The sequence below is a fragment of the Bradysia coprophila genome, unplaced genomic scaffold (assembly GCF_014529535.1).
Source record: "Bradysia coprophila strain Holo2 unplaced genomic scaffold, BU_Bcop_v1 contig_476, whole genome shotgun sequence".
Taxonomy (NCBI): domain Eukaryota; kingdom Metazoa; phylum Arthropoda; class Insecta; order Diptera; family Sciaridae; genus Bradysia; species Bradysia coprophila.
Window position 1 is genome coordinate 4,323,378 of NW_023503727.1, and position 272,918 is coordinate 4,596,295.

A 272,918-nucleotide genomic window follows, 5' to 3' on the forward strand; every position below is an offset into this window, starting at 1 on the left:
AACTTTACTTTGTCACCGACCGAGACGAATCGACCCCCCCAGCCATATCTTATTACATTCGGGCGTAATCTTTGTCGAAATCTTTTGAAAGTCGTCTCAGCAGAGTTCTTTAAAAGAACACACGACCAACAAGACACAACAAAAAAAAAACGGAAAAACTTAATTAATTCTCGTCTAACAACTGCCTCGAATTATCCGAAATCCCAATTGAGTTAATTTTTGAATAATAACGAAAAAAATGTTCCGCTCTTCGTTTCGTAGTTATACATTTTCGGAAGCGAATAGATTCAAAAAAATATTTTTTTGTTCTTGTATGCGGACGACGAATTGGTATAATGTTAAGTAAATATTTCGTACATTTAATGCAAAAATGTTGTCTGAAAAAAGAAAATCCAAGCTGAGGAGAGAACGGCAGGAGAAAAAGTTTTAATCTTTAAAGCAAACAGTGTCTTCATTGTTGATTGTTTTCTTGTTTTGCGTTGTTAGTGCAAAAAAGTCTTGTGAATATTTGGGTTGTATGTTGGGCATATCGGTGCAGCACACTGTGCTACGGTAAAATTCATGTTTTTTTCATTAGCCCAATCGAGAACTTAAACTTACAATTCCACTCAAGTAGTGGATCACCCTTCGTTGAAGTGTTTTTCTTCCATTACAGTTTAACAAATTTTTTCTTTCCCTGAAGTAACTGAGTTGTTATCATAGAATCGTCATTGAAGACAGTCATATAGTATAACAGCTGAACGTCCATTAAGTTTCCAAGGCAAAATATTTTGTGTGATCCATTCTTTTGTTATTTACCGGTAAAAGTCAATCTTTTTCCCAACGTCATTACGGTCCCAAAATAGTTGGTCCAGTTAACAGAACACTTCTATTCCACACTGAATCTGTTTACATTGTCATACACATCGATGATTTCATCGAAATACATCATCAATGTCTGATTCTGTTTGCGCACCCAGTAAATTGTAATTACCTATTTATCAATGTGAAAGAACTACTACTAATTTTCACATCGCGATGCAATGAAAATTTATTGCAACAATGAAATGGGATATGAGTGTGCGTTCTCTCACCAACGGGAAAAAGGTATTACGATGATTACTCCACGGAAAATTTATTGTAATTTCAAACGCAAATTTTGAATGCAAATGTGTATATCGGAAAATTGGAATTCGTAGAATCGTTATTCGAACAATGTGTGCGGCTGATGCGGTGGATTAACAGAATGTTCAATTTTGTATTTTTGTTTACTACGACGAAACGAGATAGCACTTTTGTTCTTTTAGTTAATAATTTGAATTCGATAAGTTTCTCACAACATTTTGTGTTTTTAAGGAAAATGCTCATTAAGGAAATCTTAAAATATTTTTATTTTATTATTTAAAGAGGAAGGAGGAGAAGAATCATCGTTAAAAGTGCCATTAATCTACTTAATTTCATTGGTTCGATCTGATCATTTTTCTGTCTGAATTCACATACAAAATGGCGCTAATTGAGTAGGTTAAACAACCCATTGAAAAGAAAACAAAATTTGATCTCGCACACAATCCTTATTTTGATTTTTATTCGAATTTCATTTTTGTTCAGTAACTTATGCTACCAGAACTGTAAAAATGGATGTTGGATCGAGATTGAGACTGAGTAAGTATCAGTCCTCATCACCGAGATCTGAGATTCATTTTACAAGTGACAGTTGGGATCAAAAGTCGATCTATTCCATCTGTCAAAGTGACGTTTTAAACGTCAAACCAAAATTTTTTTGCCTATTTTTCCTCAATTCAGTGGAATAGACTCATAGAAAAATAAACTATTTTGTGATTGTTTGGCTAAATTTTTTTGGTTTGACGTTTAAAACGTCTTTTTGACAGATGGTAGACCGACTTTTGATCACAACTGTCACAATTGACGTAACATAAATGATTTTTAGTACACCGAGCTACTGATCTCAACCGGTAAATTTTGTTTTAACGTTTGTAATGTTTACCGGTAAATTTCTTACCGTTTTTTACCAGGTGGATTCAGAAAATTGGCTCACTCTATAAAGCGTATTTTATATGGGCGAGAGGTATATAAAAATCGTAAGATGGAATTAACGAATACGAAAATCATTCAGAGAAGAAGAAGAAGAGAAACGAACAGAAGACGTTGTACATAAAGCTTAAAAAATATATTAAATTTTCATCATCATTTTTGTTAGAAATTCATTTAAGTTTTTTTTTGATATTTAAACATTGAAATATTTTTTATACTTTTACAACGACGTCAATTTCTACATTGAACACATTTTACCGAAAAACTATCATGCAAGAGAAACCGTATAACTTCTAGCAGTTTCAATCCAACTTATTGCTCATTCCACATGATAAATCAGCATCCATACGACACGTATGTGATAACGTTCATATCGCATGAATGAATAATAAATGATTTGGATTAATAAATTTATAGTTCGGGTGGAGGATATAAAATGCAAATAAACCGGCGAACCGGTTCAATTTTCAAAGAGACATTGTTGTAAAATGGAATCTTATAAGTTCAAATCAAACATTTTAATTTTATGAATCTTCGTTTTTATAATTAATTCATTTTAAAATTTAGAAAAAAAATCTTTTGTGTGACTGTTGAGGATACGTTATGTGTTATTGGGAACGATTTCTTTTGATTTTTATTTTATGCGCTTTTTAAACAAAACGAAATTAATAATTTAAAAAAAATGTTATTAAGATATCATGAGGCGACATAAAACGATGGGATATATATTTGTGTGCGTGTATATAGATAGGGGTATCAAATTTTTATAATTTCTTTTATCTCATTCACGTCGATCATTTAATTCATTGAATCAATCGCTTTCAAAAAAATAAATAAAAATTAAACAAAATTGGAAACAAAATCTTTTAATCAGAACACACAAACTAATTCGGTTGCCTATTCATCGTATCTCAATTATAACCGTTATAAAGTGAAAAAATAAAATAAAATGAAAAATCAATGAGGAGCCACTATAAATGCATAATTTATTCTAGTGTTGTATAAATAAGAAATGATGGAAAAGATGAACTAAAATAGTAAAATAAATAAAAATAAAAAAAAACATAAAATTGATATGTCATATATATATATATATATATATATATTAAACGAGTATATATATATCCTGTAAATAATTTAATGATAAAAATGATTTTAATATGTGTACAGACTTATTTGAGAGAAATAAAATGAATTTAATTTTAAACTTTTTTTTTTACACCAGACATTTTAAATTAAAGATGGGACATTCATCAAAATATAATATTAAATGGTAATATCCTCGACGAATGTTTTTAGCCCCGTACGAAGTACGTAGGGGCTTATAGGATTACGGTGCCGTGTGTAATTGATGGAATTCGAAGCAGGCGGTAAGGGCAAAGTGTTTGCCTATGTTCATAGATGACGAATCCACAATAAAAATTTTGTCTGTCCGTCTGTCCTTCTGTCCGTCTTCCGTCTGTCACGTCGATATCTTGAGTAAATCAAATCCTATTTCAAATTTTTTTTCCCCCTGAAAGGTAGTTGAAATTGTGAGGCTAAGTTCGAAGATGGGCGATTTTGGGTCGACCCCTCCCGAGTTGGGGCCCCATAAGTGCTTTAACGTTTTCCAAAGATTTATCTGGCCATTTAAAGGCTACACTGGTAAGTGATACATCAAATGAAAGGTATTTACAATACCGATTGACAAAAAAAAAGTTTATGAAAATTGGATGACCGACTCGTGAGTTAGACCCCTTGGTGTGAACTAGGTACAGGGCGGCAAGCCGTTTTTGCTTGTAGGTCGGCCACATTTCAACATATTTCGTCTTAGCTTTATTAGCTTTATTAGATAGGTATTGACCGTACCAATCAGGGGAAAAAAAGTTTATGAAATTCGATTCACCGGAGCGTGAGCTAGGTCTCTTGGAGTGAGCTTATATGTGGCTACTCGGCCGTACAGTGAAGGTGGTGTTTTTTGTTAATATCTCGAGTAAACTTTGACCGAATTTCAATTTTTTTTTTGTTTGAAAGGTACTAACGAATGTAAAGCAGCCGTACTACTTTCCACCTCCTAACAAAATGGCCGTCGGCCGCCATTTTGGATTTTTGTAAAATCAATATAAATCGGTGAAAATGATACTTACTTAATTTTAGGTCAATTCGATTCGAAATTTGTGTTACATTTGAAAGGAACGTCGTACGGGGCTTCGTAATTGCGCTATGCGCAATTTTTAAGACGTACACATTTCATAAGAATTTTACTTTACCGACGTTTACGGGCGCAGTAGGCTTACGGTAAGAGTAGGGCGACGGACGAACTAGGGTCACGTACGCAATAGATGTACGGGTTTGTACGGGGCTCAGTCGCAGCAAACGCTCCGACTGTTCTGACGGCTCGTTTTTTGTTTGAAAGGTATTAATAAATGTGAATTGTCAGTACTATTTCAGGTCTCCTAATGAAATGGCCGTCGGCCGCCATTTTGGATTTTTGTAAAAACAATATAAATCGGTGAAAATGATACTTACAAAGTTACTGGATCCCAAATATGGATATCTATATGGGTAATTCCAGCTAATTTGTGACTGTTTGAAATATTTTCACCAATTGAAATGCGATTTCGGCAAACTTTTTTTTCCTTGAAAGCTGTTGACCAGACGCGTCGTTTAAGCCCCATATTACGTCGGTGGCCAAAAATCTCGGGGAGATACAACCATAAAAATGTATGCTTGTTTTCAGAAATTTTTGGAAAATTCTAGTTTATTTCACGAAGCCTGAACCGATTTCACTAAACTTTTTTTTTGCTGAAAGCTATTGACAAGACGCGTAGTTTGACACCAATATGAGGTTATTGTAAAATGCGGTCTCGGGGAGACATGACCAAAAAGTGTTTGTTTGTATTCGACATTCCGAGATATTCTCAATAAATCTCAAATGATTTTTGTAAATTTGTTTTCCTGTAGATGTGGACCATATAATTCCACAATTGCTCCAAATGACACGAAATTAAATTTTTTGAAGATTTTTGGTTCATTCTGCTTCGAAGTAAGGTAAAATCATTTCGACCCAAACGTTGCCGAAATTACATTTTTTCAAATAAAAACTGAAAATCGATGTCATTCGAAAGCTACAGCATATGACTTCACGAGAAAAATAACTTTGAGTCAATCAGGTTAGTTGGGTGAGTAAAGTAGGTGACAACAGCTTCCCAGTGGTGATAAAAGTCATCCTCGAATTTTAACTCGTCGAGATTATCTCGAAAAATTTTGTAACAATTTTTTTTAACCGTTTTTAAGCCAAAGCAACATTTTCTGTGGAGTAACAACCACCCATTGTGAAAAAAAAAAACTTGGCTATTTATGACCTCCGAAAAATATCACTTTTTTAGACATATCTCCCCCAAATTTTGGGTTACCAACCTCATATTGGGCTTAAACTGCGTGTCTTGACCATAGCTTCTAGGGAAAAAAAAGTTTACCGAAATCAGTTTTTATTTGGTGAAAATATTTCGAAAAGTCACAAACGTGTAACGCAACTAACCGCCGACTTTTGCGATCACACAAGTCAGACTTCGCAGGCTAAAAATTCCAATTCTTGTTGGTATGAAAGCACTGTGTCTCCTGAGTATTAGAAAATTTATAGACTGATTTGTTACCGCAAAACTTAGCCAGCACAATTAACTTTATGACTCACAGATAACGAAATTTGTAACGCAACTAACCATGGAATTACCCATATATAGTATATTGAGCTATATAACGGTATAGATAGTTATTTTGAGCTATATACTAGCATATTTATCAGTAAATTGTTTATTTATAGGTAAATATAGGTTAATATAGGACTGAGGTAATTTTAGGTCAATTTTAAATTTGTGTTACGTTTGGAAGGAACATCGTACGGGGCTTCGTAATTGTGCTATGCGCAATTTTTAAGACGTACAAATTTCTTAAGAATTTTACTTTACCGACGTTTACGGGCGCAGTAGACTTACGTTAAGAGTAGGGCGACGGACGAACTAGGGTCACGTGCGCAATAGATGTACGGGTTCGTACGGGGCTCAGTCGCAGCAAACGCTCCGACTGTTCTGACGGCTCGTTTTTTTCCTTCTCTCTTCCTTCCACAGAGCAGACTGCATTCAATTACTCAAGCAAAAAAGGAAAGGTAAAGAAAATCATTTGAAAAACTTCAATTTAAACATTTTTATTTAATGGAAACTTCATAATTCAGCATAAATATATGAGCAATTATGTGAGTCATAAAAAGCCATCAATTAGACTTATACTCAGCATTTTCCGATAACGTTCCGAGAAACGGTTGAATATGGGTTACGATGTAATCGTTCTAGATAAAAAATGAAAATTACTGCTGCTATATCTACCCGTTCTATATTATGCCGTTCAATAACTTTCTTCGGTTCTTTTAAGCGTAGGCAATTGATTTCAGGTTGATATGTTAATTTTGTGATTCATTAGCGATTAACCGTTTCATATTGAAAAAACAGAGATAAAAGAGGGTGTAGAGTGGGTTTTAAAGACATCCACTTACCATGAGAGATAATTTTCTAGATGAATTTTCTACAAATTCTGGACAAATTAGAAAAATTTCCGAATTGGTTTCGGGAATTTGTATCGCTTGTTGTTGTTGGCCAAGCTTATTATTGGGAATATTAATTCTGAAACTCAGCATCATAATTTCTAAAATTTGCAAACCTTATATGGCTGTTTGTCTAAATGTCTCGATTTGTTATATGAATCTCGGTGCAAAGCACTTTTTTAGGCTCCCGACGTGCATTATGTTGGAAAAACCAATTTGATTATATGAAAAACCTAGTTGGCAAGTCTTCTCTTTACAATTATGTTCAATCACAGTAAACGTTACTTGTATTAAATATTTCTATCGAAAGCCTGCGACTCTTATTCCACTGATATTCCAATAGGTTATGGGCCCAGCACGCTTCCACTGCGCAGTGGAAGCGTGCTGGGCCCATAACCTGTTAGATTCTCAATAATTCCAGGGCAGTAAATCACAAGACTTGGTTTTATACAAAGGGAATTTATTAAAGGAACGTCCAAATAGTTTGACTAATATAAAAGAAGTGAAGATTCTGATACATTTTCTTCAAGGCACACTAGTCTAGAGCATAGGATTACTTGATCATTCAATTGGAAATCCAACACATTATTAGAGCGACTATTTAAGTACTTTCCACTCAATGTCATAAATAATCATTATGCAACAAGTTGCGAAATGTTGCTGTTATTATCAATAGAACTTACGTTGATAACCACATGTGGTGAGCTTCAAAAAAATTTCATTCGACCTTTCGTGGACATGAAATGTTTTTAGTGGTTTTTGTAGACGGCTGCACCGGTGTGGTGTAATTTGGCACACGGTGCTAAAAGAAAGCATTTTTCAACTACGTAAAAGGTGAACTCGCACACGATTTTTCGATACCAAAATTTTGTAAAAGAAGTCATTAAGTCGATGACATGGCTGAAAAGCATTTGCAGCAATAAACTTGCGTGTGCGAGTTCAATTTTTACGTGGTTTTTAAAGTGCGTTCTTTTGGCACCATGTGCCAGATTATCCGATACCGCGGCACCACGAGTAAGAATAACATAACCAGAAAATATTTCGATGGGAAATTTTTTAATTAGATCAATTTTTCGTTTTTTGGGACCTACGGGAAACTTTGAAGACTGTTCGGACCCTACTGGTGACTTGTTTGATCACAAAAATATAGTTGCTGTTTAGTCTGAGGTCTAAGCTATACAACGATACTAGTTAAGATATTCAGCTTGCCAACAAACATCTTTTATGAAGCGAAGCCATTCTACTAGGTCGCAGTGAATTTTACCGGCTGTATCATACGTGGATTATTACTATTTTCTCTCAAAAAGTATTTTTAGTTCATTTACATAATTTAAAGGGTTAATAAAGGTCGAAGGATGAGCAACAACTACACATATAACTTCGATGTGTTGCCCCGACGTTTATATGAGTAGTTATCACACGATATATTTCAGGCTTTCCATTTACTTTTCGTAAAAGAAATACGGAAAATTCTAAGCGCCGTGCTGACGGAAAGAATTATGGAGACTATTGAATCTTATCAACGTGAAAACTATGAGTCACTAATTTCTCATATCAAAAATTTGGAAAAATCAGGAGATACTCGACAACCGAGAGTAAGTGTATAGTTAAGTTGATAAAAACAATGGAAACGACATCAACGACATTTTCCGGTAAACTATTACTTTAGCGTGCCTCATTTTACGGTCGGCGTTAACTCTATGCTATCAAATTGATAGTATCAACGCACTTCAAGCAAAAGGGCTATTAATGACAGCTGTCAAATAGAGTTCTATTTTGTATGAAATTTTATCCTCACTCTTTTTACAGTGGAAAATTTTGTATGGAACACTGTCAAGTTTCAGTACCCTATTTAGAGTACCACTTTTGCTTGAAGTGCGTTGATAGTATCAATAGATCTCTTCCAAGTGCACTGTCAAACGTCATCCACAGAGCCATAACCTCAACGCTTTTCCATACATTCTGTCAACAAAATTGTTTGGTTATGTTGTCTGTGGATGACGATTGACATTTCGATGTTGCACTTGGAAGAGTCCAATAGATCACGACAGAGTAAAGTAAACCCTGGGTTACTTTACTCTGTCATGAATAGATCAATGAAATGACAATTTGACAGATAAGATAAAGAAAACGCTTTAGCGTTAATAGGAAATTATGTTGGTCGATAGATGAGGCGACATAACTACACGGTCAATATCGTCAGGAACGATATTATCGTTTTTTAGACGATAGTATCGTCCAAAAAACGATATTATCGTCCAAAAAAATTTCATCCAGGACGATAATATAGTCTAAAATTATAAATTTTAAAATATTTTCAGGACGATATTATCGTTTTCTTGACGATATTATCGTTTAAAAAAACGATAATATCGTTTTTAAACGATAATATCGTATTTTGGACGATACTATCGTTTTTTTGATGATACTATCGTCTAAAAAACGATATTATCGTTCAAAAAACGATAATATCGTTTTTTTGACGATAATATCGTCCTGGATGAAAATATCCGCTGGACGATATTATCGTTATTTTCTTTTTCTGAACAAATTTATCGTTATTTTGGACGATATTATCGTCCTGGGCGATAATTTTTGGGACGATAATATCGTTCTGGACGATAGTATCGTCCAGAACGATAGTATCGTTTTTAATTAATTATTTTTTTTAAATTTGAGACGATAATATCGTCCAGGACGATAATATCGTTTTTAATTTATTTAAAATAAAAATTCTAGACGATAATATCGTCCTGGGCGATATTATCGTTCTGGATGGTTGTTGAAGACGAAACACAAAATCTTGTAGATAAACACCTTTTTATAGACGGCAAATATATCTTAAAAATTGGTTCATTTGACTAATTATGAGACGAAGCGAGAAAAAAAAAACTTACTCCTAAGTTCCGACACCGTTCCGGCGCCCGGCTCGCATTGTGGCCCTTCGCTTCGCTCCGGGGCAATGGGCCGGATCGCTCGGCGTGTTAAAACGCTTTTTATGTACAATCAAAGTTGGTATTCATTTCGTAAAAAGATGAATTATTTAGGGACGAACTAAACGCCTTTTTTAAACACTGATGGATTTCCTCTGACAATTGTTTTTCGATATTTTGGAAGAGAATTCGGTTCTTGCTGCACCTCTGAGTAAAATTGAGTCCTGGACAATATTACCACCCAAAATTAAACGATAATATCGTCCTGAGCGATATTATCGTTTTTTAAACGATAGTATCGTCCTGGACGATATTATCGTTTTGGACGATATTATCGTCCAGAAAACGATAATATCGTCCAGAAAACGATAATATCGTTTTTTGAACGATAATATTGACAATAAAACGATACTATTGTCCAGACAATATTTTAGAATTTTTCAATTTAGACGATATTATCGTCCTGGATGAAAATTTTTTGAGACGATACTATCGTCTAGAAAACGATATTATCGTTTTTTTGGACGATACTATCGTCTAGAAAACGATATTATCGTTTTTTTGGACGATACTATCGTCTAAAAACGATATTATCGTTTTTTAGACGATAATATCGTCCAAAAACATGATAATATCGTTCCTGACGATATTGACGGTGTGGAAATGTCCCGCACACGTAGAGGAAAATCTGGGTAAATGTGTAAGCGTTGTTCCAAGAGAGTATTGGTTGTTTCCTAACGAAACATTCCCATGTTTCGTAGAGACAAGACTGAAAGTCAATATAATTATAAGCGATTATTACCATCGCCCAACGTGTGTGTTCTGGCAGACAGTGCATTGCTACCATGAATAAAATACGAAAATCAAAATTCAGTTTTCAACTTTAATACGCTTGACATGGAGGAAAATTTGGTTTTATTGAACATAAAATATCAAAAATAAAATTTGCTTCTGCAAAAGATATAAAAAGTTTGGTCTCAATAAGGAAGCAGTTTTAGTTTCTGTGTCTGGATTACATTTGTCTAACAGCAGAGAGTAGTTTGAAGTTGAAAGAACGTTTTTATCGCCGACTTCCCTAGCTACAGGAATATTGTTAGACTTAAATCATATTTTGTCCATATTTCCAAACGTTTCAAGTTAACCGATGCCAAACTTTCATGTTTAGAGAAAGAGGAAAGAAATCAACCGAAGAATAAGCGAGACAAAAAGTACTGAATTTTACCACATTCTGTTTGTACTTGACCATTAACTGCGGTCAAATGAGAAGATAATATTCTAATTTCGGAGACAGAAATCAACTTTTATCAACCAAAAGACCGCTCTGACCTGTTTCCTGAGGTCTGCTATGTGCAGCTGATATCAACGTTTTCTGAATATTGCAATGTAATAGACGGTACGTGTGTACGACGAGTAACTGAAATCTCCGTATTCCGAATGGCGCAGTCTCACTGAACGCCGAACGTTGTTCCATCGCATTCATGTATATTATGTTGATATATCTACAACGGAAAACTGTGCCACAGGACAACATTGACAGTATATTCGATCGATTCATTTTTTCTAACATAAATCCGTCAAAATATTTTTGTTTCTCGGTGAAGTTTGTGTTGTCACAGGTCAAAACTTTATGACTTGATATGAAATTCATACAATTACGTGTGTACGTGTAGTGATAACGTTTGTGTGCACAAAAATATAATAAACGAACAAAACCGCGGCTAGTTACACATTTAAATGAACTTTCATTGTTGACCAGAAAACAAAAAGTTTTGTTTATAAAAATGGGAAACAGTCAAGGCAATCAAAACGAAACTAGTAATTTAAGTGAAAAACAGCGCAAAGCATCCACAGTCCGTGGTCGTGTTTTGGCCAGATTCAAGTCACGAAACAGCTTGCAAACGAGAGACAATATTGTTGACCCAGTGTCGGCGCTCAATTATGAGTTTACCAATATTCGAACGGAAAGTACAAATGATGTGCATGAATCAGCTGGTATTCATTCATTTGATAGAGTTGATAAAAGAATTTCACAAATATCGCAGGGCGCTGATAGCGCTAAGGATGCATTGGATTTCGGTATGTTTAAAATTGACTGTAGATTAATATGCTGTTAGCCGTTCTGTTGATTTGTTTTGTTGTTGCTTAAAATTTGAATTTTTATGATTGTCCGAATGATTTTTGGAAACTGATGTCGTTATCAACTCGTTGTTATTCATAGAAAAAGAAGCTTTGGCTCTGTACGAATCGTTGTTTGAATGAAGCAATTTAGAATGTCGATTTAAGAGTGATATCGCCAAAACTTCAGGTGATTTTTTTAACTTTGGAAACAAGCGGTCTCCGATTTTAATGAGTGATAGCTCGTTGGATTCGTCTTTCAATTCTTTCAACACGTATCGTTCACTTTTTCTTTAAAAAAATTGTTTTCTTTGAAAAGCGCTCAAAAGTGAAGACATGCCAGGGGGTACCGAAAACAGTTTTTCGGCAATAACTCAAGAAAAAATTATTTTAAATGGTTGTAATGTTGTACGATTGTCGGCCTTGAAAAGACCTACAGGTATAGTATACGCACCGCTTGGTGCTAGTTGATCCACTAGAGTTATGACTAGAAATATAGTGAATGTTCGGAGAGTCCGCCTTCTCTGGAGCTTCGATGTACCACGGAGCTGAGTATGGGGTGTTGTAGCTGGCCTAACCCACTATCGTTGCACATATAAATGAATCCAGTACTTTTGGGCTGCAAGCCTACAGAAGTCTTGAAAAAAAAGTTGGTGACAAAAATGTAGATTTTTTCCTTCTGTCTGAGGGCCCAACTGCCAGAACAGCGTCTGGAACGGTTCTACGTGAGTAATTTTGTATCCAGTGTTAGTAATTCTTGTGAAAAATTATTAAATTTTTCTCGGAGGATTTTAGTCAAATAAAGTGTTAGCGTATAGCAAATGACCTCAGGAGTCCGGAACAGTTATTAGTTTTTCAATTGGACCAATATTTGCTACGCGACAGGAGTTTGGAAAAACGATACGATCAAGTGGGAGCAAACGGTTTTCCAAACTCCTGTCACGTAGCAAATATTGGTCCAATTGAAAAACTAATTACTGTTCCGGACTCCTGAGGTCATTTGCTATACGCTAACACTTTATTTGACTAAAATCCTCGGAGAAAACTTTAATGATTTTTCTCTTGATATTACTAATAGTGGATCTGATATATTCGCGACATAGCGAAGCGTTTTTCTATTGATAAGGTGAAAGAATAGTAGACAATAAAAAATGATTGAAGAAGTACCGTTCCAGATGCTCTTCTGGCAGTTGGGCCCTCAGAAAGAAGGAAACAACCTGCATTTTGGCACCAACTTTTTTTTCAAGACTTCTGTAGGCTTGCAGCCCAAAAGTACTGGGTTCATTTATATGGCATGTCTTCACTTTTGAGCGCTTTTCACAGAACACAATTTTTTTTAAGAAAAAGTGAAAGACACGTGTTTCCTAGAATTGAAAGACGAATCCAACGAGCTATCACTCATTAAAATCGGAGACCGCTTGTTTCCCAATCACCTGAAGATTTGGCGATATCACTCTTAAAAGGAAAAAGTTAAAAGGTTGAAGAGCCCCCTTAGGTCACATCACAGAGGTACGGTCACATTGAAAAGTTTGAATTTTCCCACAATTCGAATTATTAATCAATCAAAACCGAAACTTGGATATTTTCCACCTGCACATTTCAGTAAACAGATACTCCAACCTTTCACAGATAGCAAGCTTGTTATCACCTAACTTTCTTTGTTCAACCATATTTTTAACGAACTGATACAACATGTTTTACCCCATTAGCTTTACCATACATTCTGATGTGACTACATAAACGAGCATCGCTTATCATTGTCGGTGTCTTTCGAAAGGTCAAATCTCTCTACATAAATCCTTGACAACACCAAACTGACAACTTATTTGAATCCTGTGGTGGATGTTTTGGGAATCGCTTTTTGACATGGTTCTATTTCTCAGCAAATAAATTCAGGGCCGAACTGACTACCAAACGGTTTCCGTCAATAGCGTGGATATTATGTGACAGTAGGAATCAAAAGACGGTTAATTCAATCTGTCACAGTGACGTTTTAAACGTCAAACTAAAAATTTTACGCCAAATAGCTACAAAGTCGCTTATTTTCCCTCAACTCTATCAGTGGAATAGACTAATAGAAAAACGATTTTGTGATTATTTGGCTAAAAATTTTTGGTTTGACGTTTAAATCGTCACTTTGACAGATGTAATAGACCGACTTTTGATCAAGGCTGTATACTTTGGGGAGGTCACGCAGATGCAGATACACGGGTTACACACCACGTTTCATACAAAAAATTCACCACGCCATACAAATTCAATTTTGGTGAATTTGTTTCTATGGAAAAGGTGTGTTCCCGCGTATCTAATAAAATGGCGATCTGCGTGACCTCCCCAAAGTATACAGCCTTGCTTTTGATCCCAACTGTCACTTAATCACTTTCATCTCCTTTTCCTCTTGGGCTACTGTCTTGCTGTCTTGCACATAAAATCCTGCTGGCTACGTGCCTGTTTTCCTCTGGAACTTTTTCAATGAACCAACAAAGCCTCTGAGTGAACGACTTTCACGATAATTGTTTTCCTCAAAACGTAGCTCGCGGCTGAGTGTTAGGATCAAGAAAAAAAAATTAAATCGACGCACCGGTTGTCCCAGTTCTTTATGTAGTTCGTTAAGATATTTTTTTTTATTTGTTTAATGTATTGGCTTTGTGGGCTTTGTTTCAATAAATTGTTAAAAAGGACGAATCTAGGAAGACATAAATGCTGTACATGCCAAAAAAAACGATAAGTGTTAAATAGAAAAATGATTTCATTGTCACATTACGTTAGGTACAATAAGTTAAAATTCCATCGAATTAGAACTTGTATTACTGGTCTTACATGATCGACTTTATACAATTATTTTTGAACATAAGATCTCTGACCTCTGACGTCACTCACGTCGACATTCCAGTAGTTCCTGTTTACTTATTAAGTGTCCATTCCACTCAACAAAAAGTACTCCGTGGGAGAGCCGTGAGAGAGCGGACTGTCAAATAAACAAAGGAAAAACATGAAACAAGAATAGACCTGTGAAGATATTTATCTACGCATCTACCAAGTATTGTATAATCGGTAGAGTAAACTAAACGCACCTTACATTGTAACAGATCATTTGTACGATTAGTTCTCTACAAGCCGTTCACCAATAAACATATTGTTAATCATACCGTTGGGTTTTACTGCGAACAACTCTGCTCAATAGGTTATAAGGCCCAGGTTCGATTATCGTTCAGAATTTGTCGATTAGTTTTTGGAACGAAGAAGCTATTTGGAATAGCACGTTAAAACAAGGAAATTCTGTGGCGGTAGTTTATTAAGGTCATCGATTGAAACAAAATATGGACGGTGATTACGTTCGAGTGGAGAAGTTGCACAAGGCCGAAGACTGGCCTGAATGGAAATTTGAAATCCGTGTTCTGCTTAATGCTGCTGAGGTGATGGATGTAGTTTCTGGAAGTGAAAAAAAGCCAGAACGAACATCGGTTTCAACAGATGCTGAACATCAAGCGGCATTAATGAAATGGCAGAAAAGTGATAACAAAGACAGACAAAGACAGAAACTAAACCAGAAGGTAACAGCGAGGCCAGGCGCTGGGTTGAAAAACACAAATCCTGTAACTTGATCCAAAGGGATATCGCGTCTGGATACCAGACGAAAATAAAATTGGTGGAGCAAGGTACTTTCTTTTGTTTAAAGATGATTTTTCTAACTTCCGAAAAGTTTATTTTCTAAAAGAGAAATCTGAGGTTTGTCGGAAAATTGAGAACTACTTTAGCTTGGTGCAATCGGTGAATTGTACAGTTTTGGTTGTGCGATCAGATAACGGAACTGAGTTTGTAAATGTCAACGTGAAGAAATTGCTCGAAGAGCATGGTGTTAGGCATCAACGATCAGTGACATACACTCCAGAGCATAATAGTAGAGCTGAACGAGATATGCGCACAATTGTAGAAGCAGCACGTACCATGATTCATGCTAAACAATTTCCGTTGAAATTTTGGGCAGAAGCAGTGAATACAGCTGTATATGTTCTGAACAGTACTGGCCCGAGTCCGATTAAGGACAAAACACCGTACGAATTATTCTACAAGAAGGAACCAGTGATTGGTCATCTTAAAATTTTTGGCTCAACAGTTTTCGTACATATACCGAAGGAGAAACTTGACCCAAAAAGCAATGAGGCGCAGAATTTCGTAGTTTTTGGTCCGGAAATTTTTGGCGAGAAAGGATCCAGCGAAAATTCATTGTGCGATAGCAACGAATCTGTTACCGGAATCGATGTCGACAACGAAAGTGAATCAACGGAGAAAGATGGAAACGACCAAAGTTTTGTTTCTGCAACAAGCGATCACACGTTGGATGAACCGATTCATGCCGAGGATTTCATGGAATTGGATTCTGACGTCGAGAGTAACTCAACAATGAAAGATGATAATGAGCAGAGCTTTGTCTCTTCTCGCACTAGGACCCGAATTTTCTTGTCTGAAACAATGGAAGTGGGAAATTGTTTCGTGTCAATCAAGGAACCGACCAGTTATCAATTAGCATTGCAATCCGAAGACAGTCAAAAATGGATCGATGCGATGGATGATGAGTTTAACAGTTTGATCGAAAATCAAACGTGGAAGCTCGTAAAATTACCCTACAATCGAAATGTCATCGACAACAAGTGGGTCTACAAGGTGAAGGAAAAGCCAACGGGTGAAGTCGAACGCTACAAGGCACGTTTAGTGATTCGAGGTTTCACTCAAGAGTTTGGTGTGGATTACAATCAAACATTCAGTCCTGTGGTTCGGTTTACATCTATACGAACGATCATGGCAATAGCGGCAGCTGAAGGTTTGAAAATGAAACAATTCGATGTGCAAACCGCATTTCTCTATGGCGATTTGGCTGAAACAATTTATATGAAGCAACCGATCGGGTACGAGGATGGTACGAACAGAGTTTGTTTGTTACAGAAGAGTTTGTATGGTCTGAAGCAAGCCTCGAGAAACTGGAATGTCAAGTTCACCAAATTTCTCAAAACGTACGATCTACAAGTCACTGAGGCTGATCCGTGTGTATTTGTACGGCATGGTGAGAGAAGAATTATATTGGGCATTTTCATCGACGATGGAATTGTTGCGGCTACGCATGACGAAGACATTGAAGGCTTAATGGATTTCCTGCAAAAAGAATTCAAGATTCGCATATCTGAAGCAAATTGTTTCGTGGGTCTAGAAATCAACCGACGCGAAAATGGAATGATTCACTTAAGTCAGATGGCATACACAAGGAAAATTTTGGAGAAGTTCAGAATGTCAGATGCGAATAGTCTGTCTACACCAGCAGAAAGCAATTTGACAGTAACAACGGAAGTGTCAACAAATTATCCATTCAGAGAGGCTGTTGGAAGCCTGATGTATTTAGCCGTAGGAACACGACCGGATATTTCATTTGCCGTTGGAAGATGTAGTCGAAATTTGTGTGAACCCAAAACATCAGATGTCACCGCAGTGAAACGCATATTCAAATACTTGTGTGGAACCAAAAATTACGGTATCATGTACAAGAGGACCGATAATTTTAACCTAGAATGTTTCAGCGACTCAGATTATGCTGGATGTCCGAAGACACGCCGTTCAACGACTGGTTTTGTTTTTAATCTGGGATCTGGAGCAGTCTCGTGGTGTTCACAACTACAAAAATCTGTGGTCACGTCGACTACAGAAGCTGAGTATATCGCTGCAGCACAATCAGTAAAAGAATTGGTTTGGTTACGGCGATTGGTTTCGAATCTACACATTGATTGCAATTCCGTTTATCTACGTGTCGATAATCAAAGCGCGATACGTTTGGTGGAAAATTGTGAACCAAATAAGCGAACCAAACACGTTGATGTCAAATACCATTTCATCCGCGAAAAATTCGAGAGAGGATTATTTCAACTAGAACATGTCTCGTCGGAGAATCAAGTTGCGGACATATTAACGAAGCCATTAGCTAGAGTAAAATTTGAAAAGTTTCGTGATTTGATGGGTTTGTCACAATAGTTGATTTTCTTCGCTTCGAATATTTTTTTTCCGAATTTTTTGCTTGATTTTTCGATTTTTTATTATTTTTCTTTTCATCGGTAATGCTTAAATAAATAGAGAGGCTGTGAAGATATTTATCTACGCATCTACCAAGTATTGTATAATCGGTAGAGTAAACTAAACGCACCTTACATTGTAACAGATCATTTGTACGATTAGTTCTCTACAAGCCGTTCACCAATAAACATATTGTTAATCATACCGTTGGGTTTTACTGCGAACAACTCTGCTCAATAAGACCGGCTAAAGCCTGGTGAGGTCTTTTTTCTAATTTCTGTTTGGAACTACCAACTACCAACTATTTGACCTACCAAAACTACCAAATTTTCGAATTGCAATGTTAACTGTGAGCTATCGGTGATCAGATAACAAATAATTATTATTTGCCTGGTGTCGATATGCTCATGGTGGCTTTGCAATTTTGAATGTCAATCCATCTCGCAACTACCAACTACCAAAGCTACCGACTACCAAATTTCCGATTTATAAATAGCCGAGCATGTAGAATAATTTCGTCAGTCGGTGCGTAGTTCTCGAATAGTAAACATCTCTTCCCCAAAAATTACGTTTGGTAGTCAATTATAGCCTTGGTAGTCCAACTACCAACTACCAAATTTTCGAATTGCAATGTTAACTGTAAACTATCGGTTATCAGATAACAGATAATTATTATTTGCCTGGTGTTGATATGCTCATGGTGGCTTTGCAATTTTGAATGTCAATCCAGCTCACAACTACCAAAACTACCGACTACCAAATTTTCGATTTATAAATAGGCGAGCAGTTAGAATAATTTCGTCAGTCGGTGCGTAGTTTTCGAATAGTAAACATCTCTTCCCCAAAAATTACGTTTGGTAGTCAATTATAGCCTTGGTAGTCCAACTACCAACTACCAAATTTTCGAATTGCAATGTTAACTGTAAACTATCGGTTATCAGATAACAGATAATTATTATTTGCCTGGTGTTGATATGCTCATGGTGGCTTTGCAATTTTGAATGTCAATCCAGCTCACAACTACCAAAACTACCGACTACCAAATTTTCGATTTATAAATAGGCGAGCAGTTAGAATAATTTCGTCAGTCGGTGCGTAGTTTTCGAATAGTAAACATCTCTTCCCCAAAAATTACGTTTGGTAGTCAATTATAGCCTTGGTAGTCCAACTACCAACTACCAAATTTTCGAATTGCAATGTTAACTGTAAACTATCGGTTATCAGATAACAGATAATTATTATTTGCCTGGTGTTGATATGCTCATGGTGGCTTTGCAATTTTGAATGTCAATCCAGCTCACAACTACCAAAACTACCGACTACCAAATTTTCGATTTATAAATAGGCGAGCAGTTAGAATAATTTCGTCAGTCGGTGCGTAGTTTTCGAATAGTAAACATCTCTTCCCCAAAAATTACGTTTGGTAGTCAATTATAGCCTTGGTAGTCCAACTACCAACTACCAAATTTTCGAATTGCAATGTTAACTGTAAACTATCGGTTATCAGATAACAGATAATTATTATTTGCCTGGTGTTGATATGCTCATGGTGGCTTTGCAATTTTGAATGTCAATCCAGCTCACAACTACCAAAACTACCGACTACCAAATTTTCGATTTATAAATAGGCGAGCAGTTAGAATAATTTCGTCAGTCGGTGCGTAGTTTTCGAATAGTAAACATCTCTTCCCCAAAAATTACGTTTGGTAGTCAATTATAGCCTTGGTAGTCCAACTACCAAAACTACCACATTTTCGAATTGCAATGTTAACTGTAAACTATCGGTTATCAGATAACAGATAATTATTATTTGCCTGGTGTTGATATGCTCATGGTGGCTTTGCAATTTTGAATGTCAATCCAGCTCACAACTACCAAAACTACCGACTACCAAATTTTCGATTTATAAATAGGCGAGCAGTTAGAATAATTTCGTCAGTCGGTGCGTAGTTTTCGAATAGTAAACATCTCTTCCCCAAAAATTACGTTTGGTAGTCAATTATAGCCTTGGTAGTCCAACTACCAAAACTACCACATTTTCGAATTGCAATGTTAACTGTAAACTATCGGTTATCAGATAACAGATAATTATTATTTGCCTGGTGTTGATATGCTCATGGTGGCTTTGCAATTTTGAATGTCAATCCAGCTCACAACTACCAAAACTACCGACTACCAAATTTTCGATTTATAAATAGGCGAGCAGTTAGAATAATTTCGTCAGTCGGTGCGTAGTTTTCGAATAGTAAACATCTCTTCCCCAAAAATTACGTTTGGTAGTCAATTATAGCCTTGGTAGTCCAACTACCAACTACCAAATTTTCGAATTGCAATGTTAACTGTAAACTATCGGTTATCAGATAACAGATAATTATTATTTGCCTGGTGTTGATATGCTCATGGTGGCTTTGCAATTTTGAATGTCAATCCAGCTCACAACTACCAAAACTACCGACTACCAAATTTTCGATTTATAAATAGGCGAGCAGTTAGAATAATTTCGTCAGTCGGTGCGTAGTTTTCGAATAGTAAACATCTCTTCCCCAAAAATTACGTTTGGTAGTCAATTATAGCCTTGGTAGTCCAACTACCAACTACCAAATTTTCGAATTGCAATGTTAACTGTAAACTATCGGTTATCAGATAACAGATAATTATTATTTGCCTGGTGTTGATATGCTCATGGTGGCTTTGCAATTTTGAATGTCAATCCAGCTCACAACTACCAAAACTACCGACTACCAAATTTTCGATTTATAAATAGGCGAGCAGTTAGAATAATTTCGTCAGTCGGTGCGTAGTTTTCGAATAGTAAACATCTCTTCCCCAAAAATTACGTTTGGTAGTCAATTATAGCCTTGGTAGTCCAACTACCAACTACCAAATTTTCGAATTGCAATGTTAACTGTAAACTATCGGTTATCAGATAACAGATAATTATTATTTGCCTGGTGTTGATATGCTCATGGTGGCTTTGCAATTTTGAATGTTAATCCAGCTCGAAACTACCATAACTACCAAAGCTACCGACTACCAAATTTCCGATTTATAAATAGCCGAGCAGTTAGAATAACTTCGTCAGTCGGTGCGTAGTTCTCGAATGGTGTTAAGGAATCTCGCGCCGCGTCATTCACAATAATTCACAAAGTGACATCATCCTTATACAAAATGTGTCAAAATGTTAATTATTGTGAATGACGCGGCGCGAGATTCCTAGCAACCTCTCAAATAGTAAACATCTCTTCCCCAAAAATTACGTTTGGTAGTCAATTATAGCCTTGGTAGTCCAACTACCAACTACCAAATTTTCGAATTGCGATGTTAACTGTGAGCTATCGGTGATCAGATAACAAATAATTATTATTTGCCTGGTGTCGATATGCTCATGGTGGCTTTGCAATTTTGAATGTCAATCCATCTCGCAACTACCAACTACCAAAGCTACCGACTACCAAATTTCCGATTTATAAATAGCCGAGCATGTAGAATAATTTCGTCAGTCGGTGCGTAGTTCTCGAATAGTAAACATCTCTTCCCCAAAAATTACGTTTGGTAGTCAATTATAGCCTTGGTAGTCCAACTACCAACTACCAAATTTTCGAATGGCAATGTTAACTGTGAGCTATCGGTGATCAGATAACAAATAATTATTATTTGCCTGGTGTCGATATGCTCATGGTGGCTTTGCAATTTTGAATGTCAATCCATCTCGCAACTACCAACTACCAAAGCTACCGACTACCAAATTTCCGATTTATAAATAGCCGAGCATGTAGAATAATTTCGTCAGTCGGTGCGTAGTTCTCGAATAGTAAACATCTCTTCCCCAAAAATTACGTTTGGTAGTCAATTATAGCCTTGGTAGTCCAACTACCAACTACCAAATTTTCGAATTGCAATGTTAACTGTAAACTATCGGTTATCAGATAACAGATAATTATTATTTGCCTGGTGTTGATATGCTCATGGTGGCTTTGCAATTTTGAATGTCAATCCAGCTCACAACTACCAAAACTACCGACTACCAAATTTTCGATTTATAAATAGGCGAGCAGTTAGAATAATTTCGTCAGTCGGTGCGTAGTTTTCGAATAGTAAACATCTCTTCCCCAAAAATTACGTTTGGTAGTCAATTATAGCCTTGGTAGTCCAACTACCAAAACTACCACATTTTCGAATTGCAATGTTAACTGTAAACTATCGGTTATCAGATAACAGATAATTATTATTTGCCTGGTGTTGATATGCTCATGGTGGCTTTGCAATTTTGAATGTCAATCCAGCTCACAACTACCAAAACTACCGACTACCAAATTTTCGATTTATAAATAGGCGAGCAGTTAGAATAATTTCGTCAGTCGGTGCGTAGTTTTCGAATAGTAAACATCTCTTCCCCAAAAATTACGTTTGGTAGTCAATTATAGCCTTGGTAGTCCAACTACCAACTACCAAATTTTCGAATTGCAATGTTAACTGTGAGCTATCGGTTATCAGATAACAAATAATTATTATTTGCCTGGTGTCGATATGCTCATGGTGGCTTTGCAATTTTGAATGTCAATCCATCTCGCAGCTACCAACTACCAAAGCTACCGACTACCAAATTTCCGATTAGCCGAGCATGTAGAATAATTTCGTCAGTCGGTGCGTAGTTCTCGAATAGTAAACATCTCTTCCACAAAAATTACGTTTGGTAGTCAATTATAGCCTTGGTAGTCCAACTACCAACTACCAAATTTTCGAATTGCAATGTTAACTGTGAGCTATCGGTGATCAGATAACAAATAATTATTATTTGCCTGGTGTCGATATGCTCATGGTGGCTTTGCAATTTTGAATGTCAATCTATCTCGCAACTACCAACTACCAAAGCTACCGACTACCAAATTTCCGATTTATAAATAGCCGAGCATGTAGAATAATTTCGTCAGTCGGTGCGTAGTTCTCGAATAGTAAACATCTCTTCCCCAAAAATTACGTTTGGTAGTCAATTATAGCCTTGGTAGTCCAACTACCAACTACCAAATTTTCGAATTGCAATGTTAACTGTGAGCTATCGGTTATCAGATAACAAATAATTATTATTTGCCTGGTGTCGATATGCTCATGGTGGCTTTGCAATTTTGAATGTCAATCCATCTCGCAGCTACCAACTACCAAAGCTACCGACTACCAAATTTCCGATTAGCCGAGCATGTAGAATAATTTCGTCAGTCGGTGCGTAGTTCTCGAATAGTAAACATCTCTTCCACAAAAATTACGTTTGGTAGTCAATTATAGCCTTGGTAGTCCAACTACCAACTACCAAATTTTCGAATTGCAATGTTAACTGTGAGCTATCGGTTATCAGATAACAAATAATTATTATTTGCCTGGTGTCGATATGCTCATGGTGGCTTTGCAATTTTGAATGTCAATCCATCTCGCAGCTACCAACTACCAAAGCTACCGACTACCAAATTTCCGATTAGCCGAGCATGTAGAATAATTTCGTCAGTCGGTGCGTAGTTCTCGAATAGTAAACATCTCTTCCCCAAAAATTACGTTTGGTAGTCAATTATAGCCTTGGTAGTCCAACTACCAACTACCAAATTTTCGAATGGCAATGTTAACTGTGAGCTATCGGTGATCAGATAACAAATAATTATTATTTGCCTGGTGTCGATATGCTCATGGTGGCTTTGCAATTTTGAATGTTAATCCAGCTCGCAGCTACCAACTACCAAAGCTACCGACTACCAAATTTCCGATTAGCCGAGCATGTAGAATAATTTCGTCAGTCGGTGCGTAGTTCTCGAATAGTAAACATCTCTTCCCCAAAAATTACGTTTGGTAGTCAATTATAGCCTTGGTAGTCCAACTACCAACTACCAAATTTTCGAATTGCAATGTTAACTGTAAACTATCGGTTATCAGATAACAGATAATTATTATTTGCCTGGTGTCAATATGCTCATGGTGGCTTTGCAATTTTGAATGTCAATCCATCTCGCAACTACCAACTACCAAAGCTACCAACTACCAAATTTTCGATTTATAAATAGGCGAGCATGTAGAATAATTTCGTCAGTCTGTGCGTAGTTCTCGAATAGTAAACATCTCTTCCCCAAAAATTACGTTTGGTAGTCAATTATAGCCTTGGTAGTCCAACTACCAAAACTACCACATTTTCGAATTGCAATGTTAACTGTAAACTATCGGTTATCAGATAACAGATAATTATTATTTGCCTGGTGTTGATATGCTCATGGTGGCTTTGCAATTTTGAATGTCAATCCAGCTCACAACTACCAAAACTACCGACTACCAAATTTTCGATTTATAAATAGGCGAGCAGTTAGAATAATTTCGTCAGTCGGTGCGTAGTTTTCGAATAGTAAACATCTCTTCCCCAAAAATTACGTTTGGTAGTCAATTATAGCCTTGGTAGTCCAACTACCAAAACTACCACATTTTCGAATTGCAATGTTAACTGTAAACTATCGGTTATCAGATAACAGATAATTATTATTTGCCTGGTGTCGATATGCTCATGGTGGCTTTGCAATTTTGAATGTCAATCCATCTCGCAACTAACAACTACCAAAGCTACCAACTACCAAATTTTCGATTTATAAATAGGCGAGCAGTTAGAATAATTTCGTCAGTCGGTGCGTAGTTTTCGAATAGTAAACATCTCTTCCCCAAAAATTACGTTTGGTAGTCAATTATAGCCTTGGTAGTCCAACTACCAAAACTACCACATTTTCGAATTGCAATGTTAACTGTAAACTATCGGTTATCAGATAACAGATAAGTATTATTTGCCTGGTGTTGATATGCTCATGGTGGCTTTGCAATTTTGAATGTCAATCCAGCTCACAACTACCAAAACTACCGACTACCAAATTTTCGATTTATAAATAGGCGAGCAGTTAGAATAATTTCGTCAGTCGGTGCGTAGTTTTCGAATAGTAAACATCTCTTCCCCAAAAATTACGTTTGGTAGTCAATTATAGCCTTGGTAGTCCAACTACCAACTACCAAATTTTCGAATTGCAATGTTAACTGTGAGCTATCGGTTATCAGATAACAGATAATTATTATTTGCCTGGTGTTGATATGCTCATGGTGGCTTTGCAATTTTGAATGTCAATCCAGCTCACAACTACCAAAACTACCGACTACCAAATTTTCGATTTATAAATAGGCGAGCAGTTAGAATAATTTCGTCAGTCGGTGCGTAGTTTTCGAATAGTAAACATCTCTTCCCCAAAAATTACGTTTGGTAGTCAATTATAGCCTTGGTAGTCCAACTACCAAAACTACCACATTTTCGAATTGCAATGTTAACTGTAAACTATCGGTTATCAGATAACAGATAATTATTATTTGCCTGGTGTCGATATGCTCATGGTGGCTTTGCAATTTTGAATGTCAATCCATCTCGCAACTAACAACTACCAAAGCTACCAACTACCAAATTTTCGATTTATAAATAGGCGAGCAGTTAGAATAATTTCGTCAGTCGGTGCGTAGTTTTCGAATAGTAAACATCTCTTCCCCAAAAATTACGTTTGGTAGTCAATTATAGCCTTGGTAGTCCAACTACCAAAACTACCACATTTTCGAATTGCAATGTTAACTGTAAACTATCGGTTATCAGATAACAGATAATTATTATTTGCCTGGTGTCGATATGCTCATGGTGGCTTTGCAATTTTGAATGTCAATCCATCTCGCAACTAACAACTACCAAAGCTACCAACTACCAAATTTTCGATTTATAAATAGGCGAGCAGTTAGAATAATTTCGTCAGTCGGTGCGTAGTTTTCGAATAGTAAACATCTCTTCCCCAAAAATTACGTTTGGTAGTCAATTATAGCCTTGGTAGTCCAACTACCAAAACTACCACATTTTCGAATTGCAATGTTAACTGTAAACTATCGGTTATCAGATAACAGATAATTATTATTTGCCTGGTGTCGATATGCTCATGGTGGCTTTGCAATTTTGAATGTCAATCCATCTCGCAACTAACAACTACCAAAGCTACCAACTACCAAATTTTCGATTTATAAATAGGCGAGCAGTTAGAATAATTTCGTCAGTCGGTGCGTAGTTCTCGAATAGTAAACATCTCTTCCCCAAAAATTACGTTTGGTAGTCAATTATAGCCTTGGTAGTCCAACTACCAACTACCAAATTTTCGAATTGCGATGTTAACTGTGAGCTATCGGTGATCAGATAACAAATAATTATTATTTGCCTGGTGTCGATATGCTCATGGTGGCTTTGCAATTTTGAATGTCAATCCATCTCGCAACTACCAACTACCAAAGCTACCGACTACCAAATTTCCGATTTATAAATAGCTGAGCAGTTAGAATAATTTCGTCAGTCGGTGCGTAGTTCTCGAATAGTAAACATCTCTTCCCCAAAAATTACGTTTGGTAGTCAATTATAGCCTTGGTAGTCCAACTACCAACTACCAAATTTTAGAATGGCAATGTTAACTGTGAGCTATCGGTGATCAGATAACAAATAATTATTATTTGCCTGGTGTCAATATGCTCATGGTGGCTTTGCAATTTTGAATGTCAATCCATCTCGCAACTACCAACTACCAAAGCTACCAACTACCAAATTTTCGATTTATAAATAGGCGAGCATGTAGAATAATTTCGTCAGTCTGTGCGTAGTTCTCGAATAGTAAACATCTCTTCCCCAAAAATTACGTTTGGTAGTCAATTATAGCCTTGGTAGTCCAACTACCAAAACTACCACATTTTCGAATTGCAATGTTAACTGTAAACTATCGGTTATCAGATAACAGATAATTATTATTTGCCTGGTGTCAATATGCTCATGGTGGCTTTGCAATTTTGAATGTCAATCCATCTCGCAACTACCAACTACCAAAGCTACCAACTACCAAATTTTCGATTTATAAATAGGCGAGCATGTAGAATAATTTCGTCAGTCTGTGCGTAGTTCTCGAATAGTAAACATCTCTTCCCCAAAAATTACGTTTGGTAGTCAATTATAGCCTTGGTAGTCCAACTACCAAAACTACCACATTTTCGAATTGCAATGTTAACTGTAAACTATCGGTTATCAGATAACAGATAATTATTATTTGCCTGGTGTCAATATGCTCATGGTGGCTTTGCAATTTTGAATGTCAATCCATCTCGCAACTACCAACTACCAAAGCTACCAACTACCAAATTTTCGATTTATAAATAGGCGAGCAGTTAGAATAATTTCGTCAGTCGGTGCGTAGTTTTCGAATAGTAAACATCTCTTCCCCAAAAATTACGTTTGGTAGTCAATTATAGCCTTGGTAGTCCAACTACCAAATTTTCGAATTGCAGTGTTAACTGTGAGCTATCGATGATCAGATGACAAATAATTATTATTTGCCTGGTGTCGATATGCTCATGGTGGCTTTGCAATTTTGAATATCAATCCATCTCGCAACTACCAACTACCAAAGCTACCGACTACCAAATTTCCGATTTATAAATAGCCGAGCATGTAGAATAATTTCGTCAGTCGGTGCGTAGTTTTCGAATAGTAAACATCTCTTCCCCAAAAATTACGTTTGGCAGTCAATTATAGCCTTGGTAGTCCAACTACCAACTACCAAATTTTAGAATTGCAATGTTAACTGTGAGCTATCGGTGATCAGCTAACAAATAATTATTATTTGCCTGGTGTAAATATGCTCATGGTGGCTTTGCAATTTTGAATGTCAATCCATCTCGCAACTACCAACTACCAAAGCTACCGACTACCGACTGAGAGCTACCAAACCTACCAAATTTGTGGAACAGACAGACGGACAGACAGACAGACAGACAAACCGGCCATAATAGGGTATTTTTTCTAGAAGAAAAAAGACCTAAAAATTCAATTTTGTCTCTTGAGACTTGAAATCTTCGATCTAATGACTGTAATCTCGGTAGAATCTACACCGAGAATTGTGATTTGATTTAATGCTTGGTTGGCGGCTTAGCCACTGGGGCTGATATTATAATGCTCTGCTTGCCAGGAATAAATGGGATGTAGGCTGCATTAAATATCGTCGTGCCATCTGCTAAGTTTACTTTTAATTTTGAAATTTTCGTGTTTTACAGCGTCTGACGCTAAAGGATTCCCATTCCTTTTGATTCTTACATGTCGTCTCAACTGAACAACTACTACACACACGCCCCCCGTAACATGTTTATTTCCTGATTTTGAAATTACATGGCCTAACCTATGACATTCGAACGGAACGTCTTGCGTTAGCAATTTAAAGTGACGTCACTATACACACACAAAGACTACACAAAACATACACCATCACTACAGGCAACCTTCACCGTCCAGTGAATGTCCAGCAATTCATTTGAAATTTAAAAAAAAAATAAAAATATTTTTTCCATGATGTCCAGCCAACCAAAACCAATTTGACAGCGACCCCACTAATACACAATTTGAACAAATTTATGAAATCAAAACGTCAGCCACAAGAGCTTCATCAACATTACCAATTTTACCGACAGTACCGGCAGAATCATTTCATCGAATACCGAACGAAGTGCACGTGTCGTTGACCTCAACCACATCAGAGAATACCAAAACAGTAACTTCATCACCAGCTGATATCCATGGATTAAATCAAACAACCACAACACAAACAAAAGCAGCACAACGAGTTTCATCATCGAAAGAACTACGGGAATCAACAAATGTGCGTACGAATAATGTGTTCAGTAATTATTTGGTACCGAGCGATGTAGCTACGGCTAATGCAACGTTAATTGATGGTACAATTGTCGGGAATGAGAAATGGTGCGGTGATGAAAATAGTAGAACTGGTGAAAATAAGTGTGAATCGAATGTGCATTGTGGCAAGGATAAAAATATAATTTTCTCGACGAGGTCGTGGAACATTGCTAGACGATTCAGTGATCTGTTCAGAAGGAGGCGATCGGAAACAGGTAAGAGCTTCTGCTGCCTCATTTTGTTTCATCTTATTATTTACGATGAATACAATGCAAAAGAATCGCAAATTTTCTTGTCGCTTGCACAAAATGTACAAATTTATCGCGTAGAACAAAACGTTGGATTGGCTTTAAACATATGAACCATCTTGAATGAAAAGTGTACCATTGGTAAACCTGCTTTATTATACACATAATTGTGAACAATATTCTTTTTCGTACGCCGGTTTGTTCAAGCATGCATGAAGGAAGTCTTGTTCTGTTCAATTGTTTTGAATGTGTATGTGTGTTCCTTACCATTATTTAAAAGTTCACAAGTTGAGTATATTATGAAAAAAAAAGAACGGTAAGGTGTTACGAGTAATAACCAGAGAAACAATGGTAAATACTGTCACGCAACTCTCACAACCGTCGCAGAAAAATCTGCCATTGATCTTATATGAATCAGTCAAAAACACTCAAAAGATTAAAAGTGACGCAAGTCCCTGTGCATACTTCCAAAACAACTGATATCGCTGGAGGTGACGCATTCTGCGCTTGTACGCAAAAACTGTAACAGCAAAAATTTGACCAAAGAAATTCTAGAAACAAAATTTTACCAAACAAATTTTGCGTCACAAAGTGGCAGATGGTTCGGACGTATTAGGACATATTCTTGCCTATTTTAAAAAATTTCTTGAAAGTACTTTCCTCAACATCTGCCACTTGTGACGCAAAATTTTTTTGGTAACATTTTGTTTCCAGAATTTCTTTGGTCAAATTTTTGCTGTTACAGTTTTTGCGTACAAGCGCAGAATGCGTTACCTCCAGCGATATCAGTTGTTTTGGAAGTATGCACAGGGACTTGCGTCACTTTTACTCTTTTGAGTGTTTTTGACTGATATCAGTTCTTTTGGAAGAATTAGTAGATTGAAAAATTGAAAAAATTTGAAAAGATTGAAAAAAATTGAAAAAATTTAAAAAATTTGAAAATTTTAAAAAATTTGGAAAATTTGGAAAATTTGAAAAAATTTGAAAAATTTTGAAAAATTTTAAAAATATAAAATTTAGGAAAAAAAATTGAGGCGAGCAGAGCTTACCAAATACCAAAAGCGAAAAAATTTGTTGTACCCATCCACACACACACACTTAAAGGTGTTCTTATATGGGGCCTATATGGGAACTTCGAGGAGCCCTAGCTCCGAAACGAGGCCGGTTCCCCCAATTTTTAGACCCGTACGAAGTACTGGGGTCTTATGGGTTTACGCATACGTTTGTAACACGTCGAATTGGACTCCCTGAGTAAGGGGAAACCTATTGTGGTTGTCTAGAGATGCCAAATCCGCGAGAAAAAAAATGTCCGTCTGTCCGTCTGTCCGTCTGTCCGTCTGTCTGCACGATAACTTGAGTAAAACGCATCCGATTTTGAAAATTTTTTTTTTTTTCCGTTTGGTAATGTCAAAAGACAGGCTAAGTTCGAAGATGAGTGATTTTGGATCGACCCCTCCCGAGCTGTGGCCCAATAAGTGCTTTACGGTTTTTCGAAGATATCTCCGGACATTTAAACGTTAAACTTGTAAGTGATACGTCAAATAAAAGGTATTTACAATACCGATCGACAAAAAAAAAGTTTATGGAAATCGGATGACCGACTCGTGAGTTAGACCCCTTGGTGTGGAACAGGCACAGGGCGGCAAGCAGTTTTTGCTTGTAGGTCGGCCACATTTGAACATATTTCGTCTGTTTTAGCTTTATTAGATAGGTATTGACCGTACCAATCAGGGAAAAAAAAGTTTTTGAAATTATGTTCTCCGGAGCGTGAGCTAGGTCTCTTGGAGTGAGCTCTTATCTGGCTACTCGGCCGTACAGTGAACATGGAGTATTTTGTCAATATCTCGAGTAAATTTTGACCGAATTTCATGAATTTTTTTTGTTTGAAAGGTATTAACGAATGTAAAGCGTCGGTACTATTTCCGGTCTCCTAACAAAATGGCTGCCGGCGGCCATATTGGATTTTAGTAAAATAGAAATATCTTGGGAAAAATGATACTTAGAGAGTTTCTGTTAACATGGAAATAATTTGTTATGTGTGTGGGGTTTCAGGGATTCCATATACGGACATCTATATATACCTATATACAGCTATATTGAGCTATATACAGGCATATAGAGCTATATAATAGCATATATTTATCTGTGAAATGTTTATTTATAGTGAAATATAGGTAAATATAGCGGTATATAGCTGTTTAAATAGGAATTTATGAAAGTTGACTTCGTACGGGGCTGTCTATATTGCCTCCGGCAATTTAGTTGTATATGATAACAAGGCGAAGAGTGGATAATGTAAGTGATTTTAAAGGGAGAATAGTTTTTCAGCAGAGAAGAAAATGAAGTAAGAGAAATGAAGAGTTTCACATTAAAGGCTTTTGATACGAATAGGTGTTTCGTACGGGTCGGCGTTAGCTATGTTTTTTTCTGGAATGTCTTAGAATGACGACTAGAATCTACTCCCAAAATTTCAACAAAATCTAAAGAAGACTTTAGAAGATAGGAAACACAGACGGACGGACGGACGGACTAACAAAGTAACGTAGGATTTTTTCATTTCGTTTAAAGTACTGAAATTGACCAAAATGTATGGAAATGGGGCTTCTTGGAAGATTTTTTGCGTGGCCAAATTTTAAGCTGCAAGAACGTGTGGTACCTCGTTGAACTCGTACGGACGCCTAGTTTTTTTTAATGGTAATTTGGAGTCATTTGTCTTTGAATTGTAGAACTTCAATATTTGCTGTATATATGGTTCTGCAGTCTACGACAAAATTTTTTTCTTGAAATTTTTTCTAGTAATAGGACTTGCGTCACGGGCGCTATGCTAACGCGCGCCCATGATCTGTGGTGTGTTATAACGCGCTGGGTGAATTGGTTTTTATATAACGTTGACACAAGTCATCATTTCCTGTTTGGAAGCCTTTAAAATCCAGTTCTCTTACAGTCACAGAACCTACCAAACGGAAACACATTGTCACTTAATTATTTGTTGATAACTCTGGATATTGCTTACCGAAGCGAACAACAATCGCAATGACCAAACGGCTAAAGTGGATAGAGAGAGAGCATGTGAACGTATAATAACACAAATATGTTGGGTTTGAGTTCACTTTCTGTTAATTGATCGTAACCAAACATTGTTGGTTAAACTGGTGATATCCAGGTCGTTTGTGTCACTGGTCTTAGTGTAAAACGAGTACATTGTAAAATAGTTTGTAATTAGTTGAGAGTCTGACCTAATAACTGGTAAATTGAAGATAGATTATTCAACCGACCTGATTTGAGCGAGACAGTAATTCATTCTTCCAGTTAATATTCACGAAAATTAGTGAGACATTCTATCGCAAAACAGACTACCGAAATCGTACATATTTTCCAGATTCCAGTGGTCTTTTTTATATGTGCACAGCTCTGCTTCTAGCGTGAACATAGAATGAAAACATAGCTAACGCCGACCCGTACGAAACACCTATTCGTATCAAAAGCCTTTACTGAGAAACTCTTCATTTCTTTTACTTCATTCTCTACTGAAAAGCTATTCGCCCTTTAAAATCACTTGAATTATCCACTCTTTGCCTTGTTATCATATACAAATAAATTGCCGGAGGCAATATAGACAGCCCCGTACGAAGTCAACTTTCATAAATTCCTATTTAAACAGCTATATACCGCTATATTTAACTATATTTTCCTATAAATAAACATTTCACAGATGAATATGCTATTATATAGCTCTATATGCCTGTATATAGCTCAATATAGCTGTATATAGGTATATATAGATGTCCGTATATGGAATCCCTGAAACACCCCACACACATAACAAATTATTTCCATGTTAACAGAAACACTCTAAGTACCATTTTCCCAAGATATATCACTTTTATTAAAATCCAATATGGCCCCGGCAGCCATTTTGTTAGGAGACCGGAAATTTTACCGACGCTTTACATTCGTTAATACCTTTCAAACAAAAAAAAATCTTGAAATTCGGTCAAAATTTACTCGAGATATTGACAAAATACTCCACGTTCACTGTACGGCCGAGTAGCCAGATAAGAGCTCACTCCAAGAGACCTAGCTCACGCTCCGGAGAACATAATTTCCAAAACTTTTTTTTCCCTGATTGGTACGGTCAATACCTATCTAATAAAGCTAAAACAGACGAAATATGTTGAAATGTGGCAAAAACTGCTTGCCGCCCTGTGCCTGTTTCACACCAAGGGGTCTAACTCACGAGTCGGTCATCCGATTTCCTAAAAGTTTTTTTTTGTCGATCGGTATTGTAAATACCTTTTATTTGACGTATCAGTTACAAGTGTAACGTTTGAATGTCCGGAGATATCTTTGAAAAACCGTAAAGCACTTATTGGGCCACAGCTCGGGAAGGGTCGATCCAAAAACACTCATCTTCGAACTTAGCCTGTTTTTTTGACATTACCAAACGGGAAAAAAAAGAATTTTCAAAATCGGATGCGTTTTACTCAAGTTATCGTGCAGACGGACAGACGGACAGACGGACATTTTTTTTTCACTGATTTGGCATCTCTAGACAACCACAATAGGTTTCCCCTTACTCAGGGAGTCCAATTCGACGTGTTACGGACGTATGCGTAAACGCATAAGACCCCAGTACTTCGTTCGGGTCTAATGACAGTATGCACTGCGTTTCTTTTGTAAAGATGATTTGTTTTCGTTGTATAAGTTAAAGCATACAACACAAACAATCACAGCAGTGCCTTTTAAGTAGAGATTTCTGTAAAACTTAAGAGTGAAATCGCCAAAACGTGAAGTAATTTTAATGAAAATGAATGGTTCGGCCATCGGGACAAGCTATAGCTCGTTTGAATCGTCCTTCAATTCTAAGAAAGAGTTATCTTTTACTTTTTCGGTTAGTTTTTCTATTTTTGGAGTGAACACGTCAAGGGTTCATGAAAACAGTTTTTTCATACCTAGGACCCGACAAGAGCGACTTCGTCGCACTTTTTCTCCGTCCAATATGAAAAATACTATTCGTACCACGGAATAAAAGTCTTTTTTAGCGTATTCGATTCTAGATCTTACCTTCGGCTCTGTCGGGAAACTTCTCACACGCTAAAAAAGACTTTTAGTCCTAGGTACGAAATGTACTATTTTTGTGATAGCTCAAGATGTTGCTAAAAGTTGAAATGTTGTAGGAATCAATCCTTTATTAAGAGTATTGTCATCGGGCTGTGTAGCTACGTATAACACACCCCAGATATTTTGTGTTACAAGCCACAAAGTTAGTCGAAATAAAATCTCTGCCCAGTAGACCCATATTTTTCCGTGTTTTCATCTTTTTTTTGGTCTCCAAACAAGATGTAGTGACGAAAATTAAACAAATCAAATCAAAATTACGTGTTCAGCCCAAAATTGTCCTAGGCCGTGCGATCATTGGCCTTGAAATTGTTGCTATCATCCTACTCATTTATGATAAAATGAACAGAAACTCAGTTGCTTGCACCGAATATGGGCTTATTGTAAAGCAGAGATGGGCACCATTCATTTACAGTCAATAAATGGTCACTCTAAATGTATTTTATACTTGACAAGAGGTCAAACGAGCTATAGCTTGCCCGGATCGCCGAACTATTGTTTTCAAATTAGTTCAAGTTTTGGCGATGTCACTCCCAAATGTGCGGCTTTCGGGAAAATTCTACAAATTCGTCTTTTTTTTAAAATGAACTTTCTAACTGCCATATTTTCCGAGTTAAGGGCCACATAGCTCAATTGCTTCAAACGCTCTTAGCTCCCAAATATTGACTTTTATGAAGATTTTTTCAAATTAGTTTCTTCGAATTACGTCTTTGACATACCCTGAAGTTTTCAGCCGAATCCACCGAGTAGATCAAAAGTTTCGCCGTCACAAAGCGACAAAGTAACAATGCAAGTTTTAAATTTAATATCTCGGTCAAATCAAGGGCATATTTTTAGCCCTGTACGAAGTACAAAGTGGCTTATAGGATTACGATGCCGTGTGTAATTGATGGAATTCGAAGCAGACGGTAAGGGCAAAGTGTTTGCCTATGTTCATAGATGACGAATCCGCAATAAAAATTTGGGCCGTCTGTCCGTCTGTCCGTCTGTCCGTCACGTCGATATCTTGAGTAAATCAAATCCGATTTCAAAAAAAAAATTTTCCCTGAAAGATAGTCAAAATAGTGAGGCTAAGTTCGACGATGGGCATATTCGGGTCGGCCCTTCGTGAGTTAGGGCCACCTAAGTGATTTAAGGTCTTTTGGTGACATTTATGGCAAAATAAACGATGTAAATGTAAATGACACGGCAAATGATAGGTATTGTCAATACCAATCCAGGAAAAAAAAGTTTTTTAAAATCGGGTGAGTGGACCGTGAGTTAGGGCCTTAGAAGTGAAATGCTACTAGGGCCCTATGTGTATTTCACATAGAACTCGAGTAAATTTCATTCGTTTTTCGTAATTTTTGTTTCATTTGGAAGATAATCGAACACCGAATAGAATGTTGTTGAAAAAAAAAAATTGGGTCCTTGGACTAAGGCCACTACTAGGGCCCTATGTGTATTTTACATAGAATTCGAGTAAATTTCATCCGTTTTTGGTAATTCTTGTTTGATTTGGAAGGTAATCGAATGCCGAATAGAATGTTGTTGAAAAAAAAAAATTGGGTCCTTGGACTAAGGCCACTACTAGGGCCCTATGTGTATTTTACATAGAATTCGACTAAATTTCATCCGTTTTTCGTAATTTTTGTGTCATTTGAAAGATAATCGAACACCGAATAGAATGTTGTTGAAAAAAAAATTAAATTTGGGTCCTCGGACTAAGGTCGCTACTAGGGCCCTATGTGTATTTTACATATAACTCGAGCAAATTTCATCCGTTTTTCGTAATTTTTGTTCCATTTGGAAGGTAATCAAAGGCCGAATAGAATGTAGTTGAAAAAGAAAAAAAATTTGGATCCTCGGACTGAGGCCGATACTAGGCCCTATGTGTATTTATACTCAATAAATTAAAATTTTAGGGCTATTTGCAATTTTTGTTTTATTTGAAAGGAACGTCGTAGGGGGCTTCGTAATTGCGCTATGCGCAATTTCTAAGATGTACATATAACATAACAATTTTACTTTAACTACATTAACCGGCGCAATAGGCTTACGGTCAAAGTAGGGTGACAGACGCACTAGGGTCACGTACGCAATAGATATACGGGTTTGTACGGGGCTCAGTCGCAGCAAACGCTCCGACTGTTCTGATGGCTCGTTTAGAATTGAAACTTTAGAGCCTCGGCAATTCTCCGCTATCAAAATTTTTTCTTCGCCAGTACTGGATTTGTTCCACAGTTTTTTCGGCTCTTTCCTACCCCGAAAGTTTTGGACGTCCTCCCACATAACTCGGCGGTTCGCTGATGGTAAATTTTCAAAATCTGTAAAATCGTCTATCAGCGGACGCCTGAGTTTCTATGGTGAACGAATAAAACTTGCTGGAGACGATAGAGCGTGAAAAACTATGGAACAAATCCGTTATTGGCGGAGAAAAAATTTTGATAGCGGAGATCGCCGTAGAATATGGGTTTGAAAATGCAGACCACCGCCAATTGCAATAGTTTTGTATGACCAAAATTTAAACACTTTGAGGCAATAGAGGAAGGATCAGTCTAATGCCTGAGACTACGATGTTTTCTTGAAACTAGAGTTCAGTCTTAAAAATTGTAACGCAACAGAATATGCCCTTCCGATTTGGACAAGTGATAAATCGTTAAACGTCCTACGAAAAAAAATGATTTTTCCGATTTTTTGATTACTAGCGATTAGCTCGAAGTTTTAAAATTTAGTTCTTTGAGATGCTGATGTTTCATTAGCTTCCCAGCTCTTTAACTTGATATTTGTCAGGTTCCAATGGTCCGTTTCCAGACCATGAAACACAGGCCTTGTGACCCTTTGTTTCTACAGATCTCTTTAGCTTTTAGACAGAATGGATTTGGCATAGAACAGGTAACACAAAGTGAAACGCATATGCTTACAATCAGAATGTTTAATTTGAGTATCGCGTTTTCGGTGACTGAATATTTGATGCGGCTGGTAATGAATTAAGACACATTTTTGGTGGTGTACACACACTCTCTCTCTCTCTCGTTGTTTGAATATCATTAAAACTCTATTTATGGTGTGAACGAATTGAACAAACGTTTCGCCGTATTTTATTTCCTAACTAAACAACATATTTGTGTATGATAAACATTTATTTGTTAGACATGGGTTGTTGATAGTCGGGCACAATGTGTGCGTTGTGTGAATTATCATTCAAAGATAACAACGTATTATTCCGCCCCGACGCGACGCTTAACCACACAATATATGTGATTTTGTACACGAAAAGTGAGGATACCTCCATCAATTCTATAGTACACTCACACAACCGGTATACTCCTATCGCATTGGATGTCCAGTATTATATAATGCATTCGATTGTGTTGCTGTGCGGAACCAACTGACTGACCAATTAAGTTCATAACGTCGTCTGTGGGTCACTAGAAACCGATGACCGATCATTGAAACAATTGAGTTTCGATAAATGAAAATCTTTCCACAACTTCCATATGCACTGGTGTGACAATGTTCTTTTCGTGTAAATTGTAATTAGAATATTATTTGGTTCAGTGTGTTTTACTGAGGAACGGATGAAACATCAACAAACAAGCATATTTATTAAATTAATTGGATGATATTATCACACAACGTAGTGAATAGACTCTCATATAGAAATATAGATTCCGTCGCAAAGATGCAGTAAAGTTTCGAAGCGAAATTGTTTCCCGTGGAGATGAATAATTCAGAAACTCGTTTGAGAAAAACCGATAATTTTGTGTGTCACTTACCGTCGAAGTTTCATTCAAAGCTGAAAGAAGAGCGATATTGCGAAGTAACTTTTCGGTAATGGATGTTCACTGTGTGCTTCAAAAAGTTTCTATTTTTCAATTTGAAAGTATCTGAACGTTAACTGTGTTGTCGCAGAACATCAAGTGTTTATTGAGACTAGTACGACAGACAGAAAATGATTGAAAAACTATTAACGTTACATTGTCGTGCTGTACCATCGTTACATGATTCATCATCGAAAATACAGTTTTTGGTAAAACACACTTTCGATATATTAAAAAATTACGTACGTAATGTGAGGGACGGAATAATTGGTAGGACATGCACAACTTCCATCTGAGTAACTGAAAGATAAATGTGAAAATCGTATTTTTTAACATTTTTCCTAATTACGATCACAGAACCGGTCCCAATATTCAGACAAAACATCCTGGTGCACGTCCACCCACTCCCAATCTTCAGTAGTAATATCTACTGATTGTGATCGTAGGCTTAAACCTCCTCGTTACATCAACACATACAGAAAACTGCGAAAATCAAATTTTTCAAAATTTCCAAAATTTTCAAATTTTTCAAAATTATAAAATTTTGAAAAATTCGAAAATTTTCAAAATTTTTTCAAATTTTTAAAATTTTAAAATTTTTTCAAAATTTTCAAAATTTTCAAAATTTTTTAAATTTTTCCAAAATTTTTCAAATTTTTCAATTTTTTTTTTAATTTTTCAATTTTTTTTACATTTTTCAAAATTTTTCAAATTTTTCAAATTTTTTAAATTTTTTCAATTTACTAATTCTTCCAAAAGAACTGATATCAGTCAAAAACACTCAAAAGAGTAAAAGTGACGCAAGTCCCCTGTGCATACTTCCAAAACAACTGATATCGCTGGATGTGACGCATTCTGCGCTTGTACGCAAAAACTGTAACAGGAAAAATTTGACCAAAGAAATTCTAGAAGCAAAATTTTACCAAAAAATTGCGTCGCAAGTGGCAGATGTTGAGGAAAGTACTTTTAAGAATTTTTTTAAAATAGGCAAGAATACGTCCTAATACGTCCGAATCATCTGCCACTTTGTGACGCAGAATTTTTTTTGATAAAATTTTGCTTCTAGAATTTCTTTGATCAAATTTTTGCTGTTACAGTTTTTGCGTACAAGCGCAGAATGCGTCACATCCAGCGATATCAGTTGTTTTGGAAGTATGCACAGGGACTTGCGTCACTTTTACTCTTTTGTGTGTTTTTGACTGATCAACACATACAGAAAACTGCGAAAATTTTCAATAGTGGATTTTGAATCAGTAATTTGGGTAAATGGAAACGGATACTGGGTGCATGAAAATACGTAGCCTCATCCGCGTAACTATTATGTAGTTATGTCCCTCTCGATGTAATGAAACATAAATTGATAATTCAACGCGTGTGATCGCTCAAACATGTTTAAGAAACACACAGAAATAAGGCTCGGAATAGGTCGACCTGAACCTGAACCTGATTTTATCAAACCTGATTTTACCTGACCTGACCTGTTCGATCTGTTTCTACGAATCTCAAGAAATATCCTTAGGTTTTGTAATAGAAGCTTAAAAGCAGAGTAATTGGGTTACACCGGCCATTGCAGGGTGATTCGGCACATGAACAAGTTGAGCAATCCGAGATGTTCCTGCGATCTAGAGAACGAAACAAGTGCACATATCCGGTTGCCCCAAATTTGTTCAACCAAGTCGCAGGATGCGGCAACAGGAAAGTTACAATGATTTACGTGATGACCGGTAAAGGTGACAAAGGATCAGGTAGCTCAATCGGTAGAGCATAGGACTCATACCCAAGAGGTCCCGGGTTCGATTCCCGGTGCAAAAATGCTTGCCTGGTTTTATTCTAATCACTTGGTGATTAAGCACTCGCTATTAGTTATCTAATGGCTGTACGACCGTAACAAAGTCGCAAATTTCAAAGAAATCCAATATTCGATTTCTTCGCAACAATCACGCCATATTGACATAATGTCAATGACACAATTCACAATATACAACAGACTGTATGATAAGCGCCATCTATGATCGACTAGTCGCTCATTGGGAAAATGCATGAGTCATTAGTGATGGTTGTGGTCTTCGCATACCACTCGTGGCTTAGAGAATTCACAACGTATGGGACGTTTACACGGTCGATTTGTGAACTATCTGAGTCCGGAGAGATATGATGAAAAATCACAATTCATATGATCAAGTGACTTGTGCAATAGCACAACAGGCCCACTAGAGGCTTAGGTGCTGGGCTAACCCCCTTCCCATCCAATCCAATCCAATTCAATCCAAGGATCAATAGATCTGTGTTTTGAGATCCTCACGGATCGTCCCAACCTAATAAATCTAAAATTGGGTTTCATGGAATAATTTTGGTTCCGACTTCTTCTTCACTTTACTTTTTGCATACTATTGACTATTGTGTCATTGTGACTTTCAGGGCCAGCGTTATATGTTAATCATGTTAAGGGTCACTCATTCGCAACTTTTTCTTTCTTGTGTTAGCCCCGGACGATGGTTTCTTTAATGTGCAACGTGCCTCAGATATGTTCACTCTTGATTTTGGTAACGACTTATAATTTTCACAAAATTATCCATGACTCAAGACACATATGGCTAATTCCATGATCTATCTCGTGATGAACGGTTTTGAAATAGCTCGGAATCGATAGGGCTTTTCTTAGAGCGACATACATGGAACTTTATATGATATACTAGTGAACCGCTTTCGAATGAACCAAACATGCTCTAAGAAACGATCAATGGATTTCGGGATATTTTGCTTTAAATTTTGTTAGTCACGGGACAAGAGTGATCTCCCATGACTCCATGGCATCAAAGTCATACCGTCAGGTCTTTTCCCATCATCTCTTGAAATCTCTGGGGGCTGTACACTATATTTGGAACACCTCTACTAGAGAACTAAAATATCAGGTCAGGTCAGGTTTTCGAGATTTAGGTCATTTCAGGTCGGGTCAAAATTTATCAAATCAGGTTCAGGTCAGATCAGGTTTCAGGTATTTTCAGGTCAGGTTCAGGTAAACCTGACCTGTTCCGAGCCTTACACAGAAAGGCGAAATTGTTATGCTTCAAGTCCTATCAGTGATTTGCCCGAATGAAATGATAAACGTAAACAAAGTGACAGCTCAAGAAAGAAAAGTTCTCTTTTCTTCACACAGGAGCAGGGCCTATTTTTGAGAATTTGATTCCTAAAAATTCTTAAAATTCCTAAAATTCTTTAAATTCCTAAAAAATTCCAAAAATTCATTAAAAATTCTCAAAATTCATAAAATTTAGAAAAACTGAGTAAAAACGTTCTGATTTCTGGAATTCTAATTAAACGTCTTCGAAAATTTAAAAAAATTAAATGAAAACAACATTTCAAATGAAATTTACTCAGATCATTTAAATTTTTTTGGTGAAACGTATTCAAATTTCGATTTTACGTCGTTTTCCAACGATCAATAATAGACTGTTAACTGGGAACTATAAAAAAACAAAGACGAATATTTTAAGCTTAATATTTCGATTATAACTCAGAGTTCGTAATAATTCAACAATAACCAAGACGTTCACGAAAAAAAAATCTTTGAAACCCAAAAAATTGCGAATTCATCGAAAACAAGACAAATGTTTACTCTTTTTTATGCTAGGCGTTCACAATAAAAAGAGAAACTAATTGTAAAGGCGCTGAAAACAACAGTCGTCACTAATCTAAATTTCATTATCCCGATTTTGAAATTGTTACGAAAATACGGTATTGCACTTTGTAGTATATTGATTGGTTATACATAATATACCAAGTACTCTGTAAGCATAGCCGAATTGCAGCTTTCAACCAACGCACTTCAAGCAAAAGTGCTTCGAGTGACAGCTGCCAAATATAGAGTAGATTTTGTATAAAAATTTCTTCCAGAATTTTTTACAGTGCCAAAATTTGTTTGATACACTGTCCCGTTTGAGTACTCCACTTAGAGTACCACTCATGTTTGAAGTGCGTTGTTTCAACCCAAAAACAGCGAAATCTTCTCAAAAAAGGAAGAGAAATTGAAAAATATCTTTCCTAAGAACTACAAGCGAAGTGAGCATTCATTTTTGTATCAGTTTCTAATCTAATTTAAAGTAATTAATATATTTATCACGGTAGTGCATTTAAATCGATATTTAAAAAAAGGAAGTGTTACTTGAAGTATCAAAAAATATTTCGTTTACAAAAACCGTTTCAACTTGTGTACCATTTGAGGGGGAAACAACCTGAAATGCAACTTATTTACAACTCATTTGCAACTCCTTTTTCTTCTACCGACAATTCTTTTTTCCATAAACATTTAACATTTAACCAGCGTATCCATAGATTTTTGGTTATGACAGTAACGTAACATTTGATGGGTTTTTGTAACCTTTCGTGAATGACCAACGCACTTCAAGCAAAAGTGATCATAGTCGACAGCTGCCAAATATAGTACTATTTTCCATACAATTGTTTTTTACCGTGTTCCACAGATGTCTGACAAACTGCCAAGCTTCAGTTCCATATTTAGAGTACCACTCATGCTTGAAGTGAGTCCAAAAAAATAACGATAACAAAAACGTAATGAAAGAACCATTGTTTAAGGATGACGACCGGGCCTCACTATCTCAGTCGACCGAATACAATTATTTGTATATTAATACAAATGTGCCTATATAGCAGGGCCTATTTTACGGAAACATGTTTCTCAAGTTTTTGAAAGTTTCCAAAATGTTTCTTAAAGTTTTTTAAGGAAACTTTTCTAGAAACTTTAAGAAACTTTGAGAAACCTTAAGAAACTTTTCAGAAACATTTTGGAAACTTTCAAAAACTTGAGAAACATGTTTCCGTAAAATAGGCCCTGCTATATAGTAGCTGATTTCGATGCAACAGCGGCATTAAATTGTAGGATGGCAGAAAAAGACAGAAGACCGAAAGCTAACTCGAAGGCAAAATCGCAAGAGTGGTTCAAAGGAGTGTTTAAAAAAGCATATCTACGTAAAACCATCGAACGTCAATCAAGAATTCAATTTTGACTTTCAAAACAAATATTGTATCTACATTTCAGTCAGTTCAACTTTTTTGTTCGCTGAAGTAACTACCGTTTTTATTCATGCCACGTCACAGACCTAGAATAATAGTATATTACCACATAAATTGGTCATGAGCATCATTATCTCATGTTATACTTATTAGTCGGAATCCAAACAAAGTTCTTCTATATTAACCTGATTTACAGTGCATTTGAAGTATGAACTTTATTAAATAACAAAATAATAAATTCCAAGAATTCCCAAAAATTCCAAAAAAAATCCTTAAAAATTCCTAAAATTCCATAAATTCCTAAAAAAATTCCTTAAATTCCTGAAAAATTCCAAAAATTCCTAAAATTCCAAAAACACATTCTCAAAAATAGGCCCTACACAGGAGAGAAATTGCTATGCACTTCTCTCACTCGAAATTTCATTCGACCAATCGTCAACAAAACGCAATTTTCTCATGGCAGGCCTATACACCTCACATATGAAAACTATAAATCTTTGGACACCATTTCAACCATCTCAAACCGATGCATACACAACTTTATATGCAGGGGGACAAAAAGTCGAGAAAATGTTTGATAGCATGCCCTTCTATCCATTTAATTTCCGCATTCCAAATAAAAAAATAATAAAAAAAAAAACTTTTGAAGTATTCCCTTCACTTGGATATTAAATTTTAAAAAAATGCAAAATTTTATTAGCACAAAAAAACAATTCAATTCAACAAAGAAAACAATGCGGAATATCCCTCCGGTTGATTTTTATTTCATAAATTGCAATAAATAATTGCGTTTATCAAACATTTATGTGTATTGTTGTGCAGCTCAACAACATTGAATACATGCAACAACAAAAAATATTTTAATCGAATTTTCTCATGGGATAAATGGGACACAAAATCAGATAAAACATGAAACTGAAAAACAATTGCTTAATGCCATTGATATGCTATTTTGTCAGAAAGAGTACAAAAATAATGTTTAATCTGTGTTTAACGTGTAAAGCTTCCAGCTTTACGCTTAGCATTCCATTACATATGATACATCTTTGCGTTAATTAAATAAAAAATGTTTTGTTCAAAATCAGTTTTCAAATAATTTTTTTTTCCTTAAATTTCGAAAAAATAAACATCCCAAACCGAGAGAGAATATCATATAGACTTTGCCTTCAACACGTATATATATACGTCAGAGCCATATATATATAACATAGCTGTGTAACCAAATTCATTTTAATTACAGAGATAACAAACAAACTAACACCTTCAACCACAGACATAATTGTTTTACGTGAACAAACAACATCATCCAGTTCAGATTCAATATTTACCGATCCGTTAACAACACCCATTGGATTTTCGACTGAAATAAATCAATGTTACTATTCGGAAGAAAATGTATGTGACACAAGTGATGTTGACAAATTAGACCAATTAGCTGGAGTAACAGTACCATCACGAAGCTATTCCAGAAAAACGAAATCGCATTTGGATATTTTGGATAAATTGTCGAAATTAAGTCTAACGAATGTGGATTGCTACACAACGGTGCCTAATTATGTGAGTTTTTATTTATATTGTGCAAACATTTGTTTAAGTATATATGTTTGTATAAGTCACCTATCTTATTACGCTCCTTCTTTGGCAGTCAGTGTCAACCAAATTTATATCGAAATTTACTTCAGCTGTTTTATGAGCTGGTCCACACACACAAACACAATACTTCTACGTGATTGATATCAAGGGTTTTGTAGTTACACGCATCCGCGTTTTCTTTTAAGGATCAGCCGAAAATCCACTCAGCCGGTCCATCTGATCATTTAATGAAACCTTTAGTTTCAAACGTTTCTTTGACTCACAGCGTTTAGCATATTTAACGTTTAATTTACATTTTTGCATATTTTCATCAAATTTTTTAGACTTGATCTTTTTTGTAAAATAATCTGTGAAGTCTGGAGATTAGATTACCATATGGACCCAACTTTTTATGTACACTGAGCCGACCGTAAAAAAATCGATATATATGACGTGGTCCGAAAACGACGAAATTTTCAAAAATCGATCTGGCGGCAGCACAAAATTAAAGTTTGATTTTTTTTTCTTCCTAAAAATGATCAAATGGACCAGCTGAGTGGATTTTCGGCTGAGCTTTAAAAGAAATAAGACATTTTGTAAAAACCGCTACACCCTAGTATACACACGTTAAAGGCCCGTCATTGGGAAATGACAGGACAGTTTCCCGAAAATGTATGAAAAATTTTATCACAAAAATTCACCGAAAAGATTCAAAGAAACTCACCCATGATGCTTTCCATTGTATTCGTGCACCGTCTCTTTAGGTCCCCAAGGCATATTTAAACACTAAAAAACTTTTTACTCGATGCAAAAACAAAAAGTTTTTTTTTGTTTTGTCGCGACAAAAACACAGAAAATATTTCGACACAACTGTGACACTCCGCTATTATAAGGACTAGAATGAATGTTTGCTGTGCTCACTTCGGCGGTAAAATATTTTCATTCAAAAAAGTGTCCGACACTTCAACGATGGTAGACATTTATTAAAATTGTAACCTCTCCCACTTCTTTAGTGAGCTAACAAGACTTCGCTGAGTCTAATTATGCCACCTCTTCGAACAAAAACATCGGCTGAGGTCGAATAATTCTCCGCTGAGCTTTAACAAACCTCCGCTGAGCTCTAATAATTCTCCGCTGAGCTTTGACAAACCTCTAATGAGTTCTAATAATTCTCCGCTAGGCTTCAGTAAGAGTCCGTCAGACCTTAGCACGTTGTAGTAAGGCAATGAAGCTAAGCGAACACTCAATAAGCATCAACGGATACCTAATAATTGTTGCTATGATTTAATAAGACTCCACTTAGCTTTGGCAGATCTCCGCTGAGTGTCCAATTCGCTCCATTTAGCCTTCCTGCAACTTGCTTAGGCCTAACGGACACTTCCTAACGGACAGCCTAGCGGAGAATTATTAGAGCTCAGCGGAGGTTTGTTAAAGCTCAGCGGAGAATTATTCGACCTCAGCCGATATTTTTATTCAAAGAGGTGGAATAATTAGACTTCGCGAAGTCTTCTTAGCTTACTGAAGTGGAACGAACATTTATTTACGCTCAGCGCAGTCTTACGAGAGGCTAAATTTTTAATAAATGCTCTCCCATCGTTGAGAGAATGTCCGCTGAGCTCTCGTAAAGCTTTAAAAAATGGTCGATGAGCATTATTAAATGTATACGCTACCCTTTGTCAACCGTTTGATGATTGTTTTTAAATGTCCGACACTTTTTTGAATGAAAATATTTTACCGCCGAAGTGAACACAGCAAACATTGATTCTAGTACTTATAGTAGCGGAGTGTCACAGTTGTGTCGAAATATTTTCTGTGTTTTTGTCGCGACAAACAAAAAAAAACTTTTTGTTTTTCCATCGAGTAAAAAGTGTTTTAGTGTTCAAATATGCCTTGGCGACCTAAAGAGACTATGCCCGAATACAATGGAAAGCATAAGAGGTGAGTTTCTTTGAATTTTTTCGGTGAATTTTTGTGATAAAATTTTACATACATTTTCGGGAAACTGTCCTGTCATTTCCCAATGACGGGCCTTAAGCACAGAGTTTGTATGAGAGGATCAGCTGGTAAGACAGCAAATTTCGATATAGATTTTGTTGACATTGACTGTATATTTTGAATGGAAGATTTTTCCCATTGCGAATCATCAAAACACTTTAAAGCGGCAGAAAACAAAAATAAAAGAGTCGTTTTCTTTTGATAGTAGATTACAACAATGTGACAAAAAAACGCCGTTAAACTGTCACGCATTAAACTCTTCATCTAGCTGCTGTCCGAAGATTGTTGAAAACTACTTTAATTTAGAACGACTGATTTGCAAGACATTCCAATGCTTCAGATGTTTCTCACAAAGAAATAAGTTAAACAAACTAAGTCCACTTTACAACAAAAATTTATTTCGAAAATTCTAAATTAATTACAAGTTCGGAATAGATTATGGTTGCAGCGCCATACAGTATAAGAGCAACACTGTTCATCATTTAAGGACATGAATTTTCAGCAGTACATGAACCAGCTACAAGTCCAGTTCCCCTACCTGCACATGAGTTTTTGCCCGTGCAAGATCCTGCTCCTGCACCTGTATCAGCACCACTGCATGATCCCTCTCCAGTGCAACTACCACCACCAATACCAGAATTTAATCCCTTACATGATCCTACTCCCACACATGCGCCTGCACCTTGATTTGATGCATTCACAATCTGAAAGGAAAATAAAGAAAAATTATTTAAAATTCCTCAGATAATCAACATCACCGCCACAATAACTATTTACCTGTAGCGTTGCTACGAAACCAATAACGATTAGAATAAGTAAAGTCTTTGACATCTTGAAGTTGTTTAAATTTGGTTGTGAGATACAGTCCCTTTATATAGTAAAATAATTTTCTTTAAAAAAATGCAAAAAGACAACAAACAGCAACAACATGTTGTTGGGCGAAAATATTTTTGCCTAAGTAAACTAATAAATTGAAATAAATATTAATTTACTCAGTAGAAAAAATAGAATTGTATGCAACACGCGGCACAGATTGCCGATGATTAATATATTTTCGTATGATTCGTTTGACATAAATCAGGCCTTTCGCCAAAATACATTGTCCCGGCCCACATCTCAAGCCTAGTACTATAGCCTGCAATCTGACTGAATCCAATCCAGGTCTATGCGTATTCTAAAGATTTCACAAAACCATACGATTTTTCTGTTTGGGCCTCAACTAAAACAAAACTGAGGCACTTATCATCTAAACACTTTGGCCATCCACACGTCGTACTCAGCCGCCCCAAAGGCCAAAAGCTTTTGCTCATTGAAATAGTCCCGCTCTCACTAAGGGCTAAAGAGCGATAATTGTAAGGCAAAAACATCTTAACCACAAACCAAGTTGTAGGGCAAACCAGTGGGTGACATACAGTAACAGATTATCAAAGCAATGATGACTGTCGATTTAGTAGGGCTCACTAGTTGAACAAAATACATTTTTTGGTTCATTTTGGTATAAAAGCGTGAATTTTTTACCATTGATAAATATGCATTTGGGGATTCCAAAACGATTAGGAGACTTTGAAAAAGTGACCTCTAGCGCCATCTACATCCGGTTGAAGTTTTCGATGCAGAGGTAACTTTGATGAATTTCTGTGTAGCGGGAATCGAAGCTACGCAGGTGATATTGGTCTCAAACGAAAGCTGAGGGTTCAAAGTTTTTTTTAGTGCAAAAAAATTTCACGAATTTTCCGATTTTCCCACAGTTTTTCCGAATTTTCTGAAAAATGATATTTTAAAACTGAGGTGAAAGTTGAGTAATTTTTAAAATTGATTCAAAAAAGTTTTTTTTCATCGCTATTATCGTTGCACGTTCAGTTTCCAAACTTTTAACGATGAAAAAGTTTTTGGATGTTCCGCAGCAGTGGTCATCGAAAATTTGAACCCTTTTGCATGGCGAATTTTTTTCGGCGAAATTTTTTTTTCGTAAATTTAATGAGACTAGTACTGGGAATGCTAGGCATGATCTAAAAACAAAATAAAACCAGTTTTTCGATTTAAAAAAAAATATTAAGTTTCCGAAATCTGCTAAAGTCTGTAAATTTTCCTCCTTCGGCGAACTTTGACAGACTCTAAAAAATCCATAAACGCCACAAACAGCACACGATCACTTTAAATACTTAGCTGGGACCCTCAGCTTTCAAACGATACCAAACACTCTACTTCCGGATCAAAGGATGTATGCCTTGTGGTGTGAGATATGTGGTTGGACCCAATTTCAAGCAAATTTCGAAATATATGACAGGTAAGTGGAAAAGGCAAAACAAAAACGATTTTAATTATTTTGGGTGAGTCAGCTTTTGACAACTTCCGTTTTCTAATCAATATCCCTTTAAAAATGATTTTTGCGGCTTTTCCACTTACCTCTCATATATTTCGAAATTTGCTTGAAATTGGGTCCAACCACATATCTCACACCACAAGGCATACATCCTTTGATCCGGAAGTAGAGTGTTTGGTATCGTTTGAAAGCTGAGGGTCCCAGCTAAGTATTTAAAGTGATCGTGTGCTGTTTGTGGCGTTTATGGATTTTTTAGAGTCTGTCAAAGTTCGCCGAAGGAGGAAAATTTACAGACTTTAGCAGATTTCGGAAACTTAATATTTTTTTTTAAATCGAAAAACTGGTTTTATTTTGTTTTTAGATCATGCCTAGCATTCCCAGTACTAGTCTCATTAAATTTACGAAAAAAAAATTTCGCCGAAAAAAATTCGCCATGCAAAAGGGTTCAAATTTTCGATGACCACTGCTGCGGAACATCCAAAAACTTTTTCATCGTTAAAAGTTTGGAAACTGAACGTGCAACGATAATAGCGATGAAAAAAAACTTTTTTGAATCAATTTTAAAAATTACTCAACTTTCACCTCAGTTTTAAAATATCATTTTTCAGAAAATTCGGAAAAACTGTGGGAAAATCGGAAAATTCGTGAAATTTTTTTGCACTAAAAAAAACTTTGAACCCTCAGCTTTCGTTTGAGACCAATATCACCTGCGTAGCTTCGATTCCCGCTACACAGAAATTCATCAAAGTTACCTCTGCATCGAAAACTTCAACCGGATGTAGATGGCGCTTGAGGTCACTTTTTCAAAGTCTTCTCCGAATCGTTTTTGATTCCCCAAATGTATATTTATCAATGGTAAAAAATTCACGCTTTTATACCAAAATGCACCAAAATGCAGCTAGTGAGCCCTACTAATTGGGACGACAGATATGACGAAATCCGAAATCAATACAAATTCGCCCTATTCACGAATCTAAAACTTCATTAAAAACACTCGGCCGAGCCAAAAAACTGAATTTTTGTTTTTCTTCGGAGAGGTAAATCACTGATGTTTTGGCAAGGATTATAAAATCACTGATTTTTTGGCATCGGCAAGGATTATAGGGGATTATTTGGTGCTTATATGGGATCATATTAGAAAGTGATTTCTTTCTCGATTTTTTTCATCTGATCTGTTCGGCCGCCGTTTGCTTGGCCGTTGAAAGAGTCATTGCTATTTTTTTAAGAGCTATGCCAAAGACATCAAATAATCCGCTAGATTCGAATTAGTTTGATTTTTCAAGAACCTAAAATCTATAGATTACTTGAAACGCTCATTGTTGTATACTCCCAATGCATCATCAATGAAGTGATGAAGCGACACATGGATAGGTCATATTCAAGGTCTAACTTTTATCATATGAATCATTTGAAACTATATTAATCATCGGCAATCTGTGCCGCGTGTTGCATACAATTTCAATTTATTAGTTTACTTAGGCAAAAATATTTTCGCCCAACAACATGTTGTTGCTGTTTGTTGTCTTTTTGCATTTTTTGAAAGAAAATTATTTTACTATATAAAGGGACGGTATCTCATAACCAAATTTAAACAACTTCAAGATGTCAAAGACTTTACTTATTCTAATCGTTATTGGTTTCGTAGCAACGCTACAGGTAAATAGTTATTGTGGTGGTGTCGATGATATTGACTATCTGAGGAATTTAAATAATTTTTCTTTATTTTCCTTGCCCGTAGATTGTGACTGCAGCTAGAGGTGCAGGCTCGTGTGTAGGAAAAGGATCATGCACGGGATTAAATTCTGGTGCTGGTGGTGGTAGTTGCACTGGAGAGGGATCTTGCAAGGGTGAGAATTCAGGTGCAGGAGCAGGATCTTGCACTGGCACAAACTCTTGTGCAGGCAAGGGAACTGGAGTTGCGGCTGGTACATGTACTGCTGAAAATTCATGCCCTTAAATGAAGAAGAGTAATGCGAGTATTGCTTGAGGCTGTATAACCATAATCTAGTCCGAACTTGTAATTAATTTGTAATTTCCGAAATAAATTTTTGTTGTCAAGTAGATTTTTGAGTTTGTTTGTCCGCAGCCCTCATCTCCTATCATGTATTTTCTATCCATCTAGATCTACTTATCTACTTAGTTATCTATCTATTACAATTATTTATATCCATCGCCATAACGCGACTGACACTGAACAAATTCGGTGAGTTTGTTTTCCCGCAGCTCTGTTGGAGAAACAAGTGTGTCACGTTAGTGGTAATGATATATTTCATTAAATGGTATTTTCAATAATAGGAATCGGGAGCATGCAGTCGCAGTAGTATATTGCATAATAATGGGACAAGTGGGTTGGTCTGTAGAGGCCCACATTTTTTTCATAGTACTTCATTCTCTGCGGCTTATTTTCATGTGAACCAACTTCACATTTGTCATTACAAATGTCACCAAATGCAGTTGGTTCACATGAAAATAAGCGCAGTGACAGCAGTAATTTTATGACAGAATGTACTAAAATATGGGAAACTCTATTACATTTCTTCTTAGTTTCTAAACATCATTCTCCTATCAAGGCTGTATACTTTGGTGAGGTCACGCAGATGCAGATACGCGGGTTACACACCACGTTTCATACAAAAAATTCACCACGCCATACAAATTCAATTTTGGTGAATTTGTTTGTATGGAAAAGGTGTGTTCCCGCGTATCTAATAAAATGGCGATTTGCGTGACCTCCCCAAAGTATACAGCCTTGTCTCCCATAGGGAAATGATGTTTGGAAACTAAAGCTCAAACGTAATAGATTTTCGTAGATTTCTAGTACATTTCGTCACAAAATTATTAATGACAGAGATCTATTTTTTGTGAACTGACGAATGACGTTTCATGGAAATTTACCGGAGTGAAGTTTGTTCACCTAAAAATAGAGAGCAAAGAATGAAGTACTGAAAAAAATTGTGGCGCGCCTCTTCAGGCCAAGAGACGTTTCCTATAGCGAAAACTACTCTTTTGTAACAAGCACGAGCATAACCTTTTATTTACTTTTATCGACAGCAATGAATTAATCTTTCACATTTGGTCAACATATCAGCAGTTTTACTTTCGGATCTATTACTTCATTTGATCTAAGTATTTTCAAGAGACTGATTTTAAACAACGCACTTCAAGCAAAAGTGATCATGGTAGACAACTGCCAAATAGAGTACCATTTTGTATGAAATTGTTTTTTACAGTGTAACAACTGTCAAATTTCAGTAACATATTTAGAGTGTCACTCATGCTTGAAGTGCCTTGTTTTAAATCCTTCATTTCCTCTTTTGAGCATGCGGAAGACCACACTAGTTAGAGCTTGTTGTATATTTCTGAAGTCGTTATCGATAACAGACCACGACCGAGTAAAGTTAACCAGGCAGGAGCGCTGATTTGACTAGGGACCTGAAAAATCTAGTAACCCTATATTTTTTGCGAACAAAATTTTTCAATTTATGTCAGTGTTCATTTGAGTTCATTTTCATCCAGTGTACTAGGTCCCTTAGTTGACGTTTCGAAAATGAACCGCTCCTGCCTGGTTTATTTTACTCTGCCGTGTAACAGACGCTTTGAAAACAGTAATGTATTATCAGCGCGCTAGCAGTGCGTTCTCTCCATAACGTATAATAAGTCAATGGAAAGCATTATTCAAAATGTCAAACTGATTAATTGGATTTTTGTGTACTTTCAGTGCAGTGACGAAGTTGATGCTACGATGTCAGTGACAAGTAATTTGCAAAAAATCAACCGAATGTCACCGTCCAGCAACGAAAATGGTACGGACAAAATAAATATTTTCAATGTGGCGAGAGTGAAAAAAGTCGAGCTCAACGATTTGCCAACATTGACGAAAGTTGAAGATGACACTGGTAAGTTTTGGAGACATTGGCCGTTAATTGAAAGCAAAGAAAAAACGTTCTCTGATTTTGTTTACATTATTCTTTGTTGTTGTTCTACTGCTTCAATGCAACGAAAATTCGCGTTTTTTTTTTCGAAAAGAAAAACTTAATTTTTGTAATAGTTTCAGCGACAACAAACGAAGCTCAATTAACACCAACAACAATATCGCAACAGCAGCCTATAACACAAGACATACAACCAACCCCATCGTCGATAATTGTACACCAGCAACCAGCAGCACCGGTCTGTTCGTCTACAACATCCCAAGGGGATGGGAACGTGTTAAAAAAGGTTGCTTCTTTTACAGTTGAAAGGACTAATTCTGATAACACAGCATCTAAAATATCACGCCCTTCTTATGTACCGGAAAAATTAAATTTCAGTGCTTACGAAAAATTCGAAGGTGAGTAAAATGGGTCGACAGTTCTGTATGTACGTTACTGCATGAACACAGAGGGAGGGAGAGCGACGGACTAAAAAAAAGGGAAAAAAATGATAAAATTAATTTTATTTATTGTCAAGTATGACAAAATTGCTTTTTAGTAACGTAATTGAGTTTGGTTTGGCAATTTGATTTGATAGAGAGGTCTATCTGTACATTACATTTCGATGTGGCTTTAGATGGGTATGTGGGTGCAAATCCAAACGAAATGTGGCAAAAAAAGATGCGTATACTTTCAAAAGCGTCTAAGACGAGTCAGCAAATTGATTGTTGTGTTGTTGGTGGTCAGTAACCGATGAATTTCGGAATTTAAGTCTGTTCCTAATTTACCAGCATAAATATAGCTGTGTACATGTAGAACGTGTACGCTTACACACCACACACTGAACATATAACATGTTGTCACATCGTTTTTAGGAGAAGAGTCGTGATTTTTACAACAATCCTATGTCAAGCATTCTTTAGGTATTTTACGACATCGAGTTGAACTTGACCATGAGACATCATAATTTCGGCTTTTTTGTTAGTTTTATCCACTTATTGGATGAATTCAATTTTCAGTCGATTTAGAAGCTTTGGGCTATCTTACAAAAGTTATTACTTGCAAGTCCTTCTTCCTTCTAAAACATTTTATATTCACGCGGGCAAAAAACATCAAATTCTTCCACCAGATGGAGAAGCCAAAACGACAACTATTTTTCATATGAGCAGTGTGATTTATACCTTATTTTCTTCCCTCAGTCAGTAGAGAAAGATGAGGCGACATAACTACACGGTCAATATCGTCAGTAACGATATTATCGTTTTTTAGACGATAGTATCGTCTAAAAAACGATAGTATCGTTTTTTGGACGATAGTATCGTTTTTTGGACGATAGTATCGTTTTTTAGACGATACTATCGTCAAAAAACACGATATTATCGTTTTTTAGACGATACTATCGTCAAAAAAAACGATATTATCGTCAAAAAAAATTTCATCCAGGACGATAAAATCGTCTAAAATTATAAATTTTAAAATATTTTCAGGACGATATTATCGTTTTCTTGACGATATTATCGTTCAAAAAAACGATATTTTCGTTTTACGATTGACGATAATATCGTGTTTTTGGACGATACTATCGTTTTTTGATGATACTATCGTTTTTTTTGATGACACTATCGTCTAAAAACGATATTATCGTTCAAAAAACGATAATATCGCCCAGGACGATATTATCGTTTAGTTTTGGGTGGTAATATTGTCCAGGACTCAATTTTACTCAGAGGTGCAGCAAGAACCGAATTCTCTTCCAAAATATCGAAAAACAATTGTCAGAGGAAATCACCTACACATCAGTGTTTAAAAAAGGCGTTTAGCTCGTCCCTAAATAATTCATCTTTTTACGAAATGAATAGCAACTTTGATTGTACATAAAAAGCGTTTTAACACGCCGAGCGATCCGGCCCATTGCCCCGGAGCGAAGCGGAGGGCCGCAATGCGAGCCGGGCGCCGGAACGGTGTCGGAACTTAGGAGTTAATTTTTTTTTCTCGCATCGTCTCATAATTAGTCTGTGTAATTTTTCTATATAAAATTTAAATTTACGGAACCAAAAGAACCAATTTTTAATATATATTTGCCGTCTATAAAAAGATGTTTATCTACAAGATTTTGTGTTTCGTCTTCAACAACCATCCAGAACGATAATATCGCCCAGGACGATATTATCGTCTAGAATTTTTATTTTAAATAAATTAAAAACGATATTATCGTCCCAAAAATTATCGCCCAGGACGATAATATCGTCCAAAATAACGATAAATTTGTTCAGAAAAAGAAAATAACGATAATATCGTCCAGCGGATATTTTCATCCAGGACGATATTATCGTCAAAAAAACGATATTATCGTTTTTTAGACGATTGTATCGTTTTTTAGACGATAGTATCGTTTTTTAGACGATAGTATCGTCCAAAAAAACGATAATATCGTTCCTGACGATATTGACGGTGTGGAAATGTCCCGCCACCGTAGAGAAAATTGCATTTTGTCTCCAGTGGGGAAAAAAATAGAATTTTTCTCACTTAAACTGTCAGTTTGGTTAGGTTTTCAAAAATGGTATGTTGAATTTTTAGACCCGTACGAAGTACTGGGGTCTTATAGGTTTACGCATACGTTTGTAACACGTCGAATTGGACTCCCTGAGTAAGGGGAAACCTATTGTGGTTGTCTAGAGATGCCAAATCCGCGAAAAAAAAATGTCCGTCTGTCCGTCTGTCTGTCTGCACGATAACTTGAGTAAAACGCATCCGATTTTGAAAATTCTTTTTTTCCCCGTTTGGTAATGTCAAAAGACAGGCTAAGTTCGAAGATGAGTGATTTTGGATCGACCCCTCCTGAGCTGGGGCCCAATAAGTGCTTTACGGTTTTTCGAAGATATCTCCGGACATTTAAACGTTAAACTTGTAAGTGATACGTCAAATAAAAGGTATTTACAATACCGATCGACAAAAAAAAAAGTTTATAAAAATCGGATGACCGACTCGTGAGTTAGACCCCTTGGTGTGGAACAGGCACAGGGCGGCAAGCAGTTTTTGCTTGTAGGTCGGCCACATTTGAACATATTTCGTCTGTTTTAGCTTTATTAGATAGGTATTGACCGTACCAATCAGGGAAAAAAAAGTTTTTGAAATTATGTTCTCCGGAGCGTGAGCTAGGTCTCTTGGAGTGAGCTCTTATTTGGCTACTCGGAAGTACAGTGAACGTGGTGTATTTTGACAATATCTCGAGTAAATTTTGACCGAATTTCATGAATTTTTTTTTGTTTGAAAGGTATTAACGATTGTAAAGCGTCGGTACTATTTCCGGTCTCCTAACAAAATGGCTGCCGGCGGCCATATTGGATTTTAGTAAAATAGAAATATCTTGGGAAAAATGATACTTAGAGAGTTTCTGTTAACATGGAAATAATTTGTTATGTGTGTGGGGTTTCAGGCATTCCATATATGGACATCTACATATATCTATATTCACCTATATTGAGCTATATACAGGCATATAGAGCTATATAATAGCATATATTTATCTGTGAAATGTTTATTTATAGTGAAATATAGGTAAATATAGCGGTATAAAGCTGTTTAAATAGGAATTTATGAAATTTGTCTTCGTACGGGGCTGTCTATATTGCCTCCGGCAATTTAGATGTATATGATAACAAGGCAAAGAGTGGATAATGTAAGTGATTTTAAAGGGAGAATAGTTTTTCAGCAGAGAAGAAAATGAAGTAAAAGAAATGAAGAGTTTCACATTAAAGGCTTTTGATACGAATAGGTGTTTCGTACGGGTCGGCGTTAGCTATGTTTTTTTTTTGTGGGGAAAAAACGGTAAATCACACCTTGCACATATGAAAAACGTTGTGTTCACCTCTGGGAGAAAATAGGAAATTCCGACTCGAAACGAAATGAGGGATTCTTTTGAAAAACAGCCCACCGAAGTCGGACGTATTTTCCAGTAGACTTTTTTGTATGTGCCTAAAAAGGTATTCGACCCTAGGAGCCAAAACTGGCCAAAACACTTTCAAAAAAATTCTTCGAAGTTTGTGTGGCTGGTGAAAGGTGATCAAAAACCGAAAACATGCACTTTTCTTACAAAAGTTTCTCCAGTTACACGAGCCATACAGGGTCGTGTGGGGTGTCATTAGAAAGGTAATCACATGTACTATTGAGCCGAATAGGGACTTGTTGGGTTTAAAATTCATTGACACTGAAATATGTGCATTTGAAGTTTTCAACAGAAGACTAACACTGTTCTTACTGAAATTTGTCGATGTACACAAAACGTACATGGTCGTGTGGGGTATCATTTGGAAGGTAATTTTATGTTAATTCTATGCCAAATAGGGACTTATGTGGTTTGGATGCATCAACGATGAAATATGGGCACTTAAACATTTCAACTTCTATTTCATCGTAGATGGATCCAAACCACATACGTCCCTATTTAACCCAAAAGTACATAAAATTACCTTTCTAAAGACACCCCACACGACCATGTACGTTTTGTGGACCTCGAGAAATTTCAGTAAGAACAGTGTAAGTCTTCAGTTGAAAACTTCAACTGCACATATTTCAGTGTCAATGAATTTTAAACCCAATAAGTCCCTTTTCGGCTCAATAGTGCATGTGATTACCTTTCTAATGACACCCCACACGACCCTGTACGGCTCGTGTACCTGGAGAAATTTTTGTGAGAAAAGTGCAAGTTTTCGGTTTTTGGTCACCTTTCACCAGCCACACAAACTTCGAAGAATTTTTTTTTGAAAGTGGTTTTGGCTTCTAGGGTGGAATACCTTACTAGGCACATATAAAAAAGTCCACTGGAAAATGCGTCCGATTTCGGTAGGCTGTTTTTCAAAAGAATCCCTCAATTGCTTCACTCTGGCCACAAAAATTGCTCTTGTTGGAATTTCCCAGTTTCCCACCTCGGTAAACAAATAAGTATTTCCCACTCTTTCGTTAATACATATGTTACACGGACCAAAAAGGTGGTGAATACGACCGAGGATGTAGCACAGCGGAATCGTATTCACCACCTGGATCAAGAACACACCTTTTTGGTTCTTGTGGCATACTTTGTATTTCATGTTCACCGGTTCACATACCTGAACAAGGTGATTAAGACTAATAAGAGCTCAGTCACTATTTCCTACATAAATTTTGGAACTTGAGCGTCGATAGATGCTAATAATTTGACCACCGACTATTCGCCCACAATAAAAATGTTTCCTTTTATGTCAAGAAAACGCAAGGTTCTGTTGAGGAAATTTTCCAATCTTATTTCACCAGCTGAAAGCGATACTCTACATCCACCCACACAATACAATTGAACATTTTACGGGTATAAAAAGTGAAAACTAAGTTTCAACTAAAAGTTTCACTCTATTTCTCCATTTAAAATTGAATTCGGTCGAAGTGTATCAACAACACTTCACCTCGAGACCAAGTTTTATTGTGACAAACTACACCCACAAGTTTATTGTAATTTGAGTTTATTCGTTCCCACTATTTATTTATCCGAAATACATTTCATAATGTGTACGTAACATTGTTATCGCAACATAATAGATAACCTACTATCGGGCACACACATTGACAGTCAATGATAACAAGTTAATGAAACTTGAAAAAAATTTATTTTCCATTGAGTCATTGCAAAAACGACGGAAAGAATAACTCGCTTTGTGTTAATTAAAAAAAATAGTTTTTTTTTCTTATCAGTCAGACACTCAGAGTATAATTGACAACCGTGCCAAAGAAAAACAATTTACCAAATTAAATTTCCAAACGCGAACCGTTCAAATTCAAAATCAATTACAATGATAACAACCAAAATAATAATTCGAACAATTGAACTAGTGCCAGCAACCACAACGGTTGAAACAATTGATCAGTCCCAATTAAACTTTGATCGTTCGCAAAACTATTACAGTTTGTTGTACCGTAATCAACACTGCAATTTAATTAGCTGGGTCAGCTGGATACGAGCGAATATGCGACACTTCTTTAAACCGCCCCGATTAAAGGAAATACTCTGGTCCAACAAAGTACCCATTGAGTGGAAATGCCAAAAGTTATTTTATTCGAGACTATTGTGGTTGTTGTTTCAGTTACACGAAGTTCAACAAATATTTGTTGTTTACCAACATTGCTGTGTTGTGGCGGTTTCGTTTAATTTTAAATATTTTTTGTGCTCCATAAAATGGATAAACGATTCCCTTGTACGACATTGGGGTAAAAACCTATTCAACAAAGTGTTTGTTTTGCATGTGTGTGGTGGAAATTATTTTGCTGGCAAATACTCGTTAGCAATGACCGAATTCTCGTTGTGTGGTGCAGATGTAGAAGGTAGAAGAACTTTTGTTTTTTATTAAATAATTTCAATTGAAAATTATTTTTCGCTCGTTTGCAAACTTGGGAACGAAATTATTTTCGAAATGAGAACTGGGATTTTAAATGGAATTTTATTCACCATCTCAGGCAGAAAAGTTTAAATTTAATTTTTTTTTGCGAAATTATTAGTTTTTCTTTGTAAACACAGAGAACACAGACATTTCTTTCAATTCCGCTTAGAAAGTCTCAAGCATAGGTAGTCGGCTGTGAATGGTAAAAACAAAATTGAATGCTAAGTTTACTCTTCCAAATACATTTGGTGTTTGCTAAAAGCGGTAAACGAATGAGAAAAAGCACCGCAATAGTAATCGCAGCTTCAAGTTGAGCTAAAACAGTGAATGTGCTGAAAATATTTTCTGAGTCAAAAACGAACGGCTAAGTTAAACAGTAGCGATTTAGCCCATAAGCCAAGTCAGTCGGACCCAAGTCGCTCGGTGTGAATTAATAGTAGACTTTCTAGCATGAATTAGACCAATTTGTAGAAGGAAAAATCCATTTTCCTCCGAAGCAACACCTATTTCTCAGGCCAATTTGTAGACCGAAAATTCAATTTTAAAACACAGGCGAGAAAATAATTACTTTCTCCCCTCAGCTGAAACTTCGGAGCCCTTGTTGTGAAAAAACTCGGGAAAAAGTTGGAAATTGCGACTGTGATACCCTCAAAGTACAATTTCCAACTTTCCTTCCCTCGTTGGACAAATAACTAATGCAACACCCAATTATCAGGTTCAATCTGTAGAAGGAAAATCAATTTAAAGGAATTTAATGAGACATGAAATTGTTAGCCTAATTTGTAGAATTTGCCCTTAATGCAACACCTAATTGTCAGGCTGACTTGTAGAAGTAAATAGGCGAATGAAATGGGAAATTCCAATTTCGCTCGAGTTGGAATTTCCTGTTTCTCTCAGACATCAATATCAATTTCCCATACCATTTTAGAAAACATAAATGACAGTTCAAACGACAAAACGCAATTTTCTTTTACTACAATTGCTAAAAGTTTCTTATGGGCAGAATGAGGACCAGCTGAATATCACCAGCTGGTGTACAAACAAAAACACAAAAACAACCTACACACAGTGCATTTCTACGTTAACGTCATCTATGCGCGCACATAACACGTATGAATGAAGTGAATTTAAGAATGAGTTTTGATTGTTTATACAATAAGTGTGTGTAAGTAGATCCAGCTAATGATATTCAGCTGGTGCTCATTCTGCACATAAGAAACTTTTAACAATTGTATTGAGGGGAGAAAATAAGGTTAATCACGGCGCAAGTATGAAAAATCAATTTTCCTATGATGTAACACGTTGTTTTTGGCCAGGATACGAATAGTGTTATAAAGTCTAATTGCACTTGGGTGCAAATAGTCACTTCGTTGAGAAAACATTTTTTCCAAAAAATTTCCCACGAAATATTTTTGGGAAAATTAAGGAGAATAACTTACTAAAAATAGTCCTTGCGTATTGCTTTAGTTAAAATGGAATAACTGCAACAGTTCAAAACAATTCTAATGTTTAATCGAAAAAATATGACGGTTAAGTTAGCTCAAAAGTTTTCTCAAAATTTTAGCGATATCGTTAACCTTGAACGATTTTGCGCTACGAAATCAGTTAGCGCTATTTCGTAGCGCTAAATCAATTTTGAGAAATCTTCAGACATTTGGAATTTTGAGAAAACTTTCAGATTTTGGGATATCTTCGGTCATACGGAATTTTGAGAAATCTATAAAATCTTGGGATATCTACGGTCGTCCCATATTTTGAGAAAACTTTCAGATTTTGGGATAACTTCGGTCGTCCCGTATTCTGAGAAAACTGTCAGATTTTGGGATAACTTCGGTCGTACGGAATTCTGAGAAAACTTTCAGATTTTGAGAAATCTTCAGACATTTGGAATTTTGAGAAAACTTTCAGATTTTGGGATATCTTCGGTCATACAGAATTTTGAGAAAACATTCAGGTTTTGCGGTATGTTCCATTGCAGTCTATACACCGAAAATTTTGAGTTTGGAAAAGAAAGATCCTGTAGAATCGATTTTTTGATGTTTACGATTTAATTATGGCGAATTAGTGGATCAAGGGTGTGTCGATTTCATTGATGCATAGTACGAAGAGTTGTGTTTCATTTCATTTCAATATTTTTATTAATTCCAAACTCAAAATTTTCGGTGTATAGACTGCAATGGAACATACCGCAAAACCTGAATGTTTTCTCAAAATTCGGTACGACCGTAGATATCCCAAAATCTGACAGTTTTCTCAGAATACGGGACGACCGAAGTTATCCCAAAATCTGAAAGTTTTCTCAGAATTCCGTACGACCGAAGTTATCCCAAAATCTGAAAGTTTTCTCAGAATTCCGTACGACCGAAGTTATCCCAAAATCTGAAAGTTTTCTCAGAATTCCGTACGACCGAAGTTATCCCAAAATCTGACAGTTTTCTCAAAATTCCAAATGTCTGAAGATTTCTCAAAATCTGAAAGTTTTCTCAGAATTCCGTACGACCGAAGTTATCCCAAAATCTGAAAGTTTTCTCAGAATTCCGTACGACCGAAGTTATCCCAAAATCTGACAGTTTTCTCAGAATACGGGACGACCGAAGTTATCCCAAAATCTGAAAGTTTTCTCAAAATTCCAAATGTCTGAAGATTTCTCAAAATCTGAAAGTTTTCTCAGAATTCCGTACGACCGAAGTTATCCCAAAATCTGAAAGTTTTCTCAGAATTCCGTACGACCGAAGTTATCCCAAAATCTGACAGTTTTCTCAGAATTCCGTACGACTGAAGTTATCCCAAAATCTGAAAGTTTTCTCAGAATTCCGTACGACCGAAGTTATCCCAAAATCTGACAGTTTTCTCAAAATTCCAAATGTCTGAAGATTTCTCAAAATCTGAAAGTTTTCTCAGAATTCCGTACGACCGAAGTTATCCCAAAATCTGACAGTTTTCTCAGAATACGGGACGACCGAAGTTATCCCAAAATCTGAAAGTTTTCTCAAAATTCCAAATGTCTGAAGATTTCTCAAAATTGATTTAGCGCTACGAAATAGCGCTAACTGATTTCGTAGCGCAAAATCGTTCAAGGTTAACGATATCGCTAAAATTTTGAGAAAACTTTTGAGAAAACTTTTGAGCTAACTTAACCGTCATGAAAAAATTACTTAGATTTGCATCAGCACAACTTGTTCAGTGTTAACACATCTTGTGTGTGCAAATTGCTGTTTTTCCAAAATTAATTCATTTCGAATCGAGCTTCTGTTAATTTCAATTAAAAATTGGAAACCGATCAGTGAATATTGCCCTGTCCTGTCAACAATATACTTTTCAGTTTATTGTATCAACATTTATCGAAATGAACAATTTCTCGACCAAGTGAATTGAGAGACCAGAGAAAAAAAGGGGTTTGGAAAACAAAATTAATTAGCACAAACTTTTCAAATCAATAAACCATTGTTATGCTTATTCCATGCGAAGCAGATAAAAAAATAAAAGAAAAACCCCGAAGAAGAGTTTCAGAATACAACAACAACCACACAACACAAAAAAAAATAATTATTAATTACTGTCTACCATCGGATCCTTTTTGCAGCCGACGACCTATCCAAACAGAAACCCCTATAGTGTGTGCATGCAATAATGTATTATATACAGACTCGAACCATCCATAACCAATTTAATTTTATAATTAAAATATCTTCGCCCCTTTGCGTTTCCCTCTTACCCGTTCATGAATGCAAACATCATTAAAATATCGAAAAACCATTCTACCATCAGGTCAAATGCTATTAAATTGGATGTCTTCGTCGTCGTCACAGCTATTGTACAATGTAAGCGATCAAGATATTAGCCCACTCATACAGCAGTATTGTACGAATTTACTTGTTGCTGGTGTTATCAAGCAAATAGCCGATAAATATGCACCAATTCAAGAAACTTTTCGGGTAAGTTCAAACTATATAATATGTTCTCTATACATTGTCGCTGCTATAGATACGTGCAGCAGTTATGCTTTGTTTATGAGTATAAATACCTAGCCAAACGATTTGTATGGTAAAAACTGATGCTTCCACACTGAATTGATGGAAACTTGTAGTTTACGTGTACTATATGCTCACTAGGCCATTTGTACAGTTGCAAAGTTTTCATGAATACAACACAAAAAAAAACTTTTCCCTTTTAATGTAAAATAAATCCCCAAAAAGTTTGATAGCGCTCTCGGTCAAGCTAAATAAAACACATTATATCCAGAGAGACGGGGAGAGCACAAGAAAATTTCACCCAATTTGTGTTACATCCCAAAGAAAATGTTCAGACATTACAGATTGTGTTTTGCGATAAATATTACACGAAATGTATGGCTCCTCTTCCTCTATGTGCACATAAATGTTGAAGTTGGAAAATTGAATGGATGCATCTGAGGTCACAGTTCATAACGAGCAATTTAATATTGAATGAGACGTGTTAGAAAAGTTTGTCATTTGCATTAAATAAACATGGATGCATGGTGGCGTGTCCTGGGTTGATTGTTGTTGACGGAAATAAGAAAGTAATTTAGTTTAGCACAAACTTATACAACGCTGAGTAATCAGGTAGCGGAAAACTTAGTTTTGAATTATTGGGTGCTGTGTCCGAAACCCATTTACAAGTAACTTTGGACAATTCAAATTAAAAGTTTGCTTCTAATCATTTGACCGATTGTTCGAGACGTTGGTTGTTATAAATATTTCAATGAAGATCAATAATATTCCGAGGGGAAAATTACTTGTAAAAACAAGTAGAGGCGACATACGCGGTCAATATCGTTAAGAACTCTGTTATCGTTCAAAAACTTTTAACATCGTCCTGTGAAAGAAAGTGTCATCAATTGACGATAATATCGTTGATTGACGATAATATCGTTGATTGACGATAATATCGTTGATTGACGATAATATCGTTGATTGACGATAATATCGTTAATTGATGATAATATCGTTGATTGACGATAATATCGTTGATTGACGATAATATCGTTAATTGATGATAATATCGTTGATTGACGATAATATCGTTGATTGACGATAATATCGTTGATTGACGATAATATCGTTGATTGACGATAATATCGTTAATTGATGATAATATCGTTGATTGACGATAATATCGTTGATTGACGATAATATCGTTAATTGATGATAATATCGTTGATTGACGATAATATCGTTGATTGACGATAATATCGTTGATTGACGATAATATCGTTGATTGACGATAATATCGTTAATTGATGATAATATCGTTGATTGACGATAATATCGTTGATTGACGATAATATCGTTGATTGACGATAATATCGTTAATTGATGATAATATCGTTGATTGACGATAATATCGTTGATTGACGATAATATCGTTAATTGATGATAATATCGTTGATTGACGATAATATCGTTGATTGACGATAATATCGTTGATTGACGATAATATCGTTGATTGACGATAATATCGTTAATTGATGATAATATCGTTGATTGACGATAATATCGTTGATTGACGATAATATCGTTGATTGACGATAATATCGTTGATTGACGATAATATCGTTGATTGACGATAATATCGTTGATTGACGATAATATCGTTGATTGACGATAATATCGTTGATTGACGATAATATCGTTTGAATTGACGATAATATCGTTAATTGACGATAATATCGTTGATTGACCGATAATATCGTTGATTGACGATAATATCGTTGATTGACGATAATATCGTTGATTGACGATAATATCGTTAATTGATGATAATATCGTTGATTGACGATAATATCGTTGATTGACGATAATATCGTTAATTGATGATAATATCGTTGATTGACGATAATATCGTTGATTGACGATAATATCGTTGATTGACGATAATATCGTTAATTGATGATAATATCGTTGATTGACGATAATATCGTTGATTGACGATAATATCGTTGATTGACGATAATATCGTTGATTGACGATAATATCGTTGATTGACGATAATATCGTTGATTGACGATAATATCGTTGATTGACGATAATATCGTTGATTGACGATAATATCGTTGATTGACGATAATATCGTTGATTGACGATAATATCGTTGATTGACGATAATATCGTTGATTGACGATAATATCGTTGATTGACGATAATATCGTTTATTGACGATAATATCGTTGATTGACGATAATATCGTTGATTGACGATAATATCGTTAATTGACGATAATATCGTTAATTGACGATAATATCGTTGATTGCCGATAATATCGTTGATTGACGATAATATCGTTGATTGACGATAATATCGTTGATTGACGATAATATCGTTAATTGATGATAATATCGTTGATTGACGATAATATCGTTAATTGATGATAATATCGTTGATTGACGATAATATCGTTGATTGACGATAATATCGTTAATTGATGATAATATCGTTGATTGACGATAATATCGTTAATTGATGATAATATCGTTGATTGACGATAATATCGTTGATTGACGATAATATCGTTGATTGACGATAATATCGTTGATTGACGATAATATCGTTGATTGACGATAATATCGTTGATTGACGATAATATCGTTAATTGATGATAATATCGTTGATTGACGATAATATCGTTGATTGACGATAATATCGTTAATTGACGATAATATCGTTGATTGACGATAATATCGTTGATTGACGATAATATCGTTAATTGATGATAATATCGTTGATTGACGATAATATCGTTGATTGACGATAATATCGTTGATTGACGATAATATCGTTGATTGACGATAATATCGTTGATTGACGATAATATCGTTGATTGACGATAATATCGTTGATTGACGATAATATCGTTGATTGACGATAATATCGTTGATTGACGATAATATCGTTAATTGATGATAATATCGTTGATTGACGATAATATCGTTGATTGACGATAATATCGTTGATTGACGATAATATCGTTGATTGACGATAATATCGTTGATTGACGATAATATCGTTGATTGACGATAATATCGTTGATTGACGATAATATCGTTTTACCGCCACCACCACGCTGTACCATAACTTTCAGACTTCTTATGGAGCTGAGAATCAGGCTGAGCCAATGACTTTGACTTTACGTGTATTTGTAAAGTGACTTTTCTGGGCTCGGTACCACGACTTTCCGCAGCCATTTCCCCTGGCAAAAACCAAACTTTGATTTCTAAATAAATTTTTCCTTTCTCCTCTTCAGCCGAATTTGATGTACGAATGGACGCATGCATCAAAGTCATTCTACCTAGATACACCTCCGAAGATTCACAACTCAAAGTCTCGCAGTAATTTCATTTGTACCACGCGTGGCGACAGTTTAAACGAAAGCTTCTCATCACTTTCACAACTGAAACAGAACTCAGACACCGTTGACTTGAAAGCAATACGTAATAGGCTCAATGTTGCCACATCCAAATTTAACGATCGTCAGATGGACACAACGTCTTTAACCGTCATAACAGAAGTCTTCAAGGACCTGGAAATGATTTGCAGTGAGTTATTGGCTGTGCAGAAAAAATTGTTAAGTCGAAAGGACTTGCTGGATGAGACTGACAATGATTTATATATCAGTTGTAATGACAGCTTAGGGATGTATGTTACGTCTGTGGAAAATTTATCCGATTTTCACCGTGAAGATAATGAAGATGGTAATTCGACCGTTAAGACAATAGAAAATTTAGACAATGAAACAGCTGAAGATTATGTACAAACAACCTGTGATAAAATAGAAATTTGTAAATATTGTGGCAAGACGAATTCAAATGAAGGAGTAGAATTGGTACCTGAGACAGGTGCCGATAATCGTGTGGAAAAGGAGACACAGACTAACGCAAGTTTATGTAACGAAGAACAATTTGATGTCAATAGCAGCGAGAAACAGATAAAAAATAATTCGATTCACGAAGTTAATTTGACGTCCACTCCAAATGGCCGTCCAAGTGATGCTAGAATACCAGTTCCTCCACCAATGCCAATAACGCCTTCATCAATACCTATACCGCCACCGCTGCCACCACCGATTAACTCAATGCTACTGGATACACAAATTAACTCCAATTCAACGACAGAAGTGGGAGAAAAGTTGGCAACGAGTGGCATGACTAATACTCTTGAATTAACATCGACTCCGAATGTTCCAGTTCCTCCCCCAATGCCAATGACACCTTCATCAATGCCACCACCTCCACCTCCACCGATGAACTCAATGCCACCACCACCTCCACCGATGCCATTCCAAAAAAATCAGCCAGGTAATCAGTCTACAACTACATCATCGACTACTCTTCCTTCTACAATGGGTCTCCCTCCTCCTCCTCCTCCGCCACAAACAACTGACACCGTTGACGGTACTTCGAACGGATTAAATGGTTTGGTGGGACCTTCATCTTCTAAAACATTTGCACCCACACCATTACCGATGCCAGCAGCAGGAAATGCCTGGTTTCAAGCTAATAGTAAGTAATCTGAGGAAACCCTTGGGCTTAGAGCTTAGGTTATCATCCATGTCATTTCAACTGAAACTTTAATTCAATTTTCGTAATTTCCAGCTCTCCGAAAAAACGCACTGAAGCCACCGAAACCCATGAAGCCGTTATATTGGACTAGAATCGTTGCTCCATCTGCTGTAGCTCCACAACCCAATGTTCCAGTGAATGCAGATGAGGCCCAACTTTGGAAAGAAATTGATGAGACAGCGCTGGATAATTTGGACGAATTTACGGAGATGTTTTCGCGTCCCATTATCGAACCGAAAAAGCCGAAAGAAGAAACCCAAAAATTGGTCAAATCAAAAACCATCAAAGTGCTCGACTCAAAACGGTCGCAAAGTGTGGGCATATTTTCTCGAAGTTTGCACGTGAATTTTGCCGAAATCGAACACGCCATCTACCATTGTGACACGTCTGTCGTCAGTTTGGAGGCCTTACAAACTCTTATGGAAATCAAGGCAACACCCGAAGAGTTGGAAATGATCCAAGCGGTGGCATCTCAAGACTCCGGAGCTCCTCTTGATGCGCCCGAAGAGTTTCTGCTGAAAATTTCGAATTTCTCGTGTTCTTCGGAGAGAATTTCGTGCATTGTGTTCCAGTCGGATTTCGAAGAAGGGAGCTTGTCGGTGACGAAAAAACTGAATACGGTTATCAGTCTGTGCGAAGTGCTGATGGAGAATGAAGATCTGAAAACGTTATTTTCGATCATCCTGACATTGGGCAATTACATGAACGGTGGTAATCGTCAACGAGGACAAGCCGATGGATTCGGATTGGAAATTTTGGGTAAACTTAAGGACGTGAAATCGAACGATCCGAAAGTGACGTTGCTGCACTTCATCGTCAAAACGTACATAAGTCGATGTCGAAAGGCGGGTACTCCATTGAATGACATTGTTCTGCCCATTCCGGATCCGGGTGATGTGGTGAAGGCAGTGGTTATCGATTTCAAAGAAGTGGAAGAGCAAGTCAGTAGTTTAGAGAGGAAGTTGAATGGTAAGAACACTTTGCTTTGCTTCCACACTTCCTTCTGATTCGTAACCTTCATACCATTGCTAGAGTGCCGCAAAATCACCGACATGGTAATTTCAAAGTCAACCGAGAATACGTTGCAGCCATTCAAGGATCAAATGGAGGCGTTCCTCGATAGAGCCTTAAAGAGAATTGAAAAGCTGTCGAAGAAACTGGTCGACGGCAAGGACATATTTCTGAAGACGTTGAAGTTCTACAAATTCATGCCAAAATCGGGACCATTGAGTGAAGTGACGCCCGGCCAATTTTTTGAATATTGGGCTCCATTCACTAACGATTTTCGAGACATTTGGAAGAAAGAGATGACAATTTTGAACAATGAAATGTAGGACGGTCAAACTTCGGCTGTGAATTTCCATCGTTAATTCGATTCGTTTCTAATTTTTTTTTCCAGTATGCAGAAGGCCAGAGCGCTGTACAATAAAAATTTAGTTAGAGCTGCCGAGCGGAAAGTTACGCCAACCAAACCGGGAAGCCTGAAAGAACGAATGCTAAGACTTCGGAAAAAACAAAGTGAAAAATTGTCGAAAAATTGAAGAAGAAAAAGAAGATTTGTGTTCCTTTCTAGTTTGCACAGCAAACCGATCGCTAAATTATAAACTTATTATCTGAACGTCTTGCTTGGTCATTCGTCTTTGAAATAAACAGCAACAGTTTTGGCGACCAAATTATGAGCGGGAATAGTAAGAAACTGCTGATAAGGTAAGTCAAAATCACGAGATTATTTCATGGAATGCTTCAACTCTCTTAGTCTTAGCGTTTGTCGCTAAGCAAAATTAGCTAAATGTTTGAGCTCATTACAATTTCGATCACATTCGACATGCTCAAGAAACGAGAGGTAAACCACTACGTGATTAACATGATTAACATGATTAATCGGTGATTAACCGATTGGTCGATTGATATGGAAAATGATAGCATAATGTGCCGTTCTGAAATAACTCATAAGGACAAGCATACGACTAAGTCCTTAAAAATTTAACTCTCATAACGTTTTCTGCGCCCTATACAACAACCGATATTTAAAGCAAACAACAAGTCGATTGCATTTGTATATCGGCGAAGTATCTCATAATCCAAATCGAACGTTTGACATCATCTAGGTATCAAGTCGTAAGTAGTTTCTTGAAATTCTTGAAAATATATGTAGATCCTTCATCTGAGCTCCGTACCATTTAGACGGTCTAAATCAGATCCCCTCCAGAGTGAATCCTCATAAATTGGATATTTCCATATCTGCGTTGAGTAGCAACACGAATTATTCAATTCAATTCAGCTTAATTAATTCAGGACGAAAAGGAAGGACCTTGTACAAATATCCTTACGAATTATTATCACTCATCAATAGTTATATTTCATTGAGAGACTTAACAATGCTTGGGTCTAATTTCAAATTATTATTCCCGTATGTCGGTGCTAATATGGTTCGTTGGTAACAATTTGATGTTAATGAATTCTTGTTGATTCCCTTTTTCGGCGGTAAGTTGACCATTGTTTTGCAGATTGTACCATAAGGCTAGGGCTCCAACTCCTTTTTCAGAATGTACTGGCGCAATGGATTTCGTAAATGCCTGCTCTTTGAAATTCCTCCCGTTAATATATCGAAAGCTAGCAATTAGCCCTAAGACAAGCCGCCCTTTTATATTAAACACACACCAATCGCCTACGCTCACATTGTCGGTCGTTTGTGATCATGAATGGGTCATCATTAATACTGATTACGTTGCGGACTGAAACACGTAAAATACTTCTAATTTACTTGAAGTATTGAACATAAATCTTTGCGGTCTCACCATCCCAGACTTTTCTGCAATGTTTTGCTCTAACTCTTGATAGACTATCACTGCTCAATGTACCTTTGCTGTCGTTAAAGTACCACGCCTCTGACGATTTTAGAACCTCTTTCGGCTTTCCTTCTTTTGTTTCAACAACTACAAGTCTATCGTTCTCGTTAACGTGACAATCATCATCGTCTTTGCGACTGTAATCTTTCAACCCTACATCGCCGGCAGTGCCTGGAAGTAGGTTTCGGTCTTTTAACCTATCCTCAAAATCATCGTCATCGGCGATACTCTCAACGTCTCGAATAAGTTCGTCGTCGGATATTTCATTGTCATTACAGTCAGCCTCATATTCATCCTCGTCGTCGCTGATGCTTTCATACTTGAAATCTTTTTCGAACAATGTTGGGCTTATTTGACCCAACTTCTTATTCCATTCCTAAACATATCTCTCGTTAAATCAAGTTTTGCTTTTTCGATGAGCTGTACTATTTTCAGTTTCGAGAGTTCTTCCGCCGGTCGAAGCTGTTGATCTGCTTTTTTCTCGAATCTGGGAAAAATTATATCTGTGGAGTAATCGTTGATGATGTCGGATTGTAGCTGTATTTTGTTGATCCTGTTGACGAATTCTAACATGGTGAAATTGACAACATTGTAGAAGATGGTCTTGATTGTCGAAATAACGCCTCACATGGTTGACTTCCTTGTTGCTCAGGAAAAAATTTATATGCTGGATCATCAGTCATCTTTATAAATTGTTTGACTAGTGAGTTAAGTTCCAGGCATAAATAACAATTAGTGCTGACAAAGCACTCCTTCAGCGTATATACTTTCGAATTTTTGATCCATGATCGCCAAATTCGAAAAAAGAAAAGACCATACCAGTGCTTGTAGACTCGATATGCAGAACTCACCGACGTATCAAGATAGGAGTAAAGACAATAGTTCAGCGCTTTAAGGAACATTGCGGTTCCCTCACTCCCGGGTACCGAGGGATCTTAGATGAGAAATCACCCTCTCAGAACAAATTTTCTCAACTGATTGAAAGTTCTGACGATCCTTGGGATCAATATCGGATATGGTCAATAAGAGTTCATTTTTCGTAATTTTTCCTATTTCTAGCTTTGCCTCCGATATTCTGTGCAATTTTTTTGAATTTTCGTAATGCAAAAACTTCATTATTATCCACCAGTGATTAACACGATTAACATGATTAAAGTGATTAACCGTGATTAACATGATTAAACAGTGATTAATCAGAGTGGTTTACCCCTCGTCAAGAAAGGAATCTGCACCTGCCTTTATTGTCTGATCAAGGACAGCTTATTAAAACTTCTCAACGGATCGGGATTTTACTCTCAAGCATTTGCCGACGATTTATCGATCATCATCGTAGGTCTCTTTACTTCGACACTTTGTGATCTAATGCAGTCTGCACTTACGCTGGTGGAAAACTGGTGTTTCTCTCAAGAACAGACGGCTAACCCTTCGAAGACAAAATTAATTCTTTTTACCAAGAAACAAAAAATTTTTGGCCTTTAGATCTCCTATTTTCTTCGGAAAACGTATCCCCCTATCGAACTCGGTGAAGTATTTAGGTCTGCCACTGGACTCTAAGTTAACTTTCTCCCTATTTCTGGACACTGCCATCAAAAAGGTAGTGGGAACGATCTGGCACTGTAATAGAGTCTTTGGGCTATCTCACGGTCTTACTCCGAAAATCAGACTTTGGATCTACACTGCAATCGTTAGGCCTAGGCTTTGCTACGCTGCCATAGTCTGGTGGCAGCGCTGTAAACTTATCACTGTTCAAAATCAGTTGAGCAAACTACAGCGTTTGGCTTTGGTAGGTGTTACCGGGGCAATGCGGTCAACCCCCACGGCAGCTCTGGAAGCGCTTCTTAACATTCCTCCCCTGCACATTCATATAGAATCCGTCGCCAGGTCTAATTCCTTATTGAAGTCAGATTTCGGTCACGCAAGGATCTGGAAAATCATGCTAGAAGAATCACCTGAACTAGAAACGCCCTGTGACCTAATCCCTCCTGCGTTCAGATTCGAAAAATCTTACAAGATTAATTTTCCAGCTAGAAGTGAGTGGACCCCAGGTACTGTTAACTCATCGGGTTCAGTAATTGAATGGTATACAGATGGCTCGCGTAAAGGTGACGGATCAGGATCTGGTTACTGTTGTCCCCAATTTGATTGGGTGAAATCGGTACCATTAGGTCGCTGGATTACAGTTTTCCAAACTGAACTAACGGGCATTTTGAGTTGCTGCACAGAGATATTCGATAAAAATATTCGTGGAAGCACCATTCTGATCTGTACTGACAGCCAATCGGCTCTTAAAGCTCTTGATAGCTATAAGTACTCTTCTTCCCTAACCCTTCAGTGCAGGGACGTCTTAGAACTATTAGCTAGACAATGTCCAGTCATACTTACTTGGATACCGGGCCACAGCGGGCATCCCGGAAATGAACTGGCAGATCAACTGGCCAGGGAAGCTTCTGATACGCCTCTATCCGGTCCTGAACCGGCTATTGGAGTTTATTGTCTTGCTCGCCGCTTTTAAATTCGAATTCGATTCCTGATCCTTACAGCAAGTGAACAATCCAAAAGAAAAAGTCAATTTTTCCATAAAAATTGTAAGATTTTATTACAACGATTTCAATTCAGATTCCCATTACACAAACACCACTAAATCACACATTTCTACTCATCCAATTGCTCGTTGAGTTGAGCAAGCAACGCTGCACGTTGACTTTCCAATTCAATTTCACTCAATGTGTGATCATCACCGCCATTTTTCGGCGAAGTAACATTTCCTAAACATCAAAGAGACAAAACAAACAACAACAAAAATGGAAAACAATTTTTCACCAAAAAGGCAATCACCAACTAACGTTCAATGTTCGGCGAAATCGATCGGTTAACGGGACTGCCCGGACTCGGTGTACGACGACGATCCTTGTCTTTGCGCTTTTTGTCTTTTTTCTTCTTTTTGACCGGCGTCTCTTGTGACAGTGGTGATTCGGGTGGAATGGATACGGGTCGTTCAGTGGGCGATTCGTATGATGGCTGAAATGGGGAAATCGTTATTCGGTTTCGTGTTTACCGTGCCATTTGGGATGTATTTACCGAACGGGACGCTTTGCGATGCTTTCTCTTCTTCTTCTTTCGCTTGTCGCTGCCATCGTTACTCTCAACGCTTGTTGACGGCTACATAATACAAAATTACTAAAATTATAGACGATTCGGAAAGGGAATTTCTAAGCTATGGACGGGATAAATGACTTAGGCTCAGAACAGTCCAGGAACCAGACCCGGATTTACTTGACTCTAAACTTGAATATAAAGATCAGGTCAGTCCTCACATGACAGGTTTCAGAAATTCAGGTTCAGGTCAGGTCTCGTCAAAATTAGAAAACCTGACCTGAAGCTCTGCTCTATCCGAGTGATATTTTGACCTTGGTCGACCGATTCCGAGCCTTGTGACATTCTTGAGCTCTGGATGACGAGGTTTGTCTTGTGTGATTTTTATGAATATTTGGAACAGTGTGCACGGTATGCAGTTAGGACGATCGTTACAGAAAAGCCAGGGCAAAGTCTAAATGCCTCAGCTAAATTGTCTGGCCAAACATAATTCTGAGAGAATTTTCGGTTTTTATTCAAAGACATCAAATGGCATCAACAACTTCGCACGAATTATATTGCAGCGAGAGACTTGTCTGCAGATTCACACAATGCATCACTTATCACTTACAGATCTTGATTTCGACTGTCGCTTCGACTTTCTGGACTTTTCGTACTCCACTTCGGACAATTCGGTTTCCTAGCAATAGAATCGAATTAGCTACGGTCACGCCACCGTCGACATACGACTTACCGATCTGGAGCTGGATTTGGATCGCTTCTTATGCTTTTTGCTCTTCTTTGATTTTCTCGATCTCGAATGGTGATGACTGCACGACTCTTCACTTTCCTTGACGAAATCCTCCCAGACTTTGTCCAGTTGACCTTCTTTCTCGTATGCGATGGCATCGTCCGTGTCCTCTATCAGCTTCTTGGCAGTTTCCCATGTATCGCCCGCGGTCAATCCAGCGTCTAGCCAAATTTGCTTCAGCTCGTTTTCGATCTTTCTGATGCGTTTGTTTTCCTCTTTCATTCGTTCTTTTTCGATGGTCTCGGCTTTCTCCAACAGTGAATTGTATGTTAGCTTAACATTACCGGCATCCAGCACGGCCGATCGTTTGTCTTCACAAACAATTGTGGCAAAATCTTCGAACGATGTTCCGGGTACGACCACAAATTCCTTTTCCCGCAGAATTTCCTTGATGATTTTCTTCTCGTCGTGGAAGCGCGCCTTCAGATTTTCCACGTAAAACTTGAACAGATCTAACGGCGTTGAGCCAGGCTGTCCAAGCATAGCGGAAAATCGTAGATCGGCTGATATGATCGGATACAGTTCGACCCACAGTGACATTGACGTCAATTTACCCTCTTCGTGGAGTGAGTCCAACAACGCGAGGAAAGCGTCCCGATTTTTCCTCTGTTCCCTTTTATTCCGTTTCTTTTCGCGTTCCTTTTCTTCGTCCTCTTCACGTTCCAATGTACGAATGTGCTCTTCGAACACAATCAACGCGTCCTCCTTGTCCATACCGAGGAGATTTACGTCATTTTTGAACTGATTGTTTTCCAGCAACATGACCTGCGCTTCTGACCACGTTGTTTGATACTTGATGGATGTCATCGACTCGAGCAATTCGCCCAGCACTCGCATGTTTCGCTTCTTCAGCAGACGATGCTCCTCCTTTTCCCGTTTCGCCAAATTGAAAATGCAATCCTCGTAGATGTCACGTCGATCCGATTCGGGCACACTCGACCAAAATTTCTGTGAGCTAAACATTTCGTCGCACCGATAGTATTTCGTGGCCGATGTGATTTTGTCGCAGGACATCAGAAACTTTTCCAAATCTTCCTTGGCCTTTTTGGCGCGTAGTCGTTGCTCTTCGCGTTCTTCTTTCAGCTTTTGCGTCTTGTATGCGTTGAAGACTTGCTTCTTTTCGTTGAGACCTTTGAACGATGAATAGAGCGGATCTTTCGCTATAAGCTTCACACAGCTGTCCCAATTCGAATTGGACGGCACATTTTTCACGCGAAGCAACTCCTTGAACGCTTCGATTGCTTCCTTTTTGTCTTTGTAAACAATTTTTACGGGCTCGGGACTGGGAATCGTTGCCGATGGTTCTTTGGCATCATCTGGAAACGTATTGGAGGTAAGTTCGGATGAGAAAGACCGTAATGACGCATCTCACCTTTGACCGGATCAGGAATTTCAATCGATGCCAAAGTGGCTGCCATTGCTTGATCCAATGCTGACGACGAATTCTCATTCGACCCGGGTGTGTTTGCAGCAGGTGATCCTGCCGCATTTTCCGGTGTTGCAACTGTCAAATGTTGATTTTAAACTTCGAATGAGAGAATCAAGGGGGGAATATAATTACCATGACTGGGAACTGCTGAGGCCATACTGGCCAGTCCAGGTAAAATGGGCAATGTGGCACCAATTGGTGGAAATACACCAGACATTGACGATGAGGTCATTGCAGCCATAGCTTTTGCCGCTGTTGCCGCTCTGGAAAGAAGAAAATTAATTTCGACCCTCACCCAACGACGCGAGCAACCTACTCTTCAGCCGCAATTTTATTTTTAATGTCGATCAATTCCTGTGGAATATCCCAACGCGACTCTTTCGTTGTTATATGACTGTAATACACTTTGCCCGTGTCGGACCGATATTCTTTCCACGGACACGTCGATAAAAGTTTCTAAAAATCGTACAATTTCATTACTCACAAAACCATTCGGAAACAACGAACACTGATCTCACCTCAGCCACGGTTTTCAACTCATCCGGTTTGTCCCAGGAACTTTGCTTCGTAATATTGTTGTAGTAGTAGTTTCGGCCATCCGGTGATTTGTGCTCAGTCCATTCGGTTGTCGGCACAGATCCATACGGCATCATTCCATCGACACCCGGGAAACCGGGAGGAGGCATACTAAATTGTACCATTCCAGGATACATTGGGGGTGGAATCGAAGCCATTCCTGGTGGAACACCAACTGGTGGATGATTCATAAGGCTGTGATTAGGATCGAGTTTAAATTATCGGCAACAAGCTACTAGTCGGTCGATCACTTCCAGACATAGCATAACCTCACGACCGAAAACCTTCTTTTTTGAAATATATTTAACCGGACTGAGCGGTTAAATCTACTTACGTTCACTATTTGTTAGATGCTTTGTCAGAGAATCGAGTCTCCTGCCTCACATAAAATTAGAAATTCCGGTTCGTCCAATCAAACAAAAATACAGAGCGTTTTTCGTGTGTCTGCTCTGTGTGTGCCCAAATCAATGACATTTCGAATCTTTCGAATACAAACTTCATGAACGTCATTAAAAACGATAACATTTTCGACATGGGAGCCGACACATGAACGTTTAATTTGAAGTGAAAGAGCGCGAAAAAATGTTTGATGTTGCTTTGCTCGTGTACGTATGTACAGTGAATGGCAATAGTATCTTATTTTGAGCTATGTAAAATTGGTCATTTACTCAACCAAAGCTGCTAATCGTATTATTGGTATCAAAATACTACTCCATTTGACGTGGTAAAACTTCTATTACCCTGCTATGTGCTTTGGCTCAACCAAATTCAAATTTTTACAAATTTCATTCTACTTAAACGATAAAGAAAACGTAACCAATAACTTAGGGGAAGTACAATACAAAATCTATGACTTCAATAGTTGCATCCATCTTTTGAGTGGGTCAGGCTAATAAGTAGCGACCTACAGTGAAATTACCATTTGATTATTAGTCTGAATAAAAAAGAGATCGAGGCCCAGTTACGTTGATGATTACCGCATAATGAACATATTCAAATATTGATAAAAAAATAAACTTGGAACTGATACGTTTTAAGAGGCTCCGAGCGTTCAGCTCAGACACAAACCAAAAATTGAAGAAAAAATAGCAATATTCAGGAACATAAATCTGTAAGACTAAAGTAGGAAAACACATTCTGATGAGGCGAAAAACTCAATTTGGCCTTACTTTACCGAAATGTGGTCTCACATTATCACTTTTTAGAGTTCTATTCAATTAATTTTGCTATTTAAATCACCTCTGCAAGAGTACCGAATTTAAACTTTAGGTACACACTTCTATGCATTTAATTAAAAAATTCACAAACTAGTAACACTAATACGTTGTTGCACACATTTTTCACTGAAATTTTGTTCGACATTCTTAAAATTTGAGCATTTACCGTCACTATTAAATTTAAAAACTGTTTATTGTGTTAAAATCAGCCATTTTTCAATTTCGACACCGCGTCCTTGTTCACTTCGAAAAATTTCGTGAATGCTTGATGACATATTAAAACTTCGAAACGTGAAAACTAACCGTACTTTTAAAAAGAAAAACGGAAAAATAAAAATTTGAAAATGACAACAAAGAAATACATAACATCTCAACGTACGACGGATGAATGTGCGGTGATATTAATTTATGCTTCCGAGTTTTCGCTTACGGTTGTAAAAATTGTTAAAATTTCTAGAAATCCTAATAAAGACAATGAAAACATATGAGCACGACACAGAAAATTCCTCGTTTACAATTTCCGGTCGGCATATAGTTGATCTGAACCATTATGAGAATGAACTCGCATTCGTCTACTTGCAATCAACTATTTTCTTCTTCCCCATTCACTTGCATGAAGGCCATGTTACCGATTCTTCGTTCGTAACTAACATTACTTCAATATTCCGAAGATACAGAACTTTATTTTACCTGGAAAACATACTAATTTCAGAGGTGGTGTTATCTAACATGCAGAAAAAATTAAGTTAAAACGAATATACCAAGCCAAACAAACAGAGTATAGAGCATAGTTACTCTTCCCTTTCCCATGGATCGCGTGAAACGAGAGTGGATATAAAATGCTGTTTCGAACTCCGGATACAGTCGCGGTCAGAGGTTAGCGGGGTCTAACCATCTTCAGTCCATAATTATCCAAAATTACTAAATTGTTCTTTAGCCTGGATATACATGAAGGCCATGTTACCAATTTTATTTTAGTCAGTTTGCCCGTATATAAAGTGAGGCTCGAAATACCAATTCATTTTCGTAATAATCTAACTAGCATTGTTATATAGATTGAACGCATTGTAATTAATCTAATAATTTTTTAAATTCCTTTCAATGGCTTATTATTCGAAACTATCCGCGCAAAGTTTTAAACTTCGAAATTCGAATTCTGATTGTCATTAAGGATAACCCATAATATTATTAAGAATAATCACAAGCGTTTCATTCGAATGAAACGAGATGGCGACATAGTGTTTGGTTTGTATCAAAACTGAAGACTCGGAACCTCCTTATGTTAATTTTGCTGGTAAATTTTCGTATTAACTCTTGTCTATTAATTGTTATAATTTCCCGCAACTCCCATTGTGATATTGTGGGGAAATGTTGTGTTGTGGAGTGCGGGACAAACTACAGTGCACGTTAAGATTTTACCATATAACTGGCACTTGCTTCAAAGTTCCTGAAGAGAAGAGACAGAGCGTTGTTTGCACTCGATAAATGAATTTCATGTGGAAACCTTTACACAAGATATGTCGGCATCTGTATCTCGCAATCTTCGCTGAAGTTCATCAGTACTCATTGTTTCGTCATCAACTCAGAGTTGTCTCAACCTGTTCCTTTAGAACCTTGGTTTATACGAACTTCGTAGCCGATGACGCAATTTGTGTGTCACCACCTTCGTGATCAACTCAGAGTTGTCTTAATCTGAAGATTTCTTCCAAGTAACTGTAAATACGAAATTTGACTGGCCGAATGAACACGATTTCATTCACAGAGATAGGTTTTCATATAAATATGGATGAGTTTATGTCTCTGGAGACAGTAATTTGACAATTTGTATGGCCTTGGAACAGATCTGTTCTTTCAGAACCTTGATTTTCATATCGTAAACCGCTACTTTTCTAGGTCCTTCCATTGACTTTTCAAAAATGAACAGCTCCTGTCTGGTTTATTTGACCCTGCAGTGATTTTGGCACACATTTCGTTATTGTAAAAGGACGCTTGCGAGGGTTCATAGCTTTTTAGCCCCGTACGAAGTACAAAGGGGCTTATAGGATTACGATGCCGTGTGTAATTGATGGAATTCGAAGCAGACGGTAAGGGCAAAGTGTTTGCCTATGTTCATAGATGACGAATCCGCAATAAAAATTTGGGCCGTCTGTCCATCTGTCCGTCTGTCCGTCCGTCTGTCACGTCGATATCTTAAGTAAATCAAATCCGATTTCAAAATTATTTTTTTTCCTGAAAGATAGTCAAAATAGTGAGGTTAAGTTCGAAGATGGGCATATTCGGGTCGGCCCTTCGTGAGTTAGGGCCACCTAAGTGATTTAAGGTCTTTTGGTGATATTTATGGCAAAATAAACGATGGAAATGTAAATGACACGGCAAATGATAGGTATTGTCAATACCATTCCAGGAAAAAAAAGTTTTTTAAAATCGGGTGAGTGGACCGTGAGTTAGGGCCTTAGAAGTGAAATGCTACTAGGGCCCTATGTGTATTTTACATAGAACTCGAGTAAGTTTCATCCGTTTTTCGTAATTTTTGTTTCATTTGAAAGATAATCGAACACCGAATAGAATGTTGTTGAAAAAAAAATTAAATTTGGGTCCTTGGACTAAGGCCGCTACTAGGGCCCTATGTGTATTTTACATATAACTCGAGAAAATTTCATCCGTTTTCCGTATTTTTTGTTTCATTTGGAAGGTAATCAAAGGCCGAATAGAATGTAGTTGAAAAAAAAAAATTAAAATTTGGGTCCTTGGACAAAGGCCGGTACTAGAGCCCTATGTGTATTTTACATATAACTCGAGCAAATTTCATCCGTTTTTCGTAATTTTTGTTTGGATCCTCGGACTGAGGCCGATACTAGGCCCTATGTGTATTTATACTCAATAAATTAAAATTTTAAGGCTATTTGAAATTTTTGTTTTATTTGAAAGGAACGTCGTACGGGGCTTCGTGTACACATTCCATAATAATTTTCCCTTAACTACTTTAACCGGCGCAAAAGGCTTACGGTCAAAGTAGGGTGATAGACGCACTAGGGTCTCGTACGCAATAGATATACGGGTTTGTACGGGGCTCAGTCGCAGCAAACGCTCCGACTGTTCTGATGGCTCGTTTTCTGGTGCCTCTGATGTAGATAACAGATGAACTTTCTTGTTCGTGAAAGAATTGGTGCATCTTGCTCCCTTGCGTCCACGTGTGCGTACATTCTAACACAGAAAACGGGTTGTAAACAAAGCAGTGTCCTGTCGTTTTCCTATGATAGATTTTATTCAAAAAAAATTTACAATCTCCATTAAATACACATTTTAAAATCGTTTACAATTCTTAAGCTTAAAATTTGATCGATAAAAAAATTCTAAGAAAAATTGTAAATACATTTCCAGGGACTTAAAATTGCTTTAAAAATAAATTTCACAAAACAAAATTCAATCGAAAGCACATTACAAAATAAAAATCTTTTGTAAAATTTTTAAATATTTTTTTTTGTTTTCTTAAAAATTCTTAAATTAAAATATTTTTGAAATAAATATTTATGAGAGTCAGTCGTTTGGACATGAGTTACAATAATTTACATTTTCTTGTGCATCAGTTCTTCTTAACTTAACCATAAATTGATGAGACAAAAAGCTTAACATTAAATTTCCTTTACTTCTAATGTATGAAACTTACAATAGAATCGTTTAAAATTCGCAACATTTTAACGCTTGAACACAACTGTGATCTAAACTCCTTGTATTTACACTCACGCTCCATATGAGCTGCATTTGCAGACTCTTTGTTCTACTGCAAAAACGACACCCTCCTCACAATTTAAGTCTGTCGCACCATTTGCATTTGTTGCATACTATACGGATGCGACATTGACGATCCACTGCTAGGCGGCTTTCCATTGTATCCCTGTCTCTCCGACCCACTTGCCGATGTTTTCCTTTCCGGTTGGTTTGATCCACTTTTATTTTGCTGATAGCCGGGATTCATAGGATCACCGTTAATGGCATGACCGTTTTGATTGCGTGTCGGCGGTGTTACTGATGGTGGTGGACCATGATACGATCCGTATGAACTGTCATCGGATTGGGTTGATTGGCCGCGTCGTTGGCCGCTGGTAACACCATACATGGATTCTGGTCGATGGGCTCGATTCGAGAATTTGACTGCCGTTCCATCATCTCTCATTTCTCTGGGATCACGATCGTATTTGCATAATCCGTCACCAATACTTGCTGTTGTCACCGTACGTGTGCCGTAAACTGGTTGAAATGCTTGGCTATCTTGTGGCGGACGTTCCTGTTTCATTGATCCACGAATGCCGTAAATGCTTTCCGACCGTTGTTGTAATTGGTTTTGAACATTTTGATTTTGCAAGTGACTGTTCTGTGTGGACACTCTCATCGGGTACAGGCTTTGAGCGGGCACTAATGGTCCAGGCCGTGGGAAGTCACGATTGATTGCTGTCTGACTTTTAGCATAGACCGATTGAGACCTGTAAACGAAATGATCCAAAAATGTTAGAGAATGGAAGAAGTTTGCCACAATAATAAAGAGAGTGAGAAGCAGTTGTCTAAGGAAGAATTAAACATCTCTCAGTCATAAAACCCTTCCCCTCAATCAATTTTACCCCGAAAGCTTTCAATAGATAAAAGATTGTCATTTCCTTACCGATTCAGATTAGCTCTGGTCAACGGTGGTGATTTACAGTACAGCGATCTGGTGCCTCCATACAACGGCTCGTTATGATCAAACTTTGGCGCAATCGAAGTGGAATACAAGCTCTGACAATAGCCCGCACTTTGTTGGCTCAAAACTCCACCACCTGCCGACGATCGATAAGTGTTTGAATGGAATTTCTGCTGTTGCATGTTCTGCTTTTCCAAGTCCATGTCGTAGTTCAAATCATCTTCTGACTGCATACTGGACGAATCGTTGTCCAGGCTGTTTTTGTTGTCCTTAAAGTGACGCTTCGGATTGAAAATGTACTCGTACACCAATGCTGAAACGGCGCCACCGACTAATGGGCCAAACCAATACACCCAATGATTGTCCCATTTGTTCAGAACGAATGATGGACCCAACGATCGAGCTGGATTTAAATATGGCATCTGGAATGATAAGAAAAATGTCCGGTTCGGTGAGATCGTAAAATTGAGAATATAGAAAGAGTGTGACATGTTTGAGACATTGGTATTGTGTTCGGCGTTTTCTTATTCTTGTAAACGGAATAATGGTCATCACAGAAAATACCAAATTTAATCGTAAATACATTCAAAACTCTCTCGGGCAAAGCAAATAGAAATTAATCGTTGCATCCTGCGTCCTTTGAATGAAATGTTTTTTCAGTTGGAGTCTTTTGTGATTTAGTTCTTTTCTGTTGAAAATTCGAAAATTCTACCTGAAGAATTCAAAAACTAATATTCACGCACGTTTCATCTCTGATTATCTGATTTATTACAAGGAGAAAACTCTGCATTGAAGGATATTAAAAGACATTTCGACCGTTACAAAATGGTTGTGCACAAAGGATATCCAAACTGATTTCATTGCATAAAAGAAGATGAATGCATCGACCGTTTTTGCTTCAATATTTCTTTCTTTTTTGTGAGTCCTATTTTGGCCGACACTATGTTAACTGATTTCAATGTGGGACGAACGATAATTTTACGACTAAATGGAATAAAAAGAACTGTTGCCGGATTGGTGTGTACACATTTTATATCTTGAACAAGAGAGAATATAAAAACTAGGACAACGTAAGAAAAGGTGAATAATTTGATAAATTAAAATCGGTTTTGTAACAAAGAATTATACCAAAATCGGTGGTCGATAGGCGATACTGTAAACAATAGAAGTAAAAGATTCAATGAGTAAATGGCGACGCTCTTGCCGTTTCTGAAAGGTTTAAGGAGTTAAGAGCAAGGAGTGCAAGGGTGTCACTCTTAAAACTTCATGGAATTCTAATTTTAATCAATACGGCTTAGCCTTCCATTCTCTGAGTAGGTCTGAGTCTGAGTCAGATTATACGCCAATTTTAAAGTTCATGTAGCTTTCGCCCGTATAAGGATGTACAAAGCAACACAAATTCTGGCAGTGAAAAAATTTGGAGCATTTTTTCATACAAAATAGTACTCTATTTGACAGCTGTCAATAAAAGCACTTTTGCTTGAAGAGAGTTGACTGAAGCAAATTCCTGTCTAAATTTCACTAACGTCGACTGTAGACTTTAAACAATTGTTTTACCGATCGAAAGACTCCTAAATTACCCCTTACATCTTCTTTCTAAATAATGGAGCATTTTAAACCGTGGCCCTACAAAAATTGTTGGCCTTTTCGTTTTTCAAATTAGCTCATGATTTTCATGTCTCAAATGACAATCTCGTTTTATGGCAGATTTTTAGACCCGTACGAAGTACTGGGGTCTTATGCGTTTACGCATACGTCCGTAACACGTCGAATTGAACTCCCTGAGTAAGGGGAAACCTATTGTGGTTGTCTAGAGATGCCAAATCAGTGAAAAAAAAAATGTCCGTCTGTCCGTCTGCACGATAACTTGAGTAAAACGCATCCGATTTTGAAAATTCTTTTTGTTCCCGTTTGGTAATGTCAAAAGACAGGCTAAGTTCGAAGATGAGTGATTTTGGATCGACCCCTCCCGAGCTGTGGCCCAATAAGTGCTTTACGGTTTTTCGAAGATATCTCCGGACATTTAAACGTTACACTTGTAAGTGATACGTCAAATAAAAGGTTTTTACAATACCGATCGACAAAAAAAACTTTTAGGAAATCGGATGACCGACTCGTGAGTTAGACCCCTTGGTGTGAAACAGGCACAGGGCGGCAAGCAGTTTTTGCTTGTAGGTCGGCCACATTTCAACATATTTCGTCTGTTTTAGCTTTATTAGATAGGTATTGACCGTACCAATCAGGAAAAAAAAAGTTTTTGAAATTATGTTCTCCGGAGCGTGAGCTAGGTCTCTTGGAGTGAGCTCTTATCTGGCTACTCGGCCGTACAGTGAACGTGGAGTATTTTGTCAATATCTCGAGCAATTGACCCTCTGCAAGTTTGTAGCCTACGCCTACATTTAGGCGGAAAATATTCGTTTTTCGATGATTTCTTTGAACTATTTTTTTTTTTAAGTGCAACCATTGAGGCGCGCAAAAATGTGTTAATTTTAAAGTAAAAATTGGTTTGTGGGTGATAAGCTATCCCACTTGGAGAAATCTTTGCAGATTGTGTAACACACATCTTAACAAACAAAAACTAAATTGAATCGCTGATCACTCTTAAAACTTTTATGAATACTGTCGGTAAAATGTTCACGTGTCGTCGAGTAATATTTCATAAAATATTCTTGAGTTAAGCTTTTATCGCTTCTATAAATTCGAATTAATCCGAGAAAAGAAGTTTTTTTTTTCGTCTTCCGTAATATTCATTTGTAAATTTGATTTCTACCAGCTTTACATAATAACCCCGGTATCGGCACGGCATACAAACATTTTAATGTCCGTATTATATACCTACCCAAACGAGAACGACACATTTAAAGTTAAGCTGAAGAAAGAAACAGGAAAAAAAGCCGTGTGTGTAGCATATTCGAAACTTAATAAATTCCGAAAGAGCAGGTGTTTTAGAACCAGATTGAATGCACTCTCGGGATGATTAAACAGCATTTATATATTTACGATGGCGAAAAATTTTTCACGGACATTTAACAGCATTCAACGAACTAACTTCTTGTTTCGTCAGTTATGTTCACATTTTTCGCAACAATTTTCGTTGATATTTTAGCGGTGGTTTCACAGAATGAAAGCAAAGTAATTATCGAGTATTTTACTTCTTTCGATCGAATTATTGTCAATGCAATCATACGGAATCCACTCATTAGTAGAACTGTCCAGAGATAATTTCATATTTTTGTCTTCGATATGTTCGCAAAGCCGCCTGGCAAAGAATTCTTAATGAACGAAAGTCCATTCAATCAAACGAAAAGCACCAAGAAAAAAAACGCCTTTTAGTCTTTCTACTTACCGATACAAAGCTGCACGCACTGTACGCAGCACCAATAGCCACTGACGAACTACCGAAATACGACTTGTATGAATGGGTCGACATGAAATAGGCCAGCACAACGACGAATGTTAAAATAAACTCAACACCGAAACGTTCCCATGCAGCCAGTGCTGCACTGTGTGAAACAGCAGCTTGCAAGTTTCCCTGATAACCGGGTACGGTGACACTGTAAAGAAAATAAAAAGAGTTCAAAATGCTAAACAGGTTCAATGGGTTATTGAAAGGTTGAATCTTTAAATTTATTTTGTTTACGGCATCCAGTCGCATGCATCTTATACAGCAGCGATATAAGTTAGAGATTAGTTTCGATTAGAAATAGGTCGTAAATAACATTGTAGTACTCGAACATCAAACGATTGATTTATTTTGTTGGAAGATGGAATTAATTAGGGGTTAATGGCAATGAGATGGTAAGAGAAACCAAAGAGTCTGTCTATCGATCGACGTAACGAAGTTATCTCAAAAGACTGCGTAAATTGAAGAAGGAGATAATTTTTAAGAAAGGTCAACTCAGACCAACCGGATGTTAATGAATCGGGTGACACTGTGACACGTCAAGCTCTTCGAGTTCAATTAACGTAAAGCTAAGAGGCTAAAGACAAAACCTTTTTCGTTGATAGAAATCGATTTATGTGTGGCACCAGCAAAGTTGAAATATGTGCACACAAATCCATTGAGTTCATCGAGCTCATATATTTTAAAACTTCGACGGCTTTATGTGTCGACGAGTATTTACGTAATTTTTTTTTTTATTGAAATAATATCCTTTCATTGGAACAGAACTTCAACTCTAATCTCTTAAAATGAAGTCTTGATTTCAAATACGGATGGTAAATATATTTACGTTTCCGTGTGGCTGCATTTTATTAGGAATTTGAATATTGTAGATTGATGTTACGGTTACGTTCTTGTATAACATTCAATATTAGGGCGTATCGAATTTTGAGAATTTTAAGGGTCGCGATAGCCTGTGTGCGGAAAACGTAGATCATTGAAAACTAAGTCCAGGCATATGGTTGATGGATCCGAAGGTGCCCGGGAAGAAGTCCCACCGGACGACTTTAACTTTCAAATGGTCATAACTCGGAAAGTTGAGAGTATTTCTGAAAACAATGTTCTAGCAGGATGTTGAGCGTTAAAAACTCTACAAAACTGCCAAAGAAACCGATGGTCCAAAAGGTGTGTCTGTCGAGGTTTTCTAACATCGAAAGTTCGACATTTTCGTTTTTGACTTTTATTTCCTGAGAGACAAATTATTAAGTTTAGCTTTTGGCATGAGGTTGTAGAGGAGGTCGAGTACTACCAGTACACTAGGCATTGTCCCGGTCGGCGATCCATCCGAAACCACTTTTTCAACATTAATGAATGAACTTTTTAAGTGTACCCACGTCGCCCACGAAGCCAGTGCAGACACTGTAACCGGTGTTGCTGAGTCGAGGTAACCTTGGCCAGTAAGTGCACATAATATTCCATAACAGTATCAACCATATGCCTGGAATTAGTTTTCAATGATCTACGTTTTCCGCACACAGGCCCTTAAAATTCTAAAAATTCGATACGCCCTATTCAATATTGAGCATTGAAAGTAGCTGTGTGTCGCAAGAGGAATGAATTTTATTTTCGTTTTTTAAAAGGAAGCATTGTTGCTTCTATCTGTCAATTGGGATGCTTACGTCCTCATGTAACTACTTCATGTCTTACGTAGACATCATTCAAGCAATGGAAATGCTACGTTTGTATGGTATATGGAAGACTACAATATGAATGAACCCATTTGCCAAAGCTATGTGTATTGTGTATATTGTGTTGTACCCTCCAGTTGTTGCACACAATGGCTATCAACGGGAGAGAACCGAATCGTCTTTCTAATTTATCCTGAATTGAGGCAGTTTCTTAGACTGCCTTGGTGACTGCAGTTTCAAAGGTAAAAAAATGATCTCAACAGTTTTGGACGATTAAAAGAGACTTGCCCGATTTCGTTCTCAATAATACGAAAATCTGAGCGAACAATCTCATTTATTTGGATAAACAACAAAAGAAATGAATAAAAAGATGATCCCTCTTTTAACGCATTCATAAACAACTCAAACAATGCAGTTTTTACAAACAATGGCTTTCTGCATCCATACACTCATGATGATTATGTACGTTCTACGTATTTCATGGTATGGTGATAAATGGGAATACTTTTTGGAACATAATGCCACAGAGAATAAAACAAAATAAGTTTTTTTTTTGTTTAAAGACCACTTATGCCCTTCACAGACACAATATGCGCGGTCATACAAAGGGTCAAATCATTTTGTTTGTTATTTACGTTGCAAAATTATTCCTTCGTTTTTTTTTTGGGTGATCGCAAGTTCACTGGGTCATTAGGCATTCTTTATGCACATTTTTTTTTGGATCGAATTCACTCACAATTTGTATGGAACATAATGACTGAACAGTTTTTTATGTAAATCATTGGTCAATGAATCGTTAATTTTGGGTATTGTTTGTTGAATGTGATTATTGGATTATTTGTTTGCAATTTGTTGGTGAATGCGGAATGAAGTAGCATCAGGTGCTTTGTGCTCAGGGTGAATGCTGGATGATTTTCAGTAAATTGAAGGCATTTTAGCAAAATGACGAAGCAATTGATATTGTTCTGAGCATGATATCGATGAGAAATTTAAAAAAAAATTCTGTCTGGAGAGTTTGCAATAACAATAACAAATCGAACTGTTGCTGGAATCCAACAACGCAGATCAGCAGCATTTCGTAATGATATAAGGAATTACCTAAACAAGTACGATTTACCATCTGAAAACGAGCCGTCAGAACAGTCGGAGCGTTTGCTGCGACTGAGCCCCGTACGAACCCGTACATCTATTGCGCACGTGACCCTAGTGCGTCTGTCACCCTAGTTGAAGTCAAATTATTATGAAATGTGTACATCTTAGAAATTGCGCATGGCGCAATTACAAAGCCCCGTACGACGTTCTTTTCAAATGTAACACAAATTTCAAGTTGACCTAAAATTTTAATTTATTGAGAGGCCTAAGGCCTTAGTCCAACGACCCAAATTTAATTTGTTTTCAACATCATTATATTCGGCCTTCGATTACCTTCCAAATGAAACAAAAATTAGGAAAATCGGACGAAATTTACTCGAGATATATGCAAAATACACTTAGGGCCGTGTAGCGGGCTTAGTCCAAGGACCCAATTTTTTTTCCAACAATATTCTATTTGGTGTTCGATTACCTTTCAAATGAAACAAAATTTAGGAAAATCGGATGAAATTTACTCGAGTTATATGCAAAATACACTTAGGGCCGAGGAGCGGCCTCAGTCCAAGGACCTAATTTTCAAACATTTTTCTCACCACATTCTATTCGGTATTCAATTACCTTTCATATAAGACAAAAATTAGCAAAATTGGATGAGATTTACTCGATTTATATGCAAAATACACTTAGGGCCGAGGAGCGGCCTCAGTCCAAGGACCCAAATTTAAAACGTTCTTCGCCACATTATATTCGGGCTTCGATTACCTTTCAAATGAAACAAAAATCACGAAAAAAGGATGAAATTTACTCGAGTTATATGCAAAATACACTTAGGGCCGAGTAGCCTTTCACTTCTAGGGCCCTAACTCACGGGCCATTCACCCGATTTTAATAAACTTTTTTTTCCTGGATCGGTATCAACATTACCTATCTTTTCATTTACATTTCCAACGTTTTTTTTTGCCGTAAATATCCCCAAAAGACCTTAAAGCACTTAGGCGACCCTAACTCCCGAAGGGCCGACCTAAATATGCCCATCTTCGAACTTAGCCTCACTATTTTGACTATCTTTCAGGGAAAAAAATTTTTGAAATCGGATTTGATTTACTCAAGATATCGACGTGACGGACAGACGGACAGACGAACAGAAGGACAGACGGACAGACAAAATTTTTATTGCGGATTCGTCATCTATGAACATAGGCAACCACTTTGCCCTTACCGTCTGCTTCGAATTCCATCAATTACACACCGCATCGTAATCCTATAAGCCCCTTTGTACTTCGTACGGGGCTAAAAATGAACAAGCAAAACCTCTTCAGGAGCCCAGTCTTACTGGTTTGAGGACGAATTGGACGTATTTCGCAGTGGACAATTTTATAAATGCACAGAAAGGTATTCGTCAATAGAAGCTGAAACTTCTTTCAAACATTTCTTTTTCAAGGTACACGAAATGTAAAAGGTCGTTTGGGGTGTCTCTAGTCACTAGCTATTTTCGTTGTTTTTTAGATTTAGCAGAACCGCTAGAAGTTCACTGAAATAGTCAAATGTTGACCAATTACTTAATCGTCTCATTTCTCATTGCGGATTAATTTTAAACCCAATAAGACCCTATTTCCTCCAAAAGTACATGCAATTATCTTTCCAATGACATGCCACACCACCTTCATGTGCCTGGAAAAAAATATCCACAAGAAAGGTGCATGTTTTAAGTTTTCAATCATCTTCCACACAAGCGTTAAAGGATTTTTTTTGAAAATCGTTTCGGCTTCGAGGGACCAGTACTTTTTTAGGCACAAATAAAAAAGTCAACGGAAAAGCCAGTTCGATTTTGATGGGCTGTTTTCCAAAAGAATCCTTCTGAAGACTTCTGGAGCTGTCCATAAAGTACCATCATTTTCGACTTGTAAACTACATATGACCTTTTTGTTCCTGCACCATTACGTGAAAGAGACGTATTGCAGGGAAGATTTCGAATTATAAGATTAGGGAACAGTTAGTGAGTAAACTGAAACCTTTTCAGTTTGGATTTGGGATTAAAGGGGGAGCTGAGGCTTTAGTTCACGCTGTGCGTGAATTTTGTAAGATTAAGCATGATAAGCCGATGGCTCTTGTTAAGTTTGACTTTGAGAATGCATTTAATATGCTTTTTAGGAAGTTTATGTTAGGAGAGGTTAAAGATATTTGCCCGGAGTTGTTTCCCTTGTTGCAACAAGCATATCGGCTTGTTTCGAATCTGTATTTCGCTGATAATCCCTTGTTGTCTCAAAGAGGCTATCAGCAGGGAGACCCGTTGGGTCCTACAGGTTTCTGTATAGGTATAATGCGAATGACGCATTCCCTTTTGCCTCGATTTAATAGCTGGTATTTAGACGATGGTACTATAGGTGATGAATTATCGACTGTTTTAGTTGATATTCAGAAAGTGTTATCATTCTATGACGTTTCAGGACTACGCCTAAATACGAAGAAATGTGAAGTTTTCTTTATCAATGCGACCCCTGATGAAGAAGTTCATATGTATGCTGATATATCAGCTTTGTTACCGGGTATTAAGAAGGTTGATGAATCTTCCTTAGAACTGTTAGGTACACCGATATTTGAGACAGGTTTAGAGAGGATGTTTTCTTCTAAGACCAAATCAGTTAAGTTGATGTGTGACCGACTTAAACTGATGGATGTCCATCCTGCTTTGTGTGTTTTTAAGAAGTCGTTGAGTGGTTGTAGATTTAATTACTTGATGCGTACTTCTAGAGCCTACTTGTTACCCGATCATCTTAGATCTGTTGATGAGATGTTTCGGTCGACATTGGAGGCTATTACGAATACGAGAATAGAAGGTTTGTCGTGGGATCAGGCATCTCTCCCTTTGTATTGTGGAGGTGTAGGTATTAGGAGAGTTGAGGATTTGGCAGTGCCAGCCTATTTATCGTCTGTTTATTCGTCGTCAGAATTATGTGGTGTCATACTCCAAAAGTTTAACTTAAAAATAATTAATGATCAGATTTTACAATTAATCGATGAAATTCCTCGTAATTTTGTTCCAGAAACTGATACGCTTAAAAAAGAACAAAGGAATTGGGATCTTCCGAAGATCAAACATCAATTCGATGAGTTGTTTGAAAATGGTGATCTTAAGATTCGTGCCCGATTACCTGCGTCATCAACTAAAGAATCTTCAAAGTGGCTGCAAGTGATCCCATCGAGTCAATTAGGATTGTTATTGGATAACAACTCTGCCAGAATTGCTGTTGGACTTAGAGTGGGTTCACAATTATGTGAGGAACACAAATGTATTTGCGGTAAAATGGTAGAGAGAGACGGTTTGCATGGTCTATCATGCGCTAAATGCGCAGAAGGAAAATTGGCTAGACATGATATTATGAATAACATCTTCGCTCATGCTTTCTCTAGGCCAGGTGTCCCAAATATTATACAGCCCACAGGTGTTTCAAGAGATGATGGTAAAAGACCAGACGGCATGACGTTGATACCGTGGAGTCATGGTAAATCACTCTTGTGGGATGTGACTGTGAGGGATACTATGGCTGCTTCTTATATTAATGATTCTTCAAAGAAAGCTCGCACAATCGCAGACAAAGCTGAGAGACATAAGCATAACCATTATATTTCTCTAAAACAAAATTATTTACTAACACCACTCGCCTTCGAGACTCTAGGGTGTATGGGCCCAGAAACGAAGAAATTCATAGACAAATTGGGTTCCTTAATGAAAAAAGCAACTGGTGAAGCTAAATCGAAATACTATCTTTTACAAAGAATCTCAATCGCGATACAACGTGGAAATGCCGCTTGCATTTATGGGGAAAAAGAAGATTGATGATTTTTATTTATTGTAATTTTATTTTTTTTTATATGAAAAGATCGACTTTTTACTGGCTGCGCCACTATTGTGAGCAGTCTTTTTTGTCGCTACAATAAAATAATTACGTGAAAGCGTTCTTTAATGAGGACATATACTTCTCAAAGATTTTTATCACAGACTATAACGGATTCGAGACTTAAGTCTTTAAGGCTTATAAGTGTAAGAAAATTAGAAGTTACAGAACATAGAGATTTGCAGATTCGCCTGTAGAAGAGTTTCGTTTTAGAGTGACTTTGTTTAGAACTAATTTTCGTTACAATGCTGTGGAACGAGGTTACGAATTTCAATGAAATGCAAAAATCTAAATGCTTCGTACTGAATGTATAAATTTGAATCTGTTGCTAGAAAAAAATCTGTTCAAATTGGATGCCACCACCAAAACCAAATAATAACATGTGTATCAACCCAGCATATCAACCCAGTATCACATAAATCAACAAGCACTTCTAAAACAACAATCGGAAAAAGGTTTCGTGTATCGTAAAAATATGTCGGAAAAAAAATTAAGAAGAAAAATTCAAATTGAATTCCATTTCGATTCAATTCTAACAAAAAATAAATGATTATGCCGCAGATATCCTCTTCCGACCACACATTTATTTATGAATATGGTGCAAGTGCCCTATTGTTACAATTAAATGGTTTGGTACTGAGTGCATTTTATTTTCACATCTTTTTCGCCTTTTTTAACCCCTGAGTTTGTTTTACGTATAATTCATAATAAATAATATTTGTTATGAAGAGGGATTGTATCACCATAAATATAAATACGAACACTCCAAATGTAGTTAATAAAAAAAAACAGCGCAGTTCCTGCTATAACACACAAATATTATATGCAAATAACAATCACAATGCACTCAATTTCTAGAAAAAAAAAATGGAAAAAGGGAAAAACGGTGTCAAACAAGAGGACAATAATCATAAAAACTCAACTCGTTATAATAAGTACATATGTGTGGTTAGGCCATAAATATGAACTGCTTTTTTTCTGTCACAATGCATAAAGATCAGTTCAACTGCAATCGAAACAAATAGGGGTGACGTGTCCTTTAAGGTCAGAGGTGTGTGTATGTACAAAGTGGTTTGCTATTGTGATTGCACGGAAAGATATATTTTTACGGTCTGGTAATATAGTTGAAACAAAGACATATGCCTCAAAAAATGAGCAATGATCATTAGGAAACCCAAGGAAAAATCCGTTTGAATTAAAAAAAGATTTTTTTTTGTAGAACTCGTTCCCCTTTCTTTTAAGTCTAACTTATTCAGCCGATTTGAATAGAGTAAGAATTTGAAGCCAACTGTAAAGATATGGAAATAGAAACCAACAACGTGTATCGTTCTTATAATTACTATTGAACATATGCCACTGTGATGCTCTCGGGTTTTTTTTTCTTCTTCTTTATTGAACATAGACACAAAAAGATTTCTTTCAAACACATCCTCCCTGATCGGTTGTTTTTTATGTACTTTTTTTTATGAACACTGATGACATAAATCCTTATAAAATTGTATTATAACCCATCGTTGCAGCTGCGTCTCTAGGTAGTATTTATATTTTTCTATTGAAGGAGTCTGCATGTTTTTGAAAATTTAGAAGAAGAGAAAATGGGTTCGTGTTGAAGTCCTACAGAATCAGACGATTTTTTTTAATGGAATCATCCATTTTCTTCGACGATTTCAATTAATTACATATCATCAATTCTTTCTCAAAAGTGTGGTCCTAGGGTACCACACACCATAGTCATTAACGTAGGCACACTTTGAAGGATGTCGACGTTTTGAGCGCAGCTTACAAACGGCTATGTCATCTGTAATCGACAGTATCGACAGTAACGACAGTAACGACAGTAACGACAGTAACGACAGTAACGACAGTAACGACAGTAACGACAGTAATGACAGTAACGACAGTAACGACAGTAACGACAGTAACGACAGTAACGACAGTAACGACAGTAACGACAGTAACGACAGTAATGACAGTAACGACAGTAACGACAGTAACGACGGTAACGACGGTAACGACAGTAACTCAAGAGATGACCTCTAGTATATTAGGATAGTATATGCAAAGCTTGCTGTTAAAACTAGTGAAGTAAAAGATTTTGTATCAATCTGTCGAAAATACTTAGATCAATAGAAGTAGCAGACCTGATCGGTATTATAACGTCAATGTTATGAACATTTTGATTACCACAATTATAAATAAACGGCAAGCGTCTCACTTATTTATCAAATCTTGTACTTCATAAACTTCACTATACATTTCGTTTTCGTTACATCCCTTGCCTAAGCTCATCGTTTATTTTTTGTCATTGTTCGCTTGCCGTGATGTTATGCACATCTTTAAATTCCAATCTTCTAAGATGAATTTATGAAATAAAATTTGACTCTCGTCACAGTACTGCTACTAGCACGAACATAGAAAATATTCGGAGGCTGATGAAATCACAGTAGGTATTGCGCTTCTGTTATACAGATAGATGACTTGTTTTCGTTGTATAAGTTGAAACATGCAATACAAACAATCCTAACGGTAGTTTGTATCACTAAAGCCTCCAAATTTGACATTTGTCAATTCAGTGTTCATGCCAGTAGCAGTGCGGTGCTCTCGTACATGAGTCAATTGAAATGATATTCATATTCCGATCAAAGTCGAAACGAATTTAACGATTGATGTGCATTGCAACTTAATTGCTTTCAGATGGTGATCTACATTTCCATGACCGAAAAACACTAAAAATAATCTATCATTACCCTGAAATCTCTCACGATTTGTTCGAACAATTAACCGAATTAATCTATGCATTAGATGTGCCCTTCGAAAAGCTAACGAAAAGATTAAAATATTATTTAAAATTTAGTTAACCCCAAAAATTGTTTAATGTGTGTCTTACTACATACTATATAAGCATGGAGTCACACACCGTTCCCACAGTATTATATACCATGATACGGAACGTGTGATTTATATTATGAAAAACATAAATAAATCTATGTGAAAACGAAAAGAAAACACTTGCTACAAACATGGTTAAGCCGAGGGAATATGGGGATATTTTATCGGAAACGTGTAGTTACATACAATGTTAATTCAACTATTAAATCATTGTTACACACAAATCCCATACAGTACAAGTTTATTAGTACACTCCAGGGAATATTTTAAATTAATTTTTACGGGACACTTTCGGCTGCATGCATGTCAGGGAAGGGAAAACATGGTCTCACCTTGTGATCACATAGATGTGTACCGTTTACACTTTCAAACAATTTCCACAACAAAATTGATGGTACAATTGCCGTAAAAAGTGATTTGGATGCACATACATCAAATGAATGATATTCCACCAATAAAAATCATTTTAATTAGTATACAATTCAATGTACATAATGTACGAATTACGACTGAAAAAAGTCATAATTCCATGCATCTTATTCCACATACTCGTATAAATCTAACATATATCTCTCCGATTGTTTGTGCGTTAATAAAAATCACTGTGTGGTTTAAGTGGTCAGCATGTCGATTTAACGAACGATGATAAGTAAATATTTTCTCATCGTTTCATATGCTTATTCAAATCTGAAGACATTAGATAAGAGAGATAAAGTAGCAGGATGTGAACGAAATAACTTTTTAAAAGCCGTGCGAAATGTTTAGTCGGTCGTATCGACAACTTTTATTTTCAAAGATGCACTACTCGTAAGAACGTCACATAAAGATGTGTTGAGTGCAATTTACAAACGGCTATGTTATGCGTAAATCGACAGTAATGACAAGAACAAGGGATACCTTCTTGATAATATGTTGTTATGCAAGCCTGATGTTGAAACTAGTGAAGTAAAAGATTTCGTATCAATCTTTCGAAAATACTTAGATCAATTAAAGCAGCAGGTCTAATATTGGTATTACCTTACTCGTCCTTATAATATTTTGAATAATTTCGATTAACCTTAACTCAATTATCTGTTACTTCAACCGTTTCAAGTATCAATTAGTTACCAAATCTTGTACTTCATCCGTTTCACAATACTTTTCGATATATATGAAAAGCCCAACGTAAGTTCATCGTTTATATTTGGTCGTTGTTGTCGATGGCAGATGAGTACATTAATCTTTAATTTTAAACTACACACGTTACTACGTTCACATATTAAATAAACAAACCAATCAACAAGATGGTCCGGGTCCCACTTCAATTATTCCTTTTACCATATAATATTGTGTTCATCATCAAAGGCATAAAAATATTGAATTACTTCGTATAAATATGGTAAATGTTGTTATATTACACCTGGCACCGACGTACCATACACTTTGTTTTCATACGTTTCCTGTTTTTTATTAGGCTTACGATGGCGAAAAGATCGTGTCTTTCAGTCGAAGAATTGTATTTCCAAAATAAAAGTAAAAAATTGTTTGTTATTCAGCATGTGACAAGAGCATTCAATAAACATATCTCTAATTTCTAGCCTGTGTACACAGGAAAAGCGGAATTGATTATGAACGAGCATACAAACGAGCATTTAAAAAAACAACATCGTAAATGAGTTTCTCATTCAAATTATGGGATACTCTTCTGTTTCGTAGAGAGACCGAGGTTTTTATTTTCATTTTTTATTTCTTTAATTTAATTTAATCGAATTCGAACACAAAGATGTTGTGGGCATTTGATGTGGACAATTTTGAAATTCGTGTCAAATCAACAAAAAACGAAGTTCCCAATCAAACTTTCTTTTATATGCAGATCTGCGTTCAGAATACGTTCTTTTTACTACTAAATTGTCGGATTGTGGCTGAATTAATTTATCGGCTGTGATTAGACCCGTACGAAGTACAGGGGTCTTATGCGTTTACTACAACGTTTGTTACATGACGAATTTTAAGTGATGACGGGGAAAGAAACAAAGGATCACAAGATCTGTGTTTCAAGAGTACCTAGGTGATCGTCCCACCCTGATAAATCTAAATCTATATGTCGAATGGAAATCGCTGAGTAAGGTTTTTGTGGTTTATGCCAAATCAGTAATAGATCATCCTGCATTCTGTAAAATCGTGATACTATTTTCAGTATCAAAGTGAAACATCTCAGTGAAAATAATACTTAGATAGTTGCTGTCAAGACTCTTTACATGCTTATGCACGGTAAAGTGCACTTTACATCACTGTTTGGGACAGGGAAAATGCACTTACCGTCCACAAACATGTAAAATGTGTTACGTCAGTGCTTGTAAATGCTTGTGTAGGCACGTGTGATTACTCCACTCGCTTTCGGCTCGTTTCGCAAACGTCACACTTGCCTAAACAAATATTTACAAACAGTGACATAGTGACTCAAGAGGGAAGTAAATGGTTTATGGACAGCTATAGTATATGACTATATTGAGTTGTATCATGCCCGCACGTTAGTAAGCGGCGTGACGCAAGTCCACTACCAAAAATGTTTTAACAAAAAATTTTTGAGGACCGTGGAGCATATTTACAGCAACTTTTTGACTTCTCCCCTTTAACTCCAACGACCCCCAAATATCCCATAGGATATATGGAATAAAGGAATCCATAGGAGTTCAACGAGCTATCACACGTTACTGCAGCTTCAAAATTGGCCGAGATATTGAACTTCGAAATATTGATGGTTGTATGAAAATAAGCAAAATTTCGTTTTTTCAGGTACTACCTAACTTCCATCGGATTTTTCGATGGATTTGGGTTATTTTCGACATGAGTGAGGTGTTCCAAGGTTGGTTCCTAAATTTTGGGATGACAGATGATTCCTCTGGCACTTCCTAACTTCCATCGGATTTTTCGATGGATTTGGGTTATTTTCGACATGAGTGAGGTGTTCCAAGGTTGGTTCCTAAATTTTGGGATGATAGATGATTCCTCTGGCACTTCCTAACTTCCATCGGATTTTTCGATGGATTTGGGTTATTTTCGACATGAGTGAGGTGTTCCAAGGTTGGTTCCTAAATTTTGGGATGACAGATGATTCCTCTGGCACTACCTAACTTCCATCGGATTTTTTGATGGATTTGGGTTATTTTCGACATGAGTGAGGTGTTCCAAGGTTGGTTCCTAAATTTTGGGATGACAGATGATTCCTCTGGCACTTCCTAACTTCCATCGGATTTTTCGATGGATTTGGGTTATTTTCGACATGAGTGAGGTGTTCCAAGGTTGGTTCCTAAATTTTGGGATGATAGATGATTCCTCTGGCACTTCCTAACTTCCATCGGATTTTTCGATGGATTTGGGTTATTTTCGACATGAGTGAGGTGTTCCAAGGTTGGTTCCTAAATTTTGGGATGACAGATGATTCCTCTGGCACTTCCTAACTTCCATCGGATTTTTCGATGGATTTGGGTTATTTTCGACATGAGTGAGGTGTTCCAAGGTTGGTTCCTAAATTTTGGGATGATAGATGATTCCTCTGGCACTTCCTAACTTCCATCGGATTTTTCGATGGATTTGGGTTATTTTCGACATAAGTGAGGTGTTCCAAGGTTGGTTCCTAAATTTTGGGATGACAGATGATTCCTCTGGCACTTCCTAACTTCCATCGGATTTTTCGATGGATTTGGGTTATTTTCGATATAAGTGAGGTGTACCAAGATTGGTTTCTAGATTTTGGGATTCAGACTGATTTCTCTAGAATTTTTTAACTTCCATAAGGTTTTTTGATGTTGTCGAAATGACATACCTACAAAAGTGGTGATATCAGTGAAAAAACTCTTAAAGAGTAAATGTGACGCAAGTCCTTTATCTTACTTACAAAATAACTGATATCGCTGAGGGTGACGCATTGTGCGTCGTACGCAAAAATTTTATCAACAAAAAATTGACTCAAAAAATTTGTGAAAGAAAATTTTACAACAAGAAATTTGCGTTACAAGTGTTGAGGAACCTATTGTTAGGAAAATGGTTGAAAAATGTACTGAGAGAATTTAAACGAAAGAAAACCCAAAACAATAGGCGAAATATAACGGTATAGCGGTATAGCGGTTGTGGCGCATTTTATTAAATTTGTACAGGGCTGTCAATGGTAAGCAGTTTTAGTTTAGTTGAAGGTAGTGAAAAGATAAATTTAAATTCAGAAGATTTGAAGGTCAGTGTTGCAGTGCAGTTTCAATTTACATGACTTTCCAGAACAATAGGCTTTTGAAATGTAGTATGAATTGAATAAATGTTTACACTATTGCTTACACTATTCGTACGGGTCTCTTGAAGGGACTCCCTTCTTACGTTCTTTTTTTTTATTGCATCCTATAAAATTACATGGTCGATAAAAAATGTATTGAGTGACAAAAGGCCAATATCGATAATGCGATTTATGTGAAATGAGACAACCCTCGAACTACATTTTCCGAACAATAACAATTTAAAAGTTCAAAATAACCACATTTACAAATTTTGAAATTAATTTCTGGTCAATAGGTCGATCCATTACAGCAACAAAAATAATAAATAAAAAAATTCGAAACCATTACATTTCCCAATGAAAAATGAATCCACATGACACGCAGAGTGGCTGAATTTAAAGTGAGTGAAAAAAAAGACCCAAAACCAAAACCAAAATAAACAACAACTGTTTTAATTTTTTAACAATAAAAAATTAAATTCAATTCAACTTCTCGATTGCTGTTCCACTGTAACTATATCAATTGCACCCTCCTATTCGCTAACAACACCACATCATATACAGAGTTCATTCACAGTTGATCATCTAACCTATTTTCTCACCACTTTACAAACTGTAAGGGCGTATCAATGTCTGTATACAAACATTAAATTTCAATGAAAATAGTTTTTGAAAACCCGAAAGAAAAACTTCACCATATGATAGTCAAATTTAGGTTTCTCTCTCTCTCTCTCTCTCACTCGCTTCATATCATTACGGAACAATCTATGTTCGAAATCCTCGACCCTTCCCATTTAAAATTGTTAAGGTTGCAATTGAAAATTTATGACGAACGACAGTTTAATCGCACTTGCTGCAAAGTTTCCTTTTTTCGCTTTATTTAATTTCCCCTTTTACATTTTCGCTTTAATTGTAAATGAATGGCCAATTGCTTGAGTGATCTCTGTACAGACAATTACAATTCACTTGTTCCGATTTTCAACATTTTTTTTTATTGTAAATTGTTTATAATAGCCATGTGTAAAGTGTCTACTTCGCGAATTTGTCCAAAAAGAAAGGGGTTGATGATGATGATGATATGCTCTGCTGGGACATGTGATGTGGTGAAATTGAAACTGAGTGTAATGGGTCTGTGTGTATAATCTTTGAACACTTTGTATATGAACGATGTATAATAATATATCATGCAAGCGGCTTATTGTTATTTAAATTTAGCAAATTCTATCCGGGTTACACACAGATTGAAAGACTGAAATCCAGATTGATTGATAAGTGTTGTAAATGCGATAGTCGTATTCTAATTTCGAAATTATGTTGTTGATTAGTTCGATTAAAATGTTAGGAGGGAAGCAATTTTGCCCGGTGGATAGATTTCATCTTAATTCTCTTTTTGTTTTGCATTAAACATATCAGTCGTGAAAATGATGTTAAAATGCAAAAAAATGCATCGGGAATGAGACTTTCTAATGAGAATTTCATCTGTTATTGTCAGCCGTGGCAAAATAGTATATTATGTCATTAGGACCAAAAAAATATGTTTTTGACACAAATGGTGAATACGTCCGAGAAAAAAAAGGGAATTGGTTTGGAAATATATATTACACACTTGTCACGAAGAAGTCGAGGCTTGCCGAGACTGATAGTGACAAGTGTGTACTCTATTTTATCACATAAGCGGAAACGAGACCTGAAGTGTAATTTTTCAATTATTCTTCTAGCTAAGTAATTTTGACATCCGAACACCGCGCGTACGTGATAAATCATATAAAGTCGATTGTTGTCCTCGTTTCGGATGTATATACAGGCTGACCAAAATGTCACATTCCGAACAAAAGTTGACACAACTGGGATGAAAAAGTGGGAAAAATTGTTTTGGTTCTTTGGTGAGAGAATATGGCGTTTTTGTCCGCCTGAATAAAATAGTTATTTGTTCACCAAGGGGGGGGGATTGTTAATTTTATTTCAAGGATGTTGTTTGAGTTACACAAGAAAATGAAATTTCCTATATTTTTCGCGAGGTGAACGCAACGTTTTTCACAGCAGAGCCTCACGAAGGTTCAATTGAGATCAAAAATGACTATTTTCTCTCGAACCTCCCGAACAGGCATGAGCGCCGACGGAGAAACCTCGGCGGCGGCTAGCCGAAAAAAATTTCTCGGCGGCGGCGAAAAAGTCGGCTTGAGCCGGCTTAAAACGGCTCGGCTGGAGGTTCCTTTTAACTTTTTTTTCAAAATAAAAACGTTTAGATAAATTCATGGAAAATGAACTAGTAAGCATGAAAATGAAATTGTACGGAAAGCGAAAATGTAGGTAGATTAGGTTGTTCAAAGTGCAAGTGGAACTGGTCTTGTTACAAGCAAGTCTCTAAGTCTAAGGTTCACTAACACGTCAAGTTTTATTGCCTCAAAACTTGAACTAAATGGAAAATCATGCTCCGGTACACTCATTTAAATCATTAAGAAAATGGTTTTCGAGAAGAAATCGAAAGCTCACGAAAATCAAGTAAAAATTGAAAAAAAAAAATCGAGAAAATTCGCAAAGATCGATAAAGTTTTCTCAAATTTGTGAATTAACTGATTGTGCGCCTTCGGCTCGTTCCGCAAAGGTCATACTTGCCAAAGCAACAAACTTAGAAGCGAGGACGTAATAAACGAGCCGTCAGAACAGTCGGAGCGTTTGCTTCGACTGAGCCCCGTACAAACCCGTACATCTATTGCGCACGTGACCCTACTTCGTCCGTCGCCCTACTCTTACCGTAAGCCTATTGCGCCCGTAAACGTCGTAAAATTCTTATGCAATGTGTACGTCTTAAAAATTGCGCATAGCGCAATTACGAAGCCCCGTACGACGTTCCTTTCAAAAGTAACACAAACTACACTTCCCACTGATCAGTGATTTTGGAATTATCATTTTCACCTATTTATATTGATTTTACAAAAATCCAAAATGGCGGCCGACGGCCATTTTGTTAGGAGGTGGAAAGTACAACGGCTGCTTTACATTCGTTAGTACCTTTCAAACAAAAAAAAATTCATGAAATTCGGTTAAATTTTACTCGAGATATTAACAAAAAACACCACCTTCACTGTACGGCCGAGTAGCCACATATAAGCTCACTCCAAGAGACCTAGCTCACGCTCTGGTAAACCGAATTTCATAAACTTTTTTTTCCCTGATTGGTACGGTCAATACCTATCTAATAAATCAAAATCCATCTAAATCCGTTCAAATTTCACTAACCTACAAGCAAAAACGGATTGCCGCCCTGTACCTAGTTCACACCAAGGGGTCTAACTCACGAGTCGGTCATCCAATTTCCATAAACTTTTTCTTTGTGGATAGGTATTGTAAATACCTTTCATTTGATGTATCACTTACAAGTGTAGCCTTTAAATGGCCAGAGAAATCTTTGGAAAACATTAAAGCACTTATGGGGCCCCAGCTCTGGAGGGGTCGACCCAAAATCGCCCATCTTCGAACTTAGCCTCACTATTTCAACTACCTTTCAGGGAAAAAAAAATTTTGAAATCGGATTTGATTTACTCAAGATATCGACGTGACAGACGGACAGACGGACAGACGGACAGACAAAATTTTTATTGCGGATTCGTTATCTATGAACATAGGCAAACACTTTGCCCTTACCGTCTGCTTCGAATTCCATCAATTACACACGGCATCGTAATCCTATAAGCCCCTTCGTACTTCGTACGGGGCTAAAAATTCAAAAAGTACTTGAGCTGCTTAGGATCAACAGGAATCTCGGTTTTCAAAATTATTTCACCTTTCGAAATCTTTATTTCATTTTCCAGCCGTTTCAAGCCGGCTTGAGCCGTGTTTTTGGCACCGGCTCGGCTGCGGCGCGGCTTGCTCAAAAATGGCCGGCGGCGGCTTGATCGGCGGCTTATTTTCGGCGGCGCTCATGCCTGCTCCCGAAGTTTCAACTGAGGTCAAAAATGACTATTTTCTCTCGCACCTCCCGAAGTTTGAGGAACTGAAGAACTGAGGTGAAAAATGCCTATTTTCTTGCCTCCGTTGTGAAAAAGAAGTTTCGGCTGATGTGGTCCTAAAGAGCACATCTCATTTTAAAATTCATAATGTAAACGACCAGATTGAACCATTTTGCTTGTTGTGCATTTTTAAATGAATGTCAACCGTATGTGTTTATCAAAATGTTTATTTTTCTTCGTGTTTTCTTTACCCATTCTTGGCTGCCATTCTTTGCCAAAAAAAGAAATAATTTTTTATAACGCTACTGTAGCCAGAACCGAAATATCAACAGCATTGAATTTATGTTCCCTTAATTTATGTTCACTAATGTTGTAAACAGAAAATTTAATTCCGATTTTGGCGACATGGTGTGTATACATAAACCATTAGTCGACACACTTTTTGTGTTTCTCAATTAATGTTTTTACCGAAAGCATATTATAACTTGCCCTGGCTCTGTCACCAAATAAGATAAATAAATATAAAACGGTCGCTAAGACATCAGTCTCTATACATGATTTGATTCGATTAATCGCTGCTGCTGTACTATACAGTGACGAGACGATATTATACACCATAAAAAGCCACTAAAATCCATCTGAGTTACGTTCAACCCGAGAACCGATTGCACGTTCATAACATACAGGATTAAAGGCACAACCCATCGATAAAATAAGTATCCCAATAAAGCATTAATAATAAGTATATACACACCCGGACTGACTGGTGTAACGACCGAGAGAAATATGTATTAAAAACAAAACTAAATTTTCTGGTGGGCCAATTAAAAGGCAGGTGATGCGTTTTGAGGCAACATCATCTTTTCTTTTTCTTTTGGAAAGTCGTATACAACTTATTACAACTCAACAAGAAACAAAAAATCGAATTTGATATTTTGGCCACGTGTTGGCTTATTTCAGGTAGACGACGACGACGTTCATCGCAGTAGAAGTAATTATTATACTAACAGGATATCAACGATTATTTAATGCCGTTCCTCATTATCATAATTTATGAAAATTAATACGATTACAATGTTGAAGTTGTATAGGGTTGGTTGTTCATGGTATGATTTATAATGAGTAAATACTCCGTGGTATCTAGTTTATAAAATGAAAACGGAATGGCAGCGAGACAGTATACGGTAAATGTCACTTGAAAAAATTTCGATTCAACGTATGATAAGGCATAAAGTTTGGGGCAGCACACTTACATCAACAATTAAATTAAATTAAACAATTTCAAGAAACAACAACAACAACAAAAATTCGTTATCTTGAGTAAACCATCGGGTGCCAGATGTTCGAGAAAAATAAAATCAAACAAACAGACTTGAAAATTAATCTCAAAGAATACGATTTATACGGCCTAAGCAAAAGCATCATCATAATTGTTGAATGAAGTGATGCACAACCATAAACCGCATCTATATATCTGAAAATTCGGAGCATATGGTCTCGAAAGATTCGTACCATACACATGTACGTATCCATCGTACACACGGTTCATTCTAATGTTATAAGACTTATAACATTCTCGTTTATTATGCACACACGGTTATACACTCTCAGCACAGCGACTAAACCCCATACCAAAATTTTGGGATTTTTTTTTTTTTTTTGATAGAAAAGAAGAAAAAATTGACCTGGAATATGGTTTTCGGATTTTTTCAATACAAAAATTCATTTTTTTTATTTTGTTGATATATATCCGAAATAATCATCTGCTGTTCGGATTTGTGAGGCTGATGTACGTGAGTGAGTAAGTATAGCGAATTGCAAAGAGTATTACAAATTCAATATCTTTGTTGTACAATGTCTTTTTAGGGAATTGTTGCTGAAGGAAGCTTTAATATAAAACGAAAATTGAAAAGTCGACAAACAATTTCATATTTCGTTAAATCGAGATGTATGTGATAAGCAATAAGAGAAATACAATTTTTGCTAGAAGACTTGTTACAATTATAATTAAGTGCATGACCGTAGCATGTGTTGTGCAATATATTTTTCATGATTCGTGCTTCGGGTGCTCCCTCATACGCCACGGAATAATAGTTATTTACGTATATGTCTTGGACGATTGATTTTAGACAATTTCGCGAGTTGTAGGACGAACGAAATTGAGGGTCACAAGCGAAAGTAACTATCTTCGTTTATTCATTCTCTATCAAATTCATCTACCTTCCCACATAATTCACTTGTTTGTCCGTATAACTCGGATAATTCACTGATACATTCCGCACTGTTTACTGAGAGAACATTTACTCTGATAAATTTAATCAGTCAAAAACACTCAAAAGAGTAAAAGTGACGCACGTCCCTGTGCATACTTCCAAAACAACTGATATCGCTGGAGGTGACGCATTCTGCGCTTGTATGCAAAAACTGTAACAGCAAAAATTTGACCAAAGAAATTCTAGAAACAAAATTTTACCAAAAAAATTTTGCGTCACAAAGTGGCAGATGGTTCGGACGTATTAGGACATATTCTTGCCTATTTTAAAAAATTTCTTAAAAGTACTTTCCTCAACATCTGCCACTTGTGACGCAAATTTTTTTTGGTAAGATTTTGTTTCTAGAATTTCTTTGGTCAAATTTTTGCTGTTACAGTTTTTGCGTACAAGCGCAGAATGCGTCACCTCCAGCGATAACAGTTGTTTTGGAAGTATGCACAGGGACTTGCGTCACTTTTACTCTTTTGAGTGTTTTTGACTGATATCAGTTCTTTTGGAAGAATTAGAAGATTGAAAAAATTCGAAAAAAATTGAAAAAAATTGAAAAAAATTGAAAAAATTGAAAAAATTGAAAAAATTGAAAAAATTTAAAAAATTGGAAAAATTTTAAAAATTTGAAAAATTTAAAAAAATTTAAAAAAAAATTAAAAATTTTTGAAAATTTAAAAAATTTTGAAAATTTAAAAAATTTTGAAAAATAAAAAAAAATTGAAAAATTAAAAAAATTGAAAAATTTAAAAAAATTTGAAAAATTAAAAAAAATTTGAAAAATTTAAAAAATTTTGAAAAATTTAAAAAATTCTAAATTTAGGGAAAAAAATTGCGGCGAGCAGAGCTTACCAAATACCAAAACCGAACAAATTTGTTCTACCATACCCATCCACACACACAACCTTAAAGGTGTTCTTATATGGGGCCTATGGGAACTTCGAGGAGCCCTAGCTCCGAAACGAGGCCGGTTCCCCCCAAATTTTTTTCTAGAATCTACTCCCAAAATTTCAACAAAATCTAAAGAAGACTTTAGAAGATAGGAAACACGGACGGACGGACGGACGGACTAACAAAGTAACGTAGGATTTTTTCATTTCGTTTAAAGTACTGAAATTGACCAAAATGTATGGAAATGGGGCTTCTTGGAAGATTTTTTGCGTGGCCAAATTTTAAGCTGCAAGAACGTGTGATAGCTCGTTGAACTCGTACGGACGCCTAGTTTTTTTAATGGTAATTTGGAGTCATTTGTATTTGAATTGTAGAACTTCAATATTTGCTGTATATATGGTTCTGCAGTCTACGACAAAAAAAAAATTTTTGAATTTTTTTCTAGTAATAGGACTTGCGTCACGGGCGCTATGCTAACGCGCGCCCATGATGAAAGTTTGGATAAAGGCAGAGCAATCAAAATTTTCATTCCTTGGAACAAAATGACAGAATTTGATCCCTTTGCATGAATAAGTTGTCTAAGACACTTTCGCTTCTCGCCTTAAATTCGTTCGGACCACAATTCGCGAAAAACACTCGTTTTATCATTTGGCAACATGAGAAACGTTGTGATCATTTCGGGAAAAAGAGTAAGTTCTATCTCGATTCGCTGCCCTCGCTTCGCTCTCGTTGGATTTTCCTATTTTCTCCACTCGTTAAACAAATAACTATTGTTGATGCTACTGTTCAACAGCAACAAAGTGCGACGCAAAGCAAAATCGATAAAACGAAATACATAAAATACAAAATGCTTATTTCCTTTGCGGCTCATAACGATTTAATACATTTTTCAATCGCCACAACGCTCTTCGCAATTATTAATTCACTTTAACAGATCGACACATTCTTGGTTTGTGCTTACGAAGTGGAAAAATGATTTTTTTTTGTATAATATTGATTCGGTCATGCCAACAACTCCGAGAAATAATTTCAATCATGATGGTAGGAAACGTATCTACGAGTAAATCGCATATTTACTGATAGAGAACAATGTCACACTTGCTGGTGTCGATCACTCAAACACTAAAATTTGACTAGGCCACGAAGATTTTTGTTCCTCATAATTAATAAGGTGGCAAGTACCTGGTGTCATTACCCTACAATGTATGTCCCAAAACATTTCTTTCTTTCGATTCTGTTCAATCACTTTAAAACGTTGTAATGAACCCTAATATTCCCCAAAATTTTGATATGACTTCTTGTCGGATAAAAACTCTATTTTACCCGAAAACATCTTCATGTGCCATCATTAAAATTTGTTATGTGGCCATGTATAACATTGTACACACAAAAAAAGAAGACCGAACCAAAAATGATATAACAAAAATATAAAGCAGAATCACTGGAGAAATAAATGGCAGGTGGCTTTTTGAAAATTCGAACCAAAAAACTGCTGCAAGAATGTTAAAATGTGTTGTCGTCACCGTCAATGCTTGTGATGCCTGGTATATAAATGTATACTATACACACCCGTATGTTATTATTCGAATTGTGATATATAAATTCGTACCCTGAGCTCTCGGCTGTTGTGTGTGTATATATAACTACACGAAAATCATTTTGAATTTTAAATGCAACAAGCTATCAGTTGAATTTTATAAAAACAGATTGAGAAAAAGATGTGATTTTTTGTTTGTTTGTTGGCCTGGCAAAACCAGAGGTGAACTTTAAATGCAGAGCAATTTTGTTAGAATTTTCTTTTATTCTTTTCATGAAAACTATAATTGTTTCTCGTGGTTTTCTTTCAGGATTTGTGTTTGTTTGCTAAAAATTAATTATCGAGAGACAGGAGTAGCCAGAGCGGAATGTTAATTTTAATTGAAATCCACTTTCTCGAAAAATGAAACCCGACTCTGACTCGATTAAGTTGGAAGCAGGTGGTTGCCAGAAAAACTGACAAAACATGAAAGCCAAATGACTACAATTTTAAAATTTTTTTTCCTGTCGTTCGTCTTGCAAAACACCGAACATTTTCGAACTAATCTCTTGACAAGTTCAATTGAAAGGGGGGGTTTTTTCACTAAATTACTGAATTACCAGATTCCCGGAATTTGTACCTTTCATTACGATTGAGAGACAGGTTAAATAATAATTGGAGCGGTAAAATCAGAACAGTAACACTTACCCGTATAATAGAGCAGCACCAGCAATGCCGCCTCCACATTGGGCCGTTATGTACATGGCTGCTCGTAATGGAGAAATTGCTCTAATTACAGCCATACCCAACGTTATGGAGGGATTAATGTGAGCACCTAAAGAACACAGAAAAAAAAGTATTTTTGATTGAGGAAAAAGATAATTTTTTATGGGAAATTATCATTATATTGGTAGAAGACGTAGACATTCATAAATTTCAGTGAAATTTAATTAGAACATAAATAGTCTTATGATTGAATTAGGTGTGTTTAGCAAATTAATTTAATTTTATTTGGGCGAGAAAGTGTCTTCCGAGTGGTAGCAGAAATTTTGTTAGAAATTCAATTTCGTATTTGTGACAGTTGGGATCAAAAGTCTGTCTATTCCATCTGTCAATGTGACGTATAAAACGTCAAACCAATTTTTTTTATGTAAAATGGTCACAAAATCGTTTATTTTTCCTCAATGCAATTACAATCGCTAAATCAAACTGGTGTGCATACGTTATTTTGCACCAGCTGGTCCCAGTTCGTTTTAGCGATTGTAATGGAATAGAATTAAGAAAAAATTACCGATTTTGTGAAAATTTCACATAAAAAATTTTGTTTGACGTTTTAGACGTCACTTTGGCAGATGGAATAGACCGACTTTTGATCCCAACTGTCACATTTTACGATTTTACAGTTTTCATATTTTAGAAACGGATGTTGGTCGGTTATAGACAACGATGATAAGTGTATTGAAGTAATAGATTTTGAATAATTTATTTGATGCCTTAAACAAAAGAAGTAAAAGACTATCTCGTAATACATTTGTCGTTTGTAAAAGGTTAGGGATAGTCACTCTAACCACTGAAACTATTACGACTAAGGAAACTTTTGTTATTTTGAATGAATTATCGGAAGGTACAGTGAATCGTTGGCATTGCTTTGTGGCCCTTTTTTATTTTTGCGAAAATTTCTTTCACCTTTCGATTCATTCATTGACGTTTTAAAGCCTTGCCGACTTATTTCGGCACAAAATTTCCCAAAGTTACTCAGCGAACAATTAATCCTTAATACACACGTTCATAATCTGAGCATTAAAAGTAACTTTACCGAGTTTTTCACATCAGTCACTCTCTACATACATCTCTAATGTATTCCGGTGTAAAAGGCTGTAAGTACTGTTTCAACTAATTTAAAGACTCAACATTTTTACCTACGAAAATTCGAAATTATTTAAATGACAAGCATCATCGTAAAATAATTACATCGGCAACAGTACACCTACACACAACTGTGGTCGATAATTTTTTATTTTTGCACATTTTTACCGAGAAATTATTTCCAAGTGATGAACCACTGTTAAAAAATATTAACTTTCCCGGATTTTCCCAGCAATATGTTCCCATCACACAGTAAAATATCACAAAGAAATATGTTCTCGATTTTTGCATTTTATTGCTGAATATATCCCATGCAAATGCACAGAAGACGAATTTATTACGTATACGGTCACACCGACCATTTTCGGCTTACCTGAGATGTGGGAAAAACATTGTGTAAGGGTTGTTACTGCAAATCCCGATGCCAATGCTGTAGCCAATAGTACCGACGATACGCTGGCACCCACTCCAGCGCCAGCTGCCGCTCCACATACAATAAACACATACAGAAACGATGCCAAACATTCAGCTATTATGGATCTGTTGATTAAAATTTAATTTATTTGCTGGAAATGTGTAACATGAATGTTATATGGATGTGAGTGCGAGAGAGAACAGTCTTTTGAAAATGCTTTTTGCATGAGAAATTTTATCCAATTTATTTGGTTCACATTGGGATACGATTTTGGTGTAAATTTTCGGAATGAAATGCAATGGAAGGTTATTTATTTGGCTGTGTATACGATTTGGATGAAAGACGACACGATTACAATTGACATTTATGAACATGTTTGCTTACATTACAAACGTAAAGGTTTGTTCGAAAAGTTAATTGTGCTATTCGGATCGTATAAGAATGAACCGAAATTTGTTGGATTCAGATTAAAAGCCAAATTTTCAATTGAAATTGTTTCTCTATCGTATGGGTCGATTCAACGTACACTCTTTAGCCTGTTGCAGAGACGGCAAGGATATGACCAGTTTGATTATCGGGGTCTACTACTTCTATCGATCAAAGCATTTTCAATCTGTTGATTTCAAATCTTGTACTTCAAGTTTTTTAACATTCATTTTATGGACCATATTGAACAGAGCTTGTCATTATTTTTGTCGTCGTTATCGATAACAGATGAATCGAGTCGTATGTGACAGGTTAGAGAAACGGAGTTTAAGCTTTCGTATTTGAGAATGAGCTTGAAATATGAATTTAAAGTTGAAAGTCAGAATAGATCCAAAAAAATCAAATTTATTTGCCAAATATTTCGATGGATCTGTAGCTCGTGCGTTCTTTGTGATAAAATTACATCCAAATTAATCAATTAAAATAATGTAAAAACCGAACCGAACCGTGTACACCCATCATTTAAAGGTGTCCTTTGGCACCGAAAGGGATCTCCACAGATAAATTACACCAATTCTCCCTCAATTGACCCTGTTACTTTTGAATGTCCTTTGAACAAAAAAAGGACCAGCAATACAACAAAAAAAAATCGACTTCCAGTGCCAAAATCTGGGCCAAAAAGTTGTCACATGATATGCAGCATCAACACTTTTATTAATTTATATAACGAGATTACTTCAGGCGTGTAAGTTTGCTGGACGACGTATAGTTTGCTATTTTTGTATTCCATTTAAGGTTTCATTTTTATATAAAAACCAGGACTGTACTACCGATTTTGTATATGAGTATCTACTGTTTTCGACTATCCCATCCATAAGAACTTTAAAGTGGAGTTTTGTGTATGTTGTGTTTTATACACACTCGTTTTGGCTTGATAGATAATCTTTGTGTTGTACTTTAAAGAATGGATAACCTACATTCCCGGTAGAAAACGGATTTTCCATTAAGATGAGACTTTAAAAGAAGGCAAAACAATGTGTAACAAGGAATGTATATCTTTTATAGTCAAATGAGAATGCTTTTCACGACTTCCATTTCTTCTAATTGCGCTTTTTATTTGAATGGGAATTGCAAAATTGCAGACTCGGTTGCATGGTTCGCCTTTTTTCCATCATTGGTGAAGCTAATAAAATAAAACCTTTGACTCTCGGCGTTTCTTTTCCAACAATTTCTCTCTTTTAAAAATTTACAGTGGTAAATTGGTCAATCGGAAATGAAATAGTCATTCTACTCGTTCCATATACCTTTTGCAACAAGAAAAAAAAAGCTGGAAATGTGACTGGTGGTACAATTTATCACCCAAAGAGGAAAGAGGAAATTTTTTCTGTCGTTTTTCATCCAACAAATGCATTCTACTCAAAGAAAAATCTTTACCTCCAAAATTCCAATGTTCGAATTTCCGTTTGCATATTCGCGTTGGGATGCATTGAATGCGGCATATTCCATCCGATACATCTGTTCGATGTATCCTTTCGAAGCGATTCCAGTCGCTGAAACAACGTAATCACATGATAGTCTAAACTTTGATCCGATGGTAATTGAACCGTTTCGTCAGCCATCGTGTCAACCAATTCGATTCAGAATAAGCACCGAAAAAAAGTCTCAATTAGGAGCTCAATTGATCACACAAAACTTTTGCTAATAAGTCGTGTCGCACACAAAACAAAACAAAAAACTTTTTCGCGAATTCTAATGGCAACAAGCAGACACTTCAAAGTATTTTCAATTACAATTCAACCATCCAATACGGATTCACACGACAATACCGAGTCAATTTAAACTTTAATTGATTATCCGAAGAAATAACACAACCGATAAATTACTGTTAATTCGATAGTATAGCATTCACAGTCAGCACGACAGCATTTATGATTCTGTATTACGACAAGCTGTGAAAGTGCGAAACATACACTCGAACACTATCAATTTGTTAAAAGACTTAGTATCACCACTTAATAAGACACACTGTCCCAAAACCGAAAACTGTTATAGAACCACCGCAAAAACACACACGTCTGTTCGCAACCGAAGTGTTCGGGCGATTAAATTCACTGTATGAATTGAAGAAGAGGAACCAAAACGTAAAAAAAAGAAAAACAAACTCTGAAATGTTTGTTGGGCTGAAAGGGACTATAGCATCGAAACATCGTATATACATAATGCAAGGAAAAAACGATATATTCATTCGTAACATTGGGGGAGACAGATCAGATGTTGGTAAGTACATATAGTACGTCCCAACAAAAATCTCTTCGAGAAAAGTGTGACGCAGTCTATGAAGTACAATTTCTAGAATGAATGATATCGCTAGAGTTGACGCTTTCAGCTTTGTTACGCAAAAATTAAATTTTACACCCAATTTTAGTTCAAACAAGCTGGCTTAGTTTTTCTCATCATCTGCCAAATATATTTTACCAAAAAAAATTTGACTGGAAACAACCAAAATTTTACCAAAAAAATCTGCGTCGAAAAATCGAAAATTTGACGAAAATCGAAAATTTGACGAAAATCGAAAATTTGACAAAAGTCGAAAATTTGACGAAAATCGAAAATTTTACGAAATTTGAAAATTTTACGAAAATCGAAAATTTGACTAAAATAGAAAACTTGACGAAAATCGAAAATTTGACTAAAATAGAAAACTTGATGAAAATTGAAAACTTGACGAAATTCGAAAATTTTACGAAAATCGAAAATTTGACGAAATTTGAAAATTTGACGAAAATCGAAAATTTGACTAAAATAGAAAACTTGACGAAAATCGAAAATTTGACGAAAATCAAAAATTTGACGAAAATCGAAAATTTGACAAAAATCGAAAATTTGACGAAAATTGAAAATTTGACGAAAATTGAAAATTTGACGAAATTCGAAAATTTTGCGAAAATCAAAAATTTGACGAAAGTCGATAATTTGACAAAAATCGAAAATTTGACGAAATTCGAAAATATGACGAAAAAAGTAACTCTATCTGCAACCATTCAAGAAATAGCTCTAAAACCCTAATTGACCCACCCATTTCCAATTTTTGACATTTTTTGCATATGCCCCTCTGTTCTACTCGTAAAACTCTGAGACTTTGCCGAAGAAAGTAACTCTCTATCTCTCATAATCGCAAAAATATTAGTCCTTTCATCCTACGCTCGAGTAGCTCAAAATTTGGTCACTCTGACCACTCTAGCTCAACCGGATCTGCACCAATTTTTCTAAATATTTTTGTGTTCGATTCGTGTGGCGAATACCACTTCGAGACCAATAAAACAAAATTCTGGTTTTTCCTGGGGTAATGGCGTATCACATTTTCATTTTTATGCCCACCCTGAGGCTCCTGCAAAATTTCATGGAGATTGGCTGACTAGTTTCCGAGATCGACCGTCGATAGATAGATAGATAGATAGATAGGTTTTGTGGTGATAAAGTCTAAAGGGCGTCTCAAAAAAATTCTTCGTTCTTTTTTTGGAAGGTAGACTGCGTCAAGTCCTCCGCTGTTGCTCCGGACATAATGCTGTTTGAATGTTCGAAAAGAAAATGCATATTATACGCGATACGCCAATAAACTGCATGTTGTGCTGCGTGTTATATGGGTCGGTTTATGTAATTTACGCCGTGGTAATGTATTTGATACAAGTGCACTCGATGGTTATTTGGTTGGATTATTTAGAATTGTTCTCATGAACAGTTTTCTTGAACTTCTTTAGATTCAGATTAATACATTAGACAAGGGACCTGGGGACCCTAGGAACAGATGGTAGATGTAAGACTTGTATCTTTTGTAGGATTTTGAACTAATGTTACTTTGGGGACATTCTGAAACGACATTTGAAGGATTTTGGTTCCATCTCTATGTCCGCGTTTTTTTCCAATGTCTGTAACATGATGTGTCCTTGTATTTACTATTACCTCTCTCTCTTAGTGGTGAACGTCTTTTTTGAATGTCTCCTTCCATTCTATGTTAGAGAATTTAAATCTGGAAAATTCCGAAGAAAATTTAGCAAATTAGCTTTCCAAAAATAAGCCCTGCCTCTTACCTGTCTCCAATACTATATTGAAAAATGAAATCTGAAAAAGTATCTAATAGTCCATTCCAAATACAGAGTATACAAGACTTAGTCTACCAAAATTCACCATCCTCCAATGTCAAATGAAACCTACTTAAAACTACATTGAAATATGACACTCTACTATTATAATCCTAAAATAACAGGAAAACACGTTGAAGTGCATCGAATCTACATCATCTAAACTGTGTGTGCTGGAACATGGAACATGATATAAAGTTACCCTAAATCATATTCAATGAACACAAATTAATAGACAGTCTCTATCTCCCGAAGCGAATATCAAGGCATTTATCACGTTCTTCAATATGCTATTTCGACGTAATTATAACGGAATTACTCGGAATATTAAGTTAAAGTGAAGACATGAACCTATTCTATGTTCCGTTTTCGATGTTATTTCGTTAAGAAATCATGCGGGAAGCGCCTGATGCTTATGCTATTCAATTTCTTGTTTTCTTCTATCAAACAAAAAAAAAATCCAATGAACTGCATTGTGAGTGGTAATTTCCTCATGAATTTTTCAAAAATTTTGTCGTTTAATCTTACATCGTCTTAGTTATGGAAATGATTTGCTTTTAGTGTTGTATCTGAGTATACCGAAAAATGTTTACTTCCTCCAGATATCTGAAATTGACTTTGTGTTGAGACTTTACATTCCATCTCGGTCCCTAGACTCTCGATCGGAGTTATCGATTACTTAACGCAAATTGAAAATAAGGTAGAGATAAATCTGGAGATCTTCAATAAATCAATTACATCCATCCCAGCTACCGTTTTCAAAAATATAATTCAACGAAAATGATTGAGTTGAACTTAAATGAAGTTACCGAAAGTTTTGTGTGGTACACTACACACTGTACTTGTAAATTGATGTTGGATGTTGTGGTAATAGTTCGCAGCTGTGTTCGGAAATTGATTAGCTGTATCCGCAAAGAAAATACAATTAATTCAATTAGCAAATTTTAGACAATAGACGATGATTCTATAGAACTTATGTACAAAACTAGATATCAACATTTACAATCGGATTGAAATTAAAAACAAAAACACCCGAGACGAGACTGAATATTTTTTTGGGTTTCTGCTGAGTTTTGCCATACACAGCGCTCCCACAATGTCCTACTTTCCTACTTTGCCCTACTTTTTGTTAGAGGTTCCAGTATGCGGTGAGGAATAAAAGCAGTGATACAAAAAAGTGATGTTTATTCAATCGCTGATTCTAACAGAATAAACATAAAAACTGTCTTTCCTCAAGTGCCAACTTGATTGATTTAACTCAATTAGAATTTATGAGAATGCTAAGTTCAATCTTCAACACTTCTTCTCATTCCCATAAATTCTACCACTTGAATAAATATCATCCTCCGTTGCATAGCGACAACATAATAAATCAAATTTTATCTTAAGTCTTCGTCTCCGTTAACTTCCTCCTTAACCAGAACCATATGGACTGCCGTAACCAGCTTCTCCATCATAACCATACACTCCGCCGTACAAAGAACTATCGAAGCCTTCACATGCAACTTTGCCACCAACGACCGACTCTGCGGCGACCGATTTCTCAACCATTGTCCCAATAAATCTTCCACCTTCGTCTTTTGCCTTCCGTCTTCGTCTTTCGCCTTCTGTTTTCTTCTTTTGTTCTGTTTATCATCCTCTCCTACATCTTCTTCTTCTTCTTCTTCTTCCGTTGTCTTCTTCTTCTTTTTCTCTTTTCCTTTTTCTTTTGCTCAAACTTTGTTGCTCTCCGCTCAAGTTCTGTTGCTCACACTCTGTTCCACTTTCTTCTCTTTTCTTTTCCTTTCTTTTCTTTTCTTTTCTTTTCTTTTCTTTCGTCCGGTAAATTTTGCCAATGTCGATGCCGTAAATAACACTTGTTTCTTCTTCTTTCATTGCTCGCAATCCATTCTTTCGTCCATTTTTAGTCCTGTCGTCAACGTTCTTTCTTTTCCAAATCATATTCCAAATCCTACTCCGTTTTCAGTCCATGTCAGCATACTTTCATTCTCGATTTTATTTCCATCTTCATCTTCTACTTTTCACTGCCCTATCCCCGATCTGGGCCCATAACCTGTTAGAGGTTCCAGTTTGCGGTGAGGAATAAAAGCAGTGATACAAAAAAGTGATGTTTATTCAATCGCTGATTCTAACAGAATAACGTAAAAACTATCTTTCCTCAAGTGCCAACTTGATTGATTTAACTCAATTAGAATTTATGAGAATGCTAAGTTCAATCTTCAACACTTTTTCGAAATTTGTCCTACGTGGGCACTTCAAGGACTTTAATTAAGTATAAGGGGCCATTCAAATAGTGCGCACGCACTTAAGGGGGGAGGGGGGGGTCTGAAATTGGAACTTTTTATATGGAAAATCGCGTGTGAAACGGGGGGAGGGGGTCAAAAAATGACCGCACACTGCGTGCGCACTTTATGAATGGCCCCATAACAACCAAGCGGATTTTGAGCTCTAAAAGTAAATTAAAATAATTTTTAAAGTAAATTTAAAGCGTGGCATTACTGAGGATGACGACAAGTGGTACGAATCAACTCCGAAATATCGAAAAGTAACTTGTGAACATGCTACAGTTACGGATCTTTTGAACAAGGAGAGAACACCAATGTGCATTTTCTGCGGAAAATCTCATCTAAGTCAAGATTGTTTTGTCGCGAAGAAGATGTCATTAGATGAGAAATGGCATTTTCCAACACAGTACTTTGCATTGAGTCAAATACAACATTTTATGCCACAGAGGCATCTAAAGTTTGTAGTGGCATAAATAACTACTTTGAATCATAGTTGGAATGTTTGTTATTTTCTTTAATAAACCTCAAAGAAATGTCCTACATGTCCTGCGGTAGGACACGAAAATTTTAGTGGTACTGCATACAAATAAATGGTATAATATAACGTTAGTCGTTCCTTTCATCTGTTATGGGTTCAACAACGACAAAAAACAACGATAACCTTTGGGTAACGTAGTCTCATTGGTGTCATTGATGTAAAATGGTGTATGTTTAAACTAATGAAGTAAAAGATTTTATCCCTAAGCGATGTTTTTTTGAAGCGACTTAAGTAACAAATTGGTTTTAAACAGAGATATGTTAAGTTGCTACATATGTGGCGAGATAGAAGGAACATGTGAATGACAGCTGGCACTTATGGGAGAGAATGCGAGAGAACTTCATACGAAATTGGTTAAATTCTCTCCCATAGGTTCCAGCTGTCATTCGCATTCCTTCTACTTCTATCTCGCCGCATGTGTACCAACTTAACATTTTAGAAGGGTTTTCAACAAGGTAAATATAGTGAGGAGGTAATGCCACAATAACCGAATCAGATGTGCGGTGGCATGAAAGTTCGATACACACGCCGTCTCTTCCCTTCGTTAAAAACAAAAAAAGGAATAGAAACTCGAGCCATCTGTTGTGAGATAGCAAAAACATTTTGTGAAAACACAAGTAAATCATAGTCAACCATTAAAAAAAAAAAGATGTTAGTGGCATCGAACTTATGTGCTACACCGCGCGTCTGGATGGCATTACCTCCTCACTATATTTCCCTTGGTTTTCAACAAGAGAAAAGTGGAAAGTGGAAGCTGAACTTTAGATTTTTGTAAAAAATTCTTGAGACAAAAAACTCAACATTGAGATAACTTAACTCAATCGTCGATTTCATACCCTAAATATCGTAGTAATATTTAAGTAATTGTAGCCTTTTCTCGCTAGTATTACATAAAACGTTAAGTTCCTGGCGAATATACAAGAGAAAATAACATAAAATGACGTTTCCGAAAAATCCCACGGCATATTGGCCACACTGTGCATTTTAGCGTTCCCCGAAGGACCTTTTGGATTTTTGTATGATAATGTTTAATTTTTAGACTTTATACATATGAGTAACAGGTAGCCCCCGAATTACTGGTACGCCAGCACATGAGAGAAACCAGCACATGAAAAGTGAACGCATCCTAACCTCTCTCTTGAGAGAGAGTTGAATTCCTGAAATAAAAAACCGCACATCTCTGGGATCGAACACTGGCCCTCTCACACATCAGCTCATGACAATTCATGTGAGCTAAATCGTTCTTGCATGAAGTACGGTAATTGTCGAATAGTATTTATCTGGGCTCATTGATTGTACCAATTACTTTTATTGGTTTTGGATGAGAAGGAAGTCTCGGATCGACGTCTTCTTATAATATTTTGAAAGCTTGTAAATTAAGACTTCAAAATCCAAAATACCTCATGGGTCCAAGACTGCTGGCCCGAGATATAGCTTCTAGAATTTTTCATCCCATACAAAGGATTTTGTTCCAGAGCCACCAGAAGTCAGCCTTGGACTCATGTCTCACTATACTCAATCGATAGCTACTAGTGCTAGGCAAATACTGACAAAAAATTGTATGAGTCCAAGCCTCCTGGCCCGAGATATAGCTTCTACAATTTTTCATTCCATACAAAGGATGACATCTGGTAGCTCTGGAACAAAATCCTTTGTAAGGGATGAAAAATTCTAGAAGCTGTATCTCGGACCAGGAGGCTTGGACTCATACAGTTTTTTGTCAGTATTTGCCTAGCACTAGTAGCTATCGATTGAGTATAGTGAGACATGAGTCCAAGGCTGACTTCTGGTGGCTCTGGAACAAAATCCTTTGTTTGGAATAAAAAATTCTAGAAGCTTTATCTCGGGCCAGTAGTCTTGGACCCAAGAGGTATTTTGGATTTTGAAGTCTTAATTTACAAGCTTTCAAAATATTATAAGAAGACGTCGATCCGAGACTTCCTTCTCATCCAAAACCAATAAAAGTAATTGGTACAATCAATGAGCCCAGATAAATACTATTCGACAATTACCGTACTTCATGCAAGAACGATTTAGCTCACATGAATTGTCATGAGCTGATGTGTGAGAGGGCCCGTGTTCGATCCCAGAGATGTGCGGTTTTTTATTTCAGGAATTCAACTCTCTCTCAAGAGAGAGGTTAGGATGCGTTCACTTTTCATGTGCTGGTTTCTCTCATGTGCTGGCGTACCAGTAATGCCCCCGAGGGTTTTTTTTTTTTAAACCATTCCAACCCATTTCTTCCTCTCAGGTTTTTATACTTCGTGTTAAATCGCATTTATATCTCTGCTTTCAAAGAGCTTTCGAGAGCTTAAAGCTTCTGTAATTTCCACCAAAGTATTTCCCTTTTCCAATGGTATCCAAAAGAAGTTCAAAGCATTCGGAAGTTCTTGAAAGCCAGCAAACAATGCTATACGGTGTTTTGGCCATTCTGCTGACATTTATTCCCATTTGATTACACAATAATCCAAATTGAAATCACTCTGCAGTCCCAACCATCTTTATTTACGTTAGGTCAAGAACAAATTTCCCCAAATTACTTTCAATCGACAATTCATAAAAGACACAAACCCGATACGATTAAAGGTCAAAATGTTGTTTTATTTGGTTGTAATTCGTCATGGAAAAAAAAAAATTATTAACCCGCAAAAGATCAAATTAATTGTCACCAGTGAATGACTCAACATCACAGACAGATATCGTAGTAATTCTCGCGATGATTAGCATTTATCGTCATGAAATGTTCTAAGTTCGATGTGTGTAGCGTACAATGTACGCAATGATTTTACAATTAAACGACAATACAATGGTTCATTCAAGAAACTGAAGATAAAATAAAAGCCAAATGCTCGGAACGTATGCACTTAATCTCCCATCATCACTTCATCAAAACGAAATACAAAAACAACAAAACATAATCGTTAAATGGGTCGGACATGCATACCAAACAGACTCAACTTATCTCCGCTTAATTACCACTGGAGGCTTCATTAAATTAATAAGTCGCGGGGTTAAATAAGAACGAGTCGTGTGTGTAGTGTAGTTAATACAAAGAAGCGTTATAATTTGAAAAAAAAAAACAATAAAAATTGTACAGAGCCATGACCGCATGTTTGGATCAACCAAAAAGCCATGCAAGTATATTTTCACATTAATAAGTATTTTATTCAATATTAAACAGTGTTCGGTTCTCGCCGCATGCAGAACAAAAACGGCTTTTATTGTGTTTTTCACTATAATATCAATCGACCCAAAGTCTCAACAAACCGCGAGTACCTAAATGTAAAGTAATATCGAAAGTTAATGCATACAACAACAGTCAATATTCGTTCCAAACAAACAACAGTATTCAGTTGGACAGCACAACCTGCGGACACGGTTAATATACAACGCGAGTAGCAATTGTGTCGGGGCGTTGTCATAGAAAAATCGTTGTTTAATGCTCGTTAGGTGTACCTTTTCAAGCGATATGTGAACAATTCGGAATTCGGGTGGCTGGCTTTTATCAGTTGGAATTCTGTTATCTTCACCATGTTGTGATAAGACGACTGGGGCAGATAACCCACTATTGCAATATAAATATAACGTTGTACCAGATAAGAGGTGTGCGATACAGGTGAATAATGTTTTGATGAAATTGGTGTGTAAGTTTCAGTTGATTTTAGCTATTACTCCGATTAAAAGTGAGTCTTTCGTTCGGTTGTTGTGAAATATTTTAAATTTAAATTTTCGTTTGATAAAGTGGTGGAATACAGTGAACGTTCTAGTTGAAAGTTCTGATAGTTGGAAACTTTCGCAAGCAAATCGGTTATTTGGAGACCGAACAAGGCAAACAAAATTGATAGAAAACAACATCTTTCAGTCAATTTAATGCTTCAGTTTGTGTGAATCATTATACAATACAGCCATTAGCAACATTTTTACTTCACACGATACAATACAAGAAGTTCGATGTTGATTTGAAGGTGTGTTTGTGAACAATTTCGTGTATGTGAACAAATGCGATACAACAAAATTGTGTTTATATTGTGTGTTACCTGACGGTGTAGCGCTACGTATACACCTTTGTGACGTCACTAATTTAATAACCTGTTTTCCGAAAAATAAAAGACGTTGACTTGTCTCACTCTTCTGATTGACTTTTGTCTCTCATTCGAATACCACTTCAGTTGCACATTCACTTAGAGCAATCGATGATTGCACAATTAGAAAACGCACTATGTTCGTACGGGCAACAAAAAGTCTTATTAGATTTCTGCACGGATAAAACAGTTGAATTAGATGTTAAAGTACGTGGTGGAATGTGGAATTGTTTTCCATTTTCATTGACGATAATGATTGTGTGGTTTTATGACCCGTGTTTCTCACTTTGAATGTTTTCTTTTTGTCATTTTTTGGTTGATGATCCCAATCGAAACACATTCCAATTCCAATAGTTTCGTTTACGATCGTCCGAATGCAATTTTTGTGTAACAATTCCTTGGGTACAGAGGTCATTGACTTGATGAAAATTACGAAAATTTAGGCGCTGTCAGAGACTTCTTTCCGATTTCCTTTATACCTCCCACTCTACTCTATATACGGTCAAAGTTAAATAAAGTAAAAACGTTCATGTCTGCTTTTCAGATTCACCATCAAACTGCAAGCACGATGACCACCAAAAATGCAACAAAGTTTTTATACGACCAACAGAACCAGTTTCATTAAAAAATCCGAAAAAAATCACATCAAACATTTTGTGTGTGTGTTCGGCAAAATATATTATCCAAGAAACGTGTTTATAAATCGTGCGGTCTAACAGTGTTTCTTCTTCAATATTGACGGCACAGCGATATATTTTTAAAAATGGCTACCCATAACAACCGCAAAACATTGCATCGTTGCAATAAAACAGTGAACAATTGTTGTGATCGACACAGCGTATTAGTGAAACCACCGAAATTCGATAAATATTTCAATGAAATGACACAACAGTCGACAAATCGGTTTCGCCGGAAAAAATCAATTTTCCTAGTGAATGAAGTGATTTGGTGCTGTACAATTGTGATAGCTTTGTTACCGATTGTAGCTGGTCAGTATACCACAAGGGATCCTAGATTTTATTCGAGAGAAGGGGATTTCACTTACAAGTGGCCGAATCCAGGAGATCCAGATTACAGGTGAGTGAATAATGAACTGTATAGGTTCGGCAATGGTTGTACATTTCTTTGATTTCATCCATCACTGTAAGATCAGACTCTCAGCAATAAATCATATTTTCTATGAGAAGTAATTCAACTCAACTAGTTTTACAATATACTCATGCTACGCAAAAGACAAAAGTCAGGATGATATTTAACTGGTAATTGTTAACTATTCAACTCGCCTTACATCATAATGACATAAGCCAAAATCACAACTTTTCCAACATTGTTAGGCTTAAAGCTGTTGGGTTTCACTTGCTATTCAACACTTTGATTATAAAATTTAACATTTCAAGTAAGAGAGGTCAACACCTTGGCTTTTACATACTTTGATTTGAACTTTCGTTTAATTTTTTCTTTTAAATGTTATTTAGCCGGCAAATATAATTGCAGAATCTGTCATTGTTCAAAGAAATTTTTATGTCATACGATAGTACTTACAATAGTTATTTGTTTAGCGAGGGAAGAAAATGGGCAAAATCAACAGAAGCGAAGTTTTTAAGAATCGCTCAAATCCGAACTATCTTTTTAGTTCCAGAGGCGAACACAACGTCTCTCATAAGTGCGAGGTGTGATAAACCTTTTTTCGTCACGAAACAAAACCGAATTTGTTGCACAATTTTCAAAACAAAACAAAAAGGTGACAGTTCAGGGGGGAAATGTCTATTTTCTAGCCTGCCAAAATAATACAAAGCGTCAGATGTCATTTTCTCTCATGGCGCTTCGTGTGGAGAAAATCAGGTTAATCACACCGCACATACGAAACCATTAATTCATTGGTATGATTCAATTGTAAGTTTCTCTTAACGTCGGAAGATCGTCTGGGTGTAAATGTAATACTCAATTTGTCGAAATGAGCAACCTAACTCATTACATTCTATCTGAGGGGTGAGGTTGTCCAATTCGACAAATTGAATTTTTTTCTCACTAGGTTGACCTCATCATTATGACAATGAATATGAATATTATGTCAGCCTATTCAGGCTTAGGGTCATTCAACTGATTTTCCGTACTTGCTAATTGAAAATGAAAGTCTCAATAGTTCGAATGATGGCCTTCAGATGAGACAGCAAATTTTTAAACTGCGATATTACGGAATGAGTTCTACTGTCGCTTCGCTATTTCAAGTAAGATGTCGTTGCAATATGTCAATACTCTATCTAGCAAACAAACTACTTTTATTTAGGTGGTGAAAGAATCAAGTAGTCTCTGGACTGGAATTTACATGTAAATTACATCGTAGTCAGTCAAAATGTAGAATACAAAGAAATAAGGTGTGAATTTGACACAGAGAGCTGAGAGTTCGTTTGCTAGAGAGAGTATTGAATAACCCAGTGTCGATATATTTTCAACAGAAAAATAATTAAGAGCAATGAACCCTTTGCAAATTTGTATCCTAAATTTAGGCGGAAAAATACTCGTTTTTTGATGATTTCTTTAAACCAAAATATTTTTTTGAAAAAATAAAACCATGAAAAAATGTGTTCTTTTTAAAGGAAAAATATTTTGGTTTTAAGAAATCATCAAAAAACGAATATTTTTCCGCCTAAATGTAGGCTACAAATTTGCAAAGGGTCCATTGCTCTTAATCTTTTATTCGACGTATTTAAGAAAATATAATTCTTGCGCAGGATCTCATGACTCTGGGACAGTAATTAGAAGTATAATATGCTCAATATGCTACGCGATAAGATTTTGGAAAACCGATTGCTTCGTATCCATTATTCAAACTCTTATCGATTAGCTGAGCATACTGAGCCAATTAAAATAACAATTCTCAGAGTCCTGAGATCAGGCACCAGCACCATACGCTCGCATTATATTTTTTTACTAAAATCCGTTGAGTAAAAATTTAATTATTTTTCCGTTGACATTATACCAACAGCGTGTTAAGAGGCACCGGCACTTTGCTGAAAAGCATACATTAGGGCGATTTTAAAATACAGGATTTTAGTTTACTTTTGATGATATCTTTCCACCAGAACCCTTTTTCAAAAATGCACGACCGCAATTCCGACCACGAATAGCTTTCAACAGAAAATAGATTTGGTTGCAGCAGTTTGACCAGCTCTGAGAACAATGAGCAGTTTATGAATATTTCGTTAAACTGCTCACTTTTCTCAGAGCTGGTCAAACGACTACAACTAAAACTAATTTTGATTTAAAGCTGACAGATTCGTGGTCGGAATTGCGGTCGTACATTTTTCAAAAAGGATTCTGATGAAAAGATATCAAAAATGAAATAAGAGGCTACAATTTTAGCTAAGTATCGGCGCCTATTAATGCAACGACATCTTACTTGAAATAGCAAAGCTACAGTGGAATAGAAAAAGAGAAGAGGAGAGAAGATAGAAAACTCATGCGGTAAAACTTCTCCAGAAGAATGGTGTATTTCTTCGAACTCTTGAGACTATTATTTTTGACTCGTAAAGTTAATACAGTTTGTTCAAAAATGAAATGCACAGTTTTTAGTATTTCGAGACATTTCAAAATTGCAATCTGTCAGATAGTAAAGGATGCGTTTAATTACCCGGCGCATTAAAAGATTTGAAATTTGAATGGTTTTTTCCACAGCTACATATTTTTGCATGTTAAGTTTCTTACATTTTTTGCAGATAGCATTTTAATAGTAGGAAACTTAGATTTCGTAGGAAGAATTCGCGGACGGAAAAATGTAAATTTATTTTGAGTCTGAGTATTGTTCTACATCTATGATTTCTCTTAGATCGTGTTTCTATTCAAACAAATCGATGGTCTTTGAAAACTCAAATCTGTAGAAAGACCGTCTGCTTCATACATTTAGCAAATTTTTTACAAGAAGTTTTATCAGCACTTGAAGTGACGATATTGGAAACACGAATAAGCATCAGGGAAAACGAGCCATCAGAACAGTCGGAGCGTTTGCTGCGACTGAGCCCCGTACAAACCCATATATCTATTGCGTACGTGACCCTAGTGCGTCTGTCACCCTACTTTGACCGTAAGCCTATTGCGCCGGTTAATGTAGGTTAAGTAAAATTATTATGTAATATGTACATCTTACAAATTGCGCATAGCGCAATTACGAAGCCCCGTACGACGTTCCTTTCAAATGAAACAAAAATTTCAAATCGCTCTAAAATTTTATTTTTTTGAAGGGCCTAGTATCGGCCTCAGTCCGAGGACCCAAATTTAAAATTTTTTTCAACTACATTCTATTCGGCCTTTGATTACCTTCCAAATGAAACAAAAATTACGAAAAACGGATGAAATTTGCTCGAGTTATATGTAAAATACACATAGGGCCCTAGTAGTGGCCTCAGTCCAAGGACCCAAATTTAATTTTTTTTCAACAACTTTCTATTCGGCGTTCGATTACCTTCCAAATGAAACAAAAATTACGAAAAACGAATGAAATTTGCTCGAGTTATATGTAAAATACACATAGGGCCCTAGTATCGGCCTCAGTCCGAGGACCCAAATTTTTTTTTTTTTTCAACTACATTCTATTCGGCCTTTGATTACCTCCCAAATGAAACAAAAATTACGAAAAACGGATGAAATATACTCGAGTTATATGTGAAATACACATAGGGCCCGAGTAGCGGCCTTAGGCCAAGGACCCAAATTTATTTTTTTTTTCAACAACATTCTATTCGGCATTCGATTACCTTCCAAATCAAACAAAAATTACGAAAAACGAATGAAATTTACTCGAGTTCTATGTAAAATACACATAGGGCCCTAGTAGCATTTCACTTCTAAGGCCCTAACTCACGGTCCACTCACCCGATTTTAAAAAACTTTTTTTTCCTGGATTGGTATTGACAATACCTATCATTTGCCGTGTCATTTACATTTCCATCGTTTATTTTGCCATAAATATCACCAAAAGACCTTAAATCACTTAGGTGGCCCTAACTCACGAAGGGCCGACCCGAATATGCCCATCTTCGAACTTAGCCTCACTATTTCGACTATCTTTCAGGGAAAAAAAATAATTTTGAAATCGGATTTGATTTACTCAAGATATCGACGTGACAGACGGACAGACGGACAGACGGACAGACAAAATTTTTATTGCAGATTCGTCATCTATGAACATAGGCAAACACTTTGCCCTTACCGTGTGCTTCGAATTCCATCAATTACACACGGCATCGTAATCCTATAAGCCCCTTTGAACTTCGTACGGGGCTAAAAATTTGTCAACAATTATTTTCTACAAATATATAAATATTTGGCACAAATATGTAAATATTTGTAACAAATAAATTCGCAATTTATTTGTGACAAATATATAAAATATAAAATAATTTTAAATTATTTGTTATAAATATTTTAAATATTTGTGACAAATAAATTCCAAATTTATTGTGACAAATATTTAAATTATTCGTGACACATATTTTATAAATTTGCAACAAATATTTAAATTATTTATTAGAAATAAATTCAAAATTATTTGTCATAAATAAAATGAGAGCAAAATAAAATGATCGAGTCTGGTTTTTGACAATTGAATTTCAATTGTCAAAAACCAGAGTCGATCATTTTATTTTGCTTTTACCTTATTTAAAAAAATTGTGACAAATAATTTAAAATATTTGTCACAAATAATTTTGAATTTATTTCTCATAAATATTTGAAATATTTGTGACAAATATTTAAATATTCGAACCAAATTTTCAACATTTTTGCTTCGAATAATTGAATTTTTTTCCGTGATGATTTTTTGCTGCTAATTGAAGTTGAACAGTTAGCCGCTGTACAACACCATCGATTTCTTTGAATAAAGACACGATCTAAGAGAAATTATAGATGTAGAACAATACTCAGACTAAAAATAAATTTACATTTTTCCGTTCGCAAATTCTTCTGACGAAATCTAAGTTTCCTACTATTAAAATGCTATTTGCAAAAAATGTAAGAAACTTAACATGCAAAAATCAATGAAAGTGTAAAACAGGTATGGTCTATTGTCCGCCCGGAGGACATAAAAATTTGATTTTCGTACTTAAACGCACTCATTTTCATATTATTTTGACACAAAATGTGAGTACGTTTAAGACGAATTCGCCGATCGACCATACCTGTTCTAGACTTTCATTGGCAAAAATCTGTAGCTGTGGAAAAAACCATTCAAATTTCAATTCTGTTAATGCGCCTGTTAATTAAACGCATCCTTTACTATCTGACAGATTGCAATTTTCAACTGTCTCGAAATACTAAAAACTGTGCATTTCATTTTTGAACAAACTGTAATTCGTCCAAATATCGAAATATTTAGGATGATGTTATAGGTATGGGTATTCAATCATTAAAAAAACTTTTTCTTATTTACCTTATCTTAAATTGTTTCGGAAGACTCTCCACTCCATATTGTATTGTGTTGATTTAAAATTGATATTTTTAGAAACACTCGCACTATTATTCACCGCTATAATCTCACTCATAAGTCCGTTTTCTAATCTTCTGCTATCAATTTCCTTTTCGCTAATCAAACTGATATCAATTTAACTAATATCACGAAAACTACGAAGATAACATGAATCATAACTCATTGTCATGTGTGTTGTTCTTTCGTTCGAATAATATACCAGCGAAATGTACGACTCGTAGTGCATGATGACAAAACTTCGGCTTATGAAAGAAAGACAACAGAGAAATCGTAATCTCAAACTGAACAATGAAAACACTTTACGTTTTACGAAACAATTCAAATTTAATTTAATTAAATTTACAAATGTGGAATATGGGCTCCTTCTGGTCGGTATCCATTTTCATCGGCGACAAAGTTCAAAGTGTAAACTTGTCCATCAGCAGCTGTCCATGTAATTGATCCACGTACTTCCAAAGCTTCCTGTTCGGTTCCAGCATTCTTCAAGACACCCTCTTCTGTTCGTACAACACCATCACTCTGTTCGTATCTGTTGAGGATGAAAAATGGAAATTAGATTCATTTAATAGTTTTCATTATTTAAAATTACAAAAAAAAACTCAAATTTGAAGATTCCCTAATTGTTACACATCAATTTGAAAGTGCAGCTTTCAAACAAAATTACAGTCTGACATCACATCACAAATTAGCCTCAATCCATACATGGGCCTAAGTGGTTTGCTCTTCAATCAATTACTTTAAAATGTTTTCTCAATTAAAAACGAAATTGACTTAAAATCACAAAAACTAAAAATCCAAACAAAACGTCCACTTACTCAAATTTGTAACCTGTTGTGTCAATATGATCAATGCCAGCTTTCACAACCGAAATATCCTTATAATCATCAACTGGTTTAGCAACAGCTAAAGCAACGATTGCAACCAAAACAATGAACACTTTCATGTTGAATGGATTAGGATTTTGTATTTAAAACACTTTCAAGATGCAACGAAAAGATACAACTCACAACTGATGATTCTGTCAGAATTGACGAGACTATTTATACGTTGAAAATGTTAAATAACTCCAAAACATCATCGACAGACGAACGATTTTGGGAGAAAAATATCACACAGATTATGATCAATAATTTGTCATTCAACTCAAAATTTGCTTAATAAGTGGTTTTTATTGCATCGTAAAGACTAAATCATCCTCCCATTTTTCGACCAGCGTACATTTGCTATAGATATAAGGTCAAGTTTGTTAGATGTTGAACTGCAGATTTATTTATTCAAATTATTATTTAACCAAATTATCATAACATGTGTTCAGGCCGCCTGACATCTATCACAGTAGAGGTTATTTGTTGCTAAAAAAATTTCTAATATTTATAGTGAGCACACATAATAGATTATGAAGGAAAAACGGTCTATCCAATTCGAATATAAATAATAAATTTGTATGATTTATCGGTTATATGGATGTCGTTAATTATATTCTTGTTATAAATTCTGTTAATTGATTGAGAGATCCGATCCCATCAGCTTGCATAAATAATTAATTTTTCGTTATTTTGCGTTATCTCGGATTTTTGTGTGCACTCCGAGCTGGATACAATGTTTTCCATATAGTATATGACAGAAGGCTTTAGCTGACGTTAAATTCAATTAGCTAACGTTTTAATAGTTCAAGTGTGGCGCCTTGAAAGTGTATACTATTGCAAGAAGTTCTTCTTAGTCAGGAAATATCCATGGACCATAAATTATATTATCGTCATGACCGACTAACAGGTTTTTTTTTTCTCCAAATTTCGAATGGAAACCGTTCAAACTAGATTTCTTAGCAGCGCCAAATTAATTCAAAATTTATTGAACATTATTGAAGATTTTCCTTGTAACATTTTTGTCAAAAAAAAAAAAAATTACGAAAGCGCATCAAACAGTCTCGAGTGTCAGTTTACCAAAAATTAATTCAAATATTTGCCACTTATAATCCGAAGAAATGTGTGTGGCTGCTACTGAACTTGTATAATAGAAATGGTTGTGAGTCATGAAATTGTTCGTTCAATAGAGTTTCAGTAAGAACTAACGTTTGTTTAGAGGGATTCTTTTTTAAAACGGCCTACCGAAATCGGACGCACTTTACAGTTGTCTTTTTTTATATGAGCAAATAACGCAATTGTTCCCTAGAAACCGAAACCACCCCCAAAAAAATTCTTCCACTTTTGTGTTGCCGTTCAAGTCCAGGCACAGGAAACATAATAGGTCGTGTGGGGTAGATATATAGAGGTCAATATCTTCTAGCTACGGCACTACTTTTATAGCAGTTCCTCTGCATGCGATACGCAATGAATATCCAACTGTGTCCAAATGTTTATTTTGACGAGTTGGTGGTTGTGATCGTCATAATCCAACTCGTTAAAATAAACATTTGGACACAAATGTTTATCATTTTTTATGTGTTGATGCAAAGATAAACCCAAACTTACTCTCCAAGCTGATGTATAATGTTGGTCTTATCTGATCATATCTCAGTGTGGATGAATTATAAATCTATTAAGATCCTATTTGCCCTGAAAGAACATGAAATTACCTTTCTAACAACGCCCCACTCGATCTTTCATGTTTGGTGTACATCGGGAAATTTCTACAAGAAAAGTGTGAGTTTTCAGTCTTTTGATTACCTTCCACTAGTCACAAAGGCTTCGTAGAATTTTTAGACCCGTGCGAACTACTGGGGTCTTATGCGTTTACGCATACGTCCGTAACACGTCGAATTGGACTCCCTGAGTAAGGGGAAACCTATTGTGGTTGTCTAGAGATGCCAAATCCGCGAAAAAAAAAGTCCGTCTGTCCGTCTGTCCGTCTGCACGATAACTTGAGTAAAACGCATCCGATTTTGAAAATTCTTTTTTTTCCCGTTTGGTAATGTCGAAAGACAGGCTAAGTTCGAAGATGAGTGATTTTGGATCGACCCTTCCCGAGCTGTGGCCCAATAAGTGCTTTACGGTTTTTCGAAGATATCTCCGGACATTTAAACGTTACACTTGTAACTGATACGTCAAATGAAAGGTATTTACAATGCCGATCGACAAAAAAAAAGTTTATGGAAATCGGATGACCGACTCGTGAGTTAGACCCCTTGGTGTGAAACAGGCACAGGGCGGCAAGCAGTTTTTGCTTGTAGGTCGGCCACATTTCAACATATTTCGTCTGTTTTAGCTTTATTAGATAGGCATTGACCGTACCAATCAGGGAAAAAAAAGTTTTTGAAATTATGTTCTCCGGAGCGTGAGCTAGGTCTCTTGGAGTGAGCTCTTATCTGGCTACTCGGCCGTACAGTGAACATGGAGTATTTTGTCAATATCTCGAGTAAATTTTGACCGAATTTCATGAATTTTTTTTTGTTTGAAAGGTATTAACGAATATAAAGCGTCGGTAAAATTTCCGGTCTCCTAACAAAATGGCTGCCGGTGGCCATATTGGATTTTAGTAAAACGATATAAAGTGGGAAAAATGGTACTTAGAGAGTTTCTGTTAACATGGAAATAATTTGTTATGTGTGTGGGGTGTTTCAGGCATTCCATATATGGACATCTATATATACCTATATACAGCTATATTGAGCTATATAATAGCATATTCATCTGTGAAATGTTTATTTATAGGAAAATATAGGTAAATATAGCGGTATATATAGCTGTTTAAATAGGAATTTATGAAAGTTGACTTCGTACGGGACTGTCTATATTGCCTCCGGCAATTTATTTGTATATGATAACAAGGCAAAGAAAGATAATGTAAGTGATTTTAAAGGCCGAATAGACTTTCAGTAGAGAATGAAGTAAAAGAAATGAAGAGTTTCACAGTAAAGGCTTTTGATACGAATAGGTGTTTCGTACGGGTCGGCGTTAGCTATGTTTTTGACAGTGGTTTTGGCTTCTAGCAATCAAATCCTTTCTAGGAACATATAAAAGAGACAACTGGAAAATGCGTCCGATTTTGGTAGGCAAAAGAATCAGAGGGATTCTTCTGAAAAACAGCCTACCGAAATCAGACGCATTTTCCAGTGGACTTTTTTATATGTGCCTATAGGTCGAATACCTCCCTAGAAGCCAAAACCGCTTTCAAAAAAATTCTTCGAAGTTTGTGTGGTTGGTGAAAGGTGATCAAAAACCGAAAAATTGTAATTTTCTTACAAAAATTTCTCCAGTTACACGAGCCGTACAGGGTCGTGTGGGGTGTCATGAGAAAGGTAATCTCATGTACTATTGAGCCGAATAGGGACTTGATGGTTTTAAAATTCATCGACACTGAAATATGTGCAGTTGAAGTTTTCAACCGAAGACTTACACTGTTCTTACTGAAATTTCTCAAGGCACACAAAACGTACATGGTCGTGTGGGATGTCATTAGAAAGGTAATTGCATGTACTTTCAGGGAAAGTAGAGCTTACGGAAGTTTGGTAGCATCTTCGATTCGATATAAGCACTTAAACATTTCAACTTCTCATAATTACTCGTAGATGCTTCCAAACCCCATAAAGACCCTATTTGCTGAAAGTACATAAAATTACCTTTCTAATGACACCCCACACGAACATGTACGTTTCGTGTACCTCGATAAATTTCTGTAAGAAAAGTGTGAGTTTTCAGTCTTTTTTCGGTTGAAAACTTCAACTGTACATATCTCAGTGTGAATGAATTTTAAACCCAATAAGACCCTATTTGCCCCGGAAGTATATGCAATTACCTTTCAAATGACACCCCACACGACCCTATACGGCTCGTGTAACTGCAGAAATTTTTGTAAGAAAAGTGCTGGTTTTCGGTTTTTGATGAGCTCATACCAGCCACAACAGCTTCTAAGAATTGTTTTGAAAGTGGTTGTGGCTCCTAGGGTCGAATACCTTACTGGGCACATATAAAAAATTCCAATAGAAAATGCGTCCGATTTCGGTAGGCTGTTTTTCAAAAGAATCCCTCTCACTCTTAATTTCCATTAGAGATACAATCGCTAAAACGAACTGGTGTGCATACGTTATTTTGCACCAACTGGTCCCATTTGGAATTGTATGTGACCAGCTGGTGCAAAATAACGTATGCACACCACCTCCAAGCTGGTGAAGGAATGTAAGGAATACCTGAACCTTCTTGGTCTGAGCAATCGGATCAATTTGGTCTGGGTACCAGGGCATTCCGGCGTGGAGGGAAATGAGGAAGCAGATAAGCTGGCCAAAGAAGGCTCGGCGACTCAGGCAAACGGGTCAGAACCGTACCTTCCGATTCCCCAGTCAGAGTGTAAAAGAGCACTGGAAGACTGGGTTAAGCGTAAACACGCAGAACGCTGGGAAGCGTATAACGCAGGCGTTCACACGAAATGCTTCTTCCCTAAGCCTAACAAAAAATGGGCCAAAGATTTGCTCAACATGGACCGAAATCGCATTAGAAGAGTAGTAGGAGCGATTACGGGACATTGCGGACTGAATCGGCACATGAATAAGTTGAGGCTTTCGGACACTCCGAGATGTTCCTGCGACCTGGAAGAAGAAACGGGTGCACACTTGATATGTGACTGTCCCAAATTTCTTCAACTAAGACGCAGGATGCTCGGAGACTACGAGGTGGTTCAATCGGAAATTGCTGCAATAGGACCTGACATCTTAGACAGGTTCCTATCGGCAACAGGAAGGCTACCATGATTTACATGATGACCGGGAATGGAAACAAAGGATCAACAGATCTGTGTTTCGAGATCTTAAATGATCGTCCCAAACTGATAAATCTAGTAACGTATGCACACCAGTTTGGTTTACCGATTGTAGATTCCTTCTACTAAACAGAATCTTAGAAAATTTTATTTGGATTGTATGATGAGAACTATACACCGTTTGCTGATTCTCTTATTCACAGTTCTCCTGAACAAAACAAAATATTATCTGATAATTTACACAAAAGCTGAATGGAGGTAGATGGACTCTTCTCAGTAAAATCGTACCAAATGATTTTTGTTTTCATAAATGTTTACCATCCATCCGAAACATTTTCGTCGCAAATGTGTAACGACCTGGAATATTATGCTAGAAAGTCAACTGTGTCTTAAAGGCTACTATCACAAGATGTTTACATAGCCTGGTCTTTAACTAACAATATCTCAGCTTAACAATGATACCAAACTCAATATTCGGTTTCAGAAAAATCTGTGTTTCAGCGTTTGATATTGTAGTATGGTCCATCTACTCGGATTTTGCCGATACAGAACAATTTTAAACTTTCTTCAGACCTACAGTCAGTTTTTAGGTACATTGCCATAAAACCGGGAAATTCACTGAATTTCTACCATTTTCGCCATCAGAAGTTGCTGACTTTAATTCCAAAGAATTTTTCACGTTTCAATTTCAACTAGCTTCCTTCTGTGACATTTTTATGAACCAAAGTATTTACCTTCATAGTTCCCATAGTTTAGGGGTAAACATCTCACCATTTCCCTATACTTTCCAGAACCTATACATTTAACGACAGACGATATGGTCACTACCAACCAGACGGTTACGGAAGTCAATATCCGGGCCAGAAACAAGCCGGCCAATATCCAGCTGGTGTACCATTGGGCGAAGACAAATTTAAATATGATCCCGTGAGTATAGCCCTTCCGCTTCTGCTTTTCCTTCGGATCATTAAAAATTGTGCCGCTCTTTGCAGAACAATCCACAAAACGTGCAAACACCATTTCCGGGTGTGCTGGGAGGATGGAGGCCAGATTTACAGGGAAAACAGCGACGAGATTCACTCATACTAGACAGAGACATATTCGTTACCACAAACTATGGCCAAGTTCAAGGCTTTAAGGTTCGACTCTTTGACGATCCCGATCCAAAGTCGTTCTATCGACCTTGGCACAGTACCGTTGATCGTGTGACCGGAGAAGTACAAGTATTTTTGGGCATTCCTTATGCACTTCCACCGACTTTCGAAGGTAGATTCAAACCTCCGCGACCTCATCGCGGTTGGCAATTATTGCAAGCCGTTGATTTTGGACCGGCTTGTCCTCAACCAGTTCGATTTACTGGCGCTACGAAAGGCATTCGTGACATGGACGAAGATTGCTTGTATTTGAATGTTTACTCTCCAAATGTAAGGCATTTCTGTGTTGATAGGGTATGTTCCAAGTGATTCATTCGTTTTATTTTGATTGCTACTGATATAGGTTGCGGCTGGTGTGCCACAGAAATACCCTGTTATGGTTTGGATCCATGGGGGCGACTTCCATCACGGTGCGTCGAATCTGTTTCCCGGCCATATAATGGCAGCATTTTACAAAGTCGTCGTGGTAACGATAAATTATCGTCTCGGAGCACTCGGTTTTCTCGCGACTGGGGACGAAAATTCACCAGGAAACTATGGCATTCTGGATCAAGCTATGGCAATTAAGTGGGTCTATGACAATGCCGAATTCTTCAACGGCGACAGATCGTCAATGTAAGTCCGGAGGTCACGTTACATTTTTGTCAATTTTTGCTTCTTATTGGAATTCTTACGATTGTAGAACACTCTTCGGTCCTGGTGCTGGAGCTGCATCGGCTGGTAAGATTCGGTAAATTATTTTCAATTTAAAACGAGTTCCGACCGTGTCCCTATTAAAGGTCTACTTATGGTGGCGCCACAAACCCGAGACATTGTGACCAAAGTCATTGCACAGTCTGGATCGGCAACGGCGGATTGGGCTTTGATTGTGGACAAATATCGAGCTCAAAATACCAGTCGTGTGTACGGACAGGTTTTAGGTTGCTCCATTGAATCGTCTTGGAAGTTGGTGAATTGTCTCCGACAAGGCCGGAGCTTTTACGAGCTAGGAAATGCGGAATTCAATCCGCACGTCGGAACATTCCCATGGGGACCAGTACTGGAAAATGCTACAACCACTTTCCCCGGCGATAATTGGTATGAGGGTTGGAGAGAACAGGATTGGCACTTTCTGAAAGAGACTCCTCAGCAACTCATCAAAAAGAGGATGTTTAATCGAGGACTACAGTACATGACAGGCGTTACTATGCAGGAAGCGGCATACGTGATTTGTAAGTGCTGGATGTCTGCTGTGAGTAATCCATTTCTAAACTTGTGATGTCTTGCAGATCAAAACGAAAGTCTTGCGCCGTTCTATGAAGTCGATCAACAGTTTTTCGATCAGAAGGTTCGAGAACTGGTGCTGAGGTACAATTACACGTTGAATCCGAACGGTGTTTACGAAGCTATGAAATACATGTACACGTACTGGCCGAATCCCACGAACAAAACGCACATAAGAGAGCAATACATTCACGTTAGTTGACCACGTAATTGAAAACCATCCCCGCTGGTTCACTAACGAACGAAACATCTATTTGCAGCTACTTTCCGACTTCCTTTACCGCGCTCCCGTTGACCATATGGTTAAACTGTTGGTGGAACAGAACGTGCCAGTTTATATGTACGTCATGAACACCACCGTCGAAGGTCTCAAACTACAGGAATGGAGAAAGGTTCCGCATGATGCTGAACATTTCTTTTTAACGGGTGCACCATTCATGGACGTTGAATTTTTCCCGCGTCGCGCTCGTCTGGACCGTAACATGTGGACCGACAATGATCGAAACATGAGCCACTTCTTCATGAAGACATTTACCGATTTCGCTAGATTTGGGTACGTTGTGCAATGAGTGATCCCAACAAAAATCTCTTCGAGAAAAGTGTGACGCAGTCTTTGAAGTACAATTTCTAAAATGAATGATATCGCTAGAGTTGACGCTTTCAGCTTCGTTACGCAAAAATTAAATTTTACACCCAATTAGTTCAAACAAGCTGGCTTAGTTTTTCTCATCATCTGCCAAATAAATTTTACCAAAAAAAAAATTGACTGGAAACAAGCAAAATTTTACCAAAAAAATCTGCGTCGCATGTGGCAGATAAATTTTCTTGCTGGTCTGTTCCTGAACATTTGCCACTTTGCGACGCAGATTTTTTTGGTAAAATTTTGGTTGTTTCCAGTCAAATTTTTTTTGGTAAAAATTATTTGGCGAAAATTTGACGAAAATTAAAAATTTGACGAAAATCAAAAATTTGACGAAAATCAAAAATTTGACGAAAATTAAAAATTTGACGAAAATAAAAAATTTGACGAAAATCAAAAATTTGACGAAAATTAAAAATTTGACGAAAATAAAAAATTTGACGAAAATCGAAAATTTGACGAAAATTAAAAATTTGACGAAAATAAAAAATTTGACGAAAATCAAAAATTTGACGAAAATCGAAAATTTGACGAAAATTAAAAATTTGACGAAAATAAAAAATTTGACGAAAATCACAAATTTGACGAAAATCGAAAATTTGACGAAAATCACAAATTTGACGAAATTCGAAAATTTGACGAAAATCGAAAATTTGACGAAAATTAAAAATTTGACGAAAATCAAAAATTTGACGAAATTCGAAAATTTGACGAAAATTAAAAATTTGACGAAAATCAAAAATTTGACGAAAATCACAAATTTGACGAAAATCGAAAATTTGACGAAAATCAAAAATTTGACGAAATTCGAAAATTTAACGAAATTCGAAAATTTGACGAAATTCGAAAATTTGACGAAATTCGAAAATTTGACGAAATTCGAAAATTTGACGAAATTCGACGAAATTCGAAAATTTGACGAAAATCGAAAATTTGACGAAGAAAGTAATTCTCTATCTGCCACCATTCAAGAAATATCTTCAAAACCCCAATTGACCCACCCATTTCCAACTTTCGACATTTTTCACAAATGCCCTTCTTTTCTACTCGTAAAACTCTGAGACTTTGCCGAAGAAAGTAATTCTCTATCTCTCATAACCCAAAAAAATATTAGTCCTTTCATCCTACGCTCGAGTAGCTCAAAATTTGGTCACTCTAATCACTCTAGCTCAAACGAATCAGCCCCGATTTTTTAAATTATTTTTTTGTTTGATTCGTGTGGCGAATACCGTTCATTTTATGGGTCGCACGCCTCTGTAGGTTTCAATACAGCTAAGCTACAGCCGAAAACGCGTTTCCGTCCCTCGAAAACCACACTCAGAAACCACTTCGAGGCCAATAAAACAAAATTCTGGTTTTTCCTGGGGTAATGGCGTGTCACAATTTCATTTTTATGCCCACCCTGAGGTTCCTGCAAAATTTCATGGAGATTGGCTGACTAGTTTCCGAGATCGACCGTCGATAGATAGACAGATAGACAGACAGATAGAAACATACAGAGTAAGTTGAAAGATTTTGATTGTTTGGAAAACGTTAATTTGGTACATTTTCTATGAAAAGTGTCAATTTCAAAACGATGTATCTCCGGCAATTTTAAAGTTACATAGTCGAGTGATAGCTCGTTTTGCTCGTATTTGAAGCGCAAATAAGATAGAATAGGATTTGTGGTGATACAGGCCAAAGGATAGAAACTTAAATTCTCGCCTATATATAGTTGCCGCGTCTCAAAAAAATTTCTTCGTTCTTTTTTTGGAAGTTAGACTGCGTCAAGTCCTCCGCTAACGCTCCGGACATGATTGTCTCATCCATCGTTCCTCTACAATCAATTGTTCTTTCAGCAATCCAACGCCACAACAAGTTCTCGGCATCCACTTCGATCGGGCAAGAAATGGTGAACTGAAGTACCTAAATCTGAACACGACGTACAATTCGTCCGTTTTGTTGAACTTTCGACAAACGGAGTCGGCCTTTTGGACTCAGGTTTGTGACAGACCTTCCGATTCCAACGTTTTTCAGTGAATTTCGAACGGAAATTTCGTTTCAGTATTTGCCGACAGTGATCGGTGTGTTAGTTCCAACGTATCCGCCATCAACCGAATTTTGGTGGGAGCCAAGGGAACCGTTGCAGATAGCATTTTGGAGCATGGCTGCCGCTTGTATGTTGCTGATGGTTTTGGTGGTCATTTGCTGCATGCTGTGGCGTAATGCGAAAAGGTATGGCTACTGACGGAGGTAATAAATTGTGTTTTTCGATCATTTGCAAGTGGTGAATAATATTTGTTGCACTGGAGGTGTATGGACGGAATGTAGCACCGCACCGTTGACTAACCGAGTTGCTTACACGTCGCAATGTTGAATGTCACAATTTCCTCCGGGAAACCCCGTCCAAAAATCTAACCGAACCATTAATCCGCAGGCAAACCGATCGCTTCTACGATGGTGATATGTTCATCGACCAATCGGAAATTGAACGAGACGATGGCATCGAAAATCACATCATACAAAATCCATCGAGAGGCGAAAATATCTACCAATACCGTGACACCCCATCCGGAAAGCCGACCAAATCCCATCAAGATTCCCATTCGATACGATCGCCCAGTTCGTTGACCATGACACAGACGACCAAAACCGGCAGTCAAAATTCGTTACGCAGTGCGATCTCACTGAAGGACACGGCTGTATCGCCGACATCAAAGGACTCGTCGACATTCGAGAAAAATCTGAAATATTCGGAACGGAGTGTGGATCCGAATCCGAACGGCAGCAAATACGATGACAGTAAGAATTTGCTGAACAATTACAATAAGTCGAAAGAAGCGTTAAACAGTGGTTCCATAGATCGTCAGCAGGGTCCAACGCCGGTGCCAAGCACAAGGAAGAGTCTAAAAACGAGTAAAACCCACCTGATTGAGGGTATACCGCAGACGGAGGTTTAGTTGGCGTTAGTGTCGTTTGGAAAACTGATTTTAATAATTTTAATTTTGATGGCACGTCATGGATCGTGTATGTTTGTTCTCTTTTATTTTTCGTTTTTAAACAAAAATATGATTTTGCCCTAAGGGTACAGCCAACCGTGTGACTTATATGTAAGTAATATTTTGTAAGACTAGTTCGATAATTTGTTTAGGCCTTAAACCATAATCCGAACCGAATTTACCGAGACGCTTCGTAAGGTGAAATATATTCCAAGCATCCGGTTGCTAAAAATGGAGTTAGTGCTCCATCATTACAGCCTTGTGATGCTGTAAAATTTGTAGACAATGTTCCCGTTGATCTTGTAATCCGACAAGAGTGATCAATCGATCTTCCAATTTACTTAAACCTCGAAAACGTTGACAAATGAAACTGTATTTTATCTACCTATATACCATCGTTTACCGACGTTCTGACGTATTATTTCTGCGTCAAACATCCACTTTTTACGATAAATATAAATGAAAATCTTTTGCGAAAACTGTGTATCGATTTCTTTATTTGATCGTAACTCAGTGCATTTAATAGCCCTACTAGCCAATGAGAGTATCATTGTAAGTAAATGGAAAAATGTCATGCCGACAGTTACGGGATCTATTATTGACAGCGTTGACAAAAACAACCGATTAAAAACTAATAGCAAATCTTAGGTGGCGGGACATTTCCACACCGTCAATATCGTCAAGAACGATATTATCGTTTTTTTGGACGATACTATCGTCTAAAAAACGATACTATCGTCCAAAAAAAAACGATATTATCGCCCAAAAAATTTTCATCCGGGACGATAATATCGTCTAAATTGAAAAATTCTAAGATATTGTCTGGACGATAGTATCGTTTTCTTGTCGATATTATCGTTCAAAAAACGATATTATCGTTTTCTGGACGATATTACCGTTCTAGAAAATCTAAGGGATATTTTCGTTTTCTGTACGATAATATCGTCCAAAACGATAATATCGTCCTGGGCGATATTATCGTTTTCTTAAACGATAATATCGTCCAGGACGATGCTATCGTTTAAAAAAACGATAATATCGCCCAGGACGATATTATCGTTTAGTTTTGGGTGGTAATATTGTCCAGGACTCAATTTTACTCAGAGGTGCAGCAAGAACCGAATTCTCTTCCAAAATATCGAAAAACAATTGTCAGAGGAAGTCACCTACACATCAGTGTTTAAAAAAGGCGTTTAGTTCGTCCCTAAATAATTCATCTTTTTACGAAATGAATACCAACTTAGATTGTACATAAAAAGCGTTTTAACACGCCGAGCGATCCGGCCCATTGCCCCGGAGCGAAGCGGAGGGCCGCAATGCGAGCCGGGCGCCGGAACGGTGTCGGAACTTAGGAGTTATTTTTTTTTCGCATCGTCTCATAATTAGTCTGTGTAATTTTTCTATTATAAAATTTAAATTTACGGAACCAAATGAACCAATTTTTAATATATATTTGCCGTCTATAAAAAGGTGTTTATCTACAAGATTTTGTGTTTCGTCTTCAACAACCATCCAGAACGACAATATCGCCCAGGACGATATTATCGTCTAGAATTTTTATTTTAAATAAATTAAAAACGATATTATCGTCCCAAAAATCATCGCCCAGGATGATAATATCGTCCAAAATAACGATAAATTTGTTCAGAATAAGGAAATAACGATAATATCGTCCAGCGGATATTTTCATCCAGGACGATATTATCGTCAAAAAAACGATAGTATCATCAAAAAAACGATAGTATCGTCCAAAAAAACGATATTATCGTCCAAAAAAACGATAGTATCGTCCAAAAAAACGATAATATCGTCAAGAAAACGATAATATCGTCCTGAAAATATTTTAAAATTTATAATTTTAGACGATATTATCGTCCTGGATGAAATTTTTTTGGACGATAATATCGTTTTTTGGACGAAACTATCGTCTAAAAAACGATACTATCGTCCAAAAAACGATACTATCGCTTTTTAGACGATACTATCGTCTAAAAAACGATAATATCGTTCCTGACGATATTGACCGTGTAGTTATGTCGCCTCATCCAAATCGTATTTAAATCGAAAGTAGTTTAATGATTTCATACCGTCATTGCCGTACGCCAACCATATCACCAGTATTACTATGGAATCTATTACTTCATTTGATCAAGTATTTTCAAGAGATTGGATTTCAAATCTTTTACATCATTTGTTTGAACATGCTCTTTGCTATATAGGGAAGCATTAGTCAGAGCTTGTCGTTTATTCCCGAAATCTGTATCGATAACAGATCAATCATCCACCTTGTTATCAACTCGTCCATTCAATCATTTTGTTCTATTTCGGTTCTAGTATAGAAGGGCTCACTAGTAATACAAAGAACTTTTTTATCATGAATTTTGGTATAATAGTCTGAATCTTGGACCATGAATTAATGTTGACGGGAAGATTTCCAAACGATTAGGAGATCTTTAGAAAAAAAACCCTCCTTTGCCCTCCATCGCTCTAAACGTTTTCAGTGTACAAGTAACCTTAGCAATTTATTAAGAGGCAGCCAATGCACCGATTTTCGTAATAAGGTGCTCAAATGAAAGAGGAAGGGCCAGAGTTAGAGTTTTTTTTCTGAATCATTTGATTTTTCGAATTTTTCGAACATTTCCCTTTTTCTTGGAAAAAAATGATTTTTTCCCTGTGATTCAACTAAAATAGAACTTTTCAAATTTAATTTTTAGATAAAAATTTTGTAAAGCGGCTGTTCAGCTCTCTACAATTTTGTTGAACATTGGAATTTTCTAGCTTAGGAAGTGTTGGACCTAGGAGAGAGTTTAAATCACCGCGACTCGAAATTCTTACATGAAAGAATTTCCCCATTCGGGAGTTCTTTCAATCGCAAAACTGCCAGGAAGTGGCTTCAGTCAAATATTATTTACAAAAAAAATTTTGATCATCCAGAGGATCCACTTCTTACAACATTGAGATTTGAACGATATTTTCAGGCTTTTCGTTCTGGTTCTCTCCTGGATTTATGAATATGAGTTCTGGAAAATCGTAACCATTAATTCATGGCCCGAAATTTATACGTTTATACCACAATGATCATGATTAATGACTGCAGATTGTGAGATAAGCAACCAATAAGCGGTATTTCAATTTAAAATATATCAGAACAGAGATCGTAATCTGCTAATTTTCTAAGTTTTCCGTCATCATTCCTTTCTTTGTATAATAAGCATAGCCACCATGTTCATATATCATGTCATTATCATGTAATTTACTCATTTTCACAGTGAATGAGGAATGAAAAGCTTCCATTTCGAGATGGAAGACTAAAGTTTTATCCGTCGAGAGTCGAGTTCTATCTAAAATGTTCATTTTTCCTAACCCACCTAGCAGTATTTTCCATCCACAAATTGTGAAAGTAAAGAATTGGATTGTGGGGTGCGGTGCGTTATACAGGTAAAGAAAGTCCCTTGTCCACATTTATATTAAAAAAATTTAAATTTAGATTTTGTACGATAAGCCTTAATGTGTAGTCCTAAATGTTTCGTTTTTTTTATTAGTTATTAACCTCACTAAATTTTGTGTTTTATTCGTAATTTGTGTGCATATAAATAGGTATTTAATCTGTGCCTTACAGCATTGTCCAATCAGTAATCCGTCCAATTACTTAGCATTTAAGATATAAAATGAAAATCATTGTAAATAGTAGAAGAGAGAGAGAGAGAGAGAGAGAAATTTATATATTTTGAAGGAGACCGAGGCGAAACATGTAATTATGTGTGAAATATGTCGCAATGTACTTTGTTCATGGAAAGCTTTTTATTATATCAACTATTTTGTACGTTATGTAGGTTAAAAGTATCGATGAGACCAATAAACATTAAATTAGTTTTACAGAAACCATTTTCTCCCTTCGGCTTTTGGCTTTCGCTTAATTGTTTGTGCTTACCCAATCTGTAATGACTGCGATTAACAAACTTTGTGCCTTCGCGATTGTGTTGACCAAGGTTTTATTTAATGGGGCTTCGCAGATCTCAGATCGTAAAAATTCCGCTGATTTGTACAACGATTTTCATTCAAAGTTTTTAAATATAATTTCATTCAGTTGAAGTACATCAACGGTAAGAGGAATCGATGTTGATGCTTTGCTGAAAAGCATGGAACAGCATACATTTGGGCGTTTTTTAAATACTGGATTTTAGGTTACTTTTGATGACATCCACTAGAAAAATGCACTGCTCCTAGCATGTACACTACTTTGACAAATGTCCAATTCGGAGGCTTTTGTGATGAGAGCTACCGCTTAAGATTGATTGTATTGTGTGTTTTAACCGTTTTAACTCATACAACGAAAACAAGTCATCTATCTTTACGAAAGAAACGCAGTGCCCACTGTGACTTCATCAGCCTCCAAATATTTCTTATGTTCATGCTAGGAGCAGTGCGTTGACTAGAATCATTTTTCAAAAATAGAAACGCAATTACGACCACGAATGTGTTAGCTTTCGACAGATTTGGATTTGGTTGTAGCAGTTTCATCAGCTCTGAGAAATCTGAAAGTTTATAAAAAGAATCATAAAACTTACTGACATAACTTACTAACATATTTCTGGCCAAGACATTCTTTAAATCGATTTTTCACCATGAAGCCATGATGGTGATGGTGAAAAATCGATTTAAAGAATGTCTTGGCCGCAAATATGTCAGTAAGTTTTATGATTCCGCTGACTTTCTCAGAGTTCGTCAAACGACTCATTTTTCTTTAAACATATTCGTGGTCATTGTTGCTGTCGTAAACTTTTTATAAAGTATTCTGATGAAAAGATTCAAAAATGAAAAACGAGAGACACGCAAATGTAGGCCGCAATTTTAGCTAAGCATCGATGCCTCTTATGTGAGAGCGAAAGCTTGTTCATTGTAACTGGTCTCGTAGTCAGCTGTCAAAAATTTATGAATGGAAACTAAAATTGAGAGTCAGATCTTGTTTGCAAACAAAATAAATTTGTTTGACCCAGGACCAGTTGCAAAAAGCTTGTCAGAAATCTCTCTCCTTAATAGACTGGTATGATTATAGGGAGAGTTCCAAAGACCAGTGGATTATAACTTACTTGCCTTGAGGCACTTGTCATCGAATATTTTCATATAAATTTTTGACATATCCTTAGGCAAGTTAAATTAACTTGTCTAAATTATATTTCCTTCTCTCTCATCATAACAGTTTTGAAATGCAGTTTTCGCAATTCCGGTCCATAATCATCACCTTTCCATGCATCCATTTAATGTCGTTTTGAAGGTATTTAATTTCACTGTGTTTCTGGAAACAGTGCGATATCAACTTTTTTTCGCACGCTAAAGAACCTATTACCTTCAACGAAGGCTAAATTTTTATAAATAAAAATCTTGCATTGACCAGAAATCGAACCCCCGACACCAAAAGGTTTTTGAACACAAAGCAGCGACTATAGCCATTCGGCTATAGAGTCACACAATTATACCGAACGTATTGTTGAAGCGTATATACTAAGCATTGACTACTCGATTTCATTCAACGCGTCTCTTTACATCACATTGTAATGTGTATTATAATGCAGCCTTCTTGATCGTTCAAATGAATTTCTGTATACACAAGAATTTTGGAACAAAATGTAGGACATGTTTTGCATTGGAAAGGTGATTATGGCCCGAAATTGCGAAAAACGTTGTATCTACCACGGTAGGTATGCCGGTATTTTTTCGCACACGATGTCTTGTCGACCTCGGCTTCGCCTCGGGTCGGGTCGACAATCGACATCTAGTGCGAAAAAATACCTTCATACCTACTACCGTGGTAGATAAATAACTATAAAGCTACCGACATTTCTAACGATACGGCCGTAGTAAAATAATGTCGATCGGCGTAGTCTGCTCATATACAACCTTGGTGTTAAAACTTGTTCGTTCAGAACCTTGGATTTTAACATTATAGTTATTTATCTACCACGGTAGGTATGAAGGTATTTTTTCGCACTAGATATCGATTGTCGACCCGAGGCGAAGCCGAGGTCGACAAGACGTCGTGTGCGAAAAAATACCGGCATACCTACCGTGGTAGATACAACGTTTTTCGCAATTTCGGGCCACTATCACCTTTCAAATGCAAGACATGTCCTACATTTTGTTCCAAAATTCTTGTGTATACAGAAATTCATTTGAACGATCAAGAAGGCTGCATTATAATACACATTGCAATGTGATGTAAAGAGACGCGTTGAATGAAATAGAAGCAATAATAGTATATTTCAACATACCCCAATACACACAAGATGTGTGTGCACGCGCGGGCGAAGCCCAAGCGAAAACACACATCGAGTGTGTATTGGGGTATTTTGAAAGATATTTTTCTGTAATAGTGAGAGTGTGTTGGTGCTTTCCTTCCCAACCGTTACTTTCCTTCTCGACCGTTTACTTTCCCTACCGACCGATTCATATCATAGCTCACCAATACACTCTCACGTATACAGAAAATAATATTGTTCTATTGTATTCACGTTCTTTTGTTCACATTCTTATATGTTTCCAAACTTTTAATGCTCACTGTATATACGCTTCAACAATACGTTCGGTATAATTGTGTGACTCTATAGCCGCTGCTTTGTGTTCAACAACCTTTGGGTGTCGGGGGTTCGATTTCTGGTCAATGCAAGATTTTTATTTATAAAAATTTAGCCTTCGTTGAAGGTAATAGGTTCTTTAGCGTGCGAAAAAAAGTTGATATCGCACTGCGTGCGAAAAAAAGTTAATATCGCACTGTGTCCAGAAATACAGTGAAATAAATACCTTCAAAACGACACTAAATGGATGCATGGAAAGGTGATGATTATGGACCGGAATTGCGAAAAATAATTTTCCAACACAGCAACCAAAATGTTGTAACGAAACTGAGTCTAATTTTAAGAGAAGAGGCAAAGGTAAGTAATTACCAAACGAAATTTACGCAACAGACTTACCAGCAAAAAGGGTTGGAACCTGATTCTTATTGGTGAAGATTGTCGAGAAACAGTAAAATTGCACGAAATAAATCCAAAGTCAATACGAAGCAAAACTCTACCACTTATTTCCATTTGGAATCGAAATTCTGTATCGGCCATAGCTTACTCATCTATTCCGCTAGCCACAGAACCGATTCTAATGGAACACATTTCCACGATTGGTACCGTTAACACTTTTCAAATAAAAAATCTTGAAAATCGATCGAAAATCAATTTAATATGAAAACTAACCCAGCACAACCTACATTTTCACTTGTGGCAGTTATGCATTCAATCATCCCGACAAGCACTTCTCGAGTACAGCACATCCGTTCTAATCGCATACTTCCTACCCTCCATCACAACAGAACCTTCGTGTAAAATGTTGTGCTCGAATACCAAAACTGATCCAGCCTTCGGAACGACAGGAATACGTTTGCCACTACGTCGATCCAGTAGTGTTGTCTCACCCCCTTCGAAGTTCTCATTCAAATAAACCATCATTGTAATCAACGTCCTCGCCGACAAATCAGGACGAACGTATGTACAGTCACAGTGTGGATTGAATTTATGCCCAGGATCGTAGCGTAGAAATCTCAGACGTTCGTTCAGCTCAACCAACCTTTCGCCATTGAATTCATCGGGAAGGTGTGGTAGCACACGTTGTAGTAGAAGGCATTCAGCAAATTGCGAATCGTCGATCAAAACTCGTAGACTGTCTCTGTGTTCCTTGACTAATATTTGAAAACATTATGCAACCGGAAAACCAATTTCCCATATTCCGCTATCGCGGTGAGATCAATCGCTTCTTTTGTTATTTGCGATGAATGGAAATCTGTTGGGAACAGCGCCGACACCAATGGAATAGGTGGAGTTCTAACCAATGGATCCATCGTATTGGTTCGGTATGCCTTGTAAGCCTTGTGGTGCAACGATATGTTTCAGCAAACAATGTTTTCTATGAACTGCTCACTTTCTCAACTCGCGAGTCGTATTTATAATCGACTGATGCAATCTCAACGGTTTTTTCATTCATGCGTTGCTTTTACATGGGACGCAAATACCAACCAACAAAATCAATCCACATCAATGGTAAGTACCTACCGTTGGACGGCTCTCAGTTCAAATTTTATTGACACAACGTAACTTAGTGTGATGTGTTTTATGAATCGTTGTCCGATTTTTCGTTGCTCATTTATCGTAATCCATTCAGTACAGTGGAAAGAACAATTAGTCATTCTTCGCAATGATATTTCACCGTGCGCATATAAACACAGAAAACTGTTCGCGTATAGACTCAGTGTCGCCTTGTGTGTAAAGCAGTCAATTCTTAACGTCTGTTGTGAAATAGAGTCAACCTTCACTACTTGAACTGATAAAATTTGTTTGTTGTGTGCGAAAAATGAATCCGGCGACTGAACTTACACCAGTGCCATTAGCATCAGCGCTATCAAAGAAGTTCGATGCATCGAAAATAATCAAGGAAGATTTGGATCTCTCATCGATTGGTGAAGCAGGAAGACTTGCTTTTTTACTGCACGGTGTATTTACACCAGCGGAGTGTGAACGTTTGATTAAAATATCCGAACACACAGGATACACACCAGCGTTAGTACATGTTGGTGGCGGTAAACAAGTTCTCATTAAAGGATACAGGGATGGTTTAAGGGTGCTAGTCGACGATCCATATTTTGTTAGCCGTCTTTTGCAACGCATATCACCATTTCTACCTCAAGTATTCAAAGGCGAGAAATTGATTGAGATTAACGAACGATTACGGTTTCTACGCTATGACCCTGATGATCAATTTAAGCCGCATTGTGATGCATCTTATGCACGACCAGACGAATCGGCCAGAACCCTAATTACGTTGCAGATATATTTGAACGAGGGTTTCGGAGGAGGCGAGACAACGTTTTTGGAACGTAGAAATGGAAGCAAACGGGTGCCTGTTGTTCCGCAAACAGGAATGATATTGGTGTTCGAACATAACATTTTGCATGAAGGCTCTGTGGTGAAAAGTGGTCAAAAATACACAATTCGAACGGATGTACTGTACACAATGAAGAAATAAAATTGGTTTTGCTTTTTTACTTGAAAATTATGGATTTTCTTTCTGTCGAAAGCTAACACATTCGTGGTTGTTATTGCGGTCCTATTGTTTTCAAAAAGGATTCTGTTGGAAAGATATCATCAAAAGTAAAATCTAGCATTTAAAAACGCCCAAATGTATGCTTTTCGACAAAGCATCGATGCCTCCTTAAATCGTGAAAATCACATAGGAAAAAAAAGAGTGAGCCATCGGTAATTGTTCAGTCGTTGGTGAGTTAATAATAGTAGATTACAGCAGAGCCTATGTAAATGAGTAATACATGTGTGCGATGTTTGCGGCGTGTGAGCCGAAGGCGAACCGCCTAATTTCGCACACATGTATTACTCATTCACAAAGGCTCTTCTGTAATGTTCTTTAATGTGTAGGCATCCTGTGCGTTGTATTCACATTGTCTAAGATGAAAACTACGAAACAATTTTGCATAAAAGCAGCCTTTCGGAGCCTTTTCACTTCTAAACATTTTGCACTAAAATTGCATTTTCATTTAGTAGGCATCGGTCGTGTCTGCCATTTCGGCGATATTTATTTGACTTCTTTATTGTTGTCATTCTCAGTTTCAGTAAACAATTTTTGATTTTGTTGTTTCAAATTATAAATTCAGTTGTGATTTTAGTGTTTTCTTAATTGTATCGATGGCAGGTGTACCAAAAAATAGTTTTGCCTGTGCAAATTCCAATTTATATCGTGGTTTGTGAGAAGTGAAAACATAAACAAAATCATCGAAAAATTTCCGACCAGTGCATGTAAATGATCGCGCATAGCTTGTAAATCATCGAAAAGTCTAACATGTAAGTTTCATTTACATTCTCATCGCAGACAATGTAAATACAACGTATGTACAGGATGCATACACATTAAAATTATTTATTGCCTAACCACCCGAAAAGCTGTAGTTACATGTACATCAGGCCTCTCATACCTCCTTATCTACTTATTTTTCCTTATTTTCATAAAAACCTTATTTTATTATAAAATCCCGATTTTCCTTATCGATCGCAAATTTCATCGACGGAATTCAAAATTAGGAAAAAAATTCGCTGCGCGACAAAAATAACAATTTTTATTATTTAACACAAAGAACTCTTATAAAAAGGTGGTGTCGTAGCTCATGATCGTTCCAACATGACTGCTGTAACATATATTTTTGTGATTCCACGCCGCCTCTCGGCTCGAGAGTCTCGAGTAGAACTATTTGATTTATAGTACATTTTCTACCTTGGTGTATATTTCGAGAATAACTTCGTATGTACAATTGTATATAACGAGCGCCAGCGAGTGTATATACAATTGTACATAAGAAGTGACTCGAGATATATATATAGAACAATGTTTTATCTCCTGCAAGCTGATATTTCATACATTAGCGAAATAACCACAAACACGGCAGAGTAAAATAAACCAGGCAGGAGCGGTTCATTTTCGAAACGTCAAAAAGGGACCTAATACATGGGATGAAAATGAACTCAAATGAACATTGACATAAATTGAAAAATTTTATTCGCAAAATATCAAGGGCTACTAGATTATTCAGGTCCCTAGTCGAACAAGCGCTCCTGCCTGGTTAACTTTACTCTGTCGTGCCACAAAAATTTGGATTTAAAATTAATTAATTAAGCATGTTGTTTTAAAACGCATTCACAACAAAAAAAAACATCATACAGAGAATCCTTTATTTACTTACTCACACACATATACTATCCACCTCAACATTTCGTTCAAATCACATCATTCCGACTACTCTGATTATTTGATCGATGTAGAAGTGACGAACGAACCACTACCGACACCAATTGCATCGCGGTATGTGACTCGTTGGCGTAGTGGTCAGCATATTTGGTAGATATGCTGCTGGTCCCGTGTTCGCTTCCGCCGTTCGGCGTTTTTTTTTTTTTTTTTCAAAAATGTAGATGGAAAGTAAATTTACCCTAGGTGGGTTATGTGTGAATTATCCAATCGTATAGGCCGTGATTATGAATGTGTTTGTGTTTATATGCAGAAACGCGTAATGTATGAAATATCAGCTTGCAGGAGATAAACATGTAAATCGCCCTTAACATTGTCACATACATGCGTCCTTATTACAAACAATTCAAGGTTTTAGCCTTATTTACACTTACTTCTTTCAAATTTATCTTTCACCAATTTATTATTTTTTCGAAATTCGAACGGGATAACAAACAACAGCTTTTGCAGTTATCGAGATCAAAATCTAATCCAGCAAGTTTTTAAACTTGAGGGTGGGATCAAGTAAGAATTCACGCCGTAAGTACGTCTTAAAAATTTCAAAAATTTTGTCGCATAGAAAACTGATTGAAAACTACCACCCTACAAAAACGATAGGTACGTCAAAATGAACAGTGATGCGTTTTATTTTGAAGTGCACTTACAGTGATAATTGGTAAAGCTAAGCTTTGCTACAAATCTAATTCAAGACTTAAACACGCCCAAATTATTCAAGTTTTCATCGTGATAAAAGTGAATTTTACGATACAACTTTACAAAAACGATACGTCAAAATAAACAATAATGCGTTTTATTTTAAAGTAAAGGCGGACTCCCGATGGTAATTGCTGTATCTTAGAATAATTTCGATTTTTATCGAAAAATTTCTCATTTTTCCTTAATTTCACTAACAATTTCCTTGTTTCTACTTATTTTTGTGCTAAAACCTCCTTAATTTCTTAATAAGGAGTCCAAATTTAGAGTGAGAGGCCTGATGTACATTTACCCCCCCCCCCCCACGGAAAGTGGTCATTACATGAGGGACCTTTTTGTGACCGTGAAGGAAAGGTCTTTCCCTACCAAGTGGGGAAAAGCTCTTCCGTCCCAAGTGAATGAAAGTTCTTCTTTCTCAGAGAAAATGAATCTTCTGAAATATTGTTTTGAATTATTGACCGCTGCAATCGAAATATATGTTGTTTTATTGGTGATACCATACATTTGTGGCTTGTGTAAATAAGTAGAATGCGCATGAGCAAATTGATTTAAAATTTTCGAAAACAAAAATAATAAAAAGCCCGGAATTGAACGCGTCGGCCATATTGGTCTTAGCAATATTTTATTTTTTGTTTAAATTCAATGAAGACTTAATGGCCAAACAATTTTAATTTTGCTTTTTTCCCTTTTTTGAAAACACTTAACACTTTTGCTTGTATTTTACATTTGTTCACTTCACATCACCACAAAATTTATCAGGGACTAAACTAAGGAACATCGCAGGTGGGAATTTTCCCCCCTTCGCCCCCCGAATTCCCACCTGTGAATCCAGATTTCCCCACAATAAAAATCATGTTGACCTTACTTAAAGTAATCCAAAAGAAACAAAAATTCTATCAAAAATTTGCCTGCGGCGCTTCCAACATCTACTACGTTTATTTCTTTGACTCAAAGTCAGGGTCTTTCGGATGATAATAAAAACTTGAAAATGTTTGTAACATAAAATGTTCCTGTGATTGAAAATATACATGAGTGTAGACCAAAAACCTTATATGTGTTTGTCGCTCGTAACACGATAACTCAAGTAATTCTCAACGGATTTCCAAAAACCTTTTTAAATCAACAAAGAATCAAATTCCTGAGGTTTCGTTCGAAGATGGGCTATAACAGTTTGGTGGCCTTAGAGATATTCGCAAAAGAAGTTTGGTAACATTATCATTTATGACAAACATCTTTGTACATAAAACATTAATACGAGCACTGCGGAACTAAATCAATAGATTTGAGTTTGTTGACCTTATTGTTCCACACATAAATAAGTACGTAACAAAAAGAATTATTACACTAACCTCGAACGTTTTCGATACCCAAGGTATCATCTACAGGAGTCGAAACCAAACTCTGGCCAATAGTACGCAAAAAAGGACTGTGTCCCGGGTAAAAAAAAAAGTGAATGTGAGACCCCTTTTGAGACCGTTTTTTTTGTATGGAGCTGAGACGTCTCTTTTCGAACCTTTGAGACTGGTTTCTTCTCATATACTGATGAATTGATGATGATGATGATTGCGAAACCGATGAGAAGTCTCGTTTTAAATGATTTAATAGACTGTATGAGACGGAGCGAGTGGTCTCTTTTTTTACATAGTTTACGAGACCAACCGAGTGGTCTCTTCTTCTGTATTTTGCGAGAACGACCGAGTGGTCTCTTCTTCTGTATTTTACGAGACCAACCGAGTGGTCTCTTCTTCTGTATTTTGCGAGAACGACCGAATGGTCTCTTCTTCTGTATTTTACGAGACTGACCGAGTGGTCTCTTGTTTAAATAATTTGCGAGACCGACTGAGTGGTCTCTTTTCAAAAATATTTATGAGACCGACTGAGGGGTCTCTCTTTTAGATTTGACTATGTTCGATTATCAAAATATTTTTGAGACTCCTTGAGACGTCTCTTTTGAGTTTTTTTTTCGAGATCCTTTTGAGGCCATCTGAGAACTCTCACTTTCTTTTCGATATTTTTTGAGATTCTTTGAGAAGTCTCTTTGTAGTTTTTTTCCGAGATTCTTTTGAGGCCATCTGAGAACTCTCATTTCTGTTTTCCAAGTGTAAGATATTAAGCTGTTGTTTGTTCCTGCATTCACAGATGGCACAGTTTTTCATTTTTTCTTATAATTCGCTGAAATGATAGAAGTTTGAGTATTATTTGATTTTTTTTTACCTTTTTTTTATTTCGTGATGTATTTTCCGGTCACCACTCCAAGTACTAACCGCGACGAATGATGCTTAACTTAGGGATTCGACTGCCAGCCACCTTACGCGTGTTGCTAAATTGGATATATCTGCGTGTAGGTCTTATTTCGAACCGTTGTTACAAAAACTTTGAGACCGACCGAGTGGTCTTTCTTGGAATATTTTTCGTTGGACTTTAAGAGACTGGCCGAGTGGTCTCGTTTTGAATATTTTACGAGAATGCAAGAGACCGACCGAGTCGTCTTTCTTGGACTATTTTTCGTTGGACTTTAAGAGACTGGCCGAGTGGTCTCGTTTTGAATATTTTAGGAGAATGTAAGAGACCGACCGAGTGGTCTTTTCGGATTATTTTTCGTTGGGCTTTACAAGACTGGCCGAGTGGTCTCGTTTTGAATATTTTAGGAGAATGTAAGAGACCGACCGAGTGGTCTTTCTTGGACTATTTTTCGTTGGGCTTTACAAGACTGGCCGAGTGGTCTCGTTTTGAATATTTTAGGAGAATGTTAGAGACCGACCGAGTGGTCTTTCTTGGACTATTTTTCGTTGGGCTTTACAAGACTGGCCGAGTGGTCTCGTTTTGAATATTTTAGGAGAATGTTAGAGACCGACCGAGTGGTCTTTCTTGGACTATTTTTCGTTGGACTTTAAGAGACTGGCCGAGTGGTCTCGTTTTGAATATTTTACGAGAATGCAAGAGACCGACCGAGTCGTCTTTCTTGTAATATTTTTCGTTGGACTTTAAGAGACTGGCCGAGTGGTCTCGTTTTGAATATTTTAGGAGAATGTAAGAGACCGACCGAGTGGTCTTTCTTGGACTATTTTTCGTTGGACTTTAAGAGACTGGCCGAGTGGTCTCGTTTTGAATATTTTAGGAGAATGTAAGAGACCGACCGAGTGGTCTTTCTTGGACTATTTTTCGTTGGGCTTTACAAGACTGGCCGAGTGGTCTCGTTTTGAATATTTTAGGAGAATGTAAGAGACCGACCGAGTGGTCTTTCTTGGACTATTTTTCGTTGGACTTTAAGAGACTGGCCGAGTGGTCTCGTTGTAAGAAAATATTTTTTTTAGATTTTGAGACCAACTGAGAGGTCTCATTTCAGAAAAATGTTTTTTTGGACTTTAGATACCGTCCGATAAGTCTCAATGCAAGAAAATATTTTTTTAGATGATGAGACCAACTGAGAGGTCTCATTCCAGAAAAATGTTTTTTTGGACTTTAGATACCGTGAGAGAAGTCTCAATGCAAGAAAATATATTTTGTAAATGATGAGACCAACTGAGAGGTCTCATTCCAGAAGAGGCTAAGAGGGTGATTTTACTCGCCTTTTTTCTATTTATTCTTTAAATGAAAGACATGCATCGGCGTGTCGTCTTACATTGCAAAGTGCTTAATTGTAATGAAAGTTTATGTCTAAGGACTCAACGACGGATCTCTTCTTTAGGTTGTTTCTTTTCTATCAGGCAGTGCCTTTATCACATATATTGTTTATCATTTGTAATGAGAGTCGTCATTGAAGAAAAAAAATTGAAATAAAAATTTAAAAGAAGAAAAAACTTACACTAATTGAGCACTAAACTTAACAAAGATATTTTACCCGTCTTACTCGTCTAAAGTCAAAAAAAAAAATCTGAAATGAGACGTCTCAGTTGATCTCATCATCTAAAAAAATATTTTCTTGCATTGAGACTTCTCGGACGGTATCTAAAGTCCAAAAAAACATTTTTCTGAAATGAGACCTCTCAGTTGGTCTCATCAGCTAAAAAAAAATATTTTCTTACAACGAGACCACTCGGCTAGTCTCATAAAATCCAACGAAAAATAATCCGAAAAGACCACTCGGTCGGTCTCTAACATTCTCCTAAAATATTCAAAACGAGACCACTCGGCCAGTCTCGTAAAGTCCAACGAAAAATATTCCAAGAAAGACCACTCGGTCGGTCTCTTACATTCTCGTAAAATATTCAAAACGAGACCACTCGGCCAGTCTCGTAAAATCCAACGAAAAATAATCCAAGAAAGACCACTCGGTCAGTCTCTAACATTCTCCTAAAATATTCAAAACGAGACCACTCGGACAGTCTCGTAAAGTCCAACGAAAAATATTCCAAGAAAGACCACTCGGTCAGTCTCTAACATTCTCGTAAAGTATTCAAAACGAGACCACTCGGCTAGTCTCATAAAATCCAACGAAAAATAATCCGAAAAGACCACTCGGTCGGTCTCTAACATTCTCCTAAAATATTCAAAACGAGACCACTCGGCCAGTCTCGTAAAGTCCAACGAAAAATATTCCAAGAAAGACCACTCGGTCAGTCTCTAACATTCTCCTAAAATATTCAAAACGAGACCACTCGGACAGTCTCGTAAAGTCCAACGAAAAATATTCCAAGAAAGACCACTCGGTCGGTCTCTAACATTCTCGTAAAGTATTCAAAACGAGACCACTCGGACAGTCTCGTAAAGTCCAACGAAAAATATTCCAAGAAAGACCACTCGGTCAGTCTCTAACATTCTCCTAAAATATTCAAAACGAGACCACTCGGACAGTCTCGTAAAGTCCAACGAAAAATATTCCAAGAAAGACCACTCGGTCGGTCTCTAACATTCTCGTAAAGTATTCAAAACGAGACCACTCGGCTAGTCTCATAAAATCCAACGAAAAATAATCCGAAAAGACCACTCGGTCGGTCTCTAACATTCTCCTAAAATATTCAAAACGAGACCACTCGGCCAGTCTCGTAAAGTCCAACGAAAAATATTCCAAGAAAGACCACTCGGTCAGTCTCTAACATTCTCCTAAAATATTCAAAACGAGACCACTCGGACAGTCTCGTAAAGTCCAACGAAAAATATTCCAAGAAAGACCACTCGGTCGGTCTCTAACATTCTCGTAAAGTATTCAAAACGAGACCACTCGGACAGTCTCGTAAAGTCCAACGAAAAATATTCCAAGAAAGACCACTCGGTCAGTCTCTAACATTCTCCTAAAATATTCAAAACGAGACCACTCGGACAGTCTCGTAAAGTCCAACGAAAAATATTCCAAGAAAGACCACTCGGTCGGTCTCTAACATTCTCGTAAAGTATTCAAAACGAGACCACTCGGCTAGTCTCATAAAATCCAACGAAAAATAATCCGAAAAGACCACTCGGTCGGTCTCTAACATTCTCCTAAAATATTCAAAACGAGACCACTCGGCCAGTCTCGTAAAGTCCAACGAAAAATATTCCAAGAAAGACCACTCGGTCAGTCTCTAACATTCTCGTAAAGTATTCAAAACGAGACCACTCGGACAGTCTCGTAAAGTCCAACGAAAAATATTCCAAGAAAGACCACTCGGTCAGTCTCTAACATTCTCCTAAAATATTCAAAACGAGACCACTCGGCTAGTCTCATAAAATCCAACGAAAAATAATCCGAAAAGACCACTCGGTCGGTCTCTAACATTCTCCTAAAATATTCAAAACGAGACCACTCGGCCAGTCTCGTAAAGTCCAACGAAAAATATTCCAAGAAAGACCACTCGGTCAGTCTCTAACATTCTCGTAAAGTATTCAAAACGAGACCACTCGGACAGTCTCGTAAAGTCCAACGAAAAATATTCCAAGAAAGACCACTCGGTCAGTCTCTAACATTCTCCTAAAATATTCAAAACGAGACCACTCGGACAGTCTCGTAAAGTCCAACGAAAAATATTCCAAGAAAGACCACTCGGTCGGTCTCTAACATTCTCGTAAAGTATTCAAAACGAGACCACTCGGACAGTCTCGTAAAGTCCAACGAAAAATATTCCAAGAAAGACCACTCGGTCAGTCTCTAACATTCTCCTAAAATATTCAAAACGAGACCACTCGGACAGTCTCGTAAAGTCCAACGAAAAATATTCCAAGAAAGACCACTCGGTCGGTCTCTAACATTCTCGTAAAGTATTCAAAACGAGACCACTCGGCTAGTCTCATAAAATCCAACGAAAAATAATCCGAAAAGACCACTCGGTCGGTCTCTAACATTCTCCTAAAATATTCAAAACGAGACCACTCGGCCAGTCTCGTAAAGTCCAACGAAAAATATTCCAAGAAAGACCACTCGGTCAGTCTCTAACATTCTCGTAAAGTATTCAAAACGAGACCACTCGGACAGTCTCGTAAAGTCCAACGAAAAATATTCCAAGAAAGACCACTCGGTCAGTCTCTAACATTCTCCTAAAATATTCAAAACGAGACCACTCGGCTAGTCTCATAAAATCCAACGAAAAATAATCCGAAAAGACCACTCGGTCGGTCTCTAACATTCTCCTAAAATATTCAAAACGAGACCACTCGGCCAGTCTCGTAAAGTCCAACGAAAAATATTCCAAGAAAGACCACTCGGTCGGTCTCTAACATTCTCCTAAAATATTCAAAACGAGACCACTCGGCCAGTCTCGTAAAGTCCAACGAAAAATATTCCAAGAAAGACCACTCGGTCGGTCTCTAACATTCTCCTAAAATATTCAAAACGAGACCACTCGGCTAGTCTCATAAAATCCAACGTAAAATAATCCGAAAAGACCACTCGGTCGGTCTCTAACATTCTCCTAAAATATTCAAAACGAGACCACTCGGCCAGTCTCGTAAAGTCCAACGAAAAATATTCCAAGAAAGACCACTCGGTCAGTCTCTAACATTCTCCTAAAATATTCAAAACGAGACCACTCGGACAGTCTCGTAAAGTCCAACGAAAAATATTCCAAGAAAGACCACTCGGTCGGTCTCTAACATTCTCCTAAAATATTCAAAACGAGACCACTCGGCTAGTCTCATAAAATCCAACGAAAAATAATCCGAAAAGACCACTCGGTCGGTCTCTAACATTCTCCTAAAATATTCAAAACGAGACCACTCGGCCAGTCTCGTAAAGTCCAACGAAAAATAATCCAAGAAAGACCACTCGGTCGGTCTCTAACATTCTCCTAAAATATTCAAAACGAGACCACTCGGACAGTCTCGTAAAGTCCAACGAAAAATATTCCAAGAAAGACCACTCGGTCGGTCTCTAACATTCTCGTAAAGTATTCAAAACGAGACCACTCGGCTAGTCTCATAAAATCCAACGAAAAATAATCCGAAAAGACCACTCGGTCGGTCTCTAACATTCTCCTAAAATATTCAAAACGAGACCACTCGGCCAGTCTCGTAAAGTCCAACGAAAAATATTCCAAGAAAGACCACTCGGTCAGTCTCTAACATTCTCGTAAAGTATTCAAAACGAGACCACTCGGACAGTCTCGTAAAGTCCAACGAAAAATATTCCAAGAAAGACCACTCGGTCAGTCTCTAACATTCTCCTAAAATATTCAAAACGAGACCACTCGGACAGTCTCGTAAAGTCCAACGAAAAATATTCCAAGAAAGACCACTCGGTCGGTCTCTAACATTCTCGTAAAATATTCAAAACGAGACCACTCGGCCAGTCTCGTAAAGTCCAACGAAAAATATTCCAAGAAAGACCACTCGGTCGGTCTCTAACATTCTCCTAAAATATTCAAAACGAGACCACTCGGCCAGTCTCGTAAAGTCCAACGAAAAATATTCCAAGAAAGACCACTCGGTCGGTCTCTAACATTCTCCTAAAATATTCAAAACGAGACCACTCGGCCAGTCTCGTAAAGTCCAACGAAAAATATTCCAAGAAAGACCACTCGGTCAGTCTCTAACATTCTCGTAAAGTATTCAAAACGAGACCACTCGGACAGTCTCGTAAAGTCCAACGAAAAATATTCCAAGAAAGACCACTCGGTCGGTCTCTAACATTCTCGTAAAATATTCAAAACGAGACCACTCGGCCAGTCTCGTAAAGTCCAACGAAAAATATTCCAAGAAAGACCACTCGGTCGGTCTCTAACATTCTCCTAAAATATTCAAAACGAGACCACTCGGCCAGTCTCGTAAAGTCCAACGAAAAATATTCCAAGAAAGACCACTCGGTCGGTCTCTAACATTCTCCTAAAATATTCAAAACGAGACCACTCGGCCAGTCTCGTAAAGTCCAACGAAAAATATTCCAAGAAAGACCACTCGGTCGGTCTCTAACATTCTCCTAAAATATTCAAAACGAGACCACTCGGACAGTCTCGTAAAGTCCAACGAAAAATATTCCAAGAAAGACCACTCGGTCGGTCTCTAACATTCTCCTAAAATATTCAAAACGAGACCACTCGGCCAGTCTCGTAAAGTCCAACGAAAAATATTCCAAGAAAGACCACTCGGTCGGTCTCTAACATTCTCGTAAAGTATTCAAAACGAGACCACTCGGCCAGTCTCATAAAATCCAACGAAAAATAATCCGAAAAGACCACTCGGTCGGTCTCTAACATTCTCCTAAAATATTCAAAACGAGACCACTCGGCCAGTCTCGTAAAGTCCAACGAAAAATATTCCAAGAAAGACCACTCGGTCAGTCTCTAACATTCTCCTAAAATATTCAAAACGAGACCACTCGGCTAGTCTCATAAAATCCAACGAAAAATAATCCGAAAAGACCACTCGGTCGGTCTCTAACATTCTCCTAAAATATTCAAAACGAGACCACTCGGCCAGTCTCGTAAAGTCCAACGAAAAATATTCCAAGAAAGACCACTCGGTCGGTCTCTAACATTCTCCTAAAATATTCAAAACGAGACCACTCGGCCAGTCTCGTAAAGTCCAACGAAAAATATTCCAAGAAAGACCACTCGGTCGGTCTCTAACATTCTCCTAAAATATTCAAAACGAGACCACTCGGCCAGTCTCGTAAAGTCCAACGAAAAATATTCCAAGAAAGACCACTCGGTCAGTCTCTAACATTCTCCTAAAATATTCAAAACGAGACCACTCGGACAGTCTCGTAAAGTCCAACGAAAAATATTCCAAGAAAGACCACTCGGTCAGTCTCTAACATTCTCCTAAAATATTCAAAACGAGACCACTCGGACAGTCTCGTAAAGTCCAACGAAAAATATTCCAAGAAAGACCACTCGGTCGGTCTCTAACATTCTCCTAAAATATTCAAAACGAGACCACTCGGCTAGTCTCATAAAATCCAACGAAAAATAATCCGAAAAGACCACTCGGTCGGTCTCTAACATTCTCCTAAAATATTCAAAACGAGACCACTCGGCCAGTCTCGTAAAGTCCAACGAAAAATATTCCAAGAAAGACCACTCGGTCAGTCTCTAACATTCTCGTAAAGTATTCAAAACGAGACCACTCGGCTAGTCTCATAAAATCCAACGAAAAATAATCCGAAAAGACCACTCGGTCGGTCTCTAACATTCTCGTAAAGTATTCAAAACGAGACCACTCGGCTAGTCTCATAAAATCCAACGTAAAATAATCCGAAAAGACCACTCGGTCAGTCTCTAACATTCTCCTAAAATATTCAAAACGAGACCACTCGGCCAGTCTCGTAAAGTCCAACGAAAAATATTCCAAGAAAGACCACTCGGTCGGTCTCTAACATTCTCGTAAAGTATTCAAAACGAGACCACTCGGCTAGTCTCATAAAATCCAACGAAAAATAATCCGAAAAGACCACTCGGTCGGTCTCTAACATTCTCCTAAAATATTCAAAACGAGACCACTCGGCCAGTCTCGTAAAGTCCAACGAAAAATATTCCAAGAAAGACCACTCGGTCGGTCTCTAACATTCTCCTAAAATATTCAAAACGAGACCACTCGGCCAGTCTCGTAAAGTCCAACGAAAAATATTCCAAGAAAGACCACTCGGTCGGTCTCTAACATTCTCCTAAAATATTCAAAACGAGACCACTCGGCCAGTCTCGTAAAGTCCAACGAAAAATATTCCAAGAAAGACCACTCGGTCGGTCTCTAACATTCTCGTAAAGTATTCAAAACGAGACCACTCGGCTAGTCTCATAAAATCCAACGAAAAATAATCCGAAAAGACCACTCGGTCGGTCTCTAACATTCTCCTAAAATATTCAAAACGAGACCACTCGGACAGTCTCGTAAAGTCCAACGAAAAATATTCCAAGAAAGACCACTCGGTCGGTCTCTAACATTCTCCTAAAATATTCAAAACGAGACCACTCGGCCAGTCTCGTAAAGTCCAACGAAAAATATTCCAAGAAAGACCACTCGGTCGGTCTCTAACATTCTCCTAAAATATTCAAAACGAGACCACTCGGCTAGTCTCATAAAATCCAACGAAAAATAATCCGAAAAGACCACTCGGTCGGTCTCTAACATTCTCCTAAAATATTCAAAACGAGACCACTCGGCCAGTCTCGTAAAGTCCAACGAAAAATATTCCAAGAAAGACCACTCGGTCGGTCTCTAACATTCTCCTAAAATATTCAAAACGAGACCACTCGGCCAGTCTCGTAAAGTCCAACGAAAAATATTCCAAGAAAGACCACTCGGTCAGTCTCTAACATTCTCGTAAAGTATTCAAAACGAGACCACTCGGACAGTCTCGTAAAGTCCAACGAAAAATATTCCAAGAAAGACCACTCGGTCGGTCTCTAACATTCTCGTAAAGTATTCAAAACGAGACCACTCGGCTAGTCTCATAAAATCCAACGTAAAATAATCCGAAAAGACCACTCGGTCAGTCTCTAACATTCTCCTAAAATATTCAAAACGAGACCACTCGGCCAGTCTCGTAAAGTCCAACGAAAAATATTCCAAGAAAGACCACTCGGTCGGTCTCTAACATTCTCCTAAAATATTCAAAACGAGACCACTCGGCTAGTCTCATAAAATCCAACGAAAAATAATCCGAAAAGACCACTCGGTCGGTCTCTAACATTCTCCTAAAATATTCAAAACGAGACCACTCGGCCAGTCTCGTAAAGTCCAACGAAAAATATTCCAAGAAAGACCACTCGGTCGGTCTCTAACATTCTCCTAAAATATTCAAAACGAGACCACTCGGCCAGTCTCGTAAAGTCCAACGAAAAATATTCCAAGAAAGACCACTCGGTCGGTCTCTAACATTCTCCTAAAATATTCAAAACGAGACCACTCGGCCAGTCTCATAAAATCCAACGAAAAATAATCCGAAAAGACCACTCGGTCGGTCTCTAACATTCTCCTAAAATATTCAAAACGAGACCACTCGGCCAGTCTCGTAAAGTCCAACGAAAAATATTCCAAGAAAGACCACTCGGTCAGTCTCTAACATTCTCGTAAAGTATTCAAAACGAGACCACTCGGCTAGTCTCATAAAATCCAACGAAAAATAATCCGAAAAGACTACTCTATCGTTCTCTTACATTCTCGTAAAATTTTCAAAACGAGACTACTCGGCCATTCTCATAAAGTCCAATGAAAATAATCCAAGAAAGACCACTCGGTCGGTCTCAAAAATATTGTAAAATATTGAAAAAGAGACCACTCGGTCAGTCTCGTTCAGCCAAAGTTCAACAATCATCAAAGAAATAAAATATTGAGAATGAAATGAGACTGAAAACGTAATGAGACTGAAATGAGACCGTTGATAATGCTCATTTTACGGTCTCACTGAGACCTTTATTTTCACCCGGGGTGACCATAACATCTGTCGCCAGTAACAAAAGAAAATCTATTGAAAATCAGTCAGTCAGGGGAACTGACCCACCGAAATGGTGAGGCCTAGTTATAGGCCTAGTTGAGGTATATGCGAACATAATTTCCGTTTTTTATCTTCATTTGTCGCTTTTACCTCTTAAAGTCGAAAAAGTTTTGAAGGCGAATTTCAATTAATAATTGAAAAAGAGATTAATTTTCTAATTGCAGGTTCCGAAAACGGTTTGGCTTTTCTGAAATATTTTTTTATGTCATATGCCAGAGATGCATCTAAAGTTTGCAAATTTTGCATATTACGATCCTAATTGGCATAAAGATATTTTAATTTCTTACACCAACTACTTTCATATCGAAATTATTTTGATATACATTTCGTAATCGCCAATCTACCCATAGTAGGAAATATTTTCAGAGTCCTATTCTTGTGTTTTTTTTTTAATCGTAAGTGTAACGATAAACTAAGATCAACGTTTAATCGCATTTTTATTTTTGGATAATTTGGCGCCCCAAATATGCATTTTTAAGCGCCCCTTGGTAGAATTTCCCACCTGCACAAAAATCCTTATTTTAGTTCCTGAAATTTATTGAAACACCAACAAAATCAACAAATATTCAGTAAATTATGCATCCAGCACCTTCATAAAAGAAGTAGCATGTCAACATGTCACCGAAGCAGTGTTGCCACTGATGTAGCATTAGTGATGTTTTTGGGATCAATAGGTTTGGTCCAAGGTCATATGAATTGTCAAATTTCATCCATATAACCATAACCTCAATAATACCTCTGTGTAAATCGCGTAGGCGACGTTGGTCGATTTGTATGAAATATCACGTAAGCGACGTTGCTATGGATGAAATTGTTGTTGTTCGGGTTGTCAAAGTTCGTGTTTACAGTTACCTATAATTTTTGAAGAAATTTGAGCCGATTTCATCAGTGAACTAGATTCGTTTCTAAACGTTTCAACGCTTTTTTGTTTTGTTTCAATTTAGATTTGGATGTATACGAGATGCGAATTCATTTTACATTTTATTTCTGAGCTGATTTTCCAGATCTGGTAGGTAGGCGTAATATAAATAATGCGAAGTAATTCATCAATTATCAATATTTTTTTTTGATTCTCACAAACCAACTCCTGAAATAATGAATTTGGAACTTCTATTTCCTCGGGGGGCAAATGTACTTGTAACTACAACTTTCCGGGTGGTTAGGCAATAAAATAGCGTACATTGCTTGGAAAGCACTCATCACTCGGGATCAATTTGTGATACGAGCCGAATTCACAAGTGTGTTTTTAAGCGACTCTGTTTGGAAACTGTTATTTTGACTCGTGTAGTTGCATACCTCGCCTTCGGCTCGGATATGCAATTTCTACACTTGTCAAAACAACAGTTTCCAAACCTCGTTGCTTGTGAATTCGGCTCGTATCACAAATTGATCCCTCAAGTAATGAATGCTTTCCTCCGCATCCAATGTAATCTACTATTTTTTGCCAGATAGTTGGATCAGTTTGATTCGATATTTTCTACTTCTGAAATGAGACGCACAGTACCTCTTGCATGTAGAAAAAGTTTAACTTCATTTAACTTTACATATGACATTCTTATTGGTATTATTACAACTGAATAACTCGGACCACTACTGTCAAACTAGCTTAGGTTCGTCAAAGGACATGCACTAGCCCTGGCTAATTTTCGCTCGCAACGTTGACATAATTGTCTCTATACTCGAAATGTGCCATTCACTCATTTTCTCCTCTTCTGCGGGTTCTACGCCACATCTTTCTGCAATTTCGTTGTGGATTTGTCGGAAAAACCATTTCATCAAGTCATTAAATTCAACTTGAGAGTGCGGACAGTAGATCCAATTGTTGTATTTCGGGCTGGCTTTAACATCAATCCATTTGCCAAGGTATGTATCTCCACTGTACATTTCCCTGTTGTCAGCCCGTCCACAGCAATAAGTTAGGCTAAGATCGTTTGTGGTATGATGTCTCGTACCGTGAAGTCCGCTGGGTTGATGAGAAGTGTGATGTTTTCTCGTGTTGTCGGTATTTTGGTCGTGGCCACGACGTCCCCAGCAGAGAGCGCCACACCAAAGACAACTATCCGTGCAGCCAGTTCGGTTAAGTATTTCTTCGTCCTTGGACGGAAGTTTGAAAGTTCCGCCGCCAAAACGATATTCCTTGATTGAACGAACGATACTCTTTTTGAGACGCGCTGTATTGTCCTCGTCAAATTGGGAAAGATTTCCAATGCTACAAGCATATCGCACTCCGTCTGCAGTACTAACGTAGTCAGTTGCGTACTCGATTATTTCAGCGGCAGTTGTTGCTTGGTTGATCTTGTCGATGGCATTTTGGCGTTCCACTTTAATAGTTTGGGAAAATGCGTAGTTAGCCCCATCTTGAGGATAACTGTCAACTGTGCGATGAAACCAGTTGGAAATTTCGGATTTTGGATGTAAAAAGTGGGAGACAGCAGAAGTCTTGTGACCAGCTTCAATTTCTTCGGCGAGCGTCTTGAAATAGTGGAGGCGAACGTTTCGACTGTTGTGTATCCAGTCTTGACCGAGGACGTCTTCAACCCAACGACGAGAGCCGGCCGATTTTGCCTTCATTAATATAGCCATGCAGAGACGATCGGCTATAATGGTGCCCTCGGATTCGGAACTGAATCCGTACATTAGGCGAACGTTGATTGTCTGGAAGGAAAAATGTGTGGAAGGCGTGAAATTAATTTCGGAACGGATTTTCCAGGAGAGTTCATGATTTTTGAGAATATTTGGGCTGCAAAGTGTCTGGGCGTGGCTCACATTATGGTATTTGGTAAAAAGGAAGGGCCATATTGTGAACCACGCCAATGACACAGGCACGAGATTCCTCGATACCTGTTCAGCGGTTTCACGGCACAATTAACTTACTTTTCGAAATGTGTTCTCGTTGTCGTAGAGAATAGTCAATGGATCATTTTCACTCTTCCAATTTTTCTCTCTTTCCTTTGCTTCAAACAAGAACGCACGCAACGTCCCCAGATGGAGGGCATTTTTGAATTCAACTGTAAACGGTGCGTTCATTTTCATCTTCCATTCGTCACAGATTCTATCGACTGAAAGCTGAAGTCTTTTCACCATTCCATTCTCAAGATTATTTGTCTTCAAATCGTTGAAAATCATTTTCACAATATAATTGATTTCGGCGCGTAGCTGAGACAAGTGCTTCTTCTTGATGTTCTTGTCTTTCCAAAACTTCCATTTGGTAACATCGAAAGCTTCCGTTTCATGCATTTTGGGACCGGTGTCGTTAACAAACCCGTTGATAATTAGATGATTGCCGTAAGCGGAATTTATTTGGTCATTTAATCGATCCTCCAACGGATCAATGGTTCGCTTCTGGATGACAACATCTTTCAACTTTTTCCAAATTTCATTAGCAATAACGCCTCGCTCTTCGGCACTGAATACCCTCTTCATTTGAAGTCGCTTGTTTATTTCGGCAGTGATGATTTCGTCGACTTCCTTCAGGCAACCCTTTTGGACTCGAGTTGCGTGAATCGATTGTTCCAAATGTTTCAGGGTATTCTGTCGCACCGTGTCCTCGTACAATTTGATCGAATCTTGCGTTTTGGGCAAATCTGGCTTTTCTTCCATTTCACCGAACAGTGTGCATTTAGCCTTATCCACTGAGCAGCAAAAGTCGCATTTCGAACCCGGATCTCTTCCGGATGTGCACATGACGGGGATTTTCTTCAGTTCACCTTCCAGAACAGCGAGGAAATATTTTGAATCAAAATGTTGATTCGTTTCGATTCTTTTCCGGATTTCATCTTCCATTTTGGTGCGGTGATGTCGGAACGAACTGTCGGTGAGATCGTTTATGTTGGAGATTTTAGAAGCCTGTGCTAGGAAATCGCACATCTCTCTAATGTTCTTGAATCTTACCGCAAAGTCTTCATTTTGCAAGGCTTTCCAGTAAGAAACGGCAAGTTCATGCCATTCGCAGAAATTGACGTACTCGGAACTTTGTTTCGCAGCCTCAAGGATCATTTGATACAAGTCCACAATGTCATTTTGATATTGTTCCGACGGTGGAGCATTTGGTGCAGCTCCACTCTTAAAATGCCCGAAATATTTTACCAATCCATTGCCACCCAAAGATCGTTTGATGTTTTTCAGTTTGAAAGAGCTTACTGTCCCGGTTTGTGTGGATTTGTTTTCCGCGAGATCTATGGCAACTTTGAGAGCGTCAAAGAATTGCCCTTCGGCGGCACTTAGTTTAGATTCCTCCTTCTCTGATACGTGCTGAACTCTTAGCACTTGCGTTGCAATGTTCGCCCTTGACAATCGAGCCATGGCGATTATAACAATTTGGAGGATGGCAGTCATCTCACTTGATGACTCACCCAAAATGTTGATTATTGTCAAATTACTGATACTCATAGCAAAAGTGGATAATCGTCGGTCTTTCTCTTCGGCTAGTCTGTCACTTATTTGCTCCGGTGAGCCCAGCCCTTCAGTGTCGATGATCAGGAAAGCATCGAACCCAAACTGTTTCACAAGTTTGTCCTCCAAGAATAAGAGTCTCATGAACAGACCCCTCGTACACCTTCCGACGCTCACGTCGAATTGACACCCGAACAAGGCATTGAGAAGGGTTGATTTTCCTGAAGATTGAAGGCCCAAAATGGAGATAACGAAAACTCGAAGATTCTTTTTGATTTGGCAGACGGAATGAGCAATTGCACAGAACCATAGATCGTTGATGTTGCTCTCGTCCCCATCCAGAAGTTCTATTGCAAAGCCGTCCATCATGAGTTCTGCGTAGTACTTGGGCAGGCTCCTAATTGCATCCAAGCTGTGGTTCTGAACGCCCCAATTTGATTGAGCAAGACGATAAATTCGACCTAATTCCCTGAAAATGCACTCAAATGTTAATCACAAAATGAAATCCAATATGACGATGGCGTCTTACCTGAAGAAATGCTGTGGACCAAGAACAGATTGATTAATTTCGTCCAATTTCGCCATCTCCTCCTCATAAACCAGACGGAACTGTTCCGATTTTGCAGACAGACTCATCGCTAGCTCCCTCCGCTTGGAATTCAATGCCATGTACTGTTGACGAGGCTCCTGTGACTCTTCCATTGATCGAATACCAATCTCTTTTTCGAAATGGTACAAACCGATTCTTCGATCTTTGATAGGCATCCGAAGAATGCTGATAAACAACGATATAATAGTCTGCAAACTTGGATCATCGTTCCACAATTGGCAGCATTGGTTAAATTCTTGTTCGCCAGTTTTCAGCTTTTGCAGTTTGAACGTTTGTCGAACTCTTCTGCATGATGTGATTTGAGTTAGTAAATCGGAGGACTTGGATGTTTTAATTTCTGGTACGAGTTTCACACTCGGTAATTGGATAGTCTCTCCCGAATTCTCAACTTTACTGTGATACGATCCCATGATGAGCTGATAGAGCTTTTCAATCATACTGTGATCCAACAATTTCGAAGTATCGAGGACGTCGTCAGACATCATTTCGCAATCAGCCGATGGATCAATCAGAACATTGAAGATGTTCTCTTCGCCAAGGTAACCGAAAAATTTTTTCGATTGAAGTCGAGTGTAATTGGCTTCCAACTCGGAAGCAGATTGCGTCATGTAGAAAACTAAAACACTGGAAATCATTGGCTTCAGGTGTGAGATTATTTCCCGGTACTCCAATGCGTTTCCATGTAGATTAGCAAGCAGCAGAATTTCGTTCGAACTGTTGTAGTGAGTCTCAACTCCGGGAATAGCCGCGGAGGTCCAGTTCCAGAAATCTCGTGTGCAAGATTCATTTGTGACTGGCATAAGTTCCACTGTTCCGTCAAGTAGTAACGGTTTTCCATTGACCGCTCCGGGTTCGGATCGGGATGAAAAGGCATGCTCGGTTGCAAAGAGTCGATTTAAGATAGTTCCTTTTCCGGATTTTCCGCTTGATGGTGTTCCCACACGGACAACCAGAGTGAACCGAAATGGACTTTGAAAGAGGTGATTGTGAACTATTAATCCAGGTCGATCCTTTCGTTCCCATTTGAAAATAATATTCCGTAAGTAGGGCGTTAGTGATACGTAGCGCTTATCGTGAACGATGTCCTGGACGACTATTGGTAGTGATACGGGATACTATACTTCGCGATGATGTGGATAATATCTCTGCCGACGGGCGGATAGCAGTTGGAAAGTAGACAGACGAGAATGTCTAAGCGCGAAAGCGGAAGATTGTGCTGTTTTGCAGACGTAGCCATAGCAGCGGTCTGTGGTGCACGTGAGTGAAAATTTAGTTTGCCCAGCTGCTTCTTCGGTCCTGAATCGCCGCAAGCAGATTTATTGATATACTTTGCAATTTCTACCGGAAACGTTGCGGCTACTCGCCACATTTTCATCTCTTGAACGATGTACTTTATGATATCCGGAAATCTCTGGTTGATGTCCTTGTGGTCCATCGTTGGGGCTGCAACAAGCTTTCGAATTTTAACAAAGGACTGTAGAGTGATTTGCGGTAAGCTCTGGCCCGTTAGCTGAATCCAACGGCGCGATGCTTCTTGACGTTCGTGATTTGTCTCCAGTGACTGGCTCTGCGGTGTGTGATTGATATTAAGCTTGAAGTTGTTTCCAGCCTCTGTATCCGTAGAAGACGATGCTAGTGGGCGATTTTCAATGTAAGTTTTGATTTTTTTAACATTTTCTCCAATAGCGTAGTGTCCCCAAGGATAAGCGAACAACTTCCCTTCGTCATTCCAATTCGCAAGACAATTGGCATTTCGCAATATTTCGAGTATTTCCGGATTATTTCGTAATGTGTCGGTAAGTGTTGTACTGAACCACCCCGGGACGATACCATTGCGGCAAATCGTTTCAAGAACCTCGATTAATTCATGGATTGTGTTCATTTTCAAAGTTTCTTGATTGGCCAACAGCTGCGCTTGAATGTTCAATGGCAGACATTGGACGCGTTGTGAATAGGTTGACCGTAGCAATGGTAGAAATTGTTGTGAATCCGAAAATAATTTTGTGAACTGAAGAAATTTACGGGTTTGCCAAAGATACTTGTGAGTTTCGACGTCCAGGTCGAGCCGTTTAATAGCTGTGAGAAGGTTTTCGAACTGTGCGAAAGTCACGTTACGGGAGACACAATTGTCAACGGCTTCCAAAACTCGTTCGATCCCACGAGGGAGCTGCCGAACATTCCAGTCCGTATTCGTATCTGCGAAAAGGTCTGTGACATGCCGTGCGAAATCGAGGTGTGTCTGACTGAGGCAATTTTGGGACACACATTTCGGTGTAAGGGCGTCAAGGTCTGGAACCTCTTGTCGGCCGAGCAGATAACGATTGAGAAGAGCGACATCGATCATATCAAGGCACACGGCCAGCAGCTCTGCGTTTTTAAATACAAATAGTTTTGGAGCACCTGTGGTGTCGGGAATGTCGAAGTATCCGACGAATTTGTCCCCAGAGTCAAATTCTTCAAAATCTAGAAGCTCGATGCCGGCAAACGTAAAAACGAATTTCAATCGGTTATCGCGAACCGAAATATTCGATCGCGTCTCCAAATAGGATTCGCACACCACCACATGCTGGCTGGGTTTCGTGAGCGCAACCAACGGGATAATGTCGTCAACTGATGACAGCGGAAGTTTGATTCTCTTCTTCGTGGCGATAAGCTTGTAAAACTCCATCACTCGACCTTCGCAAATTCCCTGTGCAATTGACAGCACGTTCACAACGAACATCACATCCGTGGAGGTGTAAGTTTCTGACTTTTTCACGGTTTTAACAGTAATCGAATAGTCTTGGCTGATTGTCGAACCTAAGATTCCAATTTCGAATCCCGCTGACTGGTCCTGGATCTTACTAATTGCATCTACAGCTACAAAGGACATTGGAGACTTCGTCTGGCGATAAATCTTTGGCGACGTATTGCTTTTCCAACTGTCAAATTGGTTTTGATTGGTGAGAACTCTTATGTTTGAATTTTGTGACGGTACAAAGTTTATTGTTGGATCCAATCGTCCTTCGTTCAAAAAATCATCGATTTTTTGCAGTATGGCGTTATAGTCAAATTCAGTATGGAATTGTTGTAGCAAATCTTCCAGCTTTACTTCCGGTCCCTTGATCTTGTACAACTTAAACTGTTCGACAAAATTGTGTCGCATAGTGCGTGCTCGGCGACATAAATCACGTTCATACGATCGGACTGTTTCGGTAATATCGTTTCTCGGATCGTTGAGAATTTGGCGCATTCTCGGCTCAAGTGAAAGTAGCTCATCGTAGATGTAGCCGGATCGCTGGTAGTCCATTAGAGTAATCAGCATTTCTTGGACGGCATTTAGAGTTTCTTGTCGCAAGCTCAGAAATAATTTTTCGATTGGAATATTGCTCACGAATTGTGTCACAGGAACAAGAAGATATCCAATTGCCGTTCCTGTGATATCTGGACTGAAATCTCGGTAGCTTCGTTGCTCGTCCAGCTTTGACGGGATTTCGTCCAGTATTGAAAACATGTCCGAGATTGTCGTAGGTTGTTTCAGTCCCAAAGTGCTAGAGATCCGACAGGTCTTGTTCAAATTGGCAGTGCTATTTTTATCCAAATTCATAAGTTCGGCTTCGCAGCTGGGGATGCTAACAACGCCGAAGAGGTTTTTCAGTTTCTTAGCCCAATTTGAAGGGGACGAGCTATCTCCAGTCGAAGCGTTCAGACTGCCACTGTAGTCTTTGGACTCATTAGATGTATTGCTGGACACAGTGATGTTGGCCACTACTTCGGCTCCCGTCAGTATTGTTTGAACAACGTGCGTGGCTTTAATATCACCTGGAAATCGGGACAAAAATTGTTCAGTGACGAACTGCTGTAAATGGTGAGCTGTACTCTTACCTGCCAAGATTTTCTCCACAATTATTTGGTCGAGGCACCGTGATGCTGAGTGAAGAAGCTTGAGTTCGAAGGACTCTTGACTGTAGCGCAGGCAGAACTCTTCCTTTTCAACATTCTCTTCAGCCTTTGATTCGTAGTCAACTTTCACGTTGGAAATTAGTCCACAGAGAATATCCAGTGCGACTTCTCCCCGAACTTTAAAATTCTTTATTTTATCGCTGGTACTTTTAAGGTGAGTAAAACAGCACTCCATGTACGATTTTGGTGTGACACGAACATGATCTCGGAGTTCGGAATTGCCAAACAGATTCCCGCAAGCACTGGAATCGCGACAATTCCAAAGGTCACCGATGGTAGAGAGTCCCAGTATTTTAATTCCATGAGTGTTGTACACAAGAATGTTGGAGTCTTCCACGTAGGTTTCCATTGCTCACTAAAAAATACAAAAATTCGATTTAAGTATTCTTATCTGAAATTAGGACTATCTTTCTAGTCCGAGATGCTATGTAATCTCGCTCGCTGGTGAATTTTAATGTATTTTGACGATTGGATATGATTGAGGGCTAACCTTTGTTTGGGTATCCAAAAAAAGAGCCCAAGAAACATAAAGAAATGTTTGTCATTCTTGAGTTCTGGAACAGCGAGGAAGATGGATCCTTAGGAATGTTGAAATTTTAGGAAGTAGCCTCTGGCGAACTCAAAAATTTCACAAATCCAAAAGAAAATTCACAAAAGATGATGAAAATACCTGTCTTCTCTGAGTTCTAGAACCACGGAGTAGATGGACCTTCCGGAATGATGGAATTATGGGCCTTTGGACATCTTCATCTTTCCCTAAGATCAGTAGAGAGTTCAAAAAAACTGATGGAAGCGCTCGTTTACCTTGAGTTCTCGAGCTGGAAAGAAGGTGGATCTTCTGGAGGGATGGAACCTCAGTTTTTCCCTAAATGTTAGAGAGTTAGCGGTTTTTTTGGAGACACTTGTTTAGGAATCCTCCATATCAAGGAGTCCTCTGGATCCTAGGAAAAAAATTGTTTTACGAGTTTTAGATATTGAACCAACCTTTCAGAATCCGTTGATATCTTAAAAAAAACGTTTAGATTTGACGGGTACAGACGAAGTTTTAGAGAGAAACCGGTTATTGCCGGATCATGAGACCAAAAAAAATTGTTTGGAAACATTGGCCTCTCAATCATATCCAATCGTCAAAAAACATTAAAATTCGTCATAAGTTTTTCCCAAGTATCTATCACAAAATGATGGAAATCTTCCAGAAATAGCTCTCACACTATCTCAGCATTCCCATTTTCGAATGAATTGCGCATTTTAATTATTCGTCATCCGTTATAAGAGAGCGCACAAAGAGAGTTAACCGTGCTTCATATCAACCACAGAGAATTTCTTATAACAACAACATAGCCGGATGTTAAACCAATACATAAAGCTAAGTAGCATTTTCTGTCGTGCGACCAGTAAGAACGGCGATTTACAGTTATATTAGGAGAATCATTAACAGATACACACAAAATAAATTGTTTCTTTTCTCAGAATCATAAAAATTAATTCAATTTAAAAAAAAAACATTTTACGATGACTCAAGAGTTGTACGATAAAAATGGTAATGGGAGACACCGAGACACGATTTACAGTGGTCATAACACTTCTCTTGTATACGCGTATGAACACTGGCGCTACATGTAAGTTTTGTGCGTGATTATGGCTGCATGTCAAAGCTGGGTGTTATAACAAATACATTCGCAAAAATGTTTCTAAAAAAACTGCTTAGTAGTTTTGTCTGAATAAAACAACTGTTTAATCATTCAACAAAACAACGGATGAAATATTTGAAAAGTGAATGGTTCGGGTCAATTTCTTATTAGGTTTCAATTATGGATATCGCGGCTGTATAGTAGTTTTAATTTCATTTCAGCTGTTCGGTCAGGGTCCTAGATTTCCTCACAGACACAGAGTCTCGGTTGTGTGTTTGAGCCAGCCAAAAGTCTATCGAAAGTTTTTATAAGCAATACTAAATTGACTGAATATACGGTTACGGATCAATGCATCCACGGTCACAAGAAAATGGGCAGTGATGGCAACAACACAACAAACATTATCTGACTTATTTCACCAGGTGAACCGGCGTCTACTCCTTTCTTTACTCTTCTTATATTATTTTCCGTACTCAGTCACGATTTGTTTAAACGAGATAACAATTTCTCCATGTTTTTCGCACTCTGTTACAACGCATAGTCACCGGTCAGTATATTGTATATATTCACCTTAATTCGCTATTAATTTATTATCGCTATTGCAGATAAATTACCGGCGATCAGTGACGATATTACTTTTACTTACAATCTAATTCACGTCTTCCACTCAATGAAGTTTACTAATGCGCAGTGGAAAGTATACTAACAACTATCGAAGTAACACTCTCAGCAATCTTTCGCTCAAAAATAAGTCGAGTTGACCAATCGTAGCGCGGTTTAATTTCTCGCCAAAGATTGATTAATATAAAAATAGACTTCGATGATTTTCTTAGAATTTTAATTGTAATACGGAATTTGGTTATCAGACAGGGTGACGCTCAAAGTTCCGATACCAAAAAATTTAACTTTTTAACCAGTTGTTTATATTAAGAAAATTGCATCACAAATGGCAGATGATTTCGGTTCTATTTCTGGAGTAACTCTACTTTCGATCCTTGCTTTTGTTTTACTCTACAAGAATTCAGTTTGTGGGAAGTGTGTACTTTACTTCCACAAATGAAATACTGAGTTGTGTTGCCAACCGAAGCTGGTGATTGAATGATTTATTCACAAAGTATGCATAGTATTTATAGGCTGTTGCAAGGCTTACTGTGACTCTATACAATTCAATAGATTACTGAGATCTGTGTCACCACAAGTTTTCTCAATAGTTTATTTTTTCGACATTTTATTTTAGCTTATTTTCATTCATTTCAAAAGCCTTATAAATGTGGCTCATACATACATTATGATGCGATATCAGGGGCATCAATTTGTGCTATTCATTTAAGCAAATTATAAAGAAATGGCCATAAATAATCAAAATCAAAAACTCCCTATCAAAGAAGTGTATTACTTTGAATTATGCCTGTATGTATAGGATTAGTTTTGTGTATGTTAACAGTAAATTACTTATCAATGGGGCAAATGATGGAAATGGTACTTCTTGCGTGAAATTTTCCGATAGAGGCGTAGCCGAGTCCATTTCCATCATTTGTGTGAAAAAACATTTTTCAACAACGTGAGGTAAAGTTAACTTTCTGCACGGATCTAAAACTTTACCTCAAGTTTTTGAATAAAATATCTTACTTGGCAATGGGGCAAATGATGGAAATGGTTGAATTTCACACAAGAAGTATCATTTGCCCCCATTGATAAGTAATGTACTATTATTGCCTATCACCTTGGAACATTCTTGTTACATGTACATTTCCCGCGGAAAGCGGTCGTTACATAGACTTATACTCGAGAGAACCAGACATGTCCTAATAATGACAGCGCCATCTTGACACCTCTTGAGTGTAACTCTATGGGTCGTTACATGTGGGAACTTCTTCATTACATCACAAGTGAAGGAAAATTATATGAAAATTCATTACATACCAGGGAAAAGTTACCAGCAAAAATGTATCACATGAAATACTCTGTAGGTATTTTTAGCATTGAAATTGAAACAGCTAGTCGTTATTTTGTTTCAGTATTGATACCACAGACTTTGTTACTTGACAATGTAAGCAAATTCATCAAACATTAAAAAAAAAGTGACGGCCATATTGTCTGTAGCCATAATTTCATTTTTTTTAAACCTCCACGGTGGGGCTGAACGAACTTTAAATAAACATGTCGACTTCCATCTCGGTTCTTTTCATAGCTGAGTTAGGGGAGGCGTGTACTATCCAACGGCACATGTTGCAGGCGCAACCGCTGAGCCGTTTCTGAGAACTAGGAATATCGTCGCCTGGCTCCGCGGAAGTCGCTGGACCAGTGTTTGAAACTGGAATCGGTAGAGGGACAAATTCTAAAAACAACCATGTAAAAATTATTGCTCTCGGTCATTTGTTTGCAGAGCAATAGAAGCTGAAAGTCGAAAATTCCACCTTTTCAAGAGGTGATGCCTCCCCGACGAAGTTCTTGATCCAGCACTTCAATAGCGTTTCTAGACAAGGTTAATGTGCTCTTTCGAATGGCAAGAAAATTTTTTTGAAAGTGGTCTCTTTTGGTACATTTTCAGAAAAGTCACTTTTTTGCAAACCTCGGTGAACTTTTGCTGCTTCCATACCTTGTCGGTTGGAATATTTCAACACAATATACCTTGTTAAAGTTAGCCTGAAGTCTAAGCTTTCCAATGATACCAAATATGCCATATATGATTCTCAGCAAGAACTGTTTATGATAAAGATTTTGCATCGAGGTCGGGCTACTGGCAAATTTAGAGTCATTGAAAACGAAATTTCTATTTTTATGTTTGTTATGGCAAAATGAGCAGATATTATACGACAGGTAACTTACGTAAGTCGATGAGAAATAACTCAAAGACAATAATTTGTAATATTTGTAAATTTCGTTTTCAATGACCCTAAATTTGCTAGTAGCCCGACCTCGATGCAAAATCTTTATCATAAACAGTTCTTGCTGAGAATCATATATGGCATACTTGGTATCATTGGAAAGCTTAGACTTCAGGCTAACTTTAACAAGGTATATTGTGTTGAAATATTCCAACCGACAAGGTATGGAAGCAGCCAAAGTTCACCGAGGGTTGCAAAAAAGTGACTTTTCTGAAAATGTACCAAAAGAGACCACTTTCAAAAAATTTTTCTTGCCATTCGAAAGAGCACATTAACCTTGTCTAGAAACGCTATTAAAGTGCTGGATCGAGAACTTCGCCGAGGAGGCATCACCCCTTGAAAAGGTGGAATTTTCGACTTTCAGCTTCTATTGCTCTGCAAACAAATGACCGAGAGCAATAATTTTTACATGGTTGTTCTTAGAATTTGTCCCTCTACCGATTCCAGTTTCAAACACTGGTCCAGCAACTTCCGCGGAGCCAGGCGACGATATTCCTAGTTCTCAGAAACGGCTCAGCGGTTACGCCTGCAAAATGTGCCATTGGATAGTACGCGCCTCCCCTAACTCAGCTATGAAAAGAACCGAGATGGAAGTCGACATATTTATTTAAAGTTCGTTCAGCCCCACCGTGCTCGAAGAACACCTATGGCCAAACAATTTTAGTTGTTGATTGTTTTGCACTCAACACTTTTGCTTATATTGCCATGTATTCACTTCACAGAAAAATTTATTGTAATATTAACAATTTATATCAAAATCAACAAATATTACGCAAAATATGAATCTGTCACTTCACATAAACAAAACAGTCGAAGCAGTGTGTCACATGTCACGAAAACAGTAGTGTTGCCAGTGATGCTTTCTTTTATGAAGGAGTGTCAGCCGATTTCATCGGTATACTAGATTCGTTTACAAACGTTCCAACGCAACAACAGATTTTTTGTTTGTTTTGTTGTATCGGTAATCCGCCAAAAAACCCTAAGGGGTAAAAGTGTGACGCAAGTCCTTGTTTCTACTTACAAAATAACTGATATCGCTGAGGGTGACGCATTTTGCGCCTCAACGCAAAAGTGTTATCAACAAAAAATTAAACCAAAAAATTTAAGATAGAAAATTTTAGAAAAAAATTGCGCCACAAGTGGCAGATGATTCAGGACATATTTTTCTCTATTTGGACTATTTTCCTCAACATCTGCCACTTGTGACGCAATTTTTTTCTAAAATTTTCTATCTTAAATTTTTTGGTTTAATTTTTTGTTGATAACACTTTTGCGTTGAGGCGCAAAATGCGTCACCCTCAGCGATATCAGTTATTTTGTAAGTAGAAACAAGGACTTGCGTCACACTTTTACCCCTTAGGGTTTTTTGGCGGATATCAGTTCTTTTGGAAGTTTAGGTGTAAGGATAACTAGTTTTGTAAGCAACTCATCTCGACAACAGCTCAAATCCAACAAAAAATCCGATGGAAGTTTGGAAGTGCCAGAGAAATCATTTTTCATCCCAAAATTTAGGAACCAACCTTGGAACACCTTACTTATATCGAAAATAACCCAAATCCATCAAAAAATCCGATGGAAGTTAGGTAGTGCCAGAGGAATCATCTGTCATCCCAAAATTTAGGAACCAACCTTGGAACACCTCACTTATATCAAAAATAACCCAAATCCATCGAAAAATCCGATGAAAGTTAGGAAGTGCCAGAGGAATCACCTGTCATCTCAAAATTTAGGAACCAACCTCGGAACACCTCACTTATATCGAAAATAACCCAAATCCATCAAAAAATCCGATGGAAGTTAGGACATGCCAGAGGAATCATCTGTCATCCCAAAATGTAGGAACCAACCTTGGAACACCTCAATTATATCGAAAATAACCCAAATCCATCAAAAAATCCGATGGAAGTTAGGTAGTGCCAGAGGAATCATCTGTCATCCCAAAATTTAGGAACCAACCTTGAAACACCTCAAATACATCGAAAATAACCCAAATCTATCGAAAAATCCGATGGAAGTTAGGAAGTGCCAGAGGAATCATCTGTCATCCCAAAATTTAGGAACCAACCTTGAAACACCTCAATTATATCGAAAATAACCCAAATCTATCGAAAAATCCGATGGAAGTTAGGAAGTGCCAGAGGAATCATCTGTCATCCCAAAATTTAGGAACCAACCTCGGAACACCTCACTTATATCGAAAATAACCCAAATCCATCGAAAAATTCGATGGAAGTTAGGTAGTGCCAGAGGAATCATCTGTCATCCCAAAATTTAGGAACCAACCTCGGAACACCTCACCTATATCAAAAATAACCCAAATCCATCGAAAAATCCGATGAAAGTTGGAAAATGCCAGAGAAATCATCTGTCATCTCAAAATTTAGGAACCAACCTCGGAACACCTCACTTATATCGAAAATAACCCAAATCTATCGAAAAATCCGATGAAAGTTAGAAAATGCCAGAGAAATAGTCTGTCATCCCAAAATTTAGGAACCAGCCTTGGAACACCTCACCTATATCGGAAATAACCCAAATCCATCGAAAAATCCGGTGGAAGTTAAGAAGTGCCAGAGGAATCATCTGTCATCCCAAAATTTAGGAACCAACCTCGGACCACCTCACTTATATCGAAAATAACCCAAATCCATCGAAAAATCCGGTGGAAGTTAAGAAGTGCCAGAGGAATCATCTGTCATCCCAAAGTTTAGGAACCAACCTCGGAACACCTCACTTATATCGAAAATAACCCAAATCCATCGAAAAATTCGATGGAAGTTAGGTAGTGCCAGAGGAATCATCTCTCATCCCAAAATTTAGGAACCAACCTCGGAACACCTCAATTATATCGAAAATAACCAAAATCCATCGAAAAAACCGATGGAAGTTAGGAAGTGCCAGAGGAATCATCTGTCATCCCAAAATTTAGGAACCAACATCGGAACACATCACTCATGACGAAAATAGCCCAAATCCATCAAAACACCTTTTCCAACATTTACCAATCATAATTCATAATTACTAGCTGAAAAAAAAATATTTCTTTTCACACACACACACGCTGTTATATGGCATTGTATGGAAACTTCCAGGAGTCCTAGCTCCCAAAAACGCTTGCATACCCCCATTTTTTAATAAATATTATGCACGTATGGCAAAGCGGTCGAGGCTTGCCGAGACGGCTTGTCATACGTGCATATTCTTTTTTATCGCATAAGCGAAAACGAGACAACAAGATATGCGAATGACACTTTGACAACTTACAGAAGTATAATGTTTGTTTATATATCCTAGGTGAATAATTTTTTCGGGGAATCACACCGCTTATTCGATAAAATCTTATTTTGATCTAGGGCCCGAGATTGACCTATAACCAAAATTTCAGGAAAATCGTAAGAAACGTTTAGGAGTTACGAAATCGTCCTTTTTCATAGGAACTAACTAACTAACTAACTAACTAACGTAGGCGATTTTCATTATATGAAAATTCGAGATTTTGCTTATTTTCATACAAACATCAATATCTCGGCCAATTTTGAAGCTGCAGTAACGTGTGATAGCTCGTTGAACTCGTATGGATTCCAAGATCCTAGTTTGAGGGTCGTTGGATTAAAGGGGGAGAAGTCAAAAAGTTGCTGTAAATATGCTCCGCCGTCCTCAAAAATTTTTTGTTAAAACATTTTTGGTTGTGGACTTGCGTCACGCCCGCTAACTAACGTGCGGGCATGATTTCAAAGCACCTAGCAGGGTAATAGAGGTTTTTACACGTCAAATAGAGTAGTTTTTTGATACCAATAATACCATTAGCAGCCTTATTGGTAATTTTGCAGTGACATTATGAAAAAAAAGGTGTGGAAATATTCGCATACTTCGATTAAAGACTACTTTATTTTTTTCTATTACCCTGCTAGGTGCTTTGGTATTTTTTATGTATACAGGTTTGTTCCAAGGTTATATGAATTGTCAAATTTCATTCACAGAACCATAATTTCAATAATATTTCTGTGTAAATCGCGTAGGCGACGTTGCTCGATTTGTTGCTGTGGATGAAATTGTCGTTGTTCGGGTTGTCAAAGTTCGGGTTTACAGTTACGACTAGATTTGTTTGTAAACGTTTTATCGGAAGAACAGATTTATTTTTGTTTTGTTGGTTTATTGAGATACTGAATTGATGTAGAATTTCTGCAGAACAGCCGTGTAATAGTCAATTTTCGCATGAGCAGGCAATACACCAGAATACGTTGGATGCTGCGACGTAATTCATTGCTCTCGGACACAATTTTGTAGAACTCGCAAACGCACTCGTGTTTTTGAGCAACAAGCTTCGGTAACAGTTTTCTCGACAAGTGTAATTGCATACCTCGCCTTCGGCTCGGATATGCAAACTCTACACTTGCCTCGAAAACAGTTACCGAAGCTTGTTGCTCAAAAACTTACTCGTGAGTTTGCTCGTATCACAAAATTGTGTCCTTGTGTAATGAATTACTTTCGCAGCATCCAACGTAATCTACTATTGTTGTACTCATATGCCATTTGTGACGCAATTTTTTTTAAAATATAAACAAGTTGAAAAGTTAAATTTTTGCGTGAGCCTATCCGCCTCGGTTGTACCGAAATTGATGGTTATGCATTTGAATGTGAATTTTAGGCAAATGTAAAAGAAAGGCTGTTGTTTTGATGCTTTCATTCAATGTTTATTTCCTTTGTTTAGAGAGTGAGACATTCTCTTCATCGTCATTCCATCATCAATTTAATAATAAGATATGGTAGTTAACATTTACTCGAATAAACTATATATAATGTGTGTATGGTACTCATGTTAACTAATGTTATTTATATTTCTGTAAACAGTAATATTCTCTTCACTTGAATCGAAGCTAATTTATTTTCCTCTAAAAATCTTTTCTTTTTTAGTTTTTCAAAAATCGTTTTTCCCGTCCTCATTTCTCTTTTCACTATAAATTTCCTCTATTTCATTAAAATGTTCGTCATATTTTCCACAAAAAAATTAATGTTTCGTTTGTTCTGTTTTTAAAGCCATTTAATATATCAATCGTTCTAAGTAAAATATACCCATCTCAGCGCTGCATTAAAATAGATTTTTTTTTTATTTATTTAAATTTCATTTATTTTCAGCTAATTTCTCAGATAAAACACTAAAAATTTCTCGTTTGTGTGTGAACGTGTTTACGGCGCTTTCCCCCTTACCACTTCAATTATTATAAATTTTCAACTTTTCCCTTAAATGTTTTCCATAAATAAAAGTCTAAACAACCCAAAAAAAAAGTTTGGAAAATTGGAAACTAAAAATTTTGTCGCCTAAAGCCATCCCTGATAGTTGTGACCACGAACAGGCGTAATGTTGGGCAGGTGTGGTAGCACTTCAGGCGTTGTGACAGTCTGACGCAACACAATTGGATCATTGGATGTGGTCGCCTTAACACTTTCGTCAGTTGTCGACTGTGACAGGCCGGACTGTATGGTTGTCGTATCGATTGATTCCTGTTGGCTAGGTTGGTCCTGTTGATTTGTTGTACATGAAGATGCATTATTTGCAGCTTTCGGATCTAAGGCAACACGTGACGGAACGCTGGATGCACGTTGTAAAATCTAAATAAGATAAAAAATTGCGGGATCAGTGTTAGTCAGAACGCAATCTATATATATACGATCAACATACAGCTGATGCCGAATCAGCTTCCTGACTATGTGGCGGTTCTTGAATTGGACTCGTGTTTCGGCTACGTGAGAATTTTTTTCGCTTTCGTTTTAATGCTGCCAGAGCACCGAAACCTGAATAAAAAAGACGGTGGTGGTTGAACGGAACCCATCAATTTTTGCAGTGCATGCTCATCGGACCTACCGTATAAATGAGTATGATGATCCTTGCTCTTAGCTTTCGTGGCAGCAGACGTAACGTCTGGCTTATCCATGCTGGGATTCGAATCGGTCGGCGAAGCTGTGACTCCTTCATCCGACCCCGGACTATTGCTACGGCTGACGGATTCTCGAATGTTGTTACTGTTCGGTACATTGTTGCACACCGAATCTTCGGAACGCGATCGGCCAATGAAACGTGAAACACTTCCCGTTCCTGATCGCGCAGCATTGGAAATTAATGTGCCTAAATTATGATTGCCTTTTAATTAACACAATGACTGCTTGTCTTAGGTTCTAGAATCTGCTCAGTAATCTCACCCCATTTGCGTTTATGTGATGCACTATTATTATGACGTAATTTTGAACTAAGTTTGCCTAATTTTCCAATTGGACCGAATGATTCACTATCTTGTGAAGACGAAAATTGTGACATTGTATACAAATGATTTCTACGTGGGGTTATGCTTGAACTATTTATACCCGAAAATGTTGACCCGTAGAAGTCTTGGGTATCTGAATTTGGTGGAAATGATGGAATAAATTCAGCGACTGGAGGTAATGTTGTCATACCTGTTCCGGGTGGTGGAGCTAAATTAAAACCTTTCATAAGGCGCCGTTCTTTTTGACGGTTTTTCTTGCCGCCTGGAATAATAAAAAAAGGCGTTTCCATTGACCCGACATACAATGTTGCCTTATCTAAGACGGTTAATTGCAAACATACCAGCTCCTTGACCTGAAGCAGTACTTGTGTTCATTCCACTACCTTTCAATATCTCTACCAATTCGCAACGGAACGCAGAGATGTCTTGCTTAATTTCATTGACATCATCTTCCGTAACACCTTGAGATTCGGCCTTGCGTTGCTCCACTGTTACATAGCGGCGGACTAGATTTCGCATTATTTGCTGGTCACGAGAAAGCAAAAGTTTTTATAAATGGTGACTGTATGAGGGTTTGCATCGAATTTTCCAACGTACCTGATACTTGAATTCTCGCTCATTTGCCTGTTTTGCTTTTCGCTGAAATTAGAGAGCGCAAATTAAAATCACTTGATTTTTGCCACTTTTTTTAGGAAAAATATTTATAGCAAAGACAGAGCTAAAGACTCATTTGTGGACACATGAACAATAACTAGGTGACGAAAGTGCTGTTGTAGCCAAGGCTGCAATCGCCATTTTATCGACCCCCCTTTACCATACGAAGAAATTCACCAAAACCGTATTTGTATGGACAAATTTTTCGTATGTAGAATTGTGTGTTACCTAAAGTTTGCAGCCTTGGTTTTACCTTGTTAGTTCAACAGTTGTTTGGAAATCCAGGTGCTTACTATCAATAAATGTTTTAGGGACCATTCGCCGTTCACCAATTATGCATGCTCTACAGTCTACATTAGTCCCGCGCGCCCTGAGGTATTTAAGATGTTTCTTGTTCCATGTTGTTTGCCATGAAAAATTGTGAAACAAAATTTGCTTGCGGAAAACGGAAAATGATTTTTCCATCGAGAAAAGCTAATTATATGGAAAAGCTCGGCTGAAATAAGAAGTACTTGAATCTGGCTTTCGAATGCAACCTCATTTATGAAAAATGGATTGGAAAAAGCCAGGTAAAGAAGATTGGAAATTGATGATTTTTCCGGTACACTTTTCGGTGGAACTCTAATACTGACTCTATTCCTACTCCAAAGTTCTTCCATGAAATATTCTTTCCAGCACAGTAACAGAAACTTTTCAAAAAGATATTGTATTTTTGAAGATATTCGATTTTAAAGGCAGGAAAAACAATTTTTCATTTTAATGGCAAACAGCATGGACAAAGAAAAATCTCAAAAAACATAGCTAACGCCGACCCGTACGAAACACCTATTCGTATCAAAAGCCTTTACTGTGAAACTCTTCATTTCTTTTACTTCATTCTCTACTGAAAAACTATTCTTCCTTTAAAATCACTTACATTATCCACTGTTTGCCTTGTTAGCATATACAAATAAATTGCCGGAGGCAATATAGACAGACCCGTACGAAGTCAACTTTCATAAATTCCTATTTAAACAGCTATATACCGCTATATTTACCTATATTTACCTATATTTTCCTATAAATAAACATTTCACAGAGGAATATGCTATTATATAGCTCAATATGCCTGTATATAGCTCAATATAGGTGAATATAGATATATATAGATGTCCATATATGCCTGAAACACCTCACACTTAACACATTATTTCCATGTTAACAGAAACTCTCTAAGCATCATTTTCCCCAATATATATCACTTTTATTAAAATCCAATATGGCCACCGGCAGCCATTTTGTTAGGAGACCGGAAATTTTACCGACGCTTTACATTCGTTAATACCTTTCAAACAAAAAAAAGTCATGCAATTCGGTCAAAATTTACTCGAGATATTGACAAAATACTCCACGTTCACTGTACGGCCGAGTAGCCAGATAAGAGCTCACTCCAATAGACCTAGCTCACGCTCCGGAGAACATAATTTCATAAAAAAAAATTTCCCTGATTGGTACGGTCAATACCTATCTAATAAAGCTAAAACAGACGAAAAATGTTGAAATGTGGCCGACCTACAAGCAAAAACTGCTTGCCGCCCTGTGCCTGTTTCACACCAAGGGGTCTAACTCACGAGTCGGTCATCCGATTTCCATAAACGTTTTTTTTGTCGATCGGTATTGTAAATACCTTTTATTTGACGTATCACTTACAAGTTTAACGTTTAAATGTCCGGAGATATCTTCGAAAAACCGTAAAGCACTTATTGGGCCACAGCTCGGGAGGGGTCGATCCAAAATCACTCATCTTCGAACTTAGCCTGTCTTTTGACATTACCAAACGGGAAAAAAAAGAATTTTCAAAATCGGATGCGTTTTACTCAAGTTATCGTGCAGACGGACAGACGGACAGACGGACAGACGGACAGACGGACATTTTTTTTCTTCGCGGATTTGGCATCTCTAGACAACCACAATAGGTTTCCCCTTACTCAGGGAGTCCAATTCGACGTGTTACAAACGTATGCGTAAACCTATAAGACCCCAGTACTTCGTACGGGTCTAAAAACTATCTGCACTACGAGGAGGGAGTCTGACAAAAACATATGCTTCATACATTTCGGTGTGCAAGTGAGGATGAGGCCTGAAATTCGTAATTTCGAGCCTCGTAATTTGTGAATGGCACCTAATTTGAAATCGATTCATTGTCTGTGGGATCGTCTACAAAACATATCTGAAGCTCTCCTCATGTATACAGTCGGTACGCTGTTGTTGCTCTTAATTAAAATTCTACATTCAAAAAGCTGCTCTGTAGTTTTCAAGCATCCGGATAAAAAGCTTTTGTCGGTTTCTGAAAAGGTTCAAGCACTTCACGGGCAGCAATACACCACGAACGATATTTCATGATTGCATACAATACAATGAGGTATATTGCAGCAAGCATGTACTTTTGTATGACCGGGGATCGTAACATTTGTAGTGCTACAAGCTATATGAATGGTCGTTCAACGTAATATAAATTCGGATGCTCAAGAAATTATGTCCCGCTAATTAGGTTCACAAATTTCTTTGAATGTTTTTTTTTTCGTCTTCGGATGGTAGCAACAATAAAAATGAGATGTAACAACTTCACCACCCCCTGTGAGCATACCGTAAAATCTATAGATCTATGACGACAGACACAATTAAGCATTTTGTTTATTAGTCAATAACATTTCATTATCACAATAATTGTGTGAACTCTGAACGGCCGACGCGGCCGGAGAAAAACACAACTAATATTGGAAAACTCATCTTGTTACATCAAAATGATTATTGTCTTCTCGTGTTTATATTCTTAGTTGATGAATCGAAGCTTTTGGCTTCGATAAATTATTATCGTTCCTTAATAAACGAAGAGCAAAAAAACTAGGCCCCACCTCTTGGGTGGGTCAGGTCCCTTGACTGTTTTTCTTCTTCTATAATTCCAGCCTTAGTTTTCTAACCATTTTAAAATGAGGTGGTGTTTTTGAGATCACAAAATTAAAGTCACACGAAAAGGTGATGTCTCTTTTATTAAGAAAACAGCAGTCATCACATGCTTCATTTTACTCATATTTATTTAATTTCCTGAAGAAACAAAAAGAGCTATGAGTTGAAGGTCCAGCGAGCGATGTCTTACTCCTCATATGAGTCTCCTATATAGTCTACTAAAAGCGCTGAGCAGGTGGCGCATTTCTTGCCTACCTCTTGAAAAAATATAACTCGTGTGAATTACGGCCCTCGCTTCGCTCTGGCCGCAAAGTTCACACTCGTTCAAACATTTTAGGAACGAAAAAAATGGGATATTATATTCTACCGATAAATTAATTCAAAACTACCGATAAAAAATAATAAATGACCGATAAACACGGTACCGATAAAAAATAATAAAGTACCGATAGCGAAATTCCCAAGTACCGATAAAAATATTCAAAAATACCGATAACTTTTTACCAATAAAAAGTACTAAAGTACCGATAAACTGGTGGTTTTATCAATCATTTATCATTTTCTATCGGTAGTTTATTACTTTCCATCGGTAATTCATTATTTTCTATCGGTAGTTTAATACTTTCTATCTGTCATTAATTATTTTTTATCGGTAGTTCATTATTTTGTATTGGAAATCGAAAAAAATTAACAGAAAGGCCTCAGTTGGAAAATTTTGATTGGAAATCGAAAAAAACTAACAGAAAGGCCCTCAGGAGGAAAAATTTTGATTGGAAATTGAAAAAAGTTAACAGAAAGGCCTCAGTGGAAAAATTACGATTGGAAATCGAAAACATTTTGATTTGAAATCGAAAAAATTAAGAGAAAGGCCTCAATTGGAAAATTCTGATTTGAAATCGAAAAAAAAAATTAACAGAAAGGTCCTGAGTGGAAACATTTCTATTGGAAATCAAAAAAATTAACAGAAAGGCCTCAGTAGAAGAAATTTGATTCTAAATCAAAGAAAAATTAACAGAAAGCTCTACAGAAAGGCCCCAGTTAAAAATTTCCATTGGAAATCGAAAAAAATTAACAGAAAGGCCTCAGTTGGAAAATTTTGATTGGAAATCGAAGAAAAATCAACAGAAAGGCCCCAGTGATGAACTACCGATAGAAAACAATGAACTACCGATAGAAAATAATGAACTACCGATAGAAAATAATGAAGTACCAATAGAAAATAATGAACTACCGATAGAAATTAATGAACTACCGATAGAAATTAATAAACTACCGATAGAAAATGGAATTTAACCGATGAATAGTCGTAAAATTATTATTTTATCGGTATTTTATCACTTTTTATCGGTAAAAAGTTATCGGTAGTATTGAATATTTTTATCGGTACTTGTGAATTTGTCTATCGATAATTTATTATTTTCTATCGGTACCGTATTTATCGGTCATTTATTATTTTTTATCGGTAGTTTTGAATTAATTTATCGGTCGTTTATTAGTATCCATAAAAAATGGTCGTATATCCCAGACCACTAGTCCAATTAAATTCCAATGTTCGAGTTTAACCACATGAATTATGCTACTGGTCGAAATTGATTTTTGAAGCCTCTGAGAATTACTCGAGCTATCGGTTTCTCAAGCAAGCAAGCAAAAACTCTTTTGGGAAGTACTTCTTAATTGTTAGACCAGAAATCCAGAATTTCACAACTCGTCAGATAAGAAATTTTTCTGGAAATCCGTTGCAAAAATGTCGTAGTATAACAAGTTATGTTTACAATTACTCCAAACTCACTACTTCAATATCATTCTCTGTCAATTAAAACAAAAAAATTGAAAATCGGGTAAAAATTACTCAAGTTATCGCGTGGTAACAAGAGAAAGCGTCTGTGTAGAATTTCTCCCATCTCGTTGTTCGAACATTATCCATCTGCAAACTCAACCTCAAGAATTTCAATCTTCGTCGAATAATACAAAAAATTTGAAAATCTGATAGGAATTAGGGAAGTTATCGCGGTAACAAGTAAAAAATTCTCTTGAGAATTACTCCCATCTCATTATCCCAATATTGCCCATCTACGAACTTAACCTCATGATTTTCATTCTCCGTCGATTAAAACCAAAATTTTGCAAATCGGTAAAGAATTACTCGAGTTATCGAGTCCACAAGTGTACGGACGTTTTCTGTATTTAACGTTTTTTGCCAATGTAGAACATTTTCAAAATATCATATTGAACTTAGCGTTACGGACATTTAAGGGTACTTTCTTTCATAAGACCCTGACTTTCAGTCAAGGGAATTAAATAAACAAACGACCGCCTTGCCGTTGAATAAATAATTTACATTCATCTGACAAAACCGTGAACTAGATATTCATTCGGATGCTTTTTTGCTTGTATTAATCATCGGCTATAAATCGTCTCGTGGGTAGTCTATCATTTATGTTCGCAGATAATCCCATAGAGATACTTTTTGCTTTGACACATTTTAACTTCTGTTGATACCGTTGTAATTCCACCAAGCCTTTTGTTCCATTAAAAGTAAGGACAAAATTAATTGGCAAGGGATCAAATCATTAACAAATTAATTGCCACTTCAACGCCGCTTCGAATTGAATTAAACATTGAATGCTTCACAAGGTCTATCTATGTATGTATACCATACCATACTATGGGGGGGTGGCACACACACGAAAAAGACATTTATATTGGAAGATAGATTTACGGCACGCTTTCAAAGATGTGTGTCTCGAGGTTATGGTATCATGGGCGCGCGTTAGCATAGCGCCCGTGACGCAAGTCCTATTACTAGAAAAAATTTCAAAAAATTTTTTTTGTCGTAGACTGCAGAACCATATATACAGCAAATATTGAAGTTCTACAATTCAAAGACAAATGACTCCAAATGACCATTAAAAAAAACTAGGCGTCCGTACGAGTTCAACGAGCTATCACACGTTCTTGCAGCGTAAAATTTGGCCACGCAAAAAATCTTCCAAGAAGCCCCATTTCCATACATTTTGGTCAATTTCAGTACTTTAAACGAAATGAAAAAATCCTACGTTACTTTGTTAGTCCGTCCGTCCGTCCGTCCGTCCGTCCGTCCGTCCGTCCGTGTTTCCTATCTTCTAAAGTCTTCTTTAGATTTTGTTGAAATATTGGGAGTAGATTCTAGTCGTCATTCTAAGACATTCCGGAAAAAAAAAAATTGGGGGGAACCGGCCTCGTTTCGGAGCTAGGGCTCCTCGAAGTTCCCATATAAGAACACCTTTAAGAGTGTGTGTGTGGATGGGTATGGTAGAACAAATTTGTTCGCTTTTGGTAAGCTCTGCTCACCTCAATTTTTTTCCCAAAATTTATAATTTTTTAATTTTTTTAAATATTTAAATTTTTCAAAATTTTTCAAATTTTTTTCAAATTTTTAAATTTTTTTAAAATTTTTCAAATTTTTTAAAATTTTTCAAAATTTTTCAAAATTTTTAAAAATTTTCAAAAATTTTTAAATTTTTCAAAGTTTTTAAAATTTTTCAAAATATTTTTAATTTTTTAAAATTTTTCAAAAATTTTAATTTTTTTTTCATTTTTCAAATTTTTTTGAAATTTTTCAAATTTTTCAATTTTTTTAATAAAGTCGAAGCATTATAATTTGATCGATTCTATTCATTTTTAAATAATTGTAGTTTTTCAAGAAATCATTTCGAAAACATTACAGTATAAAAGCTTACACATGCGCATTAGAGCTGTTTACTCGCGGTATACCTGCGAGTAATCCGTTCAAATGCACGTTTCTAAGCTTTTATACTGTAATGTTTTCGAAATGATTTCTTCGAAAACTACAATTATTTAAAAATGAATTAAGTGAGTAGAATCGATCAAATTATAATGCTCCGACTTTAAATTTTTCAAATTTTTCAATTTTTCAAATTTTTCAAATTTTCTAATTTTTCAAATTTTTCAAATTTTTTCAATCTACTAATTCTTCCAAACGAACTGATATCAGTCAAAAACACTCAAAAGAGTAAAAGTGACGCAAGTCCCTGTGCATACTTCCAAAACAACTGATATCGCTGGAGGTGACGCATTCTGCGCTTGTACGCAACTGTAACAGCAAAAATTTGACCAAAGAAATTCTAGAAACAAAATTTTACCAAAAAAATTTTGCGTCACAGGTGGCAGATGTTGTGGAAAGTACTTTTAAGAAATTTTTTAAAATAGGCAAGAATACGTCCTAATACGTCCGAATCATCTGCCACTTTGTGACGCAAAATTTTTTTGGTAAAATTTTGTTTCTAGAATTTCTTTGGTCAAATTTTTGCTGTTACAGTTTTTGCGTACAAGCGCAGAATGCGTCACCTCCAGCGATATCAGTTGTTTTGGAAGTATGCACAGGGACTTGCGTCCCTTTTACTCTTTTGAGTGTTTTTGACTGATATCAAATGCAAACATTATTTATTGTTTTAAAGGAATGTGATATCAATTATATATTGAATAAAACGACCAGACAGCACAATCGATATTATCCTCTGTATCTGCGAAGACAAATTGGGGGATATTTCAATGTTCGTGTTTTGCACCACTTTTTACCACTCATTTGGCGGTTACGGTTTTATAGCAGTGTATAGAACGAGAGAAAAATGTATTGTCGATATAAAACTAATCGATTTATCATCGACAGATCCATATGGATGGAGCTCGAATTCATGCAATGTGGAACACCGAAATTCAAGCCCAGAGATGGTTTCGACATACAATAAAATGTGTCTTTTGTGTGTGTGTCTGAACCGATTTTCCCTTGATTCGATGTCATTTATTGTAATTTAACACTCACCCTTATCGTTTTCATGTGCTCCTTTTTGATTGTTTTTGAACGACCGAAAAAGGATTTCTTCATCCATTGTATTATGTACCATATTGATTTCGGTGCCGGTATTATATTAAATGGCGGCGGACATGTCCCACCTTCTTCAAAATAGCTTATCCACAATCTGGACCGAGCAAATTTCCACTCAACGTCGGCACGTTCCTGTGAACGAAAAACATTTTCGTTTTGATGATGATGACTGTTCGAACCGAATTTCTCGTACCGATATCAACTGGTAGGAGTGATTCATCATGGCAATCAGCAAGTTCAGTAGCACGACAATATTTATAACCGAATACGTTCCAAACATCAGCATGCCCCAGAAACGAGTGAATATTTTGATGCCATCCAATTCGAAACTATCTAAATCGACCAATCCGAAAACGGCCCAGAACAACGTTTGAGTTGTTTCGAACAGACTGGAAATTGTTGATAAATTAAATGCCTAAAGCTTGAACACAATTTCCATTGATATCGTTGATGATTGCATGTTTACGTACTTTGCAAATCGTCTCCATACAATGCAAGCGTTATGGTCGGTTGATGCATTTTGGCTTGGAGAATAATTGGGTGACATTTCTGGACATTTCTTTTTTTCCAAATCAGCATAATACCTGAAACAGACGTGCGATAATTGCGTTGTGCTTATATGGACGCAAAAGGGCCGGCAGCTGTTACCATAATAATTGATTTAAGCCGCTGCTAAAGGCGAATAATACCAGTACGTATAAAAAGAAAAATTTCATAATATCCATGACCATGCGGGACAGTGACACCTACAGGATGGAAAACATTAAATTATATTTAGATGGTAGTGTTGCAACAACATATCAACATATTTTTCTGTCGGTTATGATCTATTACTTCATTTTCGCCGTAAACTCAACGATCCTGATATAAAGAGGGAAATCAAAAGCCTAGCCATGACAATTAAGAATAGTATTGATGAAAGAAACTCCGAAACTCTGATGAATAAGTTGAAACAGATTAGACCAAATACAAAGATGTACAAGAATATAAGCAAGCTCCTAGGTGATGGTAGAAAAGTAGTGCCTGAGCTGAAGGCAAGTGATGGTTCCCTTATCAGTAATCCATTTGATAAGGCAAATGCTATTGCAAAAGTGTACGACGAGATCCACAAACAAAATAGAGTTATGGGAGATCCAGATTTTGATGCGCTTGTGCTGTCTGAAGTAATCTCCTTCTCTCAGAAGTCATCGTCAAATTTGTTTGAGCTACGTTTGACGGATCCTGAGGAAATTAGAATAATTCTTAAAAATTTGAAAAATAAAAAGTCGTATGGACCGGATGCTATCCCAAATATTGTCTTGAAAAAGCTTCCCAGGTCTGCACTCGAATTCCTCGCTAAATTGATTAATTGTATTCTGAGCATAGGATACTACCCTGATTCATGGAAGGAAGCCCATGTTATACCGATACCCCAACCAGGCAAGCCCGCTAACGAGGCAAAAAATTTTAGAGCCATTAGTCTATTGAACAGTTTGAGTAAAGTACTCGAAAAAGTCCTGCATGTAAGAATATTACAATACTGCGACACAAATGCCTTATTGCCAAACAGCCAATTCGGCTTTAGGAGCAAGCACTCTACCGTTCATGCTCTCATAAGGTTATTTGAAGAAGCAATAATGGGTTTTAACGATGGGAAGTTTACAATAGCCGCTTTTCTAGACATTGAAAAAGCTTTCGACACTATGTGGGTTGAAGGACTCATATATAAACTGATAAACTTGAAGTTTCCTGATTATCTCATCAGAATTATTTTCTCCTACCTCAAAGGACGTAGTTACAGAGTTAAGTTGGGACACCAGCTCTCCGACCCAATAACAGTGAATGATGGGGTACCGCAAGGATCCATACTAGGACCTTTACTCTTTATCATTTTCATGATTGATTTGCCGACGCATATGAACACTACTCTGACCGTCTTTGCAGATGATACAAGTACTTTTTCTACGAGATTATCCCTGAGCAGAGCTAAGTCAAATGTACAAAGCCACCTTCACAAGTTGCACAGATACTATCAGATTTGGAAAATTAGAGTTAATGTGGAAAAATCTGAAGCTCTTTTCATTCAGAGGTCCAACCGCGGGCGTCCCAAAAATGAAAAAGCTTGTGGCATTGAAATGAATGGCACAAAAATCCCTTTCAAGGATAGCGTTCGTTTCTTGGGTTACTACGTTCAACCAAACCTTAAACACAACGAACATGTGAACAGGATGCTTCTGAAAGCTAACACCGGTTTACATAAACTGTATCCCATCATGAAAGTCAATAATGGCATTTCGCAAGAAGTTAAAGTTAAAACCTATGTAACCATATTGAGGCCGGTTCTAACTTATGCCGTCGCGGTTTGGCATAGTTTGCCAAAGTACTTGATTAGGAGGTTAAAAGTCTTTGAAAATAGATGCCTACGTATGGCAATCAATTTCAGAAGATCGAGAACGAACTTCAAGTATTTATCTACTGAAGAACTGCACAAAGTTACGAAAGTGCCGAGGCTTAACGTACACCTGTACACTGTATAAACCTCCCCACTCGCTGTTAGGAGGCCATAATTCCAAGCTATTGTCATTATAGACACAACCGCATCCCTATTTGTAATTTCGTATCACCAAAATGACCGCTGTATACGAACTGATTATGAGAATTACGATTTCTTTCAAATTTGATTTGATCACAACAAACTTTGTTGTAACCCTAGGTTAAGTATTTACTCAAAAAATTTAGAATATTGATTGTTTTTCGTGCTTTTTTCAATCTACAAGGTGATTAACCTATTGCAATTTCATTTATTCCAATTAAATTTCAAATTTTTTTTAAATTTTTAAGTCTAGTATTACTTAAAATGATGAAATTTCATACATAAATTTGGAAAAGTCTGGCAGACTGTAAATTTATTTTTAACAAGAATTATTTGTAAACAAACTGTATAAACTTGATTTGATTAAACGAACAATTATAAAAAAAACAAGGCATCAGAACAGTCGGAGCGTTTGCTGCGACTTAGCCCCGTACAACCCGTAATCCTATTTCGTCCGCAACCATAATACGTCCGTAGCCCTAATAAGCCCGGAACCCTAATACGTCTACAACCCTCTAATGCGTCTGTTACCAAAATGCAAGTCAAGTTGGGAATTGTCAAATTCACTGAAAGTGTTCATTTTTAAAATTGCGCATAGCGCAATTACGAAAGCCCGTACGAAGTACCTCTCAAATAAAACCAACAATTTACGACAATATTTTAGAAACCCAAAATTTTTTGCCAACTTTCCATTGGGTATTCAATTACATTGTTACATTACATTGTTAAATTACATTGAATACATTGTATTCCGCACGGCATAGTCTAAGGAATGATAACTGAATAAATTTATTTAAAAAAAAAAAAACCTCTCAAATGAAACAAAAACTAGCAAAATCGGTTGAGATTTACTCGATTTATGTGCAAAAAGCACTTAGGGCCGAGTAGCGGCCTTAGTGCAAGGGCCCAAATTTGAAACTTTTTTTTGCCATCATTCTATTCGGCATTCAATTATCTCTCAAATGAAACAAAAACTAGCAAAATTGGATGAGATTTACTCGATTTATGTGCAAAAAACACTTAGGGCCGAGTAGCGGCCTTAGTCCAAGGGCCCAAATTTGAAACTTTTTTTTTGCCATCATTCTATTCGGCATTCAATTATCTCTCAAATGAAACAAAAACTAGCAAAATTGGATGAGATTTACTCGATTTATGTGCAAAAAACACTTAGGGCCGAGTAGCGGCCTTAGTCCAAGGGCCCTAATTTAAAAATTTTTTTGTCACGTTCTTTTCGGTATTCAATTACCTTCCATAAAAAACTAAATCTAGCAAAATCGGATGAGATTTACTCGATTTATGTGCAAAAAACACTTAGGGCCGAGTAACGACCTTTGAGCCCTCCCAACAAGCCCACGTTACATCTTACCCAAAAACAATGTTCAGCAACTTTGTTCTACTCGTCAATACCTTTCATTTGATATATCACAAGCAGCTATTGCGTGCGTATTTCGGTAGATATCGTCGAAAGACTGAAAAACACCTATAGGGCCCTAGCTCTGGAGGGGCCGACCCTACCATGCCCATTTTCGAACTTGACCTTACTTTTGTCGATACCAATCGGGGAAAAAAAGAATTTTGAAAAAAGGTTGTGATTTACTCTAGCTAGAGGGGTCACGGACGGACGGACGGACGGACATTTTTTTTATCACCGGAAGATTTGGCGATATCGCTCTTAACATTTTCCAAATTCACTCACACCTGTCGAAATTCTCCTTAAACACTCATTTCATGTCAAATTTCTTTTTTTTTCTAATTTTTGAATTGTGAAGTAAGCTGTGTACAGTAACAGGTACACACACTTCACGTTTGAATAAGGATATGAGGAGACTTAGACAAATATTTGTTTTCCATTTTCATTTCATGCTTGCATTCAGGCTGATATTTAATTAAACATCGGACTTCTAATCACTTAGTTAAAGTAGTTAAAGTAAACGTAAACGTCTTACAAGAATATGCCACAGCATCTTCTAACAATCTCAGTGTTCGAACTATTTAAAGTTTCATGGTCTGCGAAACGATGGTGTAGTTCTCTTAAGAAATTCATTGAGCTTAAAGCTTTTATAAAGCGCAACAATTTGTCTTTATTCAGACGAGTTAAAATTGAACGGACAGTCGGTGAAATATTGATGAAGTTGATAACACAAACCAAATTCGATGTAAACATTGAAAAGTTTTATCCAACTTTTAGCTCGTTTCACGTTCCTTGATTTACCGTTCGGGGACGGGACGTATGAGAAAAACGAATGCATTTTTATTCGTTTTTATTCGTTCATCTGTATGTGCGCTACAAATTTGGTTCGACTTACCTGCAGTGGTCCCAAATGTGGATTAACCGAAAAAATGTAAACCAACTTCAACGAACTGAATATGTTTGCAGCACTGAACAAGCCCTCCGATATCAACATTGGATCCCATGTGTCCCATTTTTCACGCGGCAAATCCGCCGCATGCTTAATCACTGCCTCGTCTTGTCCTTGAACAACCTTTAAATATTTTTTGTTTGTTTGAACAAGCAATGAACGACTCAATAAAATGTAAAATGATTTCTTTAAAAAAGAAGAAGAAATTACTTGAAAGTATGAGACAACTCGCAGCGCTACTGTTGCAACATACAATGAATTTGTTACGAAATCTATAACATTCCACATGTCGTTAACGTATTCATGTAGTCCAATGTCCCATAGCTGTTTCACTTCACTCCAAATCAGCCCTAAATAAAGAACACAGATGAGTACCGGGATATATCAACTAAATGACTAAATGACATGACACATGTACGATACACACAGCTCTATAATATAAATTGTTCAAATGAAATAGATTCTGTGGGTGAACACGGGCTGTATGTGGCATGAAAACATATAAATTTAGAAAACCCAGAAACAATAATTAACTTACCACTAACCCAAGCCAATATCAGCCATTCCACTGCCGTTGGTGTTGCGCCCCGTTTTGTTGGTGCTTCTAATTGGACTACCTGAGTAGCACCGGAAAACCAGCCGCTAACTACCGACTCGATTCGTTGCGATGCTAACATTAATAGAACTGCAAAAGTGGATAATGTTTCGTTAGACGAACATTTTGGGAAAATCTTAATCGGTTTTTGTCTCAGAGTGAGTTGAGTATTAGAGACAATGTGGTAATGCTATAATTATGTAATCGTATTTACGAGGCAGAATTATAGCGAGAGTATTATGGTGAAGACAAATTTTGAATGTTGTACATTGTGGTGGAAATATTGGATTAGGTGCAAAGTCTACGGAGAATTGGTATAAACGCGAACTGTATTTGATTGGGACAGTCTTCATGTCTTCAACAAATAGCATGACCATTCTGCGTATAAACGTAGCACAGCTTGAAAGTCGCAAGCTTGAGGCTACTTTTTTGATAATCCAGCCGAGTGAAATTTGTGTTTCACATTCAAAAAGGAATTTTAATTAACTTTCATCAGACACACAAAAAAGGATAAGAGGGATTCTTTTGAAAAACAGCCTACCGAAATCGGACGCATTTTCCAGTGGACTTTTTTATATGTGCCTAGAAAGGTATTCGACCCTAGCAGGCAAAAAACCTCGGCGGCGGCTAGACGAAAAAAATTTCTCGGCGGCGGCGAAAAAGTCGGCTTGAGCCGGCTTAAAACGGCTCGGCTGGAGGTTCCTTTTAACTATTTTTCAAAATAAAAACGTTTCGATAAATTCATGGAAAATGAACTAGTAAGCATGAAAATGAAATTGTACGGAAAGCAAAAATGTAGGTAGATTAGGTTGTTCAAAGTACAAGTGGAACTGGTCTTGTTACAAGCAAGTCTCTAAGTCTAAGGTTCACTAACACGTCAAGTTTTATTGCCTCAAAACTTGAACTAAATGGAAAATCATGCTCCGGTACACTCATTTAACTCATTAAGAAAATGGTTTTCGAGAAGAAATCGAAAGCTCACGAAAATCAAGTAAAAATTGAAAAGAAAAAAAAATCGAGAAAATTCGCAAAGATCGATAAAGTTTTCTCAAATTTGTGAATTAACTGATTGTGCGCCTTCGGCTCGTTCCGCAAAGGTCATACTTGCCAAAACAACAAACTTAGAAGCGAGGACGTAATATACCATTCTGGAAAATTCATGAAAATTCAAGAAAATTTTTAAAATTTTCTTAATTTTGAAAAAAAAAATTCAAAATGTGCTTGAGCTGCTTAGGATCAACAGGAATCTCGGTTTTCAAAATTATTTCACCCATTCACCTTTCGAAATCTTTATTTCATTTTCCAGCCGTTTCAAGCCGGCTTGAGCCGTGTTTTTGGCACCGCACCGGCTCGGCTGCGGCGCGGCTTGCTCAAAAATGGCCGGCGGCGGCTTGATCGGCGGCTTATTTTCGGCGGCGCTCATGCCTGGACCCTAGAAGCCAAAACCACTTTCAAAAAAATTCTTCGAAGTTTGTGTGGCTGGTGAAAGGTGATCAAAAACCGAAAACTTACACTTTTCTTACAAAAATTTCTCCAGTTACGCGAGCTGTACAGGATCGTGTGGGGTGTCATTAGAAAGCTAATCACATGTACTATTGAACCAAATAGGGACTTATTGGGTTAAAAATTCATCGACACTGAAATATGTGCAGTTGAAGTTTCAACCGAAGACTTACACTGTTCTTACTGAAATTTCTCGAGGTACACAAAACGTACATGGTCGTGTGGGGTATCATTTGAAAGGTAATTTTATGTGCTTTTGGGCCAAATAGGATCTTATGCAGTTTGGATGCATCTATGATGAAATATGTAGACCTTGACATTTCAACTTCTATTTCATCGTAGATGTATTTAAAACCACATAAGACACTATTTGGCCCAAAAGCACATCAAATTACCTGTCAAATGACACCCTACACGACCATGTACGTTTTGTGTACCTCGAGAAATTTCTGTAAGTCTTAGGTTGAAAACTTTAACTGCACATATTTCAGTGTCGATGAATTTTAAACCCAATAAGTCCCTATTCGGCTCAATAGTAGGTGTGATTACCTTTCTAATGATACCCTACACGACCCTGTACGGCTCGCGTAACTGGAGAAATGTTTGTAAGAAAAGTGCAAGTTTTCGTCTTTTGATCACCTTTCACCAGCCACACAAACTTCGAAGAATTTTTTTGAAAGTGGTTTTGGCTTCTAGGGTCGAATACCTTTCTAGGTACATATAAAAAAGTCCACTGGAAAATGCGTTCGATTTCGGTAGGCTGTTTTTCAAAAGAATCCCTCTAAAGGACATCAGAATCCCTTATTAATTTGTGGGTTGCTGGTACCGATTAACCGCTTTGGCGAACATAGCGCGTTCATATGTTTTTAAAACAACAAGCATAGGAGGCATTCTAATAAAGGTTCATTTCATGAATTCTGGCTCGAAATTTGCATTATTCTTTGATTTTGAAATGTCATTTCGATGTCAAGATTGATGCCTTTCCAGCACTAGTTAGATAATAGAGATTTTCCTAATAAAAGCATTTATGTTGAGCAAAAAATAGGCAAAATTTCAATTAAGGCACAAGTTGGGAACTAGATTTTATTTCCAGCAGTGAAATCATTGTTTTCACAAAAGTCACTTTTACGCACTTGTGCCTAAAAATAATTGACAATCTAGTTACACAATTGACCATTACACAGCCGTTTGCGTCCTCTAGAAAATTTTGGTTCATTTTTAGTGAATTCCTTTGTGATAAACAACTTTCTTATGGGCAGACAATAGGCCAGAAAACATGTGTGCTGCTGGGTAATTCATCAATTCGGAAACGACTTTTTGATACTCGCACAGTCTTTGAGCAACAGCTTCGGTAAAACTGTCTTTTCGAAAAGTGAAGTTGTCATACTCTTTAGTTGACGAAAAGACTAATCGAAGCTTGTTGCTCAATGAGCACACTCATGTAATGAATTACTTTCCCAGCATCCAACGTAATATACTATCATTGTTGAAGTGCAAAGATTGTTGTTTTGGAACAATTCAAATATCACAAAGGACAAAAAAGGAACTTCTTTCGATACTCATGCCAAATTGAGGATGAACAAAATTGGTAAAATGTTTCGGACGTTACGTTTGAAAAAGTGACATTTTCAAGAATAAAATGAAAGTTTCTTTTTAGTATTCACGAGAGCCAAACTGGTGAATAGCCAAATGAGTTTCGAATGGTTTTTATTTCATGGAAAGCCAGAAAAATTGTCGTATTTCAATTGAGGAAAGACTACGAAAAACGGATGCTGGCATCTAACGATACATGAGGTGCACGCTGTTGGTTGATTATATCCAATTCAGTTTTATTATAAAAGATTGTCGTAAATTGATGACAATTTTGTTGTTGCTATTTCTATGTCTTTTCGATAAATGTTTTGGCTTATACTTCCCCACCCCATTCGGCATCACAAAATTGATAATTTCCACCACATTCCTATTGGAATCGAACATCAAAAAATGATTTATTGTTTCACCAAACTGCCGAAAAATTACACAATTTGGCGGATATTTGGTGAAAACGATTTTTTTTTCTCTTCGTTCCTTTCTGAAAACCCATGTCAATGTAGGCTTTATATTGTTCAAAGGAATGTGTGTGTGTATTGCTTCCCACCAAAATGTAAAATATTCATATCCAATTTGAATAGATCAATTTTCATCCCTTTTGCCAATATGAATCGAAAGTTGTACTCATACACTCGTAGACATGCATAACATGCCAGCGCTTATTATTTGGAATTTTTGAGAATTCGTAGGGATTTTTTAGAATGATTAGTAATTCTTTAGAGTTTTTAGGAGTTTTTAGGAATTTTTATTAATTTTTAGCCCCGTACGAAGTCTTTATATATCGAAGCAGACGGTAAGGGCAAAGTGTTTGCCTATGTTCATAGATGACGAATCCGCAATAACAATTTTGTCTGTCCGTCTGTCCGTCTGTTCGTCTGTCCTTCTGTCCGTCTGTCTGTCACGTCGATATCTTGAGTAAATCAAATCCGATTAAAAAAATTTTTTTTCCCTGAAAGATAGTCGAAATAGTGAGGCTAAGTTCGAAGATGGGCATATTCGGGTCGGCCCTTCGTGAGTTAGGGCCACCTAAGTGATTTAAGGTCTTTTGGTGATATTTATGGCAAAATAAACGATGGAAATGTAAATGACACGGCAAATGATAGGTATTGTCAATACCAATCCAGGAAAAAAAAAGTTTTTTAAAATCGGGTGAGTGGACCGTGAGTTAGGGCCTTAGAAGTGAAAAGCTACTAGGGCCCTATGTGTATTTTACATACAACTCGAGTAAATTTCATCCGTTTTTCGTAATTTTTGTGTCATTTGGAAGGTAATCGAAGGCCGAATAGAATGTTGTTGAAAAAAATTAAATTTGGGTCCTTGGCCTAAGGCCACTACTAGGGCCCTATGCGTATTTTACATATAACTCGAGCAAATTTCATCCGTTTTTCGTAATTTTTGTTTCATTTGGAAGGTAATCAAAGGCCGAATAGAATGTTGTTGAAAAAAAATTAAATTTGGGTCCTTGGACTAAGGCCACTACTAGGGCCCTATGTGTATTTTACATAGAACTCAAGTAAATTTCATTCGTTTTTCGTAATTTTTGTTTGATTTGGAAGGTAATCGAAGGCCGAATAGAATGTTGTTGAAAAAAATTAAATTTGGGTCCTTGGACTGAGGCCACTACTAGGGCCCTATGTGTATTTTACATATAACTCGAGCAAATTTCATTCGTTTTTCGTAATCTTTGTTTCATTTGGAAGGTAATCAAAGGCCGAATAGAATGTTGTTGAAAAAAAAATTAAATTTGGGTCCTTGGACTAAGGCCGCTACTAGGGCCCTATGTGTATTTTACATTGAACTCGAGTAAATTTCATCCGTTTTTCGTAATTTTTGTTTGATTTGGAAGGTAATCAAAGGCCGAATAGAATGTTGTTGAAAAAAAGTTAAATTTGGGTCCTTGGACTAAGGCCACTACTAGGGCCCTATGTGTATTTTACATACAACTCGAGTAAATTTCATCCGTTTTTCGTAATTTTTGTTTCATTTGGAAGGTAATCCAAAGGCCGAATAGAATGTTGTTGAAAAAAAATTAAATTTGGGTCCTTGGACTAAGGCCACTACTAGGGCCCTATGCGTATTTTACATATAACTCGAGCAAATTTCATTCGTTTTTCGTAATTTTTATTTCATTTGGAAGGTAATCAAAGGCCGAATAGAATGTTGTTGAAAAAAAATTAAATTTGGGTCCTTGGACTGAGGCCGATACTAGGCCCTTCAAAAAAATAAAATTTTTAGGGCGATTTGAAATTTTTGTTTCATTTGAAAGGAACGTCGTACGGGGCTTCGTAATTGCGCTATGCGCAATTTGTAAGATGTACAGATTACATAATAATTTTACTTTAACTACATTAACCGGCGCAATAGGTTTACGGTCAAAGTAGGGTGACAGACGCACTAGGGTCACGTACGCAATAGATATACGGGTTTGTACGGGGCTCAGTCGCAGCAAACGCTCCGACTGTTCTGATGGCTCGTTTTAGAATTTTTTTAGAATTTTTTTTAGGATTACAGTCAGAGGCAGTGAAATTTCAGCATGAATCTGCTTCAGCTGTTTCTCAGCTCATCCACACAAACAATAAAATCTGTTTATGCGTCTTTATACGGTTTTACTACCACCATGCGCGTACGTGTAGCGGCTTCAACCGTATAAATAGTTTTGATTGTATGTGTGGATCAGCTGAAAAACAGCTGAAGCTGATTCATGCTGAAATTTCAATGCCACTGACTGTATTTGGAATTTTTTAAAGTTTTAAAGGAATTTTTAGAATTCTTAAGATTTTTTGGGAAATTCTTGAGAAATTTAGGAAGTTTTTAGAACTTTTAAAATTTACATTTTTTGGGGATACTTCAGAATGTTTAGAATTTCTTTAGAAATTCCGAATAATATGCCCTGCAACATATTACACATCATCCTCTTCGTCACGCATCCTCTCACATTTAATGTAATACATTAAAATCATAAATAACTTACAAAGGAATGTAAAATACGAGGCGCTATGACAAATAAATTTTATAAACGGTTTTCGCATCGTCTGACCAAATCGCGATTGGGGTGCTAGAATGTAGGTTATAGAGAACAGCGGGAATAGCATACCTGCAAATATATCAAAATAGAAAAAAATAAAAAATAAATTGGAAACATGGAGAGAAAAATTGGCGTGTTTTTCATATGCCTTTTTTTAACAAGGCAATATTTTATGCAAACCACGTCGGAACGATAATAATCCTACCGATGCGAACAATTTCTAACGCCTGTAATGCCATGTTTTTCCGCCGAAATCCGGGCAAACCTTCGTACCATATACTCGCCAATAATTGTTGTACATTAGGATGAGCTACGAACTAACATTGAATGGTGTGGCATGTGTTTACCATAAAAAAACATTTTTACAAGAAAAATGGCTGCAAGCATTTTACCTTCTTCTGTCGCAGTTTGATAGCTAATTTCAAACGGTTTAAATGCATTCGTTCACCGTGTTCGTACATTGGACCGGTTGGATCATGATTTAGCATCACTTCCAGTTCGTTTGACGTTCTTGTATGGTCCAGAAGGGCTGTTGCAAAATCCTGACACTGACGCCGTAGTTCTTGATATTCGTTCTATTCAAAGTAGAAAAAGAGGACCACATTAAGACAACATAAAGAAATTAAAAGAAATTCAGGTAAATCAGGTCAGTTTTCAGGTATTCCTGAAGTATCCTGATTTATTTTTCAGCTTAGAAATACTAGAATCGAATTGGATTTGAAATACACATTTTTGATGTGCACGGGTCAGACACGAACTCACAACCTTCAACTTGCCGGGCTGATGCTATATCCTGAGTTATCTTCAAATTTCAGGTAAATTACAAATCAGTCAAAAATTGGGAAATGACAGGACAGTTTCCCGAAAATGTATGGAAAATTTTGTCACAAAAATTCACCGAAAAGATTCAAAGAAACTCACCTCTTATGCTTTCCATTGTATTTGGGCATAGTCTCTTTAGGTCGCCAAGGCATATTTGAACACTAAAACCCTTTTTACTCGATGCAAATACAAAATTTTGTTTTTTGTTTTGTCGCGACAAAAACACAGAAAATATTTCGACACAACTGTGACACTCCGCTATTATAAGGACTAGAATGAATGTTTGCTGTGTTCACTTCGGCGGTAAAATATTTTCATTCAAAAAAGTGTCCGACACTTCAACGATGGTAGACATTTATTAAAATTGTAACCTTTCCGCCTCTCCCACTTCTTTAGTAAGCTGAGTCTAATTATGCCACCTCTTTGAACAAAAATATCGGCTGAGGTCGAATAATTCTCCGCTGAGCTTTAACAAACCTCCGCTGAGCTCTAATAATTCTCCGCTGAGCTTTGACAAACCTCTAATGAGCTCTAATAACTCTCCGCTAGGCTTCAGTAAGAGTCCGTCAGACCTTAGCACGTTGTAGTAAGGCAATGAAGCTAAGCGAACACTCAATAAGCATCAGCGGATACCTAATAATTGTTGCTATGATTTAATAAGACTCCACTTAGCTTTGGCAGATCCCCGCTGAGTGTCCGATTCGCTCCATTAAGCCTTCCTGCAACTTGCTTAGGCCCAACGGACACTTCCTGAAGCCTAGCGGAGAATTATTAGAGCTCAGCGGAGGTTTGTTAAAGCTCAGCGGAGAATTATTCGACCTCAGCCGATATTTTTATTCAAAGAGGTGGCATAATTAGACTTCGCAAAGTCTTCTTAGCTTACTAAAGAGGAACGAACATTTATTTACATTCAGCGCAGTCTTACGAGAGGCTACATTTTTAATAAATGCTCTCCCATCGTTGAAAGAATGTCCGCTGAGCTCTCGTAAAGCTTTAAAAAATGGTCGATGAGCATTATTAAATGTATACGCTACCCTTTGTCAACCGTTTGATGATTGTTTTTAAATGTCCGACACTTTTTTGAATGAAAATATTTTACCGCCGAAGGGAACACAGCAAACATTAATTCTAGTACTTATAGTAGCGGAGTGTCACAGTTGTGTCGAAATATTTTCTGTGTTTTTGTCGCGACAAAACAAAAAAAAACTTTTTGTTTTTGCATCGAGTAAAAAGTGTTTAGTGTGTGTTCAAATATGCCTTGGCGACCATAAGAGACTATGCCCGAATACAATGGAAAGCATAAGAGGTGAGTTTCTTTGAATTTTTTCGGTGAATTTTTGTGATAAATTTTTGCATACATTTTCGGGAAACTGTCCTGTCATTTCCCAATGACGGGCCTTAAGGGTAAAGGTGACGCAAGTCCTTGTGTTTTTACTTACAAAATAACTGATGTAGCTTTCGGTGACGCATTCAGTGCTTCGCAAAAAAAGTGTACAAAAAAGAATTTACAAAATAAAATGCGCTACAAGTGGCTAATGATTGGGCTTTATTCTTTAAGAATGTTTTTCTCTTTTACGACATTTTATCCGTTAATGGTTCTCCTCAACATCTGCCATTTGTGACGTATTTTTTTAAACTTTTCTTTGGCGGTAGTTGGGGATAAGGGGGAAGTCAAAAAGGTACTATAGACATACTCTTTAGTCCCTTAAAATTATAGAAATTTTGTTATAGTAGTGGACTTGCGTCGCGTCCACTTATTGACGTCAGAGCATGCTTTCCAGAGCTCTGTTTTTGAGTTGTAGATTGACAAATTTAAGTTATATTTTGATTGATATGGCGCCCTTTTTACATTCAACGTGCAACTCAACCCGCTCAATCATTTCAATAAATTTATTAATTTCGCACAATCCCCTCCACTTCAATCTTACCTTAAATTCGTGTTCTAGAAAGCTGAGGCGTCTGAGTTCCCACGATAGTTCGAAAGCCGTTAATATTGGATCCTTCGATGATAATGCTGTTAAACAAATAAAAAAAAATCCGTAAATTGACGGTGGTCAAGAGGCAAACGGAGTTTTCATTTCTTACCAATTAAACTAGGACTAGCTAAAGCTCGATACGCATTTATTCTAGACCGCGAATGTCGCAACGAGTCGTCCTGTATGTAAAATGGAAACGTAAATCAGTTTTGTTTTGTGGTGTTTCGTATGTTCGAAAAAAAAATCGGATTACCAGTCTTGATATAACACATTCATCGCAACCACATCTTTGTCGCGGACGGAAAGAGAATGAAAATGAAAGATGCATTAACTTCTATACTACACAAAATGTCTTTAACTCAATTAAAGTGTGTTAATAGTTCACCTAACATCATGTGGCATTGGTAGCGTTGAACCTCGATCTAATAAAATTTTTATTATTTCATAATTATCACGATGTGCGGCTAAAATTAGAGGACTGATGTCTGATGTAAATGTTGCTGTTTCCAATGGTAACGATTCCCAGCTCTGGAAAATTCGCACGGAAAAAGAAATTTCTCATAATTTTCTTGTCACTGAAAATATTTGCATATTGCCAAAAAGACATAACTGAACTATACACTGAATTTTAATGGGTTATATCATCCTCCTCCTCGGCATAAACATACAAATGGTATAAAGAGAAAGCAAAGGTTTTATAACTTTATTCATACAATCTGATACATTTGAGCCCGGCAAGAAAATGTATTTTATATGACAACTGAAAATAGCTTGAACAAAAAGGAAGCATATGGTGCCCCGTGAATGAAATTTATTATTCCAGAAAATTCTTGTCTATTTGTGTTGAAAAGAGATGAATACGGAAAACGTGTATTTGGGCGTCATATATGAGTTACGTGCGAAAGTGAACTTTTTTTTCGGTTGTAGAGCTTTTGGTGTGGAAGCGGTTAACGGAAAGAAAATACTTTTCCCATATAGCCTGCGGAAATGTTCTAACCTGTTCTGAAAAAAAAAAGATAAATTGAAACAGCTGTGTGCTGTGGATGAGTATAGTATAGCATTGCCAACACCTTTCGATATGAAATATCGGCTGATTTGAATACGAGCTGAATTTTGTGTTGTTGTGAATTGTTCCATTTCAATAAGTGTGCGAAGTAAAAGCTGTAACAGCAGCATTCCAACCACTTTAATTTTGCATAACAGTATTTACTAAGACATTCTTTGCGGGATTAAAAACTTGAAACGAGGGGTATCTGCTGAAAATTCTGGTACAAGAAGTGGGAACAAAGTGCCTATTTGCATCCATTACACTATTTGCACCCATTACACTATTTGCACCCATTACACTATTTGCACCCATTACACTATTTGCACCCATTGCACTATTTGCACCCATTACATTATTTGCACCCATTACACTATTTGCACCCATTACACTATTTGCACCCATTACACTATTTGCACCCATTACACTATTTGCACCCATTACACTATTTGCACCCATTACACTATTTGCACCCATTACACTATTTGCACCCATTACACTATTTGCACCCATTACACTATTTGCACCCATTACACTATTTGCACCCACTACACTATTTGCACCCATTACACTATTTGCACCCATTACACTGGCCAAAATTAACGTGTTGTATAATAGGAAAATTGATTTTATCTTCTACAATGTGGCCTGACAATTAGTTGTTACAACAAAGGCAAATTGATTTTTTATGCGTGCGGTGTGATTAATCTTATTTTCTCACCTCAATAAGCCATGATAAAATTGCGTTTTGTTGACGATTGGTCAAATGACATTTCTAGCGAGAAAATTGAAGAATTTTCTCTCCAGTGGGGGTAAAATAGAACTTTTCTTACTTGAACTGTCACTTTGTTTATGTTTTCAAAAATAATATGGCGGCGAAGAAATTTTTCGTTTCGTGGAGAAAAACGGTTAATAACACCTCGTACACATGAAAAACGTGTGTCTGAGAGAAGTTGATCATTTCAACTTGCGAAATTGGAATTTATATTTTCTCCGCTCGATGAACAAATAACTATTTCATAAATGTGACAGTTGGGATCAAAAGTGGGTCTATTCCATCTGTCAAAGTGACGTTTTAAACGTCAAACCAAAATTTTTCTGCCAAATAGTTAAGAAGTCGCCTATTTTTCCTTAATTCTATCAGTGGAAGAAACTTATAGAAAAATAACCGATTTTCTAATTATTTGGCTAAAAATTTTCGCTTTGACGTTTAAAACGTCACTTTGCATTAGACCGACTTTTGATCCTAACTGTCACAAATAAGCCTAGCAATTCGGTATTGCATTAAGGGCAAATGGATTTTTCCTTCTACTAGTTAATCTGTCACCTCCTAAATCCATTTTGATTCTAAAACCCATGACTGTTTCACATCAGAAATTAAAACTGTCATCAGTAAAACCCCTGAAATCCTCAACGTTACATTTTCACCAGCTACCTACCCTTCGACTTGAACATAAAAGTATGTCATTCAGTGAGAGTACATAGGCTTGCAACGCGAACAATTGTATGGTGTGTATAATTACAGTCAGAAAAACATTCTTAAATTCGATGAACTAGTTTCCAGGTCGTGATGTCGTTTTCGTCTTCAACCATAAGCCGACAAAAAACCTTTTCGTATTTCTACGACAAACTTCTTTTGTAAATTTATTCACGCCTCTCAAGAGGAATATTAAATCCAACAACTTTTCTATTACCGAACCATTATTTTCATAATAAGCGTTGCCTGCACTGTGAGGATATATGCGCTTAAAAATCGTTTACAAAGTGTGTGCTTCATCGAGGGACGATTATTTTTTGCAGTTTATCATTCTTGAACAGAACACCACTTTATGTAGCCAGACCTGACCACACACACCCACGTTGATTTTATAAAAATAAAATAAATTCCTTTAACCGTACACATAACTTACATGATGACCTTCTTTACTATGAGTGTTGTCTTCATGATCCAGCAGCATTTCGACGGCTTCCACAAATTCCTCAGAAATGGCATGTAGCAATGCGTCTTTGGTGTCAACGCTAAAATTAATGAGTAGTTCAACCATTTCTAAGTTTTCATTATCGATGGCCATCAACAATGCCGAGCGACCCAACGGATCAACGCAGTTAATGTTTATGTACTCAGTTTCGATAGCATCTTTCAGTATCCTGTCGAATGGGAATGGAAAACAGAAAGATTATTTAGCTTTCGAGCTTTGCTCTCAGTGCGTTGCGTTGGATTATGTTTGGAAGAAACGTTATGCTTTAGAGAGGAGGATTTTCAGTGTGTAAATATAGTGAAATTGAATGTACGTACAAGTGAGACTGACAACAATGTATTATGTTTATGTTGAATAAATAACCATATCACGTTATGTTGTGTAATTTTATGTCGTCTTGTGTCGGGAACAATTTTGATGCACGGAAAATATTCTCCAACTTATATTCGGATTCGGATTTTGCTATGAAAATATTGGATTTTTCTTTTCTTTTTTTTTAATAAAACCATATCCTGGCATTTTGTGCGCTTTTGCTTTGTGTATCTTGAGATTGCTCTAGGAGGTTATGTACAATAATCGTTTAAGGTTTATGGTACGGCGGATAGATAGCATTTTCACTTTACATGCAATAAATATTTTACACGTGAAATATATAGGTGTGCTGCTGTGAAGTAAAAGTAACATCAAACAACTTGGATCTTCTTTCTAGCATGGCTTTGAGGTTGTTGGAAAATTTACAGTTAAAGTTTTTGTAAAGATTTCAGAATCAATTTTCGATTCGCGCTGGTTAGAGTAAGAAGAGTAAGACAAATATTTGAGAAACAGTCGCTCAAAACTAGGTACAATTTTCAATGTATGACTTGGCTTTACTTCTAGCCAATAAAAGTTGTAAAGAAAATTCTGATCGATGACACTGTCAGACAGAGCTTAATATTTGGGAATCGTTTTTGAGAATTTTTGGGAATTTAGGGAATTTTTGGGAATTTTTGGGAATTTAGGGAATTTTTGGGAATTAATTCCCAAAATTCCCAAAAATTCCCAAAAACTCCCAAAAATTCCCTAAATTCCCAAAATTTCCCTAAAATTCCCAAAAAATTTCTTTTCTTTGCATTTTTATAATTAAATTCGTAAAAGATCAGGAAAAGTTCAAAAACCTTTAAAAACTATGAACAAGCAACTTTTGAGAATTAGTTCCCAAATATTATGCTCTGACGGATATAATTCTTGTCGATGTACTCGCACCAGGCCACTCCGCTTGTAGGTCTCTCCAAAGCCGACATTAGTACAACACTACAATAATTTAAGAGCAATCTACACTCCGACCCCCTATGAAATACATTTTTGATGATAACTTTTTATTCGAATTATTTTTTGAAAAAAGTGGCCTCATCGTTTGGTGCCAGAACATATAAGGTTTCGATAGCCACTGGAATTGTCCAGATTGATGTAGTGTACTGAGAAAAAACTCAAAACTCCTAAAATTTGTGTTTTTTGTGATATTTTTTGGAATTTTGAGTTTTATCGGCGTAGACTGCATCAATTTTGACAATAAACCGCGAACGTTAGTCCATATTATTTTTATTTCAATGAACACATCAAAAACACACTGAAAATGTATATTGATATTGGAAAAGTGGAATTTGAAATTCCTAATTTCAGCTTAAAAAGCCGCTCCAATTTTCAAAAAATCTCGCGCTTGAAAAAAAAACAATTTCGTGACTTAACAAATTGGAATGTTTTATTTGTTGACAGTTTGTTTTAATTGTGATCACCGAGATAACCAAAAAACCAACACTAACAAACAAAATATTCCTATCAGCTGACAAATACCTAATATCACATTTCGATTCCTTAGAGTTTCCGTACGTGAGTTCATCATGGCAGTGATTTTTTTAATTAAATTCTATAAAAAAAATATAAAAAGTTTTTATTACAAAACTAAACTTTTATTAAAAAAGGCTCGCGGTTTATTCTGGTGGCTATCGAAACTTTATATGTTGTGGCACCAAACGATGAAACCAATTTTTTCAAAAAATATTCTAATAAGAAGTTATCATCGAAAATGTTTTTCATAGAAGGTCGGAGTGTAGACTGCTCTTAAAATAATTATTTTTGAGTTATAGCCGCAAAAAGGTTTTCGGTACCCTCTGACATGCTTTCACCTTTGAACACTAACCGAAAATTTAAAAAAATGTTCGAAAAAAATGAAAGATACGATTCTCTAGAATTGAAGACGAATCTATCACTCCTTAAAATCGGACACCACTTGTTCCCCTATCACCATCACCTCCAGTTTTGGCGATAAGCCGCTTAAGCTCAATTTACTGAATATATTATATTCAATATGTTCTGAAATATTTGTTGTGTTTTTTGGGAATTTTTGGGAATTTTAGGGAATTTAGGGAATTTTTGGGAATTTAGGGAATTTTTGAGAATTTTTGGGAATTTTTGGGAAATTTGGGAATTTAGAGAATTAATTCCCAAATATTAGGCTCTGCTGTCAGAGGAGACAAGACATTGTCGAGGTTGTTCCCATTGGCCGATAATAATAAAAAAACATAGCTAACGCCGACCCGTACGAAACACCTATTCGTATCAAAAGCCTTTAATGTGAAACTCTTCATTTCTCTTACTTCATTTTCTTCTCTGCTGAAAAACTATTCTTCCTTTTAAATCACTTACATTATCCACTCTTTGCCTTGTTATCATATACAACTAAATTGCCGGAGGCAATATAGACAGCCCCGTACGAAGTCAAATTTCATAAATTCCTATTTAAACAGCTATATACCGCTATATTTACCTATATTTCACTGTAAATAAACATTTCACAGAGGAATATGCTATTATATAGCTCTATATGCCTGTATATAGCTCAATATAGCTGTATATAGGTATATATAGATGTCCATATATGGAATCCCTGAAACCCCTCACACTTAACACATTATTTCCATGTTAACAGAAACTCTCTAAGCATCATTTTTCCCACTTTGTATCACTTTTAATAAAATCCAATATGGCCGCCGGCAGCCATTTTGTTAGGAGACCGGAAATAGTACCGACGCTTTACATTTGTTAATACCTTTCAAACAAAAAAAAATTCATGAAATTCGGTCAAAATTTACTCGAGATATTGACAAAATACTCCACGTTCACTGTACGGCCGAGTAGCCAGATAAGAGCTCACTCCAAGAGACCTAGCTCACGCTAACACCCAAAAAATGGCTTGTCATCTCTTATCGAGTCTACGATGAGAATCAGCAGTGGTTTTATGTCTAGGGAAGACTAACAGAAATGTTGGTTTTTGATGAGCTTGTTACCTAAATTTTCTTGTTTAAACTCGGGTTTGCTCAGTTAAAATATTTTTATTTTCGGTACCAAATAGATACCATCATCAGTGGCTGAAAACATACAATGCAGAAATGGTTCCGATAGTCCTTCACAGACGTCCTGTGAGGTATTCCAAAGTTTTCTGGGCTTTTAGTCTGCACTGACAAAAAAGTTTCGAAAAACTCAGCTGTTGCAGGTAGCTTTCTCTCCGGGTAATCTACATTATCTGCCGCAGCTGTATTTTTTGTATGGGGCGCTACAGCTGTGGCAGTTATTGTAGATTACCTGGAGACAAAGTTACCTGCAACATCTGAGTTTTTCGAAACTTTTTTGTCAGTGTGTAACAAACGAAACTCGTCCTGTACCGATTTTAGGTGATCATTTTTGCAAAGCAGATTTCTCTTTTTTTGTAACTTCAACGATAATTATTTCAAAATTTGCGAGCTTTGGAGCTGTGCCGCCCCAAAAAATGTCATACCATATATAACGATGAATTGATTTTTGGCAAATAGAAATACCCTCTCTAGCAAACAAACTCCGTTTCGGCGCTGTCAAAATACCACCTTATTCCTTTGTTTGAAGAATCGTACACTGTTGACTAATTTCTAATTTAAAACAAGTAAAATGTAAAGGCTAAAATTAAAGGAAAAATTTCAAACTTAGTTTTGTGCTGCCGCCAGATCGACTTTCGAAAATTTCGTCGTTTTCGGTCCACGTCACATATATCGATTTTTTACGGTGGGCTCAGTGTACATAAAAAGTTGAGTCAACATGGTAATCTAATCTCCAGGCTTCACAGATTATTTTATAAAAATGATCAAGTCTAAAAAATATTTTTTGAGTTCATGACTGATTGGAAAAGTTTGCGAGACTTTAATCTCGCCACAAAATTGGATGAAAATGTGCAAAAATGTAAATTAAACTTTAAATATGCTAAATGGACCGCGGCGAGTCAAATACAACATCTGATTTGGTTTGGGACACCTAAATTTGATATTTATCTGACAAGAAGTTGTGTTTTTGGTACATGGAATATTGGTGGCGAAAGTCGAATTACCTCAAATCAATAATTTTTTAGCTTATAATGTATTCCCAGGTTCTGACAATGCGAAACCTTCAATTTTAAGCGTTTTTTAAGCTAATTTACGTACTGTTGAAAAGTTCTAGAGCCAGTAGCTACGTCTCGTTACATTTTCAAATTTTAATGTATTTAATGTTGGCCAATATTGGGTTTATTACTTCCATCGATCAAAGTATTTTGAATTTGTTGATTTCAAATCTTGTACTTCAATTTTTTTAACATCCATTTTACTGTATAAATGACCATATTACCCAGAGCTTGTCATTATTTTTGTTGTCGTTATCGAAAACAGATGAACAGCCGTATGTGACAGGTTAAGCCACACTTGTTCGCTCGTACCACAAAATTGATCTCTCATATAATGAATTACCTTGCAGAATCCAATGTTATCAACTATTAGATTCATGATTTTGAGACACAAAAATGTATTAAAATTGACTAAAAGACTATTTTCGTAAATATTTTCGCAATCGGCTGGATGCGCCATGCTAATTTTTGCCACATAAAATTCGTATTCGTGTGGTGTTTCAGAAATCTGATTCGCACAAATTGTCACTAAAAATCAGTTCAGGCTCACCGTGATAACACAAAAGATAAAATCTAAAATTAAAGCAAACAAAGAATCCGATCAAAGAGACTTCTAGTTTCGGGGAATAGTTGAGTATACAAGACATTTGTATCATTTACACAGAAAATCATTTACCCGAATACATCAAATATTCACCGAAGAACCCCTACATAAAAGAGTCAGCATCTTTTACACCGGCAAGTGTGACTTATTACATGGTTCAGTTGTAACATTTTATATTTAACATCTCATTACATTCCGAATTTCATATATATTTATATACACAAACAGCAATAAAAACACTTCATTTAATCAACATTACTCTCCAAAACCGTTTATCACCGAGATCCTTTTAATATAAAATTCACATAGCTGTTACGTTACACATCCGTATTATATCATATCAAGCCAGCACCCTCGGGCAAAATTTAAAAGATAAATAAATGTTCGCTACAACAGTGTAAATGGTAAAGCTCATATATCGTGTATAAGAGGCTCGCATATTATAACTTTTCAAAAATGTACAAGAAATTGAGGTTGAGTTGAAAAAGTGGATGAGTTACCGAATGACTATGGAAAACGTTTTCGATCTCAAAATATCACGTCTGTTAAGTCTGTAAAATTGTGATAACCTCTCCTCAATAAAATTTTATTTTTTATTTGCACATACCTTCTGGTACCAGCCACATCACCGCGTTCAACAGCCAGCAAAAATTTCTTTTCGTCGATGCTCAACGCTTGTATTTCTTGATGCGGTCGAATAACATTTTCCTCCTCCATCATGCCGTGAATACTGTGTCTCTGATTCGCGTACGGAATGATTGGATAAATTTTTAATTGGACTGGATTCCATCAAATGATCGATCGGTTCCACTTACTTTAATCTTTTTATGGTAAAATTTCGGATTGTTCGTCGGACTTGGCTCGGATATATCAATTTTGTGCTCAGCATTCTGAGCACCCGAGAAGCGTCTTAAATTGGACGTCATTTTTTGGGCCAGCGATGGTCGTCTCTTACAATCATCCTTTTTCGGTTTATTCACAAATGCACCCTGCTCAAGATCCTTCGGTAACGTATCTTCTTCGCTCTCTGTTTTGTTTGATTGTATTATAATGGTCGGTGATGATGTGCATGAAAGTATGTTTAAAGTACGATTTTATAGAAAAATTATTTGATGTGATGTCACTCACATGGGATACTATTAGATCCCCGCATACAATTCAACGAAACATTGACGAATATACTTTTGAAAAGACCAATGAGGTGTAAATACTAATTTTTGATGTGATAATAGAACGTGTGATAGAAATTTTTTTTTAGCAAAATTTTTGATGGTTCGGTGAGTTCATAACAATGAAAATATTGTAACAAAATGAATCAAAAAAAGTTGACAAAAGATGAAAAAACTGAGTGTTCATTTGGAGAGGGAAGCTGCGGGAATGGACCATTATTTTAATATTTTCGTAATTTGTTATAATTCCATCGACGTAAAGTGTACTGGAGAATCTCCAGGGAGCTGAACGCGAAAGGTATTTACTTTTTCATCAAAAAGAGTGTATAGTATTCAAAGACTATTCTTACCAGCGCTGTCTTAATTACAACAAGCTAAGCAATAGGGTGGGTCGTTTTTTCATTTTGTTTTTATTTTAAAAGGCCTAGCTCCAGGCTATACTTAGAATTGACCAAGGAATCCGAAACAGCTAAAAAACCAATATCTCGGACATTTGGGAACAGAAGGCATTACTGCTAACTGTAGTTAAGAGTGATATCGCCAAATCTTCAGGTGATTTTTCCGCAAATACAATCGACCCATCATGACATAATACGTCGTGTGAGGTATGTCTGAACAGGTCATCTCATAGAGAATCCATTGAAGAGACGTTCTTATGGTATTTTATAGCTGGACTCCTCAGCTATTAAGAGTGATATCGCCAAATCTTCAGGTGATTGGGAAACAAGCGGTCTCCGATTTTAATGAGTGATAGCTCGTTGGATTCGTCTTTCAATTCTAGGAAACACGTGTCTTTCACTTTTTCTTTAAAAAATTGTTTTCTTTGAAAAGCGCTCAGAAATGAAGACATGTCAGAGGGTACCGAAAACAGTTTTTCGGAAATAACTCAAGAAAAAATTATTTTAAATTGTTGTAATGTTGTACGATTGTCGGCCTTGAAAAGACCTGCAGGTGGAGTATACGCACCGCTTGGTGCTAGTTGATCCACTAGAGTTATGACTAGAAATATAGTGAATGTTCGGAGAGTCCGCCTTTTCTGCAGCTTCGATGTACCACGGAACTGAGTATGGGCTGTTGTAGCTGGCCTCACCCACTATCGTTGCACATATAAATGAACCCAGTACTTTTGGGCTGCAAGCCTACAGAAGTCTTGAAAAAAAAGTTAGTGCCAAAATGTAGATTTTTTCCTTCTATTTGAGGGTCCAACTGCCATAACAGCGTCTGGAACGGTTCTACGTGAGAATCTTTGTATCGTCTACTATTCCCTTACCGTATACGCTTCACTTTGACTCGAATATAGGTCGTTACAACATACCCAGTGTTAGTAATTCGTGTGAAAAATTATTAAATTTTTCTGAGAGGATTTTAGTCAAACAAAATGTTAGCGTATAGCAAATTACCTCAGGAGTCCGGAACAGTAATTAGTTTTTCAATTGGACCAATATTTGCTACGCGACAGGAGTTTGGAAAAACGATACGATCAAGTGGGAGCAAACGGTTTTCCAAACTCCTGTCACGTAGCAAATATTGGTCCAATTGAAAAAGTAATTACTGTTCCGTAGTCCTGAGGTCATTTGCTATACGCTAACACTTTATTTGACTAAAACTTTAATGATTTTTCTCTTGATATTACTAATAGTGGATCTGATATATTCGCGACATAGCGAAGCGTTTTTCCTATTGATAAGGTGAAAGAATAGTGGACAATAAAAAATGATTGCCGTAGTACCGTTCCAGATGCTATTCTGGCAGTTGGGCCCTCAAAAAGAAGGAAAAAATCTACATTTTGGCACCAACTTTTTTTTCAAGACTTCTGTAGGCTTGCAGCCCAAAAGTACTGGGTTCATTTATATGTGCAACGATAGTGGGTGAGGCCAGCTACAACACCCCATACTCAGTTCCGTGGTACATCGAAGCTGCAGAGAAGGTGGACTCTCCGAACATTCACTATATTTCTAGTCATAACTCTAGTGGATCAACTAGCACCAAGCGGTGCGTATACTCCACCTGTAGGTCTTTTCAAGGCCGACAATCGTACAACATTACAACCATTTAAAATAATTTTTTCTTGAGTTATTGCCGAAAAACTGTTTTCGGTACCCTCTGGCATGTCTTCACTTTTGAGCGCTTTTCACAGAAAACAAATTTTTTTAAGAAAAAGTGAAAGACACGTGTTTCCTAGAATTGAAAGACGAATCCAACGAGCTATCACTCATTAAAATCGGAGACCGCTTGTTTCCCAATCACCTGAAGATTTGGCGATATCACTCTTAATAGCTGAGGAGTCCTGCTATAAAATACCATAAGAACGTCTCTTCAATGGATTCTCTATGAGATGACCTGTTCAGACATACCTTACACGACGTATTATGTCATGATGGGTCGATTGTATTTGCAAATAAAGTTGAAATTCTTTGTCGAAAAGTCTTAGTCGGGAACACTGACAGAGTTACTCTGTCCGAGTGAAGGCGAAGGTCAACAACGTTCTTATGGTGTTTCATAGCTGGACTCCTCAGCTATTACCTACAGTTAGCAGTAATGTCTTCTGTTCCCAAATGTCCGAGATATCAGTCAACAATATGTGCAATTTCATGCTACTACCCCGAAAATCAAAATCAGCCTAGTCTCTAGGGCCTAGAGGCAAGGGAAAAATTAATTTTTGAATTTTTTTTTTTGCTGTTTCGGATTCCTTGGTCAATTTTAAGTACAGCCTGGGGCCAGGCCTTTTAAAATAAAAACAAAATGAAAATACGACCCACCCTACTAAGCACATCCTTCTTTGCACAAAATGGATTATCTACAAATTTGTTCTAGCGTGATGCATTGCATTTAGTGCTAACAGGGATGTGCTTAGCTTGTTTTAGTTAAGACAGTGACAGTCTATATAAGATATTCAAATATAGCGCTGGTACCTATAAGAATAGTCTTTGAATCATAAACATTCATTTTGATAAAAGAGAAGCAAAAAATACCTTTCACGTTCATCGTCCACTGGAGATTCTCCAGTACACTTTAAGTTAAAGGAATTATAATAAATTACAAATGGTCGAATAGGTGGTTTTCTTGGTCCATTCCCGCAGCTCTTTTTCGTCTTCGCTTTTTGGTAGTGAGAAGTTTATCAAGCTTCAACGAAATTTACTTAATGTCGAATACAACAACAAAGAAAACTCGTTATTTCATCCATTCAAAAAGAAGAAAAAAAGGCAAAATTCGAAACACATTGAGAACTACTTCAATTGTGCATTAAAATGTAGAAGAAGTTGATAAGAAATTCCACTCTTATTCGGATTTCGTATGTATACGAGTCACAGTTTACATTTTTATATCCGAAAAACTACAGCACACAAAACGGGTGAAATTGGTGAAATGGCGTGATAAAAACGTCCAGATGGTGTGAAATACGTTTGGCAAAAGCTTTATTTTCTGTTCGAAATATAGATTAGAATTTATGTTTTTAAATTACCTCCGACCGGCTCTTGACCGTCTAATTTCCATTGCGAAAACTGAATTTTGTGCGGGAAAATAAACTTATGAATCATCTCGTTCAATTTCGTTACCAATTACCTTTACTTTTCGTTCTCGCTGCGCCGCTATTAAGCGGGACTGACGACGAAGCGACTCCAGTTGTTCGACTTTGAGATAGTAGTTGAAAGTCTATTGGACGGTGTCCAATGGGAAGGCGATTACGATTACCTTCGGCAAAAGCATGAAGTTTTGATTAAATGAATGATCACTTTCTGTTATTGGATTGCATGCAACTCTATCAGTTTGTTAATTAAATATATCCGTTCTTGTCAATAGCAAAACGTATCTTAGTTTTACACGGTATCTCCTAACCGAACATCAATTCCGCCTAGATGAAAAATATTCATGACACGTTTCAATGCTAAACTCTATCCCTTATGGAGGCCATGGAGATAGTGGTGTTGGTACAATTTGTTCTAAGAACACTATACCATTTTACACACGAGCAACTCTAGCGATTCATAATTGAAAATGAAATTTATTGCTAAGCCCAATGACTCGAGTTGGTGAGCTTCAAGTACCACAAAGCTAAACAACATTAACAACAAAAGTTTTCATCTGCTTTTTCCAAACTTTCATAGCTCGTCAAGTGCCGAAACGTCTAGCTATTTGACACTTTTAGACGAGGGAGGGGGAAACTACTTCGAAAAACGCTGAGACTTTGTATGGAGATGAGAGTCAAGCTGGGCTAGTGACTTGACTTTAAGTGTATCTGTACGTGTGACTTTTCTGGGCCCTATACCATAAATTTCTCGGAGCAGTTTACCTCGCTAAAAGGCATTATTATTAGTTGACACATTACTATACTACGACCGAAATGCTCTTCTGTTACTTAAGAGTGATATCGCCAAATCTTCAGGTGATTTTTTTGACTTAAAAAATTATTTTAAATTGTTGTAATGTTGTACGATTGTCGGCCTTGAAAAGACCTACAGGTGGAGTATACGCACCGCTTGGTGCTAGTTGATCCACTAGAGTTATGACTAGAAATATAGTGAATGTTCGGAGAGTCCGCCTTTTCTGCAGCTTCAATGTACCACGGAGCTGAGTATGGGGTGTTGTAGCTGGCCTCACCCACTATCGTTGCACATATAAATGAACCCAGTACTTTTGGGCTGCAAGCCTACAGAAGTCTTGAAAAAAAAGTTGGTGCCAAAATGCAGATTTTTTGCTTCTGTCTGAGGGCCCAAAAGTACTGGGTTCATTTATATGTGCAACGATAGTGGGTGAGGCCAGCTACAACACCCCATACTCGGTTCCGTGGTACATCGAAGCTGCAGAGAAGGCGGACTCTCCGAACATTCACTATATTTCTAGTCATAACTCTAGTGGATCAACTAGCACCAAGCGGTGCGTATACTCTACCTGTAGGTCTTTTCAAGGCCGACAATCGTACAACATTACAACCATTGAAAATAATTTTTTCTTGAGTTATTGCCGAAAAACTGTTTTCGGTACCCTCTGACATATCTTCACTTTTGAGCGCTTTTCAAAGAAAATAATTTTTTTTAGAAAAAGTGAAAGACACGTGTTTCCTAGAATTGAAAGACGAATCCAACGAGCTATCACTCATTAAAATCGGAGACCACTTGTTTCCCAATCACCTGAAGATTTGGCGATATCACTCTTAATACTACGATCTATGTATGGAAGTACCTGTACTAGATTTCAAGTGGAGAAGTATCGTTTCATTAGAATTATTTAAAACTTGCGGAGTTTCTACAACAGACACACTTGGGGCCAAAGTGCCTGTCCCACTCAGTTTATCCCATTACTTTCCAAACTTTCAAGGCATCAGTCGTTGATGAAATGCAAAAATATCTTTAAAGTGACTGGTTGTTAAATGACATAGACTTGTTACAAGTCTTCCCATTTCAAGAATGAGTTCAAAATTTTTATTCACTGAGGAGAGTTCGATAAACGACATTTCAATTTTAATAATAAACATTGCAGGCTCTGGCTGACCCTATGGAAGGCTTTTTGATTTTTGAAGAGCTTTCAACAAATTGTCTTCATACAACGCCCAAATGGCCTTCTCGATCCAGTCTGCCCTGAAACAAGACCACCAAAATCAATCGTTTATTCAAGTCAGACCTGACCTAACGTAACTTTAAACCTCATGGGAATTCATGGGATATTTGACATTCGTAAAAGAGTTTGGTTTTATAGACACAACGAATCCAATGAAACGTTTTCTATAGAAAGCGAGTGAAATTTGCATCAACCACTAATGGCAGTTATAGTTATGCAAATGCGTTCTCAATAAAATATTCAAAACAAACATTTTTCTCTGGAGCATCACGTTCTATAAAGTTCTATAATTACACCAAGCTGAACGTATAATCTTATAATTTATTGCAAATTTTAACAAAATCGAATTTCGACTGTAGTTAAGCTCAGCAGCTTAACTATACGTATAGAATATATTATTCGGAAAAGTTTTGGATGCTTGGTATTTCTACACACACACATCATGTTGGAGAATTTTAATTAAAAACAACAATTTTGCTGGAACTCTCATATAATGAGCATGGCGTTGTTGTGTCTCGCATGAAGTTTGTCTCTACACGTTAGATTCAAAATTGGTATATTTAATGTCACAATGATGTTTGTTTCAAAGTTTGTCGTTAGGTGGATAAGTTTGACGAGGTAATTTCATTCACTTAGCGTGATGGCGGAAAACAAAGACAAAGTATCAGTTGGATTTGAAAAGGATTTTCTACGATTTTTGCAACAGGAACATTCAATAGTTCTAGCCATGTATAATCCGCAAATAAGCGAAATTCGTTACTGTTCGCTTCACAGGAACAGGATTCATTAATTAAATAATATGTGCGCGACAGGGACGATTTTTTGAAAATTTGATTCCTAAAATTCTTTTTAAAACAATCCAAAAATAGAAATGTTCAAAAATGAGCCCTGGTGTGCGAGGGAGAAAGTTGTTGCTTTCAGGGCTTATTATTGGGAATTTCAGTTCTCAAAATTCTAAAAATTCTTAAAAAATTCTAAAATTTCTCAAAATTCTTAAAAATTCTTAAAAAATTCTTAAAAAATATTTTGCATTTACAGTCGAAGAAAAATAGATTTCGGTTTTTTCAACGATGTTATTTAATCCACATGCGATTTACAAGTTATAATACATATACATACATAAATATCGTAACATTGGTAATGAATGTGGGATAAATAGCATTGATTGGATTGTATTGCCAGTTTCTTATATTTCTTCGACTGTAATATGATTAAATTTTTCGTTTACTCCCTTGACTGAAAGTCCGGGTTTATGCAATAGTATTTTACATGACTAGGGATAAAAAGATGAAAAGTAGAGTTTTCGTGTGAATTTTGTTGACACGAGGCGAAGCCGAGGTCAATAAACACACGAAAACGAGACTTTTCATTTTTATCCCGAGTTATGTAATGGATTTTACATGCTGAGGGCGTCGAAAGAAGTGCTTAAAACATGAAAAGTACGGTTTTCGACGCATGTAGCATGTAAAAAAACCTTAAATGTCCGTAACGACAAGTTCAATATGATATTTTGAAAATGTTTTACATTGGCTTAAAACGTTAAATACAGAAAACATCCGTACACTTGTTACCGCGACAACTCAAGTAATTCTTTACCTACGGATTTTCAAAATTTTGGTTTTAATCGATGGAGAGTGAAAATTTTTTGGAATCGGACACACCATTTTTGTTTCCGGACGTTTATGGTGCTATCGATAGGGAATTTCAAAGTGATCATTTCGTTGAAGATATTTTTTTTAAACAACCTCTCCGGCTCGGGGCGACTCTAAGGAAATTTCAAAATTTCAAAATCATGACTATTTCAGAAAATTTTACCCCGATGGTTTATCTAATGGTAGTTTGTAGAGAATTGACAGACGATTCTAATAAAAGTATCGTCGGGTCGAAAGGTTGTAGCTGTGAGTAAGTGTGAGGCATCAAAGTCCAATTTTATGGTTTTGTCAATGAGCACCCCAACCGATTTTTCATTTTATTGGCTTAAAATGAAGGCTAGCACATCCCATTTAACAAATCAAAAAACAGAGAGTGGGTTTTTCAATTTTTTCAAAAAATCTTAAAACACTTTGTTCTGGGTGCCCACATTTCTCAGATTTTTTAATGGAAATGTATGGAAAGTTGTGAATGTGGACAACTTTCACTAATTTTTTCACCATCGGGAAGCTTTCTGGTCATGTCTAGCTCATCCACTGATGGGAAAAGCTTCAGTTGCTACTACATCTCATAGTCTGAGACCGCACCTTTCCAAAAATACCATACTTGCCCTATTCGCTATCTGGCTTGTATTCTTTATGATGTCAAATATGTGGGTAAGTCGACTTACTCGAAAGATTTTTGAGGCAGTTTGTTATTTCCAATTTTAACGGAAATAAAGTTTATCCAGTCCAATATCCAATATCAAATAAGGTGGTTATGGACTCATTTAATGAAGTTCACATGTAAGGTGATACATTCTGATATCATTCTGAACCTTCAACTCACAGCTCTCTTTGTTTCTTCAGAAAATTAAATTAATTTTGAGTTTTCTAAACGGCCAGTGGAAATAAAAGAGATACACAATTAATGATGTAGCAAATAGACCATTCTTGTATCGCTTTTTCATCTGTCTTTAATTTTGTGTTCTTAAAAACACCAGCTTATTTAAAAATGGTAAGAAAACTGGGACTGCAATTATTGGAAAACTTATTCAGTCTTCAGTCAAGCGACCTTACCCACCTAAGAGTCTTCACATAAATTAATGGTCGTATCAGACACAACTTCATCAGATAAAATTAAATTTTGAATTGTTCGATTTTATAACCGTAATTACCAAAAGAATTGCATGAATTTTGTTTACAGCAAAAACAAAAAAATTCTTTAAAAATTCTGAGAAATTCCTAAAAATTCTGAAAAATTCCTAAAAATTCTTAAAAATTCCTAAAATTCTCAAAAATTCTTAAAAATTCTTAAAAAATTCTTAAAAAATTCCCAATAATAAGCCCTGGTTGCTTTTGAGGTAATTTTAATGTTCGAATTAAATCAATAAAGGGGAATATCTTCCGACAATTTAAATATAAGTAAAAGGGCAGTTTTCATACCTTCGGGCTAAAATAGATACTTTTGCCCCGCTAAAGAATATAAATCAACTTTCAACAATTTCGGCGTGAAAAGTTCTGTACATAACTCGACGAAAGTGAGTTTTTTTTGTCGAGTATGTAACCTTTGCCTGCAGCACTGCATTCTCACCAAAATCACTCTCCCCTTGTTTGTAAAAGTTACAACTCGCGAAATTATCTAAAATCAATCGTGGAAGACATATGCTGAAGGAGCAGTGAATCTAAAAACATTTATGCCATCTGTAACTGACAGAAACGATAATACGAGTGAAAACTCTGGTTGATTATACTTTATTTATTGAAAAATGCATTTTAAAACAAATGAAGTAAAAGATTTTGGATTCAATCTTTGAAAATTAATCTTATCGCGATAAATCATTTCCAGATTTCTCAGTCGTTGTTTTTTTAACTCTAGCGGTACTAGTAGCGTTGCTGTAAAATCTTGTAACGTATACGACTTAAGTCAACCTTTCGAATATAATGCTGCCCTTGATTCACAGAAATAATAAACTTAGAACTTCATCCAAAGCTTAATCTCTTGTAGCTTGTGAGTACGAACATTTCCCAAATTAATGCTTCGAAACAATGTCAAAACAATTCACACGAACGTGCAATTAACTTTTCCGAAAAGTTTCGCAATGTTTCACTTAACGAAACAAATTCGATGCGAAGCTTCAATTTTCGAACGATAATGTTTTGTTTGATATACCTATTCCTTTGTCGAATAAAAATAATTACAATTTTCATATATATCTGCTGCCATTAGCAATCATATACACGAAAATAACATCCAACACATTATCCCATGTGAAAATATTCCATTTGATCAAGTATGTATGCTGGGATTATTCGCTCGCTGAATACGTTAATACGTTCATTATAATTCCCCATGCATATAGTTATAGACGACTATACAGTTCTACGAATTTCTCTTCATTAAAAGATAATTTGCGACGAGACTACACATGGCAAAGAAGCAGAATGAAGTTAGTCCTTAACACAGAAATAATTTTTTTGTGCTCTTCGACGCAAATTACAAATTTTTTGCTGGTTTGGAAACCCCCTTGATTGCGTAGAGAGAAGTTTTCTGCTTTTTTGTTTGATAACAACGTAATTTATATGCTTACGATCTATTATTAACGGGCTCTTCCTTTGTCCTAATAGAGAACGTTAGTTAAACGGGAAACGGTCGCTAACGCCAATTTTCAACGGTTCTAAATCCAATGGTAATGCCCAGTCAAAACTGACGACTATTGTGAAAGCATATGAATGTACGTAGGAATCTTAGATTTCCCAGTAGATTAAAACTCCCGAAATTAACTTGAAACAATTAAATTAATTTAACAATTAAATGATCAAAATACATTTGCAAAAAATAGAGAAGATGTTAATCGTACCAATTCTCCTATCGACTGACTCTATAGTGAAAACGCTTTTAAAATGATAATGAAAAAGAAAGAGATAGACAAAGAGTGAAGCCAGAAGTTTATTTATTTATTTTTTAATTATTTACAATTGCTAAAAGTTTCCTATGTGCAGAATGAGCACCAGCTGAATATCACCAGCTGGTGTACAAACAAAACACTTTGTATTGTAAACAATTGAAAGACAACCCACACACAGTGCATTTCTACGTTAAGAAGTAAACACATTGTTAAGAATGTGCTTTGATTGTTTATCATACAATAAGTGTGTATTGGTACATCCAGCTGGTGCTCATTCTGCACATAGGAAACTTTTAAAAATTGTACTCCCCATCTGGAAAAAATCTATTCACTTTACAAGCATCAGTCGCGATACAACAAATCTAAGCTGCAACCCGGAGCCTGGAACATATGCTAAATAGATTTCGTGATTATTACCCCTAACACGGGTCCGGATCAATATTGCCTCAATGAGATTGATAGGTCTGATTTGTAGGAAGCTAGTGACTATCAGCTTTAAGAAATTTATTTGCTTTTTAATACGACATTCGACTGCTCCTAGCGAAGCCATCTTTCTCTACAAAACCATTATGTAACTTGAACTGGAAAATGTTAATATAAATCACTCAATTCACATTAAAAAGCAAATATCGTTTGTTCAGCTGAATGTCTCTAGCTTCCTATACTGCCGTGTTAACCAAAACCATCGCATGTCTTTTCGCATTAGCTTTTAAGGGCTTTCGAAAGCTTCTGTGAGATTTGAGCTTCTTTTAGATTCTATTCAAAAAGTAGAACATTCCATTGGAATTCCAAAGAAGCTCGAAGCTCAAAAAAAAATATTCGAAAGCTTTTAAAAGCTAATGCGAAAAGACATGCGATGTTTCTGCTTAATACCAATGAAAGTAGATAAGTAGGTATGGCCAGTCTATACAAGTCGGAGCACATACGAATTTGCATGGCACCACCTCAAACAAACTCATTTCTAGTGGAAATTTGCACTAGAAATGAGTTCGTTTGAGGTGGCGCCATGCAAATCCGTATGTGCTCCGGCTAGAACAAATTTGAAAGTTTGGCCATACCTATCTATTTACTTTCATTGCTTAATACGGCAGTATCTACCCATTTCATTTAGAAAATATTGATCCGTTTTGTTGAACAATAGTCACAAACCAACTTGACATGTTCCAGTTAGGTCAACGGACTGCAAAATGACTTTGCCTGTTCCTAGAGTGCATTGCTTAGGCACGTGTTTTTAGTGTTGCGTTAGATATTTGTCGTTGAATATCGCAGTAAAAAGTGGAGAGATTTTTCCACCACAATGTCATTTACTTCTCATAATTAAGATCTACGAATGGAATTCCAGTAATAAAATATTGGTCCAATCCCATTTTGTGAGTAATAATCATAAATAAATGAGAATTTCATTCAGATGCATTCACAATGGTCTGTGACTGTGAATTAACGTTGGTTTTACCGTTAGCGTTTTTAGGTCTTTTTTCTTCTAGAAAAAATACCCTATTATGGCCGGTTTGCCTGTCTGTCTGTCCGTCTGTCTGTTCCACAAATTTGGTAGTTTTGGTAGCTCTCAGTCGGTAGTTGGTATTTCTGGTGGTTGGTAGTTTCGAGCTGGATTAACATTCAAAATTGCAAAGCCACCATGAGCATATCGACACCAGGCAAATAATAATTATTTGTTATCTGATCACCGATAGCTCACAGTTAACATTGCAATTCGAAAATTTGGTAGTTGGTAGTTGGACTACCAAGGCTATAATTGACTACCAAACGTAATTTTTGGGGAAGAGATGTTTACTATTCGAGAACTACGCACCGACTGACGAAATTATTCTACCTGCTCGGCTATTTATAAATCGGAAATTTGGTAGTCGGTAGCTTTGGTAGTTATGGTAGTTGCGAGCTGGATTGACATTCAAAATTGCAAAGCTACCGTGAGCATATCAACACCAGGCAAATAATAATTATTTGTTATCTGATAACCGATAGCTCAGAGTTGACACTGCAATTCAAAAATTTGGTAGTTGGTAGTTGGACTACCAAGGCTATAATTGACTACCAAACGTAATTTTTGGGGAAGAGATGTTTACTATTCGAGAACTACGCACCGACTGACGAAATTATTCTACCTGCTCGGCTATTTATAAATCGGAAATTTGGTAGTCGGTAGCTTTGGTAGTTATGGTAGTTGCGAGCTGGATTGACATTCAAAATTGCAAAGCTACCGTGAGCATATCAACACCAGGCAAATAATAATTATTTGTTATCTGATAACCGATAGCTCAGAGTTGACACTGCAATTCAAAAATTTGGTAGTTGGTAGCTGAGTACCGAGGTTATAATTGACTACTGAACGTAATTTTTGAGGGAAAGATGTTTACTATTCGAGAACTACGCACCGACTGACAAAAATATTCTAACTGCTCGCCTATTTAAAGTTTAATTTATGGTCAAACGTTAGTGGAGATGTTTACTCTTCAACAGCTGGATATCGACTGATGAAGCTATTCTTCCGCCTTGCCTACAAAAAAAGAAAAAAGACCTCACCAGGCTTTAGCCGGTCTACTCTTGTTATTATCGTTGGAAATTAGAGCGTTAGTGACCGTTTTACTAACGTTCTCTAATAGAGAAATATTATGCACTAATTTTGAGCACAATTTTCAAAGTCTTTAAACATCTCTATCTTATGTACAGCATCCGACAGCGGAAAAACTCATAATTTTTTACAAAACACAGTTATACTCCGGTATAACGAGTGCTAAAACGCATTGTGCCAGCAAACTTTTCGAAAGCCAATCTATGGGGGATAAGTTCAAATTTGTTTATTTTTATCTTCTTCTTGTAGCAAAACTTTTCCCTGAAATTACAATCAAACTCTGTGTTTGCGTATGGTTTCGATGGAATACGAGGTACGGTGTATTTGTATATACGTTACGTTTCCTCTCTATCTCTTTGTTCGGTCGATGCGGTATAAATAAATATCGCAATTCCAACGAAAAGATATTGCGTTGCCTTTTATGTATTTTGTTGGTCCATTTATGGCAATGCTTTATGATGTTTATAAAGGTAATAAACTTTGATTACATGAATAGAATCAAAGACAACTTTCCGATGGAATTTTATCACATGTGGCCCAGACATGGAGTATGTGAGGTGACATTGGGCCAGAAACTCCATGTTAATTTGATGGACTTTCGAATCGACTGTATTATTGGCGTTCCATCACAATTGCCTTTATGAACGATATTCGGCAATATAATATTAGAATTGGAATGTGTCGAAGAAAGGCCATAATAAAATTCGTATTTGTGGGCCGCATAATCATTTAGTCAACACTGACATTATACTAATGAGTAATATTAAGGGCACACATACCTAAATAACGTCACGGCACTTCAGTGTTGTCATAAGTTTGAATCAGCAAAAACCTCAACAAGAATGCACTTTTCAGGTACTAAATGAGACAGTAGAACCTAAAGTATAGTTTCCACGTAAAAAGAGCACTCCGTTTAGCCTCCGTCTACATGACAGTTGTAAAATAGAACAATGGAACTGTCACTTAAACGGAGTAAAAAATTGAAATAAATTCAATTTCCACTCCGTTTGCGTGACAGTTCTTTTGTTCTATTTTACAACTGTCATGTAGACGAAGGCTAAGCGGAGTGCTCTTTTTAAGTGGAAACTATACTTAAAATTGACTTAAAAATGGGCATTCCTGTTGAGTTATTAGTAGTGATTTCAATCTGATGACAGCACTGAAAAAACGTTACAGAAAAGCTGATGCTTTCCCAGTATTGAACCGCCAATGAAAATGTTGAGTCTATTTTTTAGAGACATTTTAAATTGTAAATTGTTAATCGTATGATTGATCTATTAGAACATAGGTGTCACTAGTAGTTGATATTTTAACATTACGATAGAAAGGAATTTATTTATGGATTGCCCGTTGACATGTGGATCACCACCGGTTTCTGGTGGATTTTGATTTTTGTTTTTGACGCGTTGCCACACGCTATTGACAATTTCAAGATATTTTAATTGGGAGGCTGATCGCTTGGTGAAAAAGGACTTCACCTAGCACAATTTAAAGACCTTGGACATATGTTTGACATTGCAATGTAGGCAACATAAGAGAAACTTAATTTTAAAACCAACCGAAACCCCCGTGCTTCCATCTACATAAGAAACACATACTGAACCAGTCAATCTTAATCTTTTGTGAGAACTGTGTCCCGATTCTTAGTTTTTCTTGGAGACCTATTACGGTCGATAGAGCTGCCGAGCGTTAACTTACAGCAAAGACTTATCATTGACGTAGTAGCATTTTGGCAAGTCAAAGAAAAACCCCGTCCTTTACCTTCATTTATCTATCCCAACAAAAATCTTTTCGAGAAAAGTGTGACGCAGTCTTTGAAGTACAATTTCTAAAATGAATGATATCGCTAGAGTTGACGCTTTCAGCTTCGTTACGCAAAATTTAAATTTTACACCCAATTTTAGTTCAAACAAGCTGGCTTAGTTTTTCTCATCATCTGCCAAATAATTTTTACCAAAAAAAATTTGACTGGAAACAACCAAAACTTTACCAAAAAAATCTGCGTCGCAACGTGGCAAATGTTCAGGAACAGACCAGCAAGAAAATTTATCTGCCACATGCGACGCAGATTTTTTTGGTAAAATTTTGGTTGTTTCCAGTCAAATTTTTTTTGGTAAAAATTATTTGGCAGATGATGAGAAAAACTAAGCCAGCTTGTTTGAACTAAAATTGGGTGTAAAATTTAAATTTTGCGTAACGAAGCTGAAAGCGTCAACTCTAGCGATATCATTCATTTTAGAAATTGTACTTCAAAGACTGCGTCACACTTTTCTCGAAGAGATTTTTGTTGGGATATCAGTCGTTTTAGAAGTTTTAGAACTCTGCTTTTTATAACAGTTTATAACAGAAATTCGGAAATTTGGCAAAATTTGAAAATTTGACGAAATTCGAAAATTTGACGAAATTCGAAAATTTGACGAAAATCGAAAATTTGACGAAAATCGAAAATTTGACGAAAATCAAAAATTTGACGAAGATCGAAAATTTGATGAAATTCGAAAATTTGACGAAATTCGAAAATTTGACGAAATTCGAAAATTTGACGAAAATCGAAAATTTGACGAAAATCGAAAATTTGACGAAAATCGATAATTTGACGAAAATCGAAAATTTGACGAAAATCGAAAATTTGACGAAAATCGAAAATTTGACGAAAATCGAAAATTTGACGAAAATCGAAAATTTGACGAAAATCGAAAATTTGACGAAAGTAATTCTCTATCTGCCACCATTCAAGAAATATCTCTAAAACCCCAATTGACCCACCCATTTCCAACTTTCGACATTTTTCACATATGCCAATGTGTTCCACTCGTAAAACTCTGAGACTTTGCCGAAGAAAGTAAATCTCTATCTCTCATAAGCCAAAAAATATTAGTCCTTTCATCCTACGCTCGAGTAGCTCAAAATTTGGTCACTCTGACCACTCTAGCTCAACCAAATCTGCACCAATTTTTCTAATTATTTTTTTGTTCGATTCGTGTGGCGAATACCTTTCATTTGATGGGTCACACGCCCCTGCAGGTTTCAATACAGCTGAGCTACAGCTGAAAACGCGTTCCCGACCCTCGAAAACCACACTCAGAAACCACTTCGAGGCCAATAAAACAAAATTCTGGTTTTTCCTGGGGTAGTGGCGTATCACATTTTCATTTTTATGCCCACCCTGAGGTTCCTGCAAAATTTCATGGAGATTGGCTGACTAGTTTCCGAGATCGACCGTCGATAGATAGACAGATAGACAGATAGAAACATACAGAGTAAGTTGAAAGATTTTGATTGTTTGGAAAACGTTAATTTGGTGCATTTTCTATCAAAATGACCAACTTCAAAACGATGTATCTCCGGCAATTTTAAAGTTACATAGTCGAGTGATAGCTCGTTTTGCTCGTATTTGAAGCGCGAATAAGATAAAATGGGATTTGTGGTGATACAGGCCAAAGGAAAGAAACTTAAATTCTCGCCTATATATAGTTGCCGCGTCTCAAAAAATTTTCTTCGTTCTTTTTTTGGAAGTTAGACTGCGTCAAGTCCTCCGCTATCGCTCCGGACATGATCTTTTGAGCAATTTGATATTTTAGGACAATATTTATTTAACGTCTACCTTCCGCGAAATACATAGTCCGAATTGCATATTTATTCATTTATTTAGATAAACAAATTTCAACTTTTAACAATAAAAAAAACCAAACAAAAGGCTTTTTCTTACTTATGTATCCGCACTTAAAACGAAGTGGTTGAACCGAAGAGTTATTGGACTGGAACGATTTAAACAACGTTTTTGACATCGTTAAAAGGTTCGTGAAATGGCAAAAAAAAACGTAGAGAACATTATCATATTCGAGAGTGCTGATATCGTACAAACAAGAAAAAGAAATGAAATTTAACGTTCTTTGCATAAAGACGCATTTTACGAGAAGAGGTGCTTTTTTTTGTTAAACAATGAACACGGGAAAAAACACGAAAAAGAATTCAAAAACTGTGTTTTCGTATAAACTACGGAGCGAAGATGTTCCTTCAGAAACTGAGAAATAAAGTTTCGCCGTCGGGTTAATTTTCTTTGTAAAACTTTATTTAGCTCGAAAATATTCTTTTGTTCCTAGATGAACACTCGAAACAAAAGCACTATTCGAAATATTCCATTTAATTGACTTTTCTTTCAATTTTATTTTAAATTCTCTAACGACTATTTCCGACGAAAAAAATCGTTTCAGCTCAGGAAAAATAATGGAAAATGTAGATCCCGAGAAAACAATAGATTGCTTTTAGCCGGGCACATTTTCTTTGTCTCTTTAAGCTTAACTCCACTCCGAAAAATTCATTCGAAATAATCTTCCAATGTCCTTTTCGAGATACATTCGCAAAACATTTTCTATTTCTATGGGTAACTTGAAGAACATCAACTGCATTTTATGTACGAGAGGTTGAAAAGTCTCCATCATGAGGTTGTAGAGTATGAACCCGAACATTTTTCGATCAGAAGTAAATCTTGTTAATGTTCTGCCTTCCCTCATTTATATGAAAATTCACTGATATGACCCATCCATTAACCTATAAGTTGGTAAAGCTTTCATTTTCTTGGGGCAAGTGCTATTGGCACATGCCTGCCGCTAGTCTCTCTTTGTTGTTATTAACACGCATGTGAGAGAAAACCTAGAGCGATTGTTGACATCTGCGTGCCAAGAGACGCATCTTAAGGCCGACTATTGACATGCGTGTGTCAATAGTGTCAAAGAGAGACTGTGTGCTAATATCACTTCCTATAATGTCTGCTTTAACCGACTTCTAAAGTTAAAGAGAACGCTTACAGCATTCGCTAGAAGAAAACGGTAGGTGACGCTTAGGGAAGCTAAGTTTTTAATAAGCTCAAGTAGTTGCATTTCCCTTGGTCCCCGCTAAACATCGTTCAAATTAGTTAAGCTCCTTAAAAGACTTATTCGTCTCACTCAGGAGTTCGGAATTAGTATCGCTCACAGCATACATTATGTATCACATACAAGCCAAATACAACTTAACGACTAGCAATGCAATACAAAATTTATGGTAAGTATGTGCTAATGTACCTGATGTCTCGTCTTGTCGCTCCAATGGAAAAACAATAAAACTAAATTTGTTACTCAAAATAACAAAGAGATTTTCTATTCAGTTTTCCATTCGACAAGTAAAACGTCTTGTTACACCATCATCATGATCATATTGTATACATAGATATATACGTTAAATGCTTCCACAGAAACCACACACACATGAATATATTCAACTCATCACTGAACGTGTCGTATTTTATATAGTTAAGTGCATTTTATGTCGAGTACGTGCCTTTTCTAACAGTTGTGATTACAACGAATTAAACAGACCTCTAAAATGCTAAGCCACTTAGCGGAAAACACCACTTAATAAATGTAACGTAAGTTATTAGTGTGTGTGTGTATGTGTTGAGTAGCCCGTTTCGGTATATATTTCTGTTTTGCTTTTATTTGATTTTTTGTTCGAAGAAAACTTTTTGTTTATGTGTACAATATTATGATGATTAGCTTTAAATTCAACGGCGTGTACACAGGAATATTGAATTTCACAAATAATGGCCGAATTTAGCATCTACGATGGAGCCTGAAATGAGAAATAAGAAAAAAAAAAGTTAATTCAATTAGCTTTACACAATTTCATAATAATGTTAAACGGCTTGATACACACTAAGAGAATTGGTTCGTTCGTTAATATTAATTCGAATTATTTGACGAAACGAGTGATGATGATATTGGGGGATAGATAACAAGACACAAAGTCAAAGACATACAAAACATAGAGATATGTTTTTGATCTAGCAAGACAGCTCTCTAGCAACCGCGGTTGTCAACGAAATTTTGAGGCGAAAAATAACACAGTGCATAGTAGTACAATACATTGCTTATCATGTCCGGAGCGATCGCGGAGGACTTGACGCAGTCTAACTTCCAAAAAAAGAACGAAGAAATTTTTTTGAGACGCGGCAACTATATATAGGCGAGAATTTAAGTTTCTTTCCTTTGGCCTGTATCACCACAAATCCTATTCTATCTTATTCGCGCTTCAAATACGAGCAAAACGAGCTATCACTCGACTATGTAACTTTAAAATTGCCGGAGATACATCGTTTTGAAGTTGGTCATTTTGATAGAAAATGCACCAAATTAACGTTTTCCAAACAATCAAAATCTTTCAACTTACTCTGTATGTTTCTATCTATCTGTCTATCTGTCTATCTATCGACGGTCGATCTCGGAAACCAGTCAGCCAATCTCCATGAAATTTTGCAGGAACCTCAGGGTGGGCATAAAAATGAAAATGTGATACGCCATTACCCCAGGAAAAACCAGAATTTTGTTTTATTGGCCTCGAAGTGGTTTCTGAGTGTGGCTTTGGAGGGTCGGGAACGCGTTTTCGGCTGTAGCTTAGCTGTATCGAAACCTACAGAGGCGTGCGACCCATCAAATGAAAGGTATTCGTAACACGATTCGAACAAAAAAATAATTAAAAAAATCGGGGCAGATTCGCTTGAGCTAGAGTGATTAGAGTGACCAAATTTTGAGCTGCTCGGGCGTAGGATGAAAGGACTAATATTTTTTTGGGTTATGAAAGATAGAGAGTTACTTTCTTCGGCAAATCTCAGAGTTTTACGAGTAGAAAAGAAGGGCATTTCGTCAAATTTTCGAATTTCGTCAAATTTTCGAATTTCGTAAAATTTTCGAATTTCGTAAAATTTTCGAATTTCGTCAAATTTTCGATTTTCGTCAAATTTTCGATTTTCGACAAATTTTCTATTTTCGTCAAATTTTCGATTTTCGTCAAATTTTCGATTTTCGTCAAATTTTCGAATTTTGCTAAATTTTCGAATTTCTGTTATAAACTGTTATAAAAAGCAGTGTTCTAAAACTTCTAAAACGACTGATATCCCAACAAAAATCTCTTCGAGAAAAGTGTGACGCAGTCTTTGAAGTACAATTTCTAAAATGAATGATATCGCTAGAGTTGACGCTTGCTTCGTTACGCAAAAATTAAATTTTACACCCAATTTTAGTTCAAACAAGCTGGCTTAGTTTTTCTCATCATCTGACAAATAATTTTTACCAAAAAAAAAAAAATTGACTGGAAACAACCAAAGTTTTACCAGAAAAATCTGCGTCGGAAAGTGGCAAATGTTCAGGAACAGACCAGCAAGAAAATTTATCTGCCACATGCGACGCAGATTTTTTTGGTAAAATTTTGGTTGTTTCCAGTCAATTTTTTTTTTTGTAAAAATTATTTGGCAGATGATGAGAAAAACTAAGCCAGCTTGTTTGAACTAAAATTGGGTGTAAAATTTAATTTTTGCGTAACGAAGCTGAAAGCGTCAACTCTAGCGATATCATTCATTTTAGAAATTGTACTTCAAAGACTGCGTCACACTTTTCTCGAAGAGATTTTTGTTGGGATTCGAATTATTTGACGAAACGAGTGATGATGATATTGGGGGATAGATAACAAGACACAAAGTCAAGGACATAGAGATATGTTTTTGATCTAGCAAGGCAGCTCTCTAGCAACCGCGGTTGTCAACGAAATTTGGAGGCGAAAAATAACACAGTGTGCCTTGCATAGTAGTACAATACATTGCTTATGTCAAATAGAGCAAGATTTAATTTGACCTTGAAACAGTGTAAAAATGAAAGATTACATGGTACACTGTCGTAATATATTACTCTATTTGACTTAAGCAATACCAACGCACTTCAAGTAAAAGTAGATTGACAGCTGCCAAATAGAGTACTATTTTGTATGAAATGGTTTTTTACAGTGTTGCACAGTTGAGTGAGACACTGTCAAGTTTCAGTACCCTATTTATAGGAGAATGGTGTTTAGAAACTAAGAAGAAATGTAATAGAGTTTTTCCATATTTTAGTACATTCTGTCATAAAATGACTGCTGTCACTGCGCTTATTTTCATGTGAACCAACTTCATATGGTGACATTTTTTATGTAATGACAAATGTGAAGTTGGTTCACATGAAAATAAGCCGCAGAGAACGAAGTACTATGAAAACAAATGTGGCGTCTCTACAGGCCAACCCACTTGTTTCATAGTTACCACTCATGTTTGAATTGCGTTTGATTGAACATTTTTTTTTCTTCAAAAATCACGGGTAACCGGATCGACTTCAATATCTCTAAACATAGCAGTTTTCTGTGATGAAATTTCATTCTTCGATGATTTATGCCAGAAAGTCTTGATCACTGCTAGAAGTGCACTAATTGATTACTGGCAGTTAGGGAACAGAGAATCCTTCGAGCAGAGCCTATTTTAAGAAATTTAATTTCCAAAAATTTCACAAATTTCACAAAAATTCTTAAAATTTAAAATTGTTGTGTTTTTAGATGAAATGACGAAAAGTGATGGAAAAATTTGAGAATTTTTGGAAATTTAATTTCCTTAAAATAGGCCCTGCCTTCGAGATGTGTCCTTCTGCGACCATAGCTAGAGCCCAACGGTTAACCGATTCGGTTCGAATCGGTTTGCAACCTCACTCCACAAAAGATAATAGAATTGGATGAGTGAGGTTCTTCACTTCCACAAATTGTGTATTCCACTTTCATCTGGGAAGCAATAATCTACTTTAAAGTATGGTTGCCACTCAACAAAAAGTACTCCTTGTGAGAGCTGTGAGAGAGCGAGTAGGCAAGTAAACAAAATAAAATGTAAAAAAACAAACAAATTTCTCTCGCACGGAGAACGTTTTTGCTTACTGCAAATCAAGCCTAAGAATAACTCTAATATTTAGCGGTTCTCCGTTTGTCTCTGATTTTGATGGTGTCAATTACCGCTGATTGAAATCCTAATTTTTTTAAATTTGAATATTCAGAGTTCCATCCACAAATGATGTTGACAAACTGTGTGTGCCAACTAATTTTTTGCTGCGTATGCAAAATTCAGTGGCGGTTATACGTATACTATTATGTACATTAGGCATGTCGAACCGAGTTCTTCCGCTTCCTAACTTCATCCCGTATAATATTTTCAATAAAATGAAAAGCATTACAATCTGGAAAAATGTTCCTCGATTAATCTTGTTCCATTTTGTGTAAAACGTCTTTTTTTTTGTATGAAGCTATTACGTTCATCAACAGCAATATTGCGCACAGACAAGATAAATAGTTTGCTGTAAAAATCTCGAGATTTTTAGTAAGCATTTAAGATATAAATAATATATTTTGTGAATCTGTTTGTGCCAGTTTCGTTTCGTCTGTATGGACGGGGAGCAAATTTATATCCAACTGGAATGTATACTATACGAACCGAAGTATAACGCGAAACTTTTAGTAATGGTTATGTACGTACAATGTAACCATATGTATAGATTGAGTTACATTACATGAAATGACTCAAACCCTCAATTCCAATAGCAAGATAATGTCCAATGTAATGTCTGTATCATGGTAAATAATGTTTTTCAATAAAAAAAAAGTGGAAGACCGAATTACAGGATATTTTAGTTGTTGTTTTATTTTCGTTTTTCATTGCAGAAGCATAACGTGGTAAAAAGAAAAATCATTAAAAGAATGAGATTAATGGTTTACACAAGACAAACAACCAATGATGAATGTACGCGTTCGTTTCGTTCCCTTTGTTTCGAATGAAACATAAAGATTACACTCTGAGTAGCATGCTGACTAGCCGACCGTATCAGAAAAATTCGGAATTAAATGCCTTTTATTCCTCATCATCAGCATATTACATGAATAAAATTTATAAAGCAACGAAATTTCTTATCTCTTTTGTATTTAGATTTTGGGAAAACAATTTTGGCCTAGCAACATCGACCGGTACCCGAACGTTCCTGGGTCGAAACGAAAATAAACGCGAAGAAATGAGTAATATTATTTCAGTATTAAAGTATATGGTCCGACCTCCATCCTTAGACCTCAAAATCATTTTTACATCACATTGTGATGATCACAATGGTTTTGAACGAAGAAATGTGAGCCTCGGGTCCAGCATCAATAAGTAGATGAATCCGAGGCTCACATTTTTCCATAAATTTGAGCTACAGTGAACGACATCTCAAATGTCTCACTGTCAAATTTTTCTGAGAATTTTATTGTGTCATTGCAAATTCACAATGACATTCTCTGAAAAAAATGACAGTGAGACATTTGAGATGTCGTTCACTGTATGTAGAAAGACGAATTTTGATTTAACTGAATAAAGACATGACTGAGTTTGAGCGATTTATTTACGGAAATTACCTAAATTGGCCAAAATTTACCTCAAACCCTTTCGGTAAATTTTAATAAATTCAGTAATTTTAGTGAATTTAGGCAAATTTCGGTGAATTTAGGCAAATTTCGGTGAATTTAGGCAAATTTCGGTGAATTTAGGCAAATTTCGGTGAATTTAGAAAAATTTCTGTGAATTTTGGCAAATTTCTGTGAATTTTGGCAAATTTCGGTGAATTTAGGCAAATTTCGGTGAACTTAGGTAAATTTAGGCAAGTTTAGGTGAACTTATGTAAATTTCGGTGAATTTAGACAAATTTCGGTGAACTTAGGTAAATTTAGGCAAGTCTAGGTGAACTTATGTAAATTTCGGTGAATTTAGAAAAATTTCTGTGAATTTAGGTAAATTTAGGCAAGTTTAGGTGAACTTATGTAAATTTCGGTGAATTTAGACAAATTTCGGTGAATTTAGACAAATTTCGGTGAACTTAGGTAAATTTAGGCAAGTTTAGGTGAACTTATGTAAATTTCGGTGAATTTAGAAAAATTTCTGTGAATTTAGGTAAATTTCGGTGAATTTAGAAAAATTTATGTGAATTTTGGCAAATTTCTGTGAATTTAGGCAAATTTCGGTTAATTTAGAAAAATTTCTGTGAATTTTGGCAAATTTCGGTGAATCTAGACAAATTTCGGTGAACTTAGGTAAATTTAGGCAAGTTTAGGTGAACTTATGTAAATTTCGGTGAATATAGAAAAATTTCTGTGAATTTAGGCAAATTTCGGTTAATTTAAAAAAAATTCTGTGAATTTTGGCAAATTTCGGTGAATTTAGGCAAATTTCGGTGAACTTAGGTAAATTTAGGCAAGTTTAGGTGAACTTATGTAAATTTCGGTGAATTTAGACAAATTTCGGTGAATTTAGGTAAATTTAGGCAAGTTTAGGTGAACTTATGTAAATTTCGGTGAATTTAGACAAATTTCTGTGAATTTAGGCAAATTTCGGTTAATTTAGACATTTCGGTGAATTTAGACAAATTTCGGTGAATTTAGGCAAATTTCGGTGAATTTAGGTAAATTTCGGTAAATTTAGGTGAATTTATGTAAATTTAGGTGAATTATGTAAATTTAGGTGAATTATGTAAATTTAGGTGAATTAAGGTAAATTTCGGCAAATTTAGGTAAATTTCTCTGAATTTAGGTAAATCTCATCAATTTTCAGTAAGAAGACCGGTGAGAAAATTTCCTTACCCTTCTCGCGGTTAAAATTTACAAATCTCTACAATAATTTCTTTTTTACCCTGTGGTGACAGAATATCTTCCCGATGATGCTAATAGTGGGGGCAGCAACGTCGTGAGCTTACGACTTTAATAGCTGTATAATTGTGTCTTTTCTCACAAACTAAAGTGACAGAAAATTAGCAATCCAAAAGTTCCAAGCTATTACACTTCTAGACGTGGCTATGTGGTTTATTAGAATTTGAAAACTGACTGTTAAGGTGGAATTCTGTTAAAGGATTTACTTTCGGGTCACATCTTATCAACAAATTTCTTTCATATCTGAATACATTGGTCTTAGGGCACCTTGGTTAACAAAAACCTAATATTCAACGCCGAAAAGACAATTTGTTCATTTTTATTGGGTCCGCGCGTTTCTCGGCTTTTCTGTAAATTATGAAAAACTGTTTTTCCTTTTTGCTCATTTTCCGCTCCGGCTAATTTATCCGGAAATGGTACTTTTCCATCTGATATGCATAACAGAAGGATATTTATTACACACGATTTCCGTTATCAAATGCCAAATTCACAAATCACAGCAAAGTTTACTGAGGAGAAAAATCGTTTTTTTGAGACTGGTTTCGGGTATTAAAAAATACTTTCGTGGTAAGGGATGCACAGAAAGCTATCATATGCAGCTTCCATTTTTTATCAGCACGAAAATGCATATAGGACGATGCCGAATATAAAACTGTATGCTTTCGATATCAATCGAAAACTGGGTTACACTTTGAACCATCAACGAAATACATCGACTGAAATCGACTTTCGCTTTACGTTATAAATGTAAATATATATTTATCTACCAACCAACCATTCTTCATAGTGTCCTGTTAGCACGCTCGTTTCTTACGGGAAAGTATATAGCTGTTAGCGGCACAGAAAATCGGTTCGAAGTGTATTCAGGAAGCGACATTCATAAAGGGAACTTTGTGCTAATAAACGATTGTATTGTATCGGGGAACATCATGTCGCGCGGTTTTTCAGGCTTTGGTGTGTGGTGCACATTATATATATAGCCACAACGCAAATTGGAACATTAATAATAACAAAATCGATAATTAACTGTTGACCTAAAACATGGGAAACGTTAAAGGTGAGAAAAAAAAATTCCTTCGTCTCTGATGCTTCAAATGTAAACTAATAACCCAATTTCGGTCGAGCGAATCAATATGGAAAAAAATCCACAAATTCCAACCGATTTGGGGCTTTAATAATGGGTTAGTGCAATAGTGGTAGTGAAGCGGAAGTGAAATGGAATAAGTTTTTGTTAGACGAAAGCATTGTAATTGTGTAAAATGGGCTAAGCTTAATGCCGATACGGAAAATGTAAATATGGATTAGTTTTCTCTGGATAAAATGAAAATATTTAATTGAAATACCCCAGACACTTACTAATCAATGAACGAAGTCGACCCGTTTTGAGAATTTAATTGCACACAATGGTAATTAAATATCAATTCGATGACATGGAAATAGTTTTACGAAAAGTTGAAAATTTGGCATTTAGATACGGTTACGCTGTTACACTGTTACAGTCCGAATCCAGCAGATATTAAGAATTTGCAATAAATCATTCATTCAATCTAATTTGAAGTATGAAGAGAAAAGGCAAATGAATTAGAAAGTTAAAGCTCTGTGAAAACCAGAAATTTTCCGGCGAATTTCACCCCGTTTAAGATAGTGACGATTTTAGTGTTAACAGTTTTTGTGATAGTACTAAAGTCTTTGAAGTTCGTTCAGTTTTTTTTTGTAACACAAATACTTGTGTCATCACAAAAAATTTGTGGTGACACAAAATTTTGGTTGGGTTTAGTTCTAGTAAACCTTTGTGCTCTCACAAAAAATTTTACCGAATATTCTAGCACAAATATTTTGTACCGATTTTAGTATACACAAATTTTGAAACACCAAAAAACTGAACAGACTTCAAAACTTTTGCGATAACACAGAGTGACAGTATGCTTAACTTGGCTGGTATTACCACCTTTTGTTAATGGAATGTGGAAAATGTCTTCAAATTTTTTATACTGACTGGTTTTCAACTGTCACCGACTGAACTGATGAACTTTTGGCATGACGTACTCCGTCAGACGTAGTTACTCGGTTTCGAAAAGTAATGACGAATTTCTAATGTGAATTCAAGCATATCATGGGCGCGCGTTAGCATAGCGCCCGTGACGCAAGTCTTATTACTAGAAAAAATTAAAAAAAAAAATTTTGTCGTAGACTGCAGAACCATATATACAGCAAATATTGAAGTTCTACAATTCAAAGACAAATGACTCCAAATTACCATTAAAAAAAACTAGGCGTCCGTACGAGTTCAACGAGCTATCACACGTTCTTGCAGCTTAAAATTTGGCCACGCAAAAAATCTTCCAAGAAGCCCCATTTCCATACATTTTGGTCAATTTCAGTACTTTAAACGAAATGAAAAAATCCTACGTTACTTTGTTAGTCCGTCCGTCCGTCCGTCCGTCCGTCCGTCCGTCCGTCCGTCCGTCCGTCCGTGTTTCCTATCTTCTAAAATCTTTTTTAGATTTTGTTGAAATTTTGGGAGTAGATTCTAGTCGTCATTCTAAGACATTCCAGAAAAAAAAATTGGGGGGAACCGGCCTCGTTTCGGGGCTAGGGCTCCTCGAAGTTCCCATATGGGCCCCATATAAGAACACCTTTAAGTGTGTGTGGATGGGTATGGTAGAAAAAATTTGTTCGCTTTTGGTATTTGGTAAGCTCTGCTCGCCTCAATTTTTTTCCCTAAATTTAGTATTTTTTAAATTTTGAAATTGTTCAAATTTCTTTTTTTAATTTTTCAAAATTTTTAATTTTTTTTTAAATTTTTCAAAATTTTTCAAATTTTTTCAATTTTTTCAAATTTTTTAAATTTGTAAAAATTTTTTTAATTTTTAAAATTTTTTAATTTTTTTTTAATTTTTCAAAATTTTTTAAATTTTTTAAATTTTTTAAATTTTTCAAATTTTTCAAATTTTTCAATTTTTTTTAAATTTTTCAAATTTTTTTCAAATTTTTCAAATTTTTTTCAAATTTTTTAAAATTTTTTAAATTTTTTTCAAATTTTTTAAATTTTTAAATTTTTCAAAATTTTATAAATTTTTCAAAATTTTATAAATTTTTCTAAATTTTTTAAATTTTTCAAAATTTTTTAAATTTTTCAAATTTTTTTAAATATTTTTGAATTTTTCAAATTTTTTAAATTTTTCAAAATTTTTCAAATTTTTTAAATTTTTCAAATTTTTTAAATTTTTCAAATTTTTCAAATTTTTTAAATTTTTCAAATTTTTTAAATTTTTCAAATTTTTTAAATTTTTCAAATTTTTTCAAAAGAACTGATATCAGTCAAAAACACTCAAAAGAGTAAAAGTGACGCAAGTCCCTGTGCATACTTCCAAAACAACTGATATCGCTGGAGGTGACGCATTCTGCGCTAGTACGCAAAAACTGTAACAGCAAAAATTTGACCAAAGAAATTCTAGAAACAAAATTTTACCAAAAAAATTTTGCGTCACAAGTGGCAGATGTTGAGGAAAGTACTTTAAAGAAATTTTTTAAAATAGGCAAGAATATGTCCTAGAGGTGTGCGCCGGCTTTGAAAACGTCGGCGGCGGTGCGCCGAGTGTTGAGAAGTCGGCGGCGGTGCGCCGAAAGGAAATTAGAGTCGGCGGCGGCGGCGTTTTCGGCGCGCCGAAATCTTTAATATTTATTCTTAACATTTAAATTTTAGTTTTCTTCTAATCTAATATCAATTCATTAAAAATGTCGGGGAAACTGGAAATACTTTTTAGTTAATTAACTAATGTTTGACGTACAATGGAAACTCAAAACGTTTACAGGATTTTTAATTGACTTTCTTAAAAGGCGCCTAAGACCTGGAAGGGTCAAAGTCTCGATACCGACTAATGAAAGATTTGTACCACAAAGGCTTGCAAAACATTCTTTAAATCGGGTTTTCATTGTGAGGCCATAATAGGACATTTTTGTACAGAAACAGAAAAATATGCTAGACGTCAAGATCTACATTTTTCTCTATTCTCCACGGTGAAAAATCGATTTGAAGAATGGATTGGCCAGAAATATGTCACTAAGTCTTACGAAAATTCAATTCAATTTTTAGTGTTAATCGATTATTGCGCTGTATCAACATTTCTAAAAATTCCTTCGAGTGAGAGTGGTTGATATCTAGTGCCAGATAATTTCATTAAAAACGTTTGTGTTTTTCTCCAATGTGTATACCTTCGAAACGTATTTATCGAGGGGTATATAAATAATGGTGGTACAACTCAAAATTCAAAATTATTTAGTGGAATTTACAAAATGTTTGGTAGAGATTATATCTAGTTCAATGACATAAAATTATTAAATCATTGATCTAGTTGTTATTTTATCACGTTATTTTGAAGCTTCAGATTTGAACTAGAACCTAGAAATTTCATTGTTTAATAACCAAATAGAGTTTCTGACATGGCCTGAAAACCTATCTGAAATCTTAAATTTTTGAAAGGACAACTAATCGACAAATCTTTAAACAGAAAGAGGAATTTTATGTCTTCAAGACATTGCCTAGTGTCGTTTGTACGGAGCATATACAAGGAATATTTTTGTAAAAAATTGATTAATATGTAATATTTCGGCGCGTCGAAAAAGGAATCGGCGGCGGCGGCGGCGTTGGTCGATTTTTCTCGGCGGCGGCGTTTGTCGGCGTGAGCCAAAAATCGGCGGCGCGCCGGCGTAAAATCGGCGGTGCACACCTCTAATATGTCCTAATACGTCCGAACCATATGCCACTTCGTGACGCAAAATTTTTTTGGTAAAATTTTGTTTCTAGAATTTCTTTGGTCAAATTTTTGCTGTTACAGTTTTTGCGTACAAACGCAGAATGCGTCACCTCCAGCGATATCAGTTGTTTTGGAAGTATGCACAGGGACTTGCGTGACTTTTACTCTTTTGAGTGTTTTCGACTGATAGTCTCCAGTGCCGCATCTACACATAGAGTCTGAATGGACGAGTAGTTGTGAAGAAAGTTTTAATCTAACCAAATTAACATTACGGAACATAAATCATTCTGAATATGTAAAAATCTATTACTTCAAAGTTGATCGCTCATTTTTGTCATCATTGCTGATAAAGGAGATAACATAGATGTTAGGTGCTTTAGTTATCGAAAAATACAATTCTTTCAGGTGTTCAGGTTAATTTTTAAGAGTTTTAAAATTAATAGATGTTTTGGCGCAAAATTTGAATTCAAAATAATATATAAACTGGGTACGTCGCGTCGATGGCATTTCTAACTCTAATAAATATAAAATGTGTTTTCTGAAGATGAACTGTAAAACTAACGGAAAACTCAATCCGTCTACTTTATCATGTTCGGAAACAGTTAGATTTAACACGTTGCCGGTTATTGCGACTTGTCAACTTTAGGCACACCGGAAAGTGCTAAGGGAGTCGAGGAATACCTCCAAATAAATTTCTAAAAATCAAAAGTCAAATTTATTTGAAGGTATTCCTCGACTCCCTTAGCACTTTCCGGTGTGCCTAAAGTGCCTGCTCGAGCATTATCCCCTACGTGTTACGTTATATCGAAACAGTCTTAAGAAATGTCCAAAATTAAGGTATAATTTCATCAAACTTTCTTGTTGGCTGAAAGAATTAAGGGTGGTGCAGGTGCATAATCTAGACGTCAATAATGATGAGTTATATAAATCACTAAAAAGACCGCTGGCATGACGATCAACGGTTCGGTTTTGTGTGCAAACTAATGACAACCAACTTTGCTTCTACGGGAATTCCCCGTATTTAGTTCATTTGCATTCATTTCAAAGAATTGGACACACTCACTTATTCATTACTATGTGAAATTGTGAAGTTGGTTTCGATTAGTTTGCACACTTTTCCCCACCATTCCTCACGTTTCCGTCATCAGTTTCACCAAACGAAGAGATATATACAAGAGGGATAGAGAGTGATTGTTACTATAGCGTTAAAGATGGCGCTGTTGTACACACCTCAAATATGTCTAAGGAAGTTTTTAGTCTGTCTATTGAGTTCCGACTGTTTCTTACCAACATTGATTGCATGGCCTCAAGGCAAACAATAAATTCATCAACCAACAAAAAAGTGAATATAATTAGCATAAAATATCGCGTCATTGAAAGTAGTCATCTAATCAAATTTAATAATTGTTTGCTGTGGATCTCTGCTAATTCAATTTACCATCATCATCGTCGTCGTCGAAATGTATTAAATTTCGTATTGCTGATTGGTAAATATTTATTTTATGTGGATTGAGGACGTTTTATTATTACGTGTGTTGTACAGATATCTATAGATAGATATTTGCCTCCAATTCCATTTCACATGTTTGCCTATTACTATAGAGATCTATATAAGTAGATATAAATGGTGTGTGTGCGAGTGTGCTATGCATGGGTGACATGAACTTAAGGACTTGAAATGAAATAAATAAATATCTGCTAACGATTTATGTATTTCACGTCAAATTATTTATTGTTCGTGGAAAAAAAAAATTCAAGTCTCTCACAACATTAATGGGATAAACGGAAAAAATGGTTGGTTGTATTGTGCTGAGGATTACAAAAATACTTGTACGAGATTAAGATGATTAATTCATATGGGACTTGTCAGTGAAGTTTGTACTTATTTGTGAGAAATGCTCTGTAACGGGGAACAATTTACGAGATGATCAGAGGAAATAAAGGAAAAACCATTTGGTTGGCGGATGGTTCTTGTTTACAGACGCCGTTATTAAATATAAAACATCTTCTTATATTCTACCGCTTGTTTATCAAAATAACCGGAAACGTTAAACATTATGTCGACGTTTTAATGGACTCGGTGTACTTTTTGCAATTTTTTTTTTTTTTTGTGAAAAGCTTTAGCAGGAAAATTTCTTAACTTTTTGATGCTTTAAGTAGCACGAAAAGTGCGACGAACGTTCAAGGATGTTTAACGAAGTGCTTCATTTTCGATGGTATGAATGTGAAATTTGCAGCATGGCTGTTCATGGATTTTTCAAAGTAAAAGTTTAGCCAGCTTTCCAATGGAAATTTATCGAAAACTTTTTTGAATTCTATGGAAAAAATATTCTTTATGCAAACGAAAAAAAAAAAAACTTTTGACTACATCCATTAGAACTAACCTTCCACTATGTCATCTGTTGTAGAGACCGGCGGTAATAGTTATTTATCTACCTAGGTAGGTATGAAGGTATTTTTTCGCACTAGATGTCGATTGTCGATCCGAGGCGAAGCCGAGGTCGACAAGACGTCGTGTGCGAAAAAATACCGGCATACCTACCGTGGCAGATACAACGTTTTTCGCAATTTCGGGCCATAATCACCTTTCCAATGCAAAATATTACCAAAATTTCTACCAAACATTCACATGCAAACATGAATTCATTTGAACGATCAAGCAACCTGTTCTATATACACATTGCAATGTGATGTATAGAGACGCGCTAAATAAAATCAAGTAGTCAATGCTTAGTATGTACGCTTCAACAATACGTTCTGTATAATTGTGTGACTCTGTAGCCGAATGGCTATGGTCGTTGCTTGGTGTTTGGAAGAATTTTGGTGTTGGATGTTCAAATCCTGGTCTGTGCAAAGTTTTTATTTATAAAATTTAGCCTTTCTTAAAGGCACTGAGCTATGTAGCGTGCGAGAAAAAAAATGTGAAAAAGCCCAAGTGCGAAAAAATAATCAAAAACGCACTGTGAAATAAATACCTTCAAAACGACATTAAATGGATGCATGGAAAGGTGACGATTATGGACCGGAATTGCGAAAAAATAAATGATGAACTCCTTATCTTAATGATCATTCGTAAATTACGTAACGCTTTTTCAGTGCTGTTATCAAAATTAAATCCTCATTTAGAAGGGTACACTGAGGATATAGTTTTAACTTCTCGAGTTATTTACGATTAATTTTGATGACAGCACTGAAAAAGCATTCAGTAATTTATGAATGATCCCTTATGTAATCTCATTCCCTTGACTGTCAATCAGGCAAAAAACCCTTAAAGGGTAAATGTTATTTTGTAAGTATGATAAAGGACTTGCGTCACATTTACGCTTTAAGGGTTTTTTGACTGAATCACCACTTTTGTAAGTAAGTCTTTTCGACAACATCAAAAAACCTTATGGAAGTTAAAAAATTCTAGTGAAATCAGTCTAAATTTTAAAATCTAGAAACAAATCTTGGAACGCCTCACTTATATCGAAAATAACCCAAAATCCATTGAAAAATCCGGTGGAAGTTAGGTAGTGCCAGAGAAATAATCTGTCATCCCAAAATTTAGGAACCAACCTTGGAACACCTCACTAATGTCGAATATAACTCAAATCCATCAAAAAATCAGATGGAAGTTGGGAGTTCTAGAGGAATCATCTGGCATCCCAAAATTTAGGAACCAACCTTGGAACATCTTACTAATGTCGAATATAACCCAAATCCATCAAAAAATCCGATGGAAGTTAGGTAGTGCCGGAGGAATCATCTGTCATCCCAAAATTTAGGAACCAACCTTGGAACATCTCACTAATGTCTAATATAACTCAAATCCATCAAAAAATCAGATGGAAGTTAGGAGCTCTAGAGGAATCATCTGGCATCCCAAAATTTAGGAACCAACCTTGGAACATCTCACTAATGACGAATATAACCCAGATCCATCAAACAATTCGATTGAAGTTGGGAAGTGCCAGAGGAATCATCTGTCATCCTAAAAGGGAACCGACGTGGTGGAAGTTAATATTTAATGATCCCCACAAGAAACACATCCAAAAACAACATAACCTTTCACCACATCCATATCATGCACCAACATATACAAATTGGCCTTTACATGGCATTTACGTTTAGTAGGGATTGGAGGCGTTCAAAATTATCGATAATATCAATCGAAAGAAATTATCGATAATCGATTAATCATATCGTTATCGATAATTTAATAATTATCGATAATTATCAAAATATCGAAATTCGATAATTATCAAAATATCGATATTTTGATATTTATCTGAAAATTCATGATAATATACCGATATATCGGAATATATCGATAAATATCGGATATTCGGACCGAAATATCGATATATCGAATTATCGATATCTTGATAATTATCAAAATATCAATAATTATCGATTATCGATATTTTTTTGATAATTTTCGATAAAAAAAGTCGATAATTATCGATAATTGATAATTATCGATAATCATTTTCATTATCGCCCATGCCTACTAGTGATCTCGGCATCTCTGCGTTATTCTTAAAAGAGTGTTTCATGATGGGATGATAACTTTGGTATTTCTGAATCAATTTTCGAAATTTTCGTTTCCTTCATTGATTAATCAAATTGATAAGGTTTGGTTGAACAGACAAACAAAATCGATCTGAGGGATTCTTCGGAAAAACAGAAGACCGAATTCGTACGCATTTTCTATTGGAATTTTTTATATGTACCCAGTAAGGTATTCGACCCCAGATGCCAAAACCACTTTCAAAAAAATTCTTCGAAGCTTGTGTGGCTAGTGTGAGGTGATCAAAAGCCGAAAACATGCACTTTTCTTACAAATATTTCTCCAGTTACACGAGCCATACAGGGTCGTATGGGGTGTCATTAGAAAGGCAATTGCATGTACTTCCGGGGCAAATATATTCTTATTGGGTTTAAAATTCATCCACACTGAGACATGTGCAGTTGAAGTTTTCAACCGAAAAAAGACTGAAAACTTACACTTTTCTTACAGAAATTTCTCGAGGTACACGAACTGCACAGGGTCGTGTGGGGTGTCATTAGAAAGGTATCTGCATCCACTTTCAGGGCAAATAAGACTTATTGGAGTTTAGAAGCATCTACGACGAATTATGAGAACTTGAAATGTTTAAATGCTTATATTGAATCATAGATGTTGCCAAACTTCCGTAAGCTCTACTTTCCCTGAAAGTATATACAATTACCTTTCTAATGACACCCCACACGACTATGAACGTTTCGTGTATGTCGAGAAATTTCTGTAAGAAAAGTGTAAGTTTTCAGTCTTTTTTCGGTTGAAAACTTCAACTGCACATATCTCAGTGTGGATGAATTTTAAACCCAATAAGACCCTATTTGCCCCGGAAGTACATGCAATTAGCAATTCTGAAACGATTTTCAAAAACTTTGTTCCTATCGACAAAGAATGAAATTCATAATTTGTCGATTTCATACATGTAACCATGCTGATTAATAACAACTGGCAGATTTTGTAATTTATTCTCATTCTCATTGGGATGTAAAACAACAACTCAACAACACACAGACAAAAATATTTCGATTAAAATAACTTTTTGATAACTTCATCAGTCAAGGAACCTGACCCACCCATTCGGTGAGGTCTAGGATGGTAAAATGAATTTTTAAACAAATTGAAGTAAGAGATTTCGTGAGTTCTTTTGAACATCTATTAGATAAAATCAAGTAGCAGATTCGATGATAATATTGGCAATAATGCAAGCCGTTTGTGAAAAATAAACACAATTCGCTTTTTATATCCAAAGTAAATTTTGCTTTAACGTTTCGAATTCTAAACGTGCTAGATTTTGTGCGAACTTACAATGCATCTGTGGCTTTTGTCATCCTAGTGTTGTATACCATCTTTCGTTAAAATATTAGACAGTAAAAGTTGCGTTAATAAATAAATTATCGATTTCTTTTCGTAACTAAATTCAAATAAAAAAAAATCTTGTTCGATACACTTAACGAAACGGAGGTCACGCACACGATGTGCGAAAAACATCTCAATTTCGTTACTATAGTATCGAAAATAGGTACTTCTCGACTGAAGAGATTTAATTTTTTAGCCCCGTACGAAGTACAAAGGGGCTTATAGGATTACGATGCCGTGTGTAATTGATGGAATTCGAAGCAGACGGTAAGGGCAAAGTGTTTGCCTATGTTCATAGATGACGAATCTGCAATAAAAATTTTGTCTGTCCGTCTGTCCGTCTGTCACGTCGATATCTTGAGTAAATCAAATCCGATTTCAAAAATTTTTTTCCCCTGAAAGATAGTCGAAATAGTGAGGCTAAGTTCGAAGATGGGCATATTCGGGTCGGCCCTTCGTGAGTTAGGGCCACCTAAGTGATTTAAGGTCTTTTGGTGATATTTATGGCAAAATAAACGATGGAAATGTAAATGACACGGCAAATGATAGGTATTGTCAATACCAATCCAGGAAAAAAAAGTTTTTTTAAATCGGGTGAGTGGACCGTGAGTTAGGGCCTTAGAAGTGAAATGCTACTAGGGCCCTATGTGTATTTTACATAGAACTCGAGTAAATTTCATTCGTTTTTCGTAATTTTTGTTTGATTTGGAAGGTAATCGAATGCCGAATAGAAAGTTGTTGAAAAAAAATTAAATTTGGGTCCTTGGACTAAGGCCACTACTAGGGCCCTATGTGTATTTTACATTGAACTCGAGTAAATTTCATTCGTTTTTCGTAATTTTTGTTTGATTTGGAAGGTAATCGAATGCCGAATAGAAAGTTGTTGAAAAAAAATTAAATTTGGGTCCTTGGACTAAGGCCGCTACTAGGGCCCTATGTGTATTTTACATATAACTCGAGCAAATTTCATCCGTTTTTCGTAATTTTTGTTTCATTTGGAAGGTAATCAAAGGCCGAATAGAATGTTGTTGAAAAAAAATTAAATTTGGGTCCTTGGACTAAGGCCACTACTAGGGCCCTATGTGTATTTTACATAGAACTCGAGTAAATTTCATTCGTTTTTCGTAATTTTTGTTTGATTTGGAAGGTAATCGAATGCCGAATAGAAAGTTGTTGAAAAAAAATTAAATTTGGGTCCTCGTACTAAGGCCGCTACTAGGGCCCTATGTGTATTTTACATATAACTCGAGCAAATTTCATCCGTTTTTCGTAATTTTTGTTTCATTTGGAAGGTAATCAAAGGCCGAATAGAATGTTGTTGAAAAAAAATTAAATTTGGGTCCTTGGACTAAGGCCACTACTAGGGCCCTATGTGTATTTTACATAGAACTCGAGTAAATTTCATTCGTTTTTCGTAATTTTTGTTTGATTTGGAAGGTAATCGAATGCCGAATAGAAAGTTGTTGAAAAAAAATTAAATTTGGGTCCTTGGACTAAGGCCACTACTAGGGCCCTATGTGTATTTTACATTGAACTCGAGTAAATTTCATCCGTTTTTCGTAATTTTTGTTTCATTTGGAAGGTAATCAAAGGCCGAATAGAATGTAGTTGAAAAAAAATTTAAATTTGGGTCCTCGGACTGAGGCCGATACTAGGCCCTTCAAAAAAATAAAATTTTAGGGCGATTTGAAATTTTTGTTTCATTTGAAAGGAACGTCGTACGGGGCTTCGTAATTGCGCTATGCGCAATTTGTAAGATGTACACATTACATAATAATTTTACTTTAACTACATTAACCGGTGCAATAGGCTTACGGTCAAAGTAGGGTGACAGACGCACTAGGGTCACGTACGCAATAGATATACGGGTTTGTACGGGGCTCAGTCGCAGCAAACGCTCCGACTGTTCTGATGGCTCGTTTTTTTTAATTTTTTTGCTTCAGCTATACCGTGAATCTAAAAATATTTTCCTAAACAATTTGAAAAACATCATAAGAATAAAACAGTTGTAGTTTCCCCCGCGACTTCACATAATTTACCATACACGTTACTCCGTTTGCAACATTTTCGTAATTTCATAGCAAAAAAATATGATTTAATTTTGCTTATTTATTATTCATTCATAACCATAACAGCGGGTGCGAATGGGCTCTAGTGGTGAAAACAAAAAATATATTCAACGAAAGAAGCGAGGCACACACATTTTCGCACCATACATTATGCCGCACGAAACCAAAATGAATTAGGTTAGTTAATGAAAATCTTTATGCGGTCCTGTAATTTGTTATCATTAACGCGAAGACAAAATTATATACTGTGTGCAAGATATAATTCTTTCGGAGCGTAGTGGTGTAATTTGTTAATTGTTAGGATGTAATAACAATGTACGCAAAGCTTGATGCTGTTAAAATTGGATGTATCGAAATATACAAGCGAAAGGATTGTATTTTATGCCTTGCAATTTTACCCATTTCTGTAGTGGTCTCTACGCTTATCAAACAAGAAAAGTCTAAGGCCACTGGAGACTGGAGAGAGTGCCATAATTTTTCCTATTCAAAACTCCGATCAGATTTGATCAATACAACTCTGTTCCCACAAACTGTTCTGAAACAATAATTAATTGGAATCTGAATGACTAGATGGAACGTTATGCGACGGCAACCTCACATGTGGACACATTTTCTATTTTGTTGCGTTCTACCGCACCTTTAAGCGGTTGTCCATAAATGACGTATGCTTTTTCTACACATGGTGTCATCAGTGTGAAATAATCAACTCGAAAGCAACGCATTTACCGAGCTTTAATAGAGCTTGATTCATCATTCCTTCTGATTTCTGAGATATGTAATGAGGGGTAAGTGATGCATTTGACTTCTTAAGTTCATATTTATCGTGGTATCGGTAGGTCAGTGCTGAAGAAAGTAAATGTCATTTGATGAACGAGACCATTACATACCTAAAATAGAAGAGCGAGAAGCATCCAACATTTTCATAGAATGTCGGACTCTTCGCTAGTTTTGTTGAGATTTTAGAAACAGCAAACGTATGCTATATAATCATTAAATCTGTTACTTCTTTTGTTTTAAGCATTGTAAAAGTCGGCTGGCCTGTAGAAAACAGAGTAAAAGTCATCAAAGTGAAGTTGATTCTTCTATAGGAGAATGATGCTTAAACACAGAGGGCAAAATGCAGTGAGTTGATAAAAGATGGCTCCCGTCCCGGAAGCAACGCCATCTGTCAACAAATTACTAATAGCTCTTATTTTCTTGTAAATCAACTTCACTTTTACGACTTGTACTGTGTAATGACAAAGCTTAAGTTGCTTCACCCGAAAATTAACGCCAAAAATACTACGAAAAATGTGGCGTCTCTACCCACAGGACTGCGTACTTTTTCAATACAAATTCACGCCGTAAGTGCGATCGAAATTCAAAATGGATAAAGCGGAGGTCTGTTTAACGTAGCGTCATTTTCATACAAGGAAGCGTTGAAATGTATTTTTCGGTTCACTTTTCATCGAATCGTTCCAGAGAAATGATAAGTAGGGCGTATCGAATTTTGAGAATTTTAAGGGTCGCGATAGCCTGTGTGCGGAAAACGTAGATCATTGAAAACTAAGTCCAGGCATATGGTTGATGGATCCGAAGGTGCCCGGGAAGAAGTCCCACCGGACGACTTTAACTTTCAAATGGTCATAACTCGGAAAGTTAAGAGTATTTTTGAAAACAATGTTCTAGCAGGATGTAGAGCGTTAAAAACTCTACAAAACTGCCAAAGAAACCGATGGTCCAAAATGTGTGTCTGTCGAGGTTTTCTAACATCGAAAGTTCGACATTTTGGTTTTTGACTTTTATTTCCTGAGAGACAAATTATTGACTTTAGCTTTTGGCATGAGGTTGTAGAGGAGGTCGAGTACTACCAGTACACAAGGCATTGTCCCGGTCGGCGATCCATCCGAAACCACTTTTTCAACATTAATGAATGAACTTTTTAAGTGTACTCACGTCGCCCACGAAGCCATTGCAGACAATGTAACCGGTGTTGCTGAGTCGAGGTAACCTTGGCCAGTAAGTGCACATAATATTCCATAACAGTAGCTGAACTCTTATCAGTGATAAGCGCGGCCACTCATGGCTGGGATAGAACACGTCTGAGGCAAATCTTTTTCAACAATTTTCTCTCTCATTTTGTCTCTCAATTTTTATATGGAGTTTTTCTCCCATCGGTTACATGTAATCAATCTGTCATCGTCAGGCGTGTTCTATCCCAGCCACGAGCTGCCGCGCTTATCATTTCTCTGAATCGTTCCCTTAAAATTCAAATTTTAGGCAAACTGTCGTTGTAGTCGAAACACGTGTGATTACCTGTTTATGAAAATTTTAAGGCAGGTGAACGGTTTAAGTGTGGAGAATAATTGAAATTGGGAGAAGCTTTAATTTTTCCATAAAAATTCAAAAAAATTCTGGTGAAATAAAAAGAAATTGTCCGATGAACGCAGATCCTTCTGAAATTCTAATCATTTTATATCGACAACAGCAAAACATTCCAAAGTATTCCGGACGTGTGCGTTTTTCTTTTGAACGAATAAAAAATGTTTTAATTAAAAAATAATTACGCCGAATAAAAGAAAAGCCAATAAAATTGAATGAAATGACTTTTACGCAGGTGTTTCCTTCCTGTTAATAACGGCAAACAATGGCACAGCCGTACATATTATAACTCTAACAAAACTTTTATAATGAGATGAATTCTCGTTTTATTAAATTAAATGACTGATGTGATATACTAAGAAAAGTTTGACGGCAGACAGGCAAGAGAAGACGGAAGATATCGTTCATGTATTTTATGAAAATTGTGTGGTTTTATTCCTTCAATTCGCTATAACTACGATTACGTACCGAAAAGTTCTAAAACAAAAAAATGGCTAAATTTTTCAACTTTTTAAACTTAGCACAGAAAAAAGTACTTTACATTTTACCATTATATTTTACAAATTGCATTTTTTGTAAGGTAATGGAATATTATTAAAACTTGAGGAAGATATTCGGAATGAAAAAGTAGAATTTCCTGATTATTTTTTTCTTTGTGTGTAAATGATCAATATGACTTTAGAACAAAGCGAATTTTCTCGCTGATAACATTATCCCCAGTCAAATATATAAGGTTGTGGATTTTATTAAATCAATCAGATCAAATCTAGAAAATTTTCTCGGCAATATTTCAATAATTCATTTCATAAACGGTGTTTCCTTTACATCAACATTATTGAAATGTAATTTCATTCGTTTTCGGAAAATTGTTATGTGAAAAAGTGAAAATCAATTCACCAAAAACTTTCTAACAAGTTTACAACTCCATCCTGCTGAACGGTATTATGTTGAAGTAATTGAAAAGTCATAAGGGCTGAATGAAATTATTCATTTAATAAAACAAACTTTTTCACGTGTGCAAAAATAATCTTTTTATCCACTCGAATGCGTTGATAAGATGGCGTCTTTCTCTCACTCTCTGAAAAGTTGACAATTCATTGAAGAAATAGTATATTACTATACAAGGGAAGGAATTTGATATTTCGTATCCAGATGAGTAAAAGTGTCTGAGGGCTATAGCCCGAGGAACTTTTACTCATCGTGATACGAAATATCAAATTATTTCCCGAGTATAACGTTTTCATTTACGATAGAGCGAAAGACTTTTCCCTGTGGACGGAAAGTCCATTTTCCCTCCCTAGTAAAAGAATAGTTATTTGTGTATCTGTTTTGGACGATTGTTTTTAGGCAATTTCGCTTGTTGTAGCCCGAACGAAGTGATACTCAAAAAAATTTTCATGTAAGGGGTCGAAAACCTGAGAAAAATATCGAAACTCCTTGATTTTCGGCCCCGACACATGAAAATGTTTATTTCCATGCACATGCACAATGCTACATGCGTCGAAAAGTTGACAATTCCGGACAATTCAGTGGAGAAATAGTATGGTACTGGTACATACCAAGGATCAAAAAGGTGTGTTTTAGACCCAGGTGGTTAAAACGTCCAGGGATGGAGCGACGCGAAGCGGAGCGGAGACCAAGGCCGTTTTCACCACCTGGGTCTAAAACACACCTTTTTGATCCGTGGTATGTATACTATTTTTCTTCCTGGAGTACCAAAGTCACATTCCGAACAAAACATAACAACAAAATCCAACTGAACACACACTGTTTTGCGTCAGACGTTTTTGCTGTCATATTTTAAAAGTACATTAAAAGGGGACATTATAGACGACATAATAGGCGACATTAAAGGTACATACGTCAAAATGTAGTTGATTTAATGTAAATAATTGCCAAAAAGCATGTAAACAATCCGTACGAATTGAACAGTCACAAAAGTCTAAAAAAATTATATGTGTGTGCATTGTGCATACAACAACTTGACACATCTGGGAAAGAATAAAGATAGGATCGAAAATGACATAAGCGGGAATGAAAATTGAGAGAAAAAAGTGTCGGAGAATGTTGCTCTTTCGGTACTAAATTTGGTGAGTGAATGTGACGGTTTTGGTACTACAGGAAGAAAATGTTTATTTCGATGCTACATACGTCGAAAACCGTATTTTGCATGTTCCATGTTCCAAGCTCCGCCTCGGATCAATTAAATTCACACGAAAACTCTACTTTTTTATCCCTAGTCATGTTTTTGAACAGTTTTGATATTATCTACCGGTTCCCTGGGTAGAACCTATCAAAGATGTATAAAATCATCAATTTGGTATACGATTTTGTTGTCAATTTTTAGACCCGTACGAAGTACTGGGGTCTTATAGGTTTACGCATACGTTTGTAACACGTCGAATTGGACTCCCTGAGTAAGGGGAAACCTATTGTGGTTGTCTAGAGATGCCAAATCCGCGAAAAAAAAAATGTTCGTCTGTCCGTCTGTCCGTCTGTCTGTCTGCACGATAACTTGAGTAAAACGCATCCGATTTTGAAAATTCTTTTTTTTCCCGTTTGGTAATGTCAAAAGACAGGCTAAGTTCGAAGATGAGTGATTTTGGATCGACCCCTCCCGAGCTGTGGCCCAATAAGTGCTTTACGGTTTTTCGAAGATATCTCCGGACATTTAAACGTTAAACTTGTAAGTGATACGTCAAATAAAAGGTATTTACAATACCGATCGACAAAAAAAAAGTTTATGGAAATCGGATGACCGACTCGTGAGTTAGACCCCTTGGTGTGGAACAGGCACAGGGCGGCAAGCAGTTTTTGCTTGTAGGTCGGCCACATTTCAACATATTTCGTCTGTTTTAGCTTTATTAGATAGGTATTGACCGTACCAATCAGGGAAAAAAATTTTATGAAATTATGTTCTCCGGAGCGTGAGCTAGGTCTCTTGGAGTGAGCTCTTATCTGGCTACTCGGAAGTACAGTGAACGTGGTGTATTTTGACAATATCTCGAGTAAATTTTGACGAATTTCGATGAATTTTTTTTTGTTTGAAAGGTATTAACGAATGTAAAGCGTCGGTACTATTTCCGGTCTCCTAACAAAATGGCTGCCGGTGGCCATATTGGATTTTAGTAAAATAGAAATATCTTGGGAAAAATGATACTTAGAGAGTTTCTGTTAACATGGAAATAATTTGTTATGTGTGTGGGGTTTCAGGGATTCCATATACGGACATCTATATATACCTATATACAGCTATATTGAGCTATATACAGGCATATAGAGCTATATAATAGCATATATTTATCTGTGAAATGTTTATTTACAGTGAAATATAGGTAAATATAGCGATATATAGCTGTTTAAATAGGAATTTATGAAATTTGTCTTCGTACGGGGCTGTCTATATTGCCTCCGGCAATTTAGTTGTATATGATAACAAGGCAAAGAGTGGATAATGTAAGTGATTTTAAAGGGAGAATAGTTTTTCAGCAGAGAAGAAAATGAAGTAAGAGAAATGAAGAGTTTCACATTAAAGGCTTTTGATACGAATAGGTGTTTCGTACGGGTCGGCGTTAGCTATGTTTTAATTAGCATTTGTAAGGTTTCATGTTACGTAATTTTGGTGCAGCCCCTACCGACTTCAGAAAATCAGTAATGAAATATCTGCAATGACAGGAAATCTTATCAAAAAATTTGCTTTTAAGATGGACAATTGCACTAATATGAGGTAATTGAAGCCCTTGGAATTAATAAGGAAGGAAGGTGATATAAGTGATAAGTAGTAAACAAACACAGCATGGAACTACTACCACTCACGACATTTTCATAATCAGAGTTGAAAGTTATTCTCAATTAATTTCTTCCTCAACCTAAAATTATAAAATTCTGAAGCACTCTTGCCTGAATTTTTGGTACGTTGATGTTCCGACGAAGATGCTCAGATGCAAAGAAATATGATGTTCTGTCGCAAAAACTGTGATTTATTGGATTTCCCAACACAAAAGTGAGTTCCCCAGTTTCTTCGTGTACAAAATCGAAAAGAAGCTATTGTGTTCACTTCTGGGAAAACTAGATCGATACACAGCCCTCGCTTCGCCTTGGAAGTCAGCATCGCTCTGGAAGCCAACCTCTATCTTGTTGAAGCCTCCTATTATTATGTTCATTTGGTGAACAAATAACTTTTTCCAAGGAACTATACTAAGCGAAAATGACACGCTATTTACACCCTTTATATAAGACTAAAAGCTTCTTTCTTAATTTCATTTGTTCCAAAACACATGTTGTTGTTTCCGTTAGGTGCGTACATTAATCTCAAAACAATTAGCCATCTGAGAGCCGGCAAAAGCTTGCATGATATGGCTGACACACTCGGACTGATAAATGTATGGTTTAAGGTTCAAAGATTTTTGTAAAGAGAAATAAATTTTATTTTGAAATTTTTTGTTGTTGTTTGGGGAAATGGGTTTGCTGGTTTTTCTTTTCTTTCATTTTAATGTAATAAATGGAAATTAAATTTATACGAAAAAAAACTTCCCAACCGAAACGTTCGAGTTCGAGAGCGATGGTCAATTTTTACTGTTGCAGTTTATACAGTTTGAGGAAAAAGTTTCATTTTAAATTTCTTTTTCACATGAGAGAGATAAATGTATCGCATCACTTAAAAATTACTTTTTTATGCAACAAAAACAACTTTCCTAAATAAATAAAATTTCCATAAAATTTTTAACAACAGAGAGACTAAGAATGAATTACATTTCATAGACAAATGACGCTGTGAAAATGTAAATATCTATTTTCATCGCTGTAATAACGCATACATAATTGACCTCGAGACGGTCTCCACTCCATAAGTAATTTTTATGGAATGGTATTCTAACGCCATGTCATAACATAAAAACATCAGAGAATAAAAAAGTGTACCGAGGAAGAAGAAGAAGAAGTATTTAAATTGTAAATTGTCTTAATTACATAAGAGTACGCCGGGGAAAAGTATGTGTTCAAAGTTCGAAAACGCTTTGCTCAATCGGATAATGGTAAAACATAATTAAAGTTGAAAGCTTCGCAAATTTGAGTTTTAATTCGAACCGTAAACAAACTCAATCATTTGAAAATGAATTTAATTTGAAATTCTTTATGTTAATTAGAAAACGGATTTTTGTCTCTGTACAGTGTGTAACAGTTCGGATGGATGGGAAGGAATTTTAATGTTTCGTGACTTCTGATAAACTTTAACAACAAATTTCGAATTCCAATGTTTTGTGTTTTTAGAGCTCTATTTGAATTTAGTGGTCTTATAACTTTACCGTGTTATGGTAGTCTCGTATTCTGTTTCACCCCAGAGTACAGAGACAGAAGTCGTTATGTATTGAATTATGAACTCGAGTAAATCGAACCGGATTTTTATCTGGCACTACCTAACTTCTATCGGATTTTTTGATGGATTTGGGTTATTTTCGACATAAGTGAGGTGTTCCAAGGTTGGTTCCTAAATTTTGGGATGACAGATGATTCCTCTGGCGTCTGGCACTACCTAACTTCTATCGGATTTTTTGATGGATTCGGGTTATTTTCGACATGAGTGAGGTGTTCCAAGGTTGGTTCCTAAATTTTGGGATGACAGATGATTCCTCTGGCACTACCTAACTTCTATCGGATTTTTTCATGGATACGGGTTATTTTCGACATGAGTGAGGTGTTCTAAGGTTGGTTCCTAAATTTTGGGATGACAGATGATTCCTCTGGCACTTCCTAACTTCCATCGGATTTTTCGATGGATTTGGGTTATTTTCGACATGAGTGTGGTGTTCCAAGGTTGGTTCCTAAATTTTGGGATGACAGATGATTCCTCTGGCACTTCCTAACTTCCATCGGATTTTTTGATGGATTTGGGTTATTTTCGACATGAGTGAGGTGTTCTAAGGTTGGTTCCTAAATTTTGGGATTACAGATGATTCCTCTGGCACTACCTAAGTTCTATCGGATTTTTCGATGGATTTGGGTTATTTTCGACATGAGTGAGGTGTTCCAAAGTTTGTTCCTTTTTGTAAAATTTTCTTTCAAAATTTTTTCTGAATCAATTTTTTTTGATAAAACTTTTGCGTACGACGCACAATGCGTCACCCTCAGCGATATCAATTATTTTGTAAGTAAGATGAAGGACTTGCGTAAATGTGACCCTTTAAGGGTTTTTTGACTGATTATGAACTCGACTAAATCGAGCCGGATTTTCAAAACCTTTTTTTTCTAAAATTAACACGAATATCAGTAAATGGAATTATTTCGTGAGCCGGTAGCAAAGCAAAGATAACTTCAACATGACCGCATACTACATTGTAGAGAGAAGTGGCCTTGAAGCGAAAGCTCGTATCGCTTTTTCAGAGAAGTATTTTATGCTTGCAGTTTTGGCTATCTTCCAAAAGTTTTTAAACGTAACATATCGTCCATGTACGGGTCTTACCTACAACAATTATCATGTTTTGTTTGATTTTAAATGAAAAATATTTTTGCTTAGATTAATGTGCGAATTGATACTTTCAACTCATATCAGCCTCAAATTTTTGAAAACTCCAAGCTGTCTGTTTTTAACAACAACTATCTAAATAAGAGACAATTTAAAATCTATGTTAAATGAAATGAAGTAATAGATTTTATAGCAAAGCTTAGCTTCAAATAAATTTAAGTGTAATAGCTCCAAATACTTTAAGAGGCACCGACACTTTCGTGAAAAGCCTACATTAGGGCGATTTTTAAATAGTGGATTTTAGTTTACTTTTAATGATATCTTTCCACCAGAATCCTTTTTCAAAAATGTACGACCGCAATTCCGACCACGAATGTGTTAGCTTTCAACAGAAAATAGATTTGGTTGTAGCAGTTTGACCAGGTCTGAGCACAATGAGCAGTTTATGAAAATTTCGTTAAACTGCTCACTTTTCTCAGAGCTGGTCAAACGACTACAACCAAAACTAATTTTGATTTAAAGCTAGCACATTCGTGGTCGGAATTGCGGTCGTACATTTTTCAAAAAGGATTCTGATGAAAAGATATCATCAAAAATGAAATACGAGGCACACAAATGTAGGCTACAATTTGAGCTAAGCACCGGTGCCTCTTAAACGGATGAAGTAACAGATTTACATGGTAACATAGTTCAGTAAAATGTTACGTTTTATAGTCACAAGTCACTTGCTATTATTGCAGTACGCTATACATACTTAACAAACTCACCATACACCAGACGAAAATACAATCGCTAAATCAAACTGGTGTGCATACGTTATTTTGCACCAGCTGGTCACATACAATTCCAAATGGGACCAGCTGGTGCAAAATAACGTATGCACACCAGTTTGATTTAGCGATTGTAGCTAAGATACTTTTTTCCCTTTTCCCTTTTCTTCAATCCACACATAGAGTCCACCTGAAACCTTACTATAATGTATGTTATCACAATCCCACCTGTTAACATTAGGATGTATCCATTTCCTCCGCTTTCTATTTTACTAAACAAATAATGATCTCATTCGTGAAGTCTATAAAAGAAATCGATTTCGTTGCACCCTTGTTCTGATCTTTTATAAACATTTGACGCGCCAATTTGCCGTCATAATTTACATAAAATCCATTCGTGTCATGCACGAAGTATTTAACGATTTACATATGCTGTAGTGGATTTTGTGGGTTGGCAATATGTGGTGTGGTACCTAACTAATTTCCCTTACTGTTTGATGCATAAAATTATTCTGTTCCTTTGGTCCGCCTTAATTCGTTTTCTTAACTTATCAAATACGGTATTACGGCTGCATAAATCTTTTATTGCTTTTTCCAGTGATTTATATCTTTCACACTTGAATCAAAGCAATTCTAAATATCTGAAATGTTGTGCTAAATCAAAGAAGATTGAACCACCCCATTTTTAATTACATTCCAAAATATTCGGTGATATCGCAACCGTTTCTGTTCCATAAAGTCGAATAATTTTTATTTTTCAAAGCTTCGAATTGCATATTACCATAAAGGTATACATATAAAGCTTATACAACCAATGCTTCGATACCCGGATACCTGAGACGCTCAAATAAATTTCCTTTTTATTTGAGTGGTCCTTCCTTCTTCGACGCTTTTTTCTTTTCTTTTCTTTCACTTCTATGTGGACAAAACAAAATGTCTTTATATTTTGCTTTTTCCGTTTTCAATTGACAACTTCAGTAGATATAAATGAAGATAAGCGGGAAATAAACGGGTTTTTATTCAGCCACATAAAAAAAGGATAATCACAAAAGGGACATAACAACGACCAACAATTTATAAATGATGTCAACTTTAATTTAAAAACGTGTACCCTTTTGTGTCCTTCAAGTCACTTTCGGAGAACAGGGAAACAATGACACTGGATGAATGACATGCGGCAAATTTGCTGACAGAATGTTGCAGGCATTTTATCAAAAATATTTTGTTTTACGTTCATCGAACAAAACTTTTCTTCCTTGTCATAAAGCGCACATATATTATGGACTACGGGTGTTTTGGTCGAGAAAAAGGGTCAATGGGTTTTCAAAACCTTTTAGAAACGGCTAATCATCTGCTATCGACAACGACTATAAAGCAGGGACTATTTTAGGGAAATTTTTAGAGAAAATCGGGAAAACTAAGGAAAATAGGGAAAATTAGGAAAAATATGGAAAATTAAGGAAAATCGGAGAAATTGAGGAAAATTATAAGGAAAATACGGAAAACTAAAGAGAAAATAAATAAAATAATTTTTTTATTGCATAAACCTAGGCAATTTGAATTCAATATTCGTTTGTTCTGCATTTCACAGTTGTCAGTTGTCAGCCGCCACAGTTGTTGGGGTTTCTGTACTAAATGTAGATGTCTGGGTGTTCCATAAAGTCATCAGCCGATCTAAATTATTTAGATTATTTTATTTGAGGAACAACGACGTTTAAATTAATTATTTTCCAAATGACGAATTTCGACGTTTAAATTAATTATTTTCCAAATGACGAATTTCGACGTTTAAATTAATTATTTTCCAAATGACGAATTTCGACGTTTAAATTAATTATTTTCCAAACGACGAATTTCGACGTTTAAATTAATTATTTTCCAAATGACGAATTTCGACGTTTAAATTAATTATTTTCCAAATGACGAATTTCGACGTTTAAATTAATTATTTTCCAAACGACGAATTTCGACGTTTAAATTAATTATTTTCCAAATGACGAATTTCGACGTTTAAATTAATTATTTTCCAAACGACGGATTTCGACGTTTAAATTAATTATTTTCCAAATGACGAATTTCGACGTTTAAATTAATTATTTTCCAAATGACGAATTTCGACGTTTAAATTAATTATTTTCCAAATGACGAATTTCGACGTTTAAATTAATTATTTTCCAAATGACGAATTTCGACGTTTAAATTAATTATTTTCCAAATGACGAATTTCGACGTTTAAATTAATTATTTTCCAAATGACGAATTTCGACGTTTAAATTAATTATTTTCCAAATGACCAATTTCGACGTTTAAATTAATTATTTTCCAAATGACGAATTTCGACGTTTAAATTAATCATTTTCTAAATGACGAATTTCGACGTTTAAATTAATTATTTTCCAAATGACGAATTTCGACGTTTAAATTAATCATTTTCTAAATGACGAATTTCGACGTTTAAATTAATTATTTTCCAAATGACGAATTTCGACGTTTAAATTAATTATTTTCCAAACGACGGATTTCGACGTTTAAATTAATTATTTTCCAAATGACGAATCTCGACGTTTAAATTAATCATTTTCTAAATGACGAATTTCGACGTTTAAATTAATTATTTTCCAAATGACGAATCTCGACGTTTAAATTAATTATTTTCCAAATGACGAATTTCGACGTTTAAATTAATTATTTTCCAAATGACGAATTTCGACGTTTAAATTAATCATTTTCTAAATGACGAATTTCGACGTTTAAATTAATTATTTTCCAAATGACGAATTTCGACGTTTAAATTAATTATTTTCCAAATGACGAATTTCGACGTTTAAATTAATTATTTTCCAAATGACGAATTTCGACGTTTAAATTAATTATTTTCCAAATGACGAATTTCGACGTTTAAATTAATTATTTTCCAAATGACGAATTTCGACGTTTAAATTAATTATTTTCCAAATGACGGAATTTCGACGTTTAAATTAATTATTTTCCAAATGACGGATTTCGACGTTTAAATTAATTATTTTCCAAATGACGAATTTCGACGTTTAAATTAATTATTTTCCAAATGACGAATTTCGACGTTTAAATTAATTATTTTCCAAATGACGAATTTCGACGTTTAAATTAATTATTTTCCAAATGACGAATTTCGACGTTTAAATTAATTATTTTCCAAATGACGAATTTCGACGTTTCGTTTAAATTAATTATTTTCCAAATGACGAATTTCGACGTTTAAATTAATTATTTTCCAAATGACGAATTTCGACGTTTAAATTAATTATTTTCCAAATGACGAATTTCGACGTTTAAATTAATTATTTTCCAATGACGATTTCGACGTTTAAATTAATTATTTCCAAATGACGAATTTCGACGTTTAAATTAATTATTTTCCAAATGACGAATTTCGACGTTTAAATTAATTATTTTCCAAATGACGAATTTCGACGTTTAAATTAATTATTTTCCAAATGACGAATTTCGACGTTTAAATTAATTATTTTCCAAATGACGAATTTCGACGTTTAAATTAATTATTTTCCAAAACGAACGCGTAAATTTTTTCCGACGTTTAAATTAATTATTTTCCAAATGACCGAATTTCGACGTTTAAATTAATTATTTTCCAAATGACGAATTTCGACGTTTTAAATTAATTATTTTCCAAATGACGAATTTCGACGTTTAAATTAATTATTTTCCAAATGACGAATTTCGACGTTTAAATTAATTATTTTCCAAATGACGAATTTCGACGTTTAAATTAATTATTTTCCAAACGACGAATTTCGACGTTTAAATTAATTATTTTCCAAATGACGAATTTCGACGTTTAAATTAATTATTTTCCAAATGACGAATTTCGACGTTTAAATTAATTATTTTCCAAACGACGAATTTCGACGTTTAAATTAATTATTTTCCAAATGACGAAATTTCGACGTTTAAATTAATTATTTTCCAAATGACGAATTTCGACGTTTAAATTAATTATTTTTCCAAATGACGAATTTCGACGTTTAAATTAATTATTTTCCAAATGACGAATTTCGACGTTTAAATTAATTATTTTCCAAATGACGAATTTCGACGTTTAAATTATTATTTTATGACGATTTCGACGTTAAATTATTCAATGACGAATTTCGACGTTTAAATTAATTATTTTCCAAATGACGAATTTCGACGTTTAATATTTTAAATGAAATTTCGACGTTTTAATTATTTTCCAAATGACGAATTTCGACGTTTAAATTAATTATTTTCCAAACATGACGAATTTCGACGTTTAAATTAATTATTTTCCAAATGACGAATTTCGACGTTTAAATTAATTATTTTCCAAATGACGAATTTCGACGTTTAAATTAATTATTTTCCAAATGACGAATTTCGACGTTTAAATTAATTATTTTTCCAAATGACGAATTTCGACGTTAAATAATATTAAATGACGATTTCGACGTTTAATTATTATTTCCAAATGACGAATTTCGACGTTTAAATTAATTATTTTCCAAATGACGAATTTCGACGTTTAAAATTAATTATTTTCCAAATGACGAATTTCGACGTTTAAATTAATTATTTTCCAAATGACGAATTTCGACGTTTAAATTAATTATTTTCCAAATGACGAATTTCGACGTTTAAATTAATTATTTTCCAAATGACGATTTCGACGTTTAAATTAATTATTTTCCAAATGACGAATTTCGACGTTTAAATTAATTATTTTCCAAATGACGAATTTCGACGTTTAAATTAATTATTTTCCTAAATGACGGATTTCGACGTTTAAATTAATTATTTTCCAAATGACGAATTTCGACGTTTAAATTAATTATTTTCCAAATGACGAATTTCGACGTTTAAATTAATTATTTTCCAAATGACGAATTTCGACGTTTAAATTAATTATTTTCCAAATGACGAATTTCGACGTTTAAATTAATTATTTTCCAAATGACGATTTCGACGTTTAAATTAATTATTTTCCAAATGACGAATTTCGACGTTTAAATTAATTATTTTCCAAATGACGAATTTCGACGTTTAAATTAATTATTTTCCAAATGACGAATTTCGACGTTTAAATTAATTATTTTCCAAATGACGAATTTCGACGTTTAAATTAATTATTTTCCAAATGACGAATTTCGACGTTTAAATTAATTATTTTCCAAATGACGAATTTCGACGTTTAAATTAATTATTTTCCAAATGACGAATTTCGACGTTTAAATTAATTATTTTCCAAATGACGAATTTCGACGTTTAAAATTTAATTATTTTCCAAATGACGAATTTCGACGTTTAAATTAATTATTTTCCAAATGACGAATTTCGACGTTTAAATTAATTATTTCCTGACATTTCACGTTTTTTATTTTCTAAATGACGAATTTCGACGTTTAAATTAATTATTTTCCAAATGACGAATTTCGACGTTTAAATTAATTATTTTCCAAATGACGAATTTCGACGTTTAAAATTAATTATTTTCCAAATGACGAATTTCGACGTTTAAATTAATTATTTTCCAAATGACGAATTCGACGTTTAAATTAATATTCAAAGAAATTTCGACGTTTAAATTAATTATTTTCCAAATGACGAATTTCGACGTTTAAATTAATTATTTTCCAAATGACGAATTTCGACGTTTAAATTAATTATTTTCCAAATGACGGAATTTCGACGTTTAAATTAAATTATTTTCCAAAATGACGAATTTCGACGTTTAAATTAATTATTTTCCAAATGACGAATTTCGACGTTTAAATTAATTATTTTCCAAATGACGAATTTCGACGTTTAAATTAATTATTTTCCAAATGACGAATTTCGACGTTTAAATTAATTATTTTCAAATGGACGAAATATTTCCGAACGGTTTAAATTAATTATTTTCCAAATGACGAATTTCGACGTTTAAATTAATTATTTTCCAAACTGACGAATTTCGACGTTTAAATTAATTATTTTCCAAATGACGAATTTCGACGTTTAAATTAATTATTTTCCAAATGACGAATTTTCGACGTTTAAATTAATTATTTTTCCAAATGACGAATTTCGACGTTTAAATTAATTATTTTCCAAATGACGAATTTCGACGTTTAAATTAATTATTTTCCAAATGACGAATTTCGACGTTTAAATTAATTATTTTCCAAATGACGAATTTCGACGTTTAAATTAATTATTTTCCAAATGACGAATTTCGACGTTTAAATTAATTATTTTCCAAATGACGAATTTCGACGTTTAAATTAATTATTTTCCAAATGACGAATTTCGACGTTTAAATTAATTATTTTCCAAATGACGAATTTCGACGTTTAAATTAATTATTTTCCAAATGACGAAATTTCGACGTTAAATTAATTATTTTCCAAACGACGGATTTCGACGTTTAAATTAATTATTTTCCAAAATGACGAATTTCGACGTTTAAATTAATTATTTTCCAAATGACGAATTTCGACGTTTAAATTAATTATTTTCCAAATGACGAATTTCGACGTTTAAATTAATTATTTTCCAAATGACGAATTTCGACGTTTAAATTAATTATTTTCAATACATTCGACGTTTAAATTAATTATTTTCCAAATGACGAATTTCGACGTTTAAATTAATTATTTTCCAAATGACGAATTTCGACGTTTAAATTAATTATTTTCCAAATGACGGAATTTCGACGTTTAAATTAATTATTTTCCAAATGACGGAATTTTCGACGATTTAAAATTTTTTTTAATTATTTTTTCCAAATGACGAATTTCGACGTTTAAATTATATTTTAAAATGACGAATTTCACGTTTAAATTAATTATTTTCCAAATGACGAATTTCGACGTTTAAATTAATTATTTTCCAAAACTGACGGAATTTCGACGTTTAAATTAATTATTTTCCAAATGACGAATTTCGACGTTTAAATTAATTATTTTCCAAATGACGATTTCGACGTTTAAATTAATTATTTTCCAAATGACGAATTTCGACGTTTAAATTAATTATTTTCCAAATGACGATTTCGACGTTTAAATTAATTATTTTCCAAATGACGAATTTCGACGTTTAAATTAATTATTTTTCCAAAACGAATCGACGAAATTTCCGATGACGTTTAAATTAAATTAATTATTTTCCAAATGACGAATTTCGACGTTTAAATTAATTATTTTCCAATGACGAATTTCGACGTTTAAATTAATTATTTTCCAAATGACGAATTTCGACGTTTAAATTAATTATTTTCCAAATGACGAATTTCGACGTTTAAATTAATTATTTTCCAAATGACGAATTTCGACGTTTTTAAATTAATTATTTTCCAAATGACGAATTTCGACGTTTAAATTAATTATTTTCCAAATGACGAATTTCGACGTTTAAATTAATTATTTTCCAAATGACGAATTTCGACGTTTAAATTAATTATTTTCCAAATGACGAATTTCGACGTTTAAATTAATTATTTTCCCAAATGACCGAATTTTCGACGTTTATAATTAATTATTTTCCAAATGACGAATTTCGACGTTTAAATTAATTATTTTCCAAATGACGAATTTCGACGTTTAAATTAATTATTTTCCAAATGACGAATTTTCGACGTTTAAATTAATTATTTTCCAAATGACGAATTTCGACGTTTAAATTAATTATTTTCCAAATGACGAATTTCGACGTTTAAATTAATTATTTTCCAAATGACGAATTTCGACGTTTAAATTAATTATTTTCCAAATGACGAATTTCGACGTTTAAATTAATTATTTTCCAAATGACGAATTTCGACGTTTAAATTAATTATTTTCCAAATGACGAATTTCGACGTTTAAATTAATTATTTTCCAAATGACCAATTTCGACGTTTAAATTAATTATTTTTCCAAATGACGAATTTCGACGTTTAAATTAATTATTTTCCAAATGACGAATTTCGACGTTTAAATTAATTATTTTCCAAATGACGAATTTCGACGTTTAAATTAATTATTTTCTCAAATGACGGAATTTCGACGTTTAAATTAATTATTTTCCAAATGGACGAATTTCGACGTTTTAAATTAATTTATTTTTCCAAATGACGATTTCGACGTTTAAATTAATTATTTCCAAATGACGAATTTCGACGTTTAAATTAATTTATTTTCCAAATGACGAATTTCGACGTTTAAATTAATTATTTTTCCAAATGACGAATTTCGACGTTTAAATTAATTATTTTCCAAATGACCGAATTTCGACGTTTAAATTAATTATTTTCCAAATGACGGAATTTCGACGTTTAAATTAATTATTTTCCAAATGACGAATTTCGACGTTTAAATTAATTATTTTCCAAAATGACGAATTTCGGACGTTTAAATTAATTATTTTCCAAATGACGAATTTCGACGTTTAAATTAATTATTTTCAAATGACGAATTTCGACGTTTAAATTAATTATCATTTTCCTAAATATTGACGAATTTCGACGTTTAAATTAATTATTTTCCAAATGACGAATTTCGACGTTTAATTAATTATTTTCCAAATGACGAATTTCGACGTTTAAATTAATTATTTTCCAAATGACGAATTTCGACGTTTAAATTAATTATTTTCCAAATGACGAATTTCGACGTTTAAATTAATTATTTTCCAAATGACGAATTTCGACGTTTAAATTAATTATTTTCCAAATGACGAATTTCGACGTTTAAATTAATTATTTTCCAAATGACGAATTTCGACGTTTAAATTAATTATTTTCCAAATGACGAATTTCGACGTTAAATTAATATAAATACAATTTCGAGTTTAAATTAATTATTTTCCAAATGACGAATTTCGACGTTTAAATTAATTATTTTCCAAATGACGAATTTCGACGTTTAAATTAATTATTTTCCAAATGACGAATTTCGACGTTTAAATTAATTATTTTCCAAATGACCGAATTTCGACGTTTAAATTAATTATTTTCCAAATGACGAATTTCGACGTTTAAATTAATTATTTTCCAAATGACGAATTTCGACGTTTAAATTAATTATTTTCCAAATGACGAATTTCGACGTTTAAATTAATTATTTTCCAAATGACGAATTTCGACGTTTAAATTAATTATTTTCCAAATGACGAATTTCGACGTTTAAATTAATTATTTTCCAAATGACGAATTTCGACGTTTAAATTAATTATTTTCCAAATGACGAATTTCGACGTTTAAATTAATTATTTTCCAAATGACGAATTTCGACGTTTAAATTAATTATTTTCCAAATGACGAATTTCGACGTTTAAATTAATTATTTTCCAAATGACGAATTTCGACGTTTAAATTAATTATTTTCCAAATGACGAATTTCGACGTTTAAATTAATTATTTTCCAAATGACGAATTTCGACGTTTAAATTAATTATTTTCCAAATGACGAATTTCGACGTTTAAATTAATTATTTTCCAAATGACGAATTTCGACGTTTAAATTAATTATTTTCCAAATGACGAATTTCGACGTTTAAATTAATTATTTTCCAAATGACGAATTTCGACGTTTAAATTAATTATTTTCCAAATGACGAATTTCGACGTTTAAATTAATTATTTTCCAAATGACGAATTTCGACGTTTAAATTAATTATTTTCCAAATGACGAATTTCGACGTTTAAATTAATTATTTTCCAAATGACGAATTTCGACGTTTAAATTAATTATTTTCCAAATGACGAATTTCGACGTTTAAATTAATTATTTTCCAAATGACGAATTTTCGACCGTTTAAATTAATTATTTTCCAAATGACGAATTTCGACGTTTAAATTAATTATTTTCCAAATGACGAATTTCGACGTTTAAATTAATTATTTTCCAAATGACGAATTTCGACGTTTAAATTAATTATTTTCCAAATGACGAATTTCGACGTTTAAATTAATTATTTTCCAAATGACGAATTTCGACGTTTAAATTAATTATTTTCCAAATGACGAATTTCTTTTTTTTTTTGACATTTCGACGTTTAAATTAATTATTTTCCAAATGACGAATTTCGACGTTTAAATTAATTATTTTCCAAATGACGAATTTCGACGTTTAAATTAATTATTTTCCAAATGACCAATTTCGACGTTTAAATTAATTATTTTCCAAATGACGAATTTCGACGTTTAAATTAATTATTTTCCAAATGACGAATTTCGACGTTTAAATTAATTATTTTCCAAATGACGAATTTCGACGTTTAAATTAATTATTTTCCAAATGACGAATTTCGACGTTTAAATTAATTATTTTCCAAATGACGAATTTCGACGTTTAAATTAATTATTTCCAAATGACGAATTTCGACGTTTAAATTAATTATTTTCCAAATGACGAATTTCGACGTTTAAATTAATTATTTCCAAATGACGAATTTCGACGTTTTAAATTAATTATTTTCCAAATGACGAATTTCGACGTTTAAATTAATTATTTTCCAAATGACGAATTTCGACGTTTAAATTAATTATTTTCCAAATGACGAATTTCGACGTTTAAATTAATTATTTTCCAAATGACGAATTTCGACGTTTAAATTAATTATTTTCCAAATGACGAATTTCGACGTTTAAATTAATTATTTCCAAATGACAATTTCGACGTTTAAATTAATTATTTTCCAAATGACGAATTTCGACGTTTAAATTAATTATTTTCCAAATGACGAATTTCGACGTTTAAATTAATTATTTTCCAAATGACGAATTTCGACGTTTAAATTAATTATTTTCCAAATGACGAATTTCGACGTTTAAATTAATTATTTTCCAAATGACCGAATTTCCATGACGTTTAAATTAATTATTTTCCAAATGACGAATTTCGACGTTTAAATTAATTATTTTCCAAATGACGAATTTCGACGTTTAATTAATTATTTAAATTAATTATTTTCCAAATATTTCGACGAATTTTCGACCGTTTAAATTAATTATTTTCCAAATGACGAATTTCGACGTTTAAATTAATTATTTTCCAAATGACGAATTTCGACGTTTAAATTAATTATTTTCCAAATGACGAATTTCGACGTTTTAAAATTAATTATTTTCCAAATGACGAATTTCGACGTTTTAAATTAATTATTTTCCAAACATTGACGAATTTTCCGACCGTTTAAATTAATTATTTTCCAAATGACAACGAAATTTCCGACGTTTAAATTAATTATTTTCCAAATGACGGAATTTCGACGTTTAAATTAATTT

General features: G+C 36.2%; 9 protein-coding genes and 1 long non-coding RNA gene across 35 annotated transcripts; 4 read left to right on the forward strand and 6 right to left on the reverse strand.

Annotated features, from left to right (window-relative positions):
• Positions 1 to 11,003: 11,003 nt before the first annotated feature.
• LOC119082781 (protein cappuccino) lies at positions 11,004 to 69,066 on the forward strand. Of its 4 annotated transcripts, XM_037192376.1 has the most exons (11): positions 11,004 to 11,616; positions 28,135 to 28,683; positions 43,909 to 44,225; positions 52,277 to 52,454; positions 52,607 to 52,888; positions 62,642 to 62,808; positions 66,134 to 66,958; positions 67,103 to 67,388; positions 67,482 to 68,417; positions 68,481 to 68,778; positions 68,848 to 69,066. In XM_037192376.1, the coding sequence occupies exons 1-11, from the start codon at positions 11,322 to 11,324 to the stop codon at positions 68,987 to 68,989; spliced, it is 4,275 nt and encodes a 1,424-aa protein (XP_037048271.1). In that variant the 5' UTR covers positions 11,004 to 11,321; the 3' UTR covers positions 68,990 to 69,066. The 4 variants fall into 4 exon arrangements, with proteins under 4 accessions (XP_037048271.1, XP_037048268.1, XP_037048272.1 ...); XM_037192373.1 differs by having other exon boundaries at positions 11,006 to 11,616; positions 66,134 to 67,388; XM_037192374.1 differs by having other exon boundaries at positions 11,121 to 11,616; positions 28,246 to 28,683; positions 66,134 to 67,388.
• A 3,800-nt stretch (positions 69,067 to 72,866) lies between these two features.
• On the reverse strand, positions 72,867 to 76,775 carry LOC119082574 (pre-mRNA-processing factor 40 homolog A). 3 transcript variants are annotated; one of them, XM_037192098.1, is made up of 10 exons: positions 76,520 to 76,775; positions 76,128 to 76,380; positions 75,926 to 76,065; positions 75,742 to 75,872; positions 75,553 to 75,684; positions 74,124 to 75,496; positions 74,001 to 74,069; positions 73,376 to 73,456; positions 73,141 to 73,315; positions 72,867 to 73,062 (listed from the first exon to the last, which is right to left on the reverse strand). In XM_037192098.1, exons 2-10 carry the CDS (start codon positions 76,374 to 76,376, stop codon positions 72,950 to 72,952), a joined length of 2,463 nt encoding a protein of 820 aa, XP_037047993.1. In that variant the 5' UTR covers positions 76,377 to 76,380; positions 76,520 to 76,775; the 3' UTR covers positions 72,867 to 72,949. The 3 variants fall into 3 exon arrangements, with proteins under 3 accessions (XP_037047993.1, XP_037047994.1, XP_037047995.1); XM_037192099.1 differs by having other exon boundaries at positions 74,124 to 75,490; positions 76,520 to 76,674; XM_037192100.1 differs by having other exon boundaries at positions 76,128 to 76,360; positions 76,520 to 76,647.
• A 3,872-nt stretch (positions 76,776 to 80,647) lies between these two features.
• LOC119082576 (neurogenic protein big brain) lies at positions 80,648 to 112,705 on the reverse strand. The gene is made up of 6 exons (XM_037192101.1): positions 112,027 to 112,705; positions 110,125 to 110,291; positions 108,594 to 108,720; positions 85,424 to 85,631; positions 82,060 to 82,499; positions 80,648 to 81,883 (listed from the first exon to the last, which is right to left on the reverse strand). Exons 1-6 carry the CDS (start codon positions 112,209 to 112,211, stop codon positions 81,211 to 81,213), a joined length of 1,800 nt encoding a protein of 599 aa, XP_037047996.1. The 5' UTR covers positions 112,212 to 112,705; the 3' UTR covers positions 80,648 to 81,210.
• Positions 112,706 to 120,732: 8,027 nt separating this feature from the next.
• LOC119082557 (cholinesterase) lies at positions 120,733 to 139,888 on the forward strand. Of its 8 annotated transcripts, XM_037192085.1 has the most exons (13): positions 120,733 to 121,170; positions 122,181 to 122,713; positions 134,600 to 134,735; positions 134,801 to 135,232; positions 135,306 to 135,577; positions 135,645 to 135,682; positions 135,742 to 136,173; positions 136,231 to 136,418; positions 136,486 to 136,778; positions 138,704 to 138,845; positions 138,910 to 139,079; positions 139,282 to 139,646; positions 139,707 to 139,888. In XM_037192085.1, the coding sequence occupies exons 2-13, from the start codon at positions 122,400 to 122,402 to the stop codon at positions 139,802 to 139,804; spliced, it is 2,880 nt and encodes a 959-aa protein (XP_037047980.1). In that variant the 5' UTR covers positions 120,733 to 121,170; positions 122,181 to 122,399; the 3' UTR covers positions 139,805 to 139,888. The 8 variants fall into 8 exon arrangements, with proteins under 8 accessions (XP_037047980.1, XP_037047973.1, XP_037047972.1 ...); XM_037192078.1 differs by having other exon boundaries at positions 120,734 to 121,198; positions 139,282 to 139,888; XM_037192077.1 differs by having other exon boundaries at positions 120,734 to 121,170; positions 139,282 to 139,888.
• Positions 128,422 to 129,147, reverse strand: LOC119082559 (endocuticle structural protein SgAbd-6-like). Its single transcript, XM_037192086.1, has 2 exons — positions 128,933 to 129,147; positions 128,422 to 128,646 (listed from the first exon to the last, which is right to left on the reverse strand). Exons 1-2 carry the CDS (start codon positions 129,058 to 129,060, stop codon positions 128,457 to 128,459), a joined length of 318 nt encoding a protein of 105 aa, XP_037047981.1. The 5' UTR covers positions 129,061 to 129,147; the 3' UTR covers positions 128,422 to 128,456.
• Positions 139,889 to 148,234: 8,346 nt separating the features above from the next.
• Positions 148,235 to 148,906, forward strand: LOC119082542 (prolyl 4-hydroxylase 1-like). Its single transcript, XM_037192051.1, has one exon. It carries the CDS (start codon positions 148,235 to 148,237, stop codon positions 148,904 to 148,906), a length of 672 nt encoding a protein of 223 aa, XP_037047946.1.
• A 15,827-nt stretch (positions 148,907 to 164,733) lies between these two features.
• LOC119082560 (interferon-induced very large GTPase 1-like) lies at positions 164,734 to 169,299 on the reverse strand. The gene is made up of 3 exons (XM_037192087.1): positions 168,145 to 169,299; positions 166,098 to 168,084; positions 164,734 to 165,878 (listed from the first exon to the last, which is right to left on the reverse strand). Exons 1-3 carry the CDS (start codon positions 169,023 to 169,025, stop codon positions 164,853 to 164,855), a joined length of 3,894 nt encoding a protein of 1,297 aa, XP_037047982.1. The 5' UTR covers positions 169,026 to 169,299; the 3' UTR covers positions 164,734 to 164,852.
• Positions 169,299 to 174,533, reverse strand: LOC119082561. Its single transcript, XM_037192088.1, has 3 exons — positions 174,445 to 174,533; positions 172,090 to 172,522; positions 169,299 to 172,026 (listed from the first exon to the last, which is right to left on the reverse strand). Exons 2-3 carry the CDS (start codon positions 172,514 to 172,516, stop codon positions 169,319 to 169,321), a joined length of 3,135 nt encoding a protein of 1,044 aa, XP_037047983.1. The 5' UTR covers positions 172,517 to 172,522; positions 174,445 to 174,533; the 3' UTR covers positions 169,299 to 169,318.
• Positions 174,534 to 174,749: 216 nt separating this feature from the next.
• On the forward strand, positions 174,750 to 175,114 carry LOC119082562. Its single transcript, XR_005088659.1, has 2 exons — positions 174,750 to 174,822; positions 174,998 to 175,114. It is a non-coding gene; the product is annotated as an uncharacterized LOC119082562 (long non-coding RNA).
• Positions 175,115 to 181,397: 6,283 nt separating this feature from the next.
• LOC119082579 (transient receptor potential-gamma protein) lies at positions 181,398 to 233,399 on the reverse strand. 14 transcript variants are annotated; one of them, XM_037192113.1, is made up of 28 exons: positions 232,859 to 233,399; positions 218,683 to 218,805; positions 218,576 to 218,615; positions 214,759 to 214,970; positions 214,551 to 214,681; positions 208,830 to 209,067; positions 206,260 to 206,402; positions 206,128 to 206,161; positions 205,984 to 206,053; positions 205,827 to 205,912; positions 203,469 to 203,651; positions 203,282 to 203,393; positions 203,023 to 203,145; positions 196,902 to 197,048; positions 196,574 to 196,713; positions 196,310 to 196,486; positions 192,080 to 192,177; positions 191,902 to 192,015; positions 191,625 to 191,820; positions 191,369 to 191,563; positions 183,544 to 183,585; positions 183,288 to 183,471; positions 183,137 to 183,208; positions 183,047 to 183,079; positions 182,885 to 182,974; positions 182,550 to 182,825; positions 182,367 to 182,479; positions 181,398 to 182,296 (listed from the first exon to the last, which is right to left on the reverse strand). In XM_037192113.1, exons 4-28 carry the CDS (start codon positions 214,867 to 214,869, stop codon positions 182,006 to 182,008), a joined length of 3,399 nt encoding a protein of 1,132 aa, XP_037048008.1. In that variant the 5' UTR covers positions 214,870 to 214,970; positions 218,576 to 218,615; positions 218,683 to 218,805; positions 232,859 to 233,399; the 3' UTR covers positions 181,398 to 182,005. The 14 variants fall into 14 exon arrangements, 13 of the variants coding, with proteins under 13 accessions (XP_037048008.1, XP_037048010.1, XP_037048005.1 ...); XM_037192115.1 differs by lacking the exon at positions 182,885 to 182,974 and having other exon boundaries at positions 182,550 to 182,810; XM_037192110.1 differs by having other exon boundaries at positions 182,885 to 183,079.
• Between the last annotated feature and the right edge of the window lie 39,519 nt (positions 233,400 to 272,918).

Bases quoted from the DNA above. Each gene is read 5' to 3' on its own strand.
- LOC119082781 (XM_037192373.1), top strand. From the start codon at position 11,322: ATGGGAAACAGTCAAGGCAATCAAAACGAAACTAGTAATTTAAGTGAA. The intron at 52,455-52,606 runs GTAAGTTTTGGA...TTTTTGTAATAG, and splicing joins GAAAGTTGAAGATGACACTG to TTTCAGCGACAACAAACGAA. The intron at 68,418-68,480 runs GTAAGAACACTT...TACCATTGCTAG, and splicing joins TTTAGAGAGGAAGTTGAATG to AGTGCCGCAAAATCACCGAC.
- LOC119082574 (XM_037192098.1), bottom strand. From the start codon at position 76,376: ATGAATCATCCACCAGTTGGTGTTCCACCAGGAATGGCTTCGATTCCA. The intron at 75,685-75,741 runs GTAATTATATTC...AACATTTGACAG, and splicing joins CTCAGCAGTTCCCAGTCATG to TTGCAACACCGGAAAATGCG. The intron at 73,457-74,000 runs GTAAGTGATAAG...TGTATTATGTAG, and splicing joins GACAGTCGAAATCAAGATCT to CCGTCAACAAGCGTTGAGAG.
- LOC119082576 (XM_037192101.1), bottom strand. From the start codon at position 112,211: ATGGCTGACGAAACGGTTCAATTACCATCGGATCAAAGTTTAGACTAT. The intron at 82,500-85,423 runs GTAAGTAGAAAG...TTATCATTCCAG, and splicing joins GTGCGTGCAGCTTTGTATCG to ATGCCATATTTAAATCCAGC. The intron at 81,884-82,059 runs GTAAGGAAATGA...TTTCGTTTACAG, and splicing joins ACCAGAGCTAATCTGAATCG to GTCTCAATCGGTCTATGCTA.
- LOC119082557 (XM_037192078.1), top strand. From the start codon at position 122,400: ATGGCTACCCATAACAACCGCAAAACATTGCATCGTTGCAATAAAACA. The intron at 136,419-136,485 runs GTTAGTTGACCA...ATCTATTTGCAG, and splicing joins TAAGAGAGCAATACATTCAC to CTACTTTCCGACTTCCTTTA. The intron at 136,779-138,703 runs GTACGTTGTGCA...TTGTTCTTTCAG, and splicing joins ACCGATTTCGCTAGATTTGG to CAATCCAACGCCACAACAAG.
- LOC119082559 (XM_037192086.1), bottom strand. From the start codon at position 129,060: ATGAAAGTGTTCATTGTTTTGGTTGCAATCGTTGCTTTAGCTGTTGCT. The intron at 128,647-128,932 runs GTAAGTGGACGT...CATCCTCAACAG, and splicing joins ACAACAGGTTACAAATTTGA to ATACGAACAGAGTGATGGTG.
- LOC119082542 (XM_037192051.1), top strand. From the start codon at position 148,235: ATGAATCCGGCGACTGAACTTACACCAGTGCCATTAGCATCAGCGCTA.
- LOC119082560 (XM_037192087.1), bottom strand. From the start codon at position 169,025: ATGCCAGTCACAAATGAATCTTGCACACGAGATTTCTGGAACTGGACC. The intron at 168,085-168,144 runs GTAAGACGCCAT...GTGCATTTTCAG, and splicing joins GGTCCACAGCATTTCTTCAG to GGAATTAGGTCGAATTTATC. The intron at 165,879-166,097 runs GTAAGTTAATTG...TTTTCCTTCCAG, and splicing joins ACGAGAACACATTTCGAAAA to ACAATCAACGTTCGCCTAAT.
- LOC119082561 (XM_037192088.1), bottom strand. From the start codon at position 172,516: ATGGAAACCTACGTGGAAGACTCCAACATTCTTGTGTACAACACTCAT. The intron at 172,027-172,089 runs GTAAGAGTACAG...CCCGATTTCCAG, and splicing joins TGTGGAGAAAATCTTGGCAG to GTGATATTAAAGCCACGCAC.
- LOC119082579 (XM_037192107.1), bottom strand. From the start codon at position 214,869: ATGACGTCCAATTTAAGACGCTTCTCGGGTGCTCAGAATGCTGAGCAC. The intron at 206,403-208,829 runs GTAAGTTATGTG...CGAATTTTCCAG, and splicing joins ATAGTAAAGAAGGTCATCAT to AGCTGGGAATCGTTACCATT. The intron at 192,178-196,309 runs GTAAGTCGAACC...TCCATCCTGTAG, and splicing joins CACATTTGGGACCACTGCAG to GTGTCACTGTCCCGCATGGT.